At 34.3% G+C, this 288,358-nt stretch overlaps 13 protein-coding genes, 2 long non-coding RNA genes, 3 other non-coding genes and 3 pseudogenes across 31 annotated transcripts; 7 read left to right on the forward strand and 14 right to left on the reverse strand.

Moving 5' to 3' along the window:
- Nucleotides 1–7,768: 7,768 nt before the first annotated feature.
- Nucleotides 7,769–7,875, reverse strand: LOC128286364 (small nucleolar RNA R71). Its single transcript, XR_008276907.1, has one exon. It is a non-coding gene; the product is annotated as a small nucleolar RNA R71 (small nucleolar RNA).
- A 32,362-nt stretch (nucleotides 7,876–40,237) lies between these two features.
- LOC108477727 (S-norcoclaurine synthase 1-like) lies at nucleotides 40,238–99,132 on the reverse strand (annotated as a pseudogene).
- On the forward strand, nucleotides 50,595–50,701 carry LOC128285827 (small nucleolar RNA R71). The gene has a single exon (XR_008276375.1). It is a non-coding gene; the product is annotated as a small nucleolar RNA R71 (small nucleolar RNA).
- A 1,178-nt stretch (nucleotides 99,133–100,310) lies between the features above and the next one.
- Nucleotides 100,311–101,882, reverse strand: LOC108478992 (S-norcoclaurine synthase 1-like; annotated as a pseudogene).
- Nucleotides 101,883–103,014: 1,132 nt separating this feature from the next.
- LOC108477728 (S-norcoclaurine synthase 1-like) lies at nucleotides 103,015–143,117 on the reverse strand. The gene is made up of 5 exons (XM_053022994.1): nucleotides 142,978–143,117; nucleotides 142,762–142,899; nucleotides 106,569–106,615; nucleotides 103,342–103,481; nucleotides 103,015–103,266 (listed from the first exon to the last, which is right to left on the reverse strand). Exons 1-5 carry the CDS (start codon nucleotides 143,049–143,051, stop codon nucleotides 103,015–103,017), a joined length of 651 nt encoding a protein of 216 aa, XP_052878954.1. The 5' UTR covers nucleotides 143,052–143,117.
- Nucleotides 112,275–112,381, reverse strand: LOC128285805 (small nucleolar RNA R71). The gene has a single exon (XR_008276353.1). It is a non-coding gene; the product is annotated as a small nucleolar RNA R71 (small nucleolar RNA).
- Nucleotides 143,118–143,572: 455 nt separating the features above from the next.
- LOC108477729 (peroxidase 20) lies at nucleotides 143,573–145,309 on the reverse strand. Its single transcript, XM_017780234.2, has 4 exons — nucleotides 144,848–145,309; nucleotides 144,572–144,763; nucleotides 144,290–144,455; nucleotides 143,573–144,206 (listed from the first exon to the last, which is right to left on the reverse strand). The coding sequence occupies exons 1-4, from the start codon at nucleotides 145,067–145,069 to the stop codon at nucleotides 143,773–143,775; spliced, it is 1,014 nt and encodes a 337-aa protein (XP_017635723.2). The 5' UTR covers nucleotides 145,070–145,309; the 3' UTR covers nucleotides 143,573–143,772.
- A 186-nt stretch (nucleotides 145,310–145,495) lies between these two features.
- LOC108477160 (type I inositol polyphosphate 5-phosphatase 2-like) lies at nucleotides 145,496–150,538 on the reverse strand. Of its 6 annotated transcripts, none has more exons than XM_053023178.1 (11): nucleotides 150,489–150,538; nucleotides 149,502–149,602; nucleotides 149,292–149,397; nucleotides 149,116–149,208; nucleotides 148,668–148,755; nucleotides 148,474–148,578; nucleotides 147,447–148,260; nucleotides 147,052–147,236; nucleotides 146,742–146,850; nucleotides 146,509–146,657; nucleotides 145,496–146,353 (listed from the first exon to the last, which is right to left on the reverse strand). In XM_053023178.1, the coding sequence occupies exons 2-11, from the start codon at nucleotides 149,529–149,531 to the stop codon at nucleotides 146,107–146,109; spliced, it is 1,926 nt and encodes a 641-aa protein (XP_052879138.1). In that variant the 5' UTR covers nucleotides 149,532–149,602; nucleotides 150,489–150,538; the 3' UTR covers nucleotides 145,496–146,106. The 6 variants fall into 6 exon arrangements, with proteins under 6 accessions (XP_052879138.1, XP_052879140.1, XP_052879137.1 ...); XM_053023180.1 differs by having other exon boundaries at nucleotides 145,496–145,943; nucleotides 146,128–146,353; nucleotides 149,502–150,538; XM_053023177.1 differs by lacking the exon at nucleotides 150,489–150,538 and adding an exon at nucleotides 150,342–150,443.
- A 17,078-nt stretch (nucleotides 150,539–167,616) lies between these two features.
- LOC108476990 (tobamovirus multiplication protein 2A-like) lies at nucleotides 167,617–172,051 on the reverse strand. Of its 3 annotated transcripts, none has more exons than XM_017779388.2 (7): nucleotides 171,581–172,051; nucleotides 170,750–171,001; nucleotides 169,998–170,097; nucleotides 169,739–169,819; nucleotides 169,541–169,645; nucleotides 168,481–168,690; nucleotides 167,617–167,992 (listed from the first exon to the last, which is right to left on the reverse strand). In XM_017779388.2, the coding sequence occupies exons 2-7, from the start codon at nucleotides 170,986–170,988 to the stop codon at nucleotides 167,885–167,887; spliced, it is 843 nt and encodes a 280-aa protein (XP_017634877.1). In that variant the 5' UTR covers nucleotides 170,989–171,001; nucleotides 171,581–172,051; the 3' UTR covers nucleotides 167,617–167,884. The 3 variants fall into 3 exon arrangements, with proteins under 3 accessions (XP_017634877.1, XP_017634876.1, XP_017634879.1); XM_017779387.2 differs by having other exon boundaries at nucleotides 170,750–171,062; XM_017779390.2 differs by having other exon boundaries at nucleotides 170,750–170,908; nucleotides 171,581–172,045.
- A 10,177-nt stretch (nucleotides 172,052–182,228) lies between these two features.
- Nucleotides 182,229–187,961, reverse strand: LOC108478422 (two-component response regulator-like APRR2). Of its 2 annotated transcripts, none has more exons than XM_017780880.2 (12): nucleotides 187,706–187,961; nucleotides 186,795–186,996; nucleotides 186,125–186,204; nucleotides 185,674–185,740; nucleotides 185,454–185,500; nucleotides 185,072–185,149; nucleotides 184,420–184,974; nucleotides 183,637–183,777; nucleotides 183,103–183,357; nucleotides 182,884–182,967; nucleotides 182,718–182,795; nucleotides 182,229–182,623 (listed from the first exon to the last, which is right to left on the reverse strand). In XM_017780880.2, the coding sequence occupies exons 2-12, from the start codon at nucleotides 186,922–186,924 to the stop codon at nucleotides 182,444–182,446; spliced, it is 1,695 nt and encodes a 564-aa protein (XP_017636369.1). In that variant the 5' UTR covers nucleotides 186,925–186,996; nucleotides 187,706–187,961; the 3' UTR covers nucleotides 182,229–182,443. The 2 variants fall into 2 exon arrangements, with proteins under 2 accessions (XP_017636369.1, XP_052878640.1); XM_053022680.1 differs by lacking the exon at nucleotides 187,706–187,961 and adding an exon at nucleotides 187,597–187,679.
- Nucleotides 187,962–196,078: 8,117 nt separating this feature from the next.
- On the reverse strand, nucleotides 196,079–201,498 carry LOC108479279 (probable methyltransferase PMT14). Its single transcript, XM_017781778.2, has 7 exons — nucleotides 201,119–201,498; nucleotides 199,572–200,238; nucleotides 198,742–198,952; nucleotides 198,293–198,575; nucleotides 197,633–198,019; nucleotides 196,980–197,057; nucleotides 196,079–196,699 (listed from the first exon to the last, which is right to left on the reverse strand). The coding sequence occupies exons 2-7, from the start codon at nucleotides 200,211–200,213 to the stop codon at nucleotides 196,459–196,461; spliced, it is 1,842 nt and encodes a 613-aa protein (XP_017637267.1). The 5' UTR covers nucleotides 200,214–200,238; nucleotides 201,119–201,498; the 3' UTR covers nucleotides 196,079–196,458.
- A 260-nt stretch (nucleotides 201,499–201,758) lies between these two features.
- On the forward strand, nucleotides 201,759–202,433 carry LOC128285293 (uncharacterized). The gene is made up of 2 exons (XR_008275768.1): nucleotides 201,759–201,891; nucleotides 202,301–202,433. It is a non-coding gene; the product is annotated as an uncharacterized LOC128285293 (long non-coding RNA).
- Nucleotides 202,434–202,461: 28 nt separating this feature from the next.
- On the reverse strand, nucleotides 202,462–202,928 carry LOC108479280 (uncharacterized; annotated as a pseudogene).
- Nucleotides 202,929–205,143: 2,215 nt separating this feature from the next.
- On the reverse strand, nucleotides 205,144–206,249 carry LOC108478918 (non-specific lipid-transfer protein 8). 2 transcript variants are annotated; one of them, XM_053023457.1, is made up of 3 exons: nucleotides 206,041–206,249; nucleotides 205,552–205,957; nucleotides 205,144–205,465 (listed from the first exon to the last, which is right to left on the reverse strand). In XM_053023457.1, exons 2-3 carry the CDS (start codon nucleotides 205,896–205,898, stop codon nucleotides 205,456–205,458), a joined length of 357 nt encoding a protein of 118 aa, XP_052879417.1. In that variant the 5' UTR covers nucleotides 205,899–205,957; nucleotides 206,041–206,249; the 3' UTR covers nucleotides 205,144–205,455. The 2 variants fall into 2 exon arrangements, with proteins under 2 accessions (XP_052879417.1, XP_017636861.1); XM_017781372.2 differs by having other exon boundaries at nucleotides 205,552–206,249.
- Nucleotides 206,250–208,246: 1,997 nt separating this feature from the next.
- On the forward strand, nucleotides 208,247–212,389 carry LOC108477429 (pentatricopeptide repeat-containing protein At1g32415, mitochondrial). The gene is made up of 3 exons (XM_017779969.2): nucleotides 208,247–210,671; nucleotides 211,015–211,174; nucleotides 211,988–212,389. Exon 1 carries the CDS (start codon nucleotides 208,296–208,298, stop codon nucleotides 210,573–210,575), a length of 2,280 nt encoding a protein of 759 aa, XP_017635458.1. The 5' UTR covers nucleotides 208,247–208,295; the 3' UTR covers nucleotides 210,576–210,671; nucleotides 211,015–211,174; nucleotides 211,988–212,389.
- LOC108477430 (expansin-like B1) lies at nucleotides 210,725–212,143 on the reverse strand. Its single transcript, XM_017779970.2, has 5 exons — nucleotides 211,967–212,143; nucleotides 211,772–211,878; nucleotides 211,486–211,667; nucleotides 211,222–211,354; nucleotides 210,725–211,147 (listed from the first exon to the last, which is right to left on the reverse strand). The coding sequence occupies exons 1-5, from the start codon at nucleotides 212,088–212,090 to the stop codon at nucleotides 210,944–210,946; spliced, it is 750 nt and encodes a 249-aa protein (XP_017635459.1). The 5' UTR covers nucleotides 212,091–212,143; the 3' UTR covers nucleotides 210,725–210,943.
- A 3,138-nt stretch (nucleotides 212,390–215,527) lies between the features above and the next one.
- Nucleotides 215,528–217,378, forward strand: LOC108479740 (haloacid dehalogenase-like hydrolase domain-containing protein Sgpp). 2 transcript variants are annotated; one of them, XM_017782502.2, is made up of 5 exons: nucleotides 215,528–215,887; nucleotides 216,230–216,344; nucleotides 216,473–216,624; nucleotides 216,717–216,978; nucleotides 217,075–217,378. In XM_017782502.2, exons 1-5 carry the CDS (start codon nucleotides 215,859–215,861, stop codon nucleotides 217,264–217,266), a joined length of 750 nt encoding a protein of 249 aa, XP_017637991.1. In that variant the 5' UTR covers nucleotides 215,528–215,858; the 3' UTR covers nucleotides 217,267–217,378. The 2 variants fall into 2 exon arrangements, with proteins under 2 accessions (XP_017637991.1, XP_017637993.1); XM_017782504.2 differs by having other exon boundaries at nucleotides 215,533–215,887; nucleotides 216,268–216,344.
- A 62-nt stretch (nucleotides 217,379–217,440) lies between these two features.
- Nucleotides 217,441–222,156, reverse strand: LOC108479739 (phragmoplastin DRP1E-like). Of its 3 annotated transcripts, XM_017782500.2 has the most exons (15): nucleotides 221,755–222,156; nucleotides 221,598–221,661; nucleotides 221,078–221,185; nucleotides 220,676–220,777; nucleotides 220,492–220,542; nucleotides 220,337–220,398; nucleotides 220,009–220,099; nucleotides 219,856–219,920; nucleotides 219,457–219,651; nucleotides 219,261–219,380; nucleotides 219,096–219,166; nucleotides 218,750–218,975; nucleotides 218,454–218,504; nucleotides 217,991–218,359; nucleotides 217,441–217,847 (listed from the first exon to the last, which is right to left on the reverse strand). In XM_017782500.2, the coding sequence occupies exons 1-15, from the start codon at nucleotides 221,890–221,892 to the stop codon at nucleotides 217,719–217,721; spliced, it is 1,842 nt and encodes a 613-aa protein (XP_017637989.1). In that variant the 5' UTR covers nucleotides 221,893–222,156; the 3' UTR covers nucleotides 217,441–217,718. The 3 variants fall into 3 exon arrangements, 2 of the variants coding, with proteins under 2 accessions (XP_017637989.1, XP_052878815.1); XR_008275880.1 differs by lacking the exon at nucleotides 217,441–217,847 and having other exon boundaries at nucleotides 218,286–218,359; nucleotides 218,665–218,975; nucleotides 221,755–222,155; XM_053022855.1 differs by lacking the exons at nucleotides 217,441–217,847; nucleotides 217,991–218,359 and having other exon boundaries at nucleotides 218,437–218,504; nucleotides 218,665–218,975; nucleotides 221,755–222,155.
- A 31,239-nt stretch (nucleotides 222,157–253,395) lies between these two features.
- LOC108478718 (uncharacterized) lies at nucleotides 253,396–256,200 on the forward strand. Its single transcript, XR_001870336.2, has 3 exons — nucleotides 253,396–254,072; nucleotides 255,152–255,478; nucleotides 255,569–256,200. It is a non-coding gene; the product is annotated as an uncharacterized LOC108478718 (long non-coding RNA).
- A 4,927-nt stretch (nucleotides 256,201–261,127) lies between these two features.
- LOC108476816 (uncharacterized) lies at nucleotides 261,128–274,666 on the forward strand. Of its 2 annotated transcripts, none has more exons than XM_053023515.1 (23): nucleotides 261,128–261,603; nucleotides 262,502–263,589; nucleotides 264,537–264,652; nucleotides 264,758–264,966; nucleotides 265,176–265,295; nucleotides 265,826–265,954; nucleotides 266,070–266,195; nucleotides 266,893–266,948; nucleotides 267,054–267,153; nucleotides 267,770–267,887; nucleotides 268,061–268,270; nucleotides 268,474–268,798; nucleotides 269,287–269,380; nucleotides 270,133–270,241; nucleotides 270,340–270,599; nucleotides 270,751–270,875; nucleotides 271,458–271,692; nucleotides 272,074–272,262; nucleotides 272,349–272,635; nucleotides 272,947–273,154; nucleotides 273,244–273,483; nucleotides 273,923–274,008; nucleotides 274,244–274,666. In XM_053023515.1, exons 2-23 carry the CDS (start codon nucleotides 262,715–262,717, stop codon nucleotides 274,401–274,403), a joined length of 4,377 nt encoding a protein of 1,458 aa, XP_052879475.1. In that variant the 5' UTR covers nucleotides 261,128–261,603; nucleotides 262,502–262,714; the 3' UTR covers nucleotides 274,404–274,666. The 2 variants fall into 2 exon arrangements, with proteins under 2 accessions (XP_052879475.1, XP_017634649.1); XM_017779160.2 differs by having other exon boundaries at nucleotides 261,129–261,637.
- Nucleotides 274,667–275,116: 450 nt separating this feature from the next.
- Nucleotides 275,117–277,001, forward strand: LOC108479896 (ATP synthase subunit delta', mitochondrial-like). The gene is made up of 2 exons (XM_017782746.2): nucleotides 275,117–275,550; nucleotides 276,500–277,001. The coding sequence occupies exons 1-2, from the start codon at nucleotides 275,290–275,292 to the stop codon at nucleotides 276,842–276,844; spliced, it is 606 nt and encodes a 201-aa protein (XP_017638235.1). The 5' UTR covers nucleotides 275,117–275,289; the 3' UTR covers nucleotides 276,845–277,001.
- The last annotated feature ends 11,357 nt before the right edge of the window (nucleotides 277,002–288,358 follow it).

The raw sequence follows: 288,358 nt of genomic DNA on the forward strand, positions 1-288,358 counted from the left end.
CGATTAGTGAAATATGTCTTGAATGAATGGCGAAAGTTCTTGAATACCCTATTAACATTATCGGGCTAGTCGGATATAGTTGGCATGCCATAGGATTGGAAGTGTTCAGGGATATTCCGACTTTGTGTCGATGAGAAACTATAAGTGTCGCCTTCATTATTATCGTTAGGATTCATTCAAGAGGTACTGTACCTTCTTATTACTATTATTATCGTTAGGATTCATTTCGATGAGGTACTCGTACCGCCATCTTATTCTTTATCTTTATCGACACGGTGTATTTCAGTTTCGGCTGATGAAACACTGTATGCTATCCTGGTGTGTGGGTTGGATCCGTGTATCGTCCAGGTCTGAGTCATGTTGATAGGGGTAAATAAATGTACTGAATAATTGACTATTACTGAAAGACTGACTGTTACTGAATAAATGACCATTACTGAATAACTGATTGCTATTAAATAATTAATTATTATTGAATGATAATGATAAATTGATTGATACTAAAAATATTAAGCGATATTGGGCTTGAAATATAATAGATTATTGAAGGAAATGTGATAGTTAAATATTATTTACGGATACTGAATAGTGAACTAAAGTATGAGTAAGACATATGAATGGAAAATGTTAATGTTCAGATGATTTGGGAATTTATTTGAAAAGTTAATCGAGTTAATAGATGATAAAGATTAATTGAGTTATAAAGAATTTATCTATGAAATGAATGATTGAATATTTATGATCGTTATATGATTTTAAGTGTACTTTATGTTATTAAGTGTTTGGATTATAGAAATACCACTGAGTTCATACTCAGCTTACGGTTTTTTTCCGTGCGCAGGTTAGGTTAAGGTCAGACCGTTGAATCAGCATCTTAGGCCGATCCCGAACTCAATAAGGTAAAGCATGTTAATTGTTGATAATGGCATGTACATAGGATGTCTTAAGTGTGTTATTTTGGATTATGATTGTAATAGTGAAATAAATAATTTGATAATTGATAATGATACATGATAAAGGTTTAAAGTTAAGTATTGGATAATATTTAAAATGTGTTTGAATTGGTTTTGTAATGGTTATGGATTAAAATTTGCAGGGTTGACTAGTAAAGTGTGACAAACTCATTATTGAGTCCACACGGCCTGGCACATGAGCATGTGACCAGACCGTGTGAGACACACGGCTTGCACACGGGCATGTTGTTAGGCCGTGTGTCCCCTGTACCTAAAATGCTACAAAACAGATTGCCATACAGTCTGAGCAAACGGACGTGTGTCTTGGCCGTGTGAAATTAATTTCTTCATAGAAAAAAGTCAGAGAGCTCCACGAGCATGTGAGCCACACAGTGTGGCCACACGGGTGTGTCACATATGTCACACGGGTGTGTGGTACTGTTCATAAAAAGGAAATTTAAGAATTTTATGAAAAATTTTATGAGCTTCCGATTGAGTCCCGGTTCGATTTTAACATACATTTTAAGTCTCGAGGGCCCATTAAAGAAACATTAAGATATATTTTATGAACTAAATTGTATTTCTTTCTCTATTAATTGTAATTGAACTGTAGTGACCGGTAATACTCCGTAATCTTGTTTCGACTACGAGATAGGGTTAAGGGGTGTTACATTTAGTGGTATCAAATCTATTCAGGTTTAGCCGATTCTCAGACTAAATCGATCTTGGAATTGAGTCTAGAGGTACATGCCATAATTAAATCGAAATTGAGTCAGGATCGAATGTTGATATAATTGTTTGTTTCTGTTTCATAGTTGAAATGTTAGATGAACATATCGATGGTATTGATTACAAAAAGTATACTGCAAACGAATAGTCTCATGAATTAGATGGAAACTGAATCGGTAATATTGAGTATTAACTCAATGAGTAATTAATTACTGAATGTTGACTGATGAAATAACATAGAAAGAGATTTTACATAATTATTTAAAATTATAACTGATGCTCCTCAGCGAATAGAAGAAACTGTATCTATTACGATATCTACCCCTCTTGTTTCTCAATCGGTTCTCGAAGTGCTTCAAGGTACAGAGCCTGTCTGAACGGGTAAGTTATCTGTTGTTAATACTCCGTAAATATAGTGTGGAAGAATTGAGAATTTCAACTGAAAATAATCTTGAAAGAACTGAAATCTAGTTAGAGAATATTATCAAGATTGTAAATGAATTGTTCTGTTCACCGATTAAATGATAGAAATGTATGATATTTCTGTTAAAAGATTCAGCTTACTAGTGGTGGAAAAGGGTTATTTGGAAATTTTTCCAAAATAAATTCTGAAAGAAATATATGTCTGTCAGAGATTTCTTGATCAGAGATGTAAAGAATTCCTGAAGCTTAAACAGAGTTATATGACTGTAACTGTGTATGAAGGGAATTTGTTTGATTGAATAATTACACCAGAGAATGTATCGCAACTGAAACAGTAATGTACAAATTGTTGAAGATGGTTTAAATGAAGACATAAAATTGAAGAATGAGGAATAATGAGTAGGATATGTGTTGGATATGTTTCTTTTGCCCATTATCTTAGTGATTGCTCGAAAAAGTTGAAAAAGATTGATTGTGATGATTCAAAGTGTGATAAGTTTTAAAAAAATATATAATTGACCGTTCTTGAAAACTAACTATTATCACGACAAAGGCAAACGCACCTTATTGAACAGTAGTATAGCTTATGGCAAGACCGAGATGTCGAACCCAAAGGAACTTGTAACACCCCTAACCCGAATCCGTCACCGGAATAGAGTTACGGAGCATTACCGGAGTTACCGATTCATTTATCAGATATTTCATTAATCCGATATCTTTTCTTTTCCACGTTCAAGTCTCGTATTCAAGTCATCCGGATCTTTATAAAGAAATTTGATCTTCGTTTTCATTTATTTCATGTTATAATACATTCAACTAATGCTCTAAACAAAATTATCATTTTACCCCTAAACTTTTAATTAATGACGATTTCATCCTTAGGTTAAAATAAAATAAAATAATTGCAATTTAATCCTTATTTCTAGCCGTTATTCTCACACAAATTGATAACAACCTATGAATTCTATAAAATGTCAGAATTTTCCATAATTTCAACACTTTTTAATTTAATCCTTAAAACATGTTTTTCCCTGACCTTGAGCTAAATTAATAATTTCATTCAAATTTGTAATTTAAATAATAAAATAATCCATTTCATGCAAATTGGTCATTTCTAACATTTTTTACAAAATTGCCCATAAAATTTTACTTTTATTCAATTTAGTCCATGAGCCTAAAACATACAAATTAGCCATGCTAGCTGAATATTCATACATATTTTCCTCCTCCTCCTCTCCATTCCACATCCTTAATTTATATAACATGCAACAAGTAACATTATCAATAATTTCACTATTTACTTATGTATATTCAAAACTGTCCATTTGCGTCATAGTCACTAAATTATTTATATCTTAAGCTACAGAACTCAAAATTAAGATCCGCTAATTTTCTATGAAACTAGACTTACTTATATTATTACCATAAAATTTTCAGAATTTTTGGTTTATCCAATAAGTACAGTTTATTCTTTAAATTTACCTCTGTTCTGCTGTCTGACAGTTCCGACCCTTCTTCACTAAGAATTAATTATCTCATTGTACGAGATTTGGATGATGTTCCCGCTTATTTCTATTGAAAATAGACTCTTTAAGGATTTTAAAAATATAAACTTAATTCCTTAATTATTTTTATCCAATTTTTTTATGATTTTCTAAAGTCAGAACAGGGGAACCCGAAATCATTCTGACATTGTCTCACAAAACTTATTATATCTCATGATTTACAATTCCATTGCTTACACCGTTTCTTCTATAAGAAACTAGACTCAATAATATTTAATTTCATATTTTATTCATCCTCTAATTAGATTTCTAAAATTTTTGGAGATTTTTCAAAGTTAGACTATTGCTGCTGTCCAAAACTGTTTTAGTGCAAAATGTTGATTTTCATTTTGCCCCAAATTTCACAGATTCATACAATTCAGTCCTTACTTAATTAACCCTCAATTAAACTAATTTTCTCAATTAATACTTTTCCTAGACATTATAAGTTATTTCATAACTATTGAAATTCAGAATTTCCACATAAAACTCTAACTTTAAACTCTTTTACAATTTAGGGCCCAAACATTCACTTTCTATTCAATTCTTTCAATAAAATCAGCATATAAACAATTTAAAGCTCTAATTCTATATCAAATCATCATATTCTTCCAGCACATATTCATAGAAACTTTCAATTTCTTTCATAGAATCAAGAACTAATGAATTCAACAAATGGAGCTAGTTGTAAAAGTCATAAAAACACAAAAATTTCAAGAAATAATCAAGAATTGAACTTACTTGCAGTAAAAATATGAAAAACCAGCTTAAGAGAATGCTTCCATGGTGTTTTTTCTGATGAGAATGCAAAAAAATAAAGAGAAATCTAGATAATTCCACTTTAGTCCTAGCTTTATTAAGTAAATTTTGCAATTTTCCAATTTTTCCCTTATTTTCTTGGTGATTTCATGCTCTTGCCGTCCAGCCCAAATAGACCTTGGGTCTATTTGCCTTTTAAACCCTCTTTCTTTTATCATTTAAGCTATTTAATCATTTCCCACAATTTTGCATTTGATACAATTTAGTCCTTTTTGTTCAATTAGCTATCAAGATTTTAAAATTTCTTGACTAAACTTTAATACTAACTTATTAACACTCCATAAATATTTATAAAAATATTTATGGCTCGATTTAAAATTCACGAGGTCTCGATACCTCGTTTTCAATTCTAATTATTTTAATATATATATATATATTGTACATTTCACTATTTCAAAATTTTTCCTAACTTCACATTTAACTTATACTAACTAAATTAATAATATTTCCTACTCATTTGTCGAATTAGTGATCTCGAATCAACGTTCGACACCAACCTAAAATTAGGTCATTACGAGACTAAAAGTACTAGTATTAACTTTCTTTTTACTATTTAGCCTAAAAATAGAGGGGTTTGTTTTATCTAAACTAACTACTAAACTAAGAATGCACAGAAAGTAAATTGGGGAAAAACTTTTGAGAAAACTGATTTGATTAAGACAATACCCAAGGAAAAATCCACCTAGACTTCACTTGTTATTTGACTTTAAATTAGACGATTTATTTATTTGACTTGATCCGTAGAAATCCCTAATTTATATTATTATCTCTCTCGAGACTAACAACGTCTAACCCTAGGTTGATTATCCACGGCGTCGCTCTATCTTCCTCATATGGATCATGTTGGAAATTCCTTGAAGAGACATCTGGCCAACTAGTGTGAGTCACGTAAGGGCCAAGGCAGATGAGGCCCCTCCTATGGCGATCCGTCTGGTGGCGAAAGGTGAGGGCGATGAATTATGCTAAGTCAAAAACATGGTCATTCGCCATGCTCCATAAGAAGTACGCATCAATGGCGCTAACTACTTCGGTGCTCTCTCTCCTCCCAGTTAAAGTGTGAGCCAAGATGGTATGAATGTAGCGTAATGCTGGAGGTAGAGAAGTCGCCTTCGAGCGACTTGCGTCATAAGGGACAGTGCTCGCCGTAAGGTCAGTCCAACAGCAAGATGGTGAATAGTGTATGTGACAGTGAAGCTGTAAGAAATTCTCTGAAGCCATGAACTCCTCTGTGTAGAGGCCCAAAGCAGTGAGAAACCGTAAATTATACATATTTTTACCCCATATTTAATGCATGTTATGGATGATTTCCCATTAGAATTGGTGAATTCGACGCTCCTAATACTTTAATTTCATGTTTTATACTTAGGAGAGCATAGGAGAGTGAAAGGAACGAGAAACGGGCCAAAAATGGAGAAAATGGGCCAAGGTACGAAATCAACACGGCCTGGACCTCCTCACAAGGGTAGACCACACGGCCGTGTCAATTTGGCAGCCTCGAGCACGGCCTGAAGTAATTGAACACGAGCGTGTGCCAAGGGCGTGTCCCTATCGAGCCCAAGTTGAGTCCAATTCGGAAAAGGCTAATTTTGAGGGCTTCTAGGCATTCCAAAGCCTATAAATACACCCTAGAAAAGGAAGAAAAGGGAGACGGAGAATAGGGGGTAAGGAATTACTCCAAGAAAGCCAATTGATCCATCTCAGAAGCCGGATCCATCATCAAGATTGAAGATCTCTACTCAATTTCCCTTCAGGAGTTTTGCATTTTCTTTATGTTTTGTATTCTTTATTCTTCTGAGATGTTTTCTTATTTAGTTATGAACTAAAACCCCTAAATACCTAAGGGGAATGAAACCTAAGACGAATCTTGTTATTATTTTCTGAATCATATGATAAATATTTAACTTGTTCTTAATTATGTGTTCTTAATTCTTGTTTTAATATCCCGGATACTTGATTCAAGACAAGCTCTTATTAGGAGGAGGAATAGACCTGTCTAAGAGTACATTTGTCATAATTAAGCGGAGTTGATTGCGCGCTTAGACATAGGGTGACAAGATTTTGCCGGATTAGGGTGAAACCGAATAAGAGGATCCATAGATCGAGTTAATGCAACCCTAGAGTGTTAATTAGAGAAAAGTCTCGGTTATTCAATCTAGGGATTAGACGTTATTACTCTTGAATAGGGATAATAACATAACTTAGGGATCTCTACAGAACAAGTTGAATGAATAAATCGTTCGATTCGGAGCCAGAATAACAAGTAAAGTCTAGGTGGATTTTTCCTTAGATATTGTCTTAAGTTAATCGATTCTTCCCAAAATCAATTCCCCAATTCTTTTCTCTGTGCATTCTTAGTTTAGATAATTAGTTAGTTAAAACAAAATCCTCTTTATTCTTAGGCTAGATAATAAAAAGACAGTCATTACTAGTACTTTTAGTTCCTTTGGGTTCAACAATCCGGTCTTACTAAAACTATACTACTGTTCGATAGGTACACTTGCCTAAATCGCAATAATAGTTAGTTTAAGAAAGAATAATTATAAATATTTAAAACCTATCACGAAATCACGATATCAAGTTTTTGGCGCCGTTGCTGGGGAACTAAGATATTAGGAACACTCAATTTTTATTACTTTAGCCATTTATTTTTCTTACAATTTAATTTAATTTTGTTATTAGTATTATTTATTAACCTAATCTTTCTTTCTCTTGGCAGATTTTATAGTTTATGACTAGAAGAAACCGTCGGGACCATTACTTTTTGACGAAGAAATCGATCGTACAATTCGTAGAAACCAATGAGAAATAAGGCGCAGCTTAAGATACACGGAGAACGAGCAAGAAGACGATACTCAACCCCCAACTGAAGAGATGGCTGAAAACCAAGGCAATCAGCTACCTCCTGCAATTGCGGTTAATCAAAATCCTGCTCCACGTACTATGTATGATTATGCTAAACCTTCTTTAACAGGAACTGAATTAAGCATAGTTAGACCTGCTGTACCTGCAAATACTTTTAAATTAAAACCTAACACTATTCAAATGATACAACAATTTGTTCAGTTTGATGGTTTGCAGGATGAGGATCCCAACGCTCATTTAGCCAACTTCTTAGAACTATGCAATACATTTAAAATTAATGGCTTTTCTGATGATGCCATACGTCTTCGGTTGTTTCCCTTTTCATTAAGGAACAAAGCTAAATAGTGGTCGAACTCGTTACCACGAGGGTCAATTACTACTTGGGAACAAATGACTGAAAAATTCTTACTAAAATATTTTCCGCCGGCTAAAACGGCTAAATTACGTAATGACATCTCTTCTTTTGTGCAGATGGATTTAGAAACCCTCTACGATGCATGGGAGAGATACAAGGACTTACTGAGAAAATGCCCTCACCATGGGTTACCGCTTTGGCTCCAAGTTCAAATATTCCACAATGGTCTGAATCCTTTGACTCGGCAAAGGTTGACGCAGCGGCGGGCAGAACCATCAACAAAAAAACACTGAAAGATGTCTATGAGTTAATAGAGGAGATGCCACTGAATAACTATCAGTGGCAAGTCATGAGGACAAAGCCAACAAAAATAGCCAGTGTTTATAACATCGATTCGGTCACCATGCTTTCAAATCAGGTAGAACTCTTGAATAAAAAGATTGATAGTTTTCTTAGTTCTTCACAGGTTCACCCAGTAATGTAGTGCGAAGCAAGTAGCGGTGGAACAAACCATTCGGAATACCAACCTTATGGCCACAACATGGATAACGAGCAATTAAACTACATGGGTAATAATCCTCGACCTCAAAATCCATATAGTAACACTTATAATGCAGGTTGGAGGAACCACCCTAATTTCTCGTGGGGCGTTCAAGGAAATCAAAGACCACAACATCCTCCGGGCTACCAACAACCACCCTACCAACATGAAAATAAGCCAAACCTTGAAGAGATGCTCTCAAAGTTTATATCAGTGTCAGAAACCCATTGTAACACCCCTTAACCCCAAACCGTCACCAGAAGAGGGTTATGGAGCATTATCGGAGTTTACAAAATAATTACACACAATTCCATTATTTTTTTATGTTTATGTCAAAGCTGTCTTCTTGAGCAGTAGTAACTAAAATATTTATAACTGGAGCTACGAAACTTGAAATTAAGCTCCGTTAATTTTCCTTAAAACTAGACTCATATACCTTTCTACCATAAAAATTTCAGAATTTTTAATATAGCCAATTAGTATAGTTTATTCCTCAAAGTTACCCCTGGTCTGCTATTTGACAACTTCGACCCTTTTTTACTAAAATTTAATTATCTCATAGCATAGGACTCGGATGATGTTCCCGTTTATATCTCTTGAAAATAGACTCATTAAATATTCTAAGCATATAAATTATAGCTCATAATTATTTTTATACAATTTTTAATGATTTTCCCAATTCAAAATAGGGAATTCAAAAATCAATCTGACATTGTCTCACAAAAATTCAAATTCATACCAAATTAGTCAAATCCTATTTTATACCATAACCAAACCTAAATTTATTTATTTCATCCTTACATTTACAATTTCAAAATGACACACACATAAGACATCCTAGGTACATGCCATTACCCATAATTAACAAACTTTACCTCATTGAATTCGGGATCGGCCTGGGATGCTGATTCAACGTTCTATCTTCACTTTACCTGCGCATGGAAACAAACCGTACGCTGAGTATGGTATACTCAGTGGTATTTCTATAATCCAAATACTTGATAATATAACAATTAAACTTAAAATCACAATAACAAATATAACTATTCATTTATTTATTTTATAGATAAGTTTCATTTACTTACCATAAAAATTCTATACAAGCCATATAACAAACACAACAACATATTTGCTCAATTCTTTTCATTTGCTTACCGTATAAATTCTTTACAATATATTCACAGTTCATTTGTATTCACACTTTACTTCTTAACAATATACCATTTTAATTCATTCTAACATCAATCATCATCCATTTGAACTTCACTCATTTCATGAACCTTTTGGTTCATGTTTTCAATCTCATATCTCAATTTCAATTCTCAATTCAATTTCTCATTTCATTCCAATAGCTCAATCAATCAAATTCACTCAATTTATCTTTTCACTTATTTACCTCTATTAACAAGACTCGGACTCTGATAGATACGCGGATTCCTCCCAAACACACTAGAATATCCAACCCAAACACACCAGAATATCCAACCCAAACACACCCAGAATATTATAAACCCTCCATAACACACCAGTATATCATATCCTCCCAAACACACCATGTAGCACCCCAAACCCGGCCCAGAAGTTATGACCGGATCCGGCATGCCACATCAAAAACGTTAAAAAAATATTTCCATTCTAAGTCCAGAAAATCGTACTTGATGTTCAAAAGATTAATTTATTAAGGATTAAAGTGAATGGAAGTCTGCACCGTAGGAAACCGAAAAGAGGTGGTGAGTCCATCGGATTGCTTAATACCAAGCTCCTTCGGATCCAATCCTAGACATGCATACCGCCATTGCCACACCTTAATGTCATGGATATTTCTAGAAACCGATTTGATTAAGTCATTTTTAGGAAAAGTGATTAATTTTGGAAAATACTTTCATTGGAAGCTTTTCTTGTTGTCGTGTTATTTTGAAATCAACTGTTGTTTTTGAAAACGCGCCTAAAGCTATCCAATTTCAACAGTTAAAATAAGTAATACCTATCTTAGTAATACATATTAAAACCATCAAAATAAATAAGCGGCCTTATTACATTTAAAACCCAAAACTTCAAACGTAAATAAAAGGATGTTCAGTTCACCGAAGAAAATCAAACTTTCGAGCGGGTGGCCACTCAATTCCCTCACCCAAGCCCACTATGGTTGGGGATTTCTGCGTGGATGAAAATAAAAGGGTGAGTTTGGGGAAACTCAGTGTGTAAGGAAACCCCATTCAAAGTCCAAGTCAGCTCAAGCCCATTGGGCCTAAGCCCATTCAGTAATGATGGTATCTGGGCGAGCCCTTTTCAGATTATAATAAACGGGCCTTAGCCCTTATTCAGATAATAAAGATGGCCCATAGGCCCATTTCAAAATTACATGCAACATCAATAAACATATGCAAGCCCATTTGGGAGACTACTCAACCCACCAACCACTACACTCCGCATTGCACCACCATACACTCCATGTGGGAATAGCTCAACCCACCCAAATTAACACTCCACATTGCGGCCTTTGCTCGATTATCGATAGAATTGAGGCAAAGCCTCCAAGACGTGGACAAGCCACTTTCAAGACTTCCTCCGTCAATATCCCAATCCCATGCATCGATAATAACAACATGGCATGCATAAATAACAACAAATCAAACATGCATTTAGGTTAATTTAACCCTAAGGGTATTTCAAGAATTTATCTACTAGGGGTAAAATTGTAAATTTTCCACTTTTAAAGGTATTTCATAATTTATCTATTTTAGGGTTTTTCATGCATATTCCTACTTTTCACGTACTAAAGAATCACGCATCGAGAGTTCTTACGAATTGGGCCCGTTGGCCCATCATTTCAAATTTTGGCCCATTAAGCCCAAAAATATCGAGGCACGTAAATCATACACTTTGCAGTCCAAATTTTGCAGCTTACTAAAAACATTAATCGATTTACCTCACGAGCATTCGCACACTCGCAAATCTACAAAATACCGATTTTCGGCATTTCGACTTTTTGACTTTTGCCGATCCAGACTAAGAAAGAGGGTGTTAGTTACACACCTGATTGCGACGATATGCTGACGAAATCCACACACGAACCGCCTACAATTGGATTACTAACACGTTAATCTAACTATTCAAATACAAACTACGTATTAATCCCTTACAATATTCGGCCAACCACACCTACAGATCATAGTAAGCTTATAAGAAATCAATAAGCAACCCATTAACAAATTTTTGTCAATGTTTACCACATAATCATAATTTCACTGCAAGCTGTCTTCCTGAGCAACAGTCACTAAATCATTTATAACTGGAGCTACGAAACTCCAAATCAAGTTCCGTTAATTTTCCTGAAAATAGACTCAGATATCTTCTATCCATAAAATTTTCAGAATTTTGGTTTATCCAATCAATACCAGATTTTTCTCAAAATTTCCCATGTTTCACTGTTTGACTAATCTGACCACTCTTCATTACGAATCAAATTTCTCATTGTACAGAATTCAAAATATGTTCTTGTTTATTTCATTAGAAACTAGACTCAATAAGCTTTAATTACATAATTTATTCAGCTTCTAATTCATCTCCCACAATTTATGGTGATTTTCCAAAGTCACGTTACTGCTGCTGTCCCAAGCAGATTTATTACCAAATCACTCTTTCATACACCTATCTTGCATGCATGTTATTTAAACATGTATATCACCAATCAATCATCACATATCTATGATTTTTACTTAAGCATAATCTCCATTTCATCATTTTAAAGCACAACATGTTAGCCGATTTTTCCCTTTAGCATCTAAGGCACATGCATGCTCATTTGTTTGGCTCAACTTCACATATCTTCCATTTTTCATCAAAAGAACATGAAACAACAACCATTTCCTTCATTTTAATTCATGACCAAATGCTCACAACACAACTAAAAATAAAATATACTTCAAGAGTTAAGGTAGAATCAAGAAGAACTCATGAACCTCAAAATAGAAGCAAGGTACCAAGAACTTACCTTCAATTTTCCTCCTCCTAATGACCGAATACTCAAGAGCTTTCTCCTCTCCTTTCTCTTCTCTAACTTTCAGCTATGATGAACAAAGATGGTCAAAACTTTGTTCTTTTTACCCCTTTTTCTTTTAATAAAACTTCATATTTCATCCATTTAATTCTTTAATACAAAAGACATGATATTCTTATCATGAAACATTTACCTAACCCATTATCATGAAACATTTACCTAACCCATTATCATGGAACATTTACCTAACCTATTATCATGAAACATTTACCTAACCCATTATCATGGAACATTTACCTAACCTATTATCAATTTGTATCAATTTGTACCATAAATTATGGATATCAAGTGTGCATTTTGTCTACAACAACATGATGGCTAGCCACTTCATGTAAAATGGGAGGCTTGTCATGCAAATCCTCCTATTTTGCACTCCTATTTATTTGGCCACTTCAATTTAGCCTATAGCATTTTCAAACATTTTCACATAGGTCCTATTTCATAATTTCACTCACAAATGACAAAATCAAAGCATGAAATTTTGCCAACATTCACAGAATTCCCGAAAATTGGAGCGTTACACACCAATCAGACATTAAATGCCTCTTTGGATAAATCGAAGCATATAATAACAGAAACATCTTCTCGGCCGAACTACAAATCTCCCCATCACATCACAAATCCAATGGCATGCCATTTGTATCCAATCTGGTCCGATACTGTTAATAGGGTATTTGATTCACTTTCTCAATTTAATAAGTTTTTCATCAATATACCATTCTAATAATCACATATATTCATATCAATTCCCTCATATTTCCAATCAATATAATTTTTTCAATATAACATTCATTCAATATTCAAATTTTTACATAAATCATATATATATATATATATTATATTTCAATCAATATAAATTCAATCAAAATGATTTCAATCAATATAAATTTGATAAATTCATCACATATCAAAATCAATCCATTTCAATTGTAAAATATCATAAATCTAACACTAACAATTGTCATCTGTATATAAATATAACAAATAATAACTGAGTTTGGATTATAGAAATACAAACCGTAATTTTCTCGAGCTAACTCCCGTTGTCTTTGCCATTTTTCCTTGCTTAGCCGAGATTTCCCGAGACAACATTAGCTATGGAAATTAAAACAATTCATATTCGTTAATTCTCTACTAATTTATATATAATTAATAAATTTTCATTCAATTTCTACTTTAATTTCAATTTAATCTTAACTAAATTCACTTACTTTTTCTATCTCAATTCATACTTCATTTCTATTCAAATTTTGTCCAAACTCATACTTAACTATTAAATTTTCAGCATATTTCCTAATTTCGAAAATTTCATCAATTTAGTCCCTTCAACATAAAACTTATGAATTACTTTACAATTCAATCCTTATTTCATTTCTAACTTGAATTCCTATCAATCTAACCCCTAATTCATTTTTTTATTCAATATGAACAATATTTAGAATTCTAATAACTTTCAAAATATTAATTTAATTTCATCAAAACTTTGTTCTAAAGCTTTTAAAACATCAAAATTAAGTAAAAAGGGCTAAATTAACTTACCTATTAAACTTCCAAACTTCCAAACCTTCAAACCCTAATTCTCCCTTTTTCTTTTCTTTCTCCTTTCTTTCTTTCCTTCCCCTGCTTTTCGTTTGCCTATTTTGTTTCTTTTCTTTGTTTCCTTTCTCTTTTCTTTATTTATTTACTATATATATATATATAAAATATAATAATAAAATAAAATATCTATATTTAAAAATCTATTTAATAACAAATATTTATTTAACACTTGTATGCATTTTTTATTATTACACATGTCACAAATTTTACCATACATTTGTCATAATTTAATATATTTATTACATAAAAATCTCATAATATAATTATTTAATTAATAAATATCTTATTTAATATTAAATACTAATATTACAATTGTACATACTTATATTTCACATTTGTACCAATAAATTCATTACAATTGTCATTATTTAATTTATTTATCAAACAAAAATCTCATTATTTAATTATTTAATTAATAAATATCTTTTATTCTAAAATTAAGTAAATATACAATTATATTCCAAGTGTTCAAATACATATTTTACACTTGTACAATTTTATCATCACACATTTGTCTTTATTTCAATTTATTTCATAATATAATAACTTAATATCAATTAAATAATAATAACCATAATAATAAATTAATTAATTAATATACGAAAATCCTAGACTCTTCCATCTTTTGCCGCCTAAATTCATACATTTGGCATAATTGCCTATTTGGTCCCTTTTTATTTTCTTTTAATCTACAATTCAACTTTCATCCTTTATTCAATTTAGTCATTTTTCCTAATTACTCTTAATTAAGCTAAATTCACTTAATTAAAACTCTAATTAACCACTCGATTAACTTCATAAATATTTTTAATAAATATTTTCTAATCCATTTTTCAGAAACAGTGATCCGAAAATACACCTTTCTAATAACCTTAAAGTTCGGGTCGTTACACCCATTTTTAGAACACCGAGACAAAACTTAAAAATCAACAAGCGTCGATCCAAAGCTTCGAAACTCAGATAGGCCAGCTTTCCAAACTAATCTCCGAACAACCACAAGATAGTTTGCTAAGTAATACCGAACCTAACCCAAGGGAACAACTCAACGCAATTAATATTCAAGATGACGAAGGAGTCGTTGAGCCTGAACCAGAACCGAGGCAAGAAACTGTGGTAAGCAAAGGTTAATGTGAGGTAGATCAAAATACAAACAAACTAGTGACTGTCGAATATAAACCTCGTGTGCCATACCCCAACGCAACAAGGAAAGACCGCTCAGATGAACAATTTGGTAAATTCCTTAAACTCTTAAAAAAATTACATATGAACTTACCATTTATTAAAGCTCTATCGTAGATGCCAAACGCAATGGAATTTTTAAAGGAGCTTTTAGCAAATAAGCAGAAGTTGGACGAGGCGTCGCATGTGGAGCTGAACGCAGTTTGCTCGGCCATTCTCCAAAATAGACTACCCAACAAACTAAAAGACCCAAGGAGCTTTACTATTTCTTGCTTAATTGGTAGTTTAGATGTTAATCATGCATTAGCTGATCTAGGGGCTAGTACCAACGTCATGCCTTACAAAATGTTTAAGTAACTAGGTCTCGGGAAACCAAACAGACTAGGATGAGCATTCAATTAGCAGAAAAAACTATAAGATTCCCTAGAGGTATTATTGAAGATGTGCTAGTTAAAATCGATAAATTTATATTTCTCATTGACTTTATTATTCTAGACATAGAAGAGGATAGCAACACTCCCTTAATTCTAGGAAGACCCTTTTTAGCAACTGCTAAAACCATCATTGATGTTGGCACAGGTAAACTCACACTCTGGGTGGGAGACGAAACAATCACCCTTCAAGCTCGCAATTCTGGTAATACATCAGGAATTGAAGGTGATTATTTAAACCATGCTACTAAACTTAACAATATGGTGAAACCTACTTTGCAAAAAATGAGTCTGAAGGAAGCACACGAGTCGTTCTCAAGCAATAGTAGAGGACCTTTCATGAAGATCGAAGACTACAAATTGAGGAACTCGATGAATGGCGGACACACAAACCAAGAACACTCGACAAACTGAAACTATGCCAAAACGAGCCTGATACCTCTCTAAATCAACTTAAGGTTGGTGATAAGTTCTTATTAGATGTCACAGATCCCCACATTGTCATACCACACCGAATGAGGAAATCCCTTTTACGGTACTCAGTATTTTTCCATTCGATACGGTGGAGGTGAGTCATCCCAAGTCCAGCACTTTTAAGGTAAACAACACCCGATTAAAACCTTATTTTGATGAGATTGATAGCATGAATTAAGAGTATAAAGATTGATAGTAGGAATGAAGAGTATAAACTCCTCAAACCACTATGACCATTCACTAAAGAGGTAAGTCGAGCTTAGACTATAAATAAGCGCTTCTCGGAAGGCAACTCGAGCACTAACAATATTAATTTCTTTAAATTTTGGTGTTTAACTCCTAACTTATTAATAGAAATCTTGAATACAGGTGTTTCCACAGAGACACGGCCAAGCACACGGGCATGCTTAAGGCCATGTGAAAACAGGGCAAAATATTTCCCTAACACGGGCTACGATTAAATGCCACGGCCGTGCGATATGGTCGTGGTCGAGCCTGCCAAAACAACACGGGCGTGTGACACGCCCGTGTGGAAGAACCGTGGGCGAACCTGTCAAGACAACACGAGCGTTCGACACGCCCGTGTGAAACACCCGTGGTCGAACCTGTTAAATTAACACTGGCGTGAGGCTTGCACACACGAGCGTGGGAGAAGCGAATGAAGCTAGACACAGCCGTGCAACATGGCACGGGCGTGTACTAAAGGTCAGACGAGCCCAAATTTGAAATTCGAGAATCACACTGGTTAAAATTGTGGAACACGGGCGTGTGCCCTGGCCGTGTGTCCCAAAATCTATAAATACCCTGCACTATTCACTTTCTTCCCCATTCAAAAACCCTAACCCTAGCCGCTGCAACTCCACATGGCCTCCCTACCACCCCGTGCACCGCTTCCTACTTCATTTTTGACGCTCAATCTCTTTTCCTTTAGCGTTTGTTTACTCCTTTCACTTCTATTTTACTTATTTATAATGCTTATTATCAACATAAACTTCATATCTTTTGAACTATTTTTCATTTTTCTATCATTTAATTTTCATTCTTAGGTTAGTTCTCATACATTTTGTGTTAAATCAAGTTAGTAGGAACACCTCATACCCATGACATTAATATGTTTATTCTCATGCTATTACCATGCCAATGTATATCATTTAATTTGCATTCCTAAGTTAGTTATCATACATTCCGTGTTAAATTGAGATTAGTAAAACCTCATACCTATTACATTTCTATTCTCATTCTCATTGTATTTGTGGTTGAGTTTGCTTCATATTAATAGTATTGGCTGAAATAGTTAGTTCCAAATCCATGTCTTTTATTTTCTTTTTGAATTTGTTTACCTATTATTATTATTCTTTATATTACAGGCTTTTGATGTCGTCTTCACAAGGAAAGAAAACCGTCGTACCTGCCTCAAAGAAGAGAAAGGGAGCGTCCTCTTCCGCGGGTCCCACCGCAAAAATTTGTCACCCTCTCCTACAGTTCCCCTGAGGGCCCTAGGAAGAACTGTTCCAAATACTTCGGGCCCGACCTTTAATTGTAGGTCGCTGCATCGACTGGGCTGCTATAGAATAGGTTCAGTTGGCTGATTCAATTCGAGCCCTCCTAACCACCGACCCTTGGGAGCTATTCTTTGGGATTATCAAGCCAACATACCTTGAGCTCACGATGGAACTATGCTCAACGTTCCATCTTCAGACAGTAATGACGAACTACGATGATCCCGGCACGGTTCAATTTCGTCTAAGCGGATTAATCCGCCAGCTAAGCGTCCCAGAGTTTGGTGCTGCACTAGGCTTATATACGGAGGAGTTCAAGGAGGAGAATGAACTACATGCTCTCAGTCGCCACATACATTTCTCTCCCTTGAAGTGCTAGCACACTTTGGCCCCTAGTACGACCTCCTACAATCCTAGCCGCTCCAAGGCATCAGTTCTCCCACCATCCCTGAGGTACTTACACGCTATTTTAGCTCACACGATTACAAGAAGGTGAGAGAGCACTGACGTCTTCAACACCCACGACGTCTACTTCTTATGGTGCATGTCGCAAGGGCACGTCATCGACCTTGCCTATTTTATTGCCCTTGCGATTCAGCACCAAACAGAGCGGTATCAGAAGGGGGTCATCTCTATTGGCCCCTACGTAACTCGACTGGCGCGACACTTCGGGCTCCTCAACACCGCGGCCCAAGAATCATCCCTCACCCTCATCGGCCACATGTCTCTACAAGGCATCTCGAGCATGCTTAGCATGAAGATGATCAAGAGGCACCGAGGAACCTACCTTCCCTAGTATCGTCTCGCCCAATCTACCGAGGAAGAGGCCTACGAGGACATTCCTGATGATGTCCCTCCACAGCACGAGGGCCCATTGACTCAGCCACCACCACCCTCTCGTCCAGTTCATGCGGCAGCTTCATACACTGACATCTCTGAGTGCCTCACTCGATTCAAGCAACAATGTTTTCAACGATTTGAAAAAATTGATGCTACTCTACAGCAGATTTGTCAGCACCTCCACATCTCATCGCCAGTCCCACCTCGCGAACCATCCAGCGATAAATATGCTTAAAAACATTTATTTATTATTTTATGTTTTAATTTTTATTAAAACTACTTTTATTTTTACTTTTATTTTTATTTTAGCAGATTCTAGAATTTTATTTTTAATTATCAATTTCGGTTTTTCTTTATGAGTAATTATTCTTCCTAATATCCCCTAAAAAGTTCTTGATTTTATCACAGTTATATAGAGCCCTTAAGCTCATCGTCACATAGTTACTAAAACTCCACCAGGAAAGGTTCTCCACGATGCCATGTCCTGATCGACCACGACCATAACTACCACTAGATATGATATTCTTTTGGCGCAGGACTTATGGACTAATGAACCTCTACGACCACCGGAGTATCCTCCTCCACTCTCGAATCGATTACTCTCCAAAACTCTAGTTCGAGGAATTCATCATACAGGAAGTTTCACTTCTCTCCCTATCTTATTTTTATACTTTAATATCTATCTTTTTACATTGAAGGCAATGTACATCTTAAGTGTGGGGGGAATATTTATTTCATTATCAGAAAAATCCCTAAATGATTGCCTTGTTCTTTTGAAAAGCTTTCATATCATATTTAGGATAAATTCTAATTAATTTATGATTTTGATTGATATATCTTGAATTAAAACATAGGGATTTATGCATTAATTGTTTAAACTTTAAGACATTAGAGAATCAAGCATGATAAGTTGATTTTTAAGAATTTAAAATTATAAGTTGTTTCCCCAAGTCTAGGTATTACTTTGAATTGGAATTCACGAGTTTAAACATTAAAAAGCCATAATTTTTGTGAGATTTTTGAGCCTTTTGAGCATCTATTAATCCTTTTATGCTCACTTTTATTATTGCTTTGAGTGCGTCAGTAGTGAACTATTATTCTAGAACTTGCTTGATTATGCATGTCAAGACCACACCATTTGATTTGATATATCAAAATGATTAAGGCACTTAGGATTAACCCACTCATGCCATGAAAAGCCTACCTCTACGATTAACCCTTGGTAAACCCATTTGAGCCTAACAAGCCATTCCTTGTATTAACCTCAATATTAACCTTTAACCCATTACTGTTAAAATTCCCTAAATTAATCCATATTTTTGTCGAGATTTGAGTTGAATGTATTGCTTAGCTATGTTTTGTTCTTAATAGTTAGTCTATATTATTTTAACTTGTTTTTTTAAAAAAAAACCTATGTATACATAGCTGTAATTTCATATTCTGAGAAGAAGCTCTGTTGTACACAAGTGAAGATTAACTCTTTTTCTAGTTAGGCAATTTTTCAATTCAATCTCGATTCTAACCCTTTCTTTCAGCTTGTGACCACACCGCCTAACCAAGCCTTACTACAACCCTCTAAAGACCTTTTGATTGATGTATCATTTTAAATTATAGTGGTGGAGATTTGATTTTCATGCAAGCCTATGGTAATGACTTTTCATTATTGACTATTGAGTGATTCATTTATTGTCCTTAAACACCTCGAGTGATTTGAGTGAATCTTTAGTGAGGATGTGAAACGCTGTATATTCTGAATCAAAGGTAATTACTTAGATTCGGAGAGACACCTATGTTTGCATGATTAAATACTCAACTTGGAATGTTTGAAACTTTTATGTTCTTTTAGTTGAATTCTCAATGTATGATTACCTATGGATTATTCTGAGATATTATCGATAGAAATTATAAGTTGAGAAGAATTTATTTTGATTATGAGTTGAGAATTTTGTTTGAGGACAAGCAAATGCTTAAGTGTGGGGGTATTTGATAAACCGTAAATTATACATATTTTTACCCCATGTTTAATGCATGTTATGGATGATTTCCCATTAGAATTGGTGAATTCGATACTCCTAATGCTTTAATTTCATGTTTTATACTTAAGAGAGCATAGGAGAGTGAAAGGAACGAGAAACGGGCCAAAAATGGAGAAAATGAGCCAAAGTACGAAATCAACACGGCTTGGACCTCCTCACACGGGCAGACCACATGGCCGTGTCAATTTGGCAGGCTCGAGCACGGCCTGAAGTAATTGAACACGGGCGTGTCTCTGTCGAGCCCAAGTTGAGTCCAATTCGGAAAAGGCTAATTTTGAGGGCTTCTAGGCATTCCAAAGCCTATAAATACACCCTAGAAAAGGAAGAAAATGGAGACGGAGAATAAGGGGTAAGGAATTACTCTAAGGAAGCCGATTGATCCATCTCAGAAGCCGGATCCATCATCAAGATTGAAGATCTCTCCTCAATTTCCTTTCAAGAGTTTTGCGTTTTCTTTATGTTTTGTATTCTTTATTCTTCTGAGATGTTTTCTTATTTAGTTATGAACTAAAACCCATAAATACCTAAGGGGAATGAAACCTAAGACGAATCTTGTTATTATTTTCTGAATCGTATGATAAATATTTTACTTGTTCTTAATTATATGTTCTTAATTCTTGTTTTAATATCCCAGGATATTGATTCAAGGCAAGCTCTTATTCAGAGGAGGAATAGACCCTATCTAAGAGTACATTTGTCATAATTAAGTGGAGTTGATTGCACGCCTAGACATAGGGTGACAAGATTTTGCTGGATTAGGGTGAAACCTAATAAGGGGATCCATAGATCGAGTTAATGCAACCCTAGAGTGTTAATTAGAGAAAAGCCTCGGTTATTCAATCTAGGGATTAGACGTTATTAGTCTTGAATAGGGATAATAACATAACTTAGGGATCTCTATGGAACAAGTTGAATGAATAAATCGTCCGATTCGGAGCTAGAATAACAAGTAAAGTCTAGGTGGATTTTTCCTTAGGTATTGTCTTAAGTCAATCGATTTTTCCCAAAAACAATTCCCTAATTCTTTTCTCTGTGCGTTCTTAGTTTAGATAATTAGTTAGTTAAAACAAAAACATCTTTATTCTTAGGCTAGATAATAAAAAGACAGTCATTACTAGTACTTTTAGTTCCTTTGGGTTCGACAATCCGATCTTGCTAAAACTATACTACTGTTCGATAGGTACACTTGCCTACATCGCAATAATAGTTAGTTTAAGAACGAGTAATTATAAATATTTAAAACCTTTCACGAAATCAGGCGATCAAGCAGCTCCAAACTCAGGTACACTCATATGCCTGACAAGTCCACCAAGTCTAAAAATGATGGTACCAGCCTCGTCATGTGTATTCATCATGTGTTGTAGGTGGAAAGTAGTGCAAAACTCCAATGTAGCTCTGAATATGTAGGCTCGATGATTGCAAAGAACTGATCCCATGGTGCGGTATCGAGATGGAAGCGAACAAGGTGAGCCAGTTGACTTGCTCCAAAACGGCCCAATCAATGCATCGGCCCACTCCCAATGGTCCTACTCGAAGAAGCTGGAACAAGTCATCCTATGGGCTGGAGGAGAATCGAAGCAGAGGATGACGAGCTTCGATCGAGACGCTCGAGGAGGTTGCGCCAGGACCCTTTCACTTTTTCAAAGCAAGGACAACAGTTTTCTTATCTCGTGTGTTTGTCATAATCAATCTGAAAAAAGAAGAGCATCAATCAATAAATAAGGAAGTACGTAATTAAAGGTTCTGGTATGCCTATATCAATAGTCCTAAAAAAAACTTAAAACTAGAATGAAAATAAGATAGCAAAATAGTTCCTAGCCAAAAACTACTAAGAATAATAGACAAAATAATTGACTTATAGCCTATAAGCAAAGAATTGAAAATAGTAGCCTGAGATAAATCAAAATAGTGAAAGAAACACTATGGTTGTAACTAAACATGAAATGAAAGTAAACATAATTATATTATAACAAATAAAAGATAATGGCATTATTAAAATATGGAGAACTAATTATAATTATCTAAAAATCTCATAATGCATAAGTTGGAAGTCAAATAATAAATAAATAGTAAAGAAAGCAAATAAATGATGAATAAAAAAGTGAAAAAAAATGAAGAAAGAATAAGGACCCGATAGGGCAGTGGTCGGTCGGACGGGACAGTGTAGCGGTGGTCGGTCGGAAGAGGGGCACGACCGTGGGAAGTAGGTCATATAGTGTGCGGTGTTTAATAGAGAAATGGGAAGAAAATAGGAGGGAAGAAGAAAAGGAAAGAAGGAGGAAAGAAAGAAAAAAGAGAGAAAGAAAGAAAAAGAAAGGAAGAGAAGAGAAAGGGAGGGGGGCTCGAACGGTGGTGGGTGATGGCTGGAGGAGGGGGAGGCACGGTCGTGGGGGAAGTTTTTGAAGACTTGTGGCGGCTAGGGTTTGGGGAGAATTTAGGGAAGAAGAAGAAGAAGAAGAAAATAATTTAGGGTTTTGGAGGGTTTAAAAAGGGGCACGGCCGTATGAGACCCGTGTTGGGCCACACGGCCGTGTCATACGCCCGTGTGGATAGATTTGAGCCCGTGTTAATCGTGAAAATTTTATGACTATTCGTCACACGGCCTATGGACACGTCTGTGTATCTTGGCCGTGTGGTTAACACGGTCGTATCGCATGACCGTATGCGATGTTGTTCGCTTCTCTCATGGCCGTGTGTCTCGCCCGTGTGGCTCTCTGACTTATTTAAATTTGAAAATTTAGCTCCAGTTTTCATACGGCGTAGGACACACCCGTGTGTCCGCCGTGTCGCACGACCGTGTGGATCGGGTTAATGACCATGTAGCTTGATATTTGGGGATTTTGTACCCCTTTTTTCGTACGGCCAAGGACACGCCCGTGTGTCCAGGCAGTGTGGGTCACTGTACCTGCACAAAAATATTAAAAATAGTAAAAATGAACTAGTTAGTGGTGTTAGTGCTCGGGTTGCCTCCCGAGAAGCGCTTATTTAGAGTCTAAGCGACTTACCTCTCCGTTGCATGGTCATGGTGGTTCGAGGAGTTTACACTCCTCATTCCTGCTATCAATCTTATCAAAATAAGGTTTTAGACGAGTACTATTTACCTTAAAAGTGCCAAATTTGGAATGAGTTACCTCGATTGTATCGTATAGGAAAATGTTAAGTATTGTAAAAGGGATTCCTCCATTAGGTTTAGAAGTGGTAATACGAGGGTCTCTTGCATCTAATAGTACTTTGTCTTCAACCTTAAGTTATTTTGATAAAACATTGAGTCCATCATGGCGTGGTTTTGGTTTATCGTGTGTTCTTAGTTTCTGTGTCCGCCATTCATCTAGTTCCTCGATCTGTAGCCTTTGCTCTTCATAGATGGGTACTTTGTTGTTACTTGAACATGGCTCATTTATGCTCTTCAAACGTGTTTCTTGTAAAGAAGGTTGCACCACATGATCAATATTAGTAGCATGATTTATATAACCACCCTCAATATTCGATGTGTTACTCAAATTATGAGCTTGAAGAGTGATTGTTTCATCACCCACACGAAGTGTGAGTTCACCTATACCAACATCAATAATAGGTCTAGCAGTTGCTAAAAAGGGTCATCCTAAAATCAAAGGCACATCACTATCCTCTTCCATGTCTATAACAACAAAATCAATTGGGAATATAAATTTATTGATTTTGACAAGTACCTCTTCAATGATACCCCTAGGAAATCTAATGGTTTTATCAGCTAACTGAATGCTCATCCTAGTTTGTTTGGGTTTCCTAAGACCTAGTTGTTTAAACATTTTATAGTGCATGACATTAATGCTCGCCCCTAAATCAGCCAATGCATTATTAACATCTAAACTACCAATTAAACAAGGAATCATAAAACTCCCTGGATCTTTCAATTTGTTGGGTAGCTTATTCTGTAGAATGGCTAAGCAAACTACGCTTAACTTCACATGCGACGTATCATCCAACTTCCGCTTATTTGCTAAAAGCTCCTTTAAAAATTTAACTGCATTTGGCATCTGCGAAAGAGCTTCAATAAACGGTAAGTTAATATGTAATTTCTTTAATAATTTAAGGAATTTACCAAATTCTTCGTCTGTGTGGTCTTTCCTTGTTGCATTGGGATATGGTACACGAATTTTATATTCTCTACTTACCGATTTTTGCTCACTATGGTCCACCTTATCTTTACCTTTACTTCCCACAAATCCTTGTTTCGATTCTGTTCTGGTTCAACTAACCCTTCTTCATCTCGAACAGTAATTGCATTAAGCTGCTCCCTTAGGTTATTTTCAGTATTACTCGGCAAGCTACCTTGTGGTCATTCGAAAATCATCTTTGCCAACTGGCCTATTTGATTCTCGAGCCCTTGAATTGATGCTTGCTGATTTTTATGAGCTATCTCGGTGTTTTGGAAACATGTTTCAGATACCGCTATGAATTTTGTTAGCATCTCCTCAAGATTCAATTTCTTTTCCTACTGGTAAGGTGGTTGTTGAAAACCCGGAGGATGTTGTGGCCTTTGATTTCCTTGACCACCCCACGAGAAATTGGGATGGTTCCTCCAACCTGCATTATAAGTGTTACTATACGGGTTATTTTGAGGTCTAGAGTTATTACCCATATAGTGGACTTGTTCCTCCTCGGTGCCAGGGTTGAAGGGTGGATAATCTGGGTTGTGCATTCCTCCATTTGAATCACACCTCATCACTGGATGTACCTGAGTAGAACCATATGATCCATCAATCTTTTTGTTTAAAAGTTCTACCTGGTGTGATAGCATAGTGACCGAGTCGAGGTTGAAAACACTAGCTGCTTTTGTCAGCTTTGTTCTCATGACTTGCCACTGATAGTTATTCAGTGGCATCTCTTCAATAAATTCATAAGCCTCTTCGAGTGTTTTGTTGTTTAAAGTTCCACCGGCGGCTGCGTCAATAAGTTTCCTTGTTGAGCGGTTCACACCGTTGATATATGAATATGGAATATGTTTGATAAATGTATTCATTCATAATTATGGAATTATGTATCTCATGTATACTATTTGAATAAAGATAATATTTCAAATACTTTAGTTATTTAACTCAAATATGAAATAGTATGAAATCAAGATAAGTTGTTATGAAAATATATTTAAATTACAGAGATATGGCTGATATATATTAATTGATTAGTCAATGTTAGCTTATTAATAATATAACTGTAACTAGCCATTGGTATAGCTTGTATTTAGTAAGTTTGAGATTCAAATTATTATGATTTTATCATGATTGATATGGCTACGAAATGAAGAAACGATGATAATTATAAGGCTTGGTTGAATACCTTAAATTGATTCATAAATATATTAAAATGTTGGTGAAGATAAAAGATTAAATGGGTGAGAAATATGGCTTGGAAAATAACCTAAGTGTTAGCCACACAGTCTGAGACACGGTCGTGTGTCTCAACCATGTGAGGGATACGACTTGGAGACACGGGCGTGTGGCCCGGCTGTGTGGTTCGATTTGCATGCTGACCTCATAAACAGAAAGTTACAAGTCCTAAGGACACGGGCGTGTCCCTATGTCCACACGGGCGTGTGACCCTGTTTCTTGGGAAAATTTCCTAAGTTTTCCCAAATCTTCTCAGAGCTCTCAGTTTAGTCCCAATTTAGTTCCGATGTTTGTTTTGGGCTTCGTAAACCCAATTAAGGGACGACATGCATGTGTTTGAAAAGTATGAATTAAAAGAAATTTTATGGCCCGATTTTTTCATGTATATGTATGTTTAGGTCCGGTAATGCTTCATACATTATCTCGGCATCGGATACGGGTAAGGGGTGTTACATCCCCACAGGCTGACCACACGGCCATGTCCCATGCCATACGGGCGTGTGCCCCTATCTTTAAGGATAAATTTCCAAAGTTGCCAGTTTAGTCCCAAACCACTTCCAAAGCATGTATTGGGCCCTGTAGCCCCATATTAGGAACTTTTTGATGAAATTTGAAAAGTTTTGATTTGGAATGCAAATTTATGACTCGATTTTATATAAATGCTAGTGTATAAGTCCGATAATGCCTCGTAATCCTATTTCAGTGACGGATACCAGTTAGGGGTGTTACACACATGCCTGTGTGGGTAGGTCGTGTAGTCACACACACCCGTGTGGCTTGGGACATGCCCGTATAACTCTTTGACTATGATGTTATCATACAATTAGGGTTACACGGCCAAGTCACACGCCCCTGTGCTTAGGCCGTGTGGCAAATTAAATTTTAAAAATCAAGTCCAGACTTCACACAGCCTGGGCACACACCCATGTCCTAAGGCCATATCTTTCACACGACTGAGACACACAGTCGTGTCTCTGCCTGTGTGTTTACTACTAAGTATTCTGTTTTACATAATTAAGGTGTAGGGGACACACGGCCGGATCACACGCCTATGGGGCCAACTGTGTGTCACATACGGCTAAGACACACGCCCGTGTATCTAACTTTGTGAACAATTTCTAGGCTATTTTCCAAGCCAGTTTCCACCCTTAAACACTCACATACTCAATCCCACTTCATAGCATGCAACATGGCACATTTGACTACTCAAGCATTCACATTCATGGTTAAATTATGACTTGTTAGTGTCAACATATCACATACTTAAACCATTAGGCTTTCATACGGCATTCTACACCAATTTCATAAATATTCATCATTATACCACAATTATTGTCATACACATTAATCATATTTCATGCATTAAACGAACATGCCATCCATCACGCTCATTAACATAAACAACCACAAGCCTAATTGAACACATTCATTTAGCACGTAAATCACACTTCATCACACATCCATCAAGCAACCACATCAAGCACAGCACGTTTGTATGCATGCACAAATTATCAAGGTTACAACCCAAATAGTTAACTTGAGCCACCTCTCATGGCCATATACAAAATGAATCACAATACCATCATGAGCCAACATATTTGGCTAACCAATATGACACATAACAAAAATACCAAGTCTCTATACAAGCCATACTCAAAATGATGAGACTAACTATACCCAAATGTTCAATTGATAGTGTGATCCAAAACTCCAATGTCCTCCAATTCCCGAGCTAGCTTGGCGACAGTATAAGAGATGGAAAGGAAAGGGGGTAAGCATTAAAGCTTAGTAAGTTCACATGCAAATAAAATGCAACTTAAACAAGCATTAATCATACATTTAACATAATGAACATAATCTTGCATTTTATCAAATCTCTTAAACTTATTCTTCATATATGTATAATTCCTTACCATAAGTTCATCATATCTCATGTCATTCTCATGAGCTCGATGTACATACTTGTGCCCACTTGCACATAATACTTACTCTTTCTTCTTTGACGTATTCATTAATATTACCCATTAACTGCTCTTAGAACTACCCGTTGAACACTTGGAATACTATCGGATACATCGAAATCTCACACCTAAGTGCCTCATATGTAGCCAACGCTACCTCATATCACATATCACATGTTGCTCGCTTTCGAGCTACTCACGGGTTTGCTCACACAAACTATCAGTCAGGATGTAATTACACAGGCTACTCACACAAGCTATCGGGTATTGGCAACACATGCCGGACTACCCAGCCACCGGTAGAACATATAAGACCAGTACCCGGAATACCAAAACATGTGTAACATATATCATGAACTCAGACCACAACTCATGAGCTCAGATCACATAGTTCCTAGTGTCATGTCACTTGTATCCTAAACTATTCCTAAGGTTCAAACGGATTCTTCGATACCACATTTCTGTCGAACTTTTTCGTAATGTCGATTCCAATATCCATAGCACCAATCACATACTCATAGAATAATCAAAGCATAATTCATAATAAAATTTAAGCATTAAATACATAGTACAACATTGCAACATTGCATTAATTATATATAAACTTACCATACATGCAATATTAAAGAATTTAAAGTATGGTACATGTTGCATTATTTGCAAATGAACTTACCTCGGTACAAAATGATAAAAACGAGCATAATCCTAGTAAACTTTATTTCTCCCCCCGATCAAGACCCGAATCACTTTTTTCTTGATCTATAATGCCAAATTTAACTTGTTCAATACATACATTGTTTGAATTGACCCATAATTTATACTTTGGTAAAATTACCTTTTTACCCTTAAGTTTTTACTTATTTATATTTTAGTCCCTAGGCTCGTAAAAATAAAATGCATGCATTTTCTTTGTTACCCAAGCCTAGCCGAACCTACACCATGCTCATATCAGCCTACATTTTCCTTTATTTCACATTTTTACTACTCATTTTTACATGTTTTACAAATAAGCCCCTTTTTATGCATTTCTATCAAAAATCACCTAGTAAAAGATGTTAAACACACATCAAACTTTCATATTCTTCCATTAAAATTCAAAATACAAACATGTCACACATGGTTCAAGTTTCATACATGAACCCTAATTCAAAATGTGGCTAGAAATGGGTAGATCATGCTTTAAGGATCTAAAAAATGTAAAGAACATAAAAAACGGGGCTTAGGAACACTTACAATCAGGCTTGAAAAGTTGAACAAATCCCTAGCTATGGCTCTTGGAAATTTCGGCTAGCAGTTGGAGAAGATGAGCAAATTTTGACTTATTTTTCCCTTTTTATTCTTTTATTAACCAAATGACAAAAATACCCTTTAAGCATTTCTTTCAAAATTTTCCTATTCATCCCATTTTTGTCCAAATTTTTAGAACTTGGTCTAATTTCTATTTAAGGACCTCTAATTAATAATCCAATGTAATCATATCATGGACCATCAAATAATCATAAAATAATTACTTCAAATTGGATTTGTGGTCTCGAAACCACTATTCTGACTAAACCCTAATTTGGGATGTTACAATGGGTTACCTCTATGGTTACAAGTTCAAACCTACTACAATAGTTTGAACCCCTCAACTAGGCAATTGATCGATGCAGCCACTGGTGGGACTCTAAATAATAAAACACCTGAAGTGGCTTATGAGTTTATAGAGGAGATGTCATTGAATAATTATCAGTGATAAGTCATGAGGACAAAGTTGATAAAAGCAACTGATGTTTTTAACGTTGATGCGGTCACCATGTTATCGAATCAGGTAGAACTTTAAGTAAAAAGATTGATGGTTTATATGGTTCTACGCAGGTACATCCGGTGATGTAGTGCGATATGAATGGAGGAGGGATGAACAATCCAAAATGTCTATCCTACAACCCTAGCATAGAGAACAAACAAGTCAACTATATGGGTAATAATTCTAAACCTTAGAATAATCCCTATAGTAACACTTATAATGTAGGTTGAAAGAACCATCTTAATTTCTCTCGGGGTGGTCAAAGAAATCAAAGACCACAACCCCCTCTAGGCTTCCAACAACAACCTTACCAGTAAGAGAAGAAGTCGAATCTTTAGGAGATATTGACAAAGTTTATTTTGGTGTCAGAAACCCATTTCCAAAACACTGAAACTGCACTAAAAAATCAACAAGCGTCGATTCAAGGGCTCGAGAACTAGATAGGACAGCTTGCTAAGATGATTTGAGAGAGACCACAAGGTAGCTTGCCTAGCAACACCGAAACTAACCCAAGAGAGTAGCTTCATGCAATTACGGTTCGAGATGAAGAAGTGTTAGTTGAGCTTGAACCAGAACTAAGGCAAGAAAATATGGTAAGTCAAGGTAAGGTTAAGATGAGCCACAGTGAACAAAATCGGTAGGTAAGGAGTATAAACCTCGTGTGTCATATCCAAATGCGACAAAGAAAGACCATACAAACGAACAATTTGGTAAATTTTTTAAATTTTTAAAAAAATTACATATTAACTTGCCGTTCATTGAAGCTCCTTCGCAGATGCCAAATTTCGTAAAATTTTTAAAAGAGATTTTAGCAAACAAGTGGAAGTTAGATGATTCATTGCACGTAGAGCTAAATGCAGTTTGCTCAGCTATCTTACAGAATAAAATACCCAACAAATTGAAAGATCCAGAGAGCTTTACTATTCATTGTTTAATTGGTAGTTTAAGTGTTAAAAATGCTTTAGCTAATTTAAGGGCGAGTATTAATGTCATGCCCTATAAAATGTTCAAATAACTAGGTCTTGGGAAACCCAAACAAACTAGGATGAGCATTCAATTAGCAGATAGAACCATTGGATTTCCTAGGTGTATTGTTGAATACATTCTTGTTAAAATTGACAAATTTATATTCCCAATCGATTTTGTTGTTTTAGACATGGATGAGGATACTAATGTACCTTTAATTCTCGGTCAACCTTTTTTAGCAACTGCTAGAACTATTATTGGTATTGGTACATGAGAATTAATACTTCGTGTAGGCGATGAAACAATAAAACTCCAAGCTCATGATTCTGTTAAGACATCTAGTGATCGAGATGATTATATAAGTTCTGTCAATATGAATAACCTAGTGGCTCAACATTCTTTATAGGAAACCCATCGAAAAAATGTGATGGAGCCACGATCTAGTCCATGTGATAGAAACAGAACAACTCATAAAGAACGAATTTTTCAAATCAATGAACTAGATGAATGGCAGTCACATGTCAAGGAGAAATCGAGAATACACGATGAAAAATCGAAACGACTCCATGACGAGCTTAAGGATGGAAGAACCACTTTAAGGTTTGGGATCAGGTGTTGATAGATAAAAAAGACCCTCGAATTTCCACTTCAGAGTTTAATGTAAACGGAGCAATTCCTTTTATGGTACTCAATGTCTTCCCTTATGGTACGGTCGAGGTAAATCATTCTAAATTTGGCACTTTTAAGGTAAATATTACTTGACTTAAACCTTATTTGAATAAAAGAATTGATAGCAAGAAAGAGGAGTTTTGATTTTGCGAACCACCATGACTGTAACACCCCAAACCCGGCCCAGACGTTATGGCCGAATCTGACGTGCCACATTGGAGTTGAAAACCCACGTTCCGTTTTAGTGTTTTAAAACCATACATTTTATTGAGTTAACAAAGTGTATGGAAGCCGGGCACCGTGTAGGTATCCGAGACAGAGGAGGTGAGCCATGAAGGTCGCTAAGTACCAAGCTCTTTTGTTGGATCCAATCCTAGACATGCCCACAACCATAGCCACACTTTGTTATATCGAGTTTAAATTTGTTTAAGTGGACGTCTTTGATAAATCGATTAATCGTGGTGTTGAGATATTTTGAAAAAAGTATCATTTTGAAAACACGTCCTAAGTCTAGCCCATTTGAATAATTATTAACCAATTTTTAAAGTTATTAAAATTAAAATAATTAGAAAAGAAATAAAAGGAAAGTTAAAATTGGCCTTATTACAACCCAAAAATAAATAATAATTAAAGGAAATTAAATGAAAACCAACACTTATTTAAAAGTCCAAAGACAATCACCGTGGCCACTCTGAATCCCTCCGGCCCAAGTCCCCACATCAAGGCTCACCTGCAAGGTTAAGGAAAGGGGGGTGAGTTTGGAAACTCAGTGTGCAACAAGCCCTTTCGAGCCCAAAACAATAACGACTGTTGGGTCTAAGCCCAAATCCAATCTCAATCATGCCTCGGGTCAGTAGCCCTTTTCATATTTCATATTTCATATCTTTGGTCAAGCATTTTCATATTTCATATTCTTGGGTCAAGCCTTTTCATATTTCATATTCTTGGTCAAGCCTTTATCAGAAACAGTATGGCCCTTAGGCCCATTTCAATGTCACATATAATTTCAATGAAAGAATGCAACCCATTTGGGAGACTACTCAACCCACCATCCGCTACTCTCCACCCGTACCAACCAACACACCATGTGGGATTAACTCGACCCACCCCGCCAAACTCTCCTTTGGCGGCAAGATTGCTTTATCATATAATGGAGGCCTAGCCTCTTTTAATAATCGGGCAAAAGCCCTTTCAATAATCGGGCATAAGCCCTTTTATAAGCGGGCATAAGCCCTTTTGATAACTGGGGCATAAGCCCTTTTGATAACTGGGGCATAAGCCCTTTTTCACTTCCTCCATCCATATAAAAACCCAACCCAATGCATTTATGATTACCTCATGTGCATATCATACATATCATGTGCATAGCATACATTTCATGTGCATATCATACATACCATATTTATCAAAATCCCATGTATTAAAATCATACATAAACCCTAGGGGTATAATGGTCATTTTTACCTAGGGCAAACGGTCATTTTCATATTATAAGGGTAATCTCGTAATTTTACCAAAAATTAGGGTTTCCATGTTCATTAACGATTACTAACAATCCATGGGTGCAAACAGTGATTCTGGCCCATTTTTAGCGAAATCGAGTTATTGGGCCTAAAACCCCTAATGGGCCCTACTTAGCCAATTCTGTCGTCTAGGCCCACTTAGCCTATATTCCATAACGGTTTTAACAGTCTTATCATGTAATTTAACAGATTTTCGTTTTCTACCAATTTTACCCAAATGGGCCCGAAAGCCCAATGGGCCCCACTTCGGCCCCTCGAGGCCCAACTTACCAAGAACGCCAAAAATCACATTCTTACCGTTTCCATCGTTCTCGATCACCGTCTCATCGATTCTAACTAACTAGTGAGCGTTAATTGTTCACAAGTCCTCGAAATGCCAGAATTTCGGCATTTCGGCTTTTCGGCATTTTATCGCTTTAAGTTATGAAAGGGTTCGTTACACACCTGATTTGCGATATTCCTTGACGAGATCTCCTATGCGATTTCTCCTATAATCAACCACTTATAGATTAGACCATGTTAATATTAAACCAAATCGAAAACTACCTATTATCATCACTTACACATTCGCCACCATCCACAATGGCCCTTGGGTTCATACCTTTGCTTAGAAGTTGATGACTAGATTTAGTCACTCCGATGATCCAAGCTTTTCACACACTCCTCGATCGGTAGCCTTTAATCCTCACTAGCACCAACAAACCAAATAACACCAAAAACCCTTTTAGCCTTAGTCGACGAGAGGGTTTTCACTTTTCTTAAACCACAAGATACAAATGGAAAGAAGGTTGAATACTTACCAAGAGATCTACTCATTGAAGAACGTTCCAAATACCTTCCTACCCCATATCCGTTGTGAATCCAACTTAAACGTGCGTGAAAATAGATCTAAATATTAATTCCGAATCACTAAAATATGAAGCTTTGACTTTTCAAACAAATATTAATCTAAGCTATTACGAGGGTTAGTACACACATTACGGGTTGAAGTTGAAACGTTTCCAAAATCAATCGCCTCGATAACCACCACATCACTCAAACTTAACTAATCCAATATCAATATATGTAAATCCTAAGCACATCGGTCATATGGAACATAAGGGCATATTCGTCATTTTACCATACAGGGTATTACGGTCATTTTACCCTACAGGGCTTTACGGTCTTTTTACCTTTTAGGGGTATTTTAGTCATTTCATCCTACAAGGGTGTTTTGGTAAATCAACAAACCAAAGGTATTTCAATAATTTTGTAAACCAATGGTACTTCTATAATTTTAAAAAGTCGAGGTGTTTCGTAACTTTGTAAATCGGGGTATTTTGGTAATTTTACAAATTGAGGGTATTTCGGTAATTTTGTAAATCGAGGTAAAACAAAGAATTCGTAAATCAAGGGTAAAACAAGAATTCTATAAATCGAGGGTAAAAGCGGTAATTCGTAAATCGAGGGTAAAGCGGTAATTACGTAAGTCGAGGTAAAACGATAATTATGTAAATCGAGGTAAAAGCGGTAATTATGTAAATTGTGGGTAAAAGCAGTAATTACGTAAGTCGAGGTAAAATGATAATTATGTAAATCAGGGGTAAAACGGTAATTATGTAAATTAGGGGTAAAATGGTAATTCTATAAATCGAGGGTAACATAGTAATTCTGTAAACTGAGGGTAAAACGGTAATTCTATAAATCAAGGGTAAAACGGTAATTTTACAAATCGAGGGTATTTCAATAATTTTACAAGTCGAGGGTATTTCAGTAATTTCACAAATTAGGGGTATTTTGGTAATTTTACAAACTAGGGGTATTTTGATAATTTTACAAACTAGGGGTATTTTGGTAATTTTATAAACCAAGGGTATTTTAGTAATTTTACAAAGCAGGGTATTTTGGTAATTTTGTAAACCAAAGTATTTTAAACATGGATAACAATACTAATGGCTCTAAAGCCCATTCTCGGCCCAAATAGGCCCACACGTGTGGCCCTTTTAGCCCAAATCTAGCCACAAATATTAGATTCACCTAGCCTAGCCCAAATTTACTACACAATCAAACAACTTATCCAATTGGGCTTGTAGGCCCATTAGGCCCACATGACCCCTTTTGACCCATCGCGGCCCGAAGTAGCCATCCTACAGCTAGAGTAGTAAGAAATACACACCTGATAGGAGACTGGAGTTAATCCACACTCCGAGCACTCTTAGCCGACGCCCAACCCAAACGAGCACGCCATACAGCGAAAGGGATCAGCCAAGAAAGGTACATTTACTCTCTTCATGGTTCCCTCTATTTAAAGCCAGCTTCACAACCACTCTTATGTTAGCTTCCCGATGTGGGATCCCTCCAACATTAGAGTTTAAATTCAACACCAACTCTTGCCGCCCCCTACTAGCAAAATAAATGCTCCTTGCTTGCCATGGGATTCGAACCTATGCCTCCCCTTAAATGCTCCACACGCTACTTGCCACTAAGCCACAAGGCTTTTTGTGTCATATTTTATCCCCAATTAATTATAAGGTCTAAAGGCCAAAGTCCAGGTTCCCTTTAAAAAAACAAAATAAATTGCAAGAGCCAAGGCTTGAACCCAGGCTCCCATACAACCTTAATGACGCCACAACCACTAGACTACAAGCTTCCTTGTGTCATTTATTTAACACAATAATTTAAAAACCCTCATCCAAGCATCCGTGTTTTTTTCACTTAATACCAAAATTTTGCTAAAGCCCAAGTTTGAACCCAAGATTTCTCCAACACTTCTCAAAGCCATTAACCACTAATAGCAAACATTTAATTGTTTCATTTCATTGCACAATTAAATACCTATATACAACCTCCTTACGGACCCCCACTCAAGGCCCAATACTTCTAGGCCCAAATTCGGGGTGTTACAATGACCATGCGAATATGAGGTAAGTCGAGCTTAGACTTTAAATAAGCACTTCTCGAGAGGCAAACTGAGTGCTAACACTGCTAATGTATATCATAAAATGGACATTGATGATGAGCCAGTCAGAGGAACTAGACCACTGGCTGAAGTTTATGCAAGAGCAGATGTGGCTATTGTAGAACCAACTTATTTTAAAGAAGCTGAAGCTCAACAAGGATGGAAACATGCCATGCTCGATGAAATGAATCAGACCTGAAAATTAGTTGCAAGACCAGCCAACAAGAAGGTCATAGGAGTAAAGTGGGTGCTTGGAGCCAAGCACAATGCTGACGGAACTCTGAATAAGTTGAAAGCAGGGCTGGTAGTGAAGGGATTCAGTCAGAAGTATGGCATTGTGTAACATTCCGAAATAGGGCCTAAACGGAACAGTGGTTGCGAAACCACAAATTCAGGAAAAAATATATATATATATATATATATTATTATTTTGAGGTTCATGGTATGATTACATGATTGTGTGAAAATTTCGTGATAAAATTCTATGCATAAAGTGCTTAAATTGAGGTTAGGGACTAAATCGAATAATTTGCAAAACTTGCATTCTAGAAGTTTTTAGTATGAAATTATTTTGGAATATTAATTAGGAGATCTTAAATGGTAATTTGACCAATTTTAAGTTCATGGACAAAATTAGGACATGGAAGGAATTTTTGAAAGTTTAGTAAGGAGGGCATTTTGGTCATTTGGTTATTAACATTAATAAAAGGTAAAAAGATGATAAAATTGTATCATCTTCTTCAAGTTACCAGCAGAACCTTACCTCTCTCCATAGCTGGGGTTTCTTCAACTTTCAAGCTTCATAGTAAGTGATTCCAAGCCCGCTTTTAATGATCTTTACGTTTTTGAAGTCCGGTAGCTCGATAAAGCTTATGCTAACAATAATTTAAGTTAGGAATCAAATTTGGAAAAATACCCATAGGTGAAATTTGTGTATTTTGATGTTTTATGATGGAATATGAGGTTTTAAATTATGTTAGACAACTTGTGCTACTTGGTTTTAAGTGAAAACGAGTAAAAGGCTTAATCGGTAAAAATACCTAATAGTCATAAGTACATGTTAGTGTGTGAATTTGATGTTGCCATAGAAGGAAAAATGATCAGCATGTCATAAAACATAAGAAAATAGGATGAAGTTTAATTTACGAGCCTTGGGGCAAAAGTGCAAATATGTGAAAGTTTAGGGCAAAATGTAATTTTGCCAAAGTTTGAGTAAAGGGTTGTTTTGATAAATGTTGATATTAAATAAGCTAAATTTGCTATTATAGATCAAGAAGAGCGAAATTCGAGAGTAGATCGGGAAAAGAAAAAGTAAAGGACTAAATTGTAAAGTTTAGTCACATTTTGTATCGAGGTAAGTTTGAAGAAATAAATGCAATATTCTTTTATTTTACATTATTATTGTCAATTTCAGCATTTATATATTTATGTTATGAAAATATTTAAAGTCGAATTTAAGGTGAAGTGACAGAGGAAAAGTGTTAGAAAGCCGGTTGAACCCTAGGAATGTTAGGATATTAGGGTTGTGAGATGAACGAAATGAGCCATGTAAGTCCATATTAGAAATATGGCTTTGGAGACAGGATTGAGCCATGTAAGTCCATATTATATATGGCATTGGAGCAGGAATAATTCATGTAAGTCCATGTCAAAGACATGGCATTGGCGAGATATTGATAGACAGAAGCGACCTAGTATCCTTAGTATTCCGAGTGGTTCAACGGGTCAGGATACGAGTTAAATTACAGTGAATTAACAGCAAAGGAAAAGTAGATTATACTTATGAAAAAGGAAAGGTCAGGTAAGAAAGAAGGTAAGGGAATAAAGAAGAAGATAGAAATTGAGAAGTAAAGAAATTTATGATGTTAGATGATATTATGCATAATTATCCATTATGTTGAATGTTGTGATTTATTTGCTTGTAAGCTTACTAAGCCTAGTGCTTAATCTCTTTATTTTCTTCTTCTTATAGTACTTATCTAGCCACTCGGGGATCGAAGGAAACGTCGGAGGCCGATCACACTATCAAAGAAATAACTCGGTATAATTAGAAATTTTGTTTTGTGTATGGCATGTATAGAAACTTAGCCACTTTTGGTATAATATGAACAATGAATGATGTGTAAATACTTGCTAGTGATTAGCTAATAAAAATGGCCGATGATATGCATGTTTATTAATATGTATGATTGAATGGTGATTATCACATGAAAATTATGAAAATGTGAAAGTAACCTAAAACAGATTCAAGTAACAGCAATGACGTAACTTTGAAAAATCACTAAAATTGCATAAACATAGTTTGAAGATGAATAATATATGAAATTAAATCTTATTATGTCTATTTTCTTATGGAATAAGAAAAATAGGTAAAGGTATTATATTTCATGATATATCTGAGTTTTAGTGAAACAGGGTCAGAGTGATTTCTGGAACCCATGTTTCAACTTTGGAAATTCACCATAAATTGTACAAAACTAATTAGAAGGTATAGTTTATATGGTTATAATCCTTGTTGAGTCTAGTTTTAAGAGAAACAAACGGCTTAGTGATATGAATTTTTTACAGGAAGAAACATGGTTCGTAGTAACAAGAGGTTAGTGCAGTCGAGTTTTGAAATAGGGGAAATTTTAACTAATAAACTGTACTAATTGGCCAAGTCAAAAAATCTATGAAAAAATTAGTAGATAGATATATGAGTCTAGTTTCAGGAAAAATTTACGGATCTTAATTTCGAGTTTCGGAACTCAAGATATGAATTTTTAGGCGACTACGATGCAGAATGGCAGTACATTCCGAAATGCTTAAATAAGCAATTTAAACCCATTTAAGGGATAGAATAAGTTTAATAATGCCTCGTGCTCGATTCTGGCAACAGTCTCGGGTAAGGAGTGTTACACATTGACTACTTTGAGACATTTGCACCAGTGGCTAGAATTGATACAATTAGGCTATTGGTTGCTTTGGTTGCACAGAATCAATGGAAGATACATCAACTTGATGTAAAATATGCCTTTCTCAATTCTTTTCTTGATGATGAAATCTATGTTGAATAGCCTAAAGGCTTCAAAGTAATTGGAAAGGAAGATAGTGTGTACAAGCTAAAGAAGGCCTTGTATGGCTTGAAACACGCACCAAAAGCCTGGTATGACAGAATCAACAGCTACCTAACTAGCTTGGGGTTCGAGAGAAGCATCAGTGAGCCAATCTTGTATGTGAAGAAGGAAGGTGATGAAACACAACTCATAGTCTCCTTGTATGTAGATAATCTGCTGGTAAGTGGAGGAAATAAGATCATGTTGGCTTATTTCAAAGACAAGATGAAGAGGATGTTCGAGATGTCAGACTTGGGACAAATGTCCTACTTCCTTGGCATGGAAGTGTCTCAAACTCAGCAAGGGATTTTCCTAAGCCAAAAGGCATTTGCCTTGACTAATATGAACAAGTTCTCCATGCTGAATTGTAAAGCAACAAGCACCCCAATTGCTGTTGGAGAAAAGCTGACCAGCCAAGGTGATTTCGAGATAGTAGCTGAGTCAACTTATAGAAGCCTGGTAAGATGTCTGTTGTATTTGATAGCCATAAGACTAGACATCATGTTTGCTATAAGTCTCCTATCTAGGTTCATGCATTGTTCTAATGCAAGTTATTTTCAAGCTGCCAAAAGAGTTCTCAGGTACATCAAAGGTACACTAAGCTTTGGAATGATGTACACCAAAGTTGATAACATAAAACTATTTGGTTATATTGATAGTGATTAGTCTGGATCGATAGATGATATGAAGAGCACCTTAAGGTATTTTTTTACCCTTGGTTTAACTATTTTTTGTTGGATTTTGAAGAAGCAAAATGTTGTTGCTCAATCAACTGATGAAGCAGAATATGTGGTAGCTGGAGGAGTTGTTAATCAAGTTATATGGCTAAGAAAAACCATGGCAGACTTGAATCTACACCAAAGGGAAGCAACGGAGATCAAATGTGACAACAAATCTTCTTTTGCAATTGCAAAGAATCCAGTGTTTCATGGGAGAACCAAACATTTCAAGATAAAGTTTCATTTTATTAGGGAGATCAAACAATGTCAAGAAGTGAAACTGATTCATTGCAATTCTGAGGATCAGCTTGCTGATATCTTGACAAATTCTCTTTGTGTGTTAAGGTTTGAGGATTTGAGAGCCAAAATGAGAGTTTGTAGCATGCAAGCCAAGGAGGAGTGATAAAGTTGACCTGCATGTAGACAAGAAGCAAAGAAGCTGCCTGAGCCATGAAGTTGCAATTGAAGATTCATGTTGCTGATTTATTTTGTTACTTCAAGTATTTGTTTTGTTACTTAGTTGAAAATGAACTAAGTTGGTATTGTTTTGATGAAATTAGGTGTTGATAGATTGATAAATCAGCATAGCTATGTGTGCAAGTTATGTTTAACTAGTTTCAAGACTACTTATTGGTAGTAGGTAGTTGTTTAAGTGACATTTGCTTGTTTTGACCAGCTTATTGACTGGTATATGTATCGACATTATGCCTCAATTCAATTTTAATGAAATTATTCAAAATTCTTATTCACTTTTCTAGTTTTTTCTCAAGCAATTTGCTCAAAGGTCTCAACTGATTTTCTTGTTTGCTTAGCAAGACATCGAGCCTTCAAGCTCAAGTTTCTGTCAAACTTTATTTATTTGTTTTCTTAGTTCCAACAACCAATTTTTATATTGTGAAATGCTGTAATTGACAGTCGCTCTTTCTCCGGATTATCCACAGCTTTGTGTTCTATGCTTTTATATTCTCCATTGCTCATAATCTGCATGTATAACATTTTTTCGTTAGTGGCACTTTACGTATTCAATCAGTCAAGTGTATAGAGTTTCAAGTATTTTTATGCTTGTGTTACCTCCATCATATCTCTAATATTAATGATAAATGTGGCAGGGATGGGTTTAACAAGCACCCATTTCTTATTTCTCTTAATTTGTAATCCTTCAACTTCATTCACTTGAAGCAAGAGCATTAAGCCTATAGCGTCTGAGTGTGGTGCTACACCATATACCTTACTTGCCTCTGCACAGGGTGGAGAATAGTTCATCCTTATTCCTTGTATTCCATACTCAAAAAATCTTGAAAGTATCTTAGGATCAGGCCCAAAGTTCTGGGCAATCTGTTTCATAGATAAATCATAACCTTATGCAACTCCATTGAGCACTTAAAAAAACTTGCTCTGAATACAGCAAAATTGCAGACAATTAATGCTATACCCTATTACGGTCAAGGAGTTGAAGGGTCAAGAGGCTTTATTGATGTACCTGAATGAATGGGGATTGGTCGGCCGCAATCTCATGTCTCTTAAGGATACAGGCAGGACAAAAAGGAAGAGCATGTCGCCCCAGTCAAGCTTATGGTCTTCTGAAAGAACGAAATCTTGACCCTAGCCTTTAAGGTAATTTGCTATCTTTGCGTAAACCATCTTCTCCTCCAATGGCAAGTTGAAGAACTCCAATATATCAGTCTTAATTTTCTTAATCACTTCATCTGCTACCTCATGGTTGACTAACTGTTCCACTCAACAGTAAAAATGAACTACTGAATCCATAGATGTAAACAAGGTATAATTGTGTTTTCATGAAGTTGGCCTCCGTGCAGCTCATACAGCCAAGGACCAGGCTATGTAGGTCAAAACATGCATGCAGCAGCTGAAGCTTATTAGTGCTATCCAAATTCAACATGTTTTTGTTACTTCAAGTTCATGTTTTGTAACTTAGTTTGATTTGAACTTAGTTGGTGAAAATTTTGATGTAATTAAGTAGTGATTGAGCTGATAAATCAGCTTTGTTTATGTGTGCAAGTTACTTTGTCAAGTTTCCACGTAATTAGTGGTGTTAGGTAAGTATTAGGTGAAATTTGCCTTGTTTTGATCAGTCAATGACTGATATATATAATGGCAATATGCCAATGCTAATTGTTAATGAAAAATTATCAGTTTTTCATCTATATGCTCCATTGATCTTTGCTTTGTTCTTGTTCTGTTCATTAAGCAACATTTCTGCTTTTGTTTCTTCTGCAAGTCTCGAGCCTTGTTGCTCAAGTCACATTGGCAGCTTGCTTTGATTCTTAAACACCAACAATTGGTATCTAGAGCCATTTTCTTAGTGGAACTATTGTATTTGAATCATAACTCGAATGACTTCTTCAGGTTTTTCTCCAGCAGCTCTACCAGTCTTCAATGGATAAGGCTTTCATATATGGGTGGTTAAGATGATGACTTACCTACAGGCCTTTGATCTGTGGGAAGTTGTGAACACTGATGCTGAGCCAGCACCACTTAGAGTCAATCCCATAGTGGGCTCCAATTAGACAGCATACAGATGAGAGAACCAAGAGGCACAAAGCCATGTCTTGCATTCAGAATTGTGTGTCAGATATCATCTTCACCAGAATCATGGCTTGTGAGATACCAAAACAAGCCTGGGACAAGCTCAAGGAGGAGTTCCAAGGTATAGAGAGGACAAAGCAACAGCAATAGTTGAAGTTGAGAAGTGATCTTGAGAATTTGAAGATGAAGGAGGAAGAAATAGTGAAGCAGTATTCAGATAGGATCATGGCTATGATGAACAGCATAAGGTTGCTAGGAGAACAGTTCAGTGAGGCAAGGATCATGGAGAAGGTGTTCTCAATATTTCCTGAAAGATATGAGGCAAAAATCTCATCCCTTGAGGATTCGAGAGACCTAACAAGCATCTCCTTAACTGAGCTTATCAATGCTCTTTATGCTCAGGAGCAAAGGAGAGCTAGCAGAATGGAGGAGCACCAAGAAGGAGCTCTTCAAGCCAAGACCATAGCTACCTCGAGCACCTCTGCCTATAAAGGAAAAAAGAACTGGAGAAGCAGGCCTAAGCCAGATGCTGCAAGAAGAGGGGACCAATCCTGCAAGAACTGTAAAAGGCCTGGTCATCCAGAGGCCAAATGTTGGTTTAGACCAGATGCACATTGCCAACATTGCAAGAATATGGAGTGATCGTGATTTTCGTGATAGGTAAGTTTTAAATATTTATAATTAATCGTCCTTGAAACTAACTATTATCGCGATGTAGGCAAGTGTACCTATCGAACAGTAGTATAGTTTTAGCAAGACCAGATTGTCGAACCCAAAGGAACTAAAAGTACTAGTAATGACTGTTTTTTTATTACCTAGCCTAAGAATAATGGGGTTTGTTTTAACTAATTAATTAACTAATCTAAGAATTCACAGAAAGTAGAATTGGGGAATTACTTTTGGAAAACGATTGAACTAAGACAATACCTAAGGAAAAATTCACCTAGACTTTACTTGTTATTCTGGCTCCGAATCGGACGATTTATTCATCTAACTTGTTCTGTAGAGATCCCTAAGTTATGTTATTATCCCTATTCAAGACTAATAACGTCTAATTCCTAGATTGAATAATTGAGACTTTTCTCTAATTAACACCCTAAGGTTGCATTAACTCGATTTATGGATCCCTTTATTAGGTTTCACCCTAATCCGACAAAATCTTGTCACCCTATCTCTAGGCGCGCAATCAACTCCACTTAATTATGACAAATGTACTCTTAGACAGGGTCTATTCCTCCTCTGAATAAGAGCTTATCTTGAATCAGTATGCTAGGATATCAAAACAAGAATTAAGAACACATAATTAAGAACAAGTTAAATATTTATCATTCAATTCAGAAAATAATAACAAAATTTGTCTTAGGTTTCATCCCCCTTAGGTATTTAGGGGATTTAGTTCATAACTAAAAAGGAAAACATCTCAGAAGAATAATGAATACAAAACATAAAGAAAACCCAAAACTCCTAAAGGGAAATTGAGGGGAGATCTTCAGTCTTGATGATGAATCCGGCTTCTAAGATGGAACAATCGGCTTTCTTCGAGTAATTCCTTCCTCCCTCTCTATGCCTCCTCTATTTTCCTCCTCTAGGGTGTATTTATAGGCTTTAGAATGCCTAGAAGCCCTCAAAATTGGCCTTTTTTGAATTGGACTCAACTTGGGCTCGACAGAGACACGCCCGTGTGACACGCCCGTATGAGTCGTGCTTCAAATCTGCCAAATTGATACGACCGTGTGGTCTGCCCGTGTGAGGAGGTCCAGGCTGTGTTGAATTCATACTTTGGCCCATTTTTCTCTATTTTTGGTTCGTTTCTCGTTCCTTTCACTCTCATATTCTCTCCTAAGTATAAAACATGAAATTAAAGCATTAGGAGCATCAAATTTACCAATTCTAAGGGAAAATCATCTATAAAATGCGTTAAGCATGGGGTAAAAATATGTATAAATTACGGTTTATCAAATACCCCCACACTTAAGCATTTGCTTGTCCTCAAGCAAAATTCTCAACTCATAATCAAAATAAATTTCTCAACTTATAATTTCTATCAATAATATCTCAAACTAATACATAAGTAATCATACATTGAGAATTCAACTAAAAGAACATCAAAGTTTCAAACATTCCAAGTTGAGCATTTTATTCTAAAAACATAGGTGTCTCCCCTCGTCTAAGTAATTACCTTGGATTCAAAATGTCACAGAGTTTTACATCCTCACTAAAGATTCACTCAAATCACTCGAGCTGTTTAAGGACAATAAATGAAGCACTCAATAGTCAATAATGAAAAGTCATTACCATAGGCCTGCATGAAAATCAAATCTCCACCACTTATAAATTGAGATGAAACATTAATCAAAATGTCTTTAGAGGGTTATAACGTAGCTTGGTTAGGGGGTGCGGTCACAAGCTGAAAGAAAAGGTTAGAATCGAGATTGAATTGAAAAATTACCTAACTAGAAAATAGCTAGTCATCAATTGCGTACAACATAGCTTTTCTCAGAATATGGAATTTAACCTCTTTAGCTCAGAAGATTAGTACTACTAAGATGTATATATATATTTTTAAGAACAAGTTAAATTACAAAGTAGAATAAAACATAGCTAAGCAACTATTTCAATTCCAATCTCAACAAAAATGGGGATCAAATTAATTTAGAGGATTTCAACAATAATTGGTTAAGGGTTAATATTAAGGGTAATACAAGAAATGGCTTGTTAGCTCAATAGGGTTTACTAAGGGTTAATCGTGGAGGTAGGCATTTCATGGCATGATTGGGTTAATCCTAAGTTTCTTTCTCATTTTGACATATCAAATCAAATAGTGTGGTCTTGACATGCATAATCAAGCAAGTTCTAGAATAACAGTTCAATACTGACGCACTCAAAGCAATAATAAAAGTGAGCATGAAAGAATTAATAGATGCTCAAGAGGTCAAAAATCTCACAAAAATTACGGCTTTTTGATGTTTAAAACTTGTGAATTCCAATTCAAAGTAATACCTAAACTTTGGGGAAACAACCTAAAATTTTAAATTCTTAAAAATCAACTTATCATGCTTGATTCTCTAACGTCTTAAAGTTTAAACAATCAATGCATAAATGCCTATGTTTTAATTCAAGATATATCAATCAAAATCATAAATCTATCAAAATTTATCCTAAATATGATATGAGAGCTTTTCAAGAGAATAAGACAGTCATTTAGGGATTTTTCTGATAGTAAAATAAATACCCCCCACACTTAAGATGTACATTGTTCTCAATGTACAAAGATATATATTTTGACAAATGTAAGTGTAAGTTCATAAGATAGAGAGAAAAGTGAAACTTCCTGAGTTAAAAATGGATGAAATTCCTGGATTAACGGGAGCGAGTTGTTGGAAATAAAGCTGGAGGACAAATATGATTCTGAAGGACAAAAGGAGAATTGGGGGAATAATTTGATAGTAATCATAAAGATAAGCCGTGTTTAAAAACAAAAAAAAAATTCAAAATTTAATAAAAGAAAAATAAAATAAGATAGATAATCTAATTTTTCAAGTGGCACGGCCGGTTCACATGCCCGTGTGGATTGTGTCCCGCCCGTGTTTAGCGTAAGTGAGATGTCGTCACATGGCCTTCGGGCACGCCCGTGTGTCTAGGCAGTGTGGCCATATGATCATGTTACACGATCGTGTGTGATGTGGTTCGCTTCTCCCACGGTCGTGTAGCTCTGCGCACGTCCGTGTTCATTTGGCAGATTTGACCACGGGCAGGTCGCACGCCCATGGCCACTTATCGCATCCCATGTTGGGAAAGATAACTTTTACCCTATTTTCACACAACTGTATCGCACGGCCATGTTTTCGTCCATGGTTGTCACACGGCCTTAAGCACGGCCTTGTGATAAGCCGTGTGGAGTTGGGAACCTATGCTTCAAAGACTCTGTTAGTGACCTAGATGTTTAAAAATTGAAATTTAAATAATTTAAAACTGTTAGTACTCGGGTTGCCTCCCGATAAGTGCTTGTTTATAGTCTAAGCTCGACTGTTACCTTGTTGGTTTGTTCAGGGCAGTTTGTAGAGTCGTAGCTCCTCTCCATCATCTTTAAAATTCTCACCATTATAAAGTTTGAGACGATGTCTATTTACTTCGAAAGTACCGTGTGATGGGTGACTTACCTCTATTGTGCTATATGGAAGGATAGATTGAATTACAAATGGCCTTGACAATCATGATTTAAGTTTCCCAGGAAACAATTTGAGTCTTGAGTTGTATAGGAGGACAAGATCTCTAACTTCAAATTGTTTTTGTTGCTTTAAACGAGTGTCATGGTGCCGCTTTGTTGCTTCCTTGTATAGGCGTGAGTTTTTGTATGCATTGGCTCGCCACTCATCAAGTTCATTCAGCTGCATCAACCTATTTTTTCCTGCAAGTTCGGGATCAAGGTTTAGAAATTTAATAGCCCAAAAAGCTTTATGCTCTAGTTCGAATGGTAGATGACAACTTTTTTCATAAACAAGTCTGTAAGGTGATGTCTCTATGGGAGTCTTAAAAGCAGTTCTATAAGCCCATAAGACATCATCTACTTTCATTGCCCAGTCTTTTCTATTTGATTCTACAATTGTTTTAAGGATCTGTTTGATTTTCCGGTTTGCTACTTCAACTTGTCCATTAGTTTGAGGATAGTATGGGGTGGCTGTTCTATGATGAACTTCGTATTTCTTAAGAGTTTTCTCAAATTGGGTATTACAAAAATGAGTGCCCCTATCACTGATAATTGCTCTAGGTGTTTCGAATCTCGAGAAGAGTTTCTTAAGGAAACGTACTACCTCTCTAGCATCATTAGTAGGTAGAGCTTGGGCTTCCACCCATTTGGACATATAATCAACTGCTACTAAGATGTATTTATTCCCAAATGAACTGGGGAATGGGCCCATGAAATTGATACCCCAAACGTCAAATATTTCACATGAAAGCATATAGTTTTGAGGTATTTCATCACGTTTAGATATGTTACCTGTCCGTTGGCATTTGTCACATGAAGTAACATACCTGTTAGCGTCTTTGAATAACGAGGGCCAGTAAAAACCTAATTCAAGTATTTTATATGTGGTCTTAGTTCCACTATAGTGTCCTTCAGTTGGCCCTGAGTGGCAATGTTCCAGTATTTTTGATGTTTTTGATCTTGTAACGCATCTTCTAATGACTTGATCTGCACATCTGCGAAAAAGAAATGGGTCATCCCAAAAGTAGTTTTTCACATCATTAAAGAATCACTTCTTATGCCGGTGTGTTAATCCTTTTGGGATAATGTTAGCGGCTAAAAAATTCGTGATGTCTGCAAACCAACGTACCTCGGAGTCAGATATAGTGAAAAATTATTCTTCAAGAAACGAATCACTTATTTCAACTTCATCTAGTTCTTTGGTATTAGAGTTCTCAAGCCTGGACAGATGATTAGCCGCGAAATTTTCAGCTCCTTTCTTATCCTGAATTTCCAAGTCAAACTTCTACAATAGGAGAATCCATCGAATGAGTCGAGGTTTTGCATCAGTTTTAGTTAAAAGGTAGCGAAAGGCGGAATGGTCAGTGTAAACAACAACTTTAGACAATATGAGATATGATCGAAATTTATCAAATGCAAAAACTATAGCTAGCAATTCTTTTTTCGTAGTAGTATAATTCTCTTGTGCAGCTGTCAAAGTTTTGCTAGCATAATAGATAGGTTGAAAATTCTTGTCTCTTCGCTGTCCCAATACTGCACCTACTGCAAAATCACTCGCATCACACATTAATTCAAATGGTAAGTTCCAATCAGGTGCAATTATGATTGGAGCATTAACTAATTTCTCCTTTAAAGTATTAAATGCTTCTAAACACTCCTGATTGAAATTAAAAGGTATATCTTTTTCTAACAATTTAGTCAAAGGCTTAGCTATTTTAGAAAAATCCTTAATAAATCTTCTATAAAAACCAGCATGTCCTAAAAAGCTTCTAATAGCCTTAACCGAACTAGGAGGGGGTAATTTTTCGATTGTTTCTATTTTAGATTTGTCCACTTCAATCCTTTTACTAGAAATTTTATGCCCTAATACAATACCTTCTTGAACCATGAAGTGACATTTCTCCCAGTTAAGCACAAGGTTCGTTTCCTCATATCTTATTAAAACTTGTTTTAAATTTTTAAGGCAGAGATGAAAAGAGTTACCAAATACCAAGAAATCATCCATAAATACTTCCATGATATCTTCCACGAGTTCGTCAAAGATGGCCATCATACAGCGCTGAAAAGTGGTGGGAGCATTACATAATCCAAAAGGCATTTTACGATAAGCGAACGTATCGTATGGGCATGTGAATGTCATCTTTTCTTGATCTTCAAGAGCTATTGGGATTTGGAAGTAGCCAGAGAGTTCGTCTAAAAAACAGTAGTACATGTGCCAGGATAATATTTCCAACATTTGGTCAATGAATGGCAAGGGGAAGTGATCTTTTCTTGTGGCATCATTCAGTTTCCTGTAGTCAATGTAAACTCTCCATCATGTGACTATCCTTGTTGGGATTAATTCATTCTTCTCGTTGGTTACAACCGTCGTGCCTCCTTTCTTAGGGATAACCTGCACTAGACTTACCCAAGAACTATCAGAAATAGGATAAATAATTCCAGCATCTAGAAGTTTAATTACCTCAGCTTTAACAACTTCCTTCATGTTGGGTTCAGTTGTCTTTGAGCTTGCACACACGGTTTGTATTCATCTTCCATCAAAATTTTATGGGTGCAAAAAAAAGGGCTGATTCCTTTAATGTCAGAAATTTTCCAAGATATGGCTGTTTTATGTTCTTTTAATACTTGGATTAATTCCTCTTTCTCATTGGGTTGCAAGTTAGAAGCAATAATAACTGGTAATGTAGAATTATTTCCAAGGAATGCGTATTCCAAGTGGTTTGGTAATTGTTTAAGTTCCAGTTTTGGAGGCTCTTCAATAGAGGGTTTTTGCTTAAGTTCATCATTTATCTTAATGCCCTCATATTCTACTTGTCTTGAAGAATGCTCATTAAAGTTCATCATATGTCTCCTCTTCTTGAGCTAGATTCAGTTTCGTCGTGTCTTTTTGTATAATTTCCTGAAAAGAGTCTTGGGTAGTATGATCAATAGAGTCAATAAAGTAACATGAATCATCCTGTTCCCTAGAAAACCTCATAGCATCATAAATTTTAAAGATAATCTCCTCGTCACCTACTCTAAGTACCAATTTACCGTCACCCACATCGATTAAAGGCCTAGCAGTGGCTAAAAATGGGCACCTTAAAATTAAGGGCACTTCCACATCTTCGTCCATGTCAAGTACAACAAAGTCAACAGGAACTATGAATTTATCTATTTTCACAAGTACGTCTTCTATAATGCCCCTAGGATATTTAACAGATCTATCGGCTAATTGAATACTCATCCTAGTGGGTTTAGGTTCCCCAAGACCAAGTTGTTTGAACATTTTATATGGCATCAAATTAATGCTAGCGCCTAAATCAGCTAGTGCTTTCTCAACATTCAGACTACCAATTAAGCAAGGGATAGTAAAACTTCCTAGATCTTTCAGTTTGGTTGGCAGTTTGTTTTGGAGTATGGCTGAGCACTCCTCGTTGAGTTCTACTGTAGACAAGTCCTTGAACTTCCTTTTATTTGTTAGAAGCTCCTTCAAAAATTTTGCGTATGTAGGCATCTGCGAGATGGCCTCAACAAAAGGTAAGTTGATATGTAATTGCTTAAAAAGTTCAAGAAACTTACCAAATTATGCATCAGTGTGGTCTTTTTTCAATTTTGCTGGGTATGAAACTGGTGGTTTATATTCCTTCGGCACTGGTTTGTCACTATTTTCGGGTTTTTCTTCCCCCCTTTCGCTTATCACGGCTTCTTGTGTTAGCTTTTTTTCAGATTCAGCTAACACTTTCCCACTCCTTAGTGTAACTGCTTTTACATGCTCTTTTGATTTGGTGTTACTAGGTAAACTTCCTAGTGGCCTTTCCGAAATTAGTTTGGACAGCTGGCCTATCTAAGTTTCAAGCCCTTGGATCGACGCTTGTTGATTTTTAAGTGCTGTCTCAGTGTTCTGGAAACGGGTTTCTGACACCAAGATAAATTTAGACAGCATCTCTTCAAGGTTCAATTTCTTTTCCTGTTGATAGGGTGGTTGTTGAAAACCCGGAGGATGTTGTGGTCTTTGATTTCCTTAACCGTCCACGAGAAATTGGGATGGTTCCTCCAACCTGCATTATAAGTGTTACTATATGGGTTATTTGGGGATCTAGAGTTATTGTTACCCATATATTGAACTTGTTCCTCCTTGATGCTAGGGTTGAAGGGTTGATACTCTGTGCATACTCCTCCTCCATTCGTCTCGCACCTTATTACTGGATGTACCCGAGTAGAACCAAGTAAACCATCAATCTTTCATTTAGAAGTTCTAGCTGGTTTGACAGCATAGCAACCAAATCGACGTTATAAATGCCTGCTGTTTTAGTTAGCTTAGTCCTCATGACTTGCCACTGATAGTTATTCAGTGACATCTCCTCTATAAACTCATAAGTATTTTCAGGTGTTTTATTATTGATGGTTCCGCTAGTAGCTGCGTCAACCATTTGTCGAGTCGAAGGATTCAGACCATTATGGAATGTTTGAACCTGTAGCCAAAGCGGTAACTCATGGTAAGGGCACCTTCTCAAAAGGTCCTTATATCTCTCTCATGCATCGTAGAGTGTTTCTAAGTCCATCTGCACAAACGAAGAGATATCATTACGTAATTTGGCCGTTTTAGCCGGTGAAAAATATTTTAATAGAAATTTTTCCGTCATTTGCTCCCAAGTAGTGATTGACCCTCGTGGCAACGAGTCCAACCACTATTTAGCTTTGTTCCTCAATAAAAAAAGGGAATAACTGAAGACGAATGGCATCATCAGAAACACCATTAATTTTAAATGTATCGCATATTTCCAAAAAGTTTGCTAAGTGAGCGTTGGGATCCTCATCCTGCAAACCATCAAACTGAACAAATTGTTATATCATTTGGATAGTGTTAGGTTTTAGTTCAAAAGTATTTGAAGCTACAGCAGGTCTAACTATGCTCGATTCAGTTCCTGTTAAAGAAGGTTTAGCATAATCATACATAGTCCGTGGAGCAGGATTTTGATTAACTGTAATTGCAGGAGGTAGTTGATTGTCTTAACTTTCAGCCATCACTTCAGTTAGGGGTTGAGTATCATCCTCTTGCTCGTTCTCTGTGTATCTTAAGCTTCGCCTTATTTCTCATTGGTTTCTGCGAACTGTGCGATCTATTTCTTTGTCAAAGAGGAGTGGTCTTGACGGGTTTCTTCTAGTCATAAACTATAGAAACCTGCCAAGAGAAAGAAAAAGTAAATTAATAAATAATTAAATTAAATTAAATTCCAAGAAAAATAAATGGCTAAAGTAATAAAAATTGAGCGATCTAATATCTTAGTTCCCCGGCAACGGTGCCAAAAACTTGATCGCGATTTTCATGACAGGTAAGTTTTAAATATTTATAATTAATCATTCTTGAAACTAACTATTATCGCGATGTAGGCAAGTGTACCTATCGAATAGTAGTATAGTTTTAGCAGGACCGGATTGTCGAACCCAAAGGAACTAAAAGTACTAGTAATGACTGTCTTTTTATTATCTAGCCTAAAAATAATGAGGTTTGTTTTAACTAATTAATTAACTAATCTAAGAATTCACAGAAATTAGAATTGGGGAATTATTTTTGGAAAACAATTGAACTAAGACAACACCTAAGGAAAAATCCACCTAGACTTTACTTGTTATTCTGGCTCCGAATCGGACGATTTATTCATTTAACTTGTTTCGTAGAGATCCCTAAGTTATGTTATTATCCCTATTCAAGACTAATAACGTCTAATCCCTAGATTGAATAATTGAGACTTCTCTCTAATTAACACCCTAGGGTTGCATTAACTCGTTTATGTATCCCTTTATTAGGTTTCACCCTAATCCGGCAAAATCTTGTCACCCTATCTCTAGGCGCACAATTAACTCCGCTTAATTATGAAAAATGTACTCTTAGACAGGGTCTATTCCTCCTCTTAATAAGAGCTTATCTTGAATCAGTATGCTGAGATATCAAAACAAGAATTAAGAACACATAATTAAGAACAAGTTAAATATTTATCATACAATTTAGAAAATAATAACAAGATTCATCTTAGGTTTCATCCCCCTTAGGTATTTAGGGGATTTAGTTCATAACTAAAAAGGAAAACATCTCAGAAGAATAATGAATACAAAACATAAAGAAAACCCAAAACTCCTGAAGGGAAATTGAGGGGAGATCTTCAGTCTTGATGATGAATCTGGCTTCTGAGATGGAACAATCGGCTTTCTTTGAGTAATTCCTTCCTCCCTCTTTGTGCCTCCTCTACTTTCCTCCTCTAGGGTGTATTTATAGGCTTTAGAATGCCTAGAAGCCCTCAAAATTAGTCTTTTCTGAACTAGACTCAACTTGGGCTCGGCAAGGACACGCCCATGTGAGTCATGCTTCGAATCTGCCAAATTGACACGGGCGTGTGTTCTGCCCGTATGAGGAGGTCCAGGCCATGTTGAATTCATACTTTGGCCCATTTTTCTCTATTTTTAGCCCGTTTCTCATTCCTTTCGCTCTCTTATGCTCTCCTAAGTATAAAACATGAAATTAAAGCATTAGGAGCATCGAATTCACCAATTCTAAGGGAAAATTATCCATAAAATGTGTTAAGCATGGGGTAAAAATATGTATAAATTACGGTTTATCATGGGGCATGTTGAAAGGGTTTACAAAAACAAAGGCAGACTTAGACAGAATCAAGCACAATAGAAAAATGTTGAACCTCAAGTGGCTGAAGACAGTAGTGACCATGAGGAGCAGGTCTTTGCTGTGTCATACTCAGCTGGTGAGAAGAAGGGTTCAAAATGATGGCTATTGGACAGTGGTTGCACTAACTACATGTCACCAGATGCAACCATTTTCAAAACCTTGGACAGAAGTTGCAAAACCACGGTGAAAGTTGGTAATGGGCAGTTTATCAAGGCTGAAGGAAAAAGGGATGTGTTGATATGCACTCCCACAGGTGCCAAGGTCATCTCAAATGTATTGTTGGTGCTTGAGATTGACAGAAACCTTCTTAGAATAGCTCAATTGCTAGAGAAAGGCTATTCAGTTGTGTTCAAAGGCAAAGAGTGCCAAATTTGTGGTCCAAGTTGATCGCAGTTCATGACAGTCAAAATGGCTGATAAAAGTTTTGTTGTTGACTGGAATAAAGGGTCAGACTCAACTTATGTAGCTTCACCTGATGAATCCAAGCTTTGGCACTAAAGGCTTAGTCATGCTAATTTCAGACCGATGGCTTAGATGATAAATGAGGAACTAGTTGAGAACTTCACCAACTCGATTGAGAAGGAGCAGGTTTGTGAGGTGTGTCAACTAGGAAAATAGGTCAGCTGCCATTTCCTTCAAATAAGGCCTGGAGAGCCTCAAAAAGGCTGCAACTAGTCCATACTGATGTATGTGGCCCTATGAAGACTCAGTCATTGAATGGCAGTAAGTATTTCATTCTGTTTATTGATGATCACTCGAGATTTTTTTGGATTTACTTCTTGAAACACAAATCAGAGGTGGCCTCAGTGTTTTGAAAGTTCAAGACTGCTGCTGAGACCGAAAAAAGTTGTAAGCTCAAGACCATAAGGTCAAACAATGGAACTGAGTACACCTCAACTCAGTTTCAAGCTTTCTGTGATGATGCAAGAATTAGACGCCAGCTGACTAATGTCTATACACCTCAGCAGAATGGGGTCAGTGAAAGAAAGAATAGGAGTTTAATGAATATGGCCAGGTGCCTACTGTTTGAGAAGAATTTGCCCAAAACCTTGTGGGCTTGTAATGGCCCATTTTCAGTAAAATCGGAATAGTGGTTTCGTGACCACAAATCCGATCTAGAAAGAAAATTTATTTTAATATTGTGGCATAGTCTATATTACGATAGGAATACTGCATGAAAATTTTGATAGGAAAAGTTTATTGATTATATAGTTAAATTGATAAAAAGAGAAAAGAAAGAAAAAAATGCATTCTCGGGACTCCGTTCTGATAAATCGAATTCGTAAATATTTATTATAAATATTTACGAAATTAGTTGTGTCTAATTAGGTTTTGATTAGGTGAATTCGACTTAATTAGAAGTAATTAGGAAAAGGATTAGATTGAAATAAGTGTGAAAGTTTAATTATAGATCAAAGAAAATAAAAAGAACTAAATAGGTAAATATGCCATTATTATAAAATGAGGCGGTTTAAAGTTAAAAGAAAAAAAAATCTAAGATATTTTTGATATAAAATATATATTATATATTATATTAACTTAAATTTAAGTATTAATATATAATATATTATATTATTATATTATATTATATATAATATATAAAACATAAAGTAAAGTAAAGTAAAATAACAGAATAAAAAGAAGAAACAAAAGCAGAATAGCGAGGGACGAAATAGAGAAAAGGAGAAAGAAAAGAAAAAGAAATTTGGGATTTCAAGGGTTCAAATTCAATTTGGTAAGTTAATTTAATTCATTTTCTTGTAATTATTGAGTTTTATGATCCTAGAACAAAATACTATTAGGTATATGTTGAAATTTTGAGAGTTAGTAGATTTTTTTATATAGTTTATGTTGAATTTATGGATAAATTATAGATTGAACTTCGAAAATTTCAAATTAGAATTGAGAAAAAGATTGAATTGTGAAATAGATTGCAATAAGGAGTAAATTATAAGAAGTTTGAAATTGGGGTTTATTAATGAAAATTTGGGAGTTAAACTAAGTTATAAGTAGAATTTAAATAAAAATAAAGTATAGATTGTAATAGGAATGGAAATAATTTTAGTTATAGAATAAATTGAAATATAAGTTAATGTAAGAAATGATGAATTTATTATATCATACATGTTTATTTTTTTAATAGTATAGGAAAGTCATTTAATTATTTTCTCTAACATATAAATATTATATGTTTTATATGACATTGAAGAGAAAGAAAAGAAAGGAGAGGACCTAATTCAAGAAAAAGGAAAAGAGAAGGCTAAGGAGTGAAGGAGGGCATCATCTCAATCTTTTTGTTGTAAGTACTACAAGATTTTTTTTAAATTAATTTTATTTAGATGGTTATATTGTAGTATAGAATTATTTAGAAATAAAATGTAATATATATGTATATATTTAAATTTATAAGTAAATAAATAATAATAATAGATTATGGAATTATGAAATTTGAAAAGAAAATTATAATTGGAGAATATAAGAAGTTATATTGTTTGAACATTAAGTAATAATGTTGTGACAAAAGTATATGTGTCAAAAAGATGTGATATTTGTGAATTGTGTAATATGCACTAAATTGTAATGATGAAGAAATGAGAAATCTTTTTCGAGATATTTATGTAAAGTATTTAAATATATGAAATTCAGTTTTAATGCCTAAGTAGATGAGTTTAGAACTACTAGGATATTAGTGGCATGCCATTAAGGAACTCTAGCGCGCTCTCTGATTATTAGCACATTAGTGCTCTCCGTTCTATTATTAGCACGTTAAGTGCTCTCTGTTTAGCACATTTGTGCTCTCTGTATAGCACTTTAGTGCTCTCTGTTCGTTTGTGCATAATAATGCACTTCTGTATTTGTTTCGTATATCCAGTGTGTTCTATAAAGTCTACTTTGGGCTAAAGTTATAAGTTGTGAACCAAAGCAAATTATCAATATACTAAAGTAAGTTTTATAACTTATATAATAATAAATTAAATTTTGTTAATATAAGATACAGCTAAAGAAGCTTATATGCATATAAATATATATTGATCAAATGGGATTATAATATTTTAATAGAATTTATTCACCTATTTATTCTTGTAGTGCTTACTAAGTCTTCACCGGCTTAACGCGTTTAATTTTAACGCGTAGGTACAGTTAGACTCGAAGAGGTAGAGTCGGCTAGAAGATCTCTCATCTCATCACATCCTTAAGAGCTTCATAAGTAGGTACCATATTTTGAATTAAAAGTGGCATGTACATAGGTGTTATTTTGATCATTAGAATGTTACAAGACTTTTGTTGTAAAAAAAAATGGTATTTAGTATTTTAATGTTTATACTAATGAAATGGTATAAAAGTTTATATAGTATATATGTGACAGCCCAAAATTGACCCTAGTCGGGAAGTGGTTTCGGGACCGCTAAACCGAGTCACCGAAATGTTTGAACGTAATATTTATTGTCTAGAATATGTAATTATGAATGTGTGAAAATTTCAAGCTTCGATTTAGCCGATAGCATGTGAATTCAGTTAGTAGGACTTGTGTGACACTTTTGAAAAGTGATAGGCTAATCTATAAGGACCTAATAGTGCATGTAGTCAAAGGGAGGACTTGCATGTCAAATTTCCCCCTAATAGTTAGTGGCCGGCCATGACAGAGATTATGGGTAAAAACATGTCATAAAACATGTTGGGACAATGGTGTATGTAAGAAAAAATAAAATAGTGAGCATGGGAATTTAATAATGAAAGGAACAAAAAAAAAAGAGAAAAAATGGTCTCATGCATGCCCATTGCCGTGAGTGTGGAGAAAGAAAGAAGAATTTTGTTCATCATTTTCATTTCCTTTGGGCTGAAAATTCTAAGGAAGAAGGAAGGAATTCTTGTTTCATGTTGGTTTGGAAGAGGTTTAGGAGGAGGTTTGGCCATACTTGTACCTAGATTAAGGTAAGTTTGATGTTTTGCCATGAGATTCATGTATATTTTAGTTGCTAGCTTGATGTTCTTGTTAGCCCATGGTTCAAATCTTTGTTATGTCATGGGAATGAAATTCGCCAAAGTGAATATGGTGTTAATGCCATTGCATGCTAAATATCAAGCTTGATAATGATTCATGTGATGGTGGATTGAGGATTCTTAGATTTTCTTTTAGCATTTTTGAATGAGATACTAAGTTCTTTGTTTAACCATGACCAAATTGAAACGGTATGGTGTTGTGGTATTCGCCATGTTATATCCATAAGTATGATTCATGCATGTTGCATGGTAAGTAAGATTTAAGCTTTGGATATGTGTGTATATTTGGATATAAGCCACTTGAGAATTCGCCATTGCACCTACATGAATATATGTTTGCACATGATGAATTGGTATGACATGTATACTATTTTAAGGTGTCTATTTGCTTGTGATGTTGTTTGGTTATGAAATAAATGAGAGATGTGTATAGAACTACAATATGTAATGCGTTAATTAGGAAAATGTATGCTGTTTTTTTGTGTAGTATTAAGTGTAAAATTGGCCTCCACATAGACATGCATATTCGGCCAAAGGAAGTAGATTGGTGTGCATGTATTCGGTTAGAGGCAACCATATTGAAGCCTTATCTTGGCTTAGATTGTTGACCAAATGGGTAATAAGTGAGGATGGTTGCGAATATACAAACATACATATGCATGTGTAATTGAATTATGAATGTTTAGCAAGAGGGTTAAACTAGTTGATTTATTGATTAAGCTCAAGGAGTTAAAGAAGGAGAATCAAGCAAGGGAAAGACGAAGGTCATCGAGTAGCCGACTTGGACTGTTTTACCCAACACAAGGTAAGTCATTAAGCGTATATTTGGTGTTGATTTAAATGATCAATATATATATGCAAATGTGTTTAAATGAGTTGGTGTGTAAATGGAAATGTATGTGTATGGAATGATGCCATTGTTGAATGTATAAAGGCAGCAAAATACATAAGGTATTGGTCTCGGCACTAAGTGTGCGGGTATAAATGGACACGGTGACAAGATTGGCACTAAGTGTGCGGGTTTAAAATTGTACAGCACTAAGTGTGCGAGTTTGATTTTATAGCACTAAGTGTGCGAGTTGAATACATATAGCACTAAGTGTGCGGATTCACTATATGCTCTTGCATTACAATTGGCACTGAGTGTGCGACATTATCGAGCTAATCCGGACAGCGGATCGGGTAAGTACCACGAGCTCATGACGAATAGAAAATATGTTCATGCTCGGGGTTGAATTTGGTAAGTCTTAAATCTATGTGATGATTGAAATTGTATGATTGTGGTGGAAATGAGTTAGTGTGTGAAAATGCCTCAAATATCTTGTTGTGTAGAATATGAAATGTGGATGTATGACTTGGTATGAGATTGGACCGAAAGGTCCGAGGAATTATGGTATAGATTCGATATGGATGAGTACCTAGCCTCGTTTATTGTTTCATGTTGTAGTAACTTTATCAGTGGATTGATGAATGCTTACGACTTACTGAGTTGTAAACTCACTCGGTGTTTTCTTGTCACCCATTTTAGGTCTCTCGGACTCGTATTGTTTGCGTGATCGGGACCGTCGTTGAAGTCATCACACGGCTGAAATCTTGTGGTATTGTTTTTGTTGTTGAAGAACATTTGGCATGTATAGGCTATTATATTTTGTCGAATTGTGGGTTGTAAACTTTAAGCCATGTGAAAATGGCCTATGTGGTCGTCGAGTGGGATGCTAGAACGTATAGCCACGAGTCTTAGAAACTCAAATTTTGATAAGGTGGCCATAATTTGTGTCATGTATGATGGATGATTAAGGCCAAGGAAAAATTCATGAAATTGGCATAGTCTCTGCAGTAACTGTTGCGGACAGCAGCAGTGAGATGAGATTGAAAAATCACTAAAAATAGTAGAAGTAGAATTAAATAGTGAGTAAATTATGTAACTGAACCTTGATGAATCTATTTTATATGGACGAAACGAAACGACCATATGAGCGGTATACTGAGAAATATTAAGGTTCTCGTGAGACAGGGCCAGAACGGTTTCTGGGTCCCCTGTCGCGACTTTGAAAATTTACCATAAATTATCCAGAAAGAATTAGGAGTCATGCCTTATATGTAAAGATTCCATTTTGAGTCTAGTTTCATTAGAAACAAACGGAACCAGTATTAAAGCCCTGTACAGGGAGATATTCAAGTTGTAACGCGCGAAGGTCAGAGCAGTCGGTCCCTGTAACATGGGTGACTTTAACTAATAAACTGTACCAATTGGCCCAACCAAAATTCTAAAATAAATCCATGGATGGGTATATGAGTCTAAATTCAGGAAAATTTACGAAACCAGTTTCTGAGTTTTGAAACTCGAGATATGATTTTTAAGGCGACAGTGACGCAGTTTTCCAGCCTGACTGGTAACGTCAAATTGGTTGGTATCTTGAGAGGGTTTGGCGTTAACCCTCGTGTCCGACAACGGCGTCGGTCACGAGTTAGGTGTTACAATTTTATTGGTATCAGAGCTATGGTTTAGTCGGTTCTAGGACTACCATAGCGTGTGAGTCTAGCTATACATGCCAAATTGTTAGCGCTTAATAATGTGATGACTTCGACGGTTGGAATTTTTGTTTTGATTAGCAATGGAACCCGGGTAGAGAGACCCTTGGCGGATGACATTGAAAGTGTAGCGGCTGCTCTGCGCAAGGGACACCGCCGTTAAGCCTCGATCATCCGCGAATAATCAAAATGAAGGGCGAAACAAGCCTTCTTCACCATGATGAATGAGTGGGTCGCGCAATATGCCCGAACCAACCCGGCTGTCCAACCATTCCCGAATTTAAATACTCCACCCAAGAGCCCGCAATGCCTCCGATTCTCGATCCTGTGAGGCTGAGTAAACCACCTGTGGACTTGATTAGGAAGCGTGGGGCGAGGAGTTCAAGGCCATAGTTCTTGATGATGCCGAAAAGGCCGAGTTCGCTCGATAACACCATTAGAGTGTTAGATGAAATCATGCACACCGATGAATGTCTTAAGTGTGCTATATCCTTGTTATGAGACTCGACTTACTATTGGTGGAGGACTTTAATTTCCATAGTCCCAAATGAGCGAGTTACTTGGGATTTCTTCCAATCTGAATTTGAAAGAAATACATTAGTCAACAGTTCATCGATCGAAGCGTAAGGAATTCTTGGAACTCAAGCAAGGCCGGATGATCAGTATCTGAATCTGAACATGAGTTCGTAAGACTTAGTCGGTATGCTCGGAGTGTGTGGCTGATGAGGTTGCGATGTGCAAAAGATTTGAAGAAGGATTGAATGAAGAGTTAAAGTTACTAGTGGGAATTTTGGAGATAAAGGAGTTCGTGACACTAGTCGAACGAGCACGCAAGGCGGAAGAACTTGGGAAGGAGAAGAAGAAGGCTGAATTTGAAGCAAGAGATTACCGTAAAAGATCGACGAGTAAAGCTCCGTTCTCGGCTGTAAAGAGGTTCGGGGAGGACACCGAGAAGTCGAGGACGATGCGGGAATTTCCATTAGAGCCAGACCATTGACGGACTCCCGAGCTACTTCAGTAGCTAGTGTGGGCAATAATCGTCAAGAGAGACTGAATGCCCCCAATGTGGAAGACGACACCTAGGTGAATGTTGGGGTAAGTCATTAATAGGGCTGTTATGGATGCGGTTCAAAGGACCACTTCATTAGAGATTGCACGGAGCTAGATGAGAGGAATAAGGCGCAAGGTGCAAGACCTAGTGGAGCGACGGGTGGAGGTAGGCCCCGAGAATCTCTGGAGGTAGGGGTGGTAATCGAGAGGAGCCTCTAATATGGCTGTCCGATCCGAGACCCGTACTCTGCTAGAGCATATGCCATCCGCAGACGAGAGGAGGCATCCTCCCCGACGTTACCACTGGTACTTTTACTCTCTTTGATACTATTGTGATTGCATTGATTGACCCGGCTCTACTCACTCATATGTATGTGAAACCTTAGCATCCAAATAAGACTCTACTGTTGAGTCTCTCGAGTTCGTAATTCGAGTGTCAAACCCTTTGGGTCAATACGTGCTCGTTGATAAAGTGTGCAAGAGATGCCCCTAATAATTCGAGAATCTCTTTTCCTACCGATCGATGCTTCTACCATTTAATGAATTCGATGTTATTCTTGGTATGGATTGGTGACCGTACATGATGCGATGGTGGACTGCAAAAGGAAAACCATTGATTTGAGGAGTGCAAATAATGAGGTAGTCCGAGTCGAGTCTACTGATTTAAAAGGAGCGCCAGCGATAATATCTTCTATGACCGCTCGGAGGTATGTGAAAAGGGTGTGAAACATACCTTGCGTATGTGTTTGGAAGTAAAGAGACGGAAAGGAAACTCGAATCGGTACCAGTGGTTTGTGAGTATTCAGATGTTTTTCCCGAGGAGTTCTGGGATTGCCACCGGTTCGAGAAGTGGAATTCGGCATCGAAGTTGTACGGTACTACGCCGATTTCAATAGCCCCGTATCGTATGGCATTAATAGAATTAAAGGAATTGAAGGTTCAATTGCAAGAATTGACGGATAGAGGTTTCGCTCGACCGAAGTTTTTCTCCATGGGCGACTTTGTATTGTTTGTGAAGAAGAAGGGCGGAACCATGAGGTTGTACATCGACTATCGTCAACTCAATAAAGTGACGATAAAGAATAAATATCCATTGCCACGAATTGACGATTTGTTTGATCAATTAAAGGGAGCCTCGGTGTTTTCAAAGATAGATTTGAGGTCGGGTACTATCGGTTGAGGGTCCGAGAATCGGACATACCCAAAACCGCTTTTAGAACGAGGTACGGTCACTCTGAATTCTTGGTGATGCCGTTTGGGCTCACTAATGCCCTCGGTGTTTATGGATTTAATGAATAGAATTTTCAGGCCATACTTGGATCGGTTCGTAGTTGTATTTATCGATGACATTTTGGTCTATTCGAGAGATGAAACCGAGCATCTTGAACACCGAGGCTAGTGTTGCAAATCTTACGAGATAAGCGATTATACGCAAAGTTCAATAAATGTGAATTTTGGTTGAAAGAGGTTAGCTTTTTGGGGCACGTGGTGTCGCGTGACGGTGTCGGTGGACCCGAACAAAATTCAGCCATAGTCGATTGGAAACCACCAAGGAATGTTACCGAAGTTAGGAGCTTTTGGGGCTTGCGGTTATTACCGACGATTTGTAAAGGTTTCTCGACGATAGCCACGCCAATGACGGCTTACTCCAAAAGGATGTTAAGTTGAATGGACGGAGAAATGTCGAAAAGTTTCGATCAACTGAAAGCTTATTTGATGAAGCCCCAATTCTAGTGCAACCCGAATCGGGCAAAGAGTTTGTCATTTATAGTGACGCATCCCTACTTGGGTTGGGTTGCGTATTGATGCAAGAAGGGCGAGTTGTGGCCTATCGTCGAGGCAATTAAAGCCACATGAGAAAAATTATCCGACCCATGATCTCGAATTGGTCGCCATCGTATTCGCCTTAAAGATATGGCGACATTACTTATTTGGTGAGAAGTGCCATGTGTATTCGGATCACAAAAGTCTCAAATATTTGATGACCCAAAGAGACTTAAATCTGCGACAAAGCGATGGCTCGAGTTGTTAAAAGATTATGAGCTCGTCATTGATTATCACCGGGAAGGGCTAATGTGGTTGCGGATGCCTTAAGCCGAAATCACTATTTGCTTTATGACGATGAATGTACACTTGTCTATCCTACCCGACAATGTGTTAGTAGCTGAATTGAAAGCCAAACCATTATTGATACGTCAAATTCGTGAAGCTCGTAAAGTCGACGATGAGTTGGTTGCAAAGCGGGATGAGTGTGTTCGAACAAGGACTCGAATTTCAAATCGATGATGACGATTGTTTGAGGTTGAAGTCGTCTGTGTCCCAAAGAATTTGAACTTATTCCAATAATTTTGAACGAAGCCCATTGTAGCCGAATGGCAATCCACCCGGAGTACGAAGATGTACAACGATTTGAAACGTCGGTTTTGGTGGCATGGTATGAAAGCGGGACATCTCCGACTTTGTTTGAGATGTTTAATATGTCAACAAGTGAAAGCGGAACATCAAGTGCCTTGAGATTGCTTCACCGATCACGATACCCGAGTGGAAATGGGATCGAGTCACAATGGACTTTGTGTCCGGCCGCCATTGTCGACTAGTAAGAAGGATGCGATTTGGGTTGTTGTTGATAGACCGACTAAGTCGGCTCACTTTATCCCGTGCGTCACGGATTTTCATTGGATAAACTAGCCGAATTGTGCGTTTCTCGATTGTGAGATTACACGGGTACCGATTTCTATTGTGTCGGATAGAGATCCGAGATTTACCTCGCGATTTTGGAAGAAATTTCAAGAAGCTTTGGGTACCAAGTTGCATTTCAAGACCGCCTTTCACCCACAAACCGATGGTCAATCCGAACGGATAATTCAAATACTCGAGGATATGTTGAGATGTTGTATCCTTGAGTTTAGTGGTTCATGGGAGCGGTATCGCCTTTGATTGAATTTGCTTACAACAATAGCTTTCAATCAAGTATTAAGATGGCGCCTTACGAGGCTTTATACGATCGTAAATGCCGTACCCATTATTCTCGGGTGAACTTAGTGAAGGTAAATTCTTGAGGTTGATTTGGTTAAGGATGCCGAGCAAAGAGTTCGAGTAATTCGTGAAAGTTTGAAAGCTGCTTCGGATCGCCAAAAGTCGTATGCGGATTTGAAAAGAAAAGATATTGAATATCAGGTTGGAGACAAGGTCTTTCTCAAAGTTTCACCTTGGAAGAAGGTGCTTAGATTTGGCCGTAAGGAAAATTGAGCCCGAGGTTCATCGGGCCATATGAAATATCTGAACGAGTCGGTCGATCGCGTATCGTTTGATTTTGCCCCGAACTTGAAAGGATTCTAACGTCTTCCATGTTTCGATGCTTGACGTTATAGATCGACCCGTCACACGTAATTAGTCCATCAGAGGTTGAAATTCAAGCCGATATGAGTTATGAAGAAGAACCGATTCGTATCCTAGCTCGTGAAGTGAAGGAGTTGCGAAACAAAAGAGTTCCATTAGTAAAAGTGTTATGGCTCAAACACGGGATGGAAGAAGCTACTTGGGAACCCGAGAACTCTATGAAAGAGCGTTACCCAAACCTATTTACCGGTAAGATTTTCGGGGACGAAAATTTCTTAAGTGGGGGAGAGTTGTGACAGCCCAAAATTGACCCTAGTCGGGAAGTGGTTTCGGGACCGCTAAACCGAGTCACCGAAATGTTTGAACGTAATATTTATTGTCTAGAATATGTAATTATGAATGTGTGAAAATTTCAAGCTTGATTTAGCCGATAGCATGTGAATTCAGTTAGTAGGACTTGTGTGACACTTTTGAAAAGTGATAGGCTAATCTATAAGGACCTAATAGTGCATGTAGTCAAAGGGAGGACTTGCATGTCAAATTTCCCCCTAATAGTTAGTGGCCGCCATGACAAGAGATTATGGGTAAAAACATGTCATAAAACATGTTGGGACAATGGTGTATGTAAGAAAAAATAAAATAGTGAGCATGGGAATTTAATAATGAAAGGAACAAAAAAAAAAAAGAGAAAAAATGGTCTCATGCATGCCCATTGCCGTGAGTGTGGAGAAAGAAAGAAGAATTTTTGTTCATCATTTTCATTTCCTTTGGGCTGAAAATTCTAAGGAAGAAGGAAGGAATTCTTGTTTCATGTTGGTTTGGAAGAGGTTTAGGAGGAGGTTTGGCCATACTTGTACCTAGATTAAGGTAAGTTTGATGTTTTGCCATGAGATTCATGTATATTTTAGTTGCTAGCTTGATGTTCTTGTTAGCCCATGGTTCAAATCTTTGTTATGTCATGGGAATGAAATTCGGCCAAAGTGAATATGGTGTTAATGCCATTGCATGCTAAATATCAAGCTTGATAATGATTCATGTGATGGTGGATTGAGGATTCTTAGATTTTCTTTTAGCATTTTTGAATGAGATACTAAGTTCTTTGTTTAACCATGACCAAATTGAAACGGTATGGTGTTGTGGTATTCGGCCATGTTATATCCATAAGTATGATTCATGCATGTTGCATGGTAAGTAAGATTTAAGCTTTGGATATGTGTGTATATTTGGATATAAGCCACTTGAGAATTGGCCATTGCACCTACATGAATATATGTTTGCACATGATGAATTGGTATGACATGTATACTATTTTAAGGTGTCTATTTGCTTGTGATGTTGTTTGGTTATGAAATAAATGAGAGATGTGTATAGAACTACAATATGTAATCGTTAATTAGGAAAATGTATGCTGTTTTTTTGTGTAGTATTAAGTGTAAAATTGGCCTCCACATAGACATGCATATTCGGCCAAAGGAAGTAGATTGGTGTGCATGTATTCGGTTAGAGGCAACCATATTGAAGCCTTATCTTGGCTTAGATTGTTGACCAAATGGGTAATAAGTGAGGATGGTTGCGAATATACAAACATACATATGCATGTGTAATTGAATTATGAATGTTTAGCAAGAGGGTTAAACTAGTTGATTTATTGATTAAGCTCAAGGAGTTAAAGAAGGAGAATCAAGCAAGGGAAAGACGAAGGTCATCGAGTAGCCGACTTGGACTGTTTTACCCAACACAAGGTAAGTCATTAAGCGTATATTTGGTGTTGATTTAAATGATCAATATATATATGCAAATGTGTTTAAATGAGTTGGTGTGTAAATGGAAATGTATGTGTATGGAATGATGCCATTGTTGAATGTATAAAGGCAGCAAAATACATAAGGTATTGGTCTCGGCACTAAGTGTGCGGGTATAAATGGACACGGTGACAAGATTGGCACTAAGTGTGCGGGTTTAAAATTGTACAGCACTAAGTGTGCGAGTTTGATTATATAGCACTAAGTGTGCGAGTTGAATACATATAGCACTAAGTGTGCGGATTCACTATATGCTCTTGCATTACAATTGGCACTCGAGTGTGCGACATTATCGAGCTAATCCCGGACAGCGGATCGGGTAAGTACCTCGAGCTCATGACGAATAGAAAATATGTTCATGCTCGGGGTTGAATTTGGTAAGTCTTAAATCTATGTGATGATTGAAATTGTATGATTGTGGTGGAAATGAGTTAGTGTGTGAAAATGCCTCAAATATCTTGTTGTGTAGAATATGAAATGTGGATGTATGACTTGGTATGAGATTGGACCGAAAGGTCCGAGGAATTATGGTATAGATTCGATATGGATGAGTACCTAGCCTCGTTTATTGTTTCATGTTGTAGTAACTTTATCGATGGATTGATGAATGCTTACGACTTCTTGAGTTGTAAACTCACTCGGTGTTTTCTTGTCACCCATTTTAGGTCTCTCGGACTCGTATTGTTTGCGTGATCGGGACCGTCGTTGAAGTCATCACACCGGCTGAAATCTTGTGGTATTGTTTTTGTTGTTGAAGAACATTTGGCATGTATAGGCTATTATATTTTGTCGAATTGTGGGTTGTAAACTTTAAGCCATGTGAAAATGGCCTATGTGGTCGTCGAGTGGGATGCTAGAACGTATAGCCACGAGTCTTAGAAACTCAAATTTTGATAAGGTGGCCATAATTTGTGTCATGTATGATGGATGATTAAGGCCAAGGAAAAATTCATGAAATTGGCATAGTCTCGCAGTAACTGTTGCGGACAGCAGCAGTGAGATGAGATTGAAAAATCACTAAAAATAGTAGAAGTAGAATTAAATAGTGAGTAAATTATGGAACTGAACCTTGATGAATCTATTTTATATGGACGAAACGAAACGACCATATGAGCGGTATACTGAGAAATATTAAGGTTCTCGTGAGACAGGGCCAGAACGGTTTCTGGGTCCCCTGTCGCGACTTTGAAAATTTACCATAAATTATCCAGAAAGAATTAGGAGTCATGCCTTATATTTAAAGATTCCATTTTGAGTCTAGTTTCATTAGAAACAAACGGAACCAGTATTAAAGCCTGTACAGGGAGATATTCAAGTTGTAACGCGTGAAGGTCAGAGCAGTCGGTCCCTGTAACATGGGTGACTTTAACTAATAAACTGTACCAATTGGCCCAACCAAAAATTCTAAAAATAAATCCATGGATGGGTATATGAGTCTAAATTCAGGGAAAATTTACGAAACCAGTTTCCGAGTTTTGAAACTCGAGATATGATTTTTAAGGCGACGGTGACGCAGTTTTCCAGCCTGACTGGTAACGTCAAATTGGTTGGTATCTTGAGAGGGTTTGGCCGTTAACCCCTCGTGTCCGACACCGGCGTCGGTCACGAGTTAGGGGTGTTACAATATATATATGGTATTAGTTATTTTTGGTTTGAACTTGCAGGGGGTTTTATACAAAATAAGCAGAAATGCTGCCAAAATTTAAAAAAAAAATTCGTTCCACTCCTAATACGTATTTTGGGCCTCGAGGGTCTATTATAAAGACTTAAAAGTTAAACTATGCTATGAATGTTATTTATTTTTGAATTATTTCTAAGTTGTCCAATATGTCCGATAATACTCCGTAGCCCTGATCCGGCGACGGTTTAGGGTTAAGGGGTGTTACATTTATTGGTATCTGAGCCTAGGTTTTCTAAATTCTTGGGCCGAGAATGAGTCTATTCGTACATGCCATTTTATATATTGATTTGATGAGATGAGATGAGGTTTATTTATTTAATTATTTAATTGTATAATTTGTGAATACTGTAGAAACTTAAAGATGTCAAATAGATCTCATGAAGAGTCGGAAAATGAAGTGGAGAGTAGGGCGCCAAACTTTGATAGGAAAAGAGATCAACATAGAACCCAAGCTCGAAATGAATCGATAAACTTACGAGATGATAGGGAGCTTGAATTTGAAGAAAGAACTCAATCTGAAACTGAGCCGATACCACCTAGAGAAGAAATTCCAATTGCAGCCTTGTTACAGACAATGAATAAGTTGTTGCAGCAAGTTGTAAGAACTAATAATGCTCCACCTGTTCCACCACCATCTTCTCTTCTTGCTGTTCCACATCTAGAACCATCTGTAACTAGTCATTGATCTCCCTTGGAAAGAATGAGAAAATATGGAGCTAAAGAGTTTAAAGGAAAGAAAGATGATGACCCAGCTGGGGCCGAAGAATGGTTAGAGAATAGTCAAAGAATATTTGAAGAATTGCAGTGTACCATGGATGAAAATTTGAAGTGTGCAGTATCTTTACTAAAAGGTGAGGCTTACCAATTGTGGACCACTATCGTGAACATTCATCCTGTAGAGAAAATTAATTGGAATTTCTTTGTGTCTGAATTTAGAAAGAAATATGTGAGTCAACTTTATCTTGAGAAGAAGAAAAGAAAATTTCTAGATCTGAAGCAGAATAATATGTCTGTTGCTGAGTACGAACGTGAATTTATCAAATTAAGCAAATATGCTAAGGAACTAGTAACAAGTGAAGCAGATATGTGCAGGAGATTTGAGTGGGGATTAAATGAAGAAATTTATGTTCCTCTCATACCATTACATCTACAAGAATTTCCTATTTTGGTTGATAGAGCACAGCGACTGGAAGAAGGGTTAGCTCATTCGAAAGAGCAGAGTTTTGGAAAGAGACTCGCAACTAGTTTAGCACCACCACTGTCTTCAAAAAGAGTGAGGGGTTCTAAAGATTCTAAATACACTTCTACTACTGTTAGGCAAAGATCCAGAAGTCAGACAAAACAAATTCAGCAGGCGACCTCTAAGGTTAGTACTGGGAGTTTCAGAAGAAAACCAATGTTTTCATCATGTAAGTATTGTGGGAGATATCATTGGGGAGAATGTCGACTAAATTCCCGAGCTTGTTTCCGATGTGGATCGAAAGATCATTTAATCAGAGATTGTCCAAAAATGTCAGAAAGCGTTGCAGAACAGTCTGAAAAAGGTAGCTCGGTTTCACAAAGAGGTAGACGACCTGGAATTGCTGGTGGCACTAATAGTGGTACAAGATCGGTGAGAGAAACAGTTAGATCTGAAGCATGGGAACCTGCCAAGACGTATGCTATTCAAGCCAGAGAAGATGCTTCTGCTCCAGACGTCATTACTGGTACATTTTCTTTACTTGACACTGATGTTATTGCTTTGACTGATCCTGGTTCTACACATTCATACATATGTACAAAGTTAGCATCTATTAAAAATTTACTTGTTGAATTCACTGGATTTGTGGTTAAAGTTTCAAATCCCCTGGGCCAACATGTTATAGTGGATAAAATTTGTAAAAATTGTCCACTGATGGTAAAGGGTTATTGTTTTCTAGCTGACTTGATGTTATTGCCTTTTGACGAATTTGATGTGATTTTGGGAATGGATTGGCTAACTCAACATGATGTAGTACTGAATTGTAACCAGAAGTACATTGTAATAAAATGTCAGAATGGTGAGTTGCTTCGGGTTGAATCTGATGAATTAAATGAGTTGCCTGATGTGATTTCAGTCATGACAACATTGAGGTATGTCAGAAAAGGGTGTAATGCATATCTTGCTTATGTATTGGACACTAAAGTATCTGAGTCAAAAGTTCAATCAGTGCCGGTTGTATGTGAATTTCCTGATGTGTTTCCAGAAGAATTACCTGGGTTACCACCGGAAAGAGACGTAGAATTTTCTATGGATTTAGTTCCAGGAACAACTCTGATCTCTATAGCACCTTATAGAATGGCTCCTACCGAGTTGAAAGAGTTGAAAGCACAGTTGCAGAGCTTACTGACAGGGGTTTTCCTCGACCTAGTCATTCACCTTGGGGTGCTCCGGTTTTGTTTGTGAAAAAGAAAGACGGGTCTTTGAGACTATGTATTGATTACAGGCAGCTTAATAAAGTTACAGTAAAGAATAAGTATCCATTGCCTCGGATTGATGACTTGTTTGATCAACTGAAGGGTGCCACTATATTTTCAAAGATTGATCTTCGATCGGGTTACTATTAGTTACGAGTAAAGGAGTCTGATGTACCGAAGATAGCTTTTAGAACTAGGTATGGGCATTGAGTTCCTCGTGATGCCGTTGGGATTGACAAATGCACCTGCTGTATTCATAGACCTAATGAATAGAATATTAAGACCGTACTTAGACAGGTTTGTGGTAGTATTTATTGATGATATTCTGGTTTATTCTTGAGATGAAAATGAGCATGCAGATCATTTGAGAATTGTACTGCAAACTTTGCGTGAAAAGCGATTGTATGCTAAATTTAGTAAATGTGAGTTTTGGCTTCGAGAAGTTAGGTTTCTTGGATATATTGTATCTATTGAAGGCATCAGGGCAGACCCAAGTAAGATTTCAGCTATTGTCAATTGGAATCCACCGAAGAATGTGTCTGAAGTTAGAAGTTTCCTGGGATTAGTTGGATATTGTAGGAGATTTGTACAGGGATTTTATATGATAGCTTCTCCAATGACACATCTATTGCAGAAAGATGTAAAGTTCGAGTGGATTGATGAATGTCAATAGAGTTTTGACAGATTGAAAGATTTATTGACGAAAGCACCTGTTTTAGTACAGCCTAAATCGGGTAAGGAATTTATTATTTATAGTGATGCTTCATTAAATGGTTTAGGTTGTGTTTTAATACAAGAAGGTAAAGTAATAGCCTATCCTTCAAGACAACTAAAATCACATGAAAAGAATTACCCGGTACATGATCTTGAATTAGCAGCCATTGTGTTTGCATTGAAAATATGGCGCCATTACTTGTATGGTGAAAAATGTCATATCTATACTGATCATAAAAGTTTAAAGTATTTGATGACACAGAAATATTTGAATTTGAGACAGCGTAGGTGGCTTGAGTTGCTAAAGGATTATGATTTGGTTATTGACTATCATCCGGGTAAGGCTAATATAGTTGCTGATGCTTTGAGTCGAAAATCTCTATTTGCTTTATGAGCTATGAATACTCAGTTGTCATTGTCTGATGATGGTACACTTATAGCTGAACTGAAAGTTAAACCAATGTTTCTACAACAAATTTGTGAAGCTCAGAAAAGTGATAATAAATTACAAGCTAAACGGGTGCAGTGTGAATCAGGTACTGATTCAGAATTTCAGATCAGATCTGATGGTTGTTCACTATTTAGAGGTAGGGTATGTGTACCAAAGAATTCAGAGCTTACATAAAAGATTTTGCATGAAGCTCACAGTGGTATTATGTCTATACATCCAGGGAGTAATAAAATGCATAATGATCTAAAAAGGATGTATTGGTGGCCGGGGATGAAATGTGATATTTCTGAGTTTGTATCGAGATGTTTGATATGTCAACAGGTTAAAGCTGAACAACAGGTACCTTCGGGATTACTACAGCCAATTACGATACCGGAATGGAAATGGGAAATGATCACAATGGACTTTGTGTCGGGATTACCTTTGTCTCCGAAGAAGAAAGATGCTATCTGGGTAATCGTTGACCGGTTGACAAAGTCGGCACACTTGATACTGGTACGTATGGATTTTTCTTTAGATAAGTTGGCTGAATTATATGTATCTGAGATTGTCAGATTACATGGGGTACCAGTCTCTATTATTTCGGATAGAGATCCTCAGTTCACGTCTCGTTTCTGGGACAAGTTGCAAAAAGCATTGGGGACTCAGTTGCATTTCAGCACTACATTTCATCCTCAGATAGATGGCCAATCCAAATGCGTAATTCAGGTATTAGAGGACATGCTTCGATGTTGTGAACTAGAGTTTGAAGGTAGTTGGGAAAGGTATTTACCTTTGATTGAGTTTGCCTACAACAATAGTTATCAGTCTAGTATTAAAATTGCACCGTATGAAGCTTTGTATGGTCGGAAATGTAAAACACCATTATATTGGATTGAACTGAGTGAGAAAAAGATACATGGAGTTGATTTGATTCAGGAAACCGAAGAGAAAGTAAAGGTGATCCGAGATAGCTTGAAAGCAGCTTCTGATCGACAAAAGTCATATGCCGATCTTAAAAGGAAAGAGATAGAATTTCAGGTCGGCAACAAGGTATTCTTGAAAGTATCACCTTGGAAAAGAGTCCTTCGATTTGGTTGTAAAGGTAAATTGAGTCCACGTTTTATTGGGCTATATGAGGTTACTGAACGAATCGGACCTGTTGCATACCGGTTAGCTTTGCCTCCAAAACTTGATAGAATTCATAATGTTTTCCATGTGTCTATGTTACGGCGGTATTGGTCAGATCCTTCACATGTTATTTCTCTGACAGAGATTGAGATTCAACCTGATATGACTTACGGTGAAGCACCGTTCAAAATTTTGGCACGGGAGACAAAAGAATTAAGAAACAAAAAGATAGATCCGGTGAAAGTTCTTTGGCAACGACACAGAATTGAAGAGGCTACTTGGGAACCGGAGGAGGCAATGAGGAAACAATACCCAAATCTCTTTACTGGTAAGATTTTCGAGGACGAAAATCCTTAAGGGGGGAAGAGTTGTAATGGCCCATTTTCAGTAAAATTGGAATAGTAGTTTCGTGACCACAAATCCGATCTAGAAAGAAAATTTATTTTAATATTGTGGCATAGTCTATATTACGATAGGAATACTGCATGAAAATTTTGATAGGAAAAGTTTATTGATTATATAGTTAAATTGATAAAAAGAGAAAAGAAAGAAAAAAATGCATTCTCAGGACTCCGTTCTGATAAATCGGATTCATAAATATTTATTATAAATATTTATGAAGTTAATTGTGTGTCTAATTAGGTTTTGATTAGGTGAATTCGACTTAAATAGAAGTAATTAGGAAAAGGATTAGATTGAAATAAGTGTGAAAGTTTAATTATAGATTAAAGAAAATAAAAAGGACTAAATAGGTAAATATGCCATTATTATAAAATGAGGCGGTTTAACGTTAAAAGAAAAAAAATCTAAGATATTTTTATATAAAATATATATTATATATTATATTAACTTAAATTTAAGTATTAATATATAATATATTATATTATTATATTATATATAATATAATATATAAAACATAAAGTAAAGTAAAGTAAAATAACAGAATAAAAAGAAGAAACAAAACAGACTAGCAGGGACGAAATAGAGAAAAAGGGAGAAAGAATAAGAAAAAGAAAATTTGGGATTTCAAGGGTTCAAATTCAATTTGGTAAGTCAATTTAATTCATTTTCTTGTAATTATAAAGTTTTATGATCCTAGAACAAAATACTATTAGGTATATGTTGAAATTTTGAGAGTTAGTAGATTTTTTGTATAGTTTATGTTGAATTTATGGATAAATTAGAGATTGAACTTATGAAAATTCAAATTAGAATTGAGAAAAACATTGAATTGTGAAATAGATTGCAATAAGCGAGAAATTATAAGAAGTTTGAAATTAGGGTTTATTAGTGAAAATTTGGGAGTTAAACTAAGTTATAAGTAGAATTTAAATAAAAATAAAGTATAGATTGTAATAGAAATGGAAATAATTTTAGTTATAGAATAAATTGAAATGTAAGTTAATGTAAGAAATGATGAATTTATTATATCATACATATTTTTTTAATAGCATAGGAAAGTCATTTAATTATTTTTCTCTAACATATAAATATTATATGTTTTATATGGAATTGAAGAGAAAGAAAAGAAAGGAGAGGACCTAATTGAAGAAAAAGGAAAAGAGAAGGCTAAGGAGTGAAGGAGGACATCATCTCAATCTTTTTGTTGTAAGTACTACAAGATTTTTTTAAAATTAATTTTATTTAGATGCTTATATTGTAGTATAGAATTATTTAGAAATAAAATGTAATATATATGTATATATTTAAATTTATAAGTAAATAAATAATAATAATAATAATAGATTATGAAATTATGAAATTTGAAAAGAAAATTATAATTGGAGAATATAAGAAGTTATATTGTTTGAACATTAAGTAATAATGTTGTGACAAAAGTATATGTGTGAAAAAGATGTAATATTTGTGAATTGTGTAATATGCACTAAATTGTAATGCTGAAGAAATGAGAAAACTTTTTCGAGATATTTATGTAAAGTATTTAAATGTATGAAATTCAGTTTTAATGCCCAAGTAGATGAGTTTAGAACTACTAGGATATTAGTGCCATGTCATTAAAGAACTCTAGCGCGCTCTCTGATTATTAGCACATTAGTGCTCTCCGTTCTATTATTAGCACGTTAAGTGCTCTCTGTTTAGCACATCTGTGCTCTCTGTATAGCACTTTAGTGCTCTCTGTTTGTTTGTGCATAATAATGCACTTCTGTATTTGTTCCGTATATCCAATGTGTTCTATAAAGTCTACTTTGGGCTAAAGTTATAAGTTGTGAACCAAAGCGAATTATCAATGTACTAAAGTAAGTTTTATAACTTATATAATAATAAATTAAATTTTGTTAATATAAGATACAGCTAAAGAAACTTATGTGCATATAAATATATATTGATCAAATGGGATTAGAATATTTTTATAGGATTTATTCACCTATTTATTCTTGTAGTGCTTACTAAGTCTTCACCGGCTTAACACGTTTAATTTTAAAGCGTAGCTACAGTTAGACTTGAAGAGGTAGAGTCGGCTAGAAGATCTCTCATCTCATCACATCCTCAAGAGCTTCATAAGTAGGTACCATATTTTGAATTAAAAGTGGCATGTACATAGGTGTTATTTTGATCACATTAGAATGTTACAAGACTTTTGTTGTAAAAGAAAAAAAACTGGTATTTAGTATTTTAATGTTTATACTAATGAAATGGTATAAAAGTTTATATAGTATATATATATGGTATTGGTTATTTTGGTTTGAACTTGCGGGGTTTTATACAAAATAAGCGTAAATGTTTTAAATTTAAAAAAAAAATTGTTCCACTCCTAATACGTGTTTTGGGCCTCGAGGGTCTATTATAAAGACTTAAAAGTTAAACTATGCTATGAATGTTATTTATTTATGAATTATTTCTAAGTTGTCCAATATGTTCGATAATACTCCGTAACCCTGATCTGGCGACAGTTTAGGGTTAAGGGGTGTTACAGGGCTGAAGCAGTTAATGCTGCTGTGTACCTTTAAAATAGGCTCCCAACTAAGGCTTTGGCTCACAAAACTCCATTCGAGGCTTGATTTGGGTTCAAGCCACCTTTGGCTGCCTGTGTTATGCTCATACACCAGCTGTGAAAAGGGATAAGTTGTCAAAAATGGCCCAACCTGGTATTCTGGTAGGCTACAGCTTGGTCAAGAAAGGTTATAGGATCTTGGATCCTTCAACAAACAAAGTCCATGTGAGAAGGGATGTTGTAACACCCCTATAACCCGTATCCGTCGCCGGAGAGGGTTATGAAGAGTTACCAACCCAAAACACTACATTTGTACATTCACATATACATAATTTCATTAGCAATTATATGCATAGTCAAACACAATCAAAGATCGAAATTCAGACTTATACCGACATTCAAAAGTTGCCATATTCGCATGGCTTATATACAACATCTCAAAATATCATTCACTTAAGTGTATTCTATACATGTCATACTAACTCCAAAACATAGTAGTACCAAAATGATAAATAATGTGAAAAGTTGCTGACGATCCCTCCCCGAGCAGGTGACTGAAGTCAACAATCTATAAAATAGAGAAACGTAACAAACGGAGTAAGCTTTCATAAGCTTAGTAAGTTTTAAGCAATGCAAACAAATAAACTCAATTATACATCAATTATTCAATTTCTCAAGAGGCCATTTTCTAAATATATTGTCATTTGGCCGAATATACACAAGCACATAATGCACATTTAGCATTCTTATTTCACTTAATCTAAATTCATATAGCATAAATAAATCAAATACTTTCGCATACTTTCACACCTTGACCGAATGCATCATGATCGTAGATATAGATATAACATTTATTCACATATGTATCACATTATACACTTATGATTCAATTCAAATCATACTCACATATAAGTACATAATACGTACCTGGCCAACTTAACGTATTGAATGTATTCATTTGTCGTTCTAACACGAGGTATCTTATTCTTAAAATTTTATCAAATCACCGGCATTCAGCCCGCTAGGTTTTAAACCTGAATTCATTCACCGGCATTTCGCCTGCTAGGATCGAAACCCGATATTATTTCACTGGCATTATAGCCTGCTAGGCTCGAAGGCCCGAATAGTATCTCATCGGCATTATAGCCTGCTAGGCTCAAAGGCCGGAATAGTATCTCATCGGCATTATAGCCTGCTAGGCTCAAAAGCCCGAATAGTATTTCACCGACATTATTGCCTACTAGTCTCAAAGGCCTGAATAGTACTGTACGATATTCAAATCAACAAGTTTCATATAACACAATCACACCAAATTAGGTACAAGCATCATTCGAATATATCATCCTACATTTTTATTCACTTTTATTTCATTTCATCGCTCACATTTATCATTTGATAGATTACACATAATATTTTACTCATATTCATCTAACACTATCATTTGATCATAAAAGCATATCACATTTTACTTCCATTACAATTGCCATTCGGCCATATACATATATGACAAGTAATACTTAATTCTCATAATCTGTCATGTCATTATCGAATATTATTTATATTTAACTACTTAAAACTTAACTCGAATATTTTCGAACAGTCTCGAATCGGCTATTCAACTACTTTCTATTTTTCCCTGTCCAACCTTGGTTCTCTATGCTCTTGAGCTAATTCAAACAAAATTTAACTTATTAAAGTCCCACCATGCTAGCTTATGGCCAAATATGACAAGAAATTTAATAGGTCATATAGCTACTTTTAGCTCAAATACAAAATGGTCATACACATTTTTAATCACATTAAGCAATTTAATACAATTAATTTAACATTTCCTCATGTACACCTTTATGACCGAATACATATATCAAATAAGTAACTTGCCTTAACACATAACTCACATAGCCAAAGTACATATAACCCTAATGACCGAATATGTACATTACCAAAATTCCTATGACTTAACCTATAACCTTCATAGCCGAATATTCATTGTATACTTAGTTCACATACACAAACACAAAACTCATATGGCTTATCATATTTTCATATACATATATTTACCATATAGCCGAATATATATATAGCTCATCAAATAGGTATTTATTTACGTTTCCCTTTTAACACATATTGATCAACTAGTCCACGCATTAGCCTTGGGCACATTCAGTTATTAAAGTAATAACCTATTTAACATTCAAGCATTTTATACCAAAATTTCTCCCAAGGCCGAATTCATCTACAACCTTTAATACTTATACAAAAGTTATATTTTAAATAATTTATACACACACCATTAACCTAGTATCAATTATCTAAGTACTTTAACAATTTTCTTTAACTATGAAACTCATTCGGCAATGATAAGGACAAATTTAACAACCTTTAAAGTCAACTTATAATTGTGCATATCTCATCAAAGCATCCACACCAATTTATTATCTAATCATCCATAGCCGAATACACATATTTCTTTCATTCATTCTCAAGAAAATTTTATCAAGCTTAAATCTCCATTCCATCATTTTAAAACACAAACATTACTCAAATGTTATCTAAATTCACACTCGGCAACTACACATACACACAAGCCGATTTTCCCTATCATCTAAACCACCTATATGAACATTTAACTAGCTCAAACTTCACCTATCTACCATTACTCATAAAAAGAACATGAAACAACAACCATTTCCTTCAATTCAATTCATGACCGAATGCTCACAACACAAAAATTTTCAAAATTTAAACATGGGTTAACTAAGCAATGCTTTAACCATGCTAATTTCGCAAGAATATCAAGAAAATACATGGAAAATACCTTTGAAGCATGTAGTAAATGACCAAATGTTGCTTGAGCTTTTTCTTCTCCTAATTTCGGCTATGAAGAACAGAGATAAACAAGCTTTGTCCTTTTCCTCATTTTGTTCTTTTATTTATCTTTATTTTATAATAATAAAGCCATTAAATTTTATAATGCTAATTTAAAATGCATATATTGTTTATCATCATCATTATGGCCGGCCACTACAAATTAAAGTGGGAAATTTGACATGCAAGTCCACCTATTTTAAACCATAAAATATTTGGCCACTACAAATTAACCTATCACATTTTCAAAATTTCTCACATAAGTCCTATTTAATAATTTCACATACAAATGACAAAATCAAAGCATGAAATTTTCACACATGCACTTTCACATACAATAAGCATAGAATATAACATTTAATTATTTTTGTGACTCGGTTTTGTGGTCCCGAAACCACTTCTGACTAGGGTCAAATTAGGGCTGTCAACTCTCCCCCTTAAGGAATTTTTGTCCCCGAAAATCTTACCAGCGAAAAGGTTAGGATAACGTTCTTTCATGGAGTCCACTAACTCCCAAGTCGCTTCTTCAACCCTGTGTTTGAGCCACAGTACTTTCACTAATGAGATTTTCTTATTTCGTAATTCTTTTACTTCACGAGCCAAAATAGGAACTGGTTCCTCTTCATAACTCAAATCACACTGAATTTCAATCTCTGATGGATTAATCACATGAGAAGGATCGGATCTGTACCGACGGAGCATCGAAACATGAAAAACATTGTGAATCTTTTCAAGTTCAGGTGGCAAAAGTAGTCTATAAGCAACTAGCCCAATCCGTTCTATAATTTCATATGGTCCGATAAATCTCGGGCTCAATTTGCCTTTACGGCCAAATCTGAGTGCCTTTTTCCACGGTGAAACTTTAAGAAACACTTTTTCCCCGACTTGATACTCTATATCTTTCCGTTTCAAGTCCGCATACGATTTCTGATGATCAAATGCTGCTTTCAGACTTTCACGGATCACTTTTACTTTCTGTTCGGCCTCTTTAATCAAATCAACTCCATAATCTTATTCTCACTGAGTTCGGTCCAAAACAAAGGTGTACGACATTTACGACCGTACAAAGCCTCGTAAGGTGCCATCTTGATGCTCTATTGAAAACTATTATTATATACGAATTCAACCAAAGGCAAGTATCGTTCCCACGAGGCACTAAACTCAAGGATGCAACATCTCAACATATCCTTGAGTATCTGAATAATTCCCTTGGATTGACCATCGGTTTGGGGATGAAAAGCGATGCTAAAATGCAACTTAGTACCCAATGCTTCTTGCAATCTCTTCCAAAACCGAGATGTGAATCTCGGATCTCTATCCGACACAATAGAAGTAGGTACCCCGTGTAACCTTACAATCTGAGAAACATACAGTTTGGCTAACTTATCGAGTGAATAATCCGTACGTACGGGAATAAAATGAGCCGACTTTGTCAATCTATCAACAACAACCCAGATCGTATCTTTCTTGCTTGGAGACAATGGCAACCAAGATACAAAATCCATCGTGACTCAATCCCATTTCCACTCGGGTATCATGATCGGCTGAAGTAATCCCGAAGGAACTTGATGTTCCGCTTTCACTTGTTGACATATCAAACACTTTGAAACAAGGTCAGAAATGTCTCATTTCATACCGTGCCACCAATACTGACGTTTTAGATCATTATACATTTTCGTACTACCCGAGTGAACTGACATTCGGCTGTTATGAGCCTTGTTCAAAATCATCGGAATAAGCTCTGACTTTCTCGGAACACATAATCGATTTCTGAACCTCAAACAATCATTGCTATCAATCAAAAACTCTGAATCCTCTTTCGAAACACATAATGCTCGCTTTGCAACTAATTCATCATCAACTTTTTGAGCTTCACGGATTTGTTGTATCAATAACAGTTTTGCTTTTAATTCTGCTACTAACACATCATCAGCGGACACAGACAGATGCACATTCTGTAATACCCCCTACCCGTATTCATTGCTGGAATAGGGTACGAGGTATTACCGGAGTTTATGATTTATTTTTTTTTAGGAAAACTCAATATAATCCCTTTACAGATATCTAACCTTCCCTGCAATACTATATCGAGACCAATCCAAATCAACCAATCAATTCAACATATTTTCAAGATAAATTCATGCGTATTTATAAAATAACGTCATCACATACCCAAAACCAGGTTTGTTAACCATACCAATGGCTAACTCTACATTCATTTCACAGAATCATTTACTTTATTAGCTTATACATGCCATTGATTTCCAAAATAAAGTTTCTTTATATACCGAAGTCCTGAGTTGATAGTGTGATGTGTCTCCGACCAAATTCGACCTCCGAGCTCTTAACACTACAAAACAGGGAAAAAGGAAACGGGGTAAGCACTTTGTGCTTAGTAAGCTCATGTAACAAGAATTATACTTACCTAATATTTTCAATACAATACAATAAACATTCCTATATCCATTCAATGCATTATTACCCTAATATGCACAAACTCAACATTCAAGTTAGTACAATAATTTCCATGTACCAATAATATATACTATGATTGATGAGCTCATCAATACCATGATTTCCATTTCCTTGTTATTTTTCCATATTTATCCCGTTGAATTTATCGGAATTTCGATGGATTTTTCAGAGGTACACTTTTAGTGTACAATTCCGGGTCCGTCAATTCATATTCATGTGCGTACATATCCAGTTCAGAGAGCACACTCCCGCAAACCTCAACCTTGTAGCGGGATTACCAGTCCAGGCTAAATTCCCTGCAATATAAACTCATAGAGTATTGTCGGGATTACCAGTCCGAGCTAAATCCTCGCAACGACAATTACTCTAATGAGCTTGGATCGAATTACCAGTCCAGCTAAATTGACCTAATTCGGATTACCCGTCCGGCTAAATCCATTTTACACATATTCTTCTGGAGGGCTATATCAGATAGGATCACCCGTCCTGCTAGATCCTTTTACCGTCAATTCCTTTTCGAGATCTATCGAATTTTCCTTTCATTCAACCGGATTTCTTCCCATTTTATCAAATATATCAATGTTTCATCAATTTTCATATAATGAACATTCAAATCATATTCATATAAAAACATGCATTTCAAGCATTTAAGAATATAATTCAAGTTACATGAACTTACCTTGATACTTGTTTGTAAACAAAAAAATCTACTAATCCCTAACTTTTCCTTTCCTCGATCTAGCTTCGTATTTGAATCTTCGGATCTAAATAAATAAATTTAATTATCAATTTAATACATTTCATGTTCATATGCAACATTCTCTATAATTCAACTATTATTTATAGTTCATTCAAAGCTGTCTACTTGAGTAATAGTCACTAAATTATTTTTATCTTGAGATAAATAACTCCAAATTAGGATCCGATAATTTTCCCTGAAACTATACTCACATATCTTCTTACCATAAAATTTTCAGAATTTTTGGTTTAGCCAATCAGTACAGTTTATTCTTTAAAATCACCCCTGTTCTGCTGTCAATAGTTCTGACCCTTCTTCACTAAAAATTAATTATCTCTTAATAAAGAATTCAAATGATGTTCTCGTTTGTTTCTACTATTAAAAATAGACTTATTAATGATTCTATACATATAAACTTAAGCCCCTAATTATTTTTCTTAAATTTTTTATGATTTTTCAAAGTCAGAACAGGGGAACCCGAATTCATTCTGACCTTATCTCACAAAATTCATTATATCTCAAAATTTACAAATCCATTGCTTACACTATTTCTTCTATGAGAAATTAGACTCAATAAGCTTTAATTCCATATTTTTTTCATCTGCTAATTCGATTTCTAAAATTTATGGTGATTTTTCAAAGTTAGTCTACTGCTGCTGTCCAAACTGTTTTTGTGCAAGCTGTTTATTACCATTTTTCCCCTAAACTTTTAATAAATGATAATTTCGTCCCTACTCAATTAGCCTCTCAATTGAACTGATTTTTCTCAATTAATATTTTATTATATCACCTTAAACTAGTTTACAACCTTTAGGAATTAGAATTTCAGCAATAGACTTTAATTCCAAGCAATTTCACAATTAGGTCCTAAAAATCAATTTCTATTGAAATTACCTAATAAAATCATCTCATAAACAAATTAAAACTTTAATTTCATTCTATTTCATCATAAAATTACAGCACTCAACCATGGTGACTTTCAATTTCATCCATGAAATCAAAAACTAATGAATTTAATAGTAAGACCTAGTTGTAAAAGTCTTAGAAACACAAAAATTACAAGAAAAAGGCAAAGATTAACTCACTTGGTGCAAAAATTATGAAATACCAGCTTAGAGAACCCTCCTATGGCATTTTTAGCTCTGGAATTGAAGAGAAATGAAGAGAAATCTAGATATTTCCTATTTAGTCCTAGCTTTATTTATTTAATTTTGCAATATTCTAATTTTACCCTTAATTTATCAATTTTTCTGCTGATTTCATACCCTTTCCGTACAGCCCAACTAACTTTTGGGTCTAATTGCCTTTTAAATCCTTTCTCATTAGACTCTTAAGCTATTTAATTGACTACCCAAACATTAAAATTTCCTAACGAAATTTTAATACCACACTAATAACATTTCATAAATATTTATAAAATTATTTTCGACTTGGTTTTACAAGATAGAGGTCCCGATATCTTATTTTTACCCAATTTCTTCAATAATTTCTTTTTCTAACTAACCACTAAATCGGTAAAATTTTTCTATCAATATTTTCATACGATTTTCCTATCATATCAATTTTCATGCAAAAATATTGAAATAAATTTCTCTTTAAATCGGATTTGTGGTTACGAAACCACTGTTCCAATAACCTTGAATTTAGGCCATTACAACTCTCCCCCCCTTTTAGGATTTTCGTCCTCGAAAATCTTACCAGTAAAGAGATTTGGGTATTGTTTCCTCATTGCCTCCTCCGGTTCCCATGTCGCTTCCTCAATCCCGTGCTTTTGCCACAATACTTTCACCAAATTTATCTTTTTATTTCTAAGCTCTTTTGTCTCCCGTGCCAATATCTTGATCGGTTCTTCACTGTAAGTCATATCCGGTTGAATCTCTACTTCCGTCGGAGAAATAACATGTGAAGGATCTGATCGATATCGTCGTAACATAGATACATGAAAAACATTATGGATTCTATCAAGTTCCGGTGGTAATGCCAATAGATAAGTGACCGGACCAATTCTTTCTATGATTTCATAAGGCCCGATAAATCTTGGACTCAGTTTACCCTTTCGACGGAATCGGAGGACTTTCTTCCAAGGAGACACTTTCAGGAATACCTTATCACCGACTTGAAATTCAATCTCTTTTCGTTTAAGGTCGGCATATGATTTTTGACGATCGGAAGCTACATTTAGACTATCCCAAATAACCTTTACTTTTTCTTCTGTTTCCCAATCAAATCAACCCCATGTATCTTCCTTTCACTAAGCTCTGTCCAATATAACGGTGTTCTACATTTTCTACCATACAAAGCTTCATACGGAGCCATTTTAATACTAGACTAATAACTGTTATTGTAAGCAAATTCAATCAAAGGTAGATACCTCTCCCAATTACCTTCAAACTCTAGTATACAACATCGGAGCATATCTTCCAATACTTGAATTACACGTTCAGATTGACCATCTGTCTGAGGATGAAATGCAGTGCTGAAATACAACTGAGTACCAAAGGCTTCTTGCAATTTGTCCCAGAAACGAGACGTAAATCGGGGATCTCTATCTGATATAATGGAGACAGGCACTCCATGTAGCCTGACAATCTCAGATATGTACAGTTCAGCTAGTTTATCTAAAGAATAATCCATACGTACTGGAATAAAGTGAGCTGACTTTGTTAATCGGTTAACAATTACCCAAATAGCATCTTTTTTCCTCGAAGACAAAGGTAACCCTGATACAAAATCCATAGTGATTCTTTCCCATTTCCATTCTGTTATAGTAATTGGCTGAAGTAACCCCGAAGGTACCTGATGTTCATCTTTAACTTGCTGACATATTAAACACCTTGATACAAACTCAGAGATATCACGTTTTATTCCCGACCACCAGTACATCTTTTTCAGATTATTATACATTTTATTACTTCCCGGATGTACAGACATAATACCACTGTGAGCCTCGCATAGAATCTTCTGTATGAGCTTTGAATTCTGAGGTACACATACCCTACCTCTGAATAATAAACAACCATCAGAACCAATCTAAAATTTAGAATCATTACCTGACTCACACTGTGCCCGTTTAACTTGTAACTTATCATCATTCTTCTGAGCTTCACATATTTGCTGTAAAAATGTCGGTTTAGCCCTTAATTCTACTAGGATTGAACCATCATTAGTCAATGATAACCGGGTATTCATAGCTCGTAAAGAAAATAGAGATTTCCGGCTCAAAGCATTAGCTACAACATTAGCTTTACCCGGATGGTAATCAATAATCAAATCATAGTCCTTTATCAGTTCAAGCCACCTGCGCTGTCTCAAATTCAAATCTTTCTGTGTCATCAAATATTTCAAGCTTTTATGATCAGTATAAATATGACATTTCTCACCATACAAGTAATGCCGCCATATCTTCAGTGCAAATACAATAGCAGCTAATTCAAGATCATGTACTGGGTAATTGCTTTCATGTGGTTTAAGTTGTCTTGAAGCATAAGCTATTACTTTACCTTCTTGCATCAAAACACAACCTAAACCATTTAATGAGGCATCACTATAAATAACAAATTCCTTACCCGGTTCAGGCTGCACTAATACAAGTGCTTTCGTTAATAGGTCTTTCAATCGGTTGAAACTTTGTTGACATTCATCAGTCCACTCGAACTTACATCTTTTTGCAATAATCAAGTCATTGGAGAAGCTATCATAGAGAATCCCTGTACAAATCTCCGATAATAACCAGCTAAACCCAAGAAACTTCTAACTTCAGATACATTCTTCGATGGATTCCAATTGACAATAGCTGATATTTTACTTGAATCTACCCTGATGCCTTCGGCAGATACAATGTGTCCAAAAAACCCACTTCTCAGAGCCAAAATTCATATTTACTGAATTTAGCATATAACTGTTTCTCTCGTAGAATTTGCAACACAATTCTCAAATGTTCTGCATGTTCTTCTTCATCCCGAGAATAAACCAAAATATCATTAATGAATACTACTACAAATCTGTCTAAGTACGGTCTAAATATCCAGTTCATCAAATCCATGAATACTGTAGGTGCATTAGTTAGCCCAAACGGCATAACTAGAAACTCATAATGCCCGTACCTGGTTCTAAAGGCTGTTTTGGCACATCTAACTCCTTTACCCAGAATCGATAATAACCTCGATCAAGATCAATCTTTGAAAACACAAGAGCACCTTTCGGTGATCAAATAAATCATCAATCCGGTAACGGTACTTATTCTTTATGGTTACTTTATTAAGTTCTTTGGTAGTCGATACACAATCTCAAAGACCCGTCTTTCTTTTTCACAAACAGAACCGGAGCACCCCAAGATGAATGACTCGGTCGAATAAAACCTCTATCACCAAGCTCTTGCAACTGTGTCTTTAACTCTTTTAATTCTGTAGGATCCATCCGATACAGAGCTATGGAAATCGGAGTAGTTCTTGGAATCAAATCTATAGAAAATTCCACTTCTCTTTCTGGTGGCAATCCTGGTAATTCCTCTGGAAACACATCGGACAATTCACATACCACTAGAACTGCCTGTATTTTTGACTCAGATACTTTAGTGTCAAGTACATAAGCCAAGTAAGCATCATACCCTTTTTTGACATACCTCTGTGCTGCCATTACTGAAATCATATCAGATAACCCCTCTGTTTAATCAGATTTAACCCGGAGCAACTCACCATTTTAACATTTTAGCATAATATATTTTTGTCTACAATTTACTACCGCATCATGCTGGGTTAACCAATCCATGCTCAATATCACGTCAAATTCATCAAATGGCAGTAACATCAAATCAGCCGGGAAACAATAACCTCTTACCATTAGTGGATAATTTTTACAAATTTTATCCACCAACACAGACTGGCCCAGGGGGTTCGAGACTTTAACCACAAATTCAGTAGGTTCAACAGATAAATTTTTAATAATTGCAAGTTTAACACATATATATGAATGCGTAGAACCAGGATCAATCAATGCAGTAATATCAGTATCAAGTAAAGAAAATGTACTAGTAATAACATCGGGTGCTGAGGCATCTTCTCTGGCACGAATGGCATATGTCCTAGCAGGTGCTCGTGCCTTAGGCCTACCTGCAGTATCTTTTGTAGCTCCTCGACTACTACTAACATTACCGAATGGTCAAGGTGGTCTACCTCTCGAAACTGGATTACTCAGCTTTGATATTTGTTCAGCTTCTTTTTCACCTCTTTTTGGACAATCTCTGAGGAAATGGTCAAAAGAACCACATCGGTAACAAGCCCCGCTCTTTAATCGACATTCACCAAAATGAGCTTTATTACAGTACTGGCATCTCGGTTTAGGAGTGCCAACACTGCCAACACTGGTCACTGATGGAGTAGAAGGCCTTGGATTATTGCGTTGAGAACCTCGCTCTCTGCCCGAATACCCAATGGCTGAAGTAGAACGATCTTGATACTTCTTCAATTTCTTTGAAGCAGAAAACTGGGATTTTTCCATCGGTCTTTTACTAAAAATTCGAGCTTCCCTCTCATCCTGTTTCTTTTCTTTGCTTAATTCTTCTACTTTATAAGCTCTCTCTGTCAATGTAGCAAACTCTCGAATTTCAAGAATTCTGATCAGTAGTTTAATGTCTTCATTCAACCCTTCTTCGAATCGTTTGCACATTTCAGCTTCCGACTGTACCCATTCTCGAGCATATTTACTCAATCGAACAAATTCTCTTTCATACTCAGATACTGATCTGTTACCCTGTTTCAACTCAAGAAATTCTTTTCTCTTCTGATCGAGAAACCTCTGACTGATATTTTTTTTTTTGAATTCGGTCTGAAAGAATTCCCATGTAATTTCTTCTTTCGGAACAACTGAAGCTTTAGTATTCCACCAATGGTAAGCTGTGTCTTTAGCAATGAGACGGCACATTTCAGACATTCTTCAGGTGTACAAGATAATTCTTCTCAAACCCAAGTAGTGTTTTCTAACCAGAATTCAGCCTATTCGGAATCATCATCAACTGCTACTCGAAATTCTTCGGCCCCATATTTTCGAATTTTATCTACTGGAGCTTTCCCTTTTTTGACAAATTCAGTACCTGTACCTTGTGGGATCTCTGGAACTGGTGGAGGAGCAGGAGGGGGAGCTTGAACTTGCTGCACTACAGGGTTAGTTCTTAAGTATTGATTAAACCATTCATTCATCATTTGAAAGAAGGCTGTTTTTGCCTCGTCCCCTCGACCCTCTGTCTCGGGCCTTTTACTGCTAGTTTCTTCTCTTTGTACTAAAGCCGGAGCATGACTCCCAGCTTCCTCAGATTGAGCTCGGTCGGATGACATTACTATAAGAAAAACACATTTTAAATGGTCAGGAGATATCACACTATCAATAATAATTTAAATGGCATGTATAGCTAGTCCTGTATTTGCTACATCGGTCCTAGAACCGGCTAAACCGTAGCTCTGATACTAACAAATGTAATACCCCCTACCCGTATTCGTTGCTGGAATAGGGTACGAGGTATTACCGGAGTTTACGATTTATTTTTTTTAGGAAAACTCAATATAATCCCTTTACAGATATCTAACCTTCTCTGCAATACTATATCGAGACCAATCCAAATCAACCAATCCAATTCAACATATTTCAAGATAAATTCATGCATATTTATAAAATAACGTCATCACATACCCAAAACCAGGTTTGTTAACCATACCAATGGCTAACTCTACATCTATTTCACAGAATCATTTACTTTATTAGCTTATACATGCCATTGATTTCCAAAATAAAGTTTCTTTATATACCGAAGTCCTGAGGTTGATAGTGTGATATGTCTCCGACCAAATCCGACCTCTGAGCTCTTAACACTACAAAACAGGGAAAAAGGAAAGCACTTTGTGCTTAGTAAGCTCATGTAACAAGAATTATACTTACCTAATATTTTCAATACAATACGATAAACATTCCTATATCCATTCAATGCATTATTACCCTAATATGCACAAACTCAACATTCAAGTTAGTATAATAATTTCCATGTACTAATAATATATTCTATGATTGATGAGCTCATCAATACCATGATTTCCATTTCCTTGTTATTTTTCCATATTTATCCCGTTGAATTTATCGAAATTTCGATGGATTTTTTAGAGGTACACTTTTAATGTACAATTCCGGGTCCGTCAATTCATATTCATGTGCGCACATATCCATTTCAGAGAGCACACTTCCGTGAACCTCAACCTTGCGGCGGGATTACCGGTCCAAAGCTAAATCCCGAAATATAAACTCATAGAGTATTGTGGGATTACCGGTCAAAGCTAAATCCTGCAACGACAATTACTCTAATAAGCTTGGATCTGAATTACCAGTCCAGGCTAAATTCAGACCGTAATTCGGATTACCCGTCCAGGCTAAATCCATTTTACACATATTCTTCGAAAGGGCTATATCAGGATAGGATCACCCGTCTGGGCGAGATCCTTTTTACCGTCAATTCCTTTTCAAAGATCCATCGAATTTTCCTTTCATTCAACCGGGATTTCTTCCCATTTTATCAAATATATCAATGTTTCATCAATTTTCATATAATGAACATTCAAATCATATTCATATCAAAAACATGCATTTCAAGAATTTAAGAATATAATTCAAGTTACATGAACTTACCTTGATACTTGTTTGTAAACAAAAAAAATCTACTAATCCCGAAATTTTTCCTTTCCTCAATCTAGCTTCGTATTTGAATCTTCTGGATCTAAATAAATAAATTTAATTATCAATTTAATACATTTCATGTTCATATGCAACATTCTCTATAATTCAACTATTATTTATAGTTCATTCAAAGCTATCTACTTGAGTCATAGTCACTAAATTATTCTTATCTTGAGATACAGAACCCCAATTTAGGATCCGATAATTTTCCCTGAAACTATACTTACATATCTTTTTACGATAAAATTTTCAGAATTTTTAGTTTAGCCAATCAGTATAGTTTATTCTTTAAAATCACCCTTGTTCTGCTATCGACGGTTCTGACCCTTCTTCACTAAAAATTAATTATCTCTTCATACAGAATTCAAATGATGTTCTCGTTTGTTTATACTATTAAAAATAGACTTATTAATGATTCTATACATATAAACTTAAGCCCCTAATTGTTTTTCTTAAATTTTTTATGATTTTTCAAAGTCAGAACAGGGGAACCCGAATTCATTCTGACCTTGTCTCACAAAAGTCATTATATCTCAAAATTTACAAATACATTGCTTACACTATTTCTTCTATGAAGAACTAGACTCAATAAGCTTTAATTCCATATTTTTTTCATCTTCTAATTCGATTTTTAAAATTTATGGTGATTTTTCAAAGTTAGTCTCTCGTCGCTGTCCAAACTGCTTTTGTGCAAGTCGTTTATTACCATTTTCCCTAAGCTTTTAATAAATGATAATTTCATCCCTACTCAATTAGCCTCTCAATTGAACTGATTTTTCTCAATTAATATTTTATTCTATCACCTTAAACTAGTTTACAACCTTTAGGAATCAGAATTTCAGCAATAGACTTTAATTCCAAGCATTTTCATAATTAGGTCCTAAAAATCAATTTCTATTGAAATTACCTAATAAAATTATCTCATAAACAAATTAAAGCTTTAATTTCATTCTATTTCATCATAAACTTACAGCACTCAACCATGGTGACTTTCAATTTCATCCATGAAATCAAAAACTAATGAATTTAATAGTAGGACCTAGTTGTAAAAGTCTTAGAAACACAAAAATTACAAGAAAAAGGCAAGGATTAACTCACTTGGTGAAAAAATTATGAAATACCAGCTTACAGAACCCTCCTATGGCATTTTTAGCTGCTGGAATTGAAGAGAAATGAAGAGAAATCTAGATATTTCCTATTTAGTCCTAGCTTTATTTAGTTAATTTTGCAATATTCCAATTTTACCCTTAATTTATCAATTTTTCTGCTGATTTCATACCCTTGCCGTCCAGCCCAAATAAAGTTTGGGTCTAATTGCCTTTTAAATCCTTTCTCATTAGACTCTTAAGCTATTTAATCATTCTAGCAACTTTTACACCTATTACAATTTAGTCCTTTTCATTTAATTGACTACCCAAACATTAAAATTTCCTAACGAAATTTTACTACCACACTAATAACATTTCATAAATATTTATAAAATTATTTTTGACTCGTTTTACAAGATAGAGGTCCCGATATCTTGTTTTTACCCAATTTCTTCAATAATTTCTTTTTCTAACTAACCACTAAATCGGTAAAATTTTTCTATCAATATTTTCATATGATTTTCCTATCATATCAATTTTCATGCAAAAATATTGAAATAAATTTCTCTTTAAATCGGATTTGTGGTTACGAAACCACTGTTCCGATAACCTTGAATTTAGGCCATTACACATTCATTGCTCACAAAACAAACAGTGATTTAGGCTTAAAGCATTAGCAACCACGTTAGCCTTTCCCGGATGGTAATCAATGACAAGCTCGTAATCTTTCAATAATTCTAGCCAACGTTTTTGTCTCAAATTCAAATCTCTTTGAGTCATCAAGTATTTGAGGCTTTTGTGATCGGAATACATACAAGTAGTGGAGCCAAATTTTCAAAGCGAAAACGATAGCAGCTAACTCGAGATCTTGAGTCGGATAGTTTTCCTCATGTGGCTTCAATTGTCTTGAAGCATACGCTACAACTCTACCCTCTTGCATCAACATACAGCCCAAACCATTCAAAAATGCATCACTGTAGATCACAAATTCTTTACCGGATTCTAGCTGAACTAACACTGGGGCTTCAGTCAAAAGAGTTTTCAATTGATCAAAACTTTTCTGGCACTTTTCTGACCACTCAAACTTGATATCTTTCTGAAGCAACTTTTTCATCAGTGTTGCTATCATCGAGAAACCTTTCACAAATTGTCTGTAGTACCCGGCAAGTCCCAAAAAGCTTCAAACTTCTGAAACATTTCTCGGAGGCTTCCAATCGAGTATAGCTGAAATTTTACTCGGATCAACTCGGATGCCCGATGCGGATACAATATGCCTCAAAAAGCTGACTTCTCTCAACCAGAATTCACATTTACTGAACTTCGCATATAATTGTGTCTCGCAAAATCTGCAATACTAACTTCAAGTGCTCAGCATGATCAGTTTCATCGCGTGAATAGATTAAAATGTCATCTATAAACACGACTACAAACCGATCCAAATACTGTCTGAAAATCTGATTCATTAAATCCATGAAAACAGTAGGAGCATTAGTGAGCCCAAACGACATCACTAGGAACTCATAATGTCCGTACCTCATTCTACAAGCAGTTTTAGGCACGTCAGAGTCTCTAACTCACAATTGATCATAACCCGGTCTCAAGTCTATCTTCGAAAATACTGAGGCTCCTTTCAGTTGATCAAACAAATCATCGATTCACGGCAACAGATATTTATTCTTTATCATTACCCTATTAAGCTGACGATAATCAATGCACATTCTCATGGTTCTGTCTTTCTTTTTCACAAACAACACTGGTGCGCCTCAGGGAGAAAAACTCGGTCAAGCAAAACCTCTATCTGTCAACTCTTGCAACTGAGATTTCAATTCTTTTAATTCGGTTGGTGCCATACGATACAGAGCTATCGAAATAGGTGTAGTCCCTGGTACTAGTTCAATACTAAACTCTACCCCCCGAATAGGTGGTAATCTAGGTAATTCCTCGGGGAACACATCCGAATATTCACAAACCACGGGCACAGTCTCAAGTTTCTTTCTGATTCTTTACTATCCAGTACGTACGCAAGTTATGCTTCACACTCCTTTTTCATATATTTCTGAGCCAACATCGAGAATATCACTACCGGTGATCCATTCAAATCTGTAGACTCAACTCGAATTATCTCATTATTTGAACACCTCAAATCAATTGTCTTTCGCTTGCAATTCACTATTGCATCATGCACAGTTAACCAATCCATACCGAGAATGACATCAAACTCGTCAAATGGTAATAACATTAAATTAGCCGGGAAGCAAGAAGCTTGGATCATCAGGGAACATTTCTTACATACTTTTTCAACTAGCACATAATGACCCAAAGGATTCGACACCCGAATCACAAACTCAGTAGACTCAACAGGTAGAGTCTTACTGGATGCCAAAGTTTCACACACATACGAATGAGTAGAACCGGTATCAATCAAAGCAATAACATCAGTATCAAAAAGAGTGAAAGTACCGGTAATAACATCTGGCGAAGAAACATCCTCGTGTGAGCGTATAGCATAGGCTCTGGAAAGAGCACGAGCCTCAGAATGTACAGTAGTATCTTTGGTCCCTCTCTGATTTCCACTAGCATTACCCGTATGTCTAGGTGGTCTACCTCGTGTTGCAGTATTACTAGGTCTCCCACTCGGATCAGTATTCTGTTCAACTAACTTCGGACAGTCTCTGATAAAGTGATCAGCTGATCCACACTTGAAACAAAAGCGGTCATGAAATCTACAGCTTCCTGAATGCCATTTACCACAATGCTTGCACTCAGATCTATCCTGACGATCATTTCCGACACTGGCAACAGAGGTGGCTCACGTACTCACAGGGGTCGATCACGGTCCCTTCTAGAAAAACCTGAAGTATTCTTAAATCGGCCTGAGTCATCTCTAAATTTCTTCAATGACTGATGAAAGGATTTTCCCGAAGATATTTTACGGAAGTCTCTAGCTCCATCATCAGCTTTTCTTTTCTCTTTACTGAGTTCTTCGGCTTTACAAGCTCGCTCGACAAGCACTATAAACTCTTTGATTTCCAGAATACCCACCAATAGTTTGATGTCTTCATTCAACCCGTCCTCAAAGCGTCTACACATGATAGCCTCAGACGAAACACATTCCTGAGCATATCTACTAAGTTTGACAAACTTTCGCTCGTAATCGGTAACTGTCATAGAATCCTGTTTGAGCTTGAGAAATTCCTTTCGTTTTTGATCGATGAATCTTTGACTGATATATTTCTTGCGGAACTCGGTTTGAAAGAATTCCCAAGTAACCTGTTCTCTCAGCACAACTGAAACTAAGGTATTCCACCAATAGTAGGCAGAATCTCGTAACAGAGATATAGCACATTTTAAGCACTCATCGGGTGTGCACAATAATTCATCAAACATGCGAATGGTATTATCGTGCCAAAACTCAGCCTGTTTGGCATCATCACTGTCAGTAGCCTTGAACTCAGTAGCCCCGTGCTTCCGAATTCTATCAATCGGGGGCTTGCTCAACCCCAACGGGTCAACTACAAGAGGTACCACGGGTGCAGGGGTTGTATTAGTCGGGGGGGGGATGTGAAACAGCCGGATTAGTTCGAACATATTGAGTAAACCAATCGTTCATCATAGCATAGAAGGTTTGTTTAGCCTCATCATTTGGATTACTAGCATCAGTTGAAAGTCCAACGGCGCTGTCCCGAGCGCGAAAGCAGGCGCTACGCTCTCTACATCATCAGCTACCGCTCGATCGGGATCGGAATTCATTATTATACAAAAAACATGTTTCAATTGTCAGAAATCATCACACTATCATATTAACACTTTATGGCATGTATAGCTAGACTCACACGCACTACATTAGTCCTAGAATCGACTAAACCGTAGCTCTGCTACCAATAAAATGTAACACCCCTATAACCCGTATCCGTCACTGGAGAGGGTTATGAAGAGTTACCGATCCAAAACACTACATTTGTACATTCACATATACATAATTTCATTAGCAATTATATGCATAGTCAAACACAATCAAAGATCGAAATTCAGACTTATACCGACATTCAAAAGTTGCCATATTCGCATGGCTTATATATAACAACATCTCAAATATCATTCACTTAAGTCTATTCTATACATGCCATACTAGCTCCAAAACATAGTAGTACCAAAATGATAGATAATGTGGCGAGTTGCTGACAATCCCTCCCCGAGCAAGTGACTGAAGTCAACAATCTATAAAACAGAGAAACGTAACAAAAGGAGTAAGCTTTCATAAGCTTAGTAAGTTTTAAGCAATGCAAACAAATAAACTCAATTATACATCAATTATTCAATTTCTCAATAGGTCATTTTCTAATATATTGTCATTTGGCCGAATATACACAAGCACATAATGCACATTTAGCATTCTTATTTCACTTAATCTGAATTCATATAGCATAAATAAATCAAATACTTTCGCATACTTTCACACCTTGATCGAATGCATCATGATCGTAGATATAGATATAACATTTATTCACATATGTATCACATTATACACTTATGATTCAATTCAAATCATACTCACATATAAGTACATAATACGTACCTAGCCAACTTAACGTATTGAATGTATTCATTTGTCGTTCTAACACGAGGTATCTTAGTCTTAGACTTTTATCAAATCACCGGCATTCAGCCTGCTAGGTTTTAAACCTGAATTCATTCACCGGCATTTCGCCTACTAGGCTCGAAGGCTCGAATAGTATCTCACCGGCATTATAGCCTAGTAGGCTCAAAGGCTGGAATAGTATCTCACCGGCATTATAGCCTGCTAGGCTCAAAGGCCCGAATAGTATCTCGCCGGCATTATAGCCTTCTAGGCTCAAAGGCCCGAATACTATTGTACGATATTCAAATCAACAAGTTTCATATAACACAATCACACCAAATTAGGTACAAGCATCATTCGAATATATCATCCTACATTTTTATTCACTTTTATTTCATTTCATCGCTCACATTTATCATTTGATAGATTACACATAATATCTTACTCATATTGATCTAACACTATCATTTGATCATAAAAGCATATCACATTTTACTTCCATTACAATTGCCATTCGGCCATATACATATATGACAAGTAATACTTAATTCTCATAATCTATCATGTCATTATCGAATATTATTTATATTTAACTACTTAAAACGTACCTCGAATATTTTCGAACAGTCTCGAATCGGCTATTCAACTACTTTCTCTTTTCCCCTGTCCAACCTTGGTTCTCTATGCTCTTGAGCTAATTCAAACAAAATTTAACTTATTAAAGTCCCATCATGCTAGCTTATGGCCGAATATGACAAGAAATTTAATAGGTCATATAGCTACTTTTAGCTCAAATACAAAATGGTCATACACAATTTTACTCACATTAAGCAATTTAATACAATTAATTTAACATTTCCTCATGTACACCTTTATGACTGAATACATATATCAAATAAGTAACTTGCCTTAACACATAACTCACATAGCCAAAGTACATATAACCCTAATGACCGAATATGTACATTACCAAAATTCCTATGACTTAACCTATAACCTTCATAGCTGAATATTCATTGTATACTTAGTTCACATACACAAACACAAAACTCATATGGCTTATCATATTTTCATATACATATCTTTACCATATAGCCGAATATATATATATATAGCTCATCAAATAGGTATTTATTTACGTTTCCCTTTTAACACATATTGATCAACTAGTCCATGCATTAGCCTTGGGCACATTCGGTCATTGAAGCAATAACCTATTTAACATTCAAGCATTTTATACCAAAATTTCTTCCAAGGCCGAATTCATCTACAACCTTTAATACTTATACAAAATTTATGTTTTAAATAATTTATACACACACCATTAACCTAGTATCAATTATCTAAATACTTTAACAATTTTCTTTAACTATGAAACTCATTCGGCAATGATAAGGACAAATTTAACAAGCTTTAAATTCAACTTATAATTGTGCATATCTCATCAAAGCATCCACACCAATTTATTATCTAATCATCCATAGCCGAATACACATATTTCTTTCATTCATTCTCAACAAAATTTTATCAAGCTTAAATCTCCATACCATCATTTTAAAACACAAACATTACTCAAATATTATCTCTCACATTCGGCAACTACACATACACACAAGTCGATTTTCCCTATCATCTAAACCACCTATATGAACATTTAACTAGCTCAAACTTCACTTATCTACCATTACTCATAAAAAGAACATGAAACAATAACCATTTCCTTCAATTCAATTCATGACCGAATGCTCACAACACAAAATTTTTCAAAATTTAAACATGGGTTAACTAAGCAATGCTTTAACCATGCTAATTTCGCAAGAATATCAAGAAAATACATGGAAAATACCTTTGAATCATGTAGTAAATGACCAAATGTTGCTTGAGCTTTTTCCTCTCCTAATTTTGGCTATGAAGAACAAAGATGAACAAGCTTTGTCCTTTTCCTCATTTTGTTATTTTATTTATCTTTATTTTATAATAATAAAGCCATTAAATTTTATAATGCTAATTTAAAATGCATATATTGTTTATCATCATCATTATGGTCGGCCACTACAAATTAAAGTGGGAAATTTGACATGCAAGTCCACCTATTTTAAATCATAAAATATTTGGCCACTACAAATTTACCTATCACATTTTCAAAATTTCTCACATAAGTCCCATTTAATAATTTCACATACAAATGACAAAATCAAAGCATGAAATTTTCACACATGCACTTTCATATACAATAAGCATAGAATATAACATTTAATTATTTTTGTGACTCGGTTTTGTGGTCCCGAAACCACTTTCTGACTAGGGTCAAATTAGGGCTATCACTGATGTGGTATTTGATAAGAAGACTTACTGGAATTGGGAAAGAAATGAACCACAGGAAGTTTCTAAGGAACTGATAGCAGGTCAGATTCAAGCTGATGAAATTGGTTCAGAAATGGACTTTGATGATGAGCCAGTCAGGGGAACAAGACCCTTGACTAAGATTTATGAAAGGGCTCAAGTAGTCATAGTGGAACCAAGCAATTTTGAAGAAGCTGAAGCTGATGAAGGGTGGAAGCAAGCGATGGTTGATGAAATCAAGATGATTCAAAAGAATCAGACATGGAAGGTGGTTGAAAAGCTTGTTAATAGAAAGACCATTGGTTTAAAATAGGTCTATCGAGCCAAACAAAATGCTGATGGTAGTTTAAACAAGCTGAAAGCTAGACTTGTTGTCAAGGGGTTCAATCAAATATATGGCTTAGACTACATGGAAACTTTTGCACCAATAGCCAGGCTAGATACAATCAGATTGTTAGTTGCTTTGGCTACACAAAAGCAGTGGATCATTCATCAACTAGATATGAAATCTGTATTTCTCAATGGCTTCCTTTAAGAAGAAATCTACATTGACCAGCCTCAAGGTTTTGTTATGTCTAGTAAAGAACACATGGTATATAGGTTTAAAAAGGTCTTGTATGGCTTGAAACGGGCTCCTAGAGCCTGGTATGCTAGAATTGATAGCTATCTGGTTAGCTTGGGATTCGAGAGAAGCATCAGTAAGCCAACACTGTATGTCAAAAAGGAACAAGCTGAAACACAGCTCATTATGTCTCTTTATGTAGATGATCTCTTGGTGACAGGAGGAGACCAGATTATGTTGGCTGATTTTAAAGCCAAAATGAAGGACATGTTTGAGATGTCTGATTTGGGGCAGATGACATATTTCCTAGGAATGGAGGTGCTGCAAACACAAAGTGGAATTTTCTTAGGACAGAAAACATTTGCTGTAAAGATCTTGAACAAGTTCTCTATGGAGAATTGCAAGCCAACTAGCACACTTGTGGCCTTTGGAATAAAACTGTCAAGCCAAGGAGACCATGAACAGGTTAGTGAATCTACCTACAGAAGCTTAATAGGTTGCCTGTTATATCTAACTGCAACAAGACCAGACATCATGTTTGTTGTTAATGTGCTTTCAAGGTTCATGCACTGCTGCGATATGCAAAATCTTCAAGCAGCAAAAAGAGTGCTCAGGTACATCAAAGGCACCTTGAGCCATGGATTGCAGTTTAGCAAAACTGAAAACTTGAAATTGGTAGGCTATACTGATAGTGATTGGGCTGGTTCAAAGGATGATATGAAGAGCGCATCTGGTTATGCATTTACACTTGGTTCAGCAATGTTCTGTTGGAGTTCAAGGAAACAATCGATGGTGGCTCAGTCAACAGCAGAAGCCGAGTATGTTGCAGCTACAAGTGCTGTTAATCAAGCTATTTGGCTAAGAAAAATCCTAGCTGATTTGAACCTACATCAAAGGGAAGCAACAGAGATCTATTCTGTAACAAGTTTGCTGTTGCAATTGCAAAGAATCCTATTTTCCATGGTAGAACAAAGCTATTCAGCATCAAGCTGTATGTGGTAAGGGAAATGGAACAAGCTCGAGAGTTAGAACTAATTCATTGCAATTCAGAGGAACAGGTTGCTGATATCTTTACAAAGGCCTTTGGTGTGTCAAGGTTCACCAAATTAAGAAAGAAAATGGGAGTTAGCAGCATGGAAACCAAGGAGGAGTGATGAAGTTCGCCTCCATGCAACTCATACAGCCAAGGAGTAGGCCATGCAGGTCGAAACATGCATGCAGCAGCTGAAGTTTATTGGTGCTATCCAAATTCAACTTGTTTTTGTTACTTCAAGTTCATGTTTTGTAACTTACTTTGATTTGAACTTAGTTAGTGAAAATTTTGATGTAATTAGGTAGTGACTGAGCTGATAAATCAGCTTTGTTTATGTGTGCAAGTTACTTTATCAAGTTTCCATGTAATTAGTGGTGTTAGGTAAGTATTAGGTGAAATTTGCTTTGTTTTGATCGATCAATGACTAATATATGTAATGGCAATATGCCAATGCTAATTGTTAATGGAAAATTATCATTTTTTCATCCATATGCTCCATTGATCTTTGTTTTGTTCTTATTCTGTTCATTAAGCAACATTTCTGCTTTTGTTTCTTCTGCAAGTCTTGAGCCTTGTTGCTCAAGTCACATTGGCAGCTTGCTTTGATTCTTAAACACCAACATGTTTAGATTATGTACCTAGAAGAAACCCTAGTCTTTGCAAGCCAAATGGAATTTTTCTGTTCATCATCAGAATCTAGTTTGCTCATATCAATTACAGGAATCTGCAGGGATTCATCTATGGAAACTACATTGAATTCGACCTATGGTCTGATGCATCTGGATGGGATGTTGTTGAGGTTCTTGGATGCAAGAGCTTGGACATTCTCAACTAGTAAAGAACCAAACATATCTGTGCTCACCACTTTTGTTTCCATTGCCGTAAAGCTTTCTCAAGTTAAACAGTACGCTCAAATTATCATGTTAATGCATGAATTATTGAAAGGATATAACACCACTAAATCATTTTTGTCCTTTGCATGAATTATTGAAAAATATGTCCTTTTTTAATTATTATTTTCGAAGCTTTTTGACGCCTTCACTTTGGGATCAAATATTTGGAAATCTGAAACGATCCTGCACTAATGGCGACAGGCTATAAACACTGAGAAATTAAAATTGCACACCATTTGTTTAATCAGAACTATTTAATGCAATCATTTTGACATCAACTGTTTCTTTGTAGTTCCTTGAAGACCCTACTTTGTCATTTTTCTCGAAAAAATCCCACCATTTTGTTACGAGCTAATCTAAAATTACTTAGTAATCAGAATAACATAAAGAAAACAATGAAAAAGAAAAAGAAAAAGAAAAAGAAGATGAAGAGATTTTAGAGAAGATAAAAAAGAAAAATAAAAGAGAATGTGTTTAAAGCAATGTTAGAATGAAATACAATTTTTCTATTCTTTTGTTGAAGATTTGCTTGGGTTATCATAATCTACCTATTTTTAGATATAAATCATAAATTTTGATTTGTTTCATATTTTTATAAATTTTTTTAGAGATTATGATTATGTTAGTAGCCTATTTTTAGTAAGTAGTGTTAAACTGTTTACTATATAAACACCTGGTTTCAGTTCAATAAAATGTATCTTTTCCAATGTATCTTTTCCATTTTAATTACTTTACTTCTAGTTCAGTTTTCTTTAATGATAAAATACCAACACTTTTAATATGAACGAAATATGATTTATTAGCTAGAATATGATTTTTATAATTTATAATTTATAATTTAATAAAGATTCTTTCGTTAATACCAGATACATATACTTTTTTGCAGCAACAAATTCTTTCTAATTTCTCTAACAATTTCGGTAAATACATTTATATTTCCCTGTCTTAACAATTGATTTTGCAAATGAACTGAAGAAAACTTCTTCATTAGATGCAAAAGCCCAAACCAACTTTATTATCTCCCCTTCATGGTCTAACACCATTAACAGATCATAAAAATCCATTTCCTTCAAAAGTGTTAATGTTAGCTTAGATTTTAAGAGTATGGGTCAAACGCTATTTAGGAGTTTCATGCAGTTGGAAACATGTCAAATAAGCTCAATCGATTTTAAATATAGTTTTCACAAATTGTTGCATTTCCAGATACAATAATCCTGTTATTTCAAACATTGAAAACAAGTCGCAAAAGAAGAGATTTAACATTGGACGAAGAGCTGATAAAGTCAATAAGATTTTGAACTAGAGCTTCATTTGATTCAACATATGTTTCCCTTGAACTTTCCTGCTAAGCCTCAGTCTCAGAAACTCCTCAAGTGACATAGTCTTGTACTGTGCTTTGTTTTTCCGAACAAGATCTGCCAATGGTCCAATCTCGATACCTACTTTCGGACTCTGAAATGCTGCCATTGACATCCGTTCTTTCTCCTGATTCACCACAACTCCATGTTCTATGCTTTTATATTCTCCATTGCTCATAATCTGCATTCATAGCATCTCTTCACTTCGAGGCACATTACATATACAGTCCATGAAGTCTAAAGTCTGTATGTAGCTACAAATATTTTCATGTTACCTCTATTATGTCTCCAATGTTGACGATCAATGCGCCAGGGATGGGTTTAACAGGCAACCATTTCTCATCTTTCTTGATTTGTAAGCCTTCAACTTCATTCACTTGAAGCAATAGTGTTAAGCCTGTGGCGTCAGAGTGTGGAGATGCACCAAAAACCTTGCTTGCCTCTGCACATGGTGGATAATAGTTCATTCTTATAGATTGTGCTCCATCCTCGAAAAAGCTTGAAAGCATCTTAGGATCAGTCCCCAAATTCTTGGCAAATGAGATAAATCGTAACCTTATGCAACTCCGTCGAGTACTTGTCGAAAGTTTCTCTGAAAACAACTCAAGTTACAGACATCCTAATACGGTCATGAAGTTGAAGGATCATTATTGTCTATTGATTTACCTGAAGGAAGGGGGATTGATCGGCCAGAATCTCATATTCCTTAACGGCACAGGCAGGGGAAAAAGAAAGAGCATGTCATTCCAATCTAGCTTTTGATCTGCCGACCTTACCAGGGTTTGACCGTAACCTTCAATCTCATTTGGTAGCTGTGCATAAGCCATCTTCTCCTCCAATGGCAACTTAAAGAACTCTTGAGTGTCAATCTTCATTTTCTCAATCAGTTCATCTGCTATCCCATGATTGATTAACTGTTTCAACGTCAGTAAAGATGAACTACTAAGTCCATTGATGTAAAAAAAAAAAGTTATGGTTCTTTAAGAATTCTGTTTAAATTAGGTACCTGGAAGAAACCCCAGTCTTTGCAAACCTGATGGAGTTTTTTCTGTCCATCATCATGATCTAATTTGCTCATGTCAATTACAGGAATCTGCTGGGATTCATCTATGGAAACTACAAATTCGACCTCAGGTCTGATATATCTGGATGGGATGTTCTTCAGGTTCTTGGATGCAAGTGCTTGGACACTATCAACAGGTAAAGAACCAGCAAATCCTCTGCTCACCACCTTTGTGTCCATTTCTGTGAAGCTGTCTCAAGATCTCATCTGAGAATTTTTTTTATCTGTTTATATGCTAAATACTACTCTTAACATGTCTCGTTAATAATGCGTTAAGTAATTTCTAATTTCTATAATACAGACACCTCTAATCATTTTGTTATCCATCATTTCTAATTTCTATAATGCACCTTGCACAAATTCCAAGCGATAAAAAGGAAAGGCCATAAAGATTAATTGCACAGCAATTGGCTAATCACAAAGATATAATACAATTAACTTTTTCATTAAACTATTTCTTAGTAGGTCTCTTGAAGGCCTTACTTTGTCATTTCTTGAGCAAACCTAAGGTCTAAGGGTTAAGAAACCTACCATTCTTTCTGATTTCTCCTTCAATTTCATTGAGTACACTATTTGTTGAGCATTCGCCTGCAATGCAACATGTGACCAGCAGCAGCTCATCAAGCAGACCAGCATTGGTGCAGAATCGAGTGCAGCAGCTAGTTTCACTGTTTTTGTTTATTTTTGGTCCAATTGTAACTTGTTCAAGCTGATATGTAACTTGTAACTTGTTATTAAAGTAGGTAGGATTAGTTTTGATTTGAATTTTGATGTAATGGTTGGTATGTCAGCTTATTTTTGTATGTAATTCAAAGATTATATTTGTTATGCATTAGTGGGAGCAGTTACATCATGAGGTAACTGTCCAATTTTATGTAACTTATATTTTCAAATTATCAATGGAAAATGGTTGTTGTCCGGTTATCTTCTCATTCAAACTCTCTCCATTTTTTATTTTTGCTTCAGTTCTTTTTGTTTTTGCTTTTGTTTTAGCTTTGTTTTGCTGCCCTTGTTCCAACACTATTTCACCATTGTAACACTTGATTTTTCAAATGAACAAAATGAAAGTTCTTGATTAGATGCAAAAGCCCAAACCAGCTTTTATTATCTCCCCTAAGGGGCGTAGCTAGGGCAATAGCTAGGGGAGTGATAGGTGCCTAACCCCGGAAAAATTTTTATTTTGACATTTAAAAATTTTAAAAATAAAACTACACTTTGGTCCTTCCTAAAAATGATCAAAGTTTAATTTAATCCTTAAAAGATGTAGACAATTAAAACGTTCGTAAAAATTACAATTTAATTTCAGTCCTTTTAAAAAATTTTCTAGCTTCACCCTACTCACCTTCATGGTATATTGTTACTTAACACTATCGGATCATAACAATCCATTTCCTTAAAAATGTTAACAAGGACAAAGAGCTGATAAAGTGAACTAAGATCTTGAACTAGATCTTCATTTGATTCAACAGATGTTTCCCATCAAGCTTGCCGCTCAGCTTCAAGTTCAGGAAGTCCTCAACTGGTATAGTCTTATATAGTGCTTTGTCGGTCTTAACAAGATCTGGCAAAGGGCCAATCTTAGCATTCTTGTTTTCATAGTGAAGTGCTGCAATTGACAGCCGCTCTCTCTCCGGATTAACCACTGCTCTATGTTCTATGCTTTTATATTCTCCATTGCTCATAATATGCATGTACATCTTTTCGATTAGTGGCACTTTACATATTCAATCAGTCAAGTGATGGAGTTTCAAGTACTGTTATGCTTATGTTACCTCCACCATGTCTCCAATATTGATGATAAATGCTGTAGGGATGGATTTAATAGGCACCCATTTCTCATTTCTCTTGATTTGTAATCCTTCAACTTCATTCACTTGGCGCAAGAGCGTTAAGCCTGTAGAGTCTGAGTGTGTTGGTGTTTTTTGTACCGAGAGATCAGAACAAAGATAAGCAAAGAGAACACTTAGCAGATAGAATGAACTGCTTGTATATTCATCATCTTTTTCATTCCAAAAATTTACAATATATAAGTGAAATGGTTACAAGTTATCAACTAATTCTACCAAAACATTTTGGAAAAGTAAAAATAAAACTTGTACACAAACTAATTTGTCAAACCAGTATCTAAAAACATCATTTTAATACTAACTCTGCTTGTTTCAACAAGTCAACTTTAACTAACAGATTAAACAAAAACATCAATTCCAGCATATGCGAATCTTGTTCGCACTTCATTTGGGGGTTTGTCAAAACCCTTGGCAGCTCACACTTCAATGAGCTTGTAGCTTTGTTTGAGCTCGTAACTTCAAATAAGCTCGTATCTTTGTGATTTGAATTCGTCATTGCATGAATTACCACTTCGCAATAGAGTATAGTGATGTATCATATACTTTGTTTGTCGTTTATTTTACCCATTTGACCTAAAAATAATATTTACAAAAATGACCCTGGTTCAAAAATATTAACCCAAATGACTTGAAATGAATAGTAAAATTGGACTATGGGAACTAGATGGCCAGCACCACTATTTTTTTCTATTAAAAAAATAATTTTTAGGGTTTTGGACACTAGATGGCCGACACCGATATATTTTTTTCTCAAAAAAAGAAAATTTTTGGGGTGCTGGCACATTAATGACCGGCACCCCTTTATCTAATTAAAAAATATTTTTTTTAGAAGGCTGTGGTGCCGACCAACAAATGGCCAAAATCACCCAACAAAAAAGATTAAGAATATTGCAACATAACCCTCCTTGTTTTCTCATATTTTTTATTTCTCAAGTTTAATTACATATTTTATACTTTAAAACAATATTGAACTACTTATCATGTTTTTTAATTATTATTGCATCACTCACATTATTATTAAATTTAAAATTAACTTAAAATATATCGAACTACATATTTTATAAATATATTACTCGTTATTTTTAAAATAAAAAATAATTTAACAATATTTATTTGAATATGAAAATCATTCAAACAGATTCTAATTTTATCAAAAACCATATAATTTAACTGTGCATATTAAATTTAAATTAATTTTAAATTAACTACTTTTGATTTGAAAATTAACTAGTTTAGTATCAATTATCGTCATTTTGGATACTACATTTAGCATTTTAATATATTTTCACAATTATAAAATTTAATATTAAAATTAATAAATAGTTTTAAAATACTTTCGTTTGAAGTTCTTAAATAATATATTAAAATAAGATAACTTTAATAACTTTTTATCAAAATCACATCCAAAAATTATCATTACATTTAAAATAAATATAATTTTTAGGCTTAATTTATTATTTATACTTGAGTTTAACAACAATCAAGTTACATTTAACAAAATAAAAAACAAAAATTTTAAAAAAATCATGAAATTTCAAATATGATGAGAAAATTCAATCATGAAAATTTTAAATTTTATAAAATATGTAGTTCAATATAATTTAAATTAATTATGTGAGTGATGCAATAATAATTGAAAAACATGATAAGTAGTTCAATATTGTTTTAAAATATAAAATATAATTAAACTTGAAAAATAAAAAGATAGGAAAACAAAGAGGGGTTATATTACAATATTGTAACACCCCTAACCTTTATCCATCGCCAGTACAGGATTACGGAATATTATTAGACTTTTCAGATCAAATACGAACATTTCATATCATTTAACATTCATATCAGAAACTATCACTTTATTCTTTTCAAGTATAATTTGTGCTTGAGTACGGGTTAAATCATTGTCAAACAAAAAGTCATTAAATCACAATTTTTTAATCAATCTTTTACTTTTAGAACGAAGTTTCCATCTTCATTCTCTCTTAAAGAATAATTGGGTGGTGTGGGTTGTTGATTTCGCTACTGACAGTGAGGCGGTTGTGTAGCGGTGGCAAGCTGTCCTAGGTGTCAAGAAGACTTTTTTGTGGAAAGTCATGGTTATTCTTGTCATTCATGTCACTATTTTGACGTGATAGATCTCTGAATCAGGTATCAAGTTTGTTGGTTTTATCTTGATTTTTTTGTTTGTTTTATTTGTTTTCGTTTTCTTTAGCATGATTCTACACGTCTTTTATGCAAAAACTAGGTATAATTTGCATGGATTAGTTTTAATGTCTCTCTTTATCTTCTATTGGTTATTTTTTATAGATTTTCTTGCCTTTTAAGGGGGCTTATTTTGCTTTTCTTTGAGTCTTTGGGATTAGATTTTTTTTAGGTTTTCTTTTATCAAACTTCAGTTTTAGTTTTGTTAGTTGTTTTAATTACCGTCGATCAGTTCTATCTTCTTACTCTTCTGTTATCCTGGTTTTCATTGTTATCTTGCTGAGTTGCCACTATCTGGGCATTGTGGAGTGGGCGTGTTTTTTCGAGTGACTCTTTGCTCCCTTATCTTGGTAATCCTGGAAGAAAATATTAGTTTTTGGTTGGCAAATCTTAACTTTTCAGAGGAGGAAGTAAAGAAGGTGGTCAGTCTGAAGAAAGACAGTAACAATACAAAAGGTTATGAAGATTGGGCCATTGGTAAATTGATGACAGAGGAGAAAGTGAACAGGGAAGCAATGCATTGAGTCTTTAAATCGCTATGGTACACAAAAGAAGATGTAAATTTTGTATCCCTCAAAGAAGAAGTTATATTGGTGAAATTTTGCAATGAAGAAGATAGAAAGAGAATTCTAAACCTTTCTCCATGGTTGTTTGACCAATGCTTATTTACATTGGTTCCCTATATTAAAGACAAAACAATGGAGGAGTATGAGTATAATCTTTCACCTTTCTGGGTTAGAATCTCAAATATACCAATGGAATACATGGACAGGAAGATGGCACTAGAGGTTGGAAATGCAATAGGGAAAGTTTTAGCTATACATTGGCGAGACAGAGACGGCAGATGGACATATTACATGCGAATTAGAATCATCATAGATACAAAAAAACCGCTGCGAAGGGTTGTGTATTATATGGTTCAGGAAGGGGAGTTAGTTTGTGTGATTCAATACGAGAGATTGCCAAGAGTGTTGAGTTTTTCACACAGGATGAATAACAAATCTATTTTACCCGGGTAAAGTATGAACAACTTGTTGAAACTGGAGCAACAAAGTATTATACCTGGGTAAAGTATGTGTTAAGTTTCGATCAAATGATCAAGAACAAAACAAAGAAATTTTGTGTTTGAAAGCTCAAAACAGAACCAAAAACGGATGAACAAAGATGAGAGAACAAGTTGGCTATGCTTGTTACTTCACTCATAAAAAAAATGATACATAAGAAGATGGGTTACATAGAAAGAAAACAAAGCTTGCTTGTGCAAGTATCTAAGCTGTAAAATCAGCATAATGACCTCTAAAAATGACTGCTAAATCAGCTAAGAACATAATTAATCTTAGCTGGACATTACATAAAAAGATAACAAACAAATTAACAAAAGTCAACTATTACAAAAGTGGTTCTTCAACCAGATTACACCATGGACATTTCAATGCCTCAGCTGGACTACTTGGTCACTTGCATGCTCGTGCATGATTGCATGGTAGCATGCATGTTGCTGCTGTAGTTGCCACCTTTGAACAAAGAGTCTGTTATATTTGTGGCCAGATAGGTCACACGACACAAAAAATTGAGAAGAAGATGATTGAAAATGAAAGTCAGAACAATATATTCCAATATGGTAATTGGTTAAGAGTTCCTGTAGGAGTTACAAACCAAAACAATGGGCTGTGGAGGAATGGCATAGAAATGATTAAAGGGGATAAAGGGGAAACTAGTTTGCAATACAGAAATACCAGTGAGGTTTTCGAGTTGAAGGCATTAAAGATCAAGAGGATACGATACTTGTTAAGGATACGGATGATGAATCAGAAACAAGTACACCACTTATAAAAAGGGTAATAAAAATTGGACGTAAATCTACAGGAAAAATAAAGTCAAAAAGAAAGAGATCTAGAGGAAACTACGGGGAGTTATTTGAAGAAAGTCCTAATAGATTAGTCCATAAAAAGCTAATGAATGGATCAACACCTTTGAAGGCGGTGGCTGGTGAACAGCCCCGCCAGGACCAATGAAGTACCTCTGTTGGAATTGCCGTGGGTTAAGGTCACCTGCGACAATTCGAGAACTTAAACAATTGTTAATTGCTAACAACCTTGATATTATTTTTTTATGTGAAACTAAAATGAATGTTATTGACTTTCAAAGGGTTCAAAATAGATGCAGGATGCAAAATGGGTTAGTGGTGAGTTTAGAAAAGAGGAGTGGGGGTCTCGTGTTGATGTGGAAGGACGAAATGAATGTAACTATTCAAAGCTATTCTAAGCATCATATTAACTCTTTAGTAAAGATGGGAAGAAATAGTAATATACGGGTTACTGGTTATTATGGTCATGCTAATCCTAGTGAAAGGAATAGCTCTTGGGATATTCTTAAAAGTGTTGGTGCTGCTGTCAATGAAGAGTGGGTTGTGGGCAGCGATTTTAATGCAGTGTTGAATGATGCAGAGAAGGATAGTGGGCGACGAATTGTGAGGGCTCAAATGAATGACTTCCGTGATATTTTAGATGACTTGGCTCTTGTGGATATTAAGCAGGATCGAGGATGGTTCACGTGGATTAATAACAGTGAAGGGGATAGGTTGTTCAAGGAGAGACTTGACAGGTCCATTACGTCTGTTTCTATGGCTGAGAAATTTCCTTTCATTGCACCTAGTGTCATTAGGCAATCTCAGTCTGATCATGATGCCATTTTGTTGGACTTGTATAGTCGCAAGCCTAAAGGTCACCCCCACGATAACAAAATACGATTTCGATATGAAGAGTGCTGGGCGGTGGAGGAGGATGTCAAGAGCATTATTAATAAGGCTTGGGAAAAAGATGGAAGTAACTATGGGAATTAATTGGAAAATGTGCGTGACTTGTTTGGTAATTGGCAAAGAAATAAATACTGCAGGATGAAGAAAGACATGTGCAATTTGAAGAATAATATTAATAGCATAATCGACTCGCCAAATTATGGTGACAATGTAAAGAGATTAAGGGAGTCTCAGTGTAAATTGGATTACCTGCATGCTAGGGAGGAGAGGTACTGGGCTCAACGATCGAGGGTTCAATGGCTAAAGGAAGGTGATGGAAATACTAAATATTTCTATGCTAAAGCAACAGGTCGACTAAAGAAGAATAGCATTAAGAGGATTAAAGATGAGATTGGAAACTGGGTCACAGATAGTAAGGAAATTTGTAATACTGCTAAAAAAAAAAATTAGAACTTATTCCAGTTCAATGGTAATGATATCACCCAGTATGATTTGAGCTTTATAAGTGAGAGTATCTCTAGGGAGAAGAATGATTGGCTCACAAGGGAGTATAATGAGAATGAATTTAACCAAACTATCAAACAGATGGACCCTAGAAAAGCTCCTGGAATAGATGGCCTATCGGGGAACTTCTACAAGCAGCACTGGGACATTGTGGGCAAGGATACAATGCGATTTTGCTTGGATGTTCTTAATGGAGAGGGAAATATATCATCTTTAAATGAAATTATTATTATTTTAATCCCTAAAATTAAGGATCCCTGTAATTTCACTAATTTTCGTCCAATAAGTTTGTGCAGGCATATATACAAAATTCTTGCTAAGGTGCTGGAAAATCGATTGAAAGTATTCCTAATCGATTGCATTAGCCAAAATCAAAGCACTTTTGTCCTGGGTAGGATGATTCATGATAATATCGTTATAGCGCATGAACTCATTCATGATAATACTCTAGAACATCATATTTTTGTGTGCTAATTACATGTTTATTTTGAGTATGTCCTACTAATTTGGGCTATTTTATGGTTCTTTGTCTTGTAGGGACTTAATTGAAGATAAAAGGAAATTTGGGGCAAAAAGTGTGAAATTAAAGATAAATTGGGCCAGCATGCGAAGTAGGAGAGAAATGGTGCCGAAAATACAAAGTATGGAAGACTTTTTGGGTAAAAATACAAAAAAAGAGATTTTATAGCACAAGACTCTATTTTAATTTCAATTATATTAGGATAATTATTAAGGATTTTTATTTAGATTAATTTTAGGATTTATTTTTATTTATCTTTAATTATATTTATTTATTTGTATTTATCTTTTAGAATTTAATTAGGAATAGGCTAGGTTTCTTAGTACTATAAATAGGGGATGAAGTGACACAAATTTGTCGATCTTCTTTCTGTAAACACTCCCTCTCCCAAAAACTCTGTCTTTTGTTCTCTCCATATTTTCTTCAATAAAAATCTCATTTCTATTATATTTATTTCTTTCCCAAAAATCATGAGCCACTAAACCAATCTAGCCGAAGGTTGTCGAAATTCCCCAAAAAGGTTCATGAGGCTTAGAATTTGTGCTTAGCCTTCTCAACAAGGTATTCATCGCTTCTCCACATTACGGGGTTGACACTTCCGTCCATGTCCCTTAATAGGTGATCTTTTCAACTTGTGCAATGAACGGCCGCTTTGTACATTTTGGGAAGGTTGCACAGTCGGTTCGTTGGCTTTCTGTGTCAGAGGTCGGCAAATCCAAGAGAAAAAACGGCATGGTATTCGCTGTTGGGAAGTGATGATCTAGCAGAAGATAGTCCCACAAAAGCGATTATTGGCTAGAGTCAGGTTCTGCCAAATCTTAAGTCTAAATTCTTAGAGCTGTGATAAACAGTAAATTATACATATTTTTACCCCATATTTAATGCATTTTATGGATGATTTCTCATTAGAATTGGTGAATTCGATGCTCCTAATGCTTTAATTTCATGTTTTATACTTAGGAGAGCATATGAGAGCGAAAGGAACGAGAAACGGGCCAAAAATGGAGAAAATGGGCCAAAGTACGAAATCAACACGGCCTGGACCTCCTCACACGAGCAGACCATACGGCCGTGTCAATTTGGCAGGTTCAAGCACGGCCTTAAGTAATCGAACACGGGCGTGTCCCTACCTAGCCCAAGTTGAGTCCAATTCAGAAAAGGCTAATTTTGAAGGCTTTTAGGCATTCCAAAGCCTATAAATACACCCTAAATGAGGAAGAAAAGGAGGGGGAGAAGGGGGAATAAGGAATTACTCTAAGAAATCTGATTGATCCATCTCAAAAGCCGGATTCATCATCAAGACTAAAGATCTCTCCTCAATTTCCCTTCAAGAGTTTTGGGTTTTCTTTATGTTTTGTATTCTTTATTCTTCTGAGATGTTTTCTTGTTTAGTTATGAACTAAAACCCCTAAATACCTAAGGGGAATGAAACCTAAGACGAATCTTGTTATTGTTTTCTGAATCGTAAGATAAATATTTAACTTGTTCTTAATTATGTGTTCTTAATTCTTGTTTTGATATCCCAGGATACTGATTCAAGACATGCTCTTATTCAGAGGAGGAATAGACCCTGTCTAAGAGTACATTTTTCATAATTAAGCGGAGTTGATTGCGCGCCTAGACATAGGGTGACAAGATTTTACCGGATTAGGGTGAAACCTAATAAGGGGATCCATAGATTGAGTTAATGCAACCCTAGAGTGTTAATTAGAGAAAAGTCTCGATCATTCAATCTAGGGATTAGACGTTATTAGTCTGGAATAGGAATAATAACATAACTTAGGGATCTCTACGGAACAAGTTGAATGAATAAATCATTCGATTCAGAGCCAGAATAACAAGTAAAGTCTAAGTGGATTTTTCCTTAGGTATTGTCTTAAATCAATCGATTTTTCCCAAAAGCAGTTCCCCAATTCTTTTCTCTGTGCGTTCTTAGTTTAGATAATTAGTTAATTAAAAAAAATTCTTTATTCTTAGGCTAGATAATAAAAAGACAGTCATTACTAGTACTTTTAGTTCCTTTGGGTTCGACAATCCGGTCTTGCTAAAACTATACTACTGTTCGATAGGTACACTTGCCTACATCACAATAATAGTTAGTTTAAGAACGAGTAATTATAAATATTTAAAACCTATCACAAAATCACGTGATCACGTTTTTGGCGCCGCTGCCAGGGAACTAAGATATTAGGAACGCTTAATTTTTATTACTTTAGCAATCTATTTTTCGTGAAATTTAATTTAATTTTATTATTATTATTTATTAACCTACTTTTTCTTTCTCTTGGCAAGTTTTTATAGTTTATGACTGGAAGAAACCCGTTAGGACCATTACTTTTTGACGAAGAAATCGATCGTACAGTTCGTAGAAACCAAAGAGAAATAAGGTGAAGCTTAAGATACACGGAGAACGAGCAAGAAGACGATACTTAACCCCCAACCGAAGAGATGGCTGAAAACCAAGGCAATCAGTTACCTCCTGCAATTGCGGTTAATCAAAATCCTACTCCATGCACTATGTATGATTATGCTAAACCTTCTTTAATAGGAATTGAATCTAGCATAGTTGGACCTGCTGTAGTTGCAAATAATTTTGAATTAAAACCTAACACTATTCAAATGATACAGCAATTTGTTCAGTTTGATGGTTTGCAGGATGAGGATCCCAACACTCATTTAGCGAACTTCTTAGAACTATGCGATACATTTAAAATTAATGGCATTTTTTATAATGCCATATGTCTTTGGTTGTTTCCTTTTTCATTGAGGAACAAAGCTAAACAGTGGTTAAACTCGTTACCATGAGGGTCAATTACTATTTGGGAACAAATGACCGAAAAATTTTTACTAAAATATTTTTCGTCGGCTAAAACGACTAAATTACGTAACGATATCTCTTCTTTTGTGCAGATGGATTTAAAAATACTTTACAATGCATGGGAGAGATACAATGACCTTCTGAGAAGGTGCCCTCACCATAAGTTACCGCTTTGGCTCCAAGTACAAACATTTCACAATGGTCTGAATCCTTCGACTCGGCAAATGGTTGACGCAGCTGCTGGTGGAACCATCAACAATAAAACACCGGAAGATGCCTATGAGTTTATAGAGGAGATGTCACTAAATAACTATCAGTGGCAAGTCATGAAGACAAAGCCAACAAAAATAGTCGGTGTTTATAACGTCGATTCGGTCACCATGCTGTCAAATCAGGTAGAACTCTTGAATAAAAAGATTGATGGTTTTCTTTGTTCTTCACAGGTTCACCCAGTAATATAGTACGAAGCAAGTAGTAGTGGAACAAACCATTCGGAATACCAACCTTATGGCCACAACATGGATAACGAGCAATTAAACTACATGGGTAATAATCTCAAACTCAAAACAGTCCATATAGTAACACTTATAATGCAGGTTGGAGGAACCAACCCAATTTTTCGTGGGGCAGTCAAGGAAATCAAAGACCACAACATCCTCCGAGCTACCAACAACCACCCTACCAACAGGAAAAGAAGCCAAACCTTGAAAAAATGCTCTTAAAGTTTATATCAGTGTCAGAAATCCGTTTTCAAAACACCGAGACAACACTTAAAAATCAACAAGCGTCGATCCAAGGGCTCAAAACTCAGATAGGCTAGCTATCCAAACTGATCTCGGAAAGACCATTAGGAAGTTTACTTAGTAACACCAAATCAAAAGAGCATGTCAAAGCAGTTACACTAAGGAGTGGGAAAGTGTTAGCGGAATTTGAAAAAAAGTTAGCACAAGAAACCATGGAAAGCGAAAGCAGAGAAGAAAAACCCAAAAATAGTAACAAACCAGTGCCGGAGGAATATAAACCAGCAGTTCCATATCCAGCAAAATTGAAAAAAGATTGCATTGATGCACAATTCGGTAAGTTTCTTGAAATTTTTAAGCAATTACATATCAACTTACCTTTTGTTGAAGCCATCTCATAGATGCCTACATACGCAAAATCTTTTAAGGAGCTTCTAACAAATAAAAGAAAGTTTGAGGACTTACCTACAGTAGAACTCAACGAGGAGTGCTTAGCCATACTCCAAAACAAGTTGCCGACCAAACTGAAAGATCCAGGAAGTTTTACTATCCCTTGCTTAATTGGTAGTCTGAATGTTGAAAAAGCACTGGCTGATTTAGGCGCTAGCATTAATTTGATGCCATATAAAATGTTCAAACAACTTGGTCTTGGGGAACCTAAACCTACTAGGATAAGTATTCAATTAGCCGATAGATCCGTTAAATCTTCTAGGGGTATTATAGAAGACGTACTCGTAAAAATAGATAAATACATATTCCCTGTTGATTTTGTTGTGCTTGACATGGATGAAGATGTGGAAGTACCCTTAATTTTAGGGCTCCCATTTCTAGTCACTACTAGGGCTGTAATCAATGTGGGTGATGGTAAATTGGTACTTAGAGTAGGTGACGAGGAGATTATCTATAAAATTTATGATGCTATAAGATTCTCTAGGCAACAGGATGATTCATGTTATTTTATTGACTCTGTTGATCATATTACTCAAGACTTTTTTCAGAAAATTGTACAGAAGGAGACGACGGAACCTTATCCAGCTCAAGGCGAGGAAACAGGTGAGGAACCTAATGACCATTCATCAAGACAAGTAGAATATGAGGGCATTAAGATAAACGATAAACTTAAGCAAAAACCCGCTATTGATGAGCCTCCCAAATTGGAACTTAAACAATTACCAAACCACTTAGAATACGCATTCCTCGGAAATAATTCTACATTACCAGTTATTATTGCTTCTAACTTGCAACCCAAGGAGAAAGAGAAATTAATCCAAGTATTAAAAGAACATAAAAAGGCCATAGCTTGGAAAATATCTGACATTAAAGGAATTAGCCCTTCTTTTTGCACCCACAAAATTTTGATGGAAGATGAATACAAACCGTGTGTACAAGCTCAAAGACGTCTGAACCCCAACATGAAGGAAGTTGTAAAAGCTGAGGTAATTTAACTTCTAGATGTTGGAATTATTTATCCTATTTCTGATAGTTCTTGGGTAAGTCCCGTGCAGGTTGTCCCCAAGAAAGGAGGCATGTCGGTTGTGACCAACGAGAAGAATGAATTAATCCCAACAAGAACAGTCACAGTGTGGAGAGTTTGCATAGACTACAGGAAACTGAATGATGCCACAAGAAAAGATCACTTCCCCTTGCCATTCATCGACCAAATGTTGGAAAGATTATCCGGACACATGTATTACTGCTTTCTAGACAGACTCTCTGGTTACTTTCAAATCCCAATAGCTCCTGAAGATCAAGAAAAGACGACATTCACATGCCCATATGGTACGTTCGCTTATCGTAGAATGCCTTTTGGATTATGTAATAATCCTGCCACTTTTCAGCGCTGTATGATGGCCATATTCGACGAACTCGTGGAAGATATCATGGAAGTATTTATGGATGATTTTTCGGTATTCGGTAACTCTTTCCATCTCTGCCTTAAAAATTTCAAACGAGTTTTAATAAGACGTGAGGAAACAAACCTTGTGCTTAACTGGGAGAAATGTCACTTCATGGTTCAAGAAGGTATTGTATTAGGGCATAAAATTTCTAGTAAAAGGATTGAGGTGGATAAATCTAAAATAGAAACAATCAAAAAATTACCACCTCCTAGTTCGGTTAAGGCTATTAGAAGCTTTTTAGGACATGCTGGTTTTTATAGAAGATTTATTAAGGATTTTTCTAAAATAGCTAAGCCTTTGACTAAACTGCTAGAAAAAGATATACCTTTTAACTTCGATCAGGAATGTTTAGAAGCATTTAATACTTTAAAGGATAAATTAATTAATGCTCCAATCATATTTGCACCTGATTGGAACTTGCCATTTGAACTAATGTGTGATGCGAGTGACTTTGCAGTAGGTGCAGTATTGGGACAGCGAAGAGATAAGCATTTTCAACCTATCTATTACGCCAGCAAAACCTTAACTGCTGCACAAGAAAATTATACTACTACAGAAAAATAGTTGCTAGCTGTGGTTTTTGCATTTGATAAATTTCGATCATATCTCATATTGTCTAAAGTTGTTGTTTACACTAACCATTCTGCCCTTCACTACCTTTTAACTAAAACTGATGCAAAACCTCGACTCATTCGATGGATTCTCCTATTGCAGGAATTCGACTTGGAGATTTAGGATAAGAAAGGAGCTGAAAATCTCGCGACTGATCATCTGTCCAGGCTCGAGAAATCCAATACCAGAAAACTAGATGACATTGAAATAAATGATTCGTTCCCTGAAGAATACTTTTTTGCTATATCTAACTCCGAGGTACCTCGGTTTGCAGACATCGCGAATTTTTTAGCTGCTAACATTATCCCAAAAGAGTTAACACACCAGCAAAAGAAGCAATTCTTTAATGATGTGAAAAACTACTTTTGGGACGACTCATTTATGTTTCGCAGATGTGCAGATCAAGTCATTAGAAGATGCGTTACAAGATCAGAAACATCAAAAATATTGGAACATTGCCACTCAGGGCCAACCGGAGGACACTATAGTGGAACTAAGACCGTACACAAAATACTTGAATCAGGTTTTTATTGGCCTTCGTTATTCAAAGACGCTATCAGGTATGTTACTTCATGTAACAAATGCCAACGGACAGGTAACATATCTAAACATGATGAAATGCCTCAACACTATATGCTTTCATGTGAAATATTTGACATTTAGGGTATCGATTTCATGGGCCCATTCCCCAGTTCATTTGGGAATAAATACATCTTAGTAGCAGTTGACTACATGTCCAAATGGGTAAAAGCCCAAGCTCTACCTACTAATGATGCTAGAGTGCTAGTACGTTTCCTTAAAAAACTCTTCTCGAGATTCGAAACACCTAGAGCAAGTATCAGTGACAGGGGCACTCATTTTTGTAATACCCAATTTGAAAAAACCCTTAAGAAATACAGAGTTCATCATAGAACAGCCACCCCATACCATCCTCAAACTAATGGACAAGTTGAAGTAGCAAACCGAGAAATCAAACGAATCCTTGAAAAAATAGTAGAATCAAATAGAAAAGACTCAGCAATGAAAGTAGATGATGCCTTATGGGCTTACAGAACTACTTTTAAGAATCCTATAGGGACATCACCTTACAGACTTGTTTATGGAAAAAGTTGTCATCTACCATTTAAACTAGAGCATAAAGCTTTTTGGGCTATTAAATTTCTAAACCTAGATCCTGAACTTGCAGGAAAAAACAGGTTGATGCAGCTGAACGAGCTTGATAAATGGCGAGCCAATGCATACGAAAATTTACGCCTATACAATGAAGCAACAAAGCGGCACCATAACGTTCATTTAAAGAAACGAAAATAATTTGAAGTTGGAGATCTCGTCTTACTATACAACTCAAAACTCAAATTGTTTCCCAGGAAACTAAAATCACGATGGTCAGGACCCTTCGTAATTCAATCTGTTCTTCCATATGGCACAATAGAGGTAAGTCACCCATCATACGGGACTTTCAAAGTAAATGGACACCGTCTCAAACTTTATAATAGTGAGAATTTTAAAGTCGATGGAGAGGAGCTACAACTCCACAAACCACCCTGAATAAACTAACAAGGTAACAGTCGAGCTTAGACTATAAACAAGCACTTCTCGGGAGGCAACCCAAATACTAACAGTGTAAATTATTTAAATTTCAAGTTTTAAACATTTAGGTCACTAACAGAGTACTTGAAGCACAGGTTCCTAACTTCACATAGCCTAGCAGACGGCCGTGCTTAAGGCCATGTAACCAACACAGATGGAAACATGGTCGTGCAATATGGCATGCAGAAACAGGGTAAAAGATTTCCCCAAACACAGGCTACAATAAAATGCCACGGCTGTGCGATATGGCCGTGGTCAAATCTGCCAAATAAACACAGGCGTGCGACACGCCCGTGTCTAGCACCCGTGGACAACACTATCGAAATACCACGAACGTGTGAGGAGCTACACGACTGTGGGAGAAGCAAACCACATCACACACGGTCGTGTAACATAATCACATAGCCATACGGCCTATGCACACGGGCGTGCCAGAAGGCCGTGTGACGACATCTTAATTTACGACAAACACGACCGAGCCACGACACACAAGGACTTGTGCACCGGCCATGCCATTTGAAGAATTAGAATAATCCTTTTATTTTCCTCCCATTAAGTTTTTAAGATTCATTTCTTTCCCTTTTAAACACGGCTTATCTTTGTGACTACTATCAGATTATTCCCTTCACTCTCTTTTTATCATTCAGAATCATGCTTGACATCCAGATTTATTTCCAATACTCGATCTCACTAATCCAAGAATAAGATCCATTCTTAATACAGGAAGTTCTACTTCTCCCCCTCTCTTATTCTTATACTTTAATATATATCTTTGTATATTGAGGGCAATGTACATCTTAAATGTAGGGGGCATTCATGTCATTATCAGAAAAATCCCTGAATAATCACCTTGCTCTCCTGAAAAACTCTCATATCATATTTAGGAAAAATTTTAATTGATTTCTGATTTGGATTGATATACCTTCAATTAAAACATAGAAATTTATGCATTGATTGTTTAAACTTTAAAACATTAGAGAATCAAGCATGATAAGTTAACTTTTAAGAATTTTAAATTATAGGTTGTTTCCCCAAGTCTAGGTATTACTTTGAATTGGAATTCACAAGTCTTAACATCAAAAACCTATAATTTTTTTTTGAGATTTTTGAGCCTTTTGAGCATCTGTTAATCCTTTCATGCTCACTTTTATTATTGCTTTGAGTGCGTCAGTATTGAACTGTTATTCCAGAACTTGCTTGATTATGCATGTCGAGACCTCACCATTTGATTTGATATATCAAAACGATTAAGGCACTTAGGATTAACCCACTCATGCTAGGAAAAGTCTACCTCCACGATTAACCCTTAGTAAACCCCTTTGAGCCTAACAAGTCATTCTTTGCATCAACCTCAATATTAACCCTTAACCCATTATTGTTGAAATCTCCTAAATTAATTTGATTCCTATTTTTGTTGAGATTTGATTTGAAAAAATTGCTTAGCTATGTCTTGTTTGTAATAAGTTAGTCTATGACTATTTAACTTGTTCTTAAAAAAAACTATGTATACATATCTATAATTTCATATTCTGAGAAGAAGCTCTATTGTACGCAAGTGAAGATTAAATCTTTCTCTAGTTAGGTAATTTTTCAATTCAATCTCAATTCTAACCCTTTCTTTCAGCTTGTGACCATACCCCCCTAACCAAGCCTCACTACAACCCTCTAAAGACCTTTTGATTGATATATCATCTTAAATTATAGTGGTGGAGATTTGATTTTCATGCAAGCCTATGGTAATGACTTTTCATTATTGACTATTGAGTGTTTTATTTATTGTCCTTAAACACCTCAAGTGATTTGAGTGAATCTTTAGTGAGGATGTGAAACTCTGTGATATTTTGAATCAATGGTAATTACTTAGATGCGGAGAGACACCTATGTTTGTATGATTAAATACTCAACTTGGAATGTTTGAAACTTTTATGTTCTTCTACTTGAATTCTCAATGTATGACTACCTATGGATTATTCTGAGATATTATCGATAGAAATTATAAGTTGAGAAGAATTTATTTTGATTATGAGTTGAGAATTTTGCTTGAGGACAAGCAAATGCTTAAGTGTGAGAGTATTTGATAAACCGTAAACTATACATATTTTTACCCCATATTTAATGCATTTTATGGATGATTTCTCATTAGAATTGGTGAATTCGATGCTCCTAATGCTTTAATTTCATGTTTTATACTTAAGAGAGCATAAGAGAGCGAAAGGAACGAGAAACGGGCCAAAAACAGAGAAAATGGGCCAAAGTACGAAATCAACACGGCCTGGACCTCCTCACACGAGTAGACCATACGGCCGTGTCAATTTGGCAGGTTCAAGCACGACCTTAAGTAATCGAACACAGACGTGTCCCTGCCAAGCCCAAGTTGAGTCCAATTCAGAAAATGCTAATTTTGAAGGCTTTTAGGTATTCCAAAGCCTATAAATACACCCTAAATGAAGAAGAAAAGGAGGGGGAGAAGGGAGAATAAGGATTTACTCCAAGAAAGCCGATTGATCCATCTCAGAAGCCGGATTCATCATCAAAACTGAAGATCTCTCCTCAATTTCCCTTCAGGAGTTTTGGGTTTTCTTTATGTTTTGTATTCTTTATTCTTCTGAGATGTTTTCTTGTTTAGTTATGAACTAAAACCTCTAAATACCTAAGGGGAATGAAACCTAATACGAATCTTGTTATTATTTTCTGAATCGTAAGATAAATATTTAACTTGTTCTTAATTATGTGTTCTTAATTCTTGTTTTGATATCCCAGGGTACTAATTCAAGATATGCTCTTATTCAGATTAGGAATAGACGTTGTCTAAGAGTACATTTGTCATAATTAAGCGGAGTTGATTGCGCGCCTAGACATAGGGTGACAAGATTTTGCCAGATTAGGGTGAAACCTAATAAGGGGATCCATAGATCGAGTTAATGCAACCCTAGAGTGTTAATTAGAGAAAAGTCTCGGTTATTCAATCTAGGGATTAGACGTTATTAGTCTTGAATAGGGATAATAACATAACTTAGGGATCTCTACGGAACAAGTTGAATGAATAAATCATCCAATTCGGAGCCAGAATAACAAGTAAAGTCTAGGTGGATTTTTCCTTAGGTATTGTCTTAAGTCAGTCGATTTTTCCCAAAAGCAATCCCCCAATTCTTTTCTCTGTGCGTTCTTAGTTTAGATAATTAGTTAATTAAAACAGAACTTCTTTATTCTTAGGCTAGATAATAAAAAGACAGTCATTACTAGTACTTTTAGTTCCTTTGGGTTCGACAATCCGGTCTTGCTAAAACTATACTACTGTTCGAGAGGTAAACTTGCCTACATCGCAATAATAGTTAGTTTAAGAACGAGTAATTATAAATATTTAAAACCTGTTACGAAATCATGCGATCAAGCTGGTGATCGTAGGCGTCCTCTTCCACTATAACTGGCTTATCCTGCTCGAGAAAGGTTACTTAAAAGCCAAGGATTGAACCCAAAGCGGATCGAGACAACTGGAGGCTAGAATCTCGCCACATAAGAAACTCTCTCTTTTTCCAAACTCTGTTTATTTTTATATTCTTCATTTTAATTTTCGCAATTTGTTTAGTCTCACAATTTCAATTCGACTTTAAATTCTTTTTTATTTTATTTCAAAATTCTTAATTTTTTTTTCAAGAACACAGGTTTTCTTGGCCAAGAAAATGTCCAGGACATTCGTACAATCCGATCCCTGAGGATTTGACCTACTTCCATTTTACTGTTATATTTACTATTTTACAGGGAATAGGATATTTTTGGTGCTCTCAACGACGCATCAAATTTTGGCACCGTTGCTAGGGATCGGTAATGTACTAATCTTGTTTTTTGTTTCTTATGACCAGATCTGGTCCAGGTGTTCTTGCATTTGATTCAGAGATTGAAAAGATTGCGAGAGCTAATCGCAAGGAAACAAAGCTAAGAAAAAAGTAGTCAGCATTGATTAGGACTCAAAGTAATCCACCGCCAGAAAACAGAATCGATGACGAAGCAGAGTCTAGGGTTAACAAAAACCCTACTCAAACTTTTGAAGGCGAAAAAGTAAAGGTCGATTCCCCAGAAGAAGTGCTTAACGCTAAGGTTAACGAAGACCCTAATTAGCACCTCAACCTATGGCTCAAACGATTCGGCAACTGGCCGAAGCTCCGGTAGAACAACCGCCATTGTGCATTGCGTATCCTACTATGGATACAGATTTTGAACTGAAGTCAGGTTTAATCCAGCTATTGCCAACTTTTCGTGGGTTGTTAAATGAAAATCCCCACAAGCACTTGAAAGAGTTCCATATGGTTTGCCTTAGTATGAAACCTCAAGGGGTAACTGAGGACCAAATCAAATTACGCGCTTTCCCTTTTTCCTTAGCAGATTCTGCTAGGGAATGGTTATTTTATTTACCTCCTGAATATGTAATGACCTGGGCTAATCTTTCTTGTTTGTTTCTCAATAGGTTTTTTCCAGCATCCCGTGAAGCTGAGTTAAGAAGAGAAATCATGGGAAAAAGGTAAAAAGACGCAGAGTCTCTGTACGACTATTGGGAGCAATTTAAAAAGTTGTGGGCAACTTGTGCAAGTTGCCCACAACACAGTATAACGGAACAGTCTTTACTCCAATACTTTTATGAAGGCCTGAAACTTATGGAGATGAATATGGTATAAGCCGCTAGTGGAGGAGCGTTGGTCAACATGACTCCACAACAAGCAAGAGACTTAATCTCCACAATGGCTACAAATACTCAACAGTTCTGAGCCAATCCTGAACCCCCTAGAAGGGTTCACTAGCTAAGTAATTCAAACTTAGAAGATAAAGTTGATAGACTTACTACTATTGTGAGTTCTCTTGTTGCAAAAAAAAGTCAAACCAGCCCGACTATGCGGAATATGTGCTACACCTGAACATACAACTTATGCATATCCCAGTTTGTATGATGATATTATGGCTCATTTAGATGTTTTGGCAAATTTTTTTGGGCCACCACAAAGGCGATACGACCCTTACGCTAATACGTAAAATCTTGGATGGAGAGACCACCCTAACTTAAGCTATGAAGCCAATCCACGATATAAACAGCCATACCAAAATCGAGCTCCACAACAGCCACGAGATTCAGGTAATTCTCTAGAAACTTTGGTCAATAAATTAGCAGCTAATATGCTTGATTTTCTACAGAAAACCGAGGCATCTATAAGAGAATTGACCACATCAATTGAGAAAATGAGTTCTCAAGGTAAGCTACCGTCACAAACAGAACCAAACCCGAGGCAAAACACAAATGCAGTGACATAGCGAAGTGGAAAGGTACTGGAACCAATTCCTGGCAGGAATCATGGCCAAGAAATCGCCTAGGAAAATCCTGAAAACGACAAACAAGTTCAAACGAAACCTCCGTACCGAAAGTCCAACCTCTATTCCGCATCGAAAAGGTAAGGAAGACAAAGAGATCCTTGAAACATTCAGAAATGTCGATATCAACATACCACTGTTGGATGCCATCAGACAGATTCTGCGGTATGCCAAGATCCTCAAGGAGCTCTGCACCAACAAACGAAAACTAAAAGGTAGTGAAAAGGTAAGTGTCGGTGAGAATGTTTTCGCAGTGCTACAGCGAAAAATGCCGACAAAATGCAAAGATAGGGGTATGTTCGCTATACCATGCAAAATAGGCCATTTGGGAATTAATAAGGCCATGTGTGATTTAGGAGCCTCCATAAATGTTATGACTTATTCTATTTATGAATCACTTTGTAATATCCTAAATTAGGGCTTAATCGGAATAGTGGTTTCGTGACCACAAATCCGAGATAGAAATAATTATTTTACAATGATTTTGATGTTTATGATATGATTGCATGATTGTGTGAAAATTTCGTGATGAAATTCTATGCCTAAAGTGCTTAAATTGAAAGTAGGGACTAAATCGAATAAGTTGCAAAACTTGCATTCTAGAAGTTTTTAGTATGAAATTGTTTTGGAATATTAATGAGGAGGTCTTAAATAGCAATTTTACCAATTTTAAGTTCATGGACAAAATTAGGACATGGAAGGAATTTTTGGAAAGTTTAGTAGTAAGGGTATTTTGGTCATTTAGTTATTAAAATGAATTAAAACAAAATTAAAAGCCAATTTTGTCCATCTTCTTCATTAGGCTGAAATTTCAAGGGTTCTCCATAGCTAGGGTTTGTTTCAAGCTTCCAAGCTCCATAGTAAGTGATTCCAAGCCCGTTTTAATGATTTTTACGTTTTGAGATCTCGGTAACTCGATAAAGCTTATGTTAGCAATAATTTAACCTAGGGTTTATATTTGGAAAAATACCCATAGGTGAAATTTGTGTATTTTGATGTTTTATGATAGAATATGAAGTTTTAAATTATGTTAGACAACTTGTACTACTCGATTTTAAGCAAAAACGAGTAAAAGGGCTTAATGTCGGTAAAAATACCTAATAGTCACAAGTACATGTTAGAGTGAGAATTTGATGTTGCCATAGAAGAGAAAAGTGATCAGCATGTTGTAAAACATAAGAATAAGGAATAAAGTTTAATCCCGAGCCTAGGGGCAAAAATGTAAATATGCAAAAGTTTAGGGTAAAATTGTAATTTTGCCAAAATTTGAGTTAAGGATTAATTTGATAATGTGAGTATTAAATAAGCTAAATGTGTTATTTTAGATCAAGAAAGACGTGGAATCGACCTCAATCGAGGAAAAGAAAAGATTGTAGACTAAATTGCAAAATCTTTGTATTTTGGTACCAAGGTAAGTTCATGTGTAAATAATGTAGCATAATTGTTATTTTTAAGTTATTGATATTAATTATGTGTTATGCTGAATTTTATTATGAAATGTATGCTTTGTGGTTAATTTCAAATAATATGTAAATTATGTGAACTACTTGTTAAATATAATTGTTACCGAGTATTGATTTGGCATTCTACGGAAGACGGCAAGGATAAGTGTTCGAGGAAAAGCCCGTTTGAACCTTAGGAATAGATTAGGATACAAGTGACATGTCACTAGGATGGTTGAGCATCCGAACTCGTTGAGTTGAGTCCGAGTTCACTTATGGATGCGAATGTCCGAACTCGTTGAGTTGAGTCGAGTTCGTGAGATGTAACTAGGCATCCGAACTCGTTGAGTTGAGTCCGAGTTCACTTATGGATGCGAACGCCCGAGCTCGTTGAGTTGAGTCCGAGTTCGCTTATGGGCGGGTTACATGATTGCTTGATTGCATATATGGCACTTATGTGCAAGTTATCCATGTATCCGAATTATATTCGATGTGTTCAACGGGTAAAGTTCTACTCAAATGGAGGAAAATTTCGAGATGTAAAGAGACGTATTGGTAAGTGATATGAAATGGATATTTTGGACAGGTATGTATTTAACCCTCGGGTTGAGTATTGATACAACCACGATAAGGTAATAAGATGATGAAGAATGATTAAAAATGTGATATGTGTTTTAGTGATGTATGCTAATGTTGGTGGTATAACTATTTGTTATGTTACTTATTATTTTCATATGAACTTACTAAGCATTTATGCTTACTCCTCCTTCTTACTCATTGTAGTTTTGGACAAGCCAGCTCAGAGTCGGGATAGGTCGAAGGCTCACCACACTATCCGAAGATTTTTGGTAAATGGCTTGTAAATTTAAGTATGGCATGTATAGCAATATACCCATTTTGTGTAAATGATCTTATGGTATGGTTGTGAAATGGCTGAGGAAATGCTTGATAATGATAAATTATGAAAATGGTTAGTTTAGATTATGTTTGATGTTAAGGAAAACTATTAAGATACTTAGTGCATAAAACTCATAAAAGGATGAAATTTACCATAAACAGAATACCGCAGCAATACTAACGCGAGTTTTAAAATTTACTAAAAATCATAGAAATTGAATTTGGTGGTGAAATACATATCAAATTGAAGCTTATTATGTCTAGTTTCACATGAAACAAATGAAACAAGTAAAGGAAGTATATGTTAGAAGATATTTTAATTTTAGTGAAACAGAGTCATAGCAGTTTCTGAATCCCCTGTTCCTAATTTAGAAATTCACCATAAATTGTAAAGATATAATTAGGTGGTGTATTTTATATTCTCAGAATCCTTATTGAGTCTAGTTTTAGTATAAACAAACCTCATAGTCATATGAATTTTGTACAGAGAGAAATGTGGTTCGTAGTAAACAGAGGTTAGACTAGTCGAGTCTTGAAACAGGGGTAACTTTAACTAATAAACTGTACTAATTGGCCCAACCAAAAATTCTAGAAAAAACTTAGTAGATAGTTTTATGAGTCTAGATTCAGCGAAAATTTACGGATCTTAATTTCGAGTTTCGTAACTCGAGATATGATTTTTCTTGTGACTGTGACGCAAGTAGCTTAAAAGCTGTGAATGTAGAAACAAATAATTCAAAGTTCTAAAAATGTTAAACTAAGCTTAGTAACACCTCATACTCGACTCCGGCGACGGTCTCGGGTGTGGGGGCGTTACACACTTAACGCGAGCTTTTTGACGAAAACATGTGTTATAATTCAGTTAGCAGACAGGTCCATTGTACATCCCAAAGGAGTCCTCGATGACGTATAGGTAAAAGTTAATGAACTTATTTTACCTGTAGATTTTTCTGTGATAAAGATAGAAGAAGACAACAGTGCTAGATCTTCATACCTCCTGCTGGGCCGACCTTTCCTTAGTACCGATAGCGCCAAAATCGACGTTTGAAGCGAAACTCTTACGATTAAATTTGATAAGGAGATCGTGAAGTTTAATGTTTACACGCCATTAGTCATCCAAGCGAAATTTTGAGCGTAAACCGTATCGACATAATTGACTCATTAGTATACTAGACTTTTGAGACGATTTATGAAGATAAATCTGAATTTATAGTTGATGATTATGAATCTGTTAATGAGTTATTGTCTCCATCAAACACTAAACTTTTACCTTCTGTGATGCAGGCTCCAGATTTGGAATTAAAGTCGCTTCTCGAACATCTTAAATATGCGTTTTTGGGGAAAGGTAATACCCTACCGATTATAATTTCCAATATACTCTCTAAGCTCGAAGAAGAAAGTTTGATCCGAGCACTACAAAATCATAAGGACACAATTGGCTGGACCATTGCCGATTTAAAAGGGATAAGCCTTTTAACATGCACACACAGGATCTATTTGAAGGAAAACACTAAGCCAAGATGAGAGGCGCAAAGACGGTTGAACCCGAATATGATGGAGGTGGTAAAAAAAGGAGATAATCAAGCTGCTGGATGCTGACATAATCTACCCTATTTTACACAGCAGATGGGTAAGTCCAGTACAAGTCGTGCCCAAGAAAACGGGCATGACAGTAAAGAAAAATGATGAAGGTGACTTAATACCAACACGAGTGCAAAATAAGTGGCGTGTCTGTATTGATTACAGGAAGTTGAATTCTTACACTAGAAAAGATCATTTCCCCTTTCTTTTATAGATCAAATGCTTGAGTGATTAGCTGGTAAAACTCATTTTTATTGTCTTGATGGATTCTCAGGTTTCTTCCAAATTCTAGTTGCACTAGAGGATCAGGAAAAGACCACTTTTACGTGCCCATTCTGGACATTTGCGTACAGAAGGATGCCGTTTGGACTATGTAATGCACCGGCCACCTTCTAGAGATGCATAATGAGTATATTTTCTGAATATGTGGAAAAAATTATCGAAGTTTTTATGGATGATTTTTCTGTGCATGGGAATTATTTTGATGAATGCCTTAAAAATCTCACGATAATTTTAAGTAGGTGTATAGAATTTAATCTTGTCTTGAATTATGAAAAGTGTCATTTTATGGTAGACAAAGGTTTGATTCTAGGTCATATAGTTTCGGCTAAGGGAATTGAGGTCGATAAGGCCAAAATTGACAATATAAATTCTTTATAATATCCCTCTACTGTAAGGGAGATACGTTCTTTCCTTAGTCATGCAGGATTTTATGGGCGTTTTATAAAGAGCTTCTCCAAAGTAGCTGAACCACTATGCGATTTATTGCAAAAAGATAAGAAATTTGAGTTTAGCCTAAAATGTAAGGAGGCTTTCGACGCACTCAAGCAGAAGTTGGTTTCCGCTCCTATAATGCAAACGCCAGATTGGAAATACCCTTTTGAAATTATATGCGATGTAAGCAAATGCATTGTGAGGGCCGTGTTGGGGCAAAGGATTAACAAAGAGCCTCACGTCATTTGCTATGCCTCAAAAACCCTAGATGCTGCACAAAGCAACTACACCACCACAAAAAAAGAGCTCTTAGCTGTTGTATTTGCTTTGGATAAATTTCAATCATATTTATTGGGTTCTAAGGTGATTGTTTTTTCTGATCATGTAGCTCTCAAGTACTTGATCGTGAAGAAGGAAGCAAAGCCAAGGCTCTTTAGATAGATTTTACTGCTTCAAGAATTAGACATCGAGATTTGTGACAAAAAGGGTTGCGAAAACTTGGTAGCCGACCACTTGAGTAGGTTAAAAATACCTGACGATGATACCCCTATAAAGGATGAGTTCCCTTATGAGAGTTTATTTTCAACTGAGGCACATTACTCATGGTATACGGATATAGTGAATCTCTTAACCATAAGTTCGCAGCCCACTAAGTTAACACGTTCCGTGAAAGACAAGTTTAGAAGGAAAGCTCGATATTACATTTGGGACGACCCATACTTGTGGAAATACTGTTCAGATCAGATAATAAGACGATGTGTTCCAGAAACGAGGTAACCTCTATCCTTACTTTTTGTCATACAGAAGCTTGCGGAGGTTACTTTGGCCCTAAACAGACTGCTCAAAAGGTATTGGAGTGTGGGTTATATTGGCCCACAATTTTTCATGACGCATATAATTTCTATAAGTCTTGCGATAAATGCCAACATACAGGTAACATCACTAAACGGAATCAAATGCCCATGTCCCTGATTCATGTATTTGAGATTTTTGATGTATGGGGTATTGATTTTATGGGCCTATTTATTTCCTCATTTAGAAACGTATATAAAATTCTTACAGTACACTATGTTTCTAAGTTGATGAAGCAAAGCCTACTCGCAATGATAATGCTAAAACTATTGTGGAGTTTCTAAAGCGAACTATTTTTTCTAGGTTTGGCACACCTCAAGCTTTGATCAGTGATCGTGGCATCCATTTTTGCAATAAAGTCATAGAGGCACTTATGAAAAAATATGGAGTTCATTAACGTGTAGCAACGGCCTACCATCCCCCAAACGAATGGCCTAGCAAAGGTTTCGAACAGGAAATCAAGTCTATTTTGGAAAAAATAGTCAAGCCCAACCGAAAGGATTGGAGTCTTTGGTTTTATGACGCACTTTGGGCCTATCGAATGGTGTATAAAGGACCAATTGGCATGACCCCATATCAGCTTGTTTTTGTCAAAGCTTGCCATCTTTCGGTAGAGTTGGATTATAAAGCTTATTGGGCTGTTCGACAATGTAATATGGAATTAGAGCCGACGGGGAAGGCAAGGAAATTAGACATTCAAGAATTGGAGAAAATTCGTAACGATGCCTACGAGAATGCTCGCATTTATAAAGACAAGACAAAATTGTTTCATGATAAAAGAAAAGCTCAGAAGCATTTTTCGGTAGGACAAAAAGTTGTTTTATAACTCCGTATTAAAACTATTCCCAGGTAAGCTTTGATTTCGATGGCAAGGACCTTCTATTGTGACCCAAATATTCACAAATGGTGCAGTTAAAATAGAGAGTGAAGAAACAGGAAAGCAGTTTGTAGTCAATGGTCAACGGTTGAAGCCATTTTATGAGAATTTTCAGGCCCACACAGTCGAAAAAATTCAGTTAGAGCCACCATAATCCCATTCACGGCGTCAAGCTAACGACGTTAAACAAGCGCTTGTTGGGCGGCAACCCATTTTTTATTTCTCTTTATTTTATTATTTTTATTTTTATTATTTATTATTTTATTTTTGTTATTTATTATTTTATCTTAATTATTTATTTTATTTTGGATATTAATAAAAATTCTCTTCTTCTAACTGGGTGAACCGAAACGAAAATAGGGAGAAAAAAGGAGAAAAGACAAAACCTGCAGCCAAACAGCTCATATTCCATCCCTATTCCAGCCTAGAATAGCACGTTCCTTCAATGACTGTTGAGCAACGCTTAGAGATCATCGAGGGACTCGACACTTTTGGCCAGCAACTAGCCGAACTCATTGCCATTATGCGCGAACGACAGTAACTACACGGGGAGTTCTTCTAAACTTTTCTTTTGCCCATTTATTTATTTATTTATTCTACATCGAGGACTATGTGTTTTAAGTAGGGGAGTCATTCCACATTATTTCTGTCATTTTAGATGCTATTTTTGTTGCTACTGCTGCTTTGGTCGTTGCTGCCCATATAATTTTTTTTTCAAGAATATTCTACCTCTTTTCATGCCCAAGAATTTGACCACGACTTACCCACAGTTTGACCCACATGCATGCTTCTTGTCTACTAATTTAGTTATGATTTTGCCTGTTTGATTTCATTTCCATTGTTTTATTTCTTTTAGGCTGAATAATTATGATCGATAAAGTTAACCCTATTTTTCTTTTAGTAAGTTTGGTTAAGTTTAAATACAAAGAGGACACTTAATACAATTGCATGCTTAAAATATGTTCATGACTATTAAGGTGGCTACTGAAACTTATTTTTGACACTTGATTGTTGCTCCTAAGTCCTTCAAAATTAAAATTTTATTTAATAATAATAATGTTTTCGTGGTTATAAGTGCAGCTTAAGACGTGACTAACTGAGTAACTGGGGTAGGGTGCTTGGGTTGTCATCCTATTTCACGTCAAAAGGCTGTGTGACGTGTTAGGTAAAACTCCGCTAACCGGAATTAATTTTTAAGAATGTGTTAGGCTGAGTAATCGGGGTGAGGTGCGTGGCTGTCATTTCTCTTCGCGTTAAAAAGTTCGATATGTTCTTAAGAAAAAAATTTAAGAGTGTGTTGGGTTGAGTAACCGGGGTGGGGTGCTTGGTTGTCATCTCTCTTCGCGTCAAAAGGTTCAATATATTCCTAAGTAAAAATAATAATAATAAAAAGAGAGAAAAAAATGAAAAAGATGTATTAATAAAATTTGGGGACTAAAGGTAGAAACAAATAGGGTGTCTTGATAGGTTTGGTAAATCACCTAATTTTCATGAAATAATCCAAGTCGATCTTAATTTTTGTGTGTGTTAACCGGAACACTTTTTCAATTTTACTTAAATCAAGCTAAGGGTTCTCTTTATTTTTCATATGCATTTTGACTAATTTTTATAAAATTTTGGAGTAGAATTTTTTTCATGGCAGGACCTAATTTTCACAGTGGACAGGAACCATAGTTGAGGGAAAGCATGGGCTAAGTAGGGGGAATTTGATAATACTCTAAAACATCATATTTTTATGTGCTAATTACATGTTTATTTTGAGTATGTCCTACTAATTTGGGCTATTTTATGGTTCTTTGTCTTGTAGGGACTTAATTGAAGATAAAAGGAAATTTAGGGGCAAAAAAGCGTGAAATTAATTATGAATTAGGCCAGCATGCAAAGTAGGAGAGAAGTGGTGCCGAAAATGCAAAGTATGGAAGACTTTTGGGGAAAAAATACAAAAGAAGAGATTTTATAGTACAAGACTCTATTTTAATTTCAATTATATTAGGATAATTATTAAGGATTTTTATTTAGATTTAATTTTAGGATTTATTTTCATTTATCTTTAATTATCTTTATTTATTTGTATTTATCTTTTAGAATTTAATTAGGAATATGCTAGGTTTCTTAGTACTATAAATAGGGGATGAAGTGACACAAATTTTACAGATCTTTTTTCTATAAACACTCCCTCTCCTAAAAACTCTGTCTTTTGTTCTCTCCATATTTTCTTCAATAAAAATCTCATTTCTATTATATTTATTTCTTTCCCAAAAATCATGAGCCACTAAACCAATCTAGCCGAAGGTTGTCGAAAGTCCCCAAAAAGGTTCATGAGGCTTAGAATTCGCGCTTAGCCTTCTCAACAGGGTATTCATCGATTCTCCGCATTACGGGGCTAACGCTTCCTTCCATGTCCCTTAATAGGTGATCTTTTCAACTTGTGCAAAGAACAGCCGCTTTGTACGTTTTGGGAAGGCTGCACAGTCGGTTCATTGGCTTTCTGCGTCAGAGGTTGGCGAATCCAAGAGAAAAAACGGCATGGTATTCGCCGTTGGGAAGTGATGATCTAACAGAAGATAGTCTCACAAAAGCGATTATTGGTTAGAGCCAGGTTCCGCTAAATCTTAAGTCTAAATTCTTGGAGCTAGTGGTCGTAGGCATCCTCTTCCACTATAACTGGCTTATCCTGCTCGAGAAAGGTTACTTAAAAGCTAAGGATTGAACCCAAGGCGGATCGAGACAACAAGAGGCTGAAATCTCGCCACATAAGAAACTCTCTCTATTCCCAAACTCTGTTTATTTTTATATTCTCCATTTTAATTTTCGCAATATATTTAATCTCGCAATTTCAATTTGACTTTAAATTCTATTTTTATTTTATTTCGAAATTCTTAATTTTGTTTTTTTTTTATTTTTCAGGAACGCAAGTTTTCTTGGCCAAGAAATTATCCAAGATTTCAAGGAACGAGCATTCTTACAATCCGGTCCCTAAGGATTCGACCCTACTTCCCCTTTACTGTTATTTTTACTATTTTATAGGGAATAGGATATTTTTGGTGCTCTCAACGACTCATCACTTCATTATCATCAAAGTCCCCGTTACCGCTCCAACAAAATATGTGTGATCAAGCTTGACATGAGTAAAGCTTATGACCGTATGGAGTGGAATTTCATTGAAGCGGTCATACAAAAAATGGGTTTTGCAAATCAATGGATCGACAAAATAATGGGTTGTGTTCGTACCATTAAGCATTTAGTTAAATGCAACAATCACTTATCGGATACCATTTTTCCCGAGAGGGGCCTTCGTCAAGGGGACCCTCTCTCTCCGTATTTGTTTTTATTTTGCATGGAAGCATTCTCGAGGATGCTTAACCTGGTGCATAATAACAAAACTTTAAGAGGTATTCGTGCTTGTGTAAATGGCCCTAGGATCAATCATTTATTCTTTGCTGATGGTGCTCTTCTTTTAGTGCGTAACAAAAAAAAATGAAATTGAGTGTTTCATTAATATTCTTAGTAGTTTTGCCAAAGCTTCGGGTCAAGAAATAAATTTTGAAAAATCCATGGGTCTGTTCTGTCCTAACACCCCTAGGGAACAAAAAAGAATGTTTAATGATTTTCTTAGAATGAAGGTTGTTGAGAATTTAGACAAATATTTGGGTCAGCCCCTTCCTATTGGTAAGAAGAAGAAAGAAGCTTTTATTGATATTACTAATAGAATTTATTGCAGGATTAATAACTGGACGAAAAAACTCTTATCGTATGGTGGAAAAGAGATCTTGATCAAGGCTGTGCTTTAGTCCATTCCAACTTATGCACTATCTATCTTTCTTGCCCCGAAAGGGGTGACAAAGGACATTCAAACAAAAATTAGTCGTGCATGGTGGTCGGGAAAGGAGAAAGGTAAATTTTGGTCCATGCTCTCTTGGAAATCTCTCTGTCAACCAAAAGGAATGGGAGGCATTGGCATGCGAAATATGAAGCTATTCAATATCTCTCTTCTAGGTCGTCAAGTTTGGAGACTCACCAACAACAAAGAAACTCTCTGGTTCAAAGTGCTATCATCTAAATATTTCCTAGACGGAAACATTTTCAATCCCAAAAGGGTCAAAAGAGCTTCCTATATGTGGTCGAGCATAGCTGTTGTCGCTGAGAAGCTCAAAGATGGTTTTGGTTGGCAAGTTGGTGATGGAGAGAGTATTAATATTAGGGAGGATAACTGGGGTATAGAAGGTCTTAATGGAAGTATCTTTGATACAAATATGACTACATCAAGCATGAACAGTGTTAGGGATCTCTGGATGGCAAATGATAGAAGCTAGAATGTTGATAGAGTTAATCTACTACATGGTAAAGATTGGGGGGAAAGAATATGCAAGTTATCGATAGGAAACGAAGGCCAAAAAGATCACATGGTGTGGTTTCACAACCCTCATGGGTATTACTCCTCGAAAATAGCTTATTCATGGCTGATGTTGAAAGAAATGGGGTACGGTCTGCATCGTTTCTATTAGAAAACAATTTGGAAACTTAATGTTCTCCCTAAAATTAGAGTTTTTCCCTAGAGAGTTGGTCATGAGATTTTACCCACCAGAGAGAAAATAGCTTCGATTAGTAACAAGTTTAATCAAAAATGCCCTGGGTGTGATGCCAATACCGAGACTCTTTTGCATGCCCTTAGAGACTGTACAACATCTCGCGAAGTTCTGTCCATGGGAGGTTGGGACATAAGCAGAATTATGAAGAAGCACAGGAACTGTATTGATTGGATTGAAGACATGATGAGAACCCTTGATAAGAAGGCATTGGAGGATCTGTTCACAATAACTTCATCTTTAAAGCCCAAAGGGACAAAGCTCAAACCATTTAGGATAGGGCCAGAAACTTGAGTGACGACGTCCGTATCTACAATATGTTGAATCGCCCTTTGCTTGCCCAGGTTGAAGCCACTAAGAAATGGGAGAAACCTCCTAAAGGCGTTATTAAAATAAACTTTAATGTTACGGTTAAAGAAAATAGGATGGGTTATGGGGTTATCATAAGAGATGATGATGGTTTTGTTCTGGGGGGTGGTGGAGGCTTCAGTGATGATAGAGTCTCGGTGCAAGAAGCAGAGTGTATAACGAGAAAAGCATGGAAGTTGCGGGCCAGCTTAATATTCATGGTGATGTGATTTTTGAAACTGACAATGCAGGGTTGGTGAACAAAATGAATAAGGGTGATATGGATATAACCATTATAGGTGCTAGACTTCAATCGTGTAAAACAGCCTTCAACTTGTTTAGTTCCACAAATCTAGTTTGGTCTTATCGATCTTGTAACCAAGTGGCTGATCTTATTAGTACAATAATGTGTAAAGAAGCTAGATTTTGGCTGTTCGATATGGATTATCCTAAGGAAATCCATAATGCTGTTATTAATGATTTTACTTAATAATATTGACTGGCCCTTGAGGTCGTCTTTTGCTACAAAAAAAATACATATCAGAAACCAATCAAAACCAATCATATTGTCCCTTATATGAGCCTTTGAGGCCTAGAATATACATTAGAAATAAATCGGGACTAAACTGGATACTTAGAAATTTTTTTAGAAAATATCAAAATTTTTAAAAAGAGCAAGGGACACACGCCCGTGTGGGCAGGCCGTGTGGCTCACACGGTCAAGAGACACACCCGTGTCTCAGGCTAACATCCCCAAAAAAATTTAGAGTCTCGAACCATGATAAATATACAATAAATTTGTCGAAATATTGAGAAAAGTCAATTTGAAAATTTAAAAAGTTATGAGACATAAAAGATAGGTGCATAAGATATTTGGAAAGGTATAAATTTTGGGAACCGATTAAATTAATGAAAAGTATTGGGACAATGTGAGAAAACTGGGTGTTGGAGGATTAAATTAAATTGATGAAAAAGGAAGAGAGACTGTATGTGAAAATTTACCAAAGGAAATAGGGCACATAGGTGTTATTATGGAAAAAATGAGAGGGTAAAATGGTAAATGAATTGAAAAGATAATTATGGAAGGTAATAATTAAGGATAAATAGTAAAAAAGTATGAATAGTGAGGATAAAATGGTAAATAAAACAAAAAGAGATATTTTAATAGAAGAAACTAGAAAAAAATGGAGAAAGAAAAGGATTCAAAAAATGGGCTATAAAAGCCATTAACCATTCACATCAGCCACCATTTCCACCATTTCAACTTTTATTTTTCTTTCAATTTAGTCCCTCTTACTAAATACAAATCAATTAAGTTAGTTTTTCCTAAATTTCTTCATGATTTGTGAGTGAGATCAGTGGAGGGGAATAGTAGTTACATTAATTTCATGAGAAGAGCATTCATGGGAGTTTTGGAGGAGAGAGAAAATAAAGATTAGATTTGAATATAAGTGTTTGAGGTAAGAACTATTAACTTCTCTTGAAATACATGTTAGTTTTGATTAGAAAACATGAATTATGATATGTGAACATGATTTTTAATGTGAAAATATTGTGTATTTTGATATGAAAAAATTGAAGAAAAAGTGAAGTTGATAAACAAATAAACAAATAAAACAAGGTAGTGGACAAAGAATGAAGGAGGAGAAGAAAGTTGACTTCAAGTGTAATGACCCAAAATTCACGGGCATCGGAAAAGTACATTATCGGGCCTCCATCTTAGCAAAATAGGTTCGTAAATAATTATTAGAAATATTTGTGAGTCTAGTAGTGTGTTTAATTAAGCTTTAATTAAGTGAAATTAGCTCAATTTAGAGAAAATAGTAAAAAGGACTAGGTTGAATAAGGGTAAAAGTTGAATTATAGATTAATAGAAAATAAAAAGGATTAAAATGGCAATTAAGCCATTAACAAGAAATGAGGCGACATATATGTAATAAAAATCTAAGATTTTTATGTTATATTTAATTATATTATTAATTATTTAGATATAAATTATGTTAAATTAATTTAAAATAATTATATTATAAGATTTTTATGATAAATAAATTGAAATTATGACAAGTGGATGGTGATGGTAATGTACAAATGTAAAATACATATGTTTACATTTGTAATACATATATTTGTTATTAAATAGATATTTATTATTATAATTATTAATTATTATTGTTTATATTATTATTTTCATTATTATATTATGGAATAAATTAAGAAAAGATAAATGTAGGGTGTAAAAATTATACATGTGTCATGCATGTATTTATACACCTATAAAATAAATATATAATTACTTAAAATTTAAGTATAAAGATATTTATAGTTATTAATTAATTAAATATAAAATAAAGAAATCAAATGGTGCCAAATGTAGGGTGATAAAGTTGTACAAATGTAGTAAAATATGTATATACACTTGTATTATAACTAAAAGATATTTATTAATTAAATTATTATTATAAATTATATTATTATAATATAAAGTAAAGAAATAAAAAAGAAAAGAAAAGAAAAGAAAGGAGAAAAAAAAGCAGAGTATTTGAAACAGAGCGGTGGAAAGGAGAAAAAGAAAAATAAAAGGAAAAACTAGGGTTTGAAGGTTTAAAGCTTTAATTGCTAACAAAGAACCCGAGGCATTGACAAAGAAAGGAAAAGAGAAGGTTGACGAAGAGTAATCCGAGAATTACGGTTTGTATTTCTATAAACCGAACTTAAAATTTAAATTGTTGTTTTTATTATTATATGTGTATGAAAAGATATTAAGGTAAGTATTAGTGTTTTGATATTGAATTGAATGTATGTGACTATGTAATTTTTGTGAAATGGATATTGAAATGATTATTTACTGTGAATTGAGAAATGAATTGAATACCCCATTAATTGTATCAGGCTGAGTCGGATATAGTTGGCATGCCATAGGATTGGAAGTGTTCAGGGATACTTCGACCTTGAGTCGATGAGGCATTATAAGTGTCGTACTGTTACTTCGACTTCGAGTCGATAAGGCACCATGTGTGTCGTACTGTTACTGTTATTTCGATTTAATCCGATAAGGTACTAAGTACCGTACTACTACTGTTTACTTCGGCAAAGCCGATGAGGCACTGAGTGCCGTATTGGTGTGTTGGTTGGATTCGTGTATTCGTTTAAATCCGAGTTATGTTAATAGGGGTAAACTATTACACTGAATGACTGTATTACTGGATTGAATAACTGATTGTTATTAATTGTTTGACACTGAATAACCGATTGTTATTGAATAACAATAAAAAATTAATTGTTATTGAAAAATAATGATTGATATTGAGTTTGAAATAAAATAGGATTGAAAGGTGAATATTTGAATAGTTATTGAATTTGAGTAATGATATATATGTATTTTATAATTTTTTAAGTGTTGGTTTATAGAAATACTACTGAGTGCATAATCAGCTTATGGTTTGTTTCCGTGCATAGGTTAGGTACAAAAGTGACTAACGACTCAGCATCCAAGTCAATCCCGAACTCAAATACGTGGTGACGTATTTTCTCTTTTGAAAATGGCATGTACCTAGGTTGCAATTTGTTGTTATTTTGATACATAAATATTAATGATAAATGATGGCAATAGTTGTTCCATACAATTACATATGTCTTAAACATAGTCTCTATCATAGCTTTGGGCAATTTTGTTGAATGCTAATTTAAATGAATCAATTAGACATCTTATGTTAGATTGCTATAAACATAAAAATGTTAGAACTTTATATTATTAGTTTGTTATAATTAGAGACGTATAAATTCATGAATTGATTTGTTTGGATTGGTCTCGATTTGAATTTGCAGGGAAGGTTAGATATTTATAAATGGATTATATTGAGTTCGCACGAATAAAAAATAATAATTTTCAGAGTACCCGAACAAGTCCCGATTCGATTCTAAAGTGTGATTTGGACCTCGAGGGTCCATTATAGGGACTTTATAATTAAATCAAGATATGTATGTCATTTATTTTGAATTAATTGTAAATTGTCCGATAGGTCCGATAATGCTCTGTAACCCTGTTCCAGCGACGGTTTGGGGTTAAGGGGTGTTACATCAAGCTTAAAGTTGTAAGTACAACTAGATTCTTACTTGTTTTGATTATGAAGTTAATTGTTAGAATGAATATAATTTTAATATGGTATTTAATTACAAATTTATAAGTTGAATAAGTGAAGAATAAGGCTTGATAATTATTAAATATAATAAATAATGAATTGATTGTATTTATTAAGTAATATCTCGATAAAGAAATTGAAAGAGATGTGAGAAAAGATTTAAAGAGCATAAAAAAATTAAAGACAAGGATTAGTGTGTTAAAATGTAAAATAATATGAGAAAGAAAGAATTAATAAAGATTAGTGATGAATTATGGGAAAATGTGAAATTTTATGAAAACAATGACTAAATTGAAAGACTTGAGAAATACATGTGGTGGAAATGATACAAGTAAAATACATAGAAATTTGATGTGGAAAATGAAATAATGGAATTAATTATGTGAATTAAGTGAGATGTGAAAGAAAAATTGTTTAATAGTGAATAGAGAATTTTTATGATAAAAAATGAAAAATGATTAAATATGAAAGTTATAAAAGTTTACAAGAAAATATTGATAATAAAGCATATGGTAAAGAATAAAAGAATATATGAATTTTGTAATCCAAACTACAGCTTATTTCCTAAGTTGTGGAAAATTAAGGGTTAAATCATAAATTTGAGAAATTTTATATTAGAATGAGAAACATTTATGTTGTAGTGAATTTTGGAATATTAATAAGTATTGAATTATGTTATATGTGTTATTAAAAGTAAAAACATTGCTACATGAAATTTTGTGCTATGGACTAAATTACAAAATATATAAAAGTGATATGTGAAATACATGATAAGGATTATTAGTGAATTATGGATGAATAATGAATTTAGAAATATATTACATGTATTAAAGATAGTGAAGATATAAGTATACGGATTATCGGTGCAAGGATTAAATTGTAAAGAATGTAAAAGCATTATGCGAAAAGTGTAAAAGTGATATATGTGCATAATATAATTTGCCCAAGTAGACGAGATAAGAACTATTGGGATATTAGTGGCATGCCGTTAATGAACCTTAGCGCGCTCTCTGATTATTAGCACGTTGGTGCTCTCTGAATAATAGCATGTAAGTGCTCTCTGATTATTAGCACGTAAGTGCTTTCTAATTATTAGCACATCAGTGTTCTCCGATTAGCACATTTGTGCTCTCTGTTTATCCGTTTCGGTGGTGTTCTATTATGTTTTGTATATCCTGTGTGTTCTATTAAGTCTACTGAGCCTTTAAAAAAAGTGCAAGACTATTTTAGTGATTATTAAATTTTATAGATTTTATGTATTGAAAAGATTTGAAGTTGAGAGAAATAAGAAAATGTATGGTTGAAACAAAGTAAATTATCGAAATTTTAGCTAAATGGAATAAATGAAAATTTAAAATAAAACATGTGATTGTAGTATTATATAGATGATAATTAAATCAATATGTTTCGTTAGAGCTTAATGAGTAAATAACAATAAAAGTGGATCTAATTGTAAGAATAAGTGAATCAATTGGTAAATTATGTATGATGAATACAAACAGGTCATTTAAATGATTCTATGTAGTAATAATAAATAAGTTATAATTTATTATATAGATTTTGATCTAAATAATAGTTGTACTTACTAACCTAGCAATAGCTTAACGCGTGTTTATACGCATAGGTTAAAAGTAGAGGAAAAATGGATCTTTGAAGATTGAAGGCACCTCATCTTATCAAAACAGTGGATCCGAGAAAAGGGTAAAGTATTAATTTTTGTTGTTTCAGTAAATGGCATGTACCTAGGTATGTGTATTAAGGTTGAATACGATGGGACTTAAATGTGATACTCGATGTTTGCTTAATTCATATGAAATAGTTTAAATGTTAATTAAGTGATATAAGAAATTTAGATTTTAAAATGCTTAATTATGATTTATATTTGAATTAAAATTGGATTTAAATTTGATATGTGAACAAGGGTTAAACTAGGTAAACTTTAGGAATTAATATGTATAAATTATAATGTTATTTTTATTTAGAAATTATTATTAGAGTTTCTGAAAACCAATGTAGCACTTATATACTTGATCCGGTAATCAGGTTGGGCGTAGGGGTGTTACATAGGCCATGTGGGCTATCGAAATAGGGGCACACGGCCGTGTCCCAGCCCGTGTCCAATTTAGGGTGCTTACTGACTTGGGTCACACAACCAAGCCACAAGCCCATGTGCTAGGCCGTGTGAGCATATTGACTTGTAATATTAAGGTGCAGGGGTAACACGGCCAAGCCACACGCCCATGTGCTAGGCCGTGTGAAAAATCTTGGGTATCCTGTTTTACAATTTGATAGATGCAGGGGACACATGGCTGAGACACACGCCCGTGTGGACGAAAATAAGCTTTTTTTTCAAGCGACATTTCTCACCCATTTTTTATTTCAACCTAAACACTTCAATTTGCACACTCATAAGCCAAAACAAGACCTTCTATACAACCAAATCAAGCTTTAAACATATCATATCATATTATCAAATTTATTTAACATTCAAATCTACCATATTGATCAAAGCACATATTTGTATATTTATACCAAGCATATTATACCATCTCATTCACCAACATGCCTATAAACTATTCATCACTTAACCACACCAAACATATATCAAGCATGATAAGACCACACACATATATATAAGTTGATTGTAAATATAAACAAAATGTAATTTCATAGTATTTACACAAACCAACTTTGATCAAATCCACACAAACCCTATACATACCATATAAACCATAGTGTACGTTTCAAAAACTACCAGAATAAGCTGGATAACGTGACTTGATGTGCAGATCTGATCTTCCAACCTCTCGAAAATCTACAAAGACATTAACCAACACGAGTAAGCTTAATGAAGCTTAGTAGTTCGATGAATACACTTATTTCAGATCAATACCAATAACAAATAATATGTATTTCAATTTCAATTATATATTCACTTACCAAATCTTCCCAAATCGGAGAACAGCTTAAGGATAAGAGTACATCTTTTTCAGAAGCCCGAAGGCTAAATAGAAGCTCATGAGAGCTAAATAGAAACCCATAAGGGTTGAACAGAAACTCGTAAGAGCTGAATGGAAACCCATAAGGGTTAAACAGAAGCTCAAAAGAGCTGACGAAAACTCATATGAATTAAACAGAAGCTCGTGAGAGCTAAACGGAAAGCAAACATGAAAGTTCGCAACAAATTTTGAACCTCTGTTTACTTGGGTAAATTGGCTGTCATTTTCCTCCAACGCCGACAATTTGCCGAATGCTGAATGTACTCAAATCCCGCGTTCCATTCAATCCAAATATCAAATTCAAATTTATAACTTTAACAATATTTCATTTAAACAATAGAATAAATACATAATACCATTCATCAATTCAATATAAATATTAAATTTTAACCGTATGAACTTACCTGGGTTAAATTGTAATATTCGCAGGAGTTCAAGGACTATTCCGCTAATTTTTCTTTTTCATGAGTATCTATAGGATCTTGATCTAAAATATAAATTTATTCATTCATTAGCATATATTTCAGTTCTAATTTATTTCACAATTAATACCCTTTAATTTTTTGAATTTATACAATTACCCTAAATTTTTACAACTTTTTCAATTTAGTCCTTATCTAATTAATATTATCAAATTAACTAATTTTTTCTCAATTAATAATTTATATAAACATTCTAGGCTATCATACAACCCTTGATAAAACAGAAATTTAATACCAAACCTAATTCTTTAATTCTTCACAATTTGATCCTAAAATCAATATTTAACAAAATCATTTTATAAAATCATCATACAACAAATTAAAACTCTAAATCTATGTTATTCATCTAAAACATCTAATACTCATCAATGAAAACTTTCAAATTTTTCAATAAAATCAAAAACTAAGGTAATATTAAGTTGGATTTAATTACAAAAGTCTCAAAAACATAAAAATTACAAGAAAAGAGTAAGAATTAAACTCACATGGAGCTAAAATATGAAAACCAGCTTTTAAGAGCTCTTCCATGGTGTTTTTAGATAGGAAATTGGAAAAGAAATTGTCTAGAAACTATTAAAATCCAATTTGATTATTTTAATTTCATTTTATTTAAAATTTTGCCCTTAAATTACATTATTTTATTATTTTTCTTCGCTTATGCGGCCTCTCTTTAAGTCCTCTCTTATTTACCATTTAAGCCATTTAATCACCATTTCTTATAATTCACGAGTTTTGCACCTTTTTCAATTTAGTTCTTTTTAATTAATTTACTATCAAAACGTTAAAATTTTCTATTGAAACTTTAATACTACGTTAATGACACTCCGTAAATACTTATAAAAATATTTAAGAATCGGTTTATAGAAACGAGGTCTCGATACCTCATTCTCTAAAACCACTTGACCTAAAATTTTACTACTTGAACCTAATAATTCATTATAAAACTTAAATTGCCAGTTCAAAAATCTTTCTAAAATCACATTTGACTCATAAATACTAAATAATAAAATTTATGAGCTACTCGTCGAATTTAGTGGCCTCGAACCACTGTTTTCAATACCACTGAAAATCTGGTTGTTACAACTATTCTTAATCTTTTTTGTTGGATGATTTTGGCCATTTGTTGGCCGGCACCGCACCCCCAAAAAAAAATTTTAATCAGATAAAGGGGTGCCGGCCATTAGTGTGCCAACACCCCCAATTTTTTTTTGAAAAAAAATACATGGGTGCCGGCCATCTAATGTCTAAAACCCTAAAAATTAATTTTTTTTTTTAAAATAGTGGTGCCGGCCATCTATTTCTCATAATCTAATTTTCTTGTTTATTTCAGGTCGTTTGATTGAATATTTTTAAACTAAAGTTATTTTTATAAATATTAATTTTTTTTAGATTAGATGAGTAAAATAGCCTTGTTTGCCTCTGGATAGGATGGAGTTCATCCTTATTCCTTGTGTTCCATCCTCAAAAACTCTCGCAAGCATCTCGGGAATAGTACCCAAGTTGTTGGCAATCAACTTCATGAGATGAATCATAACCTTATGTAACTCCATTGAGTACCTATCAAAACTTGCTCTGAAAACAACATAAGTTGCAGACGATTAATGCTGTACCCTATCACGGTCATGAAATTGAAGGATGATTACTGATTACCTGAATGAAGGGGTATTGGTCGGCCAGAATCTCATATTTCGCAAGGGCACAGGCAAGGGAAGAAGGAAGAGCATGTCGCGGCAATCAAGCTTCTGGTCTTCTGAAAGTACGAAGGCTTGACCATAGCCTTCAAGGTTGTTTGATGTGAAAATTATAAATTTATCATTCAACTATTTGAAAATTAGAAATTGGTAATTAACTGTTAAGTTCCTAACTAACATTATGGAGATAAATAAATTTAAAATTTGATTACTCAACTATTAATAAGTTTACAATTTAGTCTCTTTCAACGTAATTTAATAATTTTTTCATTGAAACAATAAGTTAATTTATGTTGTCTCAAGATATTAAGTTTTTTTTTCTTTTGATGTTTCACCTTTTAAAAATAATCAATTAATCAAATAAAAGTATGCTTGAAAAGAAGATTTGATGAATTATATAAAGAAGTAAGAAGTCCTTAATTACAAGACAATCTAGTAGCATAATTTCTTTAGTTATTAATTGGATACAATAATGACGATAAAAGTGATATTGATAATTAATTGCTAAACGAGAAGGAAATTAGTCACTATGAAGAAGGGTTAGTCAGCCCGTGTTTCTTTGAATTGCAGCATTCAACTTTTGCTGAAGGAGGTATTTAAGAGGCTAATGATCAGTTTTGAGGGTAATATGGGGCATTTGTTGTTTCTCATAAATTGAGAGATCACAAGTGCTGTGGTCCAAAACTATTGGTTAATCATAAAACTAAATACAAATATTTTTACATCAAACTGTTTCTTTGAAGGAGCTACTTGGTCATTTTCTTGCTAAGGCATAAGGGTTAACAAACCTACAATTCTTTCTAATTTCTCCTTCAAGTCCAGTGAGTACATTAATATTGCCCATCTTAACAATTGATTTCGCAAATGAACTGAAGAAAAGCTCTTCATTAGCTGCGAAAGCCCAAACCAGCTTTATTATCTCTCCTTCATGGTCTTCTGTGACCAACACATTATCAGATCCTAATAATCCATTCCCTTCAAGTATGTTAATGTAATAATGATTGTCAAACTTTGCAGGAGTTGAAAAATCGAGCGGTGCAATCGCATCATCCCTTCCTGAATCCGGGCATATGGACCGTAGGATTCTTCGAAATGTCCGGTATCTTTTGTACTTGTCACGCTTTTCTTCGATGTCATAAACCCTTTGTCTGAAACTCACACATCTTGCCTTCCCAAGTGTATGGCCACCTGTTAACCACAGAATTTAGCTTTACATACATGCATGCATGCATACATACATACATACATACATACAAGATTGAGACAGTTACCTGACAAAGCAACCAAATCTTCTATATCGAGACCTTGTTCGTTGAAGTTGGAAATAAGAGTCTCCAGAGAGGAATTTGGGGCAGGGATGAACTGGTTTGCACCATCAAGGCTTGCTTTCATGGAGTCTCTCCTCCCTAACCAAACCTTCCATCTTGGGCCTCCTCTCTGATCAAATACACAACACTAGGTTAACTAGGATGGTATTATCATGGTTGCCTCTCATCATACATTATTAGATCATTCATATATATATATACACTATTTGAGAGATTTAAAAGTACCAAAGCGACAGCATCGCGAGCAGCAATGGCTAGAATATCAGCACAGGAGACAGTTAGGGGACAAGCCTCTTCCAAAATGTACTTAATCTCATCAATGACTTTGAATCCACGTACAGAATTGAGGTTAGGCCCTGCTTGCTTTTCACTAATGATGTCTCCATGGTTGTCCAAAAGAATTGATGCATCACATCCCTAACACCCCAAATCACATTCATCAATTAAGCCCAAAAATTAATGAAAGGTAACCAAATATGATACTGAGAAAAGAGATCTAACCATAACAAAGCAATCATGAAAATGCAAGCGAAGGAGCGAGGCTGCCATTCGAGGATCTTTGAGCACTGCAATCTCAACATTTCTGCTAACAATCTCTTCTGCCAAGGGACATGTTTCTTTGTAGTAATCAAGATACAGAACTTCATTTTCAACACTTAATGTAATTCTAACCATATTTAAAACAAAAACCACTAATATGAAGGATGCTCTAATAATCTCCATTCAAGCAAATTGAAAAATTAAAAAATCGCTTGTAGAATTAAGGTGGCTCAAGTTGATAGATATTGCATGGCTATATCAATATATATATGGGCACACGTTTTGACAGCTACGTTTTTCTTGTATCATTAATGCCTCCTCTGTGTTTTTCAAGCCAACTTATCTTTAAAAAAATTCCATCGAGCTGTTTAATCAAAGTAGATACAACCAACACCTAATCTAACTGTTCTTTGTCTTTATTGTCATTTGTCACTACTAATCTTGCCACTGCTACAGTCTGAATGATCTGATTCGAAACCAAAATCAAACTTTCAACACATATCTTATAATTTAAGCTCCTGTTGGTGTTATTAAAATAAATAAATTCATAGTCAAATTATGGTTGTCTAACTCTTGAACCTTTCTCGTCAGTCTGAATTTTCAATGAACTTCTGGAAATGCCAATTTTAGTTTATAATATCACCAAAATTTGGCTCAAATTTCAAAAATTAAAGGGAAAAAGAAAAGAAGATAAAAGTTACAAGACATGCTGAAATTACTGCAAAATTTCTGTGGGCTGTAAGAGGAGTTTGTAGAAATATAAACTTAAAAGGTCACTATAATATACAGAAGACAAAAAGAAGAAAAGAATTTTTAGTTTCTATACTTCCAGCTCCACTAAAACGACAAGTTCAAAAGCTGTAGTTAACTCTATATCATAATAGTTTGACTTCCACTGAAAACTACTCAATATCCTACTGTCATCTCTTGAACACTAAGTAGCTTGTTCATTTCCTGTAATGCTATGTTTTTGAATCCTCCTGTGGCATCTCGGAACATGTCCCCCCAAAAAAAGACACCCTGCTTTCATCTCGTCGTGTTATTTGGTATCCTGCTTCTGTAATAATACATGTAATCAGACATTGAAAGAACAATTATTATTGTATATCATTGAATATCAAATCGAGATGAGCTTTTTTTTTTTTTTATAATAACAACTTTGTTCATATTCTTAGCACAGAGGGAACGGTCATCAAGACACTGGTATGCTTGGTAACTTGTTAATTGTTAAGTTTTATTACCTGGTTTTTCTGCAAAAGCTCAAAGTCTTTATTTTCATCAAAAAATATGTCAGGATGAACAGCAGCAGTGCTAACATTGAGAACCCTTTGCAACTTCCGATGGTCCAAGACTTCAACTTCAAGTAAAAACGTTGAACTGATGGGTCGATGATCAGAGAATCGTATTTCAGCTTGCTGGTAACAAAGTTGTTTTATGCCTTTTCCTGACCAGAGTATACGATCACACCTACCAAGCGAATTAATACACATTATAAGCAATCGAATAATGTGGCAGTTTATGAATAATCAGTGACACTGTGCCAGAAATGTTGGATTTCCAGAAATCTTTTCTAACTTTTAGATCACATTTTTGTTCGTTACTTTACAAAAGCTATTGCATACCATGCCGGAGATCTCCTCTTCTCTCCTTCTCTAGGGATCTCACCAACATATCTATCTGAGTCCATTTCATACTTATAGGTGGGAGGAAAGTCTATTACCCCTTCTTTCCATCCATCAAATACATGGCCACTACACAGTTCATTATGAAGCTGTGGAACAGAATTGAAGCCATTAAGTTTTGTTATTAAAAAAGCCTGTACACTAAGGTAAAACTAGATCACTCTGATACTCACCTGATCATAGTTGATTAGTTTGTCCCAGCGCTTTAAAGCAACAAGCTTTCGCACCTCGGCATCCAACAAATTGAGACGATAATTCAAATCCCCGAACCAAAATATCTGACTGTCAAGAGAATAGCCATTTACAAATTAATGTCTCATGTAGAATTCACTGAGAATATAGGTGACATTGATTGACATTAGCTGTTTGTTTGCCTCAAATTAATGCAAACTGCTCCACAAAAATTGGCAAACTGACTAGTTCTTGCGCACTTGTGAAGTGTGAACAGAATAAATAAAAATTAGATGCTGAAATTTTACTTACTCATGAGATGGAATTGTTAGGGGCTGATCTGTATCAAGGGCAGATGAGAAATGGGTACGTCGTATAATTTCATACACATCGGAGTTACGTTTTTGCTCAGCTCCGACCTTATGACCTGAAGTCAGATGAGAACACACAAAGCACAGCCTGGACTGAAAAAGTGTCATGCTAACAGAAACGGATCCCTGCAAAAGCAAAACCCATTTAAGAAATCAATAATAATAATAACGCATGCATGTTCAGTGTTTGATCAGTGCTAATGGTAAATGTCATCCACTTTGCAGCCGAAATAATTCACTAGAAAAGTATTTGTGGTAGCTATGAATCGTAGTTTTGGTGCCAAAGACATCTGTAAAATGCCTAATCCGTTCCTAGAATAGAAGAATAGTCGATACCTTGTTTCCCATGTAGCCCATAAGACCAATTCCAACGGGAGAGACTTCCAAATTGTTTATATGTCTCCTCAGCCTCTTTCGTACCCATATCGATATGTATATTCCAACCATCTGTTTGCTAACTATCCTTACGTACTTTGGACGTGACTTTGCCCCATCATTATCTTGTTGCTCCACTGGTACTTCTAAGAAAGTATCATCCTCCTCTTCAGGAAACTCGTCAGATATCTCGGAGAAAGAATCAACAACCTCTAGCTTTGGTTCCTCATGCACGATTGACTCTAGGTTTCCAGAGCTAAAGTGTGATCTTTTCAATCTTCTTCCTGTTAACAACGCATGATGCGGACTACAAAGGATGGAGTTATCTGCCAGAGTAAAGCCAATTCTAGCTGAGCTGCTTAGTACTCTCCGCAATTTCGAATGTGAAGAGACAACTTGTGGGGTTGCATCTAACGAGTGTTCTGGCCAGTCTAACCTAGTGTCAAAATCGACTCCATATATTCTCTTCATATTTAAATTTTGTCCAATGTCAGAAACTTTCTTCAACTCTTTTTCTTCTAATTCATAGCCATTAGCAGTCTCCAGATCACACATAATTCCCAACGGCGTGGCATCTATTTCATCTGCTAATGCATCTGCGACCGAGGAAGTCCTTAATACAGGAGAAGGTGGGGCACTATAGCATTTGTGCTTGCTTTCAGGTTCCGAAGATTTGTTCAGAGTCCTTCGAATGATTGCCTCCCATTTAGGAATCGGTCTGTTATCCTCGGCTCCGAATACATTTCCGGCATTCAAAGGGACTACCTCTTGGAAGCTGTCCAAAGCAGATCTAGTATTAAAATATTGGATGAAAAAAAACAGAAGCATCTAAAAACAAAACCAATAGTCAAGTAACAACCAGCAATTGAGAGAGAAAAATATAAAAAAATTGCATATGCACATGGTGCTTACTCATCCATAGCAGGCAAAGATGTGGAAGATTAAACCTCAAATGGTATAAGGTCCAGCAGAGAAAGGAAATACTCACCCAATAATGTAAATATCTGCTAGCTCTTCGGTGCAAAGCCAATCATCAATCTTGAGATCCTCGAATGGAAGTCGTCCAGCAACATTCCAAGTGCATATTCTCAACCTATATATGCAACCACAATACGTTTCAATAAGAATTAATACCCAACACCTTAAGGCGTTCACTTTAAGCATAAGCAATTTGCGGCCAACCTCACATCCTTTATATTGATGTATTGTGCACGCAGAGTTTCTGATTTCCCCCGCCTGTGTCTGAATCGATAACCCTTACTAGGTGAATCTGAACAATGAGACATCGAACCATAAAAAACAACTTCAGACAAACAAATTATTAGATAACAACAATTTACTTAAGACCTTAGTCAGGCTCATATTTTGATCTCTATAATACAGGGGTATGGACATTGCATATATATTTTAACAGTTTTACATATAGGTCACATGCATGGTTAAGAACCAAGGCCATCCGAGGGCGACATCAATTGAAATCAATGTTTACCGCATAGCCAAAAACAGGCATGGCAGAAGGGAACCAGAAGAATCAACACAGATAAGTTTGAATATGCTCTTAAGCTGAAAGAAATATTGAACAATTTTTATTCTAACAAGGCAAAGCACAGATGTAGAAAACAAATATTGCCTGAAATTCGGCTTCTGCAGTCAGATTGCTTTCCTGGTGTCCTATGGGTCTGATCCTCATCATCGTCCAATCTCGAGTCTTTAATAGAGCAAACTGGATGAAAATTGAAGAAAAACATCATCAAAAGAAGGAAAGTATAAGGAAAAGATAAATTGATCAATGTGAAATGACATTACCATCATCTTCACTCTCGGTTTCGGTGTCGACCTCATCTTCACTAAAATCATACACTTTTGGCTTTATATTCAACCATTTCTTCATCACAATGGATGGCCAAAAGGCCTAAAATCAAAACAATTTGACCAAAGTTAAGCAATTCAATCATCACTCTTTACATTATTTCCAAATTTGGATAAAAGCAAAAACCAGTAAGCACCAAAGCATACCTCAGAACGCCTTCCCCTCCTAGTTTTCATAATCTTTTATCAAAAAAAGAATAGAAAACTGAGAGTAGATATAAGCAGCTTCCAAAGAACAGGTTGTGGACCTTGAAAATGGAAGCAAGAACAGGAGGCTAAATTGTCTGATATTCACAGTTCTGTAAGATTAATATATAGAGTTATAACAGACAATTACAACAAAGGACTAAAGTCGGCTTATTTGATGCCAAGCACAAGGAAGATTCATGCTAGGCACCAAACAGAGAAAAACATGTTTCACAGACATATAAAACCTCAACTTGCAAAAAAAGATAAAAAGGAAAAAGAAAATTCTCTATGGTCCTCTTCTCAGACGTCCAAAATTCCTCTGCTAGAAAATTGGCAAAAGCATTTTTTTTTTATATATTATAAAATATTCAATTATAACCAGAAAAACAGACCCAGAAAAATCAAAAAGTCACTTTCAATATAACATAACTACAGTCATGATTCAATTGATAATGCAACACGCTTTCATGTCAAGCAAATCACTGGCTATGTAAAGAAAAAAAAAATGTTATTTTTAACTCAAATGAAAACCCAACAAGATTAAAACTTTAACAAATGCAAACCCAAACAAAATAGCGAACTTCACCTTAAGGTGGTAAACAATTAGAACCCAGATCATCAATCTAACCCCTTAAACTAACAAAAAAATTTTCCGACCACAAATAATAACTTAGAATGATGACACTATAAAAGCAAAGGAAAACACTGATTAAGACAAGAACCAATAAATTTGAGGAGGGAAAAAAAAGACAAGAAATCATAAATGGGGAAGGGGGAAAAAAAAACCGATGATCATACTATTCAGCAGCCAGGATTTAGTTATACCCCACCATTACAATAAATATAAAAAAATATGAAGCAATCCAAATAAACAAAAAGGAAAGTTGACACTACTGGGGCACTTTAAAAATATATAAAAGTTTTTAAGTCAAATGGGTAATCAACATTCAACACAAAGTAAACCAACAACAGCTGTAGAGCCCCATTGGCTGGACGGTTTTCATGCAAAAACATATCTTCTATAAATAGATTGTAAATACAATAAAATACTATAATAATAAAGTAAACCATATTTATTAATCATGAAAAAGAAAAGATAATGAGGTTAGATGTTCGAAAATTTGACGCATGAACTGTAACACAAAAGGGACCACATAAGCCGGATCATCCGCACTATATGTGAAGGTAAATAGCTTTCTGGGTATCAACTGAAAAATCCACATCTGTTTTCTTTTACTTTTCTTTTGTCCATTAAAAAAAAAAAAAACCTTTATGGTTTTTCTTCTTTTTTTTTCCTTGGGGGGTTAATTATGGGAATGCTGACTTTAAGGTTGTGGATTATGAGGAGATTTGGGAATTGGGATTATAGCCATGTAAAAAGGAATAAGAATTAACTAAAGCATAAAGGCATTTCCTTTTTATCCTCTAGTTCTCCTATCTAAGTAGGGGACAGGTGAAGTTGTGAACATGCGTACGGCAAGTCGTACTTAAGGTTGTCTTTGAGACAAGAAGTATATAGGTTGAAATATAGAATGTAAACGCAACTATTGGGCTGTAGCAATACTGTTCTTTCTCTTCTTTTTTTTTTGGTGTCTAAAACTTTAGGGGGATTATAATGTTAAAAAAAAAATTAGGTGATTACAACTTGTCTCCAATTTCAACTTGTATTTGTGGCTGGGCTTCCTTTATTTTTTGTATTGAATCAGCCAAATAGTCCATTTTTTTCTTACTTTGTATATGATGCATTAAAAATTGCTATAATTTTGTGTATTATTAATAAATACATATTTTTTAAATATTGGTGATGTATAATTTTATAAATCAATAATGTAAATTTATAAAGAAGAAAAAAAAATAGGTTTCACTGTCAAGGGAATCTATTATTATCCAAACAAGTGTACAAAATTGTTAATCCTATAATAGCTGGAAAACATGTCAAGCCAGCTCAGCTCCTAATAAAGAAAATGTAAGTTTCTTTCTTAAAAAATCAAAGACTATGGTCTATATGCATTGCCAAAAAAAAAAAGAGAAATTTAATTTACATTGGCAACTTTTTAAGTAATATATTGGTTAAGGTTTTGCAAAAGTAATGATTGGAATAAAACTATTCCTTTTTTTTTTTTCCAGTTCTTTCCTTTTTCTCTCATAGATCGTTTGCCATATAGCACACGGATTTTCTTAGTCCTTCATTTTTTTATAAAAAATTCCTTAAATTAATTTTTTTAATAATTTTTATGTCTATTTTATAATTTATATTCGGGTTTATAGTTATCCTTCAATAATGTGCCTTATTATTACACCTAACACTTATTAGTTAAATTAATATTTTTTTAATTTAAGCGTATAACAAAATTTAACTTTTAACATTTATCTATTTTATTTATTTGACCATTAAAGTTTAAAAAAGTTGAACTGTTGTTTTCTACCTACAATATTGACTAAAGTTAAATTTTAAACATGATAACATGCATATGTACTTCATGCTAATTTTTTATTTTTTAAATTGAACTTTTTAATATTTTTATAATTTTAAAATTATTTGTTGACATAACATATAAGACAAATATTTTAGCCTTAAATGCCAACATCACTAAAAAATTAATATTTTAGTCAGCATTTTTATTAAGAACACAATTTGACTTTTTGAAAGATTAATGAACTAATTGACAAAAAAAAGTAAAATTAATTGATATCTAAATTTGACATTATACATTTTATTTAAGACATGATATTTTTGACATAATGATAAATTTAATTCCCAACATTCGCTTATTTTATCATTTTAACTTTGATTCTTTTTTCTGATCACTTTGGTCCTAATTTTTTAATCACTTAACCCTCAATATTAAAAATTTAGTTAAATTGTTTTTTTGGATGTAAAAGTTGATTAAACTACTAAAATTTTAACGACATTAACATGGTAGCCCATGTAGCAATTTAAATGTACATAAAATTCAAAAAAAAACATAAATTTATTTGAAAATTTAAAAAAAAAATGTCAATAATGGAACACATGTAAACTATCACACAGACTGTCATGTTAATGTCGTCAAAATTTTGACATTTCAATCAACTTTTTCTATTCAAAAGAAAGTAACTTAACTTGAATTTAAAAGATAAAAGTCAAAATACTCCAAAAAAATTATGGCTAAATTCATTAAAAAATGTAAATATTAAAGATAAATTCATAAAAATGTAAATATTAAAGCTAACTCATTATTTCTTTTCTTTTCTTTTCTTTTTAAATCGAATAGGTCTTATTCTTAGATTTTTAGTCATGAAAACAATTGATTTTTACTAAAATACTAATTCTTTTAGAGAAACCAAATACCTCAATTACAAACAATTCTTGAGATATCAATTTGGAAAATTTATTTCGATCATTTTTTTAATTTTGATTAATTAAATAGTTTTAATAATATATTAAAAATTTAGATAAATTTCTTTTGTAATAAAAAATAGTGACACATATCAAATTATAAAGTTTAGAAAAAAAAAGAAAAGATATTTTTGTATATATGTCAAATGAGCAAAATTTAACTCAAAAAGGTCTTACAACCCTAAACTTTTTCAAAAAATTAATTGAGTTGATATATATTTTACTCAATTAAACTTTTGAATGTTAAAATTATAATTAGTTAAGTTTTTTATCGTTAAAGTTAACGATCAACTATTATAGAATAACAAAATTCATTTTTTTGAGGGGTGTTTAGCCACGTGACATGATAGGATTGTGTAACGTATGAAACTAGTATTTTACCTTTAAAATTTATAAAAAAATTATAAAAAAAATATAATCTTTTAATAAAATTATAAAAATATTTTTAAAATTATAAAAAAACATTAATATGCAAAAATTATAAAATTATTATAAAAATATATAAATTATGAAAAATAAAAATGTAAAAATTATAAAATGTTTAAGATATAGAAAATTAATTAAAATATTATAAAATAAAAATACAAAAATGTATTATTAAAATTATTCAAAAAGAATATAAAATATTGAAAAATAAAATAATATAAAACTACAAAAACATAAAAATATAAAAATATTTACAATTTTATATATAGGCTCATTGTCACTTGCCTTCTCAACCTCTTATCTCACTTTAGTTTACATATTAAAACACTCCTTCTCATCGATAATGGACGAAGAGAATATAAGCTTTTGGGAGGTCTGTGGTAAACGAGCACAGCAGATAACTTCAAGGATCAAATAAATATTTTATAATTTTTAATAGTTGTAGTATTAAGATGGTTAGTATGCAAATAAAAAAATATTTTTTATATTTTTCATATATTTTATTTTATTTTATAGTTTTATGCTTCACATAATTTTTATAATTTTAATATTTAAAAAATCAGTTTTTTTATATTTTTATAATGCATATAATATATTTTTCAATTTTAATTATTTTTATAATTTATATAAAAAATTCATTTATAATAATTTTTATAATTTCTATATTTGTCATCAAATGACAAATCACACTTAAAAAAAAAAAAAGAAAAATGGATACCTCAAAAAGAAAAGGAAAAAAGTTGGTCCCTAAGGAAGAAATGTGTAGAAACAGGGCAACTTCAAAGTATATTTGCAAAGCTCTCTCTTTTCCTTTTCCCCCTTAAAAAGTCCGGCAATGCCTTGCCTTTAGTCGATGTCATTTGGTACAAACACAGCATAGATCAATCTTATTTTCATCCCTTCTTTTACGCAAGCTTAAGCCTTACTTTATCTTTTCTCCACGGTGTCCACAAATCAAAAAATGCCATTGAAATCTCAAAAAGAAAAAGATAAAAGGATAAGAATGAAATGACATGGAAATGGAATTAGCGCTAACTATTCTATGTACATGCGTTCATCAAAATCCACTATTGTAAAGTTTCTCTATCACTCGACACAAAGTATATATATCTTTACAGCCTTCACTTGGAAGCAGCATCGCTGTACACTTTATTGGCTTTATACCCTCAAGTTCATATCTCATGACATGACAGTTCAATGTTTAAGCAACTGGCAAAGACAAGTCTGATGTTGCTAATTTGGATGTTATGAATTACTTAGTTATTAATCAGACACGGATTCTCAACTGTGGAAAGAGATGAAAGAACCTTAGAACGTGAAGAGATAACTTTTAAGTGTAAAGAAGAAGTGTTAAAAAGTTGTATATGTCGAATGCATCTACGGAATATTTCAATTTTATTTAGCTATGTGTCTGCTGTTTGGTTGGCTAAGAGGTTTTGAGCACATATTTTGTATTGCATGGTATGATATTCTTAAATTATAATTTTTTCTCTAGAGCAAATTCAATAACTCTGAAAATTCCATAGTCAGAACGATGATCTATGTTACTCTATAACTGTTTTGTAGAATCTGATTAAAGCGGTAGTCAAATCCATCATGTGGGTCGGAAAGCTGACATTTGTACGGCTTGAATATGGCCTTTTCTATAATGCGAGCTAACATATCCTCTAAACTTCCATATATCAACTTTCCTCTCATATTTATATTTCATTTTACTGAATAAATTAATTAATATCGAGTAATGAACAACTTTAATAATATTTGATTAGTGTAACCATAGTTGAATTAGTGATTAATGTTAGGTGAAAAATGATTTAGAAATATATAAAATAAAATTATATAACATATGCTAAAAATGAAGTAAAAACATCATTCTAATCTCTTTCAATTTTTATTTTGAATAAATTATTTTTAAGTCAAAGCAAATTTAATTCACAATAATTTCAAAAGTGAAAAATATAATTAATTATAAAATTAATATTTTCTATCAATTGTATGTAATTTTGATAGATATAATAACAAATTAAACCTTCAATATTTACATATTTTATCATTTGGTCTTGATTATTAAAAAATCTAAAAATTGTATAAAATTTTAAAACATTTAAAACACTTCAAAAGAATATATAAAAATATTTTAGCTTCAAATATATATAGAAAATGTATAAACCTTGAGAGTTAATTTTGTTATTATATAAATCAAATTATGCAAAATTGATCAAAAACATTAATATTTGGTTAATTGTTATTAGATGCTTACTTTCTAAAATTGACAAATATTAAATTATTCCAAATTTTTAGTTAGGTCAATTTGCTCAAAAAGAAAATTGAGAGGGATTAAAATATCATTTTACCTATTACAACTCTTCTCTTACTTAAAAAAAACTTTATATCTTTCAAATTGTGTCCAGTATCACCAAGTGAAAGCTTGTAAATGGCTCTAATTTAATTTCTTTTAATTTTTATTTTTGACTGTGTCCTTACGTTTTTTATCAAGTATTGTCAAATTTGTTAGGAATTATTATCAAGAGAATTTTCTCAAAATGAGGACAAGAAAGAGGAAAATAGATTATTTGGTACTTCGATTTTCGTGCATCATTGATGCAATATAGCCTATAGGAGTTTTTAACAATGATATTGGTTAACTGTATTTTATCATCAAAGAGATCTAAAAATGACGGAATTAAAATGCAATTATTAATTAATGTGACATATCTCTTTAATAACGCAATATTGTTAGTTTGTTTCTTTCTTCCATTGATAATTATGTAAGAATTTATAGTATTTTTAAAGGTAAATTACACCATCAGTCACCCAACTTTAGGGTAGTTGACCAAACAGTCACTTAGGTTTCATTTCAGTCACTCAACTTTTGAAAAGTTACAAAACAGTCCTTTTTTTCTGTTTTCAGTCACAAACGTCACGGCAAAGTGACATGGCAGTTGACGGCGTCGTTAGTGTTAAAAAACCGTCCAGCTGGTCGGTTACTCTCACTTAACGGCCCTACCAGCACCATTTTAGGGTTAAAGAAAAAGAAAAAAAAAAGAAGAAGAGGAGGAGAAGAAGAAGAAGGAGGAGAAGAGGAAAAATGGAGATGCCTGAAGTGATTCCGGTGTGCTACTGTGGAAACCTAGCCAAGTTAAACATGTATTGGTCCAATGACAACCCAGGTAGGAGGTTTTTTGGGTGTAACAAATTTGGCTCTGGATTTCAAAAACCATATCGATTTTTCAGCTGGTTTGATCCGCCATTCACGCCCCGATCACGAATTATGTTGTTGGGTCTTTTAAAAAAAGTGAGGACATTGGAGGACGCAAAGAGGAGGGAGAGAAGAACCTAGTTTTTGGTGCTTGTATTTGTAACTTTGTTGTTTTTTAAACCTTAAAAACCAGCTTATGTTGTTGTTGTTAGCATTGAAAACTGGCTTATGTTTTGTAATGTTATTGCTGGTATATTGATGGTTGTGTTGATATACATAGCTGCTAGTATATTGTTGCTTAACATATGTTATACATGGCTGCTGGTATACATGGCTAACCAGCTCATGTTGTTGTTTATAAACACTTGAAAGACTTGAAATGAGATATTTTTGTTGATTACAAATTGTTTTGTAATATTTTTGTTGCTTACAACAGTTAGAAGAGAAGATAACAGATAGAAAAACACATGTATTTCTCAATACTCAAAATGCAGAAAAAGATAACAAATGAAAAAACACATATGTATTTCTCAGTTCTTACACATTTGTTTTTTCAATACTCATATGTTAGAAGATAAGAGATAACAAAAATAGCATGGATCAATGCTCATATATTAAGGCCAAAATGCCAAACTATTTACAAAAGGAATGAGGGGTAAAATATTGCCAAATTTTCCTACAATTCAACACAAGTGAACAGATGTGACTTGTAGGGAAATTTACAAAAAAATTCCAGTGACTATATGCCTAAGTTTATCAACAGTAGCAATCATAGGCAAATTTACACATTTTCAAAAAGTTAACAAAATAAGGTTTGTTCACATCATCATCAATGGTCTGTCATGGATGACCTTTGAGTAGGAGGCATCCATCTAACAGTGGTTGGTCTTCTCTTAAATGGGAGCTTTTCTCTTAGGTCAGATTGTTGATGAGTTGGGGCACTAAGTAACTGTGTTGGAGCAGCTTGTTAAGTTGGGGTACTCTCTTGTTGATTTGGGTAGCTTGTTACTGAGTTGGGACACCAACTTTATGTCTTTTGATCTACAGAAACAAGAGAAATTTGTTAAACAAATTCATAAACAGAAGTATACAAAAAACTTAAAGCAAATGACTTACTAGAATGTTTTGGCCAACTTCCCCTTTGCAACTCCTCTTATTGTGGCCTATTCTTTTGCATTGATAAACCATAATATATACATATTTTTACCCCATGCTTGGCATATTTTTAGATGATTTATCATAAGATTTAGTGGAATGGATGCTCCTGGTCCTTTAATTTCATGTTTTATATACAGATGAGCATAGGAAAATGAAAAGTGCAAGAAAAAGGCCAAAAACAGACAAAATGGGCCTAATTCAGTGTTTCACACGGCCTAAGCACTCCCACACGGGTAATCCATACTCCCGTGTGTGACACACGGGTTGGCCACAAGCCCGTGTATCATAGTCGTGTCGACATTAAACCACATCAGAATTACACATAGCCTGAGCACCTTCCCACGGGTGTGGCATACGGCCGTATCCTTGTCGAGCCCTAGTCTAATTTTATTCGGAAAAGGCTAATTTTGGGCTATTTTGGGCATTCCAAAGTCTATATAAACACCCTAGAAGAGGATCAAAGGGGGACACAAAGAGTAGAAGGCAGAAAATACTCGAAGACAGCCATTGGAATCAGCTCGGAAGTAGGAATTACTTCAAGATTGAAGATCTCCATTCAATTTCTACCGAAGTTTTTGGGTTTCTTATGTTTTGTTATTTTCTTAATTTTGAGATGTTTTCCCCTATCGTTATGAAGTAAACTCCCTACATACCTAAGGAAGATGAAACCTAAGATAGATCTTATTATTATTTGAATTATATGATAAATACTTGTCTTATTCTTAATTATGAGTTTTAATCCTTACTTTAATATTCCAGGATATTAATTCAGGTTTTGATGTGCTTATTCAGTGGAGCAAAAGTCCCTATTTAAGAGTAGATCTTCCATAATTAAGCGGAGTTACATGCAATCCTAGAGATAGGACAACATAAATCTGCTGAATTAGAGTTAAATCTAATAAGGGAGTCCATAGATGTAACAACCTAATTTCAGTGAAATTGAAATAGTGGTTTCGAGACCACAAACCCGAGTCCGAAAAATAAAATTATTTAAATTTCATAAATGATAGGTATTATGATAGGAATATTGCATGAAAATTTTTATCGAAAAATTTCATCAATTATGTGTCTAATTGCAAAAAGGACTAAATTGAATAAAATGACAAAGTTGAATTCTAGAAGTTATAAGGATTAAATAGTTATAGAATTAAAAGTGAGAAGTCCTTATATGGCAATTAGACCATTGATGAAAAATATGTAGATATTTTTATGAGTCATCCATGGAAAAATTGAAAAAGGTGAAGGACTAAATTGAAAATTAAATTAAATAAAGTATGATAAATGATTAAATAGAATAAAACTCATTTTATATCATCTTCTTCTTCATAAAATACATGGAAACCCTAGGAGAGAGAAAGGAAATTTCTCAAGCTTGAATTGATAAGTTCTATGTCCCGTTTTTAGTAATTTTTATATTTTTGAGATCGGGAAAGCTTAATTTCTTTATTTGAGTAATTAAATTAAAAGAAAACCAAAGTTTAGAAAATTACCCATGGATGAATATGCTGTAAATTGAAAGTTTTTGATAGAAAATGAAAGATTATTGATAGATAAACCACTTTTACAAAGTGATTTTTAATGAAAATATGTGTAGGGATTAAATTGTAAAATAATGAAATTCTTGAAAAAATTCTAAAATTTATGAAATACATGTGCTGTAAAAGTTATATTGAAATTTTGAATAAGCTTGGAATAAGGAGTAAATTGCATGAATTTCAATTTCCGAGCCTAGGGACGAAATTGGAATTAATAAAAGTTTAGGGGCAAAATGGTACTTTTGCCTAAAATGTGAAATGGGCTTGATTGAATGTAAAAAATCATAGAATTGAAGATCAAATTTATTTATATAGATCCAGAAGTGTCGAACAAAGAAAAAGATCGAGGGAAAGAAAAATGCTCGGATTAGTAAATACGATCAATTGTCAAGGTAAGTTCGTATAACTAAATTAAGCATGTAAATGTGTTGAATTGATTGTTGAATATTGAGTATTATGATTTGTAATTGGTATGTATATGTAATAAATCAATCTTGATTTGTGATTTATTACATTAATCCGTTTGAATATTGATTTTCGATTGGACAAATGATTACCGTGTATATGAGATCCTGCACATGTTGCAGGAAAGGTTGTTCCAAAAGGGATAATCTTTTGATCTCATTATGAAAAGAAATGTAACCCGAAAGGGTAATACTTGAAAAGGATTTGTGTACCCGATGGTACAATTTGAAAAGGTTAGGTATACTTTGTGTATACCATATGAAAAGGAAAGGTATACTTTGTGTATACCACTTGAAAAGGAAAGGTACACTATATGTGTACACTTGAAAAGGTTATGTGCACTTTGTATGTACAAATTGAAAAGGGTATGTACATTTCATGTGTACCACTTGAAAAGGGAATGTGCACCTCGGGTGTACAACTAAAAAAGGAAAGGTCCATCGGAAATTCAAAGATTCAACGGAAATGTATTAACAAATGAAATAAGAATAAATGACATGATGAGCTCATCTATGCATAATAATATTTTTGTACTAACCAATTTGGTTGAATGATTGTGTAGAGGCCATATTTGTTAGTTTGCTAAATTGATGGATAAATTGCCTTATGTGTGATTTACTTGTTATATATGAATGGTAAGTGTAGTTTGGTTAAATAAACTTACTAAGCATTAATGCTTACTAGGTTTATATTTTTCCTGTTTTATAGTGCTCAAGGCTTGTGAAGGTTGGAATTGCATTGGAGCTATCATCACACTATCAAACCTTTCATTTTGGTAAAAATGATAAACCTATTTTGATATAATGGCGTGTATAAGCTTTTGTGGCCAAATGATAAATTAGTATTTTGGGCTGTAATTAAGTCATAAAAGTAGTTAGTAATGCGTGTTTGAGACGGATATGTTGTGAATTATTATGAAAACATGTTGATTTGAATGTTGGTAATTGGTTGAATTGGTTGGTATATACTTGTAAGATTTCATGCAGGTAAATGAATTGGTTTGGGGTGAGAAATGAAGCTAGGAATGGCCTTATTTCGTCCACACGAGTATGACAAACGGGAGTGTATCTAGGCCGTGTGTGACACACGGACAACCCACGGGCGTGTGAAATGACCGTGTGTCCCCTGCATTCTTAAATATGAAATCAGGATTGTACACGAGCAAAAGATACGGCCGTGTGTCTTAGACGTGTGAAGAACACAGGTTTCAAGCATGGTCGTGTGTTAAAATCATGTGAAAATGGCTTAAAAATGGTGAAAAATCAATGTACCACACGGCCTAGCAGTACGAGCCTGTGCCCAGGCCATTTGCCCCTTTGATCCTTAAAAATTTCAAGTCAGAATTCCACACGGGCTGGCCACACGGGCGTGTGCACCTATCTTCAAGGATAAATTTCCAAAGTTGCTAGTTTAGTCCCGAACCACTTCCAAAGCATGTATTGCGCCCCTTATGCCCATATTAAGGACTTTTTGAAGAAATTTGAAAAGTTTTGATTTGGAATGCAAATTTATGAATTGGTTTTGTACAAATACTAATGTATAAATTTGGTAATGCCTCGTAACTCTATTCCGGTGACGGATATGGTTTAGGGGTGTTACAATAGATCTAGTTAATCTGACAATAAGGGTTTTAATTAGAAAGAGATTTCGATTAATCAACCTAGAGTCAGTTGTTTTTAGTCTCGAGAGAGATATTAACATAAGCTAGGGATTTTTACGGATTAAGTCAAGTGAATAAATAGTCTAATTCAGAAGTAATAAAGTGAAGTCTAGGTGGATTCTTCCTTGGGTATTGTCTTCTCCATCGGTTTTCCAAAAGTATTTTCCAACATTAATCGCTGTCGTGTTCTTAGTTAATTAGATAGTTAATCTTAGTTTAAAAACATCCATTTAATCCTTAGGCTAGATAGTAAAAAAGATAGTAATTACTAGTACTTTTAGTCCTTGTGGATACGATATTTCCGGTCTCACCATAACTATACTACTGTTCAATAGGTGTACTTGCCTTAGTCAAATTTTTAGTTAGTTTAGCGACCATCATGCATTTACTGCACCTCATGTCCACCCTTCTCTTGCTCAACCTTTTTATTGTTTGTGTTTCATCAGGGTTTTTTTCCTTCTAACCTTAATAGGTCTGCCAGGTGGTCTTCTTAGAGTAGGAGGCAGTATTGGCAGCATGTTTGACAAAGAGGCCCATTGTTTAGGACCCCTTACTGGACTTATAAAGTTGGAGTAAATTTGAAGTTGGGTTTGCTTGGTGTACCAGGTTTGTTTATAGGTCTCTAGGAACTCATTTTTTAGATGAATGACAGCCAATGCATGCATGCAAGGGATGCCAGTAAGATCCCAATTCCTGTAGGAGCAGTAATTCTCAACTAAGTCCACCATATGCTGGCTGCTAAGACCACATTCAACCTGATACTTGTCCCTACCAGCATGTGATGGAACACACCTAAAAAACATTCAGCATGCTTGGTTAAAAAATAATCACTAAAACCACTTTTTGAGCAGCTCCAAAAACAATGATACACCCCCCTAAAAAACAATCACTATATGTATATTATAAAAAAAATAATCACTACATGCATATTAAAAAATAGTTAACACACCAACAATTACTGCATGCATATTAAAAAACATTCACTAAAACAGCATGTGACTAGCAACATGAAGTTAGAATAAAGGTATTAAAAAGATTAAAAATGGTAACTTTACCTCAATGAATCTTTTATATTTACATCCAGCTTTTTTTTTATCTTTGGACACAACATTCCTTTCCATTTGCTAGCTTCTTCTTTCTTCTTGACAATAAGCAACATAATCTTAGTCCTTATTGTTTCCATCATGGTCAGAGTAGGTTTGCTTCTTGCTTTCAGTATCATTTGTCAGTAAACAACATAAATGATTAGTGAATTGCTAATGATTAGTAAGAAACATAAAACATATGGGTTTACCTTGTTAAATGATTTAGAAAGATTATTCACCAACATGTCAGAATGGCTCCTAATTGAGAAGTGAGACCTTGACTAGTGAGTAAGGTTCTTTTCCTTCAACCAATCATAAGCATGTTGATTGGTTTTCCTTAATTCATCCATGGCATACTCAAAATCCTTTGTTGTGCTTGCTCTAACAGCTTTCCAAAGCAAATCTTTTAATTCTTTTGTTCAGAAACCAGCCTTCCTGAAATTGGCATACAGATGTCTAACATAATGTCTTGTTGCTACATTAGGAAACAACATACATATTGCTTCTAAAAGTCCCTGCAATTAGAAAAAAAACAGTTTAATTCATTGATAATCCCTAAATAAAAACAACATAAAAAATAAATAAATAGAGTTTTACCTTTTGTTTGTCAGACATGAAAGATATTTGGTACGAGCTCACAATTTCGAAGTCTATTGCAAGCAACTCCAAGAACCAAAGCCATGATGCTTGATTTTCACTTTCGAAAATAGCATATGCAAGAGGATAGATGCCATTATTTGCATCTATCCCAACACCTGCAAACAAGTGGCCACCATAGTAGCCCATCAAGAAACATCCATCTAAACCTACTATCCTCCTACAACCAGCCCTATAGCCATCTTTGCATGCCTGCAGACAGACATATATCCTTTGAAACAACTTGTTATCCAGATAACAGATTGTTTTTGTTCCTTTATTTTGTGTCCTAACCTCCAACAAATACTCATAAATCTTTTCATATTAAGCCTTATGAGCTCCTTCAATTAATTTCAATGCCCTAAGTTTAGCCCTCCTACATTTGGTTAGTGAGACTATGCAACACAAATCTCTTTTGACATCTTGTTGTAATGATTTTAGAGAATAATCAGGATTAATAATAAATTTTTTTTTATAATGTTCACCTATCCAAGCTGAAGTAACATTCTTATTTTTATATACTTTAGAACAAGTATGGTTAGGGTTTGAACTCCTAATTTGCCAAGTCTAGTCAGTAGGGTCATTAGTTTAGAAACTCATATGAACCAAGGACATTTTTCACTGCAGATTGCCTTTAACCTTTTAAAATCATTTTTGGGGAACTTAATAAAATAATTGTTCAACCTACCATACTGCTTGGCAACTTATTTTAGACTGTCCTTAGACTTAAATACATTTCAACCTTAAGTCTAGGATTACTCATGTCATTCTCTAGGTTGAACTCAGGCCAATTTTGGCCATCCGAGTCAGATTCATGTGCACTATCTAACCTTCCAGAATCATCACTATCACACAGTTCATCTACTCCTATACCATCCATGTTTAAACCATCTAAATTAACATCTATCCTATTAAACACATCACTTTCAGATGCATCGCTACCAGACACATCACTACCAGACATGTCTTCTTCATTCTCATTAAAATTGTCATCAATTAAACCTACCAAACAAAGTACTCATCAATAAAGGCAAACAACAAAGGCAAACACTTTAACCATTTCTGTCAGAAGAACCAATACAAAATACCTAATAATTTAATACAAACACAACCATTTTTGTCATGCACATGGAAAATAATAACAGACAATAACTTGTACAATAAAAAAGGTAAATAACAAATTTTGATTTTGCCACTTACAATATAGTAGCTTGGATACAAACAATGGCAGATATACGCAGCAAACATCAATTTGATAATGGCATTCAAATTTTAATTTTGCCACATACAATATAGCAGCTTGAATACTAACAATGGCAGATATACACAACAAACATCAGTTTGATAATGGCATTCATACAATGGCAGATACAAATAATAAACATCATACACATGGCATACAATACACATTATATGTCATACACTTTAATAGCAAATAAAATCAAAATCAGAATCACTGAGTGTTTCAAAATTGAAATCAAAATCAAAATCAAAATCAGAATCGAAATCAAAATTAAAATCGAAATAACCCTAAATAACCCTAAATCGAAATAACAACATTATAATCCAAAAAATTTAAAACTAAATGCAACAACTTACCCGTTAAAGTGGATGTAACAACATTGGTAGCTTCTCTTCTATTGCCCATTGTCGCTGAGAATCAAAAACACTGAATGGTTTCTGGTTTCGTCTTTTTTTCTCCCCAAACAAAAAAGACCAATCGTCCCCTTCTTAATCAATTATTGAAACAATTTTTAACCCCAAACCCTTCTTAATCTATTTTCAAATCAATTTCAACCCTAAAAAACCCCAAATCAAAATCGAAATTTCCCTAAATCGATTTTCTTTTTTTTTCCCAAGCCCCTAAATCCCTTGAATCTTAATTTATTTCTAACCCTAAAACTAAACTCATATCCCTTCAATTTTTTTCCCTAAACCAAGACCCATCAGCCGCTTCACCAACGTGGCAAGTTAACTTGCCACATCAGCTGGTTAACATGCCACATAAGCAGTCCCATTAACCCCCTAACGAAAACTGTTAATCAGTAACTATTTTGTCACTTTTTCATAACGTTAGTGACTGCTTTATAACTTTTCGAAAGTTAAGTGACTGAAATGAAACTTAGGTGACTATTTTGTCAGCTACCTCAAAGTTGGGTGACTGATGGTGTAATTTACCCTATTTTTAATTATGTTATGTGTTTTTATGTATGTATTAACTTTGATTTACGGGGGTTATTAGGAAAAAGAGAGTTTTAATAAAAAAAAGTTAAGAGTTGTTGGGAAATGGGTTTCATGTCACAGTCGCACAAGAGCCTTGTTGAAATTATACACCAAAAGCCCCGTCAGCATCCAAACACTTCAAAAGAAAAAAAAAACCCAAAAAATTAGAAAAGGAGTTCACCTGATTCACATCCCCCAAAATGGACAATTCTTTCAAGATCAAAGTATAGTATTATTTTCACCAAATTTCCATCTACTTATCAAGGCACATATTTTTACCATAAAATTGTTGTTAATCTAATAAAAGCACGGTGATTAGTTAATTATTTGAGAAGGTTGTATCACACTAATTTGTTAAATATAAATTTTATTTAGTCCATGAATAATATTGCCATAAATCGATTAAAAGTTCAAAACCAGAGACAAATTGCCAAAATCTCCCCTCTTTTTAATTTTTTTTTTCTTTGGATCCGTTGATTTGTTAAGTCATGGACCACCACAAAGCAAAAGGTACAAAAATTTTGATAAGTAGTTGTAATTAGTCATTTTCTTGTACAATTACCCACCATCACTGCATATACAACTCAGAACCCTAATTTTAATTTTAAAAGCAGCCAAACTTTCCCATCAATATCCTGATTATTTGAGGTATTGTCACGGGAATGAGCGGATCAAGAATAAAGCTTTTGATGTGTGTCATTCATCCATGTTTATCGTTACTCAATTAACAAATCATACAAAGACAAAAATGAAAAGTTAATACGGGGAGTAAAATTGATTTAATTTAAAAAAGTTTAAAAAAGTTGAATTTCAAGTTATTTGAATTATTTAATTTAACTTAAAAAATAATTTGAGTTTTAAGTTTGAATTGAGTTTAATTTTATAATTGAATAATTTAAATAATACATTTGTATAAATACCTTTTGATATCTCTCAAGTTTGAAAATAAGTAAATTGGTCTCCTCAATAAAAAATTACAAAATAATTCAAAATAATTTTAAAAATTCAAAATATTTATAAAATTTCAAATTTTATATTTTTAAAAATTATAAAAGTTCAATAAAAATTCTAAAAATATAAAGAAAGTTGAAAAATAAAAATTGTCTAGAATAATAATTTTAGAGAACTGAATAAGAATTAATGATTCAAGTTTATTATACTAAGTATTTTTTATTTTACTTTGAAATAGTTTTCAAATATATATGGTTTTAAATTTATATGCTCTAGCATGGAATTAATTATATTTATACTGTAACAATAATTTAATTTGAGAGGTTTAATTTTTAATTTAACTCAAACAATTTTGATTCGACTTAACTCGACTCGAAATTCATTATGCTTGACTCAATTCGAAAAAATTTCAAATCGAGTTAATATAATAAAATAAAATTTATTTAACTCAATTAACTTAAAATTTGTAACTCGATTCGATTGAATACTCACCTTTATGCATTACACATAATCCTTTATAGTTAACTTTCATCACTACCAACTACTCAAAATATATTAACCCAAATGAAACTGGATATACATTTTTTTTGGGGGGGGGGGGGGTCATAATTGATTTATTTTGTTGTGTTGTGTTTATGAAATGGGGAATTTGAGGGTTTGGACCACATTGGAGAGTGGACAAGGGTTTACCTTGGGGGCGTTTAAATGAGAGCTGCGATGGGGACGCTATAAAAAAGAATAGTGAAAATGACTTCCACTTAACAATGCTACTAAATTACTATCTTTTATTTAACCAACTACTGTGTTCGTGCGTTGGGAAATCAATTTCGAGGGAATAGAAGATGATGGTACGTCTGTTGACTTCTATCTTGGGCGCTCTCCTCTCAACCACTTTTTACCATTGGTTCAGACTTCAACTTCACACCCATAGGTTGAAACCTACAAGGCTATACCACGAGTTTGAAAAATAGCTGGTATTATTCAAAGAGAAAAAAACATGGTTTATGTAAATTGATAATAAAAAAATACAACATTCTAGTCTGACCATAATTGTCATGTATATAATTTTATTCCAATCATTCAATTATTTATATTTTATATTGATTTAATTTGAATTTATTAACTTTTTTTTCCTTGAATTCTTAACATATGCAATTCCTAACTCTTTTTTTTTTGGTAAAATACTATGGAGCTTGTGGACGTCCATTATAAGCTTACTTTCTTTATCATTTTATGGCGTATTACCCTTTTACTGCATGGGAAAGAAGAGATAAGTGAAAAGGCAGAGTTGTATTTGCCTCCTCACTATATCTAATTGATGGGTAGCTACGACCATCCTTGATGGCTGCAAAAGAATTTATAAGCCTAAACAGTTAAGCTCAGCTGCAACTTATTGTGAAACCCAAGTGTAGCAGTCCAAATTTTACACACAAAAATGGTTTAAGCATTTGGAAAATGTTTGATCTCTAAAAGATGTCAAATGGAGTGGGAGTACATATAAAGTAACTGAATTTGTGTATCCTACACAAGATCAACCAAAAAAAAAAAATTAAGTTCTCATGCTATCTTTTAGGAAGCCAACCAAATCAAGATTTCTGCCAAAAACCCGGAATATCATTCTTCATCACATAATTGTGCAACGGCTTCTTTCTTCGGCTGGTGGTGGCACCACCTGCTGGTACCTGTTTGACTCTGCGGGGTTGTATGTGAACTCAGATGTATCCAGCCCATACTGATTCAATACATAACCAGTGAAAAACAAAGTTAGAGCTACAAATTAAGCAAAAGGTTAAGAGAACAATAAGGAGAGCTAAACATTGGGGTTAGAGGGAGGGTTCTCCATTCTGATAAACTAAAAATGCTTTTTGGCCCACCGGCAACCAAAATATGTTCAGTCCTAAATATATACGGAGAATTGCAGAATATTTTAGAATTTTACCAAAAGTAGTAGTTTGAGATTTTCTTATTGTTATTTATTGTCAGGTAGGATGTGTTGGCCAGAGAAAGAACATTCATTTAACACAAGCATTTGATTCAAGATTTTAGTATACAAATTTACATAATAATCTTAAACCCTTAATGTTAGCACTTATGAGATTATTAATTCAACAGAAGGATCCCAGTCTCCAGAAAATCAAGTTATGATGTGAGAATTGGTGCAAGCAAAACGTTACAAGAGAAGACAATTATATGTCAATCTATCAAAGAGAAAGAAAGCACCTTTTCTCTCATACGTGCACTCCAAGCATCATTTCTGCTGGGCCGTTGATCAAGGCTGACAGAAACAGGTACACCTGAAGCTGGAACTGAGGGTGGCCTGCTAATTAAAGGCTGTCTTTGTTCCCTTCGTGCAATGAAATCATCATCACTGTCATAATCAGCAGGAATATTGGCAGCCCTGACCATAAGTGCTAACCAGAAAATGAAAGCCTGCAAGTTCAAGTGGTTATCACACCCAATCTGTAATGTTAGTGCCCACAGAAATTAAAGCAGCCTGGATGTTATTCTAGGAGACATCAGTGACAGTTTTCAATTGATTCAAGGCTTCATTTTGATGCATAAACAGCACCAAAGCAATAAATATTCATTTTTCTGTGCCATTATCATCCAGCACGGGAAAAAAAAGGTCATAAAGCACAACTCCATCTGGTTTCATGCATACAGAACATACAAGGCAACTTATCAACTTACTTTTGCTTTTGACAAATATAACACAGATTTCTCCAAGTGACAGTCTCTTATGACTGAAATAATTTCGTTTACAATCAGCTTATAATCCACACAGAAAAGAACAGAACAGAAAATGTCCCCATTAATGATAGACGATGAAGTTTTCAACTTCCCTTCATTATGATAAAATTAAATGCATTTTGACTTTAATCTTTGATTACAGCCTTTAAATATGATCATATCTATTTGTATATGCAGAATATATTCACCATAGATAGACATTCAAGGCCAAATCCTATCTACTTAGTAAGAACAAGGAATCGTAGTTATTCTGGGCATTGTCATCCCAAAGCATCCTGCCATATTTCCAAAAGCTAACTGAAAGTACAAAGAAACAAACTGCAAATGCCATGAATAAAAAATGAAGTTTGCATGTTTTAAATTAATAGGAACTCCAAGGGGAATCCTTGTGCTAGAATTAACTTCCTTCAACAACTCTCAATCTATCAACTGAAGCTCAGTATTGAGCATTAGAATGAACATGAGGGTGCTTGCATGTGAAGTAATCTATAAGTCCTAGGGATTAGCAGCACAGTCACATTACTCTTACCTCTAGGACAACAATTCCGAGAGCAACCCATTTGACAATAGTCCAGTTTTCTTCCAGAAATTCATATATCAAGTCAAAATCTCCTGTCTTATCTGTAGGAATCTCCTAAAGAAATTAGCACAAATTAGATAAACAAGCAGACCATCTTCAATTGAATAAGGGTGCAGGAAGGGACCAAAAAGTTAACACAAAACTTACATCTTTCCAGCTTTTGTCAAAAAAAATGAAAGCTGCACATCCCAGTTCCACCAAGATCAACATGAATACGAGCAGCGAATACTATGTTGCCTTAAGGAAACCAATCATCGTGAAAGAGAACAAAAATGATTGGAGAAGGAGGATTAACCAATTAGCTATCCGTGAACAACTAGATTATAACTTTGCTATGATGCTACATGATATCCACGTGACATCATTATTGCCACTTTGGAAAACATCAAATGAGTAATTAGGATACACAAGTCAAGCAACATAAATTCCTTGTTGCAGTGCCAATACAACCAAAACAGGATATAATGAAGAGAACCACACCTACTCCAATAAATAAATATAAAAACCTGCAAAATTAGAAATTGGACAGTCAAAACTCGAGAGAACATGCAGACAATTCTACTCAAATGAGCACTTGAAAACAAGCATATAAATAGATAACTCAGAACTATATCCTTCAATAATACACATGACCACGAGAAATCAGAGAACAAATAGTTGACAAGTCATGAACCAGAATGGTGGATACAAATTGCAGCTGTTCAATCTCAGCCTAGCTAGCCTCGGACTTTAAATCAAGATCAACACAATCTAAGCCCAAAATGATGAAAGCCTGATTGAGTTCTTCTCTTTCTTGCGAGAATCATAGATAACCAAGGGGGAAAAAGGAAGAATTGTTAACATTGCGATCTCACTGCCTTGGAACTACCCTAGCTGTTACCTATTTTGCAGGAGTCATCAAGAGTCAAGACTAGCAAGCCTACGAGGTAAATCACATTCCAAATATTAACTGCCACCAAGCCAACGGTAACATTGTATAACAAGTAAAATGACCCCACCACCAAGCATCAGGGGGATCTTGGAAGAAAAAACCATTAAAGCTAGTATGATTGAAATTCAAGGGCAGTGAATGAAGGGCAATTTTACATATTCTACATAGCCATATTTTGAAATAAGACAAAAAATATCTAATTATAAGCAAATATTGTGAACTCATACCATGCTTTTGGTAGATTATCAAATATACTAGACGAAAGAGAGACAGCCATGAGCATTGGCCGACCAAGCTGTATCAAGTCTTGATCACTGCCCACAGGTGAGAAAAGCATGACTGTATCAGCAGCATCTTTGTACTTAACAAACAAGTAGATTCCATATCTAACAATTGCCAAACCAGCAACAGTCACCAAAAAGTTCAAGAGCTTCAGCAAGCATTCTAAGCATCCTCTACAAGCCATCCTCAATAATGATCTTCGTTGATTTTATTAAAGTTCTAGTAAGTATCTCCTATTTCACCAACTTGTAAAATTACCTTAAAAAAAAAACTCACATTTACACATTACATCTATAATTGAATCATCAAAATGGGTATCTCAAATTGTAGAAGAAAATAGAATCATGTGAACTATTACAAACTCTTTTCATTATTTTAGAACTTTTTGCAGATAAAAAAGAAAGCAGCCAAAAACCTAGCTTCTTTCACATACAAAAGAAAAAGCATAACATTCTTTAAGAGCGTAAATTTCTGAAGATACAGATTTTTTAACTTACAATGTTATATACACACGCACACATACATAAATATCATGTTTTTCTCCTGATTTTTCTGAGGAATCAATTTGGGTTTTCAGAATTCTTGGTTCCAATGAGATCCCAGAAAAAAACGCTTTAATAAAATCATCTTATTTATGCAATGTAAAAAAGACATTAATCAATAATAAACAAAATTTCTACCTAACTTCACAAGTAAAATCAAAACCAATACAATGCTTAATATATAATTTCTAGTTTAAATCGCACGAAAAAAGATAAATTGATTCGAGCACTTACAGTTTTCGAGTGAGGAATTCGATTACGAAAAGTATTCAAAGGATAGGAAAAAATAACGACAGTTTTTTTCTCAAAATTTTAGCTTATTTCTGGCATATTTATTTTTGTTTGCTCTTGTCAAAATCAAAATGCCATTGTTGCCCCTCTTCTAAGGATGCTGGATATTTAAATATTAAATATCAAATTGTTACAAACTTCGGCCCGAATAATCACAATACAAAATCAAATTATTATATCATAAATAGATTAAGAACTAATAAGAACTAATAGAAACAAAAACAACAAATTGATTGCACTAATTGAACTAAAACCCATCCATTACAATTGCATATGAGAGAATTTAAAACCTATACATAATATTATAAATGATAAATCTCAAACTTGAATACTTAAACTTAAACTCAGGGACTTTCATATTTTTCATCAAATATATATTAAATGGATTATATAGGTCTATCAAATATATGTATATATATCATTACATGGATGGTATTTAAAAAAAAAGAATGGTATTTTTATTTAAGGAAAAAGATAGTTTTAAAGATATGATTTTAAAAGAGTGAGTTAAGTTATTTTATTTTAAAATATCATATAAAATCTAAAAAATAAAAATCCACATATTTTCTGATTTATGAAATGGGATTTTATCAGAGTTTTATATAAATAAGTATAAATATAGCTAATATTTTATAGGAAAATGAGATTAGAGATCCAAACCATTAGCAAAGAAATTGCAATAATTAGTTCAATAAATAGATTGATTTGCATCTCATTCTTAATGATTTAATATACTTCGATCTTTTGATTAATACTTTGTTTTTTCATTTATAATATAATTTATCACAAAAATTGTTTTTTTTCAAGAATTGTAATTTTTATCTACAGTCACTAATTAATAATTTAAATTAAATTAAAACTAAGTATAAAAATAGAATTTCACAACATTTACTATTATAATATTTATATTTTAAAAATAATTTCAAAAGATTATTTATTTAAATTTAGTCTAATAACAATTATCATGTTTCTAAAATTGAATTTATATATTATTATGTTTTAATTTTGTCATCATATAGCTCAATTGGCATAGATATTGTTGCCAATGTAGGAGGATATGAGTTTAAATACGTTTAAGCGCATTATCCTCTTATTTATGAGTTGAAAATGAATTATGATTAGGTTTAGGCATTGTGTAAAAAAAAATACTTTACATTTTTTTAATGATAGAATGAACCTAATTGTAAAAAGACACGCGTCATGATTTAGAAAGAATTTGTTAAAATGTGATATAAGAACAAGAATTTGGGCGGTGAGAAATTAGAATAGAAAACAGCAATGTTGTGGTGGAATAGCAATTTTAATAAAATCTTTTTCCTTTTTACATTTTGGTCCGTCTTTATTATCTTATAACTTCTATTTTTATTGAATCTAGTTACACATACGATAAAATACTTTAATGATTGTTGTCGTTGATATTATTTTATAATAATTATCATTTTTATATATTAGAGAGGAAAGTAGGGGCGGGAGAATAATAGAATACGTTTGGAATTTGGAGGGACCGTAACCGTCGTTCAAAACACCAACTAACTGTCCATATTTTATTCCCAACTAACTCTATCGGATGCTTCCATATTTATTTAATGAATACATATTTCTTATAGTTAAAAGTATCATTAAAATTCTATGCTAGATGTTCAAATTGTATTTTGCTCATTTTACTTAAAAATGGGTAAATTAATTATTTATATTAGATTAAAGAGTAAATTAGTTATTTCATTTAAAATTTCATCTATTTATACTATTAAGTGATGATGTGGTTAACGGAGTAAATAGGCAGCAACATGTAGAGTGACATGTGCATCTCATGTGCGATGCCAGTAAATATTAAAAAAATTTTAAAAACTTAAAATAAATATTTTTAATTATTATTTGAAAAACTACGTTCAGGATAAACTTGAACAAATAATAGTTAAAAATATATAAAATTATTTTTAATCATTTATTATCATTTTCATAATTTTAAATCATTTTAAAATAATTTTCTATATTAGAGTGTAGGTTGGAGTTAGACTCCAACACTCAAAATTTTGAAGAGTTCTACACATTTATCATATATCATCCGTATAGAAGAAACGAAAATAAGAAAAAAAAAGTCTTGTTAAGTTAAACAATTATTTTATGAATTGTTTGGTGACTCAATCGGTAACTCAAAAGTGTAACATAATTTTTTTTATTATGCCAATGGGTTAGATCGTATTCACTTTTGACTTTTTTTTCTTTGTATGGTATGATGTTAGCAACAACTTAAAAAGCATCTTATGAGTAATACCATTCAAACCCATATCAATGAATTACTCTGTTACTTCAACTTGACTTCATAAAAAAAAGAATCCTATAAATCAAACGCCCTGTGAATCTGTAATTTTTTTTCCCGACTTGATAAAAATGATGGCATCGGAGTATGAAATAGTTAAAAGTGCAACAAAGAAGGGTGGTCCAAAACTATTGGAATAAAATTTTGTTGTAACTTAAAATAAAGAAAGAAAAAGGCCGGGAGAAAAGAAATATGGAAATAATTGTTGGTTGATTCACATTTTTATCTAGTTGAAGTGCTATTTAAATACATAAAAAATAACAACATCTTAGAATCATAGGATTAGATCTTTAGTATCGCAATTCGTGCAGTCTAAGTTAGCTTAATTTTCATAAAATAAGGATCCTTACAGAATTTCTTCAAGGCACCAAGTTATATAACGAAAGCAACACAAGGCAAAAAAAAAATTGCTCAAAAGAACAGAATAACCATATAAAAACAATGCACGAGAGGTGTTTGAGTAAATGCTCTCAATTTAGTATTCACAAAATGAAGGGGAGGCTCCCTATTTATAGTTGAGCTCCTCAAAATATAACGGTCTAGCCAAATTTATATCGACAGACGAGATGAAGCTTATCCCTACAAGGTATTTACAAGATTTACGCAATCAAATCAAATCAAACATTTCCCTATTTACTAATGTAACCTAATTTTTCATATCTGCTTCATTAGGTCACTCAGGCTTTAAATAAATAGGTTTCTCCGTCAGTTTTTTGAATTGGGTCAATTTTTGTGGGTCAAATGATCCCATCCAACTGATTGACTTCCATGGGATGCATTTTGCGCGATGGTCACGGGCTTTGAATTGCAACCCGTGACGCTAGAATCAAACAATTACCAGATTTTATGATCAACAATCCCCTAAATTAGCAACAATAATGAAACAAAAAATCATCAAGGTTGTTTTGACTAAATCTTGAGCAGTTGAAGCACAACTTGAACACTCCTTCTTGCTTTGGTTGCTGCAAACTCCAAGTTTCTCTAAAAAACTCAAACTTGCTTCTTAGTAAGAGCTTTGTAAATATATCAGCTAATTGAAATTTAGATTTGCAGTACTGTAAACCAATTAAACCTTTCTTCAACACTTCTTCAAGAGAAAATAATTTGATATTGAAATGCTTCATTTTTCCCATGAAAAATAGGATTGTTAGTGATAGAAATTGCAACTTGATTATCAATGAACACTTTTGTGCATCCTTCTTGCTTCAAATCCGTTAAAAAAAATTAACCACAAAGGTTGATTGATAACAGCACTAGTTGCAATAAATTCAACTTCTATTGTAGTTTAAACCAAACTTGAAACAGTAACTTGAAATGCTTTTCAAATCATCAAGCGAACCTCCCCAGTCACTATCTGAATAACCTTGCAAAACATAATCCTAATTTGCACAAAATCTGATTCCATAATTCAGTGTTCCTATCACATATCTAAGGACTCTTTTAGCAGTTGTAAGATGTGTTTCTGTTGCACAATTCATAAATCTAGATAATAGACTTACAGAATGTAAGATATCAAGTCTTGTAGTCGTTAGATACATCAGGCAACCAACTAGATTTCTGTAAAAGGTTTTATCGACTTTTTCAGCTTCATTTTTTTGCTCAGTTTCTCCTTTTGACACATTGGAGTATCTACACTCTTGCATTCATCCATTTTGAATTTTTTCAAAATTTTCTTAGCATACTTCTTTTGACAGATAAACACTTCTTCATTTTTCTACTTTATTTCCATTCCTAGACAGCAAGTCATTTCTCTCAAATCTGTCATCTCGAAAGTTTGCTTCATATCTTCTTTGGCCTTTCTCACAAGTTCTTCATTGCTTCCTGTAACCAGCAAATCATCCACATATAAGGAAACAACAACAAAATTGATTTCATCACCTTTGATGTAGAGGGTAGCTTCATTTAGACTTCTTTTGAAATGCAATTGCATTAAGTGCTCATCAATTTTGTTGTATCATACTCTCGACGCCTCTTTTAGGCCATACAAGCCTTCTTGAGCAAGTACACATCATCTCCTTGTCCTTTCATAGTAAAACCTTTAGGTTGCTCAAAGTAAATTTCTTCCTCCAAGAAGCCATTCAAGAATGTTGATTTAACATCAAGCTGATAGACTTTCCAGTTCTTTTGTGCAACTGCCACAGGCAACAACCTGATTGTATCTAGTTTAGCGGCAAGAGCAAAAGTCTCAGAAATATCAACACAAAAAATCTAAGCATACCCTTTTACAACAAGTCTAGCTTTATGCTTGTTGATTGAGCTATCGGGATTCAATTGGTTCTAGATGCCTATTTCACTCCAATCACTTTTTTATTTGCAGGTCTTTTTACCAACTTCCATGTATCATTTTCTTCGATCATCATGAGTTCCTCCTTCATTGCTTAAATCCATTTTTGATCCTTCTCAGCTTCCTAGAAATTTGTTGGTTTGAGTAAAACCGCGTTGCATCTTTAGTAAATATCAGAAAGTGATCTCATGCCTCTAACGGGCATATTATCAACCGACTCATCTTCCTTGAGTTGCAACTTTGAAACTTGATCAAGTACCACAGCTATTTGTTTTCCTACTCAATTCCACTCATCATTCTCCATGAAATGGACATCTCTACTTATCAAAGTTTTATTAGTGCTTGGTTGGAAAATTTTATAAGCTTTTGGGAAAACTGCAGTGTGTACCGTTTCTGCCAATATTTTTTTGGCAAATTATTTTCAAACGTCAAACATCTAGCCACCTTCATTATGGTACCATTTTTTTCTCTCGTTGACTCTATTTTGTTGTGGAGTGTATGGAGCAGTGAGTTTATGTTCAATCTTCGCTTCTTCACAGAAAAGATTAAATTAATTATAGGTGTACTCCCCGTCATTATCATATCTCAAAGCTTGAATTTTGTGTCCACTTTGCATTTCAATCCATTGCTTGAATTGCCAAAATACACCAGCTACATGATTGCTTGAATGGAAGTCTCAATTGCTTTCTTTGTTGGCAAGTTTTACAATTTGGAATTGCAAATTCAAGACAAGGGAGACCTTGAACCAATTCTTTTCTTTGCAAATTTACAACAGCTACATGATTGAAATGTCTTGGCCTCTTGTAACAAACTTCAGCATGGATATTTGTTGTAGAGAATATGACTTTCTCCTTCTCCAATAAATCAACTGCAAAACTCTTCCCTTTCATTTTTACTTTAAATACACCGTCGTCATTTGTATCTTTAATTAAACACTGATTAGTTTCAAAGATAACTTTGAGACCCTTTTGAATTTGACTGATGTTAGGTACAAATATCTTTGATAAATTTTGTACATAAATGATTTCAATTGCAACTGTACATTTTCCCTTAACCGCAATTTAGTCTCCATTGCCAATCTTTACTTGGAAAACTACCGAAGTATCCAACTCTTTGATCACGATCGAAAGTTATATAGTTGGTGCAACCACTATCAATGAGTCATTTCTCACTTGAATGAGAGATTGCAAAGCAAGTGGCCACAAAGAAATGCTCATCCGTCAGCAACTTGAGTAACATTTTTTTGTTGCAAATTCACTTGTGCAACCGTCTTTTGCTGAGTATTGCTTTTTCAAATTCTTTGATGATGTCTCATCTTCTGATATTTTTTAAATTGTTTGTCTGACTTTTTCCAGCATTTGAAAGGTGGATGACCCTTTCTTCCACAGTGTTTGTTGCAGATTTTGTTCCTGTATTTGTAATGGATGAATCAAAACCCGAATTTCTCTTCTTGTTCTTCTCATGTTTCCTTCCTGTTAGAATTAAGTGACCCAAAATTCTTATTTAAATAAAATACGATGGAAAATAAAATAAAAGTAAAATCCATATAGAACTAGACTTCTTTTATTTTATTTTAGAATAAGGTTTTAAACCTTATTAAACTCCATCTATTTTATATTGATTAGAGATAAGGTGTTTCAATCCTACTAGAATATGGCTTTGCAAGCCTATAAATAGACATAGTCTATTCCTCTTGTATTTGAGTAAAATTTTTCGACATAGTGAATTTTCTTCTCCTCTGCCGTGGTTTTTTTCCGAAAGGGTTTCCACGTAAAATTTATGTGTTCTTTATTTTTATTTATTTTATTCTATTTTATTTTTCACAAATTGGTATCGAGCTTAGGGTTATTCATCTCGATCACGGTAATGGCGTCTTTGAAGTATGAAATTCATTGTTGGATCGCAACACCAGATTTGCGTTGTGGCAAATTAAGATGCAAGCGGTTCTTGCAGATGGATCTAGAGGATGCCCTGCTAGGATAGATAAGATGCCTTCGACATTAACAGATGAAGAGAAGAAACGTAAGGATCGAAAGGCATTAACACAATTACATCTGCATTTGTCCAACGAAATTTTGCGGGATGTGATGAAAGAGAAAAGCGCCATTGCATTATGGAAGAGGCTAGAACAAATATGTATGTCGAAAACTCTAACAAGCAAGTTGCATATGAAGCGGCGTCTTTATGCTCATCGTTTGGAGGAAGGTGCGTCGTACACGAACACTTAACGGTGTTTAAAGAAATTCTCTCAACCTTGGAGGCCATGGAGGTTCGATATGATAAGGAAGATCTAGGGTTGATTCTACTTTGTTCGTTGCCCCCGTCTTATTCAACCTTTAGAGACACGATTTTATATAGCCGCGAGTCTCTCACAGTTGATGAGGTTTATGATTCTTTAACCTCGTATGATAAGATGAAGCATCTTGTGGTTAAACCCAACTCTCGGGAGAGGGTCTCATTGTTCGTGGGAGACAAGACCGGAATGTTGATGATGATCGTGGTAGAACACAGAACGGAATCCTCGTGGTAAATCTAAGGGTAGATCGAAATCTTCAAACAGAGGTAAAACTTGCAACTTCGCAAGAAGAAAGGGCACATTAAATCTGAGTGCTATAAGCTACAAAATAAGATTAAAGGGAGGTGCGAATCAAAAGGAAAACAGACGAAGAAAATTCGGTGAAGGCGATGTTGTAGAAGACTACGGCGATGGTGAACTTCTAGTTGCTTCATCAATGATTCTAAAGTAAGCGAGGAGTGGATACTTGATTCAGTTGCACCTTCCACATGAGTCCCAATCGGGATTGGTTTACAACTTATGAAACGAAGATCTGAAGGTGTTGTTTTGATGGGAAATAATGCTTCATGTAAAATCGCAGTGTTGGAACAATTAAAGTTAAGATGTTTGATGGAGTTGTCGAACACTTAGTGACGTGCGGCATGTTCCGAATTGAAAAGAAATTTAATTTCGTTGAGTACTCTTGATTCAAAAGTGCAGATACACGGTGAAAGTGGGGTTTTAAAGATTTCAAAGGGTCCTTGTTGTGATGAAAGGGCAAAGAAAGATTGCCAAGTTATATGTTTCTACTGTGGTTCTCTATTCTTGGTGATGCAATTGTCGCTTCCTCTTCCTTGTCGGATGATGATATTACTAAACTTTGGCATATCGCCTAGGGCATATGAGTGAGAATGGCATGGCGAATTAAGCAAAGAGGACTTCTTAATGGGCAAGGAATTTGCAAACCGAATTTCTGTGAGCACTGTGTTTTTGGGAAGCAAAGAGAGTTCGATTCACTAGAGGAATCCATAACACGAAGGAAGCGTTGGAGTATATCCATTCGATCCGTGGGGCCGTCCGAGTGCCTTCGAGAGGTGGAGCTAATTATATGCTAACCTTTATTGATGATTTTTCCGAGAAAAGTTTGGGCGTTCTTCCGAAGCGAAAAGCGATGTGTTTTCCACATTTAAGTCTTGGAAAATTATGATTGAAAAGCAGACGGAAAAGCAGATAAAATACCTCCATGCTGAGACAATGGCTTAGAGTTACATTACGATGAGTTTAATAGATTGTGCAAGTCGAAGGATCATGAGACACTTGACGATTCGTCATACTCCACAAACAAAAGCGGCGTTGTAAGCGAATGAACGAAGCGATCATGGAGAAGGTTCGATGTATGTTGTCAAATGCCAACTTACGAAGTCATTTTGGGCGAGCGACCTCTCTGCATGTTTTTGATCAACCGATCTCCATCCGTTGCCATTGAGAAAAAGACTCCACAAGAGGTATGGTCCGGTAATCCCGCTAATTATTCGATTTAAAGATTTTTGGGTGTCCTGCGTATGCTCATGTTGATAATGGAAAATTGGAACCGAGATCCATTAAATGCGTTTTCTTGGTTATAAAGTTGGTGTAAAAGGCTATAAGTTATGGTGTCTGAAAATAGAAAAGTTGTGATTAGCAGAGATGTTGTTTTTGATGAAAGCGCTATGCTACCTAACTTATCTCTTAAAGACTCTTCCAATAAAGAAAACCAAAAGCGGTGGAGCATCGATTAATACAGAATCAACTCCTCAAGCCAGTACAAAAATTGAGAATAGAGTTGCTTCTTCACCGCAATACTCTATCGCCAAAAACAGGACAAGAAGAGAAATTAAACCTCCAAAGAAGTATGCCGAGGTTGATCTAGTTGCTTATGCTTTAAATGTGGTGAAGATATAGATGCGAATCAAGAGCCATTTAATTATTACGAGGCGATTAGTGTGAAGACTCGAAAAGTGGATGTTTGCTATGCAAGAGGAGATGGAATCACTCCACAAAAGCAGAACATGGGATCTTGTAAAACTTCCTAAAGGTAAAAAGGCATTCGTTGTAAATGGGTGTTTAAAAGAAAGAAGGGACTCAGGAGTTGAAGAACCCGGATATAAAGCAAGGCTTGTTGCAAAGGGTGACAGTCAGAGTGCCATCTTTCTTACAAAAGATCAAATGTTTCATGAGAGAACAAAACACATTGATATTCGATATCATTTTGTTCGTGATATTATTGCTCGTGGTGATATTGTTGTGAGCAAAATTAGCACTCATGAAAATCCTGCAGATATGATGACTAAGTCACTTCCTATAACCAAGTTTGAGCATTGCTTAGACTTGGTTGGTGTTCATTGTTGAAGTTAAACCCTTAAGGGTTTTTGGAAGAGGTGAAGAACTTGTTTATTGAAAGTTCGCGATGAAGAACTTGTTCATTGAGAATTTGTGTCAAGGTGGAGATTGTTAGAATTAAGTGACCCAAAATTCTTATTTAAATAAAATACGATGGAAAATAAAATAAAAGTAAAATCCATATAGAACTAGACTTCTTTTATTTTATTTTAGAATAAGGTTTTAAACCTTATTAAACTCCATCTATTTTATATTGATTAGGATAAGGTGTTTCAATCCTACTAGAATATGGCTTTGCAAGCCTATAAATAGACATAGTCTATTCCTCTTGTATTTGAGTAAAAATTTTTCGACATAGTGAATTTTCTTCTCCTCTGCCCGTGGTTTTTTTCCCGAAAGGGTTTCCACGTAAAATTTATGTGTTCTTTATTTTTATTTATTTTATTCTATTTTATTTTTTCACACTTCCCTTCCCTCCTTGATTATATTGAGCTTTCGTAGCTAATGTACTTAACAGACCCTTCAGATCTCATGAGCCTTCTTTGCTCTTATGGTTGCAAACATTCATCAAATCTACCAAACTAACCTTTAACATATCTTTAGTATTTTCCAACGAGGAAATGATTACTTCAATTTTTTCTGGAACAGTTAGAAGAATTTTTTGAACTAATCTAGAACCAGGAAATTCAAATCAAAATAATCTTTGTTTGTAATTCCAAACAATTTGTCAAAGTACTCCTCCACCGTCTCAGAGTCATTCATCTTCTGTAGTTCAAACTCTCTAATCAGGTTCAAGATTTTCATTTCTTTAATCCTTACATCTCCTTCATATTCCTTCAAAGAATTTCATTTCTTTAATCCTTACATCTCCTTCATGAAATTCCAAACTTTTTACTCCTTCAGGAAATTCCAAACTTCAAAAGCTAACTTCATTGTCATGATTTTGAGAAAAAATTCATATTCATATGAGATTACAGAAAATATTCATATGAGACTACAGAAAATAACATAGCTCTTGCCTTTAATTTTCTTTATTTCTTCTCCTTGTAATTCTTGATTTGCGCCATAGTTGGATTGACAGATAATGAAGGAACTCCATAATCTTCCTCCACAACTACTTATAGATCATTTGCTTCTAAATGAGCCTTCATCCTTGCTGCCCAAACATGGTAAAGATTATCATGTGCAAGTGCAAAAGAAATTTCTGAATCCATAGAAGACAAATTTTTTCATGGCTCTTGATACCAATTTGTTGGAATAAATTCAATCTTTTATAATAAAATTTTGCTGTAACTTGAAGAAAGAAAGATAAAAAGCTAGGAGAAAAGAAAGGTGGAAATAATTGCTAGTTGATTCACACTTTTATTGAGCTGAGGTGCTGTTTAAATACATGAAAAAATAACCACATCCTAGAATCAAGCAACTACCAGATTTTATGATCAACAATCTCCTAAAATTAGCAACAATAATGAAACAAAATACCAGCAAGGTTATTTTGACTATAAATCTTGCAGCAGCTGAAGCACAACTTAAACAAAAACAAACCAGTCACGTGGTGCCATGGCATGATGAATTAGGGCCATTGATGTGAGGAGGGAAGGTGGAGATGCCTTGTTTAGAGAGGTCAGCTAGCACAGTATCAGTGGAAGGAGGCTTGAGGCCTAAAGGCAAAGGTAACCATGGCTTGCTTATTGCTTCTTTCACAACCTTGTCGATTACCTCCTCTGCCTGCAGTGCATTCAAACACAAATTAATCACAGGGTTAAAACAAAATTAGTGAAAATAAAAGTGCAATATCAGATGAAGACACATTGTAGCATACCGGCTGATGTTCAACAGAATTTTGAGGCATGCCACTTCTGTTATCCATGGTGCCAGAACAATGAAATACAGATGCATTCTGCAGATTCGCAAAATATTACAATTCATTCATATACTTATTTGCTTTTCTTTTTTTTAAATTCTAAAAAGGGTCATTGTATGTATACCTGATAACTACTCACTTGAGTGAATGCAGAACTATATCCATGAGGTGGGGGCATAACAGGGCAGCCCCACGCATCGGCATGCGCCTGAATAAAAAAAAATGATCATATATCAAATATGTAGCTGCATTTCATATCTCTGTCCAGGCACTGTGACATACCGGTTAATTGAGTCAGCCAAGTAGTTAAAAAAGTTGAAATTGTAGACCCTAATAAACTCACCCCTGGATATGGCTTCCAATGCCAACTTTCAGTTGGTTGCCACAAGGGGTAACCCTGTGAACCCCACATTTGGATGCTGGATGGTGCTCCCCACATGGGATAGAGTGGACCAACTGGGACATCATGATTTGAGTAATGTGGTGGGAAGGCTATGATCGGTTTATGTGGATAACAACTCCTTTGGGTTTGATCTCTTTGTGGCCACCTTCGATTATCCTCCTTGGGCAAAATATGTTTTCTATGCATTCTATATTTCTGCTTCACAAACAAAAGGCGAATCATTTTATTCACCAGTGCTCAAGGCGAAGAGAAGAAAAAGAAAAGGGCAAAATCTAATCGTACTGTTATTTAAAATAAGGTAAATTTCATGTATATTGCAATGTCTTATGATGACTACCTAAGCTTAGCTAGCATAACAAAGGAAATCATTCTTTTTGAAGCAAAACTGTAACCAGAACTAAATTTTCAACAGGAAAAAAGGCACTTTTATTATAGAATCAGATTGTGTATCCGGAAGGCAAAACTGCTACCAACCTGTAGATGACTAGCAACATTATGCCTAGTCAAGCCTTCTACTTTCATCAGCTCTAGTATTCGAGAAGGGATGGCTTGATCTATACCTAGTTGGTCCACCGCTTGTACAAATTTCTTGTGGAGTGCCGGTGTCCAGTCTACCTGAAAATTCAGACCAAAAAGAATGTATTTAATATCTACACCCATATACAATTGTATGACAAAATTACTTAACCATAAATATTCAAAGGAAAGTAGTAATCAAGAAAAGTTTGATGGGAGCCCTTTATCCAAGTCTATGTATGCTATAACCCATCCAACCTACTTGTTTCAACTTTTTCCTTGTTTACAAGAAAGTGTTAGCCCGAGGACTTGATCTTAGGCCTTATATAACAAAGGAGTTAAGAAGAAAAAGACAACATAAGTGAATGCTATACTTCTTCCAAAACTTTGTGGTGTAATCTGAAGAAGTGGATAATGATAGCAAATAGTGAGATGACAAAGCTGGAAGTAATGTCTCGAAATCTCAAAAGTAATCACCTAAAACTTCAGTTTTGAACAGAAACAAGATGGATTTTGGAATCAGGTGATGATAGAATAGTGATTATCAAATACTCTCAGTAAGCATGTTTCCTTTGCTGGTATCTGATGAAATATAATGGCTGGACTACTGGAAAAGTGCAAGATATTCTGCAAGCTGAAGGGAATGTTACCATAAGTTTGAGTAAGGTTCTATGCATTTTAGAAACTTCTTAAATGTTGCCTATAAAAGATGACAGGGAATGACTTTTTAAGCTAGATTACCTTTGACTTTTTTCGATTAGCTTTGTTCAGACAAGAACTATGAATACCAGAAACTGTACTGGGTTTTTCAGCAACAGCTTGAGAATTTTTGCTATTTACTCCGTTTTCTGTTTGAGAATACGTGGTGCTCTCACCCTTGGTACCATCAACTAAGTCAGCCTCCTCTGTCACCATGGTATCCCTTGGTCCCAGAGGTTGGCCAACTGGTATAGTTACTTCAGCAATTGTATTGTCACTTGTAGTTTCGACAGATTTGGATTCTCCATCCTGCTCACTGCTCTCTTTTTCAATCGAGCAGTTAGCTTGATCTTGGCAATCTCCATCTGCTGACAACCTCCCTCCCTGTTCTAGTTGTGGTGTTGATGGAGCTGGGTACTTATCACTTCCTGTTGATGGCTCAGGGTCATTTTCATGAATCACAGATGCATCTTGGGTTTTATCCAAGTCTTTATTCTTAGGTTCTCCGTTTTCCAATTGTAAGTACAACATTGAAACCAAGGATTCTTTAACAGGCTTTACTGATTCAGACAGGTCAGTCCCCACAGAATTGAATGCCTGTACATGACTAATAAAATGAGAATTTCTATAACAAAGTGCTTAATGGACATTTACATGTAAATTCCATTGTTATTCAAGCAGTATCCAGAGCAACCTTACGAACCACGTGTTGCCATATATTCCTTAGTTTTTCCTCAGACAGCGGTTTCTTAAGAAACTCAACTGCACCCAGCTGAAAATAAGTTGTCAAAACATGAGTTAGCGATAATGGCACGTGGCAAAGACTCAAAGAACCTAGGCACACTATATGACTTCAGTCAAGAAGACTTGTACATGAAGGTTTAAAGTTTCTGAAAGCACTGAACTTCAACCAAAAAATCCAATATTTCTCAACGGAGAGTAGAGTAAGAAGAAGAAAAGATTACGACAATTAAGAGTCTAAAATTCATTTGAATTGACAACTTGGACAAACATATATGTGCAGAAGAAAATGCATGTAAACTGCTCAGTGTATGGTAGGATGGAATAAATCTTACCGCTATGCACTTCATCATCGTGCTGATGCAATGAATGTTTGAAGTCACTGAAATAAAAATGACTTACAACATTATTAGGAACTAGAAAATATACCCAACAACCATAATTATGATCACAGATGCCAATAAAAGTTTATGTCCAGGGTGATAAAACAGAGTTTCATATGCTATAATTTGAAGATCTACAGCAAAACAAGGTAGGTGTAGTTTCTGAACTTACGAATGGTAGGCAAGTTCTTTGCAGTTTCAAGAAACTTAAAACTCCCATTCTTTTTGTTTGTATTAATCTGCATCATACATGCTGTTAGTATAAAGTTACATGCAAATGACCAAAGCAGCGAAGGATTACACTATTTATCTTGATAATGAAAGGACTGAATAGATATTTATATTAAAGCTTTGGATGAAACAATTAGTACCATGTTGATAGAAATGTGGTGGCTTGCTATAATTGAATTTTTATATATAACAAAGCAAGAATAGCATATAATATTAAAATTTCTAGTAAGCAACTAGTACTAGTGCCAATACAACAATCAGATAATGCCAAAGATCTACCGTGTTCTTACTACAAATCATCAACATTTGAAATATGCATTTTAACTGCTTTTCCACCCCACCCCCCAAAAAAAGATACTTTTTGTAAAAAACCGTCAAAGTCCATTCATTACCTCTACAATGGCTACATGGAAGCTTTCAGGTCTACTTGAAACCGCAGAAAGAGCTTCATTTTCATTGCAGAAGGTATAAACTGCAAAAGGCACAATAATTTTTATTATACATTCAATGAGACATATACAGGGAGAAACAGAGAAAAAAGGAGATAGAACTAAAGGCCCCAATTAAAGAAACTATGAGATTACTATGAAGATAGAGTAAAAACATACCATTTAACCACCATTTAAAAAAGGAAACTACAAAGAATATACTTGCATTTTCTTTTTATAATTTTATTTCACTGAAAACAGGAGATCTTAAAGGGGGAGAAGATAACTGAACTGAAATGGGCATCCAGAACAACTTAAATCTGAAAACTGATATACCATTAAAAGAAAATTTTCTATATTTATGGGAGAGTGAAACTAATTCAGAAAATTGATTCCTTGTTATAGAGCTCATGACCACAAAGTTTCCAAGGTTTATTTATGGTTTCAATCCAAAGCCAAACTTCCAGAAAAAAAAATACTAATTTAAAGCAAAGGAGCAATAACAGTTAGAATATATGCTTTGAGGACAAAGATGGGGACCAACATAGTTAAGAGAAAAAGAAGAATAATGTGAAGTGGATACCCCAAATGAACTAAAAACTTCTAATTCAAGTAAAAAAGGGTGGATTCTAACCAATATAGTCCATTGCCTCAAGCTTTGATTTTAACTCAGCAGCAGAATTGCTGTCCTCATCAAGGAGAAGGACCTTGAGACCCTTTGGAAAATCCTTCCATTCTGATAAATCATTTGTAGTGCAAATCATAGCTGGCTTGGCATCCTTTCTTAGGCAACCGACAAGTAACGCAAATTGCTTCTTATCAAAATCAGATTATTTCTGCATAACCACAACAAATTTCCCATAAACAAATTTCTTATCTTGATCTAATCATCAAAACTGGTTTTCATCAAAGAAAAATACAAATCCCTTCTTTTTTCTGTGAAGCAAGATTAAAGCAGACTATGCTATAATAAACTTTAAGACAAAATTCAGCCAAATTAAACAAGTTTATCGTGTAATATAGTTAATGAGAACGTATTTTTAAGACCGTACCGCAAATGCAAAGGTTTTTAACTGAAGATTGACTCATAAAAAGGGGTGTAGCGAACAGAAATACCTTATTTAAATTCTAATGCATGATCGGTTTACAGTTTACCATGCATGCAGTATTATATATTATTGATCATTTACCAAATCAAAACACTTCCTTAAACAGATAATTATCTGTATAGTAGCTATGAAACGAGAATTAAGAAAGATCCTATCTTTTGTGCAATTACAAGTACTAGTATTTGAAGACAAGAAGTAGACAAAATAACCCATTTAAGATATCCTTAAATGCAGCAGAACATAGCAAAAACAACGGCCGAATTGGGAAAAGATAAACAATTTGTTAATAGAAAAAAAGGAATGGGAAGCATTTGAAAGTGAAAATACCCGAAAAATAGATGAACACAACAATGTTAAAAGACCATTTCATGCATGCAAGAAGAAACATCAAATAAGCCCAATATTATTGCAAAAAGAAAAAGAAAGAAAGACCCACCTCTCTTAGTCTCTGAAAACGAAGTAGCATGCAACAAAAGAAGAATATTACCAAAAAGAGAGGGAAGGAAAAAATACTCCAGAAAGAAGCTACTGGAGAACGACTAAGTCGTTTAGGGGATAAACAAGATTTATGGAAGATAGATAACTTTCCATTTCTCCTCTCAAGTCTTAGTTTTTTGAACTATTACAAGCTCTTTCCTTTGGCTCCATATAATTTTTGTTTGGCCCTACTGTTAAATTTGGCACCAACTTTTATCGGTGAAAATCAAATATTTTAAAATAGTCAAATAAGTATCAAATTTTAGGAAAACTTTTAGGAAAATAATCAAATAAGGTTAATCTTTTAAAATAAAAAGTGTTTAAATAATTTTTTTATATATATTATGTTTTAAACACATATATGGAAAACTCTGATTTGAATTATTTCAAGAAGGTTTATCTTTTATAATTTTTTTTTGAAAATCTTTAAAAATGTATTTTAAAATTTTAATATTAGGCGAGTAATTCTTAAAAAGATGTTTTAACTTTTTTTCGGAATTTTAGTGGAAAGTTGAAATCATTTCAACGAATAAAATTGATTTAATTAAAAAACTATAAAAAATTTAAATTTTGAGTTATTTTGTTTTTCGAGTTAACTCGATTAAATAATTTGAGTTTCGAGTTCAAGTTGAGTTAAGTTTTAGGATTTAAATAATTTGAAGAACAGTGTAAATACATTTTGATCCTTATCAATTTTAAAATGAGTAAATTAATCTTTTTACACCAAAATTACAAAAAATTAAAATAATTTTAAAAATTCAAAGTAATTTTAAAATTCAAAATAATTATAAAAATTCCAAAATTTATATTTTAAAATTATAAAAATTTTAAAATTTTCTAAAATAATAATTTTCTAAAATTTTCTAAAATAATTATACTAAAGTATTTTTTTCTTATTTTGCTTTGAAAAATTTTGTTTTGAATTTATGCTTTAACATGAAATTAATTATTAGTTATATTATAACAATATTTTAATTTGACATGTTTAATTTCACTTGATTTGCCTCGACTTGAATTTTATTTCACTCAACTCAATTCAAAAATTTCAAATCAATTAGAATAATAAAATAAGACTCATAAACTCAATTAATTTAAAATTTATTTCACTCAATTTAATCCAACGTTCACCCGTAATTAAATATTAGTCTCCAATTTCTTATACCTCACAATTGCATCCAAACTTCAAAATGGGAGGTTTATTTTTCTAAAGCATTTTTTTATAATAAAAAATTATTTGTATTGATATGTATATGTTTTAATAATTAAATTTAAGTATTTTTATTGAATATATGTTCGAGCTTTCAAATTACAAAACTCTTTATTCAAAACTTGGCTCTCGGACAATAAGCTCAGTAATTAGTATTATTTTTTCTTTAGCAGTTTTCTTGTGACCACCTCAAATTTAAAAAAAAAAAAAAAAAACCTTCAATCTTTTCCACTTTGTCTAATGAACCACCAAATGTTACCACATGTTGTGTTTCTTCTTGTCTTTTTTTATTGGAATTTTTGTTGGGTGCATGTAATCTAACATGATATTATTACAAAGTTTCTTATGTATTCTCCAGCATGTTTTCTAGTCCATGTTGGCACCAAATTAAAGTGAATATTCCTGTTTATGGGCGTTTTAAAATGAGAATCAAATCCCAAATATTAATTCAATTCATCTATTTTATATATATATATATATACAAAGAAGATCTATTATGATTTAACATGCAGAAATCTTGTCATTTAAAGGATTTGTCCCATCTTCATTCCACATTACCTACTATGTATCCTCTTCTAACTACCTCTTCCATCTAAATTTATAATAAAAAATGAGTTACATTACATTATTTGTCATTAAACTATGGACAATTTTTTATTCTGATCACTTAATTTACGGTTCAGTTATTGAAACTATTCAAAAAATTTTATTTAAATCACTTAACTTTTCAAGATAATTTATTTAAATAACTGAGTTGTTAAGTTTATTTTTTTAAAAAGTTCTGCTAATGAGCTCCAAGTGACATTCGATGACCGGTACACATCGACGAATAGAAAAATATACCTTAGATCTAAGTTGATCTGACAGTTAGTATTAGAGATCGAAGAAAAGAACTGTTTGAATTTTGGTCCATAAATTTGTGACGTTCAAACTATTTTATGAAAAAAAAATTTAAATTATAGAAGATAACGAGAAAAAGAGCTTTCAATTGGAGTAGGTAATGTAAGCAGAAAAAACCATATAAAATCGATTTTAATAATTCAGTGACTTAAATAAAAAAATTTAAATAATTTAATGATCAAATTATAACTTTAAATTTGTGGGTAGATGAATTTCATTTGATGAAAATTCTTGGAATTATGGAACTGAATAATATGAGAAAACCTATTTTTTCTTAAAAGATCAGCTAGTATCCATCATTAAATTGGTGAATTGCATTGTCTCTAGGTGTGTCGGTTCAAGCTAGGAAAGGTCACCAAAGTTCGTAACACATGTAGGAGAGAGATGGGGTGAATGGGAAACAATATATATGTGAAAAATAAAATAGAATAAAATAAATAAAAATAAAGAACACATAAATTTTACGTGGAAACCCTTTCGAGAAAAAACCACGAGAGAGGAGAAGAAAATTCACTATGTCGAAAAATTTTACTCAAATACAAGAGGAATAGACTATGTCTATTTATAGGCTTGCAAAGCCATATTCTAGTAGGATTGAAACACCTTATCCTAATCAATATAAAATAGATGGAGTTTAATAAGGTTTAAAAACCTTATTCTAAAATAAAATAAAAGAAGTCTAGTAAAATATGGATTTTACTTTTATTTTATTTTCCATCGTATTTTATTTAAATAAGAATTTTGGGTCACTTAATTCTAACAATCTCCACCTTGACACAAATTCTCAATGAACAAGTTCTTCATCTCTTCCAAAAAACCCCTTAAGGGTTTAACTTCAACAATGAACACCAACCAAGTCTAAGCAATGCTCAAACTTGGTTATAGGAAGTGACTTAGTCATCATATCTGCAGGATTTTCATGAGTGCTAATTTTGCTCACAACAATATCACCACGAGCAATAATATCACGAACAAAATGATACCGAATATCAATGTGTTTTGTTCTCTCATGAAACATTTGATCTTTTGTAAGAAAGATGGCACTGATTGTCACAAAATACTATGCTGATTTGAAGGTCTTCATTGAGTTCACTAAATAGTCCTTCAACCAAATAGCTTCTTTACAAGCCTCATAATCGCCATGTACTCGGCTTGATTGGTAGACAAAGCGGTGTAGTTTGCAAAGTGGCTTTCCAACTAATTGCACAACCTCCGATTGTAAAGACGTAACTTGTGAGAGATCTTCTTCTATCAAGGTCTCCAGCAAAATCAGCATCAACATACCCTATAACTCCATCTTTAGTTCTTCCAAACTGTAAGCAAACATTAGTAGTGCCTCGTAAGTATCTTAAAATCCATTGAATCGCTTTCCGGTGTTCTTTACCGAGATTCGCCATGTATACGCTAAGCTGACTTGATCGCATATGATAAATCGGACGTGAACAAACCATAGCATACATGAGAGATCCTCTGCACTAGAGTATGGAACATGTGACATGTACTCAATCTCATTATCGATTGAGGAGATAAGGCCGATGAAAGTCTGAAATGGTCGCTAAAGGAGTACTAACGAGCTTAGCACTCTGCATATTGAACACGCAAAGAACTTTCTCAATGTACCCCTTCCGACTTAGGTACAATTTACTTGCTTTTCTATCTCGAGAATCTCCATACCAAGTATCTTCTTTCTTTGGTCCTAAATCTTTCATCTCAAATTCTTCACTTAGTTGGGCTTTAACCTTTCTTATCTCTCTTTTATCTTTTCTTTGCTATCAACATGTCATCAACATAAAGAAGTAGATACACAAAAGAACCATCACTATTTTTCTTAAAGTAGACACAACTGTCAAAACTACTTCTTTTGAAATCATGAGAAGTCATAAAGGAATCAAACCTCTTGTACCCTTGTCTTGGTGATTGTTTCAAACCGTAAAGGGACTTTTTCAAACAAGCAAACATAGTCCTCTTTTTCGAGACTATAAAACCTTCGGTTGTTGCATGTAAATATCTTCCTCAAGTTCTCCATGCAAAATGCGGTTTTACATCTAACTGCTCAAGCTCCAAATCATGCATGGCCACAATACCAAGCAAAGCTCGAATCGAACTATGCTTAACAACCGGAGAGAACACATCTGTGAAGTCCACTCTCGGAATTTGGTGTAACCCTTTGCAACAAGCCTTGCTTTATATCCGGGTTCTTCAACTCCCGAGTCCTTCTTTCTTTTAAACACCCATTTACAACGAACAACCTTTTTACCTTTAGGAAGTTTTACAAGATCCCATATTCATTTTTGTGGAGTGATTCCATCTCCTCTTGCATAGCAAACATCCACTTTTACGAGTCTTCACACTAATCGCCTCAGAATAATTAAATGGCTCTTGATTCGCATCTATATCTTCACCACATTTAAAGCATAAGCAACTAGATCAACCTCGGCATACTTCTTTGGAGGTTTAATTTCTCTTCTTGTCTGTTTTTGGCGATAGAGTATTGCGGTGAAGAAGCAACTCTATTCTCAATTTTTGTCTTGGCTTGAGGAGTTGATTCGTATTAATCGATGCTCCACCGCTTTTGGTTTTCTTTATTGGAAGAGTCTTTAAGAGATAAGTTAGGTAGCATAGCGGTTTCATCAAAACAACATCTCTGCTAATCACAACTTTTCTATTTTCGAGGACACCATAACTTATAGCCTTTTACACCACTTTATAACCAAGAAAACGCATTTAATGGATCTTGGTTCCAATTTTCCATTATCAACATGAGCATACGCAGACACCCAAAAATCTTCAAATCGAATAATTAGCGGGATTACGGACCATACCTCTTGTGGAGTCTTTTTCTCAATGGCAGCGGATGGAGATCGGTTGATCAAAAACATGCATGAGAGGTCGCTTCGCCCAAAATGACTTGGTAAGTTGGCATTTGACAACATACATCGAACCTTCTCCATGATCGTTCTGTTCATTCGTTCGCAACGCCGCTTTTCTTTGTGGAGTATGACGAATCGTCAAGTGTCTCATGATCCTTCGACTTGCACAATCTATTAAACTCATCGTAACGAACTCTAAGCCATTATGCATGCGGAGGTATTTTATCATTTTCCGTCTGTTTTTCAATCATAATTTTCCAAGACTTAAATGTGGAAAACACATCGCTTTTACGCTTGGGAAGAACGCCCAAACTTTTCGGAAAAATCATCAATAAAGGTTAGCATATAATTAGCTCCACCTCTCGAAGGCACTCTGGACGGCCCCACAGATCGAATGGATATACTCCAACGTTTCCTTCGTGTTATGGATTCCTCTAGTGAATCGAACTCTCTTTGCTTCCCAAAAACACGGTGCTCACGAAATTGGTTTGCAAATTCCTTTCCCATTAAGAAGTCCTCTTTTGCTTAATTACGCCATGCCATTCTCACTCATATGCCCTAGGCGCATATGCCAAAGTTTAGTAATATCATCATCGACAAGGAAGAGAAGCGGCAATTGCATCACCGATATGATAGAACCACAGTAAAACATATAACTTGGCAATCTTTCTTTGCCCTTTCATCACAACAAGGACCCTTTGAAATCTTTAAAACCCCACTTTCATTTGTGTATCTGCCCTTTTGAATCAAGAGTACTCAACGAAATTAAATTTCTTTTCAATTCGGAACATGCCGCACGTCACTAAGTGTTCGACAACTCCATCAAACATCTTAACTTTAATTGTTCCAACACTGCGATTTTACATGAAGCATTATTTCCCATCAAAACAACACCTTGAATCTTGTTTCATAAGTTGTAAACCAATCCCGATTGGGACTCATGTGGAAGGTGCACTGAATCAAGTATCCACTCCTCGCTTACTTTAGAATCATTGATGAAGCAACTAGAAGTTCACCATCATTGTAGTCTTCTACAACATCGACTTCACCGAATTTTCGTTGTTTTCCTTTTGATTCATGACCTCCTTTTAATCTTATTTTGTAGCTTATAGCACTCAGTTTAATGTGCCCTTTCTTCTTGCGAAGTTGCAAGTTTTACCTCTGTTTGAAGATTTCGATCTACCCTTAGATTTACCACGAGGATTCCGTTCTGTGTTCTACCACGATCATCATCAACATTAGGTCTTGTCTCCCACGAACAATGAGACCCTCTCCCCGAGAGTTGGGTTTAACCACAAGATGCTTCATCTTATCATACGAGGTTAAAGAATCATAAACCTCATCAAGCGTGAGAGACTCATGGCTATATAAAATCGTGTCTCTAAAGGTTGAATAAGACGGGCAACGAACAAAGAAGAATCAACCCTAGATCTTCCTTATCATCTTGAACCTCCATGGCCTCCAAGTTTGAGAGAATTTCTTTAAACATTTGTTAAGTGTTCGTGTCTGACGCACCTTCCTCCAAACGATGAGCATAAAAGACGCTTCATATGCAACTTGCTTGTTAGAGTTTTCGACATACATATTTGTTCTAGCCTCTTCCATAATGCGTGGCAGTTTTCTCTTTCATCACATCCTGCAAAATTTCGTTGGACAAATGCGAGATGTAATTGTGTTAATGCCTTTCGATCCTTACGCTTCTTCTCTTCATCTGTTAATGTCGAAGGCATCTTATCTATCCTAGCAGGGCATCCTCTAGATCCATCTGCAAGAAGCGCTTGCATCTTAATTTGCCACAATGCAAATCGGTGTTGCGATCCAACAATGAATTTCATACTTCAAAGACGCCATTACCGTGATCGAGATGAATAACCCTAAGCTCGATACCAATTTGTGAAAAATAAAATAGAATAAAATAAATAAAAATAAAGAACACATAAATTTTACGTGGAAACCCTTTCGAGAAAAAAACCACGGGCAGAGGAGAAGAAAATTCACTATGTCGAAAAATTTTTACTCAAATACAAGAGGAATAGACTATGTCTATTTATAGGCTTGCAAAGCCATATTCTAGTAGGATTGAAACACCTTATCCTAATCAATATAAAATAGATGGAGTTTAATAAGGTTTAAAAACCTTATTCTAAAATAAAATAAAAGAAGTCTAGTAAAATATGGATTTTACTTTTATTTTATTTTCCATCGTATTTTATTTAAATAAGAATTTGGGTCACTTAATTCTAACAATATATTGCCCAAATCCTTTTCCTACTTAATTGTTCACCACACGATCGTCATTTTTCTCTTGCTATATGGGTCATTGGACACTGTTGAAGCTCGGGTGGTCGGCAAAGAGGTGCAAACTTGTGAAGAAGCCCACAGATTTAGAGGAGATGATGATGATAAAGTCTGGGATTTAATCAAGACCACAGATTTGATCCAAATGTCAAAGCGGAATTCATGTAAATATTGTTTACATGGTTTGTGTTTCAACTCTGTTGTAGTTGTTGGGGATACTTTTTTCCTCGATGAAAGGACACAACGAAGAATGACTTGTTAAAGTTTGTCTTAAAATTAAACTTTTCTCTCTACTTTTCCACTTTATGGCTTGTTCTAATTGGTAGCTAAATCTTTTTGGGAAGAAAAATGCAGTTTAACTGCTTTAAATCTCTTTCTTAAATACAGATAAAACTTATTTACTCATCAATCATTCACTTACCATGAAAGGGGGCGCAACGTGTATTGGTGCAGAGAGATGGATGGTCAAAATCAAAGGTTGATTACCAGTAAAATCATGTGATTGCTTGCATTGATCATACATAGCTGAAACAGACTTCTTTAGATGAACATGAAGTGGCCTACCATTAGCCAATTGAGCAACAGCAGACAATAAAAAGTGACCACCATTCACCAACTCACACTGAGATCAAAGATGGGTTATCCATTTTATGCTCGTGGAGTGGTCGGTGTAGCTGTCGGCCACCGGAAACTAATAGGTTGGGCCCAATGACATAGACCAATCGGGTTATATAACTCATCTCTAATCAGTGTTCAGGCAAAGTGGGATGCTGATTGTTCAGTACTTAGCCAAGGTCAGTAGGAAAACTTCATTTTGCTTTGCCTAGCACCATTATGAAAGTCTCTTTCAGCATCATTAAAGACATCATTTTATCAACAATTGTTAAGCTTGGATGTAATAATAAAATACATTACACTTTTTTTAAAAAAATTCAAATTTAAATCTTCTAGACAACCACACTAAAACGACAAAGAATACCTTGTTCCATAAAATAACAAAGTATGTGCAGTACTTGCAATCGTGAAGTTACTAGAAGCAGAAGCTGAGATCAACTAATTGATTCAAACAATTATCTTTAAATCGAGTATCAAATTCAAATGAAAGCATGTGCTGAGAAGTAAAATGATGATAAATAGAATTGTTTATTGTCATTCATCACTATGCTTTCTTGTATCTTGACATAATTATTTGGGCAGCTACAAAAATAATGTAAAAAACACAAATTTCCTCCCAAAATCACACAGGATTACAAGCTAACATAATTGTGTATATTCTCTACATAGTGAATAACACAATGTAGCAACTTAGGTATCTTTTTGAGGGTTGTTGATCGGAACTCTTTAGTCCCTCTGTCTGAACCAACTTCATCATCAGTTCGAGATTTTAACCTTTGCTTTTTAGTTTTACCTTGAACTACTTGACCTGTTGATGTTGGTTTATTCAGCACTGGATGTACTGTTTCCTTTGATACCACCAACCCAGTACTGTTTAACTGCAACTAGAATTTTCTCTGGCACAAGGGGACCATCCTCGTGATCATTCATCTTGGTGTCCCATCTCATGCCTCCAGCAATTTTCCTAACCTTGTTTAGGACATCGACATCATCCCGGAATATCACAGCTCCTTCAGGCCGTAAAATGCGATCCATTTCCAGAAGGATGTCTTCAAAGCTACACCTGTATAATCATTTACACATACCATAAAATTGATTAGAAACTATAGATAATGGCATCCCAAGAACGCATTCAGCATACAAAGACTTCCCTATTCCACATAATGCCATTGAAATATAACTCTTCACTTCATAAAAACTACCGTTTATTATTTTTTAATTTTAAAAGGCTTAAATGATGCAGCATGGCTACAGTGGATGTGTATATTGAATTATATGCTGAATGACAACTTTGATTCCTAATGAAACATGGCACATTGGAAAAATATGGATAAGAGACTTACTTATCTTGATACAAGCTAAAGACACCATTAGCATGCATAAGGTCATATGTTCTTGGATACGTAGAGAAACCTTCGCACCTGTCACAAATAAGAAATGAAAATGTCACAAACAGTGCCAGTGGGGTTCGTTTCTGAAGTTTCTAAAGTTATATTCAATGGAAACAGGAGTAACTAAGAAATATGATATGACCAATTATTTCCAATGCCTGAAACTGTCACTAGCTCTGCACGTGCAAAGTGTTCGAGAGTGTCTTACCTAAGCTACGTCCAAGCTTCTCCTTTTGGGATAACAGTATCAATTTGAGAAAGGCCTTAACTGATGTGCATTGAGTTAAACTCTATAGTAATTTATTTAACAACTAACATCACATGTCCAATATCAGGATGGTACCAGTTGTTAATAAATTATGATTGGAGTATATACAAAACAAGTCCTAAAATATATTTCCCCGAAAAAGTGTCTGAGACTTTCCAAGAGAAGTCTCATAATCAGGCTGTCTACTTTCCATTGGTTTCCATACCACAAGAAATAAAATATTTGAGGTAAACCTCCTTAATCTACTTCCCTATGATAACGGCATTGCATTTAGGATGACAAAAAATAAAAGGAAATCCAATAACTACGGATCATAAGAAGAATGATTGAGACATACCAGTCATGATATATTCCAATTAGACCTCTCTCATAGATCACACCTAAGGTGTCCTTGCCAATTGTGGGCACAACATTCATCACCCAAGACTTGGGTGATTCGAGAGCTGCTGCAAATCCTCCAAGACCAGCATTCATGTCCATCACGTTTCTGTATCTTGCAGTACCAATCAATCTATTTATCCTTTTGTAAGCATTTACATGCTTCTTCCAAAGCTTATTGTCCTCTTGGTAAGTTTCAACTGAGACCCCCTCAACAAGTCCTTTGGATATACGAGGAGGGACAGCAAAAAGCCTAGCTGGGAACTTCTTCAGTTCCCCTCCTGCCACTTCACTTGCACTACTTACCTTAGGGAAAGGGGTTATGCATGTTTCCATTTTCTTGTACCTAAAACATGCCAAATAAAAGAGAGTTAAAGTGACAATAGAAAAAGAAAATAACAATAAATTTAGAGATAGATGAGTCAGTGGAAATGAAATGAAACATAATGGTGCGCATGCAGTTAATATACACCCATAACACATTTAACCCAATACAATTTTCTAAGAGATGATAACTTGAAGCAATGAAGAAATAGCAAAACTCTTATTGACTAGCAAATCAATATTAAATAGGAAATGCAAATATAAATAAATGAAACTATCACACAAGTTAACTCACCAAACATCATCTGAACCCCTAGGTTTACACATATTGGCAGAATTCCTGCGGCAGGATTTGTCATTAACTTTTTTCCTAAAAATAGCAATATCTCCCTTCTCATATTTTTTCTCCCAGCAAAGTTGTTCAGCTAACTCTTCAATCTTTTTTTGCTCAGCCTTAAGATCTTCCTTAGTTCGCTTCCAAATTTGGTAGTAGGTCTTCCAATTAATTGGAGGGCCAGACAACACCCAGTATCCACCAGGCCTCAGGACTCTATCAACTTCCATTAAGTACATTCCATCTAAGTAAACAGGCACACGTGTAGAAAGGTTATCAATTTCCTGGTAGTGTTGAAGTTCAACGTTGATTTTAGAGCATTTAATTCCAACCTCTAAACATACTTGATTAATTAATTAATTACGTGTAAGCAAATTTCAACGGCTAACATGTTCATTACTACCACTTACCATTTGCAGTCCATGGTATTAGGCATCGAGAACACTGAGCCATATCAAATGCTCTTGTTGGATATGGAAGATTAATGGATCCAAGAACACCAATTACAGCAGGCACACCTCGCTCCAGTGCAAACTGAACCTGTGCTTCATGATTGTCCCGAGGTGCAAAAGACATAGCCAGAACATTTCTCTTCAGCATGTAGGCACCCCAACTTGCAACCTACATTAAGATTTGTTGTATTAGTGCAGGTGGCTTATATTGAATAAAAATGCCAAAATGGATGCCCTGATGATGATTGTTAGTATAAAGACAAAAAAGAGTTTTGATACAGGCAGGCCGTTTTGAACAAGATACCACTCCAATAGGATAAACATTATATGTGATGACTAAAACATAACAAAAGATGAAAGAATAAATTATAAGAGAAATGGAAATTAATTAGAAAAAATTTACATGATCCTAAACAACAATTCTGTTCCTATGGAGCATAACATCTATGGGGAGGTTTTATTAAGTAAGGAATAAGCCTTTTTTTCTTTTTTAGGTGATGAGAGTACTAAGCGCTGGTTGAATATTCCATGCCTCACTATGGTATATCCAATGACTAAAAACAATGCTCATATAAACTATTTTATGGGATTCAAATAATTAATAAGCTCACAGTTCTAAAATCAGTAACAAAAAATAAACTACATTGTAAAATTACTAAACACCTTCTAACCATTAATCCTAGAACATCCCCCCCCTTGGCACCTGGCACAGAAGTAAACACATGCGTAATGGCATCATTAATTCTGAAAAGGAAAGGTGTATAACAGATTCTTGAAAATCAACTTACTCCACAACCAGTATCCAATGCTGTTCTGACAGAACCGTCTGCTATTGGGATGACAGAGGCAAGCTCATCAATATACGCATCTGCACCTTGAGGGAACATAGTTCCTCCTCCCGGAAATTTGAACACATTTCCTTTGAACTGTACCCAGTTCTGGACAGCCTTCTCAACTGTTAGGCTTTTGTGAGGAACATTAGCATAATGGACATAGTCACGACTCTTTGGCCATTCAAATGGTGTCATATACCCTTTGGGTGCTGGAATGAGACAGTGTAGTTTTTCTTCTTCAGGGGGACAGTGTCTTTCCCGGTAAATCATGTTATCCCTGGGAAACTTCATGGCTCGGTCTTGCTCTTGGCAAGGGGTGTAATCAGTGTATTTTACATCACACGGCTTAAACACCTGAGCTTTTGGTTTGGAAGGCTCAACAATCTCTACATCGTTGTGATGTGTTTCAAAGTTCAAATTTGTGAAGATACTGCAGTCTGCCTGCTTTGTCACTTCCAATGCTATGCTATCTCCTTTGCCGAAACCACTTCGCTGCCATGCTCCCAGAATGTAGAAGAAACAGCACAAACCAATAACAGCAAATATAGATAGTGGGCTCCGTTTTTTGTTGCCCGATGGATTGTGCTTGGATACCATGATTAGAGTGGGAACCCAAATTACGCTGTAATAGAAAGTAAGTACAAGTAATGCAAAGTTAAACGTGTAAGAGAAACTAATTATAGAGTTCCAATTGTGCAAGTATCATTATTAGACACAGTACACTTGCTTCAACCAATAACGACCAAAAAAATGTAGAGCCAAATATGAAAAGGTGGCAGGAGATAAAATATTTTCAAAATCCTATGAGTTCAGATAAATTCTAATCTCAAGCAATGACAGATATAAGCAAAAGTAGTAAATAAAGTAATCAGAATTTCAACTTTGCCACTGATAACTTTTCAAAATAACCAAAACCAACTGAAACAAAGGGTTTCATGTGAAGCTCATCGGCAGCGGTTAGGTATATTCAGAATTGAATGGCCTTAATATATGATCTTTGATATATATAAAGCCAATATATAAGTATGATTCTAATCATTTAGTAACTTTAACAAAGAGAGCAGTGAAACCTAATCTCAAGACTTAACTATACAATCAAAGGTTTTTTTCTTTTTTTTTTTCTTTTAAAGCTCTTAGACTTGCCTACTGTACTTCCAACAAGCTAAAAGTTCTCTTACACTTACCGATCTACTAATGAACAGTAAAAAATGTTCAGTTGTTTATAAATTTCCATAACATAGACCCTCAGAAATCAACTAAACAACAGGCATTTTCATCTAACCGATCTTAACAAATTCACCTTTATCTTTCAGCTGAAAACACAGACAGAAAAAAGAAAACAGAAGATAGAGTTAACGACACCGATCCATTCATTAAAAGAAACAACATTTGATAGGTCTACGCAGAACAAACAATGAAAAAGGCAATAAAAGTAGAACAAAAACTTAAAAAGCTTAGAACTTTGAAGTAAAAAAGAAGAAATTTGGATCAAAGAAAAATACCCAGAAGAAAAGAAGAAAGAAAGAACTCCAAAGCAGAGCCCTTTTGGCTGAGTATGTGAATCTAGATCTCTGAAATACAAAATGAGTGGAGACTATTATAGTGAGAGAGTGTAAGGATTAATAGAAGACGTTGGCTTTACAGTGAAGGGAGTCTTTCCTTTCCCTACCCCCTAAAAAAACAAAGGTCAAATTAAGATCTAAATTATGACTTATTTTAAATATCGTATAATAATCATATTTTAACCCTAACATATTCAATTACATTGGCAAATATGAAGAAAAATTAGATAAACAGTTTGGATCATAATAGTTGTAAATCTTTCCTTATGCCTTGACCATATAAGTTAAGTTAGTATAAGCACACAAGTCGGTGGAGGCCAGTACATGTTGTATTTATATCTATTTATTATGATACTATATTTTTATTTTACCAAATTTAAGTCTGATATGCATATATTTATTCCTTGCCGACACTAAAAGAGTACAAGATGTATGCATACACAAAAAGTACAGAATTTGTGATTTATAATCTGTGGATTGAGATCTAGATTGAAACATGAATACACAAACATTTTCCTCAGATTTTTGTTCAACTAAAAAATTTATTAGGCAGCTTTGGATTGGACCCACTTTTGTCACTATGACCGACAGCTGATAATCATTAAAAATGGAAACGGTGCTTGGTGCACATGGCCGCATTGGTGACCACTTTGTCTTGGGAATCTCTACTGAAACTAAGAAACTTTACTGAGTTTGGTTCGATCATGTTTCAAGTAATTTGCTTCTTCTCTTTCAGTTGAAACTGAAATATAGATGACTGTTTTTAAATTTAAAAATAGTGAATAGGATAAATTAAGTTAATTATTTAATTTTGATAGATAGATTTTATTTCAGTTAATTTTTTTAAGTTATTGATTAGGATAAACTCTTAAGAATTTTTTAGATAAATTTTATTCCAGTTTAATTAAAATTAAACTCTAGTGATAAGAATAGAAAGATAATTACTCTTTTACTGATTAGGTTTCTTTGATGGAGTTTTAACTCTAATCAATTTTCTAATGAAAGAAATAATTTGAAATTTCTAAAATATAGGCATTTTCTTGATCAAGGATGGTTGAAGATAAGCTTTAAGTTATTTTGCGTCTGTTCAATTTTTACAGTATGTTACCTGTTTGATCTCAGGCTCGTGCTATGAGTGCCAGCATGGTGTTTGATGATTTGTCACGCCGAGAAATGAGAAAACCGAGTTTATGAGATTCTGATCTTTGCATTTGAAGATGACGGGTGGAATGAAACATTCACCGAGATTCTTAAATTTAAAAAAAAAAAAGAGGCAACGCGCATAAGAATAATGATGTATTTTCTCATTAGCTAAAATTGCAATAATCACTAAAGAAGAGTCTAATGTGAACACTCGACATGCTTGCAATCGATTTTTCATCGTCAAAAGACGACACGAAACTGGGGAGCGTCGGATCCCTTGGCGGACAGAATCTCCCAGCGGCAAGGCTCGAGCTTGTCGGACACGGGGCAGAATCCGGCTAACGTAACCTTATCTGCAGTAGCGGCTACGGACCCGAACTCGAATACCGTAACACTCTCGGATCGGGGAATTTCAACTGCGCCGTTCATGCCCGGAACGGGTTTCGGGGTCTCATCGGACTTGGGTGCTGTTTGGGAGGTTTGGAATCACCTCTGAACCAAGATAGAAGACCCATGACCGTGCTGTGCGTGCTTTTCGATGGCCTGTAGGGAATTTTGGAGGACGCGAGGATTTTATTACAAGATGAAATTGGAAACTCCGTAAAACGCAGCGTTCTATTCTAACATCATCTTCTTATTTATTTTCATTATGTTTTTGTGCATCATAAAACAGCAAATATGCTTTTATTAAATTTGTGTGATTAAATATTTATTTCCATGTTTTATATGGATGAAATAATAATAAATTTAAAAAGTTGTGTCATTAAAATTTATTTTGATGGTTTTATATGAATCGCATAATAATAATAATAAATTTAAAGTGGTAATTATAATGATCATTTTTATAATGATCTTGTCAACTCAAGATAATGGAAATATGATAGGTTACATGAGAAGTCACCACCACTTGCTATAAATTGGGTGGTTCTTGAATTAACTCTTTGATCAAGTAGGATGTATCTCGTCAAAAAAAGCTGGAAGATACTATTATTCGTTCCTTAGGTATTTTATTTAATTTAGAAGATGATACTTTAGATAATTAAATTTCAGACGGGTTAAATTATTTCGTACATTGATTTATAATGAATGATAATGCATTTTATCACAGGCATCATTTTTATGCATCTCATAATGATAATCTGATAGTAGATCCATCACATTAACGCTACTTGACAAGACAATAAAAGAAGTGTCAACTCTCTAATATTATAGCCCACATCCTGTCACCTTACTCTCAGCCTATCTCCACCACCATTATCTTTATGCTCAATATCTTTCGACTTTTTGTCTAGATAGAGTGAGTCAAAATCCATCAACTCCACTACTCCTCTCATTACATCTTCTGTAAGATTTTAACCCAATTATATGATTAAAAGTTTATCATTATAAATTGAAAATCTGTTAGGGTTACAAACATAAAAGTTACACTTAACATTATAGTCGTTATCACTTAAGGTTTGCTAATTAAGGAAAAATGTCCAACGAGAGAAATCAAATTATTAAATATTCTTTTTTGTCAAGTCTAATTGCTAACTTTAATTCCGCACTATGTACTAAACTTACAAAAATTATATTATCCTAAAATCTTGAAATCGATTTTTATATAATGTTAAAGATTTAATTTATATAATATTTAAATTTTAAAGATTTTACATCTTCTTGTGTTCATGCCACACAAAAAATATGGTAATCAATTCATTTCCATAAAAAGAAATTATACTTTTAGAGTTTTTTTTTTCATTAGAAGCAAACATTTGGATGTAGAAATGTTTGTTTTTTCTTTTTTAACTTCGAATGTATAAATGTTGTAACTGAATTAGAAAAAACGCCTCAATTAGACATGTATGCATGAATTTCAATATCAATTAGTTAAAATGTGAATACAATAACATTAGACATGCAATTTTCTTTTTTGCCATTATGAATTCATTCAATTACTTTTAAAACACCACTTGTTACACGTAAGACAAAGCAAATACCTGTCACAATATCCAACGGACACCGGAAGACCAAAGCAGTCACCTCAACACCCACTACAAATTAAACAGTATAAGGATGAATAGATGGTAGTCCATCACCTCTCAAAACCTTCATTAAAGAGAATGGAGGTGCACGCACCAAATCTCCCATTCTCATCCTCTTTTGAGCTTGACCAGCAGTCCAATCTGACGCTTTATTAGCTTCTCTCTTGACTTTTTCTAAACAAAATCTCTTCCAGCTTTCTACCATGATCCTCAATAGATTGAACAAAAGGTAGCAACTTCCAATTTGTACTCCCACCAGCCCCTTTAATCTCTTTACACACTATATCAGAGTCAGTTTCCACAATGACTTTTGTTCATCTGCTCCTTAACTGCCCACTTCCCCCCCCCCCCCATAACTGCAATTGCTTCAGCTTCCTCAGCCGAATCAACATCAATCTTCTTGGCCACGCCTGCAATCAGTTCTGCTCTATCATTTCTCATTACCACTCCTATAGCAGCTCCACTCGTGCAAGAGAAAGCACCATCATTATTCATTATTAAATGTTACTATATTCTTCTTTTTGGTACGTAAATGTTATTATATTCATTATTTACTTAGGTAGTGTTCTTTTCTTCTTAAATAATTTTATTAGAAAAAATTAATTAGTTTCTTTCATTTATTAAATTACTAAAATTAATAAAATATTTGCTTCCAAAATATGAAAGGAAATCAAATCTAGAATGTAAGTTATTATCTTTGTTATGGAATTATTGCTTTAACGTCCATTAATTTAGTTATGATGGCTGTCATTATGATTACCACCGATTTATTCCTATGATAGAATAGAATGCAAGAAATTTGTTATCTGTGGCTTAAAAATCCAAACATGAAGTATTAAGGACAAATAGAACATCATAAGCATAGACATTCAACAGAAGTGCAAAATAAGAAATATTTGAATACACAACATGATCATCTCATATGTATGAACCCTGAAAAAGAGGAAAACAAGTAGATGGTAGCATTAAACTTTTATTCACCCAAGGAATCCAAATTCCAAGACCGGAGGATTCCAGTTTATTGATAAGCAAAACAATTGAGCTTCTATCATGGAGTTTTTTAATTACTTCATGCCCATCCAAGCACTCCCAGTTTCAGCTTCCAAGCTCTCAACCAACCCTGCAAAAGGAAAAGACAATTAAAAAAAGGGAATTGATGTATAAAAAAAAGATAATTTTTCCACTTCATAAGAAGGTTTTACGTACTTGGAACAATCGACATTTGGTGAAATGGCGACGGGCAAAGTGATTCCACAATTAGAAGGAAGAGCCTGAGCTAATTGGTTATTGGGTTTAATATTCTTAGACGCTGATTTGATGCATTCACAAGCAGCCTTCTTGTCGGCAGATGACGCGGCGGCGGATGCCAGAGCGGAGGCTCCCGCACAACAAGCGGACGGTGGTTTTCCGCTCCCCTTCGTAAGATAGTTCACGCAAGGCCTCAGGTCCTTTATCACAACACTGCACGAAATGGCAGCGTTGGAAGCTGGGGCAATCAACAGCAGAAGCATAATAACACCCAGAGCTGAGATTTTGATTCTCGAACCCATCATTGTTCTTCTGTAAAAAAGAAACCTTTGGCTTTAATCAATGACTGCTACTTCTGATTTACCTGCATTTATAGGAAGCTTTGAAGGGCTATACTCATCGATCCAAGAAAATGAGTGAAAATATTTTAAGCTAATTGTTTCTTACACCCAAGTAAGTAGGTGTGTGCTTGATGAAAGTTTTAAGTAAACCAAAGAAGCCTCGCCATGTCGGTTCATGCAGCCCTATACGAAATAAGCAACCAGCATTAGGATTTTAGCTTCTTCTTTTTCTTAACAAAAAGGGTTTCGTGAATTGATAAAAAATTTATCAATTATTTACGATTTAATTAAGTAGAATTGATGTTTTAATAACCAAATCAATTGAAAGCTTTGTGAAATTAGCTTTTATATATTTTATGGTGAAGTGTGTGTTTGGTTAAGATTTAAGAATTCAAAGCTGGTGGAATTTGTACATTAATTCAAAGACAGGAAGATTACTTGCATTACACGACTACAACATATTGAAAATCTATGGCTAAAGTTTTGCCATGAATGAACATCTTAACCAAACTGCATATTAAATATATATAATACTAAAACTACCACCATACAAGTATATGTATTTATATTAATGACTCACTAACAATAAAAATAATTTATCATTATTCATAAATTTTGTGAATTAAAAAATATAAATTCAAAGAGTTTTCTCCATGTTTAGAATATGATAGAGCACAATTTGAAATATTTTTAGAAAAAGAAACAAAAACTCTTTATAAATAATGTTTATCTTTATCAAATTTTTATATAACAACATTTAAAATAAAATTTACATATTTATTCTTAATTCATTTTGTGAAAAGTTTATTGAAAATATTCTCAAAAGTTTTAAAATACTCAAAATTTGTTTAATAAAAATATTTGATATATTTCAAACATTTTAAGTATTTTTGAAAAAAGTATTTTAATAGTTAAATATCGGCCGTAGTTATTTCTAGAGGCTAAAATATCGATGCATATTTTTTAGGTGTCGATACTACACTATTCTAGACTATTTTAAAGACAATTTTCACATTCACAACTAAATGAAGTGAAAATATATATTTACTTTTTTCATATTTCTCTTGTAATTTTTTTTATACAAGCCTTATTCATTTTTCTTAAGAGCTTACACTTTATAAACAATCACTTGAGGTGTTATTTGTTTATATAATTTTTTCATTCTAAATTAAGAGGTTATTAGTTATCGAAGAGGTTTTTAAGTCTTAAAAAATAGTGTCTTGAATAGATAAGAATTATAAAGATTGTACATTGGTAAAGGTGACAATTCAAAGTTGTGAAGAGAATTTTTCTTTTTTAAGAAACAAAGGGATGAACAGAAATCTTTTAATAAGTAAAGTTAATAATAAATTGCAGATAAAATTGTAAAAATATGTCAAAATTTTCTTTTTCTTCTTTTAGAAATGAATTTTAAATTTTAATTCATATCCTTGTAGTTTTGAACTAACAAACAATATTTCATAAGCAGACGTGATATTTTTGAGCTAACAAACAATATTTACCAAGTAAACAAAGGAAAGAAGAAAAAAAATTGACTTTGCCAATAGAATGTCCTTTGAACATTTTTTAGCACAAAAATATTCTCAACAATATCTTCTAATAGTATTTTTAAAAATGATAAATTAATTTTTGGATAAATTGTACCGTTAGTCATTAAACTACGAATAAGTATTCGTTTTGGTCACTTCATTTAAAAAGTTATAATTTGATCACTAAATTATTCGAAGGTTTTCATTTAGGTCATTGAACTATGCAAAAGTTTTTATTTAAGGTACTAAGCTGTTAATTTTTTTTAAAGTTCCGCCAGCAAGCTCCAAGTGATAATTCGACGATCGAAACAGTGGATCAGTACCTATCAACAAGTAAAAGAACATATCTTAGATCCAAGTCAATCTGACGATCAGTGTCGGATATCGGAGAAAAAAATTGTTTGAATTTTGATTCGCAGATTCTTAATGTCCAAGGTTATTTCATGAAAAAAACTGAACTGTAGAAGAAAAGGGGAAAGAGAGCTTTCAATCGGTGCAGGCAACGCAAACATGAAAAGCCATATAGCATCGATTTTAACAATCCAGTGACTTAAATGAAAAGTTTTGAATAGTTTGATGATTAAATTGTAACTTTTTTAGTTAAGTGACCAAAACAAAAACTTACCAATAATTTAGTGATTAATGTTATAGTTTACCCTAAACTTTTTAAAATAAATAATTTTTTTATAAATGAAAAATTATTATTTTTAGACTTAAAAATTAAACAAGTTTTAGAAGTTTAAAAACTCCACTATGTGACAATGATGTTATATTTATGGTCTTAAAACTGTCATTTTAAGTCATTAACAACTGCTTTTCAAAATAAAGGCTAATGCGCGCCATCACTTTGTCAAAAGCCTCGCATTCTCTTCTTCGCTACTATCTCATCCATGTTCGTTCCCAACCCATTTTCTCAACCCATTTCCTCTATGTTCGTTCCTTTGAATCTCAATCCATTTTTTTAAATACTCATCACTCAAAACTCACGTTCAATGATTCACAACTCCTCACTTTGCTATCCAATCATCGTCTCTCGGAAGCTCGTAACCTGCTCGACAGAATGCCCCAAAGAAGCAACCATGGCCGCGTTATTCACTTAACTTCTCTTATCTCGAAGTTCTCAAGAATTGGTTTTGTTAATGAAGCCAAAGCGCTGTTTGAAATTATGCCTGAGAGGAATATTGTTAGTTATAATGCTATGTTGTCGAGTTTTATAAACTATGGGAGGATTGGTGAAGCAAGAATGCTTTTTGACGAAATGCCCGAGAGGAATGTGGTTTCGTGGACTTCGATGTTATGTGGGTTGCTGGAAAGTGGTAGAGTTCTTGAGGGAAAGAGATTTTTTGGTAGTATGCCTGAAAAGAATGTTGTGTCGTGGAATTCTATGATAGGTGGGCTGATTAAGAACGGGGATTTGGACGAGGCAAGGTTGATTTTTGATGCAATGCCGGTCCGTAACATAATTTCATCAAACACTATGATTTATGGGTATGCTGAGAACTGTAGGATGAAAGAAGCTAGAGATTTGTTTGAGGTAATGGAGGATAGAAATGTGGTTACTTGGACTAGTATGATAGCAGGTTATTGCAGAGCTGGTGAAGTGAATGAAGGGTATTGTTTGTTTTGTAGAATGCCTGAGAGGAATATTGTTTCTTGGACTGCCATGATTGGAGGGTTTACTTGGAATGGTTTCTATGAAGAAGCCTTGTTGCTCTTTCTTGAAATGACTAACTATGAAATAAGACCAAATACTGAGACTTTTGTATCACTTGCTTATGCTTGTGCTGGAATGGGATTTCCCTGTCTTGGAAAGCAGTTACATGCTCAAGTAATTGTTGCTGGATTGGAGTATGATGATTATGATGGCAGGTTATCTAGGAGCCTCATTCAGATGTATTCAATATTTGGTATCACGGACTTTGCATATTATATATTTAACAAGAACTTGAATAACTCTTCAGTTCAATCTTGTAATGCTATGATCACCGGCTATGTTCGCACTGGACAGTTGGAAAAGGCTCAATATGTGTTTGATATATCACCTATTAGAGATAAGATCTCGTGGACTTCAATGATTGATGGTTATTTAAGCATTGGTCAAGTTTTTCAAGCTAGTAATTTATTTAACAACATGCCAGAAAAGGATGCAGTTGCATGGACAACAATGATTTCAGGCTATGTCCAAAATGAACTTTTTATAGAAGCTACCGCTTTATTTTTGGAGATGCGGGCGCAAGGTGTTTTCCCTTTGAATGCTACATATTCTGTTCTTCTTGGAGCTTCTGGAGCAACCGCAAATCTTGATATGGGGAGACAAATCCATTGCATGCTTGAGAAAACACGATATGAATTTGATTTGATTCTTGAGAATTCCCTTATCTCCATGTATGCCAAATGTGGGTTAATAGATGATGCATATAACATATTCTCAACTATGGTGTCTCGGGATCTGATTTCATGGAATTCAATGATCATGGGATTTTCTCATCATGGACTAGCAAATGAAACTCTAAGGGTTTTTGAAGCGATGCTGGAATCTGGATGTCACCCAAATTCTATTACCTTTTTGGGTATTCTATCGGCATGTAGTCATGTAGGCCTTATCAGTAAAGCATTGGAATTATTTAAATCAATGAGTGATATTTATCGAGTTGAACCTGGTTTAGAGCATTATGTTAGTATAGTCAATCTGTTGGGCAGAGCAGGGAGAGTAAAGGAAGCAGAAGAGTTTGTCAGGAGTCTACCTTTTGAACCAGATCGTGCTATTTTGGGGGCATTACTCGGCGTATGTGGGCTCAGTGAGACAGGTGCTGAGATCGCTAAACATGCTGCCAGGAAACTGCTTGAGCTGGATCCAATGAATGCACCTGCCCACGTGGTTCTCTGCAATATATATGCAGCAAGAGGTCTGCACATAGCAGAGCAGAAATTGAGAAAAGAAATGGGATTGAAAGGAGTAAGAAAAGCCCCTGGGTGTAGTTGGATACAGCTGAATGGGAGAGTTCATGTGTTCAAGTCTGGAGATAAACTTCATCAACAAGCAGATGAAGTTTTCTTACTTTTATTTGGGATTTCTGACAAATCATGCAAAAGTATTTCACCCAGGCTTTGATGTTGTTTGATAGGATGATGGAAAAAGGCAATATTAGACCTAACAATGCTTCTCTTGTTAGTACCTTCACAACATGTGCGGAACATAAAATTAAAGGTCTTTTCCTTGATTTTATGGATAGTGCTGTTTTCTACAATGACTGCTTCAAGAAATTTAAATCTTTATTAAGAAACATAAAATTTCATTAGTCAAAGATTACATAAGAATTTTACTTGCTAAAATTTGTCACTCCTTCCTTGACACAAAATAATAAAATATATATTGTAACCAATTAAACATAATGAAAGAACATATTTGAGGAAACCTAGAAACTTATTCTTTTAGGTGTGTTGCTAAAACAAAGAAATGAATGACTCTGGTGCAGATATCTAGATATCAATTTGTACTCCTGTGTCATATGTCTCTCCAGCTTTCCAATTTTCTGGTATGTTGTTAACAGGAACAATCCAAGATTCATCTCCGTCCTCTCCGCTCAATAACATCCTTAAAGACAATGGACCACTTGGTGGTGAAGTGGTTGTCCATACTGCTCCATAACTCCTATCCAAGAGCTTGCACACAAAGTTTTGGGTCTGCAGATATTAGGAGTACCTGATTTTGTAAGTATTTTCTTCACGGAAATTTATGGTCTGAAAGAGCATATTACCTCACATAGCTGCACAGCTGTGATATCCTTATCCCCTTGTTGATACCATAGGACAAATGCTAAATAGTAAGGGTAGTTGCTGTTCTCATCTATCTTGATAGTAATATTTTTGTTGGGGTAGCTGCATGAAACACTGAATAAACAGAGCGGAGGAATGAGTAAGAGATCCATGATTTTGTATATATGATACACTTCTAGATTATTGAGAGTAAGGTGGATTAAAAGGGGAAAAATGACATGCTCCTCAATATAGTGATGTCTTACCGCCTATATTCAATGTCAACAACTCCAAGGGCTAATAGAGATGCAGCTGCATCTTTTGTCTGAGCCATCCTACCAAAGGCTCGTCTGCTCAGGATAAAGTCAGTATTGGGACCTGAGCCTTGATCGGTTATAACCACGGTCACACCTTTGTCTGAGCAATAGTGGCTGTTGGTGCACCTCACCTATTATAGCAATAACGGAAGAGCAGGTTAGATACTATTTAAGCATGTGAAAGGATATCTATGTTATGTTTCATGACATATCAAGGCAAGCCTTTCTTTAATACCTGGTAGCAATCACCACAGCCTACACCATTACGGTAGAGATCAGATGCTGCTGATACATCTCCACCATTTATTGTTGCTCCAAAAGAACCAAAACCGCATGCACCCACTGCAATTCAGTAAAGAAAATAAATGAGCATGTATGTTTGTATTATGCACGAGCACAACACAAGTACACATTCCTTGCATTCTCTTACCATCTGTTCCATGTTCATCAGAGTTTGGGTAGTAAGCTGCTCGCGAATGGATGAAAGTCGTTGCCTCTGTTGTCAGAAGCAAAGTTGTTAAAAGGATCAGAAGGGATGGAAGAGAGAGAGCCATAGAGGATTCAATGAACAAAGATTACAATAAAAGCAAAGAAGACAAGGTGGTAGTGCATGGAACAAAGGGGTCTGCAGGCTGGTATTTATAGTGAAGCAAGCAACCAAAATATCCTAGTTTGGCAAGCCTTGTCAACTTTGACATTCTTTAAATTATTATATTAAGTGGAATTCTGTTAGGATTTTATTTCATCTATCTTTGTACTTGTTTTGTTATTATTTGAAAACATCCCTCTGACTTCTCAAACTCTAAAGAACTTTTCCTTCCCTGAATGAAATTTCTTACAAGCATTTAGACAATAGTGTCATACAGGTGGACTATATTATGGTGTGAAAGATGCTAGTATATACATGTACATGTACATGTACATGTACATAGTCATAAACATATATCATATTAATCAAAGTTCTCCCGAACCGTCATTTGTAATGAAGATTATTTTTAGCTTTTAATCGTCAAATGATACCCTAATATTCTCATTCACATCAAAGGAAATATTATATATAAAACCAATGTGCACATTTTGTTTGATTCTCTAAACATTTTCTAATTTGTACATGCAAAGCTTATTTGACCATGACAGCAGGTTATTTATCTTATTGACCTTTACTTACCTAACAAAAGAAATAGGGGGCTGAAAGTTGAAAAGATGACTTCAATTACTTTGAATGAGACTATAGGATGGAGGAGAGTTTGGTGCTTTTCCATAGTTTAAGAATCGTAGCTATTTTAGCCATTATTTTATTTCATGGGGTTCTCATTGGCTAATGACCACATGGTTTGTGATTTCTTGAAGGAGGGTGGAAGATGTAAAGCAAACACCCCCATCTCTCTACGTTTTGTCTCCCAGCGTGTTGCTAAAACTATGAAGGGTTGTCTTCAAAAGAAGGTAAAAGAAATAATATATTGTTTATATAATATAAAAAGAACTATGGCATATATGTATATAATATGCTTAGAAAACACACCACTAAAGTTTATTCATGATTTTTTATTAGTCTTTGTAAATCCTTTATCAAACCTTTAATCTTGTAAGAGATTGTAAATATTTGGATTCGATTTAAGAATGATTACACTAACTAGTTAAATAGAGGTTAAGGTTTGGATTGGTAGCTGGACTGAAATTTAATAAAAGGTATATTATAATATATAACTTGTTTTCATAGGAAGGAATTTAAGCCAAGCTGGAAATTGAAAGTGTGATGAGAGAAGGGAGGAAGAAATGATGCTGACACAGCACGCCAACATAGACCCAACGTGAAGATATCCATTGAACCCCCACCCACATCAGCTGTGACATGTAATCCATTTTGTTAAAAAAAAAAAAAATCCTTAGTATAAATAAGCAAGTTGTAACATATATTGCTGTTGCCTGTCATACATCATTCAATTGAAAGCTAAAACCTTATAGGTCAGTCCAACAAGCTTATGTAAGGGTTTCTTTAATCATATCCTAAATGTACTTTATGACTAATGTTTGTAAAACGACACTGCAATACGCTATGTTATGCTCAAATCAGTCCAACATTACATTATTTACCATAAAGTATATTATAAGCATTAATTTGGTGGAAAGTTTTTTAATGATCCCAAGCCTTGTTTATTTTATGTGTTGTGTGTAAATAATAGTAGCATGAAAAGTAAATAGAATATATTATCTCCCACTTGCAGGTTCGAAATTAGTGTCTTTAATTAATATACTTTTCTCTTCTTTCTTTTTCTACTAATTTATTTGGATTTGGAAGGAAACAGATTTCAGCTTTTGCATATAGTGAAAAGAATAGAGTTAAAGCCTTCTGCAAATAGTTCACTGCACAAATATATAGATGTATACAGACATGCATGCATGCATGCATGCATGATGTTGAGGTATATATGTTATTTCTTTGGTTCTTCCACGTTAATTATTTGTATATTTATAAAAGAATACAATGATATAACTAAAAGACAAAAAAGTTTAGTAGAGGAAAAACTAAAGTAATTGTACTTGTATTTTATTTGATCGAAAGTTCAATTTATTTTATATGGAAAATGTACAAAAGTCTTGTACAGACAAAGGTTAAAAAATCACAGACTCAATTATAAAGAACAAAGAAAATGGTTGAGCACCTTAATTCTGTACCGGACTAAGCACCAAAAGGCAGGAAATGTAAAACTTTATAACAGAAGAAAAGAGCTTCCATTGCTTGAATTACTCCTACACCCCAACAATTAATCTAAGCTAAACATAATCCCCACAATTTTTTTGTCCTTTTCTCTCATTTAGTCTAAAACTTACATTTCTCATCCCTTAAATTGCCAATATGTTTAATTGCTAGTTTGTGGTTTTGTATGTAAGTTCCCAAAATGATCTAATGTGCATTTTCTAGGAAACCAAACATTAGAACAAAATGTTTTCCTCACAATATCAACACAAGTTCTAAGACCAACGGCTGTCAGACGAAAATAGTCAAAATTTTTTAAAATTCAACTTAGCAAACAAGAATTATTTAAGGTCAATTACAAGGGAATTTCAGGAAAAAAGACAAGATGAATTCAATTTTTTTTTATATATTTTCTTTTCCCTTCGAATTATATGCGAAATTAAGAAAAGCCCATCCAAATCCAATCCGTACAAAACAAAAATCAATTCAACTGTGCAGGGCCCGGTCTTAATGTTGGCTAAAGCCCAAACCTATGGACTTTTTAAGCCTCACCTTGTCAAAATTATAAAAAGAAACTACTTAAAATTTTGCTATACTGACTTAATTCACCTTCAACCCTTTTCTTCTTACAATTTTATTGGTTTCTTAATACAATAAAATGTGAGAGGACGTACCCAATTTGGATTCCTCATACTTTTCCATCTAAGTTCATCACAAGTAGTAGTATTCAATCATTTCTTATTCATAAAATAAATTAATTCTAAATTTTTTAATTAATAAATCTCAACTTTATATATGAATCTTAATTCAATCTATATTTTAATACATAAACTTGATTTACTATAATTATATAAATAAAATTTTAATTGTGATTCAAATTTGAATCAACTGCATACATCAATTTATTTTTATATTAAATAAATATAATTATTTATGTATATAATATATAAACATAAAATAATGTTTTATTGGTATTTATTTTAAAATTTTATGAAAATTAGATAAATCAAAATTTTATGAATAAGATTGTATATTAAACAAATATTATGTGTAATTTTGAGATTTATTTTCTATTATTTTATTAAACAAAATTATATGTTCATAAAATATAAAATAATTTTTTAATGGAAGTAAAAAGAGTAAAATAAGCAGAAACGTGTTAAAAAGTGAAACAAAAAGTAATACTTATAAATAAATAATAATAAATATACATATAATATTGATGTGTGGCACGTGGCAAATATATATTGATGTGTGTGGTGGGCAGCCCTCAGCTAAGTGGCGAGCTGGTTGGTTTGATTTTGAGGATCCCAAATTTCCAGGAAAGTTCAAAACTAATAGGTGGTGCCGAGTTGCTCATTCAAATGTGACTTTTCCATCTATTCTAACTAAAAGTGAAGAACCCGAACCCGAACCTGAACCTGAACCTGAACCCGGTGCTCTTTCCAAATACCGAAAACACCTTCCCACTCCTTATTTTTTTCCCCTTGCCCATTTCTCGATTCCTTGGTACATTCCCTTCCTCAAATTTTCGTCTTTATATATTCATCACCACCTTCACTTCGATCTCCAATTCTAAACCCATCTCTTCCAAAAACCTGATTCCCCCCCCCCAACTATAACAATGACGGCTGGTGAAATTTCTCTTCAGAGGTATGCAAATTCTGTTTCCTTCTTTCTTCTCTTGTTTGTGTACTTTCATTCGATATATATATATTGGATTTGAGATGGGTTGTTTTCAGTTTCTCGTTTTAACATTGATCCAACGTAGTAATCTGGGTTCTTGTTGTTCTTTTTATTAGGCCGAAAATGATCTTTGTTTTTATTTGATTGTATGTTCTACTATTCTGGTCATTTTAAATCTGACGTTTCACTACCCTGAGGTCAAGATCTCTTTTCTCATATTTTAATTTTTTTTAATGTGTTTGTGATTGTTTACATATGCATGCATTTTCAATAAGGTTGTCTTAATTTTGTTACTTTTTTGAAATGCAGCAATAAATCTATTCCTGATCTTGCTCCTTTGGAAGCAGTATTATTTGATGTTGATGGAACTTTATGTGACTCGGATCCTATCCACCACCAAGCCTTCCAAGAAATGCTCCTAGAGGTGTTTGTTTTTTTCTGTAAAGCATAGTTTTCTAAACAATTTCAAGCATGCTCTCTGCCTGAATTGGACTTTTACAAACCTGAGAATTGTTTGGGTTACTTTTAGTAATTCCTATTGTGTTATAACAGATTGGTTTCAACAATGGAGTTCCAATTGATGAAGAATTCTTTATCAAAAACATTGCTGGGAGGCACAATGACGATATTGCTGCTACTCTCTTCCCTGATGATTTACCGAGAGGCGAAAAGTTCTTGGAAGATAAGGAAGCCATGTTTCGGAGGTAAAATGCATTTGCTTCTTCTGCGACAGTATTCAAGTTTTCCAGTTTGCCACGTAGCATTAGTAGTGTTAATACTTTGTGTGGATGAACAGGTTGGCCTCAGACAACTTGCCACCTATAAACGGATTATATAAACTAACGAAATGGATTGAAGATCATGGGTTGAAGAAAGCTGCTGTTACTAATGCTCCAAGACCTAATGCTGAACTCATGATCTCAAAACTTGGGCTCAAGGATTTCTTTGATGTTGTTATTGTTGGAAGCGAGTGTGAGCATGCCAAACCATACCCAGACCCTTACTTGAAGGCACTTGAACTACTCAAGGTGTCAAAGGATCACACATTTATATGTGAGGTATGCGTTCAGTTTCCCAACTATGTTTCAGTATAAAAAAACTAGCAAATACGAACTCAGAATTTGAAAACTTGCTCTGTTTTTTTCATCGTCCAGGACTCTGCATCAGGGATAAGAGCAGGAGTTGCAGCTGGAATGCCTGTTGTGGGGTTGACAACCAGAAATCCTGAAAATGTACTTATGGAAGCCAATCCTACTATGCTTGTAAAGGATTATGAGGATCCGAAGTTATGGTCGGCCTTAGAGGAGCTTGATAAGAAGGGAGATTCTTTGAAAACAGCAGCTTGAGCGTGAATTCGAAAGCAATTTAGGAGCAAGAACTTTATTTGGTTAATAATTTTGCCCCACATGTACCCAAATTAGATTTGATGAACTATATACATCGATTACTTCCGTTGCCTATGTTCATTTCATTACTGCAATAGTATGTATTTTTTACTCGTTCATTCTTTAACACCGTACTTTCAGGAAAAGGACTAAAATTTCAGATTCACTATGGAGATACTATTTACTTAACATTTCTACAAAAGGATTTAGAACGATGACTCTGGTTTAAGAAAACAGTAACCAAGCATAGACCAATCTTTTAGAAATGTTTAGGTTTGGCTGGGTGAAAAGAAGCTGCACAAGAAAATGCAACAAACGAAAGCTGAAAATTCAAGAACTTAAACCTTCTCCAGCATCTCCCTTGTTTTTTAGCTGTGATGCAAACGGTTTCTTAGCAGGCAGTCGGGTGAGTTTCATCTGGCCCACAAGACTGAATCAATCTCATCCCTCGCAGATTTGTATAACTCAAGCCTCTTGACACATTGTTGCCTCCTTTCCATCAATGCAGGATCTTCATCCAGTAATTGTGCCAGCTGCTTGCCCTTCAAGAAAATAATGAAAACTAATCAACAACAGTTTGAATGGAACCCGTTCCAATCAAATTACTGAGCGGATGACACATGGATGTGTCGAAATGAATGTATGTGCATGTGACGGAAAATGAAGGAGTAAAGATTATTGGTACCTCCTTTTTGCCCAGTTGTATATAGAAGTGATCAAGCAATGAGTGTTTGGCCTCCCTCACTTGGCAATAAACCACAGCCTTAGGAATGGTATTTCTAAGCGTATCAGACACCATCCCCACATAAGAATAAACATTTGATCCTATTCTGCGGAAGTGACTTTCAGCATATCTATCAACAGATGAGGAAGTTGGGTTTCCACCTTTCTCCACTTCTTGGGGGAGCTTCCGAAAGAAATCCACTGTCAAGTATGATGACTCCATGTCCACCATCCGCAAAGTTGTCTTCTTACTATCTTCACGAAACCTCTCCAATGCTTCACTTGCAGCCGCTGCAATTTCAGCTTGGAGAGTTGGAAAGCGTTTCAACTCCTGTTGAACTCCGAAAGACGAAATTATGTTCATCCATTATTCCTAAAGTATCAGTATTTCGTCCAAGAAGCTGGTAAAGTTACAAACTCCTAACCTGAGTTTCTGCAATTGACCTTCTTACAAGCTCTTTTAAAAGAAAGTGAACCTGCAACGAAGATCACCAATCAATGCAGATGAATGATGTTTTAAAGAATGAAAATGCAAGAAATAATTAATATTTTTTTTAAATCCAGCAAACATCATTCCATGAACCCTTGGTAAAGAAAACACCTACAAGACTGCAACACCCTCTCCATTCTACACACCTTCAAGAAACAGTGGGCGCCCTATGCCAATTACAGAAAACTAGCTGAAATGGCAAGAAAATGGAACCTTGAAAACGGAACTTACAGCATCTACAGAAGCCTCTGCTGGGCCTCTGAAGTAATTAAGTGCACCATCAATGAGACGTCGATAACCTTGCTCAGGAGCAATTAAATGAGGTTGGTACCCATCTGCCTCTGAGACCACTTTCCTTATGTTTTGCAGTGACAAATGACGGTCAAATGGAAGCTTCCTTAAAGCAGCTGGCAGCTGATGGTCAAAAACTCCATAAATGCGATCTCCACCTGGCCGCCTAGAGAAAGATTGGAAACAGAATGATAAAGAATCATGATTGTATCATTTTATATCTTTAATTTGTGCTGCAATTTCTTCACCAAATGAAGGTGAAGAGAAAGGAGCTAAAATATAGTACCCGCCATCCAAATGCTCCTTGAATATTCGATCAAATGCTCGACATAACTCTAAGATGGTGTATAATTGGGCCTGATATATGATAGGAATAAAATAAAAATTGAAAAACAGAACCTATGGATATCCCGATATCAAGAAATAAAACAGCGGTTTAGAGACTCGTCACCCCAGCATCAACAGCAACAGATCTACCAAGATGGGACAACTCTGCTTCAAGTTCTTCTGTGCTTTTGTTAATTAAAGAAGTAATGCCAGGAAGGCGAGCTCGAATTACAGATTCCAAATGCTGACACCAAAGAAATGTTCTAATAAGTAAACATACATGCTACCATACAGAAATGCAAATAGATAGAAAACAAAACCTTTGAGAGAACTTTTGCAAGATATTCTGAGCCCATTTTGCTAGCTAAATGTCCATAATCAGGACTAGAGGCAAAGAACTCGCGCTCCTTCCGCCTAGAAGCAATCATGTCGACATTTTTTTTAATATCAGCTTGTGAACGGTTTACAATTCCAACCCAAGGGTGTTGAAGTGGATAAGCTCTTCCCTCAAGAACCTGCGTTAAAAAAAAGAAATATATAGTTAGGTTCTTCCCTCAAGAACATGTTTATCGGGTAAGGGGAAATAAGTAGTGTGTATGAATCCCAATTCCATGTTTAACTAACAAGAAATATATTTAGTTAGGTTTTATGCCACAGAAGATTCCCAGTCAGATCATGAACCCACTATTAGTGCATATTAGAAAAGGAAGAAAGCTTACATCTATTGCATTTGTTCCCTTGTCCATCAAATCAAGCTTGGTTAATACACCAAATGTCCTTTCACCTAGTACAGTTAACAATGACTTTGATAAATATATTCTTACAAGACTATCGAATTACACCGTAACCAGAGATAATAAGCAGAGAGATACCTGTTGGATCAACTTCTCTAGAGAGCTTTATAGCATCAGATGTCGCTATATCTTGATTAGCTGGAGTTATGGCCAGGATGATGCAGTTTGGCTGCAATCATTGGAGAATAGAAACCAATCATTTGAACCCCCAAGGGTCTAATAAATTGTATCTTAGATAGTATAAACTGATTAGATGGATTATCAAAAAGATACTTCTAGCAATTTGGCTAGGGGCCCAGAAAACATCAAATACAGTCACGAGGATGATTTATAGTTATAAATAATATTGCATTACTCTTCTAGCTGCCATCCAGCACAAATTGTGAAAGTGGAAGATTTCCATTACCTTCTCAACGTATGAGCGAACCATGCTTTCTATGTCTTGAACAATACTCTCAGGCTGTCCCTCTACCAAAAACAAAGACATCTATTACAGTATAATAAATGAAAAGAAAGAGGAATGGCTTTAGGACAAAACCAGGAATAAAGCAGGAGGTATACCTACGGCAACCTTAGTTAAACCAGGCAGATCTATTAATGTTAAGTTGACAACTGCAAAACCATAAACCAGAGTTGTCGGATAACAGAAAGCAATATTACAAATAGTACAAGGACACCATAGAATGAAACTAAGCATACTGCTTTGCAACTTCTGCAACAAAAATCAAATTCTAAATGCTGTTACCATTTGGTGAGTAGATACTGAGGTGAATCGGTACAGGAGAAATCTGTTTGGATTTCCCAGTCATTCTATCAGTTTCATCTTGGATTTCCTTCCGAACCATGGCTGCATTATGAAACAAGTAACCCAGACAAATCAACTCCAGCTGGATATTCTATTTTGAATCGCGACCAAGAAATGGATCATTAGCTCCTTACAAATACTTGCAAATAAGCAGTGATAGCAAGCACATGAAGGTAAGAAATCATTGTAATAAAGTTTCTAACAATAATAACCTACAACTTAAAGAACAAATTAATAGGTTGCCTGATAATTTGCATAACAAGAAACTGGCATAAAATCCGGAGAAAGGTGAACAAAATACGAAAGTCAATAATAAATAGGTTTGTAGAAGAAATTACTTACAGAAGTCAGTGAATTTTTTCTTGGGCAAGTGAAGGAACTCTCCATATTCTTGTAGCCCTCGTTCTGTTTTATGTAGCTGCAAAACTAGTGGTCTCCTCGTCACAATGCCTGAAATTTCAAAGGCAGACGTAAAAATATAGCCAGCATTTAGCTTTTTCTCTGCTTAGCAACAAAATCAAGGGAATTATGCAAAAAATTTTATTTATCCATCTCCCAAATGAAACAGAATGAAGCATGCCACACCAGTTTTGACTTAGTTTGACTTTTGTTTGAAGGATTAATTAGAAAAAAATTTAAATCAGTTTGACTTTAATTTGACTTTTTTTTAAAAATAAATTCCCGGTGTAGTAATCAATAACTTTAGAGACAAAATCGACGCACGTAACGTGGTTCGCCTTCCATTATTTTATCATTTAAGCTTTTCTTTTCGATTTTCTCAGCCGCCAAACAGAAGTCAAAACGGACTAACGGAGAATTCAACATACAAGAATAAAAAGAAAAAAAGAAAAAGAACCATAACCTGATCCCCTAGGAAGGAAGTCGCGTCCTACAATGCTCTCCAACACCGATGACTTTCCAGAACTCTACATTCACAGCAGATTAATACATCAACAGATAAGCACAGCAAAGCCACGACAAGTAATACGCAAGACACACTGAAAAGAAAGAGAGAGAACCTGGCCTCCGACGACGACAACAGAGGGAAGAGCTTCCCAAAGAGTAGGCAAATTAGTGTCGCCACCGTGATCACCGAGCACCGTACAAGCTCTCTGAATCCTATTCACCGTCACAATCAAGCTCTCCATTGTCGCCATTTCACCTCCTTCCTCTTCTTCTTGTTTGAAAACACTAACAGATGAAGAATTAGTATTGGATTTCGTTTTCGAACGGATAGAAATTGCTATAACGAACGAGATTGAGAGGAAACAGCAGAGGAAGAAAACGAGGAAGTGAAGTAGAAAAGCTATTTTCGCTTCTTCTTTTTTTTTTTTTTTGGAAAATAATTAATTTGGTTATTTTGGAGTGTGGAGTTCTTTGTGGGCCTAAGATGGTATGATGGGATATCGGTTGGAGAGTATATAAATGCGCCACGTAAGCAGATATTTATTTAATATTTATTGGTTTTATTTCAAGTATTGTTACCGTTTCAGGAATTTGTTGGTTTCTTCGGTTGTGGGAAGACGCCACCACGCCATTTGGATGGGTAACTGAAAAGAAGAAAAACGGAAGGTGGGCCTGCATTGTAATTTGAATAATTTTGAATTTTGGCGGACTTCTTATCCATTCCACCCTAAACTCTCATTGATTTGATTCAATACCTTACTCCTTAGTCGGTTTGTAAGAGCCCAAATGAATGAATTTGAATATTTTACCATCACATTTTCAAGAATGATTAAGGTGGGTTTTATTATAATAAGATTTTTAAAATTAACAGATGTGGTTAAAAATAAATAAAGAAATTGTAACTTTTCGATGATGAGTTCCTGTGATATTAAAATTTAAGAAATTATGTTAGTGATTTGAAACATGTTAAAAGTTATTATATATGTTATTTTTTAGAAATAAGTTTTTTCTTTAATGCTGGAATTGATTAAGAGATAAGTTCATGTTTCTTACTACAAACTTTACCTGTCATGATTATTATTTAATTGATTTTTTCTCTTCATTTTTATCCCACCGACTCTCACTATAATTAGATTTTTAAATAAATATCACTAACTTTCATACTAAAAAATATGAAAATTTATAATTTTATGTATAAATTTCATTATTTTTAGTGTGATTGAGCTTCAATAGTTAACAAAGTTGGTAATTTTATTACGAAGGATCAAGATAAGATAATAAAATTTAAAAGATCAATGTTAAAAATAAATTATTAAAAGATCTTAAATTGATTTTTTAGAGAAATAAAGCTATAATGTTTTTAGAGAAAAAAATTTCAAAACTAATTTAAAATAATGTCAAGTGTCTTTTTAATTTTTAATTATTATTTTATCATATCTTAAAAATAAATGACATCAAACTAAACTTTCTTGTAATTTTTTTACTCCAATGATAATGTATAAGATAATTTAAAATTTTTAAATTGAATGCTCAATATTACAGAGAATTTGTTGAAATTATCCCATCTAATCAAGATCCCTGTTTTCTCCATTTTGTTGTCAACCTACTTTTGAATCCTCAACGTACGTGTACAAAAAGACCAACAAAATAGCTTTAGTAGTTCCTTGTTAACTAAGGCCAAAGAGATTAATCATTCCATCCTTTCATCTACGTCTACAAATTAAAGATATTTTTTAAATGTATCTCCACTTAAAAAATCTTCGACAATACTAATCTAACTTACGAGCCGAGTTACTCCACTTCTACACCAACTCTTTACCAAGACGTAAACAAAACTTTCATATCAAATATGGTGCCATATATTTATATACTTCTTCTCAAAATTTCAATCCTTCATTTAATTCATCCGAGCCATAGAGATAGAGGGTATTAGATTTCAACATAGAAGAGCTAGAGACTATTAAGAGTCAAAGTGTATGGCGCAGTTTACATTAACTGGTGGCTTTGTTGCCAAAATGGAGACAAGTTATTTATATTTAATTAATAATAACTCTAAATTTAAAGTTGTAAATATATAATTAAAGAATACTTGTTAAAAAATGAGATTAACAAGAGAAAGAAGTGGTGGTTTAGATTGTGATTCAAATTTCAAAAAGACAGAGAGTCACTAACAATAAATCTAGTATTCTGATAAAAAAAATTTGAAAAAGAATACGAGAAACGGAAAGGGTCTTCACAGCAGCTTCACTAGAAAGAGAGAAATTCATTCTTCTCCCCTGTCATTGTGAGTGTATATATAAGAAATTTTTAATGAAACCTATGCAGTGATACTCTATTATTAGTGTAATGTTATGTGGATGAAATGGAAATACATGTAACGACCTAAATTTTAAGGTCATTAGAAGATTAAATTTTCGGGTTATAAATTCTACAAAATAAATTCATAAATATTTACTAGAAATATTTACGAAGCTAGTAGTGTAGTTAATTAGACTTTGGTTAAGTGAATTAGCTTGAATTAAGGTTAATTTAGTGAAAAGACTAGATTGAATATAATGTAAAGTTTAATTGTAGAATAGAGAAAATTCAAAGGATTAAATTAGCAATTAGGCCATAAGGTGACAAATGTATGGTAAAAATAAATAAAATGTGTAAAATATAAATGGTACACATGTAATTAACATGTGTATTTTACTTATATTGTAAGAAAATAATAATAATGATTAAAGTATATTATAATAATATAATATAATAAAGTAATTAAATAAAATAAAAGAATGAATGAAAAACGAAACAGAGCAGGGAAAGAAAGAAAGAAAAAGGGAAAGAAAAATTTAGGGTTTTGGAGTTTCAAGCTTGATTGGTAAGACAATTTGATTCTTTTTCTTGTAATTTTGATGTCTATGAAATTTTAGGAAAGAATACTACTTGAGTTATGTTGGAATTTAAAAAGTTATTAAATTTTTAGATGTTGATTAAGTTGAATAAATGAAAGAATTAAGTGTTAATTTGATGGAAATCCAAGTTAGAAGTGGGAAAAGGATTAAATTGTGAAAGAAAATATAGGTCTTGCAATAATAGGGATTGAATTGAGAAGATGTTATAATTAGTGTTTTATGCTGAAATTTAAGAGTTGGGATAGCTTAAAATGATAATTGAATGAAAATATAGGGTTTATTTTGAAGAAAAAGAATGGTTATGGTGGAAGGATTAAATTGGAATTTTAGTAAAAGTTACATGGAAATTAAAGAATGTGTGTTAAATAATATATACTGATAATTTTAAATATTAAATTTTATATAGCCAAAGTAGCACCGGAAACATTATCGAAAAAGAGAAAGGAGAAAGTGAACGAGGATATCGAGTAAATTCAAGAAATTTGGTTTGTATTTCTATAAATTATGCTTAATGTTTTAATACAATGTAATTGTTATTTTTTAGTTAGAATGTATATGAATAATATGATGAAAACTGTTACTACTATTGTATTGGAATTGAATTACATGTGAATTATTATGGAAAAATATGGAAATGAAGTAAAATTAAATTAAGAATGGAAATTTGAAAATTGGAAGTTGACTAAAAACCTTATTAACAATGTCGGGCTATTCAGATATAGTTGGTATGCCATAGGATCAGTGGAGTTAGGGATATTATGACTCTGTGTCGATGAGATACTTTATGTGTCGCTAGACTGTGACTGTTCCGGATTCGTTCCGAAGAGGTACTCTGTACCTAACTATGACTGTGACTGTTTCAGATCTGTTCCGAAAAGGTACTATGTGTACCATGACTGATACTGTTACCCTTATAGTGTATTCCAGCTTCAGCCGATGAAACACTATAACAGCTTAATTTTCAGTGATGTCAGAACAGTGATTCGAGATCACTAAATCCGACAAATGAGTAGGAAATATTATTAATTTAGTGAGTATAAGTTAAATGTGAAGTTAGGAAAATTTTTGAAATAGTGAATAGTGTACTAAAAATAAATATTAAAATAATTAGAATCGAAAACAAGGTATCAAGAACTCGAGAATTTTAAATGGAGCCATAAATATTTTTATAAATATTTATGGAGTGTTAATAAGTTAGTATTAAAGTTTCGTCAAGAAATTTTAAAGTTCTGATAGTTAAATGAACAAAAAGGACTAAATTGTATCAAATACAAAATTGTGGGAAATGATTAAATAGCTTAAATGATAAAAGAAAGAGGATTTAAAAGGCAAATAGACCCAAGGTCTCTTTGGGGCTGGACGGCAAGGGCATGAAATCAGCAAGAAAATAAGGAGAATTAAGGGTAAAATTGCAAAATTGCAAAATTTACTTAATAAAGCTAGGACTAAAGTGGAATTATCTAGATTTCTCTTTATTTTTCTACATTCTCATCAGAAAAAATGCCATGGAAGAGTTCCCTTAAGCTGGTTTTTCATATTATTACTTCAAGTAAGTTCAATTCTTGATTATTTCTTAAAATTTTTGTGTTTTTGTGACTTTTACAACTACATTCACTTGTTGAATTCATTAGTTTTTAATTCTATGAAAGAAATTGAAAGTTTTTATGAATATGTGTTGGAAGTATATGATGATTTGGCATGGAATTAGAGCTTTAAATTGTTTATATGCTGATTTTATTGAAAGAATTGAATAGAAAGTTAATGTTTGGGACCTAATTGTAAAAGAGTTTAAAGTTAGAGTTTTATGTGGAAATTCTGAATTTCAATAGTTATGAAATAACTTATAATGTCTAGTAAAAGTATTAATTGAAAAAAATTATCTTAATTGAGGGGTTAATTGAGTAAGGACTGAATTGTATGAATTGTGAAATTTGGGGCAAAATGGAAATCAACATTTTGCACTAAAACTGTTTTAGACAGCAGCAGTAGTTTAAATTTGAAAAATCACCAAAAATTGTAGAAATGGAATTAGAGGATGAATAAAATATGAAATTAAAGCTTGTTGAGTCTAGTTTCTTATAAAAGAAATGATGTAAGCAATGGAACTGTAAATCATGAGATATGATAAATTTTGTGAGACAAAGTCAGAATGATTTCAGGTTCCCCTGTTCTAATTTTGTAAAATAATAAAAAATTGGATAAAAATAATTAGGGGCTTAAATTTATATTTTTAGAATCCTGAATGAGTTTATTTTCAATAGAAACAAACAGGAACATCATTCGAATCCTGTACGAGGAGATAATTAATTTTTAGTGAAGAAGGGTAAAAACTATTAGACAGCAGAACAGGGGAGACTTCAATGAATAAACTGTATTAATTGGCCCAATCAAAAATTATGAAATTTTTATGGTAAGAAGATATGTGAGCCTAGTTTTAGGGAAAATTAGCGGATCTTAATTTGGAGTTCCGTAGCTTCAAATATAAATAATTTAGTGACAATGACACGGGTGGATAGCTTGAATATTCACATAAGTAATTAGTGAAAATTATGGATAAGGTTACTTACAAGTGTGTTATTTATACCAAGGATGTGGATGGAGAGGAGGAGGAGAAAAAATATATGAATGACTCATGTATAAATTGATTACATGCCCGATTATAATCGATAAGTGTTGGATTAGAAATGAAATAATGTTTTATTTGGAATATTTATTATAAAATTATGATTATCGTTATAATACAAAAATTGAACTTGTGAGTTTATATGGCTAAATTTTAGTGATTATTTGTTAATTTTATGAATTTCATGATGTGTTATTTCATATGTATTGATGATAAAATCGTGAATAATGTAAAAGCATGAAAATTGAATAAATAATCAAATTGAGCATTTCAGTTCAGTGACAAGATGAATTGAAGGAAAAGACCATGGTTAGACCATGGCAACAAGTGATAAGTGAGAGCTTCGGCTACACTTATCTGATCAAGGACAAATGAAAGTGATAAGTAATAGCTTCGGCTACACTTATCGATCAAGGACAAGTGAAAGTGATAAGTGATAGCTTGGCTACACTTATTTGATCAAGGACAAATGACAAGTGAAAAGTGGTAGCCGGCTACCGATCGATGAAAAGTGGTAGCTTCGCTGCACGATCGATGAAAAATGGTAGCTTGGCTACCGATCGATGAAAAGTGGTAGCTCGGCTACCTAATCGATGAAAATGGTAGCTCGGCCACCGATCGATGAATAGTGGTAGCTTCGCTACAAGTGCCAAGTGATTTCGTATAAGACCATATCCGGGATATGGCATCGGTGTGATATATGCTCTTGTATAAGACCATATCGGGATATGGCATCGATGAGATATGTGATTCGTGTAAGACCATAGCGGGCTATGGCATCGATATATGAATATGTGTAAGACCATATTGGGCTATGGCATCATTATGTGAAGATGTGTAAGACCATAGTTGAACTATGCCATCGAGAAAACAAAGTACTCAATTCCGTAAGACGTTCACTAATTTGACAAAGTTTGGTAAGTGTTACATGGAATTATGTGATACAAGGAAGTGCGAGTTGATAAGATATGAGTATAGAACTTGGTTGATAAATGAATTCATTTGTGATTATATAATTGTTCATCTTGAATGTACTGTCCATATGTATTGATAATTCAAATGTTTTAATGAATAAAGTTCCGACATAGAATAAATTGAACACGAGACAAATAATTATGAAATTGAACTCGGAATTCATGAAAATGACGGTTATTGATATATGGAGACATGAGACATTGATATATGAATATGGAAAATGTTTGATAAATGTGTTTATTCATAATTATAGAATTATATACCTCATGTGTACTATTTGCATAAAGATGATATTTCAAATACTTTGGTTATTTAAGCTTAAATATGAAATAGTATGAAATCAAGATAAGTTGTTATGAAAATATATTTAGATTTAGAGATATGGCTGATATATGTTGTATGATTACATAACGTGAAATTATGTATATAGATGAGAAATTTAATGAGAATTGAGCCCATACACCTTTCTTGTTATTTATATGAAGTATACGACTAACAAGGGTGATAAAGTTATAAACAGAGAGTTAGACGGGTTGAAAACACGAGCGTGTGACTCTCCAAAGTGTGAAAATTTTCTAAGTGTTGCAAAAGTTTCATATGTTTACGGTTTGGTCCCGAACCACCCTGAATGTATGTTTTGGGCCCCGTAGGCCCATATAAGGGACGTTAAACATATATGTGAAAATTTTTAATTTAGAAGAAATTTTATGGCTGAGTTTTACATGATTGATCATATTAAGTATGGTAATGCCTCGTACCCTATTCTAGGCTCGGAATACGGGTAGAGGGTGTTACAAACACTGTATTATATCCCTGGTGTGTGGGTTGGATTTAGATCCGCGTATCCGTTCAGGTCCGAGTTATGTTAATAGGGGTAATTGAAAATACTAAAGACAAAGGCTGACTGCTATTGATTATGTGACTGTGACGGTTATACAAGTATTGAGAGATATTGAATGATATGAAAAGTATAAAAAGAATTACTTAAATACATTTAAGAGTTATAAGTTAAAGGTAAGTGATGAAGCTAATAAGATTATGAAGTAAAAAGTTATGTTACAATGTATATACATAGCTTATTATTGTTTTAAGCATTAGTTTATAGAAATACCACTGAGTGTATACTCAGCGTACGGTTTGTTTCCGTACGCAGGTTAGGTACGAAAGAAAGCTAAGGACTCAGCATCCAAGTCGATCCCAGGCTCAAAATGGTGAATACTTTTCTTTTGGTAAAATGGCATGTACCTAGGTTGTTAATGTGTTATTTTGTATATGATAGTGCAAAAACATGAAAGTTATTGAAGCATGGTATGAAATATGCATATTTTGGAAGTTAAACTTACATGAGTTTGACTAGTATGTTAATGTGGTACATAATTTTTAATATGTATTTAATGGAATGAATGAATATTTGCTAAGTTTGAATGGCATAATGAATGATATTTGATTTAAGAACTATTAATATATGCTTGGGTATGGAATAGATGTGTTTAGCATGTGAAAATAGCTTAGAAATAGTCAAAAATCATGTTTTCACACAGCCAAGTCACATGGGCGTGTGCCCAGGCCGTGTGAATAAGTCAGAATCTAAATGAATCTGCCCATGGCCTAGCCCCACGGCTATGTTGAGCCCCACGGGTAGGCCACACGGGCATGTACCAAGCCACACGGGCGTGTGCCCCTATCTTCAAGGAAAAATTTCCAAAGTTGCCGGTTTAGTCCCAGATCACTTCTAAAACATATATTGGGCCCCGTAGGCCCATATTAGGGACTTTATGATGAAATTTGTTGAATATTGATTTGGAATGTAAAGTTTATAACTCAGTTTTGTATAAACGTTAGTGTATAAGTCCGGTAATACCTCGTAGCCCTATTCCGGTAACGGCTTGGGGTTAGGGAGTGTTACATTTAGTGGTATCAGAGTTAACCGAGTTTAGCTGATTCTAGGATTAACTCGAGCATAAAATAAAGTCTAGAGGTACATGCCATTATTATGTTAACTTTGAGTTGGGATTGGATGCTGATTTATATACTGATAAATTAACTATGTTTTATAGTGAATAAAAGATGTCTGATGAAAGTATCGAGGGTACCGATCAAGAAATGTACAGTAGAGATGAACTATATGACGTAAATGAATCTGAATCTGTAACCCCAAGTGTAAATCTGGTAGGTAACCAATCACCGAAAACTGGAAGGGATAATACAAAAGTATTTAGAATAATTGTCGAAGCTCTTCAAAGAGTGGTAGGAAGTATGCCTGCTACTACTTCTACCCCTGCTACCCGAAGAGCCCCTATTAAGGAACTGCAAAAGTTTGGAGCTATAGAATTTTTGGGATCAAAGGGAACTAATTCAACAACAACTGAAAATTGGTTAGAGACTACCAAGAGAATTTTGAAGCAATTAGAATGCATGCCCAGGAAAGTTTGGTATGTGTTGTTTCTCTGTTACAAGAGGAGGCTTATATATGGTGGGAATTAGTGATTCAGAATATACTAGAAGAACATGTAAACTGAGAATTCTTTCAACGAGAATTTCAGAAAAAGTATTTAGGAGAGACATATATGGAAGACCGGAAACAAGAGTTTTTGATGATTAAACAGAGAGATATGTCCGTAGTGGATTATGAACGGGAATTTCTGAGACTGAGCAGATATGCAACTGAATTTGTACCGACTGAAGCTAACAGATGCAAGCGATTTTTAAGAGGACTGCGAGATGAATTTCAACTGCAATTGATGCCTCTACGGATTATAGAGTTTGTAGATCTAGTAGAAAGAGCTAAAATAATTGAGCAAGTACTGGGGAAGAGTAAAAAGTATGAAACTGTCCGTTCAGCTGAAAAACGTCGTGGAATTGCTAGTTCAAATCAGCAATTCAAATGATCGAGGGAATCTCGCGGTGTTGGAAGATTTAGTTCAAGATCAGAAAGAGGAGATAGAAGTCGAAAAAGACAAACTATTGTATTTACTGGTAGTATCAGAAACCAGCTCAGAACACTAAAATTCAAGAATGTGAGTATTGTGGAAACATACATAGAGAAGAATGTAGAAGGTTAACTGGGGGTTGTTTCCGATGTGGATCTACTGATAAACTGGTAAGGCAACACCAATGGTATCGCAAAGATCTGAATCTACTTCTAGAGGTCGAGGATCTGGCCAAAGTGGTCCAGTCGCTAAAAGATGTATTAGAACAACTAGTGAAAATACTACCCAACAATCTGAAGTAAGAGCTCCGGCCCAAGCATATGTTGTAAGAACTCGAGACGAGGGGGATGCTCATGATGTAGTGACATGTATATTCTTATTACATTCAGAACCTGTATATACTTTAATAGATCCAGGATCGTCGTATTCCTATGTTAATACAAAACTAGTTGAGATGGGAATTTTAAAATCTGAATTGTCTAGAATAACGATAGAAGTGTCTAGTCCATTGGGACAAACTGTGTTAGTAAATCAAATATGTCGAAGATGTTCGTTAATGATTCAGGATAGAATCTTTTCTGTTGATTTGCTGATTATGCCATTCGGAGATTTTGACATTATACTGGGTATGGACTGGTTGTCAGAACATGGATTAATTTTGGACTGTTATAAAAAGAAATTTACTGTTCAAAATGAATATGGAAAACAAATTGAAGTAAATGGTATAAGGACTAGTAGTTCAGCTCGAATCATTTCTGCAGTTAAAGCTAGTAAGCTTCTTTACCAAGGATGTGCTGTTTTCTTAGCATATGTTATTAACTCCGATTCAGTAGAGAGTCAGTGCTGTGACAGCCCTAAAGTGACCCTAGTCGGAAAGCGGTTTCGGGACCGCTAAACCGAGTCACTAAATTATTTGAATATGATATTTATTGTCTAAAATATGTGATTATGAATGTGTGAAAGTTTTAAGCTTCGATTTAGTAAGTTGCATGTGAATTTAGTCAATAGGACTTATGTGTGACACTTTTGAAATGTGATAGGTTAATCTATAAGGATCTATTAGTGCATGTAATCAAGGGGTGGACTTGCATGTCAATTTCCCCATTTAATTACTAGTGGCGGCCATGACAAAGGGTGATGGGCAAAACATGTCATAAAACATGTTGTGCTAATGGTTTATGTGAGAAAGGATAAAATAATAATGGGAAGGTAAATGATGACAAAAAAAATGTGTGTGGTTGCCCCCTCCATTGCCGTGAATGGAAGAAAGAAAGACTTCAACTTTTATTTTTCTATCTTGCTTCCTTGTCTCTTTCAAATGAAGCTAGAGAGGAGAGGCCGGCTGCATGTAGTGGAAAACCATGAAATTTGTTTGCTTATAAGTTGAAATTTTCAAGTAGAAGGCTAAAAAAAAGGGAGGAGCAAATTGAATAGGTATGCATTGTGATTTTCTTTTAATTGACTATGAGATTAGATTGATAAGTGCATAGCTTATTTAACCCATGGTTTAATTTCATGCATCAATAGACAAATGTCCATTCGGCAAGTGCTAAATTGGTGTCATTTTGATAAGTTTTTTTGAAAGATGTTAATTAATTGTTAAGTGGCTTAAATGATGTTTGAATGAGTAGAGTTCATGGTTGAAAAGTATAAATTGAAAGTTGCCGTATGAGTGTATATACATTTTAGAAAGAAAGATGTTGTTGTTTAGTTGAATTTTCATTTGATAAATGTTCATTCGGTCAAATGGGAGAAGAATGAGATGAATTTAAATGTTGTGGTTTATTATTTTAGTTGCTAAATGAAGAAAAAAATCGGCTAACAAGGGAGTACTAAGGCTGAATATGATTTTGAATATTAGTGGTGTAGTTGCCGAATTTGAACTATGAAGTTATTGAGTAATGTGTATGTTTTAAGTGATAGAATTGAGTGAATGCTTGGAATGTGATATGTATGAATTATGTGTTAAATTAAGGTTTGCTAAGCTAGCTATTAAGATGAAGTGCAAATGTTAGTAATTGATTGCTAGTGTATATATGTGCACTAGCCGAGCTTTGAATTTAAATAATGGTTGGAGCACCATGTGTTGTAATGAGATTATTTGAGTGAAATCATAGATATTTATATGATGAATTGATTGTGGATATACATGCTTAAATAAGATGCACACATGAATGAATAGATAGCTTGGTGTTGCATGTATTCGGTCATAAAGGTGCACATGAGGAAATGTTAGATTAATTGTATTAAATTGCTCAATGTGATTAAAAATGCGTATGACCATTTTGTGTTTGAGCTAAAGCTGGCCATATGACCTATCAAACTCCTTGTCATATTCGGCCATAAGCTAGCATAATGAGACTTTAATAAGTTAAATTTGTTTGAATTAGCTCAAGAGCTTAGAGGACCAAAGTTGGATAAGGGAAGGGAAAAAGTGATCGAATAGCCGCTGAAATCGTTCGACCACATCCGAGGTAAGTTTTAAGTGATTAAATGTTGAGTAAATTCAATTATAATAGGATATAATGAGTTGATTTAATAAGATATGATGTGGCCATGATATGTCTTAAACTCAAATGGTAAGTTCCTAAGTGTTTGGACTTGGAAATTTAAGAGCAAATTGTAATAATTTGCTCAAGGCAGCAGCATTAACGTGATTTTAGAAAATCACTATAAATGTTTGGTGTGGAATTATAGGCTGAATAAAACATGTAATCAAAGCTTAATTAGTCTAGTTTCTTATAAAAAAGACCGTGTAAGCAAAGAAATTTCTTATAAAGAGATATTTAAAGTTGTGTGAGACAGTGTCAGAATGACTCTGAAATCCCCTGTTCTGTTTTGAGAAAATCGCTATAATTTGTACAAAAATGGTGACAAGATAAAATTTATATGCTTAGACTCCTTAATGAGTCTAGTTTCAAATGAAATCAAATAGAACATACTTTGAATTCTGTACAATGAGAATTTTGATTCGTAGTGAAGACTGGTCAGATTAGTCAAGCAGTGAAACAGGGGAAACTTTAAGAAAAATCTGGTATTGATTGGCCAAACCTAAAATTCTGAAAAATTTATGGATGGAATATATACGAGTCTATATTCAGGAAAAATTAACGGCAAGTGATTTGGAGTCTTGTAGCTTCGGGTATAAATAATTTAGTGACCATTGCTCTGGAAAACAGCTCGTAGTGAATATGTGATTTTGTTGTAAACATGGATAAAACTTGTTTTAGTTGCTCATAAGCTATTGATTAAACCTATACTTGAATTCTAAATCGTGATATTGTAAAATGATATAGGAGTGTTAGATGGATCTTTGATATTAAAATTTGTGAAAGTGTACGTTTATGAGTATTCGAATATGAAATGATAGTATGGCGTGAAATTGAATTATTCATTGGAAAATGACTGATGTAGATTCGGCCAAGACCAAGTCTGTACATGATAGTATATGTGGTATGTGAAGTATATTTGAATAATTGTGATGTGAATACATGAAAATTTATATTTTGATTTAGGATTTTATGCGATGAATGTGAAAGTGTATATATATGTGATAAAGACTAATGGCCGATGTGATGAATGTGAAAGTGTATATATATGTGATAAGGCCTAATGGCCGATGTGATGAATGTGAAAGTGTATATATATGTGATAAGGCCTAATGGCCGATGTGATGAATGTGAAAGTGTATATATATGTGATAAGGCCTAATGGCCGATGTGATGAATGTGAATATATGTGATAAGGCCTAATGGCCGATGTGATGAATGTGAAAGTGTATATATATGTGATAAGGCCTAATGGCCGATGTGATGAATGTGAAAGTGTATATATATGTGATAAGGCCTAATGGCCGATGTGATGAAAGTGAAAGTGTATATATGTGATAAGGTCGAATGGCCAATGTGATGAATGTGAAAGTGTATATATGTGATAGGGCAGAGTGGCCAACGTGATGGATGTGAAAGTGTATAAATGTGATAAGTCCCGAAGGGCATTTGTGTCGATACTATATCAGGGTTAAAACCCCGCAGGCTTTATGCGAGAATATTATCATCGGTTAATGTCCGTGAGGCCGTGCTCGTACTATATCCGAGCTCTAAAGACCCGATGACTACGTGTGGAGATTTTGTCCGGTAAACCCGAACTAAAGGTTTTTTGAAGATTCAAGTAAAGCGTAAGATTATACGACTTCACACGGTAACAACCGGTAATAAATCGTTTAATGCGTTAAGTTGGTCGGTATGTATTTTGAGATTATATTTAAGTTTGATTTAGACTAAATCACAAGGTCGTTATGTGATGCACATGTGAGTAAAGCAATAAGATCGTTTCTATGATTATTGTGCATTTGGTCAATGTGGAAAGTCGGTAAAAATATGTAATGTACCTATGATCATAAGAGGTCACTATCAAGTGAGAATTTATCTGCCTATTATATATGATGAGATGTGCATATTCGGTAAAGGGATGGTATGCCCGAAGGAAAAGTGAAATAAAAATACAATAAACTATGTTATAATTTGATTGTTATCTGTTGACACTGCTTAAAACTTACTAAGCATTGTAATGCTTACTCCGTTTACTCTGTTTCCTCTGTCTTATAGGTCTCATTGCGAAGCTACTGGGCTCGAGGATCGTCAACAACTAGTCACACTATCACTATCCACCGCTTGTTACTGCTATGTTTAGAACTATTTTATGGCATGTATAGAATAGACTAGTGGCGGAAGAATATTTTTGGTTAATGTATATAAGCCATGCAAAAATGGCATCTTTTGAATGTTTACTTAGTGAAGTTTAAATTTACCTTTGGCTGTGCTTAGTACTTAATTAAATGAACGATCTTTAATTCAAGAAAAAGTTCAAATTTTACTGTTCTGACGTAAGTTACAAGTCCGGTAATGCCCCTTACCTATTCTGGCGACGGTTACGGGATAGGGGTGTTACAAGTGCAGTAAAATTCGGACTGTATGTGAATTTCCTGATGTGTTTCCTGAAGAATTGCCTGGATTACCTTCTGATCGTGAAGTTGAATTTGCGATTGAAGTATACCCGGGTACAGATCTAGTGTCAATACCTCCATATTGAATGTCACCTACTGAGTTGAAGGAGTTGAAGGTACAACTATAAGACTTATTGGACCGAGGGTTTATACGACCTAGTACGTCACCATTGGGAGCTCCAGTGTTATTCGTTAAAAAGAAAGATGGTTCGATGCAGTTATATATTGATTACCGACAGTTGAACAAGGTGATTGTTAAGAATAAATACCCGTTACCTCGCATTGATGATTTATTTGATCAATTAAAATGAGCTTCTGTATTTTTAAAAATTGATTTGAGATCGAGATATTATCACCTGAAGGTAAAGAAGAGTGATGTACCGAAGACAGTATTCCGTATACGGTATGGATATTATGAATTTTTGGTGATACCATTTGGGTTAACAAATGCTCCGGCTGTTTTTATGGATCTTATGAATCGGATTTTTCAACCGTATTTGGATCAGTTCGTAATGGTTTTTATCGATGACATCTTGGTATACTCGAAGTCTGAATTTGAACATGAACAACATCTCTGAATTATTTTGCAAATATTGCGAGAGAAATAATTATATGGGAAATTGAGTAACTGTGAATTTTGGTTAACGGAGGTTATATTCCTTGGTCATGTAGTATCAGTAGATGGGATAAGAGTAGGTGCAAAGAAAATTGAAGCCATACTTCAGTGGAAAGTTCCCAGAAATGTGTCAGAGGTACGTAGTTTCCTTGGTTTGGCCGGATATTATCGAAGGTTTGTGAACGGATTTTCAAAAATAGCTTTACCGATGACAAAGTTACTGTAAAAGAATGTTTCGTTTGTTTGGAGTGAGCAGTGTCAGAAAAGTTTTGAAATGTTGAAGCAAATGTTGACAGAGGCACCAGTATTGACTTTACCAGAGTCGGGAAAACATTTCGTTGTGTACAGTGATGCTTCTTTAAATGGTCTCGGGTGTGTACTGATGCAAAACGGAAAGGTAATTGCTTATGCTTTACGACAACTGAAACCCCATAAACGTAATTATCCGACTCATAATCTGGAATTAGCAGCGGTGATTTTTACTCTAAAGATTTGAAGACATTATCTATATGATGAGAAATGCTATATCTACACTGATCATAAAAGTTTCAAGTATCTTCTGGCACAGAAAGAATTGAATTTGAGACAGCGTCGATGGATAGAACTTTTAAAAGATTATGATTGTGTTATTGACTGTCATCCGGGTAAAGCTAATGTGGTAGCTGACGCATTAAGTAGGAAGGCTGCAACTGAGTTGAGAGCAATGTTTGCACAACTCAATATTATTGATGATGGAAGTATTTTGGCTGAATTGTGAGTAAAACCAGTAATGTTTGATCAAATCAAAACAACAAAGTTAGAAGATGAAAAGTTAATGAAGAAGAGGGAGACGGTACAGAACGGTACAACAGAGAATTTTAGCATTGATGAGCATAATTGTTTGAGATATCAGAATCGACTTTGTATTCCAACTACTTCAGAGTTGAAAGAGTCAATACTTCGAGAAGCACATGACAGTTCTTTTGCATTACATCCTGGTGGAACGAAGATGTATCGTGATTTACGGGAACTGCATTGGTGGCCAGGTATGAAGAAAAATATAGTGGAATATGTGGCTAAATGTTTGACTTGTCAACGAGTAAAGGCAGAACATCAAGTTCCAACAGGGTTGCTTCAGTCTATTAATATTCCTGAATGGAAATGAGATTGCATCACGATGGATTTTGTAACCGGGTTACCACTGTCAACGAGTAAGAAAAATGCTATTTGGGTGATTGTTGATCGGCTTACAAAGTCAACTCATTTTATAGCAGTCAGAACAGATTGGTCACTTCAAAGGTTGGCAGAAACTTATATTCGGGAAATTGTAAGGTTACATGGTATTCCTGTATCGGTAATTTCTGACCGGGATCCACGATTTACATCGAGGTTTTGGAAACAGTTGCATGAGTCTCTCGGTACTCGACTTCATTTTAGTACAGCCTTTCATCCACAAACTGATGGACAGTCAGAACGAGTTATTCAGATTTTGAGAAGACATGCTTCGAGCTTGTATCATAGATTTTGAATCAGGTTCGGAACGTTATTTACTGTTAGCTAAGTTTATGTATAACAATAGTTTCCAATCAAGTATTCAAATGGCACCGTATGAAGCTTTGTATGGTCGGAGATGTCGATTACCAGTATGTTGGACGGAATTGAATTAAAGAAAAGTGATTGGTCCAGAGTTGATCCAAGAGATAGAAAATATTGTTAAAAAGATTCGAGAAAGATTGAAGGCAGCTTTTGATAGGCAGAAATCATATGCAGATATGAAATGACGGGATATTGAGTACTCAGTTGGAGACAAAGTGTTTCTTAAAGTTTCTCCTTAGAAGAAAATTTTGGGATTTGGTCGAAAAGGTAAATTGAGTCCGCGATACATTGGACCGTATGAGGTTATAGAAAGAATTGGACCAGTGGCATATCGTTTAGCTCTATCTCCTGAATTACAGAAAATTCATGATTTTTCCATGTTTCTATGTTAAGAAGATACCGGTCAGACCCATCTCATGTGATTTCAACTGAAGATATAGAGATTCGACCAGATTTGTCATATAAAGAAGAAATGGTTAAAATACTGGCACGTGAGGTAAAGGAATTACGTAATAAACGAGTTCCCGTAGTAAAAGTGTTATGGAGAAGTCACAATATTGAAGAAGCAACATGGGAACCGGAAGACACAATGAGATCACAGTAGCCCTATCTCTTTATAGGTAAATTTCGAGGACGAAATTTATTAAGGGGGGAGAAATGCAACGACCCAAATTTTAAAGTCATTGGAAAATTAAATTTTCGGGTTATAAATTCTGCAAAATAAATTCGTAAATATTTACTAGAAATATTTACGAAGCTAGTAGTTAAGTTAATTAGACTTTGGTTAAGTGAATTAGCTTGAATTAAGGTTAATTTAGTGAAAGTACTAGAAATGAAGTAAAATATGGAAAAATATGGAAATGAAGTAAAATTAAATTATGAATGGAAATTTGAAAATTGGAAATTGACTGAAAACCCTATTAACAATGTCGGGCTATTCGGATATAGTTGGCATGCCATAGGATCAGTGGAGTTAGGGATATTCCGACTCTGTGTCGGTGAGACACTTTGTGTGTCGCTAGACTGTGACCATTCCGGATTCGTTCCGAAAAGGTACTCTGTACCTAACTATGATTGTGATTGTTTCGGATCTGTTCCGAAAAGGTACTATATGTACCATGACTGATACTGTTACCCTTATGGTGTATTCTGGCTTCAGCCGATGAAACACTGTATTATATCCCTGGTGTGTGGGTTGGATTTAGATCCGCGTATCCATTCAGGTCCGAGTTATGTTAATAGGGGTAATTGAAAGTACTAAAGACAAAAACTGACTGCTATTGATTATGTGACTGTGACGGTTATATAAGTATTGAAAGATATTGAATGATATGAAAAGTATAAAAAGAATTGCTTAAATACATTTAAGAGTTATAAGTTAAAGGTAAGTGATGAAGCTAATAAGATTATGAAGTAAAAAGTTATGTTACAATGTATATACATAGCTTATTATTGTTTGAAGCATTAGTTTATAGAAATACCACTGAGTGTATACTCAGTGTAAGGTTTGTTTCCTTGCGCAGGCTAGGTACGAAAGAAAGCTAATGACTCAGCATCCAAGTCGATCCCAGACTCAAAGTGGTGAATACTTTTCTTTTGGTAAAATGGCATGTACCTAGGTTGTTAAGGTGTTATTTTGTATATGATAGTGTATAAACATGAAAGTTATTGAAGCATGGTATGAAATATGCATATTTTGGAAGTTAAACTTACATGAGTTTGACTAGTATGTTAATGTGGTACATAATTCTTAAGAGGTATTTAAGGGAATGAATGAATATTTGCTAAGTTTGAATGGCATAATGAATGATATTTGATTTAAGAACTATTAGTATATGTTTGGGCATGAAATAAATGTGTTTAACATGTGAAAATAGCTTAGAAATAGTCAAAAATCATGTTTTCTGTAACATCCCTTGTAACACTCCTTACCCGAGACTGTTGCCAGAATCGAGCACGAGGCATTACTAAACTTATTCTCCTTAAATAGGTTTAAAATTGTTTATTTAAGCATTTCGGAATGTACTGCCATTCTACGTCGTAGTCGCCTAAAAATTCATATCTTGAGTTCCGAAACTCGAAATTAAGATCCGTAAATTTTTCCTGAAACTAGACTCATATATCTATCTACTAATTTTTTTCATAGATTTTTGACTTGGCCAATTAGTACAGTTTATTAGTTAAAGTTTCCCCTGTTTCAAAACTCGACTGCACTAACCTCTTGTTACTTCGAACCATGTTTCTTCCTGTACAAAATTCATATCACTAATCCGTTTCTTTCTCTTAAAACTAGACTCAACAAATATTATAACCATATAAAGTATACCTTCTAATTAGTTTTGTACAATTTATGGTGAATTTCCAAATTTGAAACAGGGGTTCCAAAAATCGCTCTGACCCTATTTCATTAAAACTCAGATATATCATGAAATATAATACCTTTACCTATTTTTCTTATTCCATAAGAAAATAGACATAATAAGATTTAATTTCATATATTATTCATCTTCAAACTATGTTTATACAATTTTTAGTGATTTTTCAAAGTTACGTCATTGCTGTTACTTGAATCTGTTTTTAGGTTACTTTCACATTTTCATAATTTTCATGTGATAATCACCATTCAATCATTCATATTAATAAACATGCATATCATCGGCCATTTTATTAGCTAATCACTAGCAAGTATTTACACATCATTCATTGTTCATATTATACCAAAAGTGGCTAAGTTTCTATACATGCCATACACAAAACAAAACGTCTAATTATACCGAGTTATTTCTTTGATAGTGTGATCGGCCTCCGACGTTTCCTTCGATCCCGAGTGGCTAGATAAGTACTATAAGAAGAAGAAAATAAAGAGATTAAGCACTAGGCTTAGTAAGCTTACAAGCAAATAAATCACAACATTCAAGATAATGGATAATTATGCATAATATCATCTAACATCATAAATTTCGTACTTCTCAATTTCTATCTTCTTCTTTATTCCCTTACCTTCTTTCTTACCGACCTTTCCTTTTCATAAGTATAATCTACTTTTCCTTTGCAGTTAATTCACTATAATTTAACTCGTATCCTGACCCGTTGAACCACTCGGAATACTAAGGATAGTAGGGTCGTTCTGCTCATCAATATCTCGCCAATGCCATGTCTTTGACATGGACTTACATGAATTATTCCTGTCTCCAATGCCATATATAATATGGACTTACATGGCTCAATCCTGTCTCCAAAGCCATATTTCTAATATGGACTTACATGGCTCATTTCGTTTCGTCTGTCAACCCTAATATCCTAACATTCCTAGGGTTCAACCGGGCTTTCTAACACTTTTCTCTGTCACTTCACCTTAAATTCGACTTTAAATATTTTCATAACATAAATATATAAATGCTGAAATTGACAATAATAATGTAAAATAAAAGAATATTACATTTATTTTTGTAAACTTACCTCGATACAAAATGTGACTAAACTTTACAATTTAGTCCTTTACTTTTTCTTTTCCCGATCTACTCTCGAATTTCGCTCTTCTTGATCTATAATAGCAAATTTAGCTTATTTAATATCAACATTTATCAAAACAACCCTTTACTCAAACTTTGGCAAAATTACATTTTTGCCTCTAAAATTTCACATATTTGCACTTTTGCCCCAAGGCTCGTAAATTAAACTTCATCCTATTTTCTTATGTTTTATGATATGCTGATCATTTTTCCTTCTATGGCAACATCAAATTCACACACTAACATGTACTTATGACTATTAGGTATTTTTACCGATTAAGCCTTTTACTCGTTTTCACTTAAAACCAAGTAGCACAAGTTGTCTAACATAATTTAAAACCTCATATTCCATCATAAAACATCAAAATACACAAATTTCACCTATGGGTATTTTTCCAAATTTGATTCCTAACTTAAATTATTGCTAGCATAAGCTTTATCGAGCTAGGGACTTCAAAACGTAAAGATCATTAAAAGCGGGCTTGGAATCACTTACTATGAAGCTTGAAAGTTGAAGAAACCCTAGCTATGGAGAGAGGTAAGGTTCTGCTGGTAACTTGAAGAAGATGATACAATTTTATCATCTTTTTACCTTTTATTAATGTTAATAACCAAATGACCAAAATGCCCTCCTTACTAAACTTTCAAAATTCCTTCCATGTCATAATTTTGTCCATGAACTTAAAATTGGTCAAATTACCATTTAAGATCTCCTAATTAATATTCCAAAATAATTTCATACTAAAAACTTCGGAATGCAAGTTTTGCAAATTATTCGATTTAGTCCCTAACCTCAATTTAAGCACTTTATGCATAGAATTTTATCACGAAATTTTCACACAATCATGTAATCATACCATGAACCTCAAAATAATAATAAATTTTTTTTTACCCTGAATTTGTGGTTTCGCAACCACTGTTCCGTTTAGGCCCTATTTCGGAATATTACATTTGTCCCCCCCTTTAGGGATTTTCGTCCCGAAAATCTTACCTGTGAAGAGATATGGGTACTGTTTTAGCATAGCCTCTTGGGTTCCCATGTAGCCTCATCTACCCCATGTCTATTCCATAGTACTTTCACAAGTACAATACTTTTGTTCCTTAATTGCTTTACCTCTCGAGCTAGAATCTTTCTGGGTTCTTCACCGTAAGTCATGTCTGGTGAATCTCAACCTCTGTTTGAGAAATCACATGTGACGGATCTGAACGATAACGACGTAGCATAGACACATGAAATACATTATGAATCTTCTCTAACTCAATCGGTAAAGCTAACCGATATGCTAATGGTCCTACTCTCTCAATCACTTCAAACGGTCCAATAAAACGTGGACTTAGTTTGCCTTTCTTGCCAAATCGAGAACTTTCTTCCACGGGATACTTTCAAAAAACTTTGTCACCAACTTGATATTCGATCTCTTTTCTTTTAAATCGCATACGACTTCACGCGTCTCAAGTCGCTTTTAAACAATTTCGATAACTTTCACTTTTCTTCCGTTTCTTTAACTAGATCAACCCGTAAATCGGCTTTCTTTAAGCTCATCCAATATAAAGGTGTGCGGCATTTACGTCCATACAAAGCTTCATAAGGTGCCATCTTCAAACTTAACATCCTTCCGTAGCAGTCTCGTCAACGGGGCAGCTATCATGGAAAATCCCTCCACAAATCGTCTATAATATCCGACAAGACAAAGAAAACTTCTAACTTCTGACACATTTCTAGGAGGCTTCCAATCAACAATGGTTGAAATCTTACTCGTATCAACCTTAATACCTTCACCTGAGACAATATGTCCAAGAAAACCAACTTCTCGTAACCAGAACTCACTTTTGCTGAACTTGGCATACAACTGGTTATCTCTCAGAATTTGTAAAACTGTTCTCAAATGCTCTGCATGCTCAGTCTCATCATGAGAATAAATCAAAATATCATCAATGAACAAAACTACAAACTTATCTAAGTATGGTCTAAAAATTCGGTTCATTAAGTCCATAAAAATGGCAGGAGCATTAGTCAAGCCAAATGGCATCACAAGGAACTCATAATGACCATACCTAGTCCGGAAAGCAGTCTTCAGGACATCTGACTCTTTAACTCGCAACTGATAGTATCCGAATCTCAAATCTATCTTGGAAAACACAGTAGCTCCCTTCAATTGATCAAACAAATCATCAATTCTAGGCAATGGATACTTGTTCTTTACTGTTACCTTGTTAAGTTGCCGATAATCTATGCACAATCTCATCGATCCGTCTTTTTTTTTCACAAATAGCACTGGTGCACCCCATGGTGAACTACTGGGTCTTACAAAGCCTTTATCTGTTAATTCCTGCAACTGAGCTTTCAATTCTTTCAATTCCAATAGAGCCATTCTATAAGGAGCAATAGAAATGGGCGTGGTACCTGGAATCAACTCAATACCAAACTCAACTTCTCTAACAGGAGGCAAACCTGGTAGTTCTTCCGGAAACACATCGGGAAACTCACATACCACAGGCACTGATTCAATTTTCAATTCTGGATCTTTAGTGTTCAACACAAAAGCAAGATAAGCTTCATACCCTTTTCTCAAGTATTTCTGAGCAGACATAACAGAAATTATAGGAAATGAACTATCTGACTCTTCTGAATTAACCCGAAGAATTTCACCATTTTCACACTTCAACTCAATGAATTTCTTTCCACAATTCACTATCACATCATGTGTAGTCAACCAATCCATACCAAGAATCACATCAAACTCATCAAATGGCAATAGCATGAGATCGGCCGGAAAACAGTAGCCTCTAATCATTAAAGGACAATTTCTACATACCTTATCTACTAATACATGCTTGCCTAATGGATTCGATACTTTAATCACAAATTCAGAGATTCTATAGGCATACTTATACTAGGCATCAATTTCATACAAACATAAGAATGGGTTGAACCACGATCAATCGAGCAATGACATTAATATCATGTAGAGAAAATGTACCGTAATCACATCGGGGAGGATGCCTCTTGGCGTGCACGAATAGTATAAGTCCTTGCAGGGCTCTAACATCCTGGTTTCACAATTGAATCTCTAGAGGTACCTGTTACTTGCTCCTACTCCGGTTGCCTCGGTGATCGCCTCTAGTAGGAGCATTTCCGGATCTAGCACTCTGTGTTACCTCTCGGCTAGCCACTTCGGACATTCTCGTACAAAATGATCTGGAGCACCACATTTATAGCAAACATTTTCTTTGCCCGACAAGGACCATAATGAAGTCTACCACACCGTGGACACCCCGATCTACCATCGTCGACATTACCTACACTCGTAGTCAAGGTGGTCCGAGCCTTCGGATCCTTAAATCTGCTACCTCTATTCGACTAGATTGCCCGTCGAAAAGCTAGATCGGTAAAAACTCTCGGGCCTCTTGGATGTAGCCTGAAATGATCTGCTCATCTGTCTCTTCTTTGTATCTTGTGTCTCTATCTCAACTTTGCCTTTTCTTTTAATAGCTCCTCGCCTTACGTGCTCTCTCAACTAAAATAACGAACTCTTTTATTTCTAGGACACCCAGCGACAGTCGGATATCATCATTTAACCCATCCTCAAACCTTTTATACAGGATAGCCTCTGTGGACACACATTCTTGAGCATATTTCTTGAGCGACAAATTCACGCTCATAATCGGTCACCATCATATTGCCTTGTTTCAATTCCAGAATTCCTTTCTCTTCGGTCAATAAACCTCGATGATGTACTTTTTACGAAATTCTTCTGAAAGAAATCCCAAGTGACCTCTCTTTCGGTACAACCGATACAAGTGTCTTCCACCAGTAGTAGGCTGAGTCTCTAAGAAGTGATACTACACATTTCATACATTCCTCGGATGTACAAGATAATTCGTCAAAGACTCTGATAGTATTTTCTAACCAAAATTCTGCTCTTTCTGCATCATCATCTTTTGTTGCTCGGAACTCTTCTGGCCCTTGTTTCCTGATTCTATCAACTGGTGGTTTTCTCTTACCACTGTACTGTGGATCGGGAAGCTTGAGCTACATGGGTAGTCGAGAATCATGAGAGGGTGGAGGTCTAATCTGCCGGATTCGCATGCGAGCGAACTCGGCAAACAAATCATTCAAAGCTCGGAGAGAGCTTCTCGAGTCACTCCTCCCTGATCAACTACTACTGGCCTATTCTCAGATGGCGCTGCCCCTTCTGTGGAAGCAGGCGCATTACTTTCTACATCATCATCACCGCTCGCCTGGGATCTATTACTATAAAACAAAATATTTAAAAAAATCGTCGAGTCGTCACACTATCAAAATACAAGTATGGCATGTATAGCTAGACTTTTCTCACACTAACTGTTACGAGAACCGACTAAACCTGCTCTGATACCAATAAATGTAACACTCCTTACCCGAGACTGTTGCCAGAATCGAGCACGAGGCATTACTAAATTTATTCTATCCCTTAAATAGGTTTAAAATTGTTTATTTAAGCATTTGAATGTCTTGCCATTCTACGTCAGAAGTCGCCTAAAAATTCATATCTTGAGTTTGAAACTCGAAATTAAGATCCGTAAATTTTCCTGAAACTAGACTCATATATATATCTACTAATTTTTTTCATAGATTTTTGACTTGGCCAATTAGTACAGTTTATTAGTTAAAGTTTCCCCTGTTTCAAAACTCGACTGCACTAACCTCTTGTTACTACGAACCATGTTTCTTCCTGTACAAAATTCATATCACTAATCCGTTTGTTTCTCTTAAAACTAGACTCAACAAGTATTATAACCATATAAAGTATACCTTCTAATTAGTTTTGTACAATTTATGGTGAATTTCCAAATTTGAAACAGGGGTTCCAGAAATTGCTCTGACCCTGTTTCATTAAAACTCAGATATATCATGAAATATAATACCTTTACCTATTTTTCTTATTCCATAAGAAAATAGACATAATAAGATTTAATTTCATATATTATTCATCTTCAAACTATGTTTATACAATTTTTAGTGATTTTTCAAAGTTACGTCATTGCTGTTACTTGAATCTGTTTTTAGGTTACTTTCACATTTTCATAATTTTCATGTGATAATCACCATTCAATCATACATATTAATAAACATGCATATCATCGGCCATTTTATTAGCTAATCACTAGCAAGTATTTACACATCATTCATTGTTCATATTATACCAAAAGTGGCTAAGTTTCTATACATGCCATACACAAAACAAAACGTCTAATTATACCGAGTTATTTCTTTGATAGTGTGATCGGCCTCCGACGTTTCCTTCGATCCCGAGTGGCTAGATAAGTACTATAAGAAGAAGAAAATAAAGAGATTAAGCACTAGGCTTAGTAAGCTTACAAGCAAATAAATCACAACATTCAAGATAATGGATAATTATGCATAATATCATCTAACATCATAAATTTCGTACTTCTCAATTTCTATCTTCTTCTTTATTCCCTTACCTTCTTTCTTACGACCTTTCCTTTTCATAAGTATAATCTACTTTTCCTTTGCTGTTAATTCACTGTAATTTAACTCGTATCCTGACCCGTTGAACCACTCGGAATACTAAGGATAGTAGGGTCGTTCTGCTCTATCAATATCTCGCCAATGCCATGTCTTTGACATGGACTTACATGAATTATTCTGTCTCCAATGCCATATATAATATGGACTTACATGGCTCAATCCTGTCTCCAAAGCCATATTTCTAATATGGACTTACATGGCTCATTTCGTTACATCTGTCAACCCTAATATCCTAACATTCCTAGGGTTCAACCGGGGCTTTCTAACACTTTTCCTCTGTCACTTCACCTTAAATTCGACTTTAAATATTTTCATAACATAAATATATAAATGCTGGAAATTGACAATAATAATGTAAAATAAAAGAATATTACATTTATTTACTGTAAACTTACCTCGATACAAAATGTGACTAAACTTTACAATTTAGTCCTTTACTTTTTCTTTTCCTCGATCTACTCTCGAATTTCGCTCTTCTTGATCTATAATAGCAAATTTAGCTTATTTAATATCAACATTTATCAAAACAACCCTTTACTCAAACTTTGGCAAAATTACATTTTTGCCTCTAAACTTTCACATATTTGCACTTTTGCCCCAAGGCTCGTAAATTAAACTTCATCCTATTTTCTTATGTTTTATGATATGCTGATCATTTTTCCCTTCTATGGCAACATCAAATTCACACACTAACATGTACTTATGACTATTAGGTATTTTTACCGATTAAGCCTTTTTACTCGTTTTCACTTAAAACCAAGTAGCACAAGTTGTCTAACATAATTTAAAACCTCATATTCCATCATAAAACATCAAAATACACAAATTTCACCTATGGGTATTTTTCCAAATTTGATTCCTAACTTAAATTATTGCTAGCATAAGCTTTATCGAGCTAGGGACTTCAAAACGTAAAGATCATTAAAAGCGGGCTTGGAATCACTTACTATGAAGCTTGAAAGTTGAAGAAACCCTAGCTATGGAGAGAGGTAAGGTTCTGCTGGTAACTTGAAGAAGATGATACAATTTTATCATCTTTTTACCTTTTATTAATGTTAATAACCAAATGACCAAAATGCCCTCCTTACTAAACTTTCAAAAATTCCTTCCATGTCCTAATTTTTCCATGAACTTAAAATTGGTCAAATTACCATTTAAGATCTCCTAATTAATATTCCAAAATAATTTCATACTAAAACTTCGGAATGCAAGTTTTGCAAATTATTCGATTTAGTCCCTAACCTCAATTTAAGCACTTTATGCATAGAATTTTATCACGAAATTTTCACACAATCATGTAATCATACCATGAACCTCAAAATAATAATAAATTTTTTTTTACCCTGAATTTGTGGTTTCGCAACCACTGTTCCGTTTAGGCCCTATTTCGGAATGTTACATCCCTAACCCGTTTCCATCGCTAGAATTGGGTTACGAGATATTACCGAACCGAATACTTATTCAAAAATTTTCATGCATCTACTTCTATCATCTTCATTTCATTACGTTTATCTTATAACAACCATATCATACGATTTTATATTATGTTCAGACATAACCAGACGACCCATTATGCTATCTCAAATTAAATACTAAGATCAAATACAATAGCCAAATTACAATTAATCACCTATATAAATGTGTCATAATCGAACTACCCCAAAAAACACATAATCAATATTTCTTAGCATTTTCAACACTCAAACATATGTATAGATTTATATATATATATATATATATATATATATATAATTCATTAATAGCATTACACATTATAACCAAGACGATTTATACCATGATTAAACATAACCAAATTCAAACTTAGTATTTAAGCCATAGTCACATGGCTGGAAGTATACATATCAAAGTTCAAACAAAATACATATTAGCCTATACATGCCGAAATGTTCATTTAGATCAACTAAGAAGAGGGTACCAAAATGTTTCAAGCTGGTGTGATGACTTCGACGATGATTCCAAGCACGCAAAATGGGTCAAGGAAATCTAAATAGAAGACAAGCAAACACACCAAATGAGTATTCAACTCAGTAAGTCATAAGCAATATAATACAGGCCATTAACATGAGATCATAAGAGAAATAATGTAAGATCAACTATTTCAGCCATACTGATCTATGCTACAATTAACTAGATTATCGATCCAACCACAAGCCAAATATTGCTATCCGATCGACTATTAAACAACTAAATGGTTTAAATCCTTTTTTTTTTCAAAGTATGAAACAATGATGAACTAGATGAATCCATGCATATACGTTTCATGTCTCAACTTCGATATTTCAGGTAATAGCTCTAGCACTTTATTCTTTCCCTATACTTCTTATATCATCAACCGATTTCGCTCACCTAGTGCTAAACAAATTCGCACACATAGTGCCATACTACACCGCACACATAGTGCCTTGAAGATTCACTCATGTATTGACATCCAAATCAGCACACATAGTGCCATTCAATTCCGCACACATAGTGCCATTCAAATCTGCACACTTAGTGCCAATGTTGACCCATTATAATAAGACAATTTACTTAATTCAATTGGCATATACGGCCACAATTATAAATATGTATATCACTCTAAAAGAATACCTAACAAAAGAAATTCTCTCATGATACGCTAGAGTCATTTATGTATAAATTAATCAACCTTAGAAATGCTTATGGACTTACCTTGTGTTGGATAAAATGGTTCCAAATCGGCTACTCGATGCTCCTCGCTTTGCCCTTGCTTGATTCCCCTCCTTTAAGTTCTTGAGCTTGATCAAATAAATTAACTAGTTTAACCGCCTTGCTAGTTATTTGTATCCAAATTTTAATGATTTTATATCATAAGGAACACATGGTAAAATTTGATCTTTCTACCTTATGCTTTTGAGTTATTCGGCTAATAACCACATAATATCACATTACTATCAATAATCCAATTAATATTTTAATTATACATACATATATAACACACATATATATATATTTGTATATACGGCAACCACCCTTGCTAATTACTCACATATATAGTCTAATAATTTTCATTACATTTTACAACCGTAATTGTTCAAGACATTAAAACTTCAACAAATATTCATCTATTACCTCAAGGCCGGATGCATCATCACTTCCAAACATAACATTATCTCAAATATGTTTACATTCAAATATATATATAATCATGAATCAAACTCAACTTATAAGCTAACATCACTCATTTAGTCGATTATATACAATCAAAGATAATATCACAAATGTGTATACCTATATAGCCGAATGTGCAAGATTAAATTCAACATCACCTATATACTTAATTAGATGGCCGAATATACAATATCTAATATAATATCATTTTAATTCATTTAAAATCTATCAAGCTCATATTCTTCTAATTTCATGAGTTCAACATCTTAATGCCCATTGTAATTACTCAAATAATTTCAAATACATCAATTAAGTCACTCAAACTATTTTGATTTAAAATCGGCAAACACACATATATCAAGCTATTTTAACCAAATTCTACTTATCACTTAAACTAAAATATGCACTTAAACTTATTATGTTTTCATTATGCCTTTCACTCTCAAACCATAAAAATATCAGTCTATTTCCTTCTTCCATGTCTCGGTCATCTACTCATATTACCACATAACATGAATTTTGCACTTTCTTATCCATCATGATTCATTCGGCTTTAACATTGACCCATTTCTTATAAAAATGAAATAACAAATAAAATGAACATTCCATTTTACCCCATATGGCCGAATGCACCAATTGTTACCCAACTAATAATTCAACAAATTCAACCTCATAATAACCTCTACTTATTTAATATAACATGAAAACAACCTCTACTCCTATCTCTTGATATACGGCTTAGTGCCCAAACCTCCATAAAAGTTTGATTTTCTTGACATTGCTAAAATGTATTTAACAATTAGCTTAACATATATTAACAAAAGTTTAAACAACATTTCAAAACTTACCTCCAACTAGCAAAAAGGTTGCCGAATTGTCTTAGTATAAATTTCCCTATCTCTTCCATTTTGTTTCGGTTTTGGGAGATGAAAAAGAAGATGAACACTTTCTCTCCCTTCCATTTCTTCTTTTATTATTTCAATTTATTTAGAATATTTTAATCATTTGCTAACAAAATATTATAATTAATTAGACTAAGTGGAGGGGCATCATTACTTGGCCGGCCACTTATTGTAATTTGGGCATATTGACATGCAAATCCAAGCTTTCACATTTTGTAATTTTTTTGATCCTTACAAATTTACCTATCATATTTTTCTAAGTCTCTCAACTAAATCCTTTCAAGCAAAATTCACATTCCTAAGATAAAATTAAAACATCAAATTTTTATACAAGCACTAACACACATAAAAGATATGCAAATAAAATTTTAAATAAATTTTATGACTCGATTTTGTGGTCCCGAAACTACATTCCGACTAGGGTTAAATTAGGGCTGTCACATTTTCACACAGCAAAGTCACATGGGCGTTTGCCCAGGCCGTGTGAATAAGTCAGAATCTAAATAAATCTGCCCATGGCCTAGCCCCACGGTCATGTTGAGCCCCACGGGCAGGCCACGCGGGCATGTTCCAGACCACACGGGCGTGTGCCCCTATCTTCAAGGAAAAATTTCCAAAGTTGCCGGTTTAGTCCCAGATCACTTCTAAAACATATATTGGGTCCCGTAGGCCCATATTAGGGACTTTATGATGAAATTTGTTGAATATTGATTTGGAATATAAAGTTTATGACTCGGTTTTGTATAAACGTTAGTGTATAAATCCGGTAATACCTAGTAGCCCTATTCTGATAACGGCTTAGGGTTAGGGGGTGTTACAATACACATGTGTAGCAATTGTCCCCTTTAATCAAAAGCAAGGTTACAAAGTGATATTTTATAAGACAAAAATATTCGCAAGATCTCTGTATCATTATGTGTTGGTAGTTTAAACGGTAAAATAAAATTCGTAACATAAGCGTAGATTTCAAATGTTGTATCTTTGTAAAAACTTACAAATGTTTATGTAAATTTTTAATAATTTATTATTATTTAAGAATTCATTCCCACGCCAGCAACTTTTACTAACCATAAATGCTCCACCTCTCATCCACAACTAATATGCATAGATTTACTATACTCGTATATATACATATACGGTATCACTAATGACAGCCAACGATATGAGCAAATTATAAGCACCAATAGTATGTATACTGCCAAGCTTCAATGATATATACCAAAATAAAAAGAAAATGGCAAGGCATGCACATAATAAAATTGATAACAGCTGGCGAGGCTTGTCATGAAAATGTATAATAAATTTGATTTGCCCAAATGTTTTTTTATATAGAAAAACGGTGAGTTGCTTACCGATTCACAATTATGAAGAGTGACTAATTTGTATTGGCGAAGTCTGTATAGCTCGCCAAGTTAAGAAGAAATACATATCTCTTGTCACACAGTGGTTAAAATTTTGAGAAATGTTTTCCACCAAAATAAAAATAAAAATTTGAGAAGTGTACCAGCTTTTTTGAGGGTTTCAAGAGTCATTTCAACTAATTTTAAAGATGGCAATTGGTCCACGTTTACTGTACTAATTATTAACTGAAGAAATTAAAGGGAAAAAAATGGTGATTTAGACTATAATTCAACTTTTAAGATGGTAGAGAGCCATTAACTGTAGATTTAGTATTATGATAAAAAATCTTAGAAGAAAATAATGAGAAATGAAAAGATATATCATGGGGCTTGCGAAAAAATATTCTATGGTAAATAAACAATTTAATTAAATGCAAATTCACATTATTTTACCTAAAAAGGTCGTAATTATATTTTTAAAATTGATCTTTGGAAGATTATATTATATAAAAATTATATGAATCAATTTCATAAGTTAATCTAACATAAGTTAAATTGATGGAATTAAATTTACATATATAAATTTAAAATTATTTATATATTGTTTCTATAAAACTATCGATTAATTGTTTTTTATCCATAATATTATTGATTTTATTTATTAATCGAAACGCGCTTTGAGTAGTTGGAGAATGTCGTCTCTTAATGGATCATAAAAACAAAAAACAAAAAGTGTCGTCAGTTATATCGGCGTCGTTTTCTCCCAAGCGCGCCAACTCCGCGGCCCTTACATACACTCCCGAGCAAATTCCTTCGTCAATACAAAAAATCTTCAAATTAACGATTCAGCTCTGAAAATTTCCTTGTATGGAATCTCAATTCGAGACGGCCTCGCAACCTGATCCTACCACTGACGCTCACACCTTCCTCGAATTCAACACCCAAGCCGAGTCCGAGTTCGAGTATACGGACATCCCACGCAACCCTATTTGTTCTTTGCCGACACCCTCCGGTGCCACCACAGCCGACTGCCACTTAGACGCTGTTGCCTCCTCTTCTCCTTTTAGCGCTTTCAAAGGCGCTAGCCGTGGCGTAATGAGTAATGACAAGAGTAATAGCAACGGTATTAGCAATAATGAGGCCATGGTTGATGCTTTAGTGACGGGGATTAGTAGATTGTTTTTTTAGGAGACCGTTGGCGATGAGAATGGCGATTATGAGTATGGAAATGGGGGTTTTTTCGGGCATGCTGTCGGTATTGCCGAGTTTCAAACCCGGTTTGCGTGGTCCGCTGTAATGTTCCTTCGTGTAGAAAATGGTTTCTTAACTCAAGAGGGAATACATCAGGCTCGCATATTGTTAATCATCTCGTGAGTTCTCTCCTCTGTATTCTTTAGTGATTCTTTAACATGTCGACTAAGTTAATAAACTTTACTTTGAGATGCATTTGCATGTCATAGATTTAAGTTGAAATATGGACTGCATGGAGTAGACAGAGGGAGCGTTGGTTAGGAATGGTGCTTTTGTTTTAAGGGGTGAGACCTTGGGATTTTTGAACGGTTAGGTTTTCCTTCCAAGTTAGTCTATGTTGTATTGTAGTATTAAACTAGGTAATTGTGCTAGGAGTTTTGACTCAATAATGAATGCAAACTTCTTGATCAGATATTTCAGTTATGCTTGTACTGGTTCATGAAATGGTAGCATCATTGGGTGCTTCTCCTTCATCTTATTCCGAGATTAAGATAACAGAGCTTCATTTGAATGAATCGAAGCCAACTTTTGTCCTTCATTTCTTTTGAGCTTGTTAGGAAGCCGTTACAGTAAGTATTATCCCTTTCTGATATTGGTACTTAGAGAAAATCTTGCTCATAAATCATAATGGAATTGGAAGTCAAACATTCCTCTAATATCGACTAGGTTGCATTTTTTAAGTGGACAGAAAAAAGTTGTTTGCTGGTTGGTTCAGTCTAGGGATAATAATTCTTCGAGAAAATTGGTTTAACAGAATTGGGTCTAAATTGGATGTTTGCCACTAAGTTTTCACAATCAACAATCTCTTCTGAAAGGTTCTTTCTTGTTGCATGTAGACATGGTATTACTCTGTTTGAAAAGTTCCAATTTAGTTGCGTACTTGCCATGATTCATTGCACATCTGTTTGTACGCTGAAACCACTAGTGCATCTGAATTGATTATAGTATGGGGTTTGTCTTTGGATATTGTTAATTACTGAGTCCATTTTTTGTTTATTTTAGGTGCAAACTAAACACAAGGAAGAACCTTTCTTTTTCTTCCTTCCCCATTAAATGATGCCTCTCATTTGCATTCATTGCTAGTTGTAGTTTTCTAGCCTTATAAGTTGATTATGTAAGTTATCCTCTTCTCTAACCTAATTTCAGCATCAACAAATTAATTTGATTTCCACAAGTGGATGGCTGTTGTCTCCTTCAGGTTTCACATTTGTTGGAAAGGAGAACAATGGATTTGCAACATAATGCAATGGTATGAATGAAGTTAGAACAAATTATGTGCAACTGCTGCTAGAAGCTAACAACTGTTAGAAAATTGCACTCCTGTTCTTATTTCTTCGAAGGTGTAGCTTATGATGCATTGGTTTATATGCTGGGAAACTATGAATAAATATGTTTGAGATTTTACTTGTATTTATCTGTAAATTGATGTATTTACTAATGTGTTTTTCTGAAGGTTGTAAAACTTTGTGCAAAATCTAAAGAAGCTATTAGTTCTCCTATTGAACATTTGACCCTGTATTATCAGGTTTGCGGTGTCTTATTCTGCTATCTACATCTATTGTTGTTCTGTATTTGTTGTTCATATTCACAAGAACTTCACAAAAACTAAATGCAGGTACGACATTTTGACACACTTGAGAAGAGTGAACTTCACAAGTTACAGCAATCGAAAGATGAACAAGGTTGGGATATGCCCTTTGTCAGCAATGACAAACAATTAATTAAATGGATTTTTTCCAATGAAAATCTTAACAGATAGTGCTTCCCAAGTGTAGAGGGTTCTTTTGGTAAGGTGAGGAGACGTTACAATCTAGCAAAACGAGATGTCATAGAGAGATGGTGAAGAGGAAGATCGGAGTAGACTTTGGAAAACAAGTGCAGTAGCAGGTGGTGCAAGGGCTGAGAAAGATAGAGAGCTACCGTGGTTCTTATGATTGTAGAAAGAGTTGCAGAGAGAATCTTAGGGTGTTAAGTTTTTCAGAAGATCAAAAAGTCCCCCTAAATGAGACGTCTTTTAGACCTTGAAAAAGGAAGTTAAAAGGGAAACGGTTATGGAAAGGATGTGGGCTTGAATGTGCTAAAATGGTGGGTAGTGGGATTGGAAGTGGTTACTTGATTGTGAGAAAATGGAAGGTAACTTAAATAGATAAGGGGTATAATGAGGGTTAATGAGAGTTGCACTCAAAGTATCTAGCAACGATTGTTCATTAATGAAATAAAGAGGAAGTACTTGCATTCCCAAAGAAAGGTTAAGAAGAGACTCTTCACAATTTCTGTATATAAGCCTCCAAGCCGTACTTTCCAGGACATTCTAAAAGCGGAATAATCTAGCAATCCTACCAACCTTCTAAAGTTATTCCCAAAAAGTCGTTCCCAATATGATATTGTTCCCAACATAGAGTTGTTCATGATGGTAGTCATTTCACAACATGGAGTTGTTCCGAAAAGGTGCTCTTGCGGTGAACTATATTTACGGAACTACTATTTATAGAACAGTTAGTAACAAAAAAAACAAGCATCTACACTGAGACTTCACCTCTTGCCTGAAATTGAAAATTCCAACTTCCCCTCAAATTTATCAAATGATACAACGGCTTGTTATTGTGACCTTAAATTTACAGGTGAGTAATCAAGCAGTGATGAGAAAAAGTACAAAGCACTGAAACGTGAAACAGAGAGGGAAATATCTCAAAGTGCTGATGTCATTTGTTGCACTTGTGTCGGAGCTGGAGATCCTAGGTTCCACCATTAGATACGTGATATTCTATGATCAGATCAGTGAAAAACTATAAGTACATTGTATTGCCCATCTTTTTTCCTTCAAGTAACTAATTAATGAGTCTGCTCAGGCAACGGAGCCTGTGTATCTCATTCCTTTGGTTCTTGGAGCGAAGCAGGTAATGGACCGACAAATACCTGCTTGGTAGTTTATTGATTGGGGAGAGCATTACAAGATAAGGTATTGTCGAAGTAGGATATTTACCCGACACACGGGATGAATCCCATTATAGATATAGAGCAGCAGTTACAAAGTGCAAACTTTTGTACAGCTGGGGAAAATGACTCCCCTCCCTTTCACCCCTTCCTCACATGTAATTAATACCCTTCAGACTTGATGCTAGATATAATCGAATGAGGTGTCTAATAATCAAGTCCTAGATTCAAATTAGCACTGCCAATGGCTCATATCAATCGAGTCACTGGGCATGTCAACGTCGTTTTTGTAAAAAGGAAAAGCTCTGCCCACTCTTCCCATGGCCCCAAGCAGGAACGGCATTCATATTTCATCATATGCTTGGACATCTGGGACCCACCTACTCCACAACATAAAAAGTAAGGCAGCAGGCAGGGGATTAAAAAACGGTTTGAACTGTTTTTCAATGCTCCCCGAGGTGTAAAACTAAAACACCCCGGCTTTTATCTTAAATGTCAGTTTTACCCTTGCATTTCTCTGCCTTTAGGCTTTATCACGGTGGCAGTGTCTTTTTGGCGGCGGATTTCATTTGTAACATCACAATCAATCAGGTAGAAAACAGGTTGCAGTTCATGAGGTACAGTCAGAGGAACATGTCCTGTCCCTTGTTTCCTCCCCTAACAACAACATTCATGAAATGATAACAACTGCAACCAAGAAAACAAACATCGTACACAAAAGCGACAATCTCCCATGCTGCCAGCTCAGCCCCGCAACTGATAAAATAAAAGACCCAAAATCAGGCATAATATAATAGTGGTGATCCTCATCCACCAATCAAACAAGTTAGAGAACCCCATTCAGTCAGTCGATAATGATTAATTTAATGTTTATCCATTTGTAAAATTTTTATGTTTTTTTCTTTCATTACTTGAAATAAATTGAGTTAGATAGAATCTTTAAATGAGAATAATTTTTTTCAATATTATTTTTTATCCATAATATTTAAACCCAAGACTTCACCTCCTTATATTTTCCTTTTGGAACCTCAAATATCAAACTCCTTACTAATGTTGTCGAATTGTTGTTTATCCTAATAAATAATTATTAGTTATCAAGTAGTGTTTTCAATTCTTAAGGATCAATAACTTATAAGCAAGTGTTTAATAAAATATTCATGATATATAAACTATTGCCAATCATTTTCAAAATCAACATTCATATGTATGCTAATAATTTTTTTTCCCATGAATAATAGCATTGAAAATACATTACAAGCAAGATACAAGATAAGAGTCTCCTATTAAAAAAAAAAACAGTCACCACAATTTCATCTTTCGGATAGGTCAAGATAACGAATAAATGATAACATTTAAAATTTTATTAGCTTTATCTTCACTTAATGATGTTAGGGAAAAATGCATTATAATTTTTTTACTTTCGGTGTCAAGTATGAAATTAAAATTGAAGTTAAATCAGTTCAAATTTTATTTTTGAAAATAATTTTTAGTGTTTTTATTCTATTTACAAGATTTGAACTCGAACTTTACTTAAAAGACATCGAACTATTTATCACTCAATCTAAAATGAATTTAATATAATATTAGTTAACAAGTCGGGTAAACCCAAAGATTTTAAATATTATTATCTAAATTTAGTCTAAATTACCTAATATTGTTTTTAAAAACAATAAAATGTCAATTTTTTATCGAATATTATTCTAGCTAACTATGATGTGATTTGGATGTTTGATAGACCGAAATATTAAGCATTAAAAATAGGTGAATGTATCTGGAAAATCCTCTATTATAGGAATTTGATCAAATTAATTCTTCTACTATTAAATGAATCAATTTAATATCTATATTATTAAAAGAATCAAATAATGCTAAATTCGAATAGTGCCTACATTTATTATTTACTGATTAATAGAGTTAATATTTTTTTGTGGTCATGTTAATGAAATATTTTGTTTGGAATTGTACTACAATTGAAAAAAAATTCAAGATGTTTTTGTACAGTAAATTTTAGCTTTGTTACAAATTGAATTTATTTGATTCTTTTAATAGTATAGGAACTAAATTGATCCATGTAATAATAGAGAGATTAATTTGATCCAATCCTATAATACAAAGACTTCCCAAATAGTGTGTCTTTTTTTTTTTGAGTAAAAATGCCAACACTTCCCAAGTACATTAACCTAAAAATAAGTGTTGAATATAAATATATTATTTAATAAATACAATGTTAAATTTTAAAATTTTATTTTATATTTTTATCATTAATTTTATTGAATATAAAGAAAATATATGTGGTAAAACTTAAAAGGGATAAATATAACAGTATCATAAAACTAAAAAATGAACTTTAACGATATCAAAATTTCTAATAAAACAACTAATTTAAATTATTGTGGATTGATGCAATTTAAAGGATAATACATAATATTAAAAATAAAAAAATAAAAAAGTATAAATGGGGAATGTATTTCTTTATTAAGATTATCTTTTTCAATGGTTTTCATTGAAAAAAATTATCAAATGGCTGTTGGTATTATCAAAACATGTTTAAAAAAGTAAACGATTGAAAATATTTTGGTTAAATTCTGCTATTTGTCCTTATATTTGTGAAAATTATTGATTTAATTCTTTTATTTTAATTTGGTCATTTTTAACCTTTATACTTTTTAAAATTCAAAATTCCAGTCCTACCAAATAATAATTATTAAATTCGTTAAGTTTTGTTGTTTCCAAGACTTGATGCAACAAATATATTATCATATGTGTAATGTTACGTCGATTGTTATTTTTACGTATTACTCAATAAAGTTCAATTAATTGATTAGCAACTGTCATTTACGTTAAAACTGAAATTTTAAAATTCAAAAAATATAAGGACTTAGAATTTTTAAATTGGAGAATGTAAATTAAATTTACAACTGTACACATAATATAAGACTAATAATTGAATTTAAACAAACAGATTTAACTGTTACTGTTTGGGTCATGACTAAAATTTTAAAATTTGAAAAGTATAGAAACTGAGATTGATCAAATAAAAGTATAGGGACTAAAATTACAACTTTCACAAAATACAAGGACTACTTAACAAAATATAACCAAATATTTCAACGGAATGATTTTTTTCAATTTGTTATCAAGCACAATCTAAGTTAGAAATTGATAAAAATTTCGAAAGAAAACTTAAAATTAATGATATTAAATCTATTTATTTAAAACCAATATAATTTGTTTGTGCGTGTAATATAGTTAACATTTATGAATTTTTTATAATTAAAATTTATTATACTAATCACTCCTTGATCTTCATCAATTTGCTTAATGCACACATTTAAATGGAATTTAACTGAATTCGATTTTGTGATCTTATTATAAATTAAGTCTTATATTATTGCATCGTATAAAGTGAGTTTGTACAATTCTCAAAATAAATTTGCCAACACCTATCAATCATTTTCTCTTCAAGCTTAACATCACTCCGTTAACAATGCTTGTAGCTAACAGTTTACCGCTCTATCCTCGACGTTTTGTGGACTAAAGTACTTGATGACTGGGAGTCAAGGTCAATGAGCTTCCCTCTGCCTAAGATCAAGGGAGAGCAGTAAGAGAATGATGGAATCCATTGTATATCTTTCACTATGTTAAAATACTATCTTTAAGCCTCCACTATTGGTGACTATTCTTGCTGTTTACAGTGTAAATTATTACTATGGGAAAGAAAAATGACGCATTCATTTCTAGAATATTCATATTTAAAAAAATAACGATTTCATATTTGATGTTTGATTTTCTAGATAATCCGATTTTATAATTTATATACTGCTAATCAAAATTTAAATTTAAATGTATAAAAATTAATAACAATTAATATGAAATTATGATATTTTTCTAATGCTGCCTTTGAAGTTCCTTTCTTGACATATGATTTATTTTATACGTTACAATAATAGTAGAACATATTATCTAGAATTTATTTGAATAATTTTGGAAAAAGAAACATTCAAATAATTAGAATAATGTTTTTCCTACTAATTTTATTAAAATTACATTTTCTTGAAAAATATATAATATTTATAAATATAAAATTTTAATAATTTTGTAATTGGAATTTTAGAAGCCACGAGTTGTAATCCTTAAATTAAAAATTTCAACTCCACAAATAATTAAAAAAATCATATTTTTAATTGATTTGTATATTTAAATAAATAAAAACACGTATCCATCCTTAACGTCATTTAAAAAATCCAAAAAGAAAAAGAGAGAAATGCTACTCCATAATATTTTACATCAGTTGGATTCAAATTCACAAAATCAGGCTTTCAGTTACGATTTTCTTTTAAAAATAAGAGAATTTTTAGTTATAAAACTGGTAATACCGAATTAAATGAGAAAAAGTGAGGGCAAAATGGGAAGAAAGTCTGATACAGTCATAATACGAAAGGCACACGCGTACATTTCCATCGGTATGGAGGAGTCCAGCTAAGCTTGAAACGTAGCTTGAAATCATATCAGAGTTTCGTCTTCCTTTTTCCATCTACTTCACTCTTTTCTTCATTTCCAAATTTATTTACGTAATTTAATTTTCTAATTAAACAAAACAAAAAAGGAAACAGAGATCATTTCTGACCTAAAAAAAAGTTTCGTTAGAGAAGGAGAGAGAAATTGCGACTAACATCGAAGCTTTCACTCAAGTTTTGATTGAGAAATCTCTCCACTGTATATTTCTTCTCACTTTCCCCATTGCCAAACAGTACTCTTTCTGCTCTCACTCTCTGTTTCTGTTCTTGTTTTAAAAGAATTCGGAATTCAAGTCTGTAGTGTGTATATGTGACCTGTTTTTATATAGTTTTAGTTCGATTGTTTGAGTTGTAGATGCCTGAAATGTGAAACTAGTGGCTGAAACGACAGATCGCGCGAGGTTGACTTTGATAAGTAAAAGAAAAATGGATTAATAAATGTTTATTAGAAATGTTTTTATTTTATGATATTAAAAAAATGAGCTTGTGAACTGCATTGCATGATATTGCTGCGTTGTTATTTTATTTTATTTTTGAATTTGTGGATAACTTAGTGGTTGATTTTTATGGAATGGCATTGATCGTGAAAGTGAAAATTTGTTTGAACTATTGTGTCGTGAATTTGACATAATTAATAAGTAAATTTAACTGGGAAAAAGTAGTGATGCTGATCAGATTTATTGCTTATTTCTTGGAACCCGTTCAAAGAGATGCATATCTCTACTTTTGCCCAGTTCAAAGTAGTGATGTTGAATTAGGAAAGAGTTCGGCATTATATTTTACCTAGAACGGACAAAGGGAAGGGCAGTAGACAATTACTTAAATAACTGCATTACTTATAAAATACAATTAAATTTTTTTCTCATGAATAAGGTTCGCTGGTCTGTAAATCCTTGTATGCCAATTATGTGTCAGTACAGGAAACATCTGCTTAACAGGATTTTGCTCTCTTTGTTTTCTAAGCTATCAAAGATCCTTTTAAGTTAATCTTATTTAGTCTGGTCTAGATATGTATCTCATTCTTCGTGTTGTCTATATAATCTTTCATTATTACGTCTTTTGTGAAATCATGTCTAAATGTGTGGTCTTTCTGGCAGGATACGTTGAGGCATTGCTGGCAATGCAAATTTTGGTGCTAAAAAAAGGGGATTTTCTATAAAGTTTGATGAGAAGATGCTTTCAAGTACATAGGGGATTTTCTATAAAGTTTGATGAGAAGATGCTTTCAAGTACATAATTTTCTACTGATAAGCATCGGATGATAAACATGTCTGGTAGAGTGAGAAGCTAAGACTTGCTTGCAGTATTACATGCATGCAACTTTATCTAATGGTCAGCCGCAGTGGATGGCAAAACTTACACTGCTAATGCGGCAGTACCTCTGCTGGAGCATTCTGTTTGGGCATCTTTACACATCTGTCCTTTGTCTTGGTTTGAAACAGTCGGAGAATCTTTTCCAGAAACCTAGATTGGTTTTGAGTGATGAATCTGTTAGCGACACCTCTATCCACTTTGAGAATTCAGCTTCGCTACCACTAAATGATTCTCTATCTTGTGAGGACCTGGGAGGAGTTGGATCATTCAGCTCTACTTGCTTGTTAAACTCAAACTTGTATTTGAGTTCCAATCTTTACATACATGGTACGGGAAACTTGGAGATACTTCCCCATGTTTCAATCGAATGCCCTAAAGAAGGGTGTATGATTACCTTTAACATGTCTGGCAATGTAAATCTGGGTCAATATGTTGCTGTTGTTGCTGGTTCAGTAGTAATTTATGCTGCCAATTTGACTGTTGGTCAGAATTCTGCTATCAACACAACATATTTGGCGGGTTCACCACCTCCACAAACTAGTGGTACGCCTGTTGGCTTTGATGGAGCTGGTGGAGGACATGGGGGTCGGGGAGCGTCATGTTTGAAAAATAATAAGACAAGCTTTTGGGGAGGTGATGTTTATGCTTGGTCAACTTTGTCTGAACCATGGAGTTATGGGAGCAAAGGTGGTAGTAAGGTTGATAGTGCTTCTGGTGGACATAGGCTTGGAGGGGAAGGTGGAGGACGAATTAAGCTTATTGCAGAGGACATGCTATATTTGAATGGATCTATAACTGCTGAAGGTGGAGATGGAGGTCTAAATGGGGGAGGAGGTTCTGGTGGAAGTATCTATATAAGAGCTGTGAAGCTGTAAGTAATGCTCCTGAACAAACCAATTTCCATATTTCAAGTTTTCTGCATTATAGGGTGTTTGTTAGCATTTGATGCTAATTCCTATTGCTTGAGCACTTGTACAAAAGTATGTTAACTGTACCTATCATTTCTGACATTCAATGCAAACTCAAATATGCTTTGCCCTTCCTGCTCATGTACAAACATCATATAAAAGGGTTGTACTATAAGAGCTTTTATGTTACTTCTAGCAAATGCTTGTAATAATGATTCACCAGTGAATTACTGCATTCTAGCCATTCCCCATTGTCAGTGATTTAATGTTTCTGTTGCTGCATTTTATTGAATATAAATAAATATATTGGAAAGGGCAGTTGCGTCAGCGGTAGTGACAATTTATACTGGAGTTATGTTTACAATGATAAAGTTGGTACATCAGTTGACTAAATCCTGAGTTAATTTTGTAACATTTTTCATTGATAATATTTAGGATTTTATCCAAAAAAATTTGTTCCACTTTGTCAATTTCCATTTTGGCCAGTTTCTCACCGTGTACTATGGTTAGCATCTACAGTAGGCTTTTCTGTTTTAAATTCAAGAAGATGGGAGTCTATTATTTTTTAGAATGGCATTCTATTTGCTTGATTAGTTTACAGAGAATACGGAAATATCTTATACTAAAAGCTCTAAAACCAATCACATGTAGTTTACCTCTGTTTTGATTTCTTTTTTCTTGGTTTGAAGAGATTGAGATGCTTTCTGATAGGTGCTTTTTCTTTTACAATGACTCTTCAAGATGCTACAATTTTTTAGTACTGAAGAAGATGCTTATGAATGACCAAACAATGGTGTCTTAGTCTGTTGGCCACTTGGAGGCATTAATGTTGAACATCCTACAAATTTAAAAACAATGAATTAGATTTTAAATCTTGACTAAATGTTTGCATCCTGTTTTGTTTACATAGGAAGGGATATGGTATTATAAGTGCAGCTGGTGGGATGGGATGGGGTGGTGGTGGTGGTGGAAGAATATCTCTGCATTGTTACAGCATACAAGAAGATGTTAAGGTTTCTGTACATGGTTTGTACTTACCACACCCATAAAGGCTAAGAATTTAGTACGTAATTGTAAATGAAAATTTTCTGTGGTAAGATGGGCTGATTTATATGTTTCAATTTTTGGCAGGTGGTTTTAGTTTTGGCTGTCCTGGAAATTCTGGAGCAGCTGGGACATATTTCAATGCTGATTTACTCAGTCTAAGAGTTGGCAATGATAATGTTACCACTGAAACTGAAACTCCTTTGCTTGATTTCCCTACTAGACCACTTTGGTCAAATGTTTTTGTGGAGAATAATGCGAAAGTTTTGGTTCCTCTTCTTTGGTCCAGAGTTCAGGTTTTAACCTCTATCTTCTTCCATGCTATACTCCTTTTTCATAGATTTATCATATTTTTTTAATGTTTTCTTATATTTCATAGCTTACCGGTTCAATTTCTTTTGTCGGTATACATTGCCTTTAGGAGCATCTGTTCTTCTAGAATAGTGGTCATTTTCCAAATTTCCAAAGTCATGCTTTTTTCTTAGTATTCTTTTTTATTGTGAAGGTGAGAGGTCAAATCAGTCTATATCATGGAGGAACAATTGTCTTTGGGTTGTCTGCATACCCAATATCAGAATTTGAGCTTGTTGCAGAAGAACTTTTAATAAGTGATTCCACAATAAAGGTATTTTACATTGGTTTTTATTATGTTTATCTGAGGGAAACTTCAAAATGTTCTATGTTACATATTGTTTTCATTTAGATAGAGGTGAGCTATATAATGTAGTGGCCGTATCAGGTGGTAGGTAGTTGGGGTGCGAGTGTTTTTTTAAACAAGGTTGAGTACATCCGGAAGATGAGCATTTACTGTTTGACTTAGTATGAATTCATGACCAAGATTTTTGTCCCGACTTTCCAGCAGGTTAAAGAACTGTGTGTGCATGGTGAAGGGAGTAATAATAGATTTTGCTTTGCTAACTTTTCTTTGTGCCATTGTAATGCAATTGTTGTTTATTCACCTTGTTAAGGTAGTGTGATGATATTCTAATGAACTAATTTATTACTTACCTGCAATTTTCATTTCATTATGTTATGAGAGGTGACCACAGTTGTGTAGCCCTCTTAGTGAAGCTTGAAAGATTTATGTTTTTCATTTTATTTTTTATTTTTTTTCATTTCACCATTACTCTAAATAAGTCCTTTTCAAAAATGAAGGTATTTGGTGCATTTAGGGTTTCTGTCAAAATGTTGCTTATGTGGAACTCCAAAATTCAAATTGATGGTGGTGGAAATACAGTTGTCACTGCATCTATCCTTGAAGTAAGGAATCTGGTTGTTCTAAGGGTATGATGCTTGAACTTCTCATAAATTTCATTGTTATTTCTTATTCTTATTTCTCAATCTTCACCCTGGTTGATTAAAAGTGTTAGATATTTATGTGGATCCATTCTCTTTGCAGGAGAACTCTGTCATTAATTCAAATGCAAACTTGGGTGTATATGGTCAAGGACTGCTGATGTTAACTGGTCAAGGTGATGCAATTCAAGGCCAGCGGCTTTCCTTGTCTTTGTTTTATAACATAACAGTAAGCCATTACTACATGAATTACTGCTTTTCTGCTGTCTATACTTATTAGAGGCATGTGATAGCTTAACTGTGCTGCAATTTGTATGTAAAAGTATCCTCAAGTATGCTTAGCTGTGTGTCTATATATATACCTGTATGAATTCTGCATGGATGGCTCTAGAGAAATACTATGATACTGTGGTATTTGTGAATGCATGGATGATTCAACAGCTTAATGTCTAATATTCTGTGTAATAACTGAGATTCTTTAAGAGAAGCCTTTCTTCATACATGCGAGGACCTTATGCAACATCCCTAATATTCTGCTTGTATACCTTAAGAAAGCATATGACATGATTACATTCTATAAAGAATCTTGATATCCACATGACTAGTAGAATTGAGGTAATAGTTTGTGAGAATCTGTCTGGGTCAATGTTTCTGCAAAAATATATTGACCAATACTACTGCAGACAATAAAGTTTTCGCCAGGTTACACCTTTAGTTCTTTAGAATCTGATTAAGAAACTTTCTAGTATTTTACTTAGTTTTTTGAAACTATTTCCTTCTTTTTCCCCTTTCTTTTTATTTGTCTCCTCCTCCCCAATTTTTCTATTATTTTCTAATGTGTCCGACATCCTTTTATTTTTGTTGAGCTAGATTTATCTTATTTTATCCATTTGTTATCCTCTGTTTTAAGTCCTTGCATGTTATAGGTTGGGCCAGGTTCTTTACTTCAAGCTCCAATGGGTGATGAAGCTAGCAGAAGTGTGTGAGTGTGAATTTCAATTCTTTTTAATGGTTTTTTCAGAACATTTGGTGGCAGTATTAAATATCTGAGGTTTCTTTCAACTATCATCCTTATGTGTTTTTGTAGGGTTACAAATTCCCTTTGTGAGAGCCAAACATGCCCAATTGATTTGATAACTCCTCCAGATGATTGCCATGTTAATTATACACTGTCCTTTTCTCTTCAGGTAGAAATATATTTAAATTCAAATTATTTGCTGATGCCAAATTAATTTGTGTTCACTTCTTTTTCCTTGTGGGAATTGTGCTAATCTATCCCATGGATGCTTTTTTAATGAATTAATTGATTTAATTCTAAAAGAGTATTAAGAAGTCTTGCTTAACAAAATAATGTACTTGAAATGCTAACTTCCATCATGTCAAGCACATATAAGTTTGAAAAAAAATAATGGGTTGAATTATTTTGGGAAAGTGACAATCTTCAGTGTTCAAGAAGAGAATGACATCAATATACAGGTAACCATGCTGTCCATAAGGGGAAAGCATAGAGGTCCAGAATAATCCATCTGTCTTTCTTGTTGCAAGGTTTGAATTGATTTTGCAACAATGAGAATATATAGTAAATGAGAAGTAGCATATTGTCATCTCACTCCAGTTTATCACCAAAAGAGAAAGACATGCTTTCTTAAATGGATTGTTTTCACACCTTGGAAAAGGGGTTAGGAAGAACATGCACCATATTGTTTTATGTGGTCTTCTTCCTGGTTCACTTCGTAGCATTAGGGTGCTATTATGATGTGGCATAGTTAAATTTCTAAATAATTATATTTGATCAATTTGCAGATTTGTCGAGTTGAGGACCTACTTGTTAATGGGATCATTAAGGGAAGTATAATTCACATTCACAGGGCAAGAACAGTTACTGTTGATGCTGATGGTTTGATTACTGCATCTGAATTAGGTAACAGAGAGTATAATCCGCAGTGTTGATATTTATCCATTTTTTTCTATTATATTTCTCCAATTTCCACGTTTATACTCTACAAGGCAGTCATGCTAAATAATCTATTGATTTCTATGAATTATGAATCATGCTTTTCTTAACATTTCTAATTTTATAGACCCTAATTTTAGGTTGCAGCAAAGGTATAGGAAAAGGAAACTATCTTGATGGAGCTGGTAGTGGTGCTGGGCATGGGGGACGTGGGGGTGCTGGATATTTCAATGGTAGAGTTAGCAATGGTGGTCATGAATATGGTGATGCTGATCTTCCTTGTGAATTGGGAAGTGGAACAGAGGGTCCAACTCATTCATTTGGACACGTATTTGGAGGAGGAATGATTGGTGAGTTTTCAGTTGAAGAATTGCCAAAATATTCTGTCTGAATGGGTTGTTCATTTAGGAATTTAACATGTAATGCGAGCTACTAATCTTTCAAGAATTAATGTGGTAGCAAATTTTATACATAATATTCTGCTCATCATTTTTAATATTCTCTGACACTGTGCATTGATTATTTGACTGACTTATTGTTGTGTTTTTGCTAGTAATGGGATCAACGCAATGGCCTCTGCTAAGACTTAGGATTTATGGCTCTTTGACGGCCGATGGCCAGAGCTTTGGTGAAGCAACAATAAATGATAATGGCTCATTAATCGGTGGGCTTGGTGGAGGTTCTGGTGGAACGGTTCTTCTATTCCTTCAAGAGCTTATACTTGCAGTAAATTCATCTTTATCAACTGTTGGGGGAAATGGTGGTCCTCTTGGTGGTGGTGGTGGTGGTGGTGGAAGAGTGCATTTTGACTGGTCTATGATAGGCATTGGGGATGAGTATGTTCCAGTTGCTACTACCAGTGGTTTCATTAATAGTAGGTATGACTCTTTAGTGCAAAAAATGCCATTATTTCTTATAATGCTTAAGTAAATTGACCAGTAGCTAACGAACGAATTTGTTGATTATTTAACTCTTATATGGATCAATAATACCACAAACATTTTAGGATACTCCTGATTTTTGCTATTTGCACTAGCTGTTTGATATTTAGAATCAGATAAAGGAGTTAACCGACCGCTAATACCGCAGATATTAGGTGAAGTTCTTTTCCACTATGACTATCTGCACTTGCTATTTATTTTGTCTCATATTATTATTAGGAAAGCACTATCATATGACAGGAGTTATTTTCAAGTAAAGCTTTGAAAGGTTTAATACTTAATGTCTTCTCTGCTGCATGGACCAATAATGGGTAGTGTCATATTTTCTGTTGTCTTAAGAAATTATTACAATTCCTACATAGAAGCCTTTCCAAAAGAAAATTTGTTGAATACCAGCTGACTACTTCAATCATGATGGTTGACAGTGGAGGTGCTGGAGATAATGGTGGACTCTTTGGGGACAAGGGCACAGTAACTGGGAAAAAGTGTCCGAAAGGCCTCTATGGTACATTCTGCAGGGTAAGGTTTCACTTAATTTTAAAGCTGTTACACATTTTTTAAAATTTGTGTTTCAAGATGTTATGTGTTGTAGCAAAAGCCTTATGCTGTTATGCATCACACTGATGGGGTCATGTTAGGGAATGCTTACAGATAATTGTTTCAGTTTGCACTATATGCTGGTTCCCTCTAAAAGTTCTTTAAATCCTTGTGCTACTTTGGTCTAGCAACCTCCATCCTAATTCAAAATTTCTTTTGAAAATATTTTATGATAGTATTTCTTTATAGGTTGCAATTGAAGGATATTAGACTTCTACATGTTTTTTTTTTTCATTCCTAATGTCATCATTTTTCTTTCTTCTATGATGATGGACACCAAATTTGAGTTACTAGTGTTTGCTCCAAGAGAAATATTATTTCCCATACTATAATCTGATTTGTCTAATGCTACTCAGCGTACTACTAGATTATAACGAGAAATTGGTCACCATTAATCAATTAGGGGCTTGGCTTGCTTTGCTAGTTGGCTATGTTTATTCATGTAAAAATAACTTGATTTGTGCATTCACATATTGGTATGAACCGTTCAACTCTTCTAACTTATTCACTTGACATCAATATAGATGCAATGCCATTGTCTTTTTCTTCTAGGCTTAGAATTTTGGTATCAGTTCTGTATGTCATCTAGAGATTAACTTATGTCATCTAGTTATTAACTAAGGAACTTTTGAGGTTTTAACTAATCTGTTTTTCCTTAAAACTATTATTCACAGGAATGCCCCATTGGCACTTATAAAGATATTGATGGCTCTGATGAAGATCTTTGCACTCCTTGCTCTCTGGAGCTTCTTCCAGATCGTGCTAATTTCATATATGTTCGAGGTACATGTTTACAGCAGGATTTACATTTTATACTTCATCTCTATTTACACAGTCTTCCATATGGTATGTTCTCACTTTAGGGTGTCTATTTTGTGCAGGAGGAGTCCGTGAGCCGTTTTGCCCCTATAAATGCATATCTGAAAAGTATAGAATGCCAAATTGCTATACACCTCTTGAGGAGTTGATGTATATATTTGGAGGTCCTTGGCCTTTTGCACTTCTTCTGTCTGGAGTTTTGTTGCTTCTTGCTGTATTGTTAAGCACCTTAAGGATAAAATTGCTTGAATCGAGCTCATATTGTGCTAATATTGAACATCCGAGCAGCCATCATTTCCCATACCTTCTTTCCCTATCAGAGGTATATTGTTGAAAGCCATATTTCATCTTCCTGGCTTAGCTTTTTTGAGTGTGGCGAGGTCTTGAGAGGTAGAATATGCACAGCTATAATGGATCCAGTTTCATCACTGTATGACATTGCTTTGTGGACTGTATATACTTTCTCATTCTAGGTACGGGGAACCAGAGCTGAAGAGACTCAGTGTCATGCTTACAGAATGTACTTCATGGGTCCCAATACTTTTAGAGAACCATGGCATCTTCCTTACTCTCCTCCTGATACCATCATTGAGATAGTGTAAGAAAATATTTTAGTACCATAGAGATCAAATGATGGCACTTTCTTTATGCTGATGTAGTAGTATGATTTGCTATGAAAATTACATGCAAGTAGTAATGCTTTTTGGTTGCATTGATTATTGCTGAACTCAAATTTTATAACCCCTTAACCCCCCCACCCCTCACCCCCAAAAAAGAAAAACTCCAAAAAAGTATTATGCTATTTCCGAAACTTTTGTTCTTTGCACGGTAAACCAACAGTTTAACACCCTGCTGGTCACATTAGAATAGTAGCCTTTTTATTTTTGGAGGGTTGGGTTGTGACGGTGGTAGGAGAGCTAACGTGCAGTGAAGTAGAGTGCTAAAGGACCCTTAACAAACAATCCATGAGAGAATAGCAATCATCTAGCTAGTGCCACCCTGTTTTGCTCGGTGTTGATGCAAGATACACTTCATCTTGAAGCTTTCTAGTTATAGGGTTGCAATGGATATTGTCTGTTGTACTAGAATTCATTTATTGAACCCCATCATTTTTGTATGTTAGAATCCAGGTTTGGGCCTAAAATAGTATCCATAATAAGCAAACCTCATTGAGCTGTAGGTATGAAGATGCTTTTAATAGATTCATTGGTGAGATCAACTCAGTTGCCGCATATGATTGGTGGGAAGGTTCAGTGCACAGTATACTGTCATTGCTTGCATATCCTTGTGCCTGGTCATGGAAACAGTGGCGGCGCAGGAAAAAAGTACATCGAATTCAAAAATATGTCAGATCAGAATATGACCATTCATGTCTTCGCTCTTGCAGATCACGTGCTCTCTACAAGGGAATGAAGGTTATGCTTCTCATATTTTATTATTTTGTAGCCATCTTAAGGATCCCAGAGTGCTAAGCTTTATCTACTCAATCATTTCCTTATTGTTAGTTTGAGGTATAGTTCTGAAATTATTCTGATGCCATGTTTTATTACTGCCTTGATGTTGCTTATGATTTTTAAGAAGATACTTGATTCTATATCATCAGGATTTAACTACCATAAGATGTTTACCAAGTAAAACATTTCCTTTACGCAAATTGTGTGGATAGACATCAAACCCGTGCATGCCTTCCTTGGCTTATATTTTCAGTTATATAATACATTTATATTTATATTTAAAGGACTCTATACATTTTATCTTCTTTATCATGTCTTTATATTGGTGCCTAATTTGTGCAGGTTGGAGCAACGCCTGATTTGATGGTTGCATACATAGACTTTTCCCTTGGTGGCGATGAGAAGCAAGTGGACATGGTATCAATCATAGAAAAGAGATTCCCCATGTGTATAATATTTGGTGGGGATGGAAGTTATATGTCACCCTACAATCTTCATAGTGATACATTGTTGACTAATCTTGTCGGCCAGGTGTCCCGGATGTTTTATAAATTTTCACTAGCTTTGTTATAACTTGATTTAATATCATCTGACTGAAAGAACTATGCTCTTCCCAGTATGTGCCATCAACTGTTTGGAATCGCTTGGTGGATGGTTTGAATGCCCAGTTGAGGACTGTGAGACATGGATCCATCCGTTCTGCATTAGTTCCTGTTATGAATTGGATAGCTAGTCATGGAAATCCTCAGCTTAGATTCCATGGGGTTAAAATTGAGCTAGGCTGGTTTCAAGCAACAGCTTCTGGGTACTTTCAACTCGGCATCTTGGTAGTGCGTCATGACTATATCTTTCAGAACTTGCACCAACCTGATTTGTCTGACAGAAGCAATGATGAATACCCAAGGTAGCCTCAAGTAACAGTGCCTCTTAGATTTTCTATCAGTCCGAATAAAACACAAGAATCTGATCATATATGAGTTGGATCTACTTTTGGCCAGGCAATTTGCAGAGTGGTTCTAATTTATATACCCTGCCCTTCATTACCAATAATATTTTGTTGTCAGGAACTTATGTTACTGACTGAATGTATGAAGAAAATTTCCTTTTAGCACTTCAGTTAATGCCCATGATAAGGTTCCAATATTTGAATGGTTGTTTTTTTTATCTCTGTAAATTATTTTTTGCTTATTGGCTGTTTGTGTGTCAATGGTTCAGGAAAGATGCTGCATCTGCAGGCAAAAGCCTCGAATATCTTCAGCAGAGTTGGCCATATCCGAGTCATGCATTATCTCGTAGAAAGATCACAGGGGGAATTAATGGAGGTCTTATAAATGATGCTACCGTGAAATCTTTGGAATTTAAAAGAGACATTTTCTTCCCATTTTCTCTCTTAGTGCACAATACCATGCCCATTGGTCATCAGGTTATGTAGAGATTTTTTTTGTATAACCTTACTCATATGGCTGGTTTTATGAATTGTTCATAACCTTCTGCTTGAATTTTGTGTTTCAGGACTCCCTTCAGTTCCTATTTACTACCATGCTTCTGGCAGATCTTGCCGTTACCCTTCTTACTTTGATTCAGTTCTATTGGATATCTCTTGGGGCATTCCTTGCTGTCTTACTTATTCTTCCTTTATCACTACTTTCTCCATCCCCAGCTGGTTTGAATGCCTTGTTCAGTAAAGAGCCTCGGAGAGCTTCGCATACCCGTATATATTCCTTGTGGAATGCTACATCTCTGACAAACATCGTAAGCAGCTCTAAATTCCGGGTTTCTGTTACTTTCTTGTTGTGTGAAATATACTGATGCAAAGAACTAATGTGTATCACCCAAAATTTTATAAAGATGATATTTTTGTCTACAAAGCACTAAACAGTTTAGAGAAAAGGTAGATTCTTTTCCATGGTTTTTTAAATTGCTATGTATTTCCAATATGGAAAAAGGAGAAATTTTGCAATATACCATAAAGCACTGAATCTGATATTACTTACTAGTCAAGGAGAAAACCTCTACACCCTCAAGGTAGATTTTTCTCCGCATTTACTTAAAATGATATGCAGTAGCAATATAACAAAGGGGAGGAATGTGCATTTTATGTAATTCATAAACCACTGAGTCTTGCATTACGTTACCATGTGAATAGGACATCAATAGTTTATTTAACATATGCCTATTTTATTTTGTGCAGGCTGTGGCTTTCATCTGTGGCATGATACATTATGGAATCTCTGCTTTCCAGCCACCTGACCAGGAAAATTCTTGGAACACGAGAAGGTGAAGATTTTAAATTTTAACTCTTATTGATCTAAGAGAATTCTTGGAACCTTAACTAAATATTAGGTGACACTGCACCTTTTTTGGAGTCCACGTTTCGTCCTAAGGAAATGCATATAGAAGATTATTTACAAGCTTAGTTTATGTAGATGTTAGTGGTATACCTTGTGAAGTGATAGGATGGATAGGTTGATAAAGTCTTTTTAAGATATTTACATATGGAATTTGGCAACAGGGAAGATGACAAATGGTGGCTTTTTCCTACCATACTTGTACTGTTGAAGTCAACACAAGCTCGTTTTGTTGATTGGCACATAGCTAATCTAGAAATCCAAGATTTCTCCCTCTTCTGTCCGGATCCAGATGGTTTTTGGGCCTATGAACCTATGTCTTGAATTCAAAGGAGATCATTACGCTCTCACTTGCATCAATCAGCCTGAGGCCTTTCTAACTTCAGCTGCTACTGCTCCAACAGCTGCTTTCCGGTTTCCACTGTAAATTTTGTTCAAAGTTGTACAGAGCATCAACTGCAGTAGGCTTTTTTTTCAACCTTTTTGAGTATTGTTTCAGAAACACATTTGAGATTTTTTGTGAATTAGAAGTCACAGACAATTTCATTTTTTTTCCCTAATATAATAAGATGCAGAAAGATTTGTGACCCTCTGTCTCCACTTACAAGAATTGAGTTCCGAGTTCATGTGAAACCCAACTTTAGTTGGACTAGTGATTCACCAGAAAAAAAAAACAATTGTTAACATATAATTTGGGATCAAACTTGTTCTTCCTTCTTCAAAGATGATTAAATTTGCAGCACTCTGGTACGGCATGCAGTATCGTATGTTACATAAAAAATAATATTATAAAACAATTTTCACCAAACAAATGAAAGATCAGAGTGGCGCAGCGGAAGCGTGGTGGGCCCATAACCCACAGGTACCAGGATCGAAACCTGGCTCTGATACTATTTAAGCCTTCCTTTATATTTTTTAAATTTATTTTTCATTCCATTTTCACGATGTGGGCTGAGCTAAGAGCTCAAGTTATACGGGCTTATCCATATGAAAATTTTGGGCCGAATTTGTTATCGATTTACTCAATTTATCACAAGTAAATGTAATTTATTTTTAAAAAAGCAGAAAACTCTGGCAAAGCAAAGAAGTGAACAGTAAAAAAGCCAGAAAAATCAAAATCCAAATAAACGCTCATAACATTTCCCCAATCTCCAAACCCCCAAAAATCCATCGCCACCAAGAGGAAAAAAGTAAAAGAACCCTACCGACGATGTTCCGGCAAGCGTCACGCCTCTTGGCTCGAACTACCACCCCATGGAGGAGAAGTCGAGCATTTTCGTCAGATCTACCAGCCACACCCGCTCAAGATTCGAACTTCATCGAATCATGGTCCAAAGTCATACCCAACATAGACCCTCCCAAGACACCATCTTCTTTCATGACCCCTCGCCCCGCCACCCCTTCTGCTATCCCTTCTAAACTCACTGTTAACTTTGTTCTTCCTTATGCATCTGAGCTCTCCGCTAAAGAGGTTTCTTTTCTCTTCTTTTTAGTTTAACCTAATGGGGTTTTTTTTGTCCTCCTATCGTGATTTGGATGGATCTTTGACGTGTGATTGATGGTTGTGGGTTTGGCGTCTGGGTTTTGCTCCGATTTAGATTTTGTTGGATTGATTTATGGTTTCTTTTTTAATTGATTGGTCTTTTTGAAACTCTCTGTCGCTTGAATCAAGGCTTTTATTGATAATGGTCAGTAAAAAATCAAGTAGTTGATCTATTTTCATTATGATTTTTTTTTAAAAAAGGGTAGCTTCTTCAATTTGTTCTATTTTCATTATTGATGATGAATTTTATGCATTTACTGAGGATTTGTAGCTTCTTCAATTTGTTCTATTTTGAATGTTTAATTTGATAATTTTAGTCCATTTTTATCAAAGTATATATGATGGAAACACCGAATCAATTATCTTTCAAGCATTCTAGAGATAACTAATAGCCTTCTGTGCTTAAGTTTCATGGGTAACAGGATTGCCTGTTATTTTGCTTGATTATTATTTTTCAGAGACATCGTATGTGTGAGAGTGTTGCAGCTCTTGACTATTGAATCAAGGAATGTCTTTAGCATGATGACCGTTATTGCTTTGATTATGTGTGAAGATTATGCAAAACGATATAGTTCATTAAATTTATCAAAATGCAGTTAGAAAGTCATTTAGACTGAAGAATGGTTATAAACCAAAGCATTTTTAGATCCTTTATGCATAGAGTTGGGCGTCATCTTCAAAGTAATCTTATGCTGCTTCAATCTTATGGAATTTTGTAATATGAGCATTTTGAATCCATGAAACTATTATACCCTTTTATATTTTATTCTCTTCCTTTTCACTTTGGTAGGTAGAACATGGATAAAGTGAACTGAATAAACCGATTGACATTATATTCTCAAGGTTCTGACTTAGTAGTGCATCTAATATTTATCAGGTTGACATGGTAATAGTTCCAGCAACAACTGGACAGATGGGTGTTTTGCCTGGTCATGTCCCTACAATTGCTGAACTGAAACCTGGGATCTTGTCGGTGCATGAAGGAAATGATGTCACAAAATATTTCCTTAGCAGTGGTTTTGCTCTTATTCATGCCAACTCTGTTGCGGATATTATTGCTGTGGAAGCAGTGCCAGTCGACCACCTCGATCCGGCCTTGGTCCAGAAGGGTCTGGCCGACTTTACCCAAAAGCTTGGCTCGGCTACAACTGATCTGGAGAAAAGTGAAGCCCAAATAGGTGTTGACGTTCACAGTGCTATGAGTTCTGCTATCACAGGTTAATTATTTTCTTAATCAGCTTTGGTTCAATCCTAAGACTTTTTTTCTCATATTGCTTCCCTTTTTTGTATGTGTTCATGATCAACAAATGACTGAGATATCTCAAGCTGCCTAAATTGTTGGTTTTCAGAGTTTGGAATAAAATTTTCTGAAACAAGAAGCTTGTACTTGCTATCTCTTTGCTGTTTATTGTTTTATCCATTTCAAGTTTATTTGACTTTGATAATACAACTTAAAAATGGAGTGCTCCATTATAGTTTATGCATGTACCAGAACATGTTGACGTTTTTTCAAGACATTTGAATATGCTAAACAAAGGAAATCAAAAGCACATTTTTAGACACAAATAAAGTGGAAAGGGGATACAGATGAAGAGATATGTGGTTGGAAAGTTTGATGAATGAGTTCAGGCAGAGTAGGATCTGCAATCAAATAACAAGGCTAGAGGGGTGCTGAAAATAGTTGTTCATTGCCTGCTTTCTATGTTTTAAGTCGGAAAAAATCAATGGGGGTATGAAAATAGTTGTTCATTGCCTGCTTTCTATGTTTTAAGTCGGCAAAAATCAATGGGGGTATCTTTTTGCTGAATATCAATCAACAAATTCTTAGAATCACAAATCAGAGGATGAAGCGGTTTATTGTTAATAGCAGCGTCAGAAATATGAGTTAGCATCCAACTCGTTTGGTAAAGATCAGTGATCTGTATCTGTCTAACGAGGAGCAGGTCTCTGCTATTATCATGTTGGTAGCTTGTGACCAATGAACTTGTTTGATCCCTTTACCTGATGATGGTTCGCACACACGTCTGTCCAGGGTTACCATACCAATATAAGAACCATCTAAAGACGGGAGAGATCATTCATTTAAATGGCGTTATTAACAATGGAGTCAAAGTTGAGAGGCTTCCCAAATATGATGTTATTCTTAGCTAACCATGTATCCTTGAGACAATGGTGAAAGTTGCTGCCATACTGATTTATAGTGAAAGGGCAATCACGAGATCAGACGTGTTTGATGGATTCAGCTTCCAACTCGCAGAATGGACAACTTGCATCCCTCCTGTTTGAACCAAGAGTCCTGGTGAGGAGGACAAAGGAAGAAGTAAAGCTTGGTTATGAATTTCTAGATCTAATTCCAGCAGGATTTGTAATTTTTGGGCCTCATTTTTCTTTTATTTCTTCACTTCATTTTGATCCATTTGATGATTGTGTTACGCCTTATCTAAAAAACTTTAACACTTTGTTTTACTTAAAATGCGAGAAAGTTATGAACTTGAGATATCAAAGGTGAGAGAATGGCCCAAAAATGTAGCCCATATCCCATCCCATCCCATCCCCTAACCAAGCTAATCCATTCTCTTTGATTTTTTTCAGCAAGAGCCCTTGTTTGACGATCACTTCTGAAAATTTAATTTTTGAAAACAAATTCTTCTGTTATTTGGATGGTAATCTGTAAATTCCTTTTTTTTTATTTATATTTTTCTCAGAATATAAAAGATATAGGTATAACAATCAAAAGATCAATAGTTGTTTTAATTGAGTTCTTATTCTTAGGCAGCAATCCATTTATGCTATTATTATATCATAAATTAATCCACTCCTAATTCAATTAAATAATAATTGAACTATTATTACTTTATAAAATATATAATATTATTTTGAGAATATTTTTATCTTTTATATTTTTTGTATAAATAATAGAAAAAAATCTTAAACTTGCTTTCTATATTAAACATATTCATTATATGATTTTATTTTTACTCAAACCATAATTTAGAATTTTATATTTACATTATTTTTCAAGAAATTAATATAAAAACTACAAAATCATTTTTATTAGGTAATGAATCAGTAATCACCACATTTTTACTGAGATGTGTATTTTTATATTATTTGTTTAGATAGACAATGTGCTTACTTTATTTGAGATTAAAAATAACGGTGACAGTAAAATTAATTATTGTAACAGTAAAATTGGATAATGTAGTAATGAGTGTATAGATTCAAACGCAACTTTAACAATAATCTAAGAGTAGCAATAAAATTAGAAACAATAGGTGTATAGATTCAAATGCAAATTTAACGATAATGTGCGAATAAAAAATAATTATCAAAGGGAGTAGATTAGAAATCTATTTTTTATTGGACTTGAATAAAAACAAGAAGGTCATAGTGGGAAAATAGCTTTCCACTCCAGGTGCTTTTTTTCCCACAGTACCTTTAGCTCCTGTCCAAAATGAAACCAGGAGTGAGATGAGAATTTTTAACCCTACTTCACCATTAGTTATCTAAACATCAAAATAATACAGCGAAAAGGAATATTCTCTCAACATTCCATCTCACTATGGCTTATTTTGCATCCAAAGGGAGCCTAAGATTGCATCGATGGCTGTTAGCTTTTCATTTGTCGTCGCTTCTGGACTAGTTTTATGGTAGTTGACAACACTTTTTTAAGAGCTTTGGTGTGGCATGGTCTTCTATAAAAGGCATTCATGCTGACAACGAGTGCCGTAGCCTAACCCTCTTGCATCTCTCTCCCTCCTCTTTCGATGACAACCACGGTTGAATTTATGACTAGGGTTTGTTGTTGTTTAGGGCTGGGTTTTGCCCAATTTTGGACCCATGGTTCTGCCATTGAGAATTTTTTTGGCTTCTGCTGTACTTGTTTTTTTTTTTTTTTTTTTTTCTAGAATGGAAGTTCTTGACTATTAAGAAAGAAAAAAAAAACAAATAGAACATCTGGATGGAGACAAGGAAATACTTATTATTTTTTAAAATGATATTGTTGTGATAATGGCAGCACTAAAGTTTAGTTTGAGTCAGTCCTCCAAAATTGACATCCAGGCCTGAGTTTGATTTTATATAAGACTCGAGGCATTTACGAGCAGGTCAAGGTGGGTTCCAACACATGGACCAGCTGGGCCTATCCCACCCTACAACCTTCCATTCTTTTTCTTTTCTTCCAAACAGCCGCCTATGGCTCTTGCCTTCATTTATATAATGGCACTCAATTTTCATTGCTAATATATAGTGTAAATAGTCAACGGCCGACCACTCTCATCACTCATCGGTATTGAAGAAATTGGGTCATGCAGCAGCCTCTTTCCGCCACCAAAGCCTTCAATTATTTATCATTCACTTTCTTCATATCCCATCTTACCCTTTGTCAAACCATTGATTTTGAGATTACATCATGTTGGTGCAATATATTATTTTTAGATTTCATGTTTATATAAACAGTTACCTTTTTAACAAGTCAAAACAGATTTCAAAACATTTTTTTAATAATTTTAATCATATCTACTTTTTTTGACATAATATTTACAACTAATTATAGTCACTCTTCAATTCATAAATAATGCGCTTTAACGCACTTGAATCCACGTCCTCCTGTATTAACAATAATGTCTATGCCAATCGAGTTAAAAGACTCAATCAACTTTAACATTTTTTGAATCAACCCAGCTTCAAATTCTGTGATTTCAAATCCATGAGGCAAGAAGTTTTGTGTGTTTTTCCTAGATCATGATTTGCAGTTTGTTTGGACGCAAGGGTTTAAGCCCAAAAGAGGCTGATCTCATTTGGGTAATGACTAATAAGATTGAAAATGAGACAAAACAATATTTAATAATTAACCAAATGTCTCCTTTTTCATTATTTATCTTTGATTCAAAGTCAGGTTGCTTAAGATATGATAGGAGCCTTCTAAGAAACAATCCTAATTATTATTTATCATAAATAAATTACCCACACATGTAGATGAATATATTCTCCTTTTTAAAAAAAAGCCATCCCACGTGTAAGTGCAGCCAAGAATCATAGGTTAGAATGTATTGTTAACACTAGATTCCATTTGAATGCCACTAGTTCAACTTGTGTTTGCTTTTGTCAAAGTCCCACACCACATGCCGTTCCTATTTCAACATTGTTTCCAAACTTGCACTTTACTTCGTCACCCATGGATGCTTGGGGCGGAGGCACTATATCAAAAGTGTGGTTGGATAGTTTGAGAAGTGGTTCTTGGATGAATTGGTGATGAGAATCTCAAGTGTATTGATTCCTTTTTAAAGTGTTGTGAGGAAACTTATATATGAGGACAAAGGAGTTTACATGTACTGAGCTTATTGACAGTGAAATTATTCCATTTTCCTTGCAGTAGCGGTAACGTGATGGCGTAGGTCAAGGATATGACCTCTTAGAATAGTTAGGTAATGAATAAGTTTGAGACCCCCCATAAACTCAATAAAAGTGATCTTGAAAAGGTTCATCATGACATTAATTATGGTTCAAGATTCACAAGAATATGTATAAAGCATATAATTCACCCATTGATAACACGTGGAAGAGTATAACAATGCTCTATCTCAACCAAAACATCAACTACTATAGCCTTAATTGGGATTGTAGAAAAATACAAGTCATTTGAGGTAGGTTTAGCCTAATGTGGTTTCAAATCAAACATTGAAACATGTTTCACATGTCAAATTATATTGAAGCTACAAAAATCTAAGTGATCCAAAACTAAAACCAAATCTTGGTTACCCAATTTTTGTCACATGCTTTACCCCAAATAATTACTTGATTTGATGATCAACTTCTAGATTTGTTTATTTTATCATTTGTCATTTACCCTTTTCTTTTTCCCTTCATTTCTTGAAATATTTCAATTCATGAATAGGAAACAGATAAGGATTTCAATTTTATCATCAAATTTGTGTAAACCAATCAACATTTAAGTAGACTTCCACTAATAAATTGACCATATTCTTATATGGGAAAATAGCAATACATGCTAACATTTGAACTTATATACAAAATTACCATTAGTTCAATAGTTTAGTGGTACAAAAGAAAGAAAAAAAACACACAAGTGTGTGTGGCCAAAATAGCTGTCCACAACAGCTGAGAAATTGGGTTTTTTCTTTTTTTATATATTCGGGTTGAAAACGTAAATTTAAGACTTGAAAGATCATATTATATTCGATTCAAATTTTACTATGTGTAAATTTTATTATAAATTTAAATTATTTTTATAAGCTTTAAATAAAGAGTCAAAAATATAGTCATAATAATATTTATTATTTTATAAATAAAAATAATATTCTTAATTGAATTAAAATTAAACTAAGTGGTGTGGATTTAAATATAGTATGTGTCAAAGCTGAAGTGGTAGGAGGGATTGATGGAAATGATATAAAAGCTTGTACTGATAGCGTAGACTTGGGAGTATTAATGGTGTTATGGCCAGTCACATGTGGAGCACATGATGTGCTTGATTTCAACCGTCATAATTGAATGGAAAAGAGTTGGGGCCCTTTTTGTTGGTGGATATATTAGAGGACAATTTTTATTTTAGCCCTAATTTCTGCTGTGCTATTATGGGTCGGCTAGTGATGTTGTTGCCCTAATTTTTTCACTACTATTAGTTTAGCCCAACAGTTCTAGCTGTGGGCCCAAATCTGCTTTCCCTTTCTCACTACTTCATCACCATAATGTAATTTAATAACATTTTTTTGCTTCTGTCACAGCTGTAAGGTTTATACGTTTATCTTGTGTCCATTTTTTTCTTTTTGCCAAGTACAAATTAAAGAATAATCTTCAAAATTGTAATTTTGGAATTCAAAGTTTTAATTTAGATGGTTATGTAATCAAATTATTTTATATATATATATATATATATATATATATATATTAAAAAGTGATGTTTAATTATGTATGGCTTCAAATCCAACACCTATAGTCTTACCATTACTTCTAGATTATTAATTATTTTTTCCATAAAAGAAAGAAATGGGTGGTTGGATTAAGATAGCTAGAGATTAGATTCATCTACCCTTTATTCATGTCATATGATATAGTTGAAATATCACTAACCTTGGAATTACCAGATTTTGAATTTTTACATGTTTAAGAAAGTAAAGGAGTTGAAATGAAAATTAAGATAAAATGAAGGAAAATTCTGCAAAAAAAAAAAAATCAGGCCGTAAAATTCTACTAATTCAAATTTTGAAGAAAATGAGGAAGCGTTTATTTTTATGTATGTGTGTATTTACAGGTCAATTTGTGCGTGTTTCTCTCACAATTAAACAGTCTCTTGATTAGTATTGAAATCAAGTTTTCAATGTCTGCCACTGCCACCTTTGCTCTACAATAAAGCAAGAAAAGTTTGAAGGCAATGAAAGCAAATTTAATTATTAATTAATTAATTAGGATTCATTCAATCTAAATTATTCTACAAACAAATTATTCATATGTTCCAAACCACATACTTGTGTAATTGAATCACATTAAGCAGCAGTAATATTGGTTATTTATTGTGTGTGGGACATAGGCAATTTTTGTTTGACAATATTGTACCTCCAAATTAAAGTAGATAGAAAAGGAGGTTTGAAATTTGAACTTTGGAAAAAAAAATTAATTGGATGAGAAAAATAATAATAATGCATGGTGCATCATGTGATGGGGAGTTGGAGCTGCCTCAGAAAACCCATAAGAAAGTTGAAACATGAGAACCCCATTTAATTAATAACCCCTCATGAGGCGTATATATGAACAACACAAGATTTAGAAAAAAAGATTCCAAGTGATAAATCTATTCAAGTTACCTTTATTTTTCTAAAAAAATTTCTCTTGTTTTTTTGTCCAATTCAAGAGATTATGTAGGTAGGAGAGTGATTTGAAATGGGGATATCTGCCCCCCAAAAAACCAAGTGCCATAGATGAGAAGGAAAAGCATGAAAGTGACAGTCAAGGAGATCATGACGTGGAGGCAAAGGAAACAAATATTTTAAATTATTCAAGCAATTTGATAACTTCTTAAGACTTTAATACATGTATCCTTATAAGCTATGAGAAATGGGGCGGTGGCCGGTGAGGGGTAGTGTTAGTAAGGGGAGGAGCCTTCTGTTTTGATATATGGAATTTGGCCAAACACACCCATTATTCTCACATCACCTCTATCATTATATTGCTCATAAGAAAACAAGTGAAATTAATAAAAAGAAAACAACCATCTTTGTCTCCAAAAGTTTGTATGCCCGCTTCCTTTTTGTTCAAAATCTTAATGAATCTATCTTTTAGCTCAAGTTTCTCCCCACCTAAGAGGGCTATATATATTATAAGATTTAAGAAAAAAAAGGAAAGATGAATGTTACCATTATCTTTTCTCAATCACACAATGAATAGTTCAGTATCTCTGAGTTAGATCACCAAATTCTTACAATTATTTTCCAACTATTGGAACTTTCTTTTACTATTGGAATGTGAGAAAGCGGTTGAGGTATTCCCCCACTTTTTCCCAAGGGGCCACACCACAAAGTGTTGATAACCTTTTCTTTATCAACTTATACTTTCTTTATAATTAAGATATATATATATATATATTGTGCCACTGAATATGATGAACATCGGTCGTAGCATATAAAAGTGTCATGGAAGTCCCTATATTAAAATTTAAATTACATTTTACTTTTTCTACTTAAAAAATAGGCAAATAAATCCTTATACATTAAATCAAACAGTAACATGTACCTCATGCTTATGTATAGGAACCAAATTTTAACAATAAAAATGGATAGATTTTTTAATAGAAAGATCAACTTACTCTTTGATGTAATGTACAGAGGCTAGTTTACCCATTTTTTGAGTAAAGGGGGCAAAATGCAATTTGACTCCTAATACAAGGGCCTCCATGGTACTTTTACCATCTTAGCATGTAATCTTTGGGGCCAGAATATAGTGTTCTACCTCTCCTCCTTTTTATATTTCTCAGTGTTAGATCAAGATTTGGGAGAGGGAGAAATCAATATTGTCAATCTTCTAGGAAACTATACTAGATTCAACATTTTACACAATATATTTAATTCGGACATATAGAAGGTGATGTTTCCTTGCACTGCAAGAAATTTGATGATTAGCTAGCAGCAAAGGTTTTACGTAATGTTGCATATATTATCATATTGAGAAATATTTGTAACAATTTTAATATTATATATATATAGTTGTGGAAAATAATATGTAACAGAACACCTAAGTGTAACATAAAATTTCTATTTTGAATTAAAAAAACATTTATAATACAAAAATAGGATTTTGCTTGTTATAATATATATGTTGCAATATTATTAGAGTCATTGAAAAGATATCATGCATGATGTTTTACATGAATAAAATAATTGAAACCATAAGAAATTTAATGGTATGTCAAAATCTAAGCTAACTTGTTTGAATCACACTCTTTTCATATTTGCTTCTAACTTTCTTCTCAAAATTTATATTTGATGTTTCAATGACGACACAACGAGTATTTGGTATTGCTCCAAATGGCTCAAATCAATTCCATTTGAAGATTAGACTTGTTGTGTGTGTATCAATGAAAATTTAGTTTCAGCTCCCATATATATAGATTAGGGTAATTAATTTGATTTAGTCAAATTTTGGGTTATCAGATTCATCACTCACACCCTTGAAAATGGAATTGGGTGTCATAAAATCATATATATATATATATATATATATATATAGCTTTCAAGCATTATTCAAACACAAAGATACATATATATATCGAAGTAATTGCATTAATAGAAGTTGGGTGGATGGCTTTTGCTTTTGCAAAAAGATTTAAGGAAAAAGGTTAAGATTATAAGGAAATTGCTTCATCTTTGGGGTTTAATTATCTCCTGAAAAACCATACATATTTACTCAAATATAATTGTATACATAGAAAAAATAATATTTTCTAGAGAAAGTGACATAAACCAAACATGACACTCTTAGAGAATTACACCAGCATGAAAATGTCTGAAGAATATAATATATATATTTTTTCCAAATTAATGAAGCCAAAATCTTTGAAAGAATCGAACAAATTAAGGCCAGAAATTAGAACCAGAGCAAAGAAAAAAGAACAAGGTGGAATCGGAGACCTTGTTTTATATTCCACCCACCAACTATACCATAAATTAATTAACTTTTTTTCACATTCATGCATGCATATGCTTCCCTAGCGATTATTGTTATTAGTTTTTTGCCGAGCTGAGTTTATTCTGTTGGTTTTTTTTTTTTTTGGGCAAGTGTATAAAATTGTACTTGCATTATTTGCATGTGTAAGTCTGACGCGTGAACGTTATAAAAAAAAATAAATGCGTCCCATTAAGTGCTTATATCAGTCATCCTCTTAAAAGAGAATCCAGAAAGTTGGTAAAATTATTATAAAGACCCTTATATTTTAAATTAGATTATATTTTATTTTGTTTATTTAAAAGTGGATTAATTATTTTTATATATTAAATTAAAAAGTAAATTAATCATTTCTGCTAAAATTTTATTAATTATTAATGTTAAAAACTAGTGTTACTAATAAAATAATTAAATAGTGACATGCGGCATACTACATGTATCTCATGCCGATATACATATATTAATTTTAACACTAGAATTAGAAGAAAATTTTAACAAAAAATTAATATAATTTTTATCTAACTTAATATAAGAATATAACTCTTAATAAAAAATATATAACTCTTAATATAAGAATTTTAATAGTAATTTTACCGGAAAAAGTGATAGGTGAAAATTTAATGGGTAAAGATCCAAACGGTGCGAGTTTCATGACCACCATTGCACGTCTCTCTGCTCTCACAGTTCATTTCCACTAACCATTACCTTTTATATTATTACTTTATCTATCGGAAATTATTTTATGGATTATTTTAATATATTATTTATGTTCCTATTTAATTAAAAGAGAATTTTTTAAAAAATTATATGTATATTTGAATTAAATTTTTTGGTGAAATAAGAAATAAACCTTAAAAATTACAAAATATCGATTGAGTGAATGTATCACTCATAAGCTTGTCTCTATCAATAAGACTACGAGACCTCTTTAAAAGAACGTCAAGCACTTATATATTTGAATTAAACTTTTAAATCATTCTTTTTTAATTGAACGAAATTATAGATAATATAATTAAAAGAGTTCATAAAATAATTTCTCATTTAATTTTTTAACTAATAATTTCATCCGCCTCTCTGCTAATTCCTAGGCCTTTCAAATTTCAAATGATATTTATATTCAAAACTCTGGAATTAGAATTTTTGGTGGCTATTTGCTGATTTTGGGTTTAATATTTAGGGTCAATTTTTGGAACTTTTTATAAATTAACTTTTCAAGGAAAAGTAAATCTTTATTTTTATTTTGTGGTTTAGTAAGAGAGAAAAAAAAAGAGTTCAAAGTTGATTTTATGTGGAGGAAAAGTGCGGTACGTATACATGGAAACGTAAGGCAGTACAAATGAAAATTACTTTTATTAAATATGTACCAAAAAAAGTACCTTACAAGTACGTCTTATTATAATTTTTCGTTTTCCTAATAGCCGATTATTTTGGGACTTTTTACAAAACATTTTTAAAGGAAAGAAAAAAAAAACTACTGCCAAATTCACTAAATGAATTTTAATTAGACTGTCATTAATATCATTTTACTTCTATACCGTTTTCATTTAGTTAAATTTTAATTATTATTGAATTATTTTGTTTTTATTTTGTAATTTTTGAATTTTAAAATTCCTAAGGTAAACAATAGTTGTTAGATTCTACTATTTTTAAAATATTAGATGACAAACATATTATTTTATGTATAATGCAATGTCAATTTCTTAATTTTACATAATAATTACAAAAGGTCTCATAAAATTTTAATTTATGGATTTAACGATTATCATTTAAATCATTATCAAAATTCAAGAAAGTATATAGATTAAAATGATCAAACTTGATAACCTGGACCAAATTCATAACTTACGCATAGTATGAGACTTATAGCAAATTTTGACCTAACCAATTCAACTCTTACCATTTGGGTTAGGACTAGATTTTCAGAACTCAAAACGTATGTAGCGACGTAAAATTTGCTTTCGGTCGCTAATTGTGGCGATTTATTAAAAACTTGAAAACTGAAGTTTGATTGCTAAATAAACAGGGAGTCGCCACCGATCCTTTTTGTAGATGTGATCGGACACCTAATAAATCGTCTTTTTTGAAAAGAAAATTTATTGTCGAACAAAAACGAAGGCTAAATTTAGGTCTACGTGAAAAGCCAGAGAAAGAATTAGGGTTCGGGAGTCGGTTACGCACGAGGAAGGTATTAGCACCCTCGCGACGCCCAAAATTGGTATCTTATAAAACATGTGTTGTCTTGACTTTCAAAAATACGAGTTCAATGTAACATTTAGTCGTAATCCAGTTGAAACACACGAATTTTCACTTTTTTCAATTTTTTCGATTTTTGAGAAGGACATACCGTTTTAACACGAGTCACTTGATATTCACCCAACATAGCGATGAAATCGATGACATAGTGTTTAAATCGGTACGTTTCCTTGCTTATTGAAATAAATAAAAACACGAATAAACGTTTTGAAATAATGAACAATGAGGTAATATATAAAAATGGGCGGGAAACGAAAGAAAATAGTTGAAAATACATCAAGGCACATAATACATACGACAATAATAT

This window comes from Gossypium arboreum, chromosome 12, assembly GCF_025698485.1.
Source record: "Gossypium arboreum isolate Shixiya-1 chromosome 12, ASM2569848v2, whole genome shotgun sequence".
NCBI lineage: Eukaryota > Viridiplantae > Streptophyta > Magnoliopsida > Malvales > Malvaceae > Gossypium > Gossypium arboreum.

Bases quoted from the DNA above. Each gene is read 5' to 3' on its own strand.
- LOC108477728 (XM_053022994.1), bottom strand. From the start codon at position 143,051: ATGCTCTTCCTTCTTCCCTTGCCTGTGCCCTTGCGAAATATGAGATTC. The intron at 106,616-142,761 runs CTCCATCCTATC...GGTAAAATAGAT, and splicing joins ACACAAGGAATAAGGATGAA to TTGTTATTCATCCTGTGTGA. The intron at 103,267-103,341 runs GTAACATAAGCA...CTAATCGAAAAG, and splicing joins ATATTGGAGACATGGTGGAG to ATGTACATGCATATTATGAG.
- LOC108477729 (XM_017780234.2), bottom strand. From the start codon at position 145,069: ATGGAGATTATTAGAGCATCCTTCATATTAGTGGTTTTTGTTTTAAAT. The intron at 144,456-144,571 runs GTACTTTTAAAT...GTATTTGATCAG, and splicing joins CTCGCGATGCTGTCGCTTTG to AGAGGAGGCCCAAGATGGAA. The intron at 144,207-144,289 runs GTAACTGTCTCA...TGTGGTTAACAG, and splicing joins AGATTTGGTTGCTTTGTCAG to GTGGCCATACACTTGGGAAG.
- LOC108477160 (XM_053023178.1), bottom strand. From the start codon at position 149,531: ATGAAAACTAGGAGGGGAAGGCGTTCTGAG. The intron at 149,398-149,501 runs GTATGCTTTGGT...TTTTGATTTTAG, and splicing joins GGAGGGGAAGGCGTTCTGAG to GCCTTTTGGCCATCCATTGT. The intron at 146,851-147,051 runs GTAAGTAAAATT...TTCTCTTGACAG, and splicing joins CTAACAATTCCATCTCATGA to TCAGATATTTTGGTTCGGGG.
- LOC108476990 (XM_017779388.2), bottom strand. From the start codon at position 170,988: ATGGCTTGTAGAGGATGCTTAGAATGCTTGCTGAAGCTCTTGAACTTT. The intron at 170,098-170,749 runs GTATGAGTTCAC...CTAATTTTGCAG, and splicing joins GATAATCTACCAAAAGCATG to GTTTTTATATTTATTTATTG. The intron at 169,820-169,997 runs GTATCCTAATTA...AAGGCAACATAG, and splicing joins ATTTATGTTGCTTGACTTGT to TATTCGCTGCTCGTATTCAT.
- LOC108478422 (XM_017780880.2), bottom strand. From the start codon at position 186,924: ATGATTTGCACTACAAATGATTTATCAGAATGGAAGGATTTTCCAAAG. The intron at 185,501-185,673 runs GTAAGTTCAGAA...TTTTTATTTCAG, and splicing joins AAAGAACTTGCCTACCATTC to TGACTTCAAACATTCATTGC. The intron at 183,778-184,419 runs GTAATCTAGCTT...CTGAATTTTCAG, and splicing joins CTAATCGAAAAAAGTCAAAG to GTAGACTGGACACCGGCACT.
- LOC108479279 (XM_017781778.2), bottom strand. From the start codon at position 200,213: ATGGTATCCAAGCACAATCCATCGGGCAACAAAAAACGGAGCCCACTA. The intron at 198,576-198,741 runs GTAAGTGGTAGT...CTGTTTACTTAG, and splicing joins AATACCATGGACTGCAAATG to ATGGAATGTACTTAATGGAA. The intron at 197,058-197,632 runs GTATGTCTCAAT...TATTTGTGACAG, and splicing joins ATTGGAATATATCATGACTG to GTGCGAAGGTTTCTCTACGT.
- LOC108478918 (XM_053023457.1), bottom strand. From the start codon at position 205,898: ATGATGGGTTCGAGAATCAAAATCTCAGCTCTGGGTGTTATTATGCTT.
- LOC108477429 (XM_017779969.2), top strand. From the start codon at position 208,296: ATGCGCGCCATCACTTTGTCAAAAGCCTCGCATTCTCTTCTTCGCTAC.
- LOC108477430 (XM_017779970.2), bottom strand. From the start codon at position 212,090: ATGGCTCTCTCTCTTCCATCCCTTCTGATCCTTTTAACAACTTTGCTT. The intron at 211,879-211,966 runs GTAAGAGAATGC...ACTGAATTGCAG, and splicing joins TGATGAACATGGAACAGATG to TGGGTGCATGCGGTTTTGGT. The intron at 211,668-211,771 runs GTATTAAAGAAA...TTGCTATAATAG, and splicing joins GCTGTGGTGATTGCTACCAG to GTGAGGTGCACCAACAGCCA.
- LOC108479740 (XM_017782502.2), top strand. From the start codon at position 215,859: ATGACGGCTGGTGAAATTTCTCTTCAGAG. The intron at 216,345-216,472 runs GTGTTTGTTTTT...GTGTTATAACAG, and splicing joins TCCAAGAAATGCTCCTAGAG to ATTGGTTTCAACAATGGAGT. The intron at 216,979-217,074 runs GTATGCGTTCAG...TTCATCGTCCAG, and splicing joins ATCACACATTTATATGTGAG to GACTCTGCATCAGGGATAAG.
- LOC108479739 (XM_017782500.2), bottom strand. From the start codon at position 221,892: ATGGCGACAATGGAGAGCTTGATTGTGACGGTGAATAGGATTCAGAGA. The intron at 218,505-218,749 runs GTAAGTTCCGTT...TCTTCGTTGCAG, and splicing joins CAGAGGCTTCTGTAGATGCT to GTTCACTTTCTTTTAAAAGA. The intron at 217,848-217,990 runs GTACCAATAATC...ATTTTCTTGAAG, and splicing joins TACAACTGGGCAAAAAGGAG to GGCAAGCAGCTGGCACAATT.
- LOC108476816 (XM_053023515.1), top strand. From the start codon at position 262,715: ATGCATGCAACTTTATCTAATGGTCAGCCGCAGTGGATGGCAAAACTT. The intron at 264,653-264,757 runs GTTTGTACTTAC...AATTTTTGGCAG, and splicing joins TGTTAAGGTTTCTGTACATG to GTGGTTTTAGTTTTGGCTGT. The intron at 265,296-265,825 runs GTATTTTACATT...TCAAAAATGAAG, and splicing joins TAAGTGATTCCACAATAAAG to GTATTTGGTGCATTTAGGGT.
- LOC108479896 (XM_017782746.2), top strand. From the start codon at position 275,290: ATGTTCCGGCAAGCGTCACGCCTCTTGGCTCGAACTACCACCCCATGG. The intron at 275,551-276,499 runs GTTTCTTTTCTC...AATATTTATCAG, and splicing joins CTGAGCTCTCCGCTAAAGAG to GTTGACATGGTAATAGTTCC.